This window comes from Hemibagrus wyckioides, linkage group LG11, assembly GCF_019097595.1.
Source record: "Hemibagrus wyckioides isolate EC202008001 linkage group LG11, SWU_Hwy_1.0, whole genome shotgun sequence".
Lineage (NCBI taxonomy): Eukaryota > Metazoa > Chordata > Actinopteri > Siluriformes > Bagridae > Hemibagrus > Hemibagrus wyckioides.
Window position 1 is genome coordinate 12588817 of NC_080720.1, and position 272395 is coordinate 12861211.

Here is a 272395-nt window from a genome sequence, read left to right on the forward strand (position 1 = left end):
GGGGTGGAGACAGGAACAGAGAAAAAACACACACAAGCACATGGTACTCATTGCCATGGGAACCGCAATGCGAAGGGGGAATCCATTTCATACATACACAAACACAGAAGTGCCTCTTTGCCGTGAGACTTATGGGAAACCTGCCTAAACCCCTGACATTTAACATTTGCCAAAAACGCCAGCTCCGGGACATCAAGTGGAAAGCCTTCAGACCAAGTAACACAAATACAAGTTGTTCAGCACTAGCTACAAACATAACCTTTGTTAGAGTTGTAACTTGGGTGCTATATACGTGCATGGGTATTTAAGTTCATGTTGTGGCATTTAGAAGCATGGTGTAGAATTTAGTACACCCAAACACACACACACGCACACACATACACACGCATACACATACACACAACAATCAATGGTCTCTCCACAGGTCTTAAACTGGAGAAATGCTAGCAACATCATTCCAGAAATGTGGACAGTACATCATTTCCACCACTTTAAATACAAAAACAGTGTATTTAATTCTACCAGTGAGATGACAGAGCAGCCAAATAGTGACACTGGTTTGTCGATATATAACTTTCTTTCCCAGTTGCTATGAGAACAAGGCAGAACTTGTCACAAAATCCCTGATTTACTACACTCTGTGTTTTTATCAAAATTCCTTCAGTATCAAATTTCTGCTTGCCCTGAGATGTGTGTTTATAATGGCTTTCCTTTTTCTGGGATGAATGGGTTTCTCTAAAAGGCCTCTATGAACATTTATAAGACTCATCTTTCTCGAAAAACACCCGAAATCTATTTGAAAGAATTCAGCAACTCATTTTAGCAACTTTTTACAGCTATTCTTCGAGTGGTTTGTATGTCAACGATTCACTGTTTTCCTCCGCAGAAATAAACGAGTGCTTGTCTCAGCCGTGTATGAATGGAGGCACGTGTCGAGACCGAGTGGCCTCCTTCCTGTGTGAGTGTGAGTCTGGATTTACTGGCCAACGCTGTCAGACAGGTGACTACAGCCTACTAATCCACCATCCATTCTTGATTTATTGGTAATTTGATGACTCTGTTAGAGATAGTAGATGACATCTGCCATGTGTTACAGTTTATTTATATAGCCGTAGTAGCAGACCCAAGTCCTGATCTGTGTCTAATACTGTTTTCAACACTCTATTGGTGCCTCTCATTATCACTGGTGTATTAGGAAGTGGATTTTTCAGCACAGCAAACTTAAGTCAAATCAGGTTACAAATGGATTGCTTGCTAACCGTCTAGAGACGTAGGTACCTACATGAAATTATTTTGTGTAAATTCAGCTGTGGTTAAAAAGAAATAACATCAGATCACATTGTGAAAATTTTAGTGTGAAAATTCTGCTCTCATGCTTTACATCAACTAGACCTCAAGGTTCTCAAGGTTTTTCAAGAGAATAGCTAACATCTGATAAAGAAATAGAAACGGCTTTTAAAGTGGAATTGTTATTTCCATTAAACAGGGGTTGATTTCTTAAAAAACAGAAAGCAAGAAATAGAAAATAGAAAACTCTTACTCTGGCTGCAACACATGAAAAAACACATGTAAATGTTAGCCAGCTAGCTAGTTACTGCATTAGCCTGGTATGACATAACATCGTTAAATTTTTACACAGTCCCCAATGAGTATAAGCTCAAATGTATATTATCCCTGGATATCTTTCCATCCTTAGCAACTGTTATCACAGCTGTTTGGTGTTTTTGTTTTCTCTCTCTCTCTTTCTCGATCTATCTCTATCTATCCAAGCACAATCAGCAGATGGTAATCAATAACAGACATCCTGAGCTATACATAATGACATTAATCCAAAAGGGATGGAACAAGGGGATAATAGTGTTACAAAGATATGTTGTACCTGGCAAGCCCTTGCATCCAACCTAACAACCAAGCCTGTGTGTAAAGCAAAATGGTGTGAACAAGTTGACAAGGGCATGTTAAAACAGTAATGGAACGAAGGCCTTGGAAGTCTGTGCAGTTGATTTACTGATGATTTATCTCATTTGTTTCTCTAATGTCTGACTCACTTCATCATCTAATCACCTAGCAGTAACAAGAGTTAGTTCTTGTGTGAAGAGGAAGCTATAGGTAGCAGTCCTGTGCATGGTATAAAATGTAGTTCATGCTTACTCAAGCTCTGTAAACAAGACTGTGAGATTTCAGCCCTAATCCATGAACATAATGTTAAAACCAGTTCATTCATCCATTTTCTTTACCCGCCTTATTCCTAATTAGGGTCACGGGGATCTGCTGGAGCCTATCCCAGCACACATTGGGCAAAAGGCAGGGGTACACCCTGGACAGGTCGCCAGTCCATCACAGGGCCACATATAGATAGGCAACCACACACACTCACTCCTACAGGCAATTTAGAATTACCAAGCAACCTAATGTACATGTTTTTGGACTGTGTGAGGAAACCGGAGTACCCAGAGTAAACCCACGCAGGCACGGGGAGAACATGAAAACTCTACCCACGATTTGAACCCAGGACCTTCTTGCTGTGAGGCAACAGTGCTAACCACTAAGCCAGCCTGCTGCCCACCAGTTCATTCAATTCCAATTCAATTCAATTCAAAATGGGCATTACAACAACGTAGCTTTCCATAAATTCTGGATATAAATTTGAAAATTATCCCCTATAAGCAAGTCAGAGGTGACAGAGACAAGGAAAGAATCACTGAGATGATATGAGAAAAGGGAACCTCATTTGGGTGATAATGTTCCTTCTATAATTGTGCAATATTTTGTCAAAAAGTGGAATAATATAACCAGGAAATTCCTTCTAGTTTTAACATGCAGGCTCTCATTAAAGTTATCAGTTATTCACTGATGGAGACTTGAGTGCAAAACTGATCTTAGCAATTGCAGTTCAAAGCTAAATCTCCATTTCAGAGTGGTACTGTACTATCCACAGCAATCTCATGGATCTCTAGGCTGTTGATATGTGGCCCTCCTCAGCAACAGTGAGTGGTTTCCAAGGATCAGGATGGATCAGGCAGGTCCAGAGAGCAGAAGGGGTCAGGATTACTGGTATCTCAGGAGTAGTATAGAAGTGAGAGAGAGAGAGAGAGAGTGAGAGAAAGTAATTCATTGTAGAGAGTGATTCCAAGACTGGTGCAATTTAGCCTTTGTAACTCTTAAAAAAATAATTCCTCAACATTTAATCTAAAAATATTTAGCAAAACACTACAGTTCACTAGGCGCCTTGAATAATATACATATATCACAATCAGTCTATGGCAGCTGATTACTAATTCCGACTTGTACATTTACAATATGCATGCAAATGAGGCTTTGACTAAATATATATGCACAAATTGACATATACTGTATATTAAAACAAAAAAAATAGACTTTTTGTTAGAATGAAAACATTTAGTTTTCTGTGAATGCACTCTAAAGAGAAAGATTTTTTGCTTCAGTCTTAAAAGAAAGAAATGTATTTATTGTTTTATCAAAAATGAAATTATTTTCAGCATATAATTGTACATAAATTCAACAATAATCAACATTTTAAAAATGGAAAATTATTCTGTAATCGCCTTCTCAACAGAGGTAAACAGGTCAAACTGAAAAAGCTGAGAATTTCTGGTAAAAATTAAATTATACTGAGATTTTATATTCTCAATATTATTATTATTATTATTATTATTATTATTATTATTATTATTATTATTATTATTGTTATTTCAAAATATAACATGTTTCTACCCAAGTAATTACGGTTTATAAGCATTATAAAGGATATTAAAATGTCTGTCAAAATGATGCATATAAATGAGGCATGATGAAACAAGCAAGACATGATGTGCCATGTGTTTCATCTTAATCATTCATGTCTTATCTCAGGGTATGCATTGCTCACGATGGCTGCATTTTGCTCTTAAAACGAAAACCAGGGATGAACGTAACAAGAATTAGCAAATACACAAAATGTGTATAACCAACATGTATGCTAATAAAAAGAAGACATTGGAACGATTTACATTAGCAACATCACTGGGGGAAAAAAAAGGGAAAAGAATGAGAGAACTGAATTTTTTCTTAACATGATCTTCAGGATGTTCAGGTGATGCACCTTCTTGAACATGTGATTTGTGGAACATTCTAGATATTGCATATGGGTCACGGTGTTCAGGTAGCTTAGTGGTTGACTGAATGCTGCAGGACACAGCTGAAATTTTTATGTTTTTGGGAACATATCATGGATGACTCATGGAAAAGGATGTTTTGAGCACAAGCTGTTAAATGGATTCACATAATGTGATTTTGGAAGTATTTTAATGCTTAAGGTGACGTTAACTGCTGTTTTCGAAACACTGTAAATTTCTTTTTAAGATTTTTATCTAAAACATACACATAAGTTGTTGTGATGCACAATGTATCTATGTCTAAAATGTCATTTACCTTTACTTTACATACCCAAATGCAAATGTAATGGCACCCCCATCATGAAATCATCAGATGACTGTGATTTGGCTGTTTAAATGAACATGTTTTTCTGATATGAGCTTACTAAAATTCCTGTGCTTTATCTGTAGAGCAGGATGGATGCGAATCCAATCCCTGTCAGAATGGAGGTGTGTGTCGAGGCTACAGGAGGAGGCATCTGTGTGTGTGTAAAGAGGGCTACATTGGGGATCGCTGCCAGACTTGTATGTTTGAACATCACTTTCAAGTACTATGGTCACACTGCTGAAGCGTTCTGGACATGCAAGGTGACTGAGCACTGTTAGACAAATCTCTTATCGCCCTCTAGTGGAAAACCCGTGTGTATTACAGCCGTGTGGGAACAGAGGACACTGTCGCAGTGATAGGAGAGGAAATTACAGCTGTGCCTGCAGGGTGGGACACACAGGCCGAGACTGTGAGAGAGGTACAGTGTGTGATTAAGCCATGCTCCTCTGGGCACGGGTCTGCTTAATTAAACACAGAATACGTTAAAGTTGGAGCTAATAATAACAGTGCAGATTATACTGGTTCAGTACTACAACCTTTAATCAGTAGTGTTTAGTCAGGCTTAATGTTTACCCAGCAAGCTGCACCTTATTTTGAATTTTGACCTGATCGAGTTAGATATGTGGTGAAATATGTTCACGTTAATATCTCACAAATCACTGCGAAATAGTGACAAGAATTGTAGCTTAGTGGTTAAGGTGCTGGACTGCTGATTGGAAGGTTGAATCCCAGGTCCACCAAGCTGCCACTGCTGGGCCCCTGAGCAAGGCCCTTAACCCTCACTTGCTCAGTTTTATAAAATGAGATAAATTCTGCCAAATGCCAGCAATGTAAATATACTAAATAATAAAATAGGTTAGTACTTTAGATAGATATACTTTATTGATCCCATGAGGGAAATTCTTGTGTTACAGCTGCTCAGGTATGAAGGATAAGCATGTGGAGATTTTCATTTCAAAGGATGATATTTTTACCCACTTGTATTTTTTTTTTTTATTAAAGTCTACATTTTATATTAATACATTTATATTAATAAATTAAGTTACAGTTGATTTAACAGTTTTGTCTACCATGTCTGTCAAATTCTGGACAACAGAATTACTGGATTGTCTTGTGAATGAAGAATCTTCAAATGCTAACTTCGAAATGGGAGAAAACAACACCTCAGAAAATACCTGTCCCAGTTCCCCATTTCAAACGAAAGCTTAAATGTTACCCAAAATGTTACTGTTTACCAATACTAGTAGGAATAAATGCAGTAGTGAGCAGAGGTTCTGATCAAACACTATTTTGAAGCCTTAATAATACAAAATAACACACATTATTCTCCATGTCCGCAGACCTTCTTCCTCCATCTGGCCTGCACGTGCTGAGGGTTGAAGAAAGCGAGGTGGAGCTACGATGGGATCAAGCTGACACCAGTCAGAACCTGATCAGCGGTTTTGCCATCACTTACGCTCCGATTGGACGCAGCCCACGAAAAACAGACTTCCTGGAGAGGCAGCATTCAACCTACATGCTACAGGGCCTGAGTCCAGGACAGCTTTACAACATTTCCACCTACTCGATCAAACGCAATTCCAACAGCAACGACATCAGCCAGCCTGCGATCGCCCTCATACGCACAAGTGAGAGCGCTTTCGTTCAGGGGCAGCAATCAAAATACTTTGAACCCTTTTAGCTTATTTATTCTTATTTTGAAGATTCTCCAAAAGGGGGAGCACTTAGTTTAGTATGTTTTGTATGCATCATTGTTGAAACTAGCCTAGAATCTTACCAGCAAGACCTGATCAATATTTGTATTTAAAAATGCAACATCTACATTTACCAGAAGACTAAAAAAAGAGTTGATTCCTGTTCTGTGTGTCCACGCGTAGTGTGGAATTTCTTTGTATGTGAAACTCCACAGTGGTGGTTAATGGCTCATAAGAAAGAGGACACTCAGAGCTTTAAGAATGTTTTTATAACTATTTCTCTTTTTATCCAGCCGACTCGATGTAGTATATTCATTGAGAAGTTACAAAAAACAATATGTCTTCAAAGAAAATGCTGACATCAAATGCATTTCTTAGTTGGTTTTTTTCTCAGATTTGGTAAAAACAGAGGTAAAATGCCTCAATCTTAAAGCCAACAGTGTCGTGACTAATTAGCTTAAGTGTTAACTTAAATGTTTAACTTATCACTCATAGGTCAAGTTCAGACTATGTCACAGCTTCCTGGTTGGTAGCTGTCCTGCAACAGTAAAGCCCTAGCTTGTGTGTGGAAATTGACCACATGTTGACCACAATTGTGAGGGAAAATAATGCCTAGGGCTATTAATTCTCATAATTCTCTAATAACTCATTTCTCACATAGAAACACACTACATTTATTCAAATTGTTTACTCTTAACCATAGAGTCCTTTTCACCGCTCTTGCATTGATATTCACTAATAATACCAAAACTAGCAATTGGCATGCTGAAAGTGTGGTATGCGGAAACTTCTGTGGATTTCCACTCCCAGCTTTCCAGTTATTTCGGTAGAACTATGAACACTACTTTTACATTGTCAGTGAGAATGGAACCTCTGTCATGTCTTGTGCTTCAGGGCCTCGGAAGGTGGATCAGCTGCAGGTGATGAACGTCTCCTCCTCCCAGGTGTGGCTGCAGTGGCTAATGCAGGCGGGCTGGCATGCCGCTGTCGACCTGGTGCGGGTATCTCTGGTGCCTTCGGATGGCAGTGGCACTCGCACTGCTGTCCTGAATGCCAGTGTTACAGAATACAGCTTCAGGTCAGCCATGAGATCAAAACGTTTGTCAGGTTCTGATGACTGATCAGAACTAGAATCTACTGCTTACAAATATTTATTCTAACCATTAGATGTCTCTCTTGAGGCCATGTTCATAGCATTTAAGCAGCTTTTTCATTTATATCCACACTACACTCTGAAAGAAGATTTGTCAAAAAAGTCTAATGTGTGTGTCACAGTTCTCTTCTTCCAGGTCAGCGGTACACTGTAGATGTTCTGACACAGAGTGGGCTTCGTCCGGAGGACCTGCCCTCCACTAGCCACTCTTCTGGACCCCTGCATTTCTGGACAAGTACGTTTACATCTGTTTTGTCTGCTGTACTTACAAAGAAAGCACAAAGTTCAAGTTCTAATTCCATTTTCTTCCTATCAGAACCTTTACCTCCCCAGAACCTTTCTCTATCCCATGTGAGCTCCAGCACTGCTCGAGTCACATGGGACCGGCATCCAAGGAGCATCTCTGATGGCTTTGTGGTGAACGTGACACGTGGCTTAACCACTCGGAGCCGCTTCCTGCCTGATGGAACCCTAAGCATGTACACCATACGAGAACTGAGCCCGGGGCAGCACTACCGGCTCGCTCTGACCGCTGTGCGCAACACAGGACCCGAGCAGATCCACAGTGAGGCCCAGCACTTAGCCTTCACCACACGTGAGTCACAAGGATCAGCTACTGTTGTACAATGTGATCAGAAATTGACCTTGACATACAAAACCAGTGTTGAACCATTAAGGCAATCAAATCCACATATATTTACTTGGATTGGATTCTTCCTAATATATAAATAGTCAGAAATGCTTTGGGCGAAATGAATAAAATGTAAGTGTACTCCTGTGCAGTACCTCTGGAGGAGCCGCAGGGGAAGCCTGAAAGAGCTCAGGGAGGTCGGGACGCCTCAAGCAGGCGCTCTCTTACTCGCACTAAACTACAACATCAAGCTTCTGATAAAGACAGGGAAAATTCAGAAGAACTGCCCAGGTAGGTATACAGTATGTGGCAAAGATAAAATCATTTTTAGATATTATTTTAGTGAATGACTTTTGAACTGGTGACTTACGAATGAAGCTTTTCTTTCTGGTGTCTCACAGATACACAGAGCTGATAGACGGCCGGGGGAGGATAACAGCCAAATTCACCAACTCACAGCGCAAAGTCATTCGCCATCGCACAAGTCAGTTATGATTTCTAAAAAGACCAGCTTTTGCTTTTCCATGATTTTGCTGCAGGATGTTGTTTGACTGTTAGTCTCTCAGGACTAAATGATGAGTCCTGACTTTCAATGATTCCTCACTTGTCTACATAGTCTTCTGATTAGATTGAACATAGTACCTGAATAGTATTTTCAAAGCCAGTCTTTCCAGAATCCACGATGAACGCATCTCCTGAAGATGGATTTGATTGTAATGATGAATAATACATGAACTTGAACTCATCTGTACTGTAATTTCCTACAGAACCTGAACCAATTAAATTAGAGAAAATGGAGGAAACAACTAACAAAATCAGCCTGGCTCTGGAGATCCCTGAAGAAGTGACAAAGAGGAAAAGTGGTAGGTGTGCCTTTTTAATGGCGCATAAGTATTATCTTACGAAACAGAAGCTCTCTTCAGATTCTGCTTTGGGTCTGTAAGTGATATTTTGACCCTCTAATTGCTGCCAGCTGAGGCAGAAACTCACAATGTGTCAAAGTAAAGCTGTATGGCACACGCCATTACAGTCATATAATAATAACAAGACAGTAAGTGTTTCTTTTATTCTTTAAGGCCTGTTATTTTATTCTATTTTATCAGTGTTTTGGGGTCTTTTTTTGGAAGGTGTTGGATTAAGAGACACTGAGGCAAGCAGACAGATACAGCAATGTACTGTGTGTTGTTAAATGTGTGTGTGTGTGTGTGTGTGTTGTAGAGTCTCAACATGACTGCAGGACTCAGCCGTGTCAGAACGGAGGGACTTGCATACAGAGTGGAGACACTTTCAGCTGTGAATGTGCTACAAGCTTTAAGGGCAGACAGTGCGAACTGTGTAAGTTCAACCAGCAGATTACACTTTATCACATCCTCTCATTCTCTGAGTCAAAAAACACTCAAACCACATTCCGATCCATGCCAGACAATTTCCAAGTGAGGGGTTGCTAGCTTACCTCTTACCACATTAGCGCACTTTGTTATCTAGTTTGGTTTGGATATTGCATTCCACATTCAAGTGTTTTGTTGCTTGATTAACATTTGTGTATGCCTCCCTCCCTCTCTCTCTCTCTCTCTCTCTCTCTCACACACACACACACACACACACACTTCTCCCTGTAGACTGCCAACGAGTAAAACATCCATGTACCCGCCTCTACTCTGAAACAAAGAGCGTACCTGTATGGGAGGATGGAGTCTGCCATTATCTGTAAGAGATTTTTTTTTTCTGTCTTGTGCAGCTTAGATTGTACATCTTGATAGAAAAAGGTTTGTTACACCAAAATGCAGTTGTATGTAGAAGTTTTGGGTAGATGCTTGCTTCATTTGCTGCATGTGTTACATGTGGACAGAACCCAAGGCCCAGAATATTTATGAACTCGAATCATTTTGAAAGAACATCTGAGAAAAAAATTCTGAAAGCAAGAATTCCTAAAGCATGACACAGGAGGCACAGTGGCACAGCAGGGCCTCACAGCCCCAGAGTCCTTGGTTTGATCTTTTTGGAGTTTCACATGTCCTCCCTGCGTCCACGGGATTTTACTCCTCCCACCACCCAAGAACGTGCTGGTAGATGAATTGGCTGAGCTAAAAATATGAGCTGCTAGATAAGTGTGCATGCATGGCATATTCCCACGTCACACCCAGTGTTCCCGGGAAAATTGTGTGTGTGTGTGTGTGGAACATATTCCCATCTCACACCCAGTGTTCCCAGAATCATTGCGCTAGTGTGTGTGTGTGTGTGCATGACATATTCTCATCTCACACCCACTGTTCTCAGAATCATTGCGCTAGTGTGTGTGTGTGTGTATGCATGTTCCCATCTCACACCCAGTGCTCTTGGGATAAATGTGTGTGTGTGTGTCTGTGTGCGTGGGTGTTTGTGTACATCACATATTCCCATCTCACACCCAGTGTTCCCGGGCAAATCGTAATAGTCTGTGTGTGTGTGTGTGTGTGCATGACATATTCCCAACTTACACCCAGTGTTCTCAGGATAATTGTGTGTGTTTGTGTGTGTGTGCATGCATGCTTGTGTAGTTGTGCCTGACATCTTCCCATCTCACACCCAGTGTTCCAGTGATATTTGTGTAGAGTTTGCAGGAATTAGTTAAGGTTTGTTTCAGCGACACTTAAATTTATGATAAAAATTTCGATGTTGCTTTTTTAAAGCCCCCCAGAAATATACATACCGTCCATGCGAAATGTTTGTATTATTAGCTGGAGTTACAAAAAAATCTTTTCAATATAAGAAATGAAACCTAACTGGGGTGCCCAGACTTTTGCATACAACTTTGTATCTACTCTGCTCTTTGTTCAAGTTTTCCTTTAATGCTATTTTCTCTATTTGGCTTTGCAGATATAAAAGAACATATAAAGTACAGCAAGACATTTGTTTTAGAGAGATCTGTGAACCTGTACTCAATAAGAAAAACCCCAGTAAGTATTCATCTGACAAGCTACAACATTTGGAGCTTATGTTACTGTCTTGTGTAATATTTTATGATTGAAATCTAGGCAAGCTTAAAATGACTGGGACTGGATAAAATATAAAGGGATATGCCAGATATTCATTCCTCTGGGCCAGCTTGTCAATGAGATGATTTATAATTCTGATGTCTAACCAGAATACCAATATTTGTTACATTTTATTAGCTACAGCCAAAACCAGCACACAATCAGGACTCGTTATTGAGCTGTTCAGGTTGCTTTTGATATCTCATTTTTCATGTTTCTTGTACCGGCTTGAATCTGCATGTTTTAGACAGAGCACAGACTTAATGTCTATTGCGCAGGATCCGAATTTGACTAGAAAGCTTCTTAGATCCTTGTTCCGTTTCATGCCAGAGACTCTGTAGGTCACTCTGGATAACGTCATCTGTTAAATGCTATACATGCAACTGTAAATGATTTGCAAGTGAGGCAGAATGGTGATACAAGGACAACCATTTCCACCAGTAAAAGAGAAGCAACCACAAAGGAGAGGGGAAAAAAAGAATGAGACTGTAGCCTGGGCCAAAAGTAACACAAATCTTAGAGCATGTGCTAATACCCAGGAGTGTTACACTCCTTTGTGTCATGATGTTGGAGGTATCACCAGACACTGTTCACTCACAACCTGCAGTGTAAGCTTTGATGATTGATTTCATGTCATGAGGACATTATATTATTCTGTAGGCTAGTAACATGGTCTGGAACATAATAAAAGTCTCTATACATGTATGGCATTTGGCAGACACCCTTATCCAGAATGACTTGCATTTATGTCATTTGTACAACTGAGTTGAGGGCCTTGCTCAGGGGCCCAGCAGTGGCAGTCCAGTGGTAACCCTGGGATTTGAACGTACAAACTTCTAATAAGAAGTCTAATGTCACTTCCCCAAAGAGTTTTAGAATAGTTTTGGTTCAATTAAAGAAAGAGAAATGGGACCAATTTTTTGAATTATCTGCAATGGTACCAGCTCACACAGAATTGTAAGAGTCAGGCCATAAAAAGTGCCTGGATGAAGAGTTGTCTTGCAGGTACAGTTTGACCATCCGGATGTTTTGCAAAATAATTCTGCAGGATCACGGCAATGTGTTTTATAAAGCTCGTCAGATATTTTTCAGACAGAGCTTTATAGTAAAATGAGTGTCGGGTGACCCTATAGAACACTTTCCTTAGTAGGATGAAATGCCAAATTAAGACATTAAGACCGAAATCCATGAGCTTCTTGAACACCTACGGGATTGGCTGCAGTGGGAATGTGTACAAAGAAAAAAAGAGAACCAACTGCAGATTCTTGGGGGATGCCAGTCGTTACATGATACAGCATGGATCTTTGTTTCACACTGCAGAATAGAGTATGGTCACATTGAGATGCAGGACTCAAATCACCTGAGTCTAGTTCCCATGATGGCAAGTTTGGAAAGAGATAAATCTGGCGCTTCACTATACCAGATGTTGCAAGATCCACCAGTGAATAAGCCGAGGACTTGACAGTCTGTCTACAACAGCCAACAAAGTGAACTGTACTGGGTTGTACTGGATTGGTTTAAGTATTGTAAATGGAACTGGAAGATGTAATGAGTTATGGCTTTTTAAGATACTAAAGCCTATGGGGAAATTCCCCATCAGAATTCCTGATAATGTCAGTGAGTGCACTGGCTATGAGGGGCAATGGATTGTCAGGTGGAGCTTGCAAATGTCCATTTCCTGAGAGTGGAAATTTAAGCATGTAGGTTGTTACTGGAAAGGTAGAGAAAACCGTCTGCCCATAGCCAATACATTTTCTTCAAAGAAGGTGCCATAGAGCACTTAGGAAATTTGAGTCTGACATCTGAGCACCTTTGTACCTCAATTAGCATTTATTCACTGGCTACAGTTCTGTTATTTTAATAGAGTCCCTCATTTCAAGTGCATTCATTCAGTGTAGACAACAGTACACAGGCTTTGTAAGTATATTCATTTCTCGCTTACATTGAATTTTAGACGTCTTTGTGGTTTCGTGTTTTGCTGTTGTCACCGCTGTTATTAAGCAGTCTAGGCTCTGGGCTTTGATCCAAATTAGATTCTAGTTTGTGGCTGTCTTCCATTACTGAGCAGTTGTTGAGGCAAAATATTCCGACTACCTTGAAACGCCTCTATTGCAAATTCCAGCTGGTGGCTCCTCAAATTTGTTATTTGTTGAGCATTTCTTTGAGTAAATTCTGTGTAAAGTGGCATCTCTTTCGTGACTGCAAGACTTGGTTAATTAAAGGCAAGGGAGTCTACCTGTCGGATAAGACTTGGTTGGCCAAAGACGAGAGTTTACTTGTGAAAGAAGAATCTCAAAGACAAGGGAGTCTATCTGCAGGAGGTTACTGGGAAAGAACGGCATGTCACTATGTTGGTTCGCCTGATATGTCTGACTTGCTTGAACTTTCCATATCTGTTAAACGTGTAAAGAATTTCCATCCTCACTTCTCCTCATTACATTGCTCCACATACAAATGTGACAACCAACAATTTATCAGCAGATCTTATACATCCAGGTCTGCAGCTGTGAAGCCCCAGATATCTCTGGTCGTGCCTGTCAGCTGTCCACAAATCTGACTTTATCACAGCCTATGCTGCTAATCTTTCCCTTCAGCTCTTGGCACTCACATGTGCTGCATCTCCACAACCTTTTCTTTCTCATATTCCCCTGGATCTTCTGAAATAGTATGATGACCATTTTGTTTACCACCTCCTCCTGGACATGACATCCTCCTTTTCTTTCTGAACTTCAGATCAATTTCATGCCGTTATTTTCTGTAATTTTCATTTCATTGTGGTATATCATCTGCCATGTCCTTCTGGCCACATCATTGATGAGCTTGATTCTCTTCTCTCCTCATTTTCATGGGATGGCACCCCTCTGGCTCTGCCTGAGACTTTTTATCTCCAAATCAGCATCACCATGTCCATAGATATCCACCATCTTTGATCCTTGGTCTGTAGTCAACACCAAGGCAGGCAACATCAAAAATAATCTCATTGGAACTCCTCTTCATGTATTGGACCATTTTTTTTTTGTTTCACTCTTTACTTCTTTCCTCTTAATACAGTCAGAAATAAAAACAATAAAATCCTGTCCACATTTTCATTTTCTTCTACTGGGCTCTCATCGCACCACCAATGTTTTCATTTTCAAATCTTCTGGCTGACACCACTACTAAGAGGAAATGGAGTAAATCTGACTTGTCACATAAGTATTGGGAGATACTTGCCTCCTTTTCCTCATCTGTTGCCACCACCAATACTACCTTCTGTCACTCTGAAGTTCACACATGTATTTCTGATTAACATAAAATTTTCTTTTTTACCTTCTTAAATACCTTCTTTTTTCCTTATACACTTTACTATACTGCTGTTGACTTTATGGAAAAGGTCACTCACATTCAGGCCTCCTTTATTCTTTAAGCCGTGGTAGAATTAACCCATATACAGTTTTGGTTCAAACTATCACACCTTCAAAGCTCCTCATAAAAGAACCACAAATCAACCGACAACCTACACACTTGCCCCAATACCATCCATACTTCTCCATACAATGTCTAACAACCACAGACCGTACATGACCACTGTGATCAATTTCTCTTAAGAGTGGTTCAGTTCCATTCACCTTCTAGTCTGCTTATGTCAAACATCTGCTTAGGAATCCCAGATTTGGCTCCACTAACGTTAACTACAGACCTGTTTCCTTCTATCCGTTCCGCTCCAAGAACCTGGATTTGATGTTCTCACACAGCTGTCTTCACATTTTCAACTAAATGACCTCCTGGAGGCCAGCCAGTCTGGTCACAAAGCCAATTTCCAGAAACAGCCCTCTTTGCAGTCACCAAGCCTTTACACAAAGCGACAAAGAACTCTTTGTCTTCTGTCCTCATCATCATCGACCTGTCTGCTGTCTTTGACACTGTGAATAATCAGATCATCATCATCTGTCCTACATCATCATACCTACAGAAGCAATGTTAGGTACCATTTCATCACCATGCAGCCTTATTACTAGAGTGCCTCAGGGTTCAGTACTAAACCATTTGGCTTCTCCTAACACTGCTCTGCTGATGACACAGTATGTTAGACTCTATTCCCTTCATCCATCTTTTAAGTCTCTCTGACGTTTTCAGAAAGCTTTTTCAACAATTCGTTCTGATTGATGTCTCAAATTCAGCCTTAACAGAAGTGACCTGATTTACCTACCAGTGAAGAACTCCGTTCTGTTGGACTGGTCAATCACCATCAACACAGGGCTACGAATATCTGTTCCCGCTTAACAAATGTCTCACATCTCTAATTAACAACTTTCTGCAGTCAGAGTAATAGCGGTAGAAGAATTTGCAAAATCACACACTATTATCTGACACAGAAACAATATTCCTGTTTCTATAGTACAAAATTTCTGATTTAAGTATTTTTAAAGAATTTGTCAGAGCTTGTAAAAATGTGAATGCCAATGAGATAGGACTGGTAAGAGTTAACTGAGGAATAAAAAGGATTTGTAATGAATTCATTAGTGTGAAAATCAATTAAATTAACTTAATTAATTAATTAATTAAAATTAATGAACTTTTTAATATGTAAGGATAACTTATTCAAAATTGTGATATGTACAGTATAAGATACTTATACTTTAGCCAACTGAAGGAAAATGTACTCTTGTAAGCAGCAATAATCATTTTTGTTTTTTATTCTTGCTTTCTTTTAGACCGCAGAACACAAAAACAGCAATAAAGGTGACTGGCCCTTTTCTTTTATTTCAGTTGTCATGTAGTTTATGTCATCTAGTGCTAATCTTAAACAGAAATTTGACTGCTGAATTATATACTTTATATTTAATATAATGTTTTCCTGTTTTTTTTTTTCCAGGAAGCTGTAGTAATTTGGTGAAGCACAGACCCCGCGTCATTATACAAAACATGACACCATGAACTGCTTAATCGGACAGTTTCGTTTTTTTTGACCTCTCTTTCTGTAGATGTCCTATACATCCTGGCAGTTACCCTGCATCAATAGCATACCTCAACTGGAATGGATTTGTAATGTTGACATTACGTGGCTGTGTAGTCCCTCAGGGAATTTTTCTTTAAACCCTGGCCCCATTGCATCTTCCTTCAGCGACGACATCTTATTCAGCCTTAGAACTGGTACTCTTCAAAATCTGTTTTTCCACACCCACACGACAAGAGCACAAACAATTAATGGAAGCATCTCACATGTCTCTTTTTGTATAAATCCAACTTCTCTGCTAGCTATCCTGTAAATAGTGTTTATAGGTGTGTTTTGTAGGTGAATATTTTAATAATAAAATGATTAAAAATTGCCTGCTGTCATTTTTTTTGTCTGGTGTCTCCTCAAAAGGAGGATTTTCAATTATGAAGAAAATTGGTGTTTGTAGAAAACAATAAAACGTCCACTTGCAATGTCATCAGACTTTATCTCGGAGATCAGCTTGGATTTGCCTGGAATGACAGCAGAACTAGAGAATAAAACGTGACAGTAAAGGCTTTGGAGCTGTGGAAATCTCTATGGTGCTGTTATATTAGCTCAAGGGTGCTGTATATTAGCTAACAATGCATTTAAATGATAAATTTAGCATTTAAGCTTGTAAAAGAATTCATGTCATTGCTTCATTTTACCACAAGATGGCACTGTTTTATATGCAATGGGCTGTGAAAGGTCTCATTCAGTTTCCTTTTCGCGCTTATAATGTCTCTGCGTATTACAATTCACACAGTTCTAATTTATTTATTTATTTTTTCCATTTCAGTTTCTGATATTTCTATTTCTATCAGTCGGCATTCAGGCTGATGAACATGAGAGAAGTTTACTTTTGGCACATTGTATGATATTATCACTAACTACATTCAAAAGTAGCAGGGATGAATAAACAGGGGACTAGCAAAATAACTACTAACACAGAGAAAATATGGCTTCTCCTATATCCCCATCAGACAGAAAAGACACACACCTCATTTACATTTGTTTGTCATTTTCAAAACTACAGTAAAAGATTGATAGATAGATAGATAGATAGATAGATAGATAGATAGATAGATAGATAGATAGATAGACAGAGAGACAGACAGACAGACAGACAGACAGACAGATAGATAGATAGATAGATAGATAGATAGATAGATAGATAGATAGATAGATAGATAGATAGATAGACAGACAGAGAGACAGACAGACAGACAGATAGATAGATAGATAGATAGATAGATAGATAGATAGATAGATAGATAGATAGATAGATAGATAGATAGATAGATAGATAGATAGATAGATAGATGTCATAGCTAAACAAACATTAGGATACATCTTAGTTTATTGTTGAAGTCAGTTGGGTCAGGGAATAATTTGCTTCATAATAACTTAATATTTAATAATATAATTTAATAATTTGCTTCTTAATAATTTAATAATTTACTTCTTCCTGCACACATTGTCAGTTCTCACCATTGCGCAATGATGAAATGAGATTTCACATTTCCCAGAGATGTTGTATGAGTATGTATGTATGTGAGTATGTACACTATATTGCCAAAAGTATTCGGTCACCCATCCAAATAATCAGAATCAGGTGTTCCAATCACTTCCATGGCCACAGGTGTATAAAATCAAGCACCTAGGCATGCAGACTGTTTTTACAAACATTTGTGAAAGAATGGGTCGCTCTCAGGAGCTCAGTGAATTCCAGCGTGGAACTGTGATAGGATGCCACCTGTGCAACAAATCCAGTCGTGAAATTTCCTTGCTCCTAAATATTCCACAGTCAACTGTCAGCTGTATTATAAGAACGTGGAAGTGTTTGGGAATGACAGCAACTCAGCCACGAAGTGGTAGGCCACGTAAACTGACGGAGCGGGGTCAGCGGATGCTGAGGCGCATAGTGCGAAGAGGTCGCCAACTTTCTGCAGAGTCAATCGCTACAGACCTCCAAACTTCATGTGGCCTTCAGTTTAGCTCAAGAACAGTGTGCAGAGAGCTTCATGGAATGGGTTTCCATGGCCGAGCATCCAAGCCATACATCACCAAGTGCAATGCAAAGCGTCGGATGCAGTGGTGTAAAGCACGTCGCCACTGGACTCTAGAGCAGTGGAGACGCGTTCTCTGGAGTGACAAATCGTGCTTCTCCATCTGGCAATCTGATGGACGAGTCTGGGTTTGGCGGTTGCCAGGAGAACGGTACTTGTCTGACTGCATTGTGCCAAGTGTAAAGTTTGGTGGAGGGGGGATTATGGTGTGGGGTTGTTTTTCAGGAGCTGGGCTTGGCCCCTTAGTTCCAGTGAAAGGAACTCTGAATGCTTCAGCATACCAAGACATTTTGGACAATTCCATGCTCCCAACTTTGTGGGAACAGTTTGGAGCTGGCCCCTTCCTCTTCCAACATGACTGTGCACCAGTGCACAAAGCAAGGTCCATAAAGACATGGATGACAGAGTCTGGTGTGGATGAACTTGACTGGCCTGCACAGAGTCCTGACCTCAACCCGATAGAACACCTTTGGGATGAATTAGAGCGGAGACTGAGAGCCAGGCCTTCTCGTCCAACATCAGTGTGTGACCTCACAAATGCACTTCTGGAAGAATGGTCAAAAATTCCCATAAACACACTCCTAAACCTTGTGGACAGCCTTCCCAGAAGAGTTGAAGCTGTTATAGCTGCAAAGGGCGGACTGACGTCATATTGAACCCTATGGATTAGGAATGGGAGATCACTTAAATTCATATGTGAGTCAAGGCAGGTGAGCGAATACTTTTGGCAATATAGTGTATGTATGTATAATAATATTAATAATAATGATGATGATGATGGTGATTAAAAGAAGAAGAAAAAAGGAGGGAGTAAAAGTAAAATATGTCTGATTGTGGTGCCCAAGGTTTCACATGCTTAATGAAATTGGACATCTCCACCCAACCCATGTGAATTTGATGATACTGTGTTTTTTGTAATGTCCTAAAGCAGCCATGCAATAGATATTTTTTTAGATTATCACACCTTTTAAATAATATTCTGTTTTTAACATTGTGAAGATCAAGACAATCTTCTTCTTCTTCTTTTAGGTATAAAAGTCAAAATATAAAAGTGTAAATCACTCAATGCAGGTCTGTCTTGCTTCAGTTTGGAGCTTCATCCAACAGCGGGACAGTTAGTGTTAGAACGGTCTGTGTGTGTGGCCATGATGTGCGGCAAGCCATGCGTGCGCGCACCCGGTATCCAGGCTTCTGCTATGCACGCGCGCGCTCCATTATCCGGGCCCCGCCCCCTTTCTCCCGTGAAAACTGAGATTATACTTGGGGGGGTGGTGGTGGTGTTGGTAGGACCATGAAAGGAAAGACCGGGACTAGACTTTAAGGGATATTTTCGCGTTCCAAAAGGATTGTTTTCTGTTTAAATGTAGTCTCGTATTTTGTGGAAAAGAAGCGAGAACACCGTAAAAAGCCGTCGTTCATCCGTCCAGATGTGAAAACCGACCGTGAGCACCGAGTGAGACTTGAACAAAGTTAGCTAGCTAGGTCGTGTTGTTAGCGTTACGCTTAGCTGGCCGAGGAACAACCGGAGAAAGGAGTCGAGACGGAGCGGGGGTTTTTGTTAGCGTCGTTATCAACACCTACTCTACCAATAATGTTGCCCTCGGGAGGTCACTCAAGTTTTGGATGAGGGTAGTGACCGAGGGTTTGCTTAAGCAGTTTGAGGGAAGAGTGAAGGTGCGATGCTGGGGCAGAAGGAGGCGGCACGGGGCTCCGGGGGTCGCCGGTCGGGGTTCGGCGCTCGGCCGCTTCCAGCCCTCAGGACAATCGGGGGCTGCGTGTTGCTCCTGCTGCTCCAGGCGGCCCAATGCCTCGCCAGACCCGGCGGAATAATCAGCACCAGCAATAATAACAATCACCCGAGTGTCAACGTTTACATGAGTGAAGACGAGGTGAAGAAACTTCTGGGTGAGTGTGTGTTCGGTTCCTCTCGGTCCATTTTGCCTCTGTGCTCATTAGCTGCTTTGGGTGAAGCAGACTGGACGTGGAAGCTGTTAGTTTTGCTGTTAGCTTGCAAACTAATTATAACACCTTAATAAGAATGAGTGTACACAAGTCAAGTTCATTAGTTTGGATGAACATTTTGTGTTTTCCAGATGTTTGTTATAAACTTGTGTTTCAGCTTGAATACATTGGACGTAGTAGTTAGCAACACAGCTATAAACGAGCGCTCTTGCGCATGCTCACGAACAGGCCGGATCCCAAACGGCTCCCGGTTGGACATGGAGTGCACTACTGTGGAAGCCTTTTTGTACTTTTCATAGTGCGGTTATGTAGGGAGATGGGAGGCATTTGGGATTTGGCCGCAGCTGCTTTGCTGTTCTCCAAAAACTTTTTAGCCAAAGTTGCGTGTCACCTTTTGAACACGGTTTGTGTTAGACTTGGTTTCAGGCATGGCGCTTTTGATTTTGTTGTGAAGTGTATCTTCTACTTCTAATAATAATAATAATGCTGTAGAAAAACACAAATCTACACTCAGTTCCAGTTGGATTCAGTACGCCTCAAGTTAAGAGCAGAAAAATAGCTCAGTTTCTGTTCTGATCCAGAGTCTGATTTAGACATAAAAATATTTGTTTACATCCAAGATTATAATGAAATGTTCTGGTTACAAAATCTGTACCCATGGCGGTGTTTGTAGTGCTCACTGAGGAAAGGAGGGAGCTGATGGTTTTTGTTTGTTTGGCAACCAGGAAATCAGGGCTGGTTGTAACTCGTGCTAGCACGTGCATAGTAATCATTCTTTTACTATTATGACCACACCATTCACTCTTGTGATAGCAAATGCACTATATTGCCAAAGGTTTTTTGAGACCTTCAGATCATTAAATTCAGGTGTTGGGCTTGACCCCTTAGTTCCAGTGAAAGGAACACTTAATGCTTCAGCATACCAAGACATTTTGGACAATTTCATGCCCCCAACTTTGTGGGAACAGTTTGGGGATGACCCCTTCCTGTTCCAACATGACTGTGCACCAGTACACCAAGCAAGGTCCATAAAGACATGGATGAGTGAGTTTGGTGTGGAGGAACTTCACAAGAGTCCTGATCTCAACCTGATAGAACACCTTTAGCGGAGACTTCGAACCAGGCCAAAACTGGGACGTCTGCCTTTACATGCACATGAATGTAATATGGAGTTGGCCAGCCCTTTGCAGGTATAACAGCGTCAGCTCTTCTGGGAAGGCTTTCCACAAGGTTAAGGAGTGTGTTTATCGGAATTTTTGACCATTCCACTAGAAGCACATTTGTGAGGTCAGACACTGATGTTGGACAAGAAGGTCTGGCTCACAGTCTCCACTTTAAATCATCCCAAAGGTGTTCTATCAGGTTGAGGTCACGACTCTGTGCAGGCCGGTCAAGTTCCTCCACATCTCTATGTCTTTATGGACCTTGCTTTGTTCACTGGTGAGCAGTCATGTTGGAACAGGAAGGGGTCATCCCCAAACTGTTCCCACAAAGTTGGGAGCATGAAATTGTCCAAAATGTCTTGGTATGCTGAAGCATTAAGAGTTCCTTTCACTGGAGCTAAGGGTCCAAAGCCAACACCTGAATTCAATCATTTGGAGGGGTGTCCCAAAACTTATGGCAATATAGTGTATGACTGACTTTATGGCTTTATGTATACAAAGAGCAAAAGTTCAGAATTACGGTGGATGCTCTGTAAATGATACAAGCAAAAGGAAATTTGATTTGTGTCATGGATGCTTAGGATGTTTCATGCTGCATGTTGTATATAGCATGCTTGTTCATGTTGCCCAGCCTCGCTTCTGACACTAATGGGAAGCATATGAAAAAAGGACAGGACCTACATTGTGCTGGCTTGAGAGAAATTATCCTGCGCTGTGTGACTCGGGTCATGCTCCACTCATGTGGTCGCTGTTTAGATTTGTTAGGACGTTTTGAAGAACGTAGTGAGCCTGTCTGACTTAGAAACCAAATCTCTTTTAATTCAATAGCTATGTCGTGGCTTTGTTAAAGACATACGGCTGACGTCGACTGCTAACTTTCGCAGGAAGTCCGACGTAGCTTTTTGTAGAAGTGTGAATTGTTTGATTGTTAATTGCTGGGTGTTGGTGCTTTTGTCTATGACCTATTATTACCATCACAAGTGTCACAGTAGACATGCAAATGCAAGGCTTGTGGTATTGCAGGAGCAGTGTCTTTCAGGGAAAAAGCGGAAATGGAGAGTACCTCACACTGGAGGAAATCTAGCCTGAAAATGTTTTCCTCTGATTAAAATCTAGGGTATGTCCCAAATATGAGAAGTTGTGTCTAGTGTTCTTACTGGTGTCTTGACTTCAAACATTTGTTTTGTCTTCATAATATTCCTCATACTGTATAGTCTGCATGCCTGAAGGCTTCACAAATGTCAAGTCAAGAAGCTTTTATTGTCATTTCAACCACACATAGCTGACGCAGTACACAGTGAAATGAAACGTTTCTCCAGGACCCTGGTGCTACATAAGATAACATAACGTATAGCTACAGAGCTAAGGACACAAAGTAAGACTCTGGGCAAGACTCTGAGTGTTGACTGAACAGCAAGTTGATTTTCAGAAAGACGTGATGTCGAATTAGCCATTGGTCTATTTTATGAACTGTTATTTCCATATAAACCTCATCACATTATGCAGTAACTTCAATATCAAGAAAAATATCACATTGTCATCCAAAATGTATTTGGTTATAAGTTTAAACTTCTTTCCCTTATTTGTTGGTTTATTTTTCACGTTTACGCACCCCCAATGCTATCTGACCCCTGGTTGTCTGTCATCGGTGAACACTTGCTTTGTCTCATCACCTAAAGAAAATGATGCAGCAGCGCTTTAGACCCTTTATCAGTCCTGCTTATTGGCCACCTCATCTGTATATTCTGCTCAAACAGATCAGCTTCCAAAGTTGTCATTTTCCTGCTTGTCACATTCGGTGCTATTAAGCTCGTCAGCTCGTAGATTGCAAGCCGGCTTTGCTGAGCTTTCCTGTAGCTTCATTGCGATAGTGAAGTTTGAGTCCAGTGTTTGCTGTCTCCACTACTTTTACACTGCTGTTGTCATTGTTTGAGAGAGTTGATTCCTCTCCCCCCGTAACAGTGATAACAATCTCCTGCTGTGACATGAGCAGTGCTAACATCTCCCAGAAATGATGGAAAAACCTGCACCAACCACTAGTTTTCACATCAGCCACACAGTACATCTCAGATAACGCAATATAAAGATGCTTAATGTGTTTCAAGCATAGATGTTCGTCTTCAATTATCCATCATTATTTATTGCCCAAGTGTTTAAGATTATCGTCTCATGTGTATCGTCTTCATATGTTGGTTTTGAGAAATACAACTGACAGCAAGTTTTCCTTTTCGTTGTATTTACAGCGATTCTCAGGCTGTGTGTATGTGTTTAGCGTTTCTGTCTCTCATCAGTGCTGATTGATGAAGACCACGGAGGGCTTTTAAACTCTTTGATACTTATAATGTGATTTTAAATATCAGCATCTAGCCTGTAGTTTTCTGTGAATCTGTGTCATGAGTTAGGATGCTGGGGGGGGGTGGGATCCGTTTTTCCAAGTGCACAAGTAAACTCTGTGTCTGTTTCCAGTCTTCCTTGTTTGTTCCTCTGTCGCCGGTTCAAGATTGCGTTCTTGTATATCCTGTTTGCATGTTAGTAGTGCCAGGTGAGTTTGTAGTCAGATCCTTTACTAGCTTTGGGCAAAACAAGTTGTATTTTCATGTTTTAGTTTGGGTTTGTGGGTTGATTGAGGATGGAAGATTTCAGGCATGTCAGCTGATCAAAATAAACAGTGATGAATATATTGTCTCTTATTATTTATGGTGGGTAATTCTGCAATTGATGAAACATTGTAATAATGAATAAATAATACCTTCACTTGGTTTGAGGCCAATAAACTACCCAAAGTTTTATTTATGGCAAATAAAGTACTTTTACTGGAATCACTGCTGAATTGCAATGAGCTTTCTATTAGTACTACATATACATACTGTATATAATTATTTGATATGTTGTGAGCCTAATAGTGCATAAAAAAATTCAGTCCCTCAGACTTTAATGCAGATCTTGCATTACCTGTTCATGTAAAGCTCTAACCAAATGTCAAAACTAAATCTGAAACAAATTATTAGTTTATATCCTTGTTGTTTGTGTAGTTATTAAAAAAAATCTGTTTAACATTACAGTACACCTATAAAAGTTTGGGTTAATATTATTTATGGAAGTACAAAAGTATAGGCCCATTTAATATTTAGTTTAATATTGTGTTGAGATTTATATGAAAATTTGACATTTGAAGGAAATGGAGTAGTTGGTTATTTGCAAGAAAGAGAGAAATAGCGACAATTATTTCTCTTGCAATTGTTAGCTAGTTTTGACAGATTTATTCAGTTAAATCTCTCATACAGTTGTGGGTGTTCTATCTTGGGTGTAACTTGCCTTTTCTTAGTTTCGTCTGTGTAGATGAATGGTACTGTTGCTGTCTGCAGTCTCTGTGTATTTGGGAAACACAAACAGGGACGCTATCATAGTGCACTGTGATTGGTCGGTCCGATAAAACATGAACAGGAAACTCGTGGTTTAATAAACCAGAGTCAATGAAAAGGACTGCCTGATCTGATTTACTGAAGAAGTTGGGACCATGTCTACCCAAAACATTACACTGGCTGTTTTTGCAGAATCTAACAGAAGATGATAGATGCTGTTTTGATGAGTTGTGATGGGGTTTCATGTGGATGCTTTATTTTTTTTTCCTCCAGTCTGGAATATATTTCTACATCATACCAAAAGATTCAGAGATCATTGGTATCCGTTTTGTCATTTTACTCCGAAGTGGACTAAGAGTGTTTGTTTGTTAGAGTCTCAGTATTGTCGAGAGCAGGAAAAAAAACTTTCAGCCAGGATCGCAGCGCTCTTATCTGTGAGACGCTGACAGGCTCAATAATAGCTTCTTACTGCCTGAGAGAATCAGGTGGCTATTGTGCAGGGCAGGAATCTCACTGCTACTGATGTGGTTTAAAGAGCCTGCAGGGTGACTATTGGGATCATATTCTGCCTGTTGGAAGTTTTACATTATAGTTACAGAGCTGTAGGGTTTCTGCTACAAGCGTGAGCTGTCTTATCTGACAGCTGATTATTGTTTGGACTGTTTACTTATCCCAGTTTGACGTTGACATGACTTCAGATGCTTAGATGCTGTGTGTTTGAGCACATATTGAATTTAGGGCTGCACATTTGCCAAAGCTATGTCAATAAGTGCTGCCAGACAACGTAAGCTGGAAAGTGAACCCGTCTCTCTGTTTCTCCCCACCCCCCAACCCCCCACTGCACATGACTCCCTGTTATTTCCTCTCTGTCCCTCTTCTGGGTCTGTAATTCCTTTCACAGATCTTAATCTTGAGGCAGTAATGTTTTTATTTTTGTTTGCTTTTGCAGGCCTCTACTGCAGAGCAAATAGTTTCATCAGTGTTCTCCCTTCTTAAAAACAGCAAGGTGGCTTCTGCAGCTCTGATGCATGTACATGGTACTTTACTGAGTTGTCTGGTAAACAGGGGATGACTGCCAGGTGATGAAATTTGGTATCCAATGCCTGTATTTTATTTTTTTGTTTATTTACATTTGCATAACATTGACTTCTCAAAACCACAGCATTCAACTTAGCCTGACATGCAGTAAACATGCGAATGGGATTTTCATTTTCATGGAGACTGCGCTGGTAGCGATGTATGGCATTTGTTGAAATTGGTTGCTAAAACCCGTTTCCCCCTTGAAACCGCTTTCCACAAATTGCTTATGCTAACAAATTCCTGCTGAATGGCATGCAGTGGTTTAATGTGTCGTAATGCTCATGGCGAATGTCAGAGTAAGTGTGAGCCTTACATTGGTTTTCCATTTGAGTTAGGAGTGATTATCTGGTCTTTTCTTAGTTTAGCTAAACATCTAACGGATGAGAGAGCTTATTCAGTGTGAAGGAGATGTACACTGTCAGCATATAGCAGACAGAATTTTCCACAGAGACTTACAGAAGAACTGGAGTCTCCAACAGACACATTCTGTGTGGTACTAATCATTCAGGGTCTAAGAATAGTATCAAGCTAAAACCATTTTGGAGAGGAGTTAGTACAGCAACAAAAGCAGTAAAAGTCAAGGGGGTTTTAATTAATGCTCATTCAAGTGTTAAGGGAAGAGGTGGGTTTTCGGTTTTTATTTGGAAACACCCAGTGTCTCCAGCCTGCTGTTTGGACAGTCAAAGAAAGTTCATTCCACCATCTGGATGCCAGGACAGAGGCAAGTCCCATACATGTCTTTATTTTGTCTTGTATCAGGCTGAGCCATGTAAGCTCTAAGTGTTTTCTGGCTTGTTTTGACGAGCTATGTGTTATGTGTTTGGCACAAAATGTTGTGCCAAGTAGTTTTTCCTATTCCAGCACACCTGATAAGCTTTTTTTTTTTTTATTAAGTAATGAGGTCAACAACATGTGCACAAGAATGTCAGATCCCTGCATTTATACTTTTAGCTAAACATCTAGCTTTGTTTGTTGCTGCATACTTTTTCCATGTATGGGTTTCATTGCTTCCTGCATGACATCATCATCTCTGTCTGAGATGAGATGAGATGGAGGGAGCATAGACCTAGCCTAGCCAACCCCTGTTCATTTACTCTCCTCTTCTGTCCAAAAACTCAACATGAATCAAGCCATGTAAGCTTCAGCTGGTTACAGCTGGTGCCTGGTCTACACTCTCATGTCTGTGTTATTCTGGGGGTTGGTAGGTTTGCTTGGCTGATGATGGCACGTGAACACTGTGGTCAGGGAAGATGCCCTCAGTGATTTACTACAGAGGACTGTCACTTTACTAAAAAGCCCTCAGCAGTCCCACATGCATGGCTTGCAGATGCACTGTTTGCCAATGAGTGGTTTGCTTGTATCTACAACATTCAAAAAGTCAGGGAGTACAGCAAATTGTTTTGAAAGGGAAACTGTAAATAAATTGATTTAAATGATAATGCAATGTGATTTGTTAAACATATAAAACGGTTACGTACTGAATCATCGCGATGACTGGCAGTGTGGTTGTATTTTATTGTATGCTATAAAAGAACATTTCTCCAGTTGGTCTGGACTTCAATACCTTCCTGCATCCAGATCCACCATGCTGCTGTTCCTGATCTATCCAGCATGTGTGTTTAATACATTGCCCTTCTGTAGGATCGTTCTGCATGCAGCTGAGCTTTAGATTGTTCTTCTGATCTTTTTTTTTGTGTGGATTCTTTTTATTGGCTGGTTCCTTTGGTTTGGGCAGGAACCTTTTGGCAATTTCCTGTGCCCCTTTTTGGAGCTGCCCCTCTCCCTATTTCCCTCTAAACCTCTGGGTATACTCACTGTGATGATTTGATTAAAGATATGTCATTGGTGCTAAGACAAATTTTCGGGTGGAAACTATCGCTTAAGCTTAGCAGTTTCTTCACAACATTATTACTTATAGGTGATATGAATGTTGGCTTGCAGCAGAGGGCAGTTCATTTAGTAATGTATTGGCATAACATATGTATCACACCTAATTAACATTGTCTATTGTTGTACAAACATCCTGCAGTTTAACGAACGTGGAAAATAGTTGTGGTCTGCAAAAACAAAAAATGATCTGCTCCCATAGTGGAATTTCTTGGGTCTTTCTAGGCAATGCACAATTCCAGTGATGTGTTTACTAGATATAATGCCTCTAAATTAATGAAGACCAGACTATCCATGGCATTAATTAGACACACAACAGAATGTCATCTTGCTCACATCATTGTAGTCACAGGGTTTATATAATAGTGTAATTGACTGTGTTTGTTGTTTGCTGTTCTCTGACAACAGTTTGTTTAGTGAAAGTGTGTTTTAATAAGAAATGGGGAAAGTATAGAGCTCATGTTTCACCTTTCCATTATAAACAACAATGCAGCTATTGCACTTAAATGTAGCTTCATGCCTAGGGCATGTTTAAAGCCCATTTTGGTTTTATGCATGATTACTGCTTGGTGCTCCACCAAAACTGGTGGAGTGAAAGGTTATTTTGAGGTGCTGCTCAAAGCAAGCCCTTCTATTATTTTTGACTTCACACACCCTACCTGGAGTCTGTTTCGTCTGGATTTTTAACATTTATTATGAGCCAGGGATGGACAAATCATAAGCTAAGCCATTAGTCAAGTAAAGTTTGCAGTTTCATAGTAATTTAATAATGTCTGGTGAACTAGTTAGCTCATTTAATGTGCTAATATAGACAAAGGGAAACAAAAAATATATGATCATTACACATTTTCTAGTGTAGCGCATCATATATTGGGCCCTTATCAAAATCTTAAAGTCGTCACCTAACATTTTGGTTCGGAGTTGCAGTGTTTTTTCCTCGTGGTATATTAGATATTTGAGTCTAGCTAGAGCATGTTTTTCTGTATGTGTTTGACTGTTACTTATAGCCATAGAGTTACATAACAGCTTCATGCTGCATGTTCCTGAAAATATAATGTTATCTCTGCATGCAAGTTAATCCACAGAGTAAAAATTGCTCTCTCTCTCTCTCCCTCTCCCTCTCCCTCTCTCTCTCTCTCTCTCTGACTGATGTGTGATGTGTGTAATGCAGTGAGATTCAGAGTAAGTAGCTTGTGCTGTAGTTAGTATAGGTAAAGTACTGGGGTGTTTCACAGCACCACAAAGCCCATCAAATATAAATACACCACAGTTTTTTCACTCCAAAAATTAAAGATTAAAAACAACCCAATTAATACCCCAACTTAAGGGTTAACGCAGCACCTTCACACCATTAGATTCTTCTCAGCTCACTGCATTGGGGATATTTCTCTACACAGCCTATTAGGTTAATAATCCCCTAACTGCTATTTACACTGTATATTATGTTTTAGTATACTAATATTATTATTAGTAGTAGTAGTAATAGTAGTAGTATAAAAGACATAGAAATTCCTTTTTAAATATCCAAGCTGTACTACAAACCGGACCGCTAACTTAAAGCCATCACATGACTTGAATATCTAAGCCAACATGTTTAATTGTTATTAATGGTTTGGTAAAAATAACAGTTCCCAGTGTTGGGGAATCAGCTTGTCCTGGGTGCCAGTGACTTGCCCACCCTGATTAGCAGACAGTATGGTTTATGGTTTATATTATGGCCCAGCAGTTTCAGTTCTGGAGGACCAGAGTCCTGGTGATATCTGCCCTAATTGAATGCTGAGGCTGAGGGTATGACTAAGTCAAGACCTGCCTTGTTTACCTACTGTTGACTTTTGGCAGAGATTCATAATGTAGTTTAGCCTAAAAGGCTTGTTAGCTTAATATTTACTTTCTGTTCTGTCCCAGTTGTTTTCACTGTAGTGGAATCTTTTTGGGTGTTGTCGAGGTAGGACGAAGTTCCAGCGACGTGTTTACTAGATGTAATGCTTCTAAATGAGTAAAGGCTGGACTCTGGAAAATGGATAGATGTCTCATTGAAACAACATGGCAGTCCAGACGGTCAACATGTGTCCACACTCACTCGTCCCTGCACCCTCTGCTCACTTTATGGGTTGACCTTGACCCTTGACCTCATCCTTTCATGTCTTTGCAAGTCACTCTCTTAAACTTCTTGTTAGATTTGACAGTCTGAGGGAATGGAGGTATGACTCCTCAAGTCCACTTCTTATCAGTAGGTGTCCTAGCACTGAAGGAAGGAGGTAAATTATGTGAATCTCTTTGTGAGGGGGGAAAAAAATGTCCTGACTCCTGAAGGAGGGAGGACAGAGATGAGAACCAGTCGCTGTCTGTGTGGATATATGGAGATTGTTAATGTAGCCTGGAATGTGTCATTTGAATGCTTGAAAGAGCCTTGTGTGCCTGTTTAAAACCATTTCATGAGTTTTTTGAGGGTCAGAGTATTTAGAGGGTTTTGTGTAGTCATAGGTTGTATTTATCTTTTGCAGGCAAGCGGGTATAACGCTATAGTCACACCAGACACATCACAGTAGTGTCGTACTATAACCGTCTTTAATTACCACATCACATGAGACAGTGTAGCAGTTAAACAGCCATTTTCTGGTCCATGAGTATATCTGCTGTACCTACAGTTTATGACACTAGAGGATACTCTGGTATATGCTGGTAGAACTGTTTCAGCCAGCGGATTTTCACCTCATGTTTCTCCTACAGTTGCTGCACATACAGCAGTGAGGTTGTGGCCTGGCTATTCTGACTGCTGTAAAGCTGCAAAATTATTTCACAAAAACTATATATTTGGCCAAATGTTTATACACACCTGTCCTATTTCAGATTCAGTCTATATTTTTGCTGTTATAATAACCTCCACTCTTCTGGGAGGGGTTTCCACTAGATTTTGGAGTGTGACCTTGTGGATTTATGATCATTCAGCCTCAGGAGCATTAGTGAGGTCAGGCACTGAGATTGAGTGAGGTGGCCATGGATGTAGTCTGTGTTCTAGTTCATCCCAGTGGTGTTCAGTCGGGTTGTGGTCAGGGCTTTGTGCAGACCACTAGAGTTCTTTCACATCAAGCTTGGCGAGCTATGTCTACATGGAGCTTGCTTTGTGCATGGGGGTATTGTCATGCTGGATTGATTCCAGTGGAGGGGAATCTTAATGCTGCAGCATACAGAGACATTCAGGTGTGTGTGTGATGTGTGCTGAGACTCCCATGATGGCTCTGTTGTCACTGTTTATCCTGTAAAAGAAAATGTGATGTAGACTTTTGAGCACATCACCCACTTCTTACAGCTTTCATCGCCATTACGCAGCCAACCAGAAACATTTTTTTGCGGTTTCTTGTGGTCCATCATTCTGTGTCTGATGTCAACATCAGGCATGCACATGCACTTATGAGTTGACTTTGAATTTTCTGTCATCTAGCAGTGAAATGAACCAGACCATTGTTCAGCATCTGGGAATGTAGTAGTTGGTTTACTGATCAAACATAGACTTTTGAATTGTCACACCCAATTACACGTTTTGGTGGTTTGCCCTCTCCGTCCACTTTTAGGGTCCCCCTGTAAAAAGAAACTGTTTGCATGATCGAGATGGCAGATGGAGGAATGACTCATCTGGTTATAATTAATAAAGTGAAGGCCAGGCTGGATTCATTACCATGCTGCCACAACTGAACCACAATAATCTGTATCCTTCATCCTCGAAACAGTGCTCTTTCCAAAGTGTGTGTCACTGAGCTTACAAGCCAAACGATCCCTGAGACACCTCTTCGGGAAATATACGGTCCGTAATGAGCCGAACACCAGAACAAATTCAAAGCCGTAGACCTGTGCCGTAATTTCAGAAGAAACATATCCGTTGCATTGACCTGTGAAGGATGGCTAATGTGTTGAATTTGAAAAGCATAGATTTGTATCTTTAAGAAAGTTTAAAAGAAAAAAAAGTTTCACCATGCAGCTGTATGTCTAAGTTGTTAAGGCGTCTGTCTCTGCCCTAAGATCCACAGGACTTAGATGTGGTTTCATGTCTTTGTGCTGAATTGCTGCACACACTCTCAGTACTCAGTTCTATAAAGCATTCTCAGGCCTCAGGTCATGTGGCTTCAGTAGAGATGGCTTTAAAAGCTTAAGCATAATACCTCCATCTTGGCAAAATCCATTACTTTGAAAAGAGATTATCTGAATATTGAAAGCCTAGGGGATAGGATTTTGTGTGTGTGTGTGTATATATATGTATGTGTGTGTGTGTGTGTTTGGTTTATTTATTACCTTTAAACATCTGTAAGTGAATGAAAAGTTGTTAGTGTAACTGAGGATTTTTTAATTGTACACTGCAGTTAAATGTTTGTTGCTTGATTTCAATATGTGTCATGTTATTGGCAATGACTGACGCTGCATTCAGGGTGCCAGGTGCCTTGAAAGTGGTAGTTAGCAATTCATGATAACGTCATTAACCACCTCTGTGGGGAGAGGAAAACATCTCCATAAAAGTCTGCTATTGGTACCATCGTACTGTAGAGAACTTCAAACACTACAATGAACAAGCTAGCCAGCAGACTACGGAGAGTAGTGTGTAAGCTAAACTCCCTAACATTTAGTGATTAATGCTAATGTTCATTATTACTAACTCAATACAGGATGGTCAGTGTTAGATTTATTGACTTCTAAAGCCAATAGTTTGATAAAGTCATTGAAATACACTATATTGCCAAAAGTATTCTCACCCATCCAAATAATCAGAATCAGGTGTTCCAATCACTTCCATGGCCACAGGTGTATAAAATCAAGCACCTAGGCATGCAGACTGTTTTTACAAACATTTGTGAAAGAATGGGTCGCTCTCAGGAGCTCAGTGAATTCCAGCGTGGAACTGTGATAGGATGCCACCTGTGCAACAAATCCAGTCGTGAAATTTCCTCGCTCCTAAATATTCCACAGTCAACTGTCAGCTGTATTATAAGAACGTGGAAGTGTTTGGGACCGACAGCAACTCAGCCACGAAGTGGTAGGCCACGTAAACTGACGGAGCGGGGTCAGCGGATGCTGAGGCGCATAGTGCGAAGAGGTCGCCAACTTTCTGCAGAGTCAATCGCTACAGACCTCCAAACTTCATGTGGCCTTCAGATTAGCTCAAGAACAGTGCGCAGAGAGCTTCATGGAATGGGTTTCCATGGCCGAGCAGCTGCATCCAAGCCATACATCACCAAGTGCAATGCAAAGTGTCGGATGCAGTGGTGTAAAGCACGCTGCCACTGGACTCTAGAGCAGTGGAGACGCGTTCTCTGGAGTGACGAATCGCGCTTCTCCATCTGGCAATCTGAAGGACGAGTCTGGGTTTGGCGGTTGCCAGGAGAACGGTACTTGTCTGACTGCATTGTGCCAAGTGTAAAGTTTGGTGGAGGGGGGATTATGGTGTGGGGTTGTTTTTCAGGAGCTGGGCTCGGCCCCTTAGTTCCAGTGAAAGGAACTCTGAATGCTTCAGCATACCAAGACATTTTGGACAATTCCATGCTCCCAACTTTGTGGGAACAGTTTGGAGCTGGCCCCTTCCTCTTCCAACATGACTGTGCACCAGTGCACAAAGCAAGGTCCATAAAGACATGGATGACAGAGTCTGGTGTGGATGAACTTGACTGGCCTGCACAGAGTCCTGACCTCAACCCGATAGAACACCTTCTGATGAATTAGGATGAATTAGAGCGGAGACTGAGAGCCAGGCCTTCTCGTCCAACATCAGTGTGTGACCTCACAAATGCACTTCTGGAAGAATGGTCAAAAATTCCCATGAACACACTCCTAAACCTTGTGGACAGCCTTCCCAGAAGAGTTGAAGCTGTTATAGCTGCAAAGGGTGGACCGATGTCATATTGAACCCTATGGATTAGGAATGGGATGTCACTTGAGTTCATATGCGAGTCAAGGCAGGTGAGCGAATACTTTTGGCAATATAGTGTATATGGGAACTTTTACACCTGTCGCTGTGAGCAGCCTTGTTTAATTGACTTCACTCTCTAAACAAACTTCTCTATTTGGGTTTTTTTTGTGACTTATCTGTTGTACGCTTGGAAATAATAGTTCACCTCAAACACAGCATAAGATACAGTCATGTTAATGACAGACTGCAGTCTTTCTTTAGTGGGAGGAAAATTAGGCAGAAAACTAGAGGATCATTATTAATAGCTTGTATACATGGTTAATATTAAAATAATATTTATACTTTTCACATTATGTGAAATGCATTCCCGTTTAATTATCCTGCAAATAAAAGTAACAGCAGCTTACCAAAATAGTCCAAAATATTATCAATCTTGTGGTCAGTGAAGGCTTCAAATATATAGACAAATCTAGCAGGTGGATCCACTAAATTTCTCAAGCACTGGCATATAAGGGGGAAAAAATGCAAGCTGTTTGATGCATCTTAAATGCACTTTATAGTGACTGAAATTTATTTTCACATTGAAGAAGTGGTGTATGGAAAACAAATGTGTATTGAAATACATTATGGCCCAGGAAGGTTTAATATCAAAGTTGTCATATCTAATTGAAATGTTTAGATGGGGAGGTATGGTAAATTTCATCTTTCATCGTGATGTGAAAGTATTGTTTTTGTTTTGCTGTGCGTCTAAACTGCAGAAATGTTGCCATTTAAAACCCACTGCATCGTAGCCTGTTCTTCTCTGTTGGCAGGTCTGTCTGAATCTGGTGAAAATCGAGTCTGTCTGTATGAGACATGCAGTGTCAAACTAGGGCTTAGCTTCTTGTGAACATCTGACACCAAGTGGAAACCTGTGCTGCACCTGTTTGACCCATATGCCACAAATCTGTAACACATCCACAGTTTTGTGTGCTGAATAGTGGGTGGTCACAGAAAAGCATCACAAGGCTTTTACCCCCCTTTTAATAAAACCAGCACCAGTCATCAGAAGGACATGAATATGCGAATGATTGTGCTTGGGACCATGGCAGATGTTTGGATTAGCTGGTGCCTCTCCATCGCGCATTACTCTTGGCACACAAGCTGTTGAGTAAAGTGATGAATTAGAGTGGCCCTGCTGGGGTTTTTTCTCTCTGCAGTCTCCAATGCATTTTAATGGCTTTTCCAAAACCATCTAAGAAAAACACCTCTAATGACTGCCAGAGATCAGAAAAACATATCCTCTTAAGCAATGTGGCTCGTGGTTCTATTTGTACCCTTATCACAGACTGTTATTGGTGTCTGTTTTTCAATGTGTGACCCTTCTTTCTTTATTAATGTAAATTGGGACAAAATCAGTGTTGTGTAACCTAGTGCAAAAACCCTGACGTGTAACTTGCCAAGGCCCTGATTTTCATGTATCTGTGGTCGAATTTAATTTTTTTTTTTTTTTACCCATACTAAAATGCCTGACCTGCCTTAGCTTGCTGTTGCATAATGGCTCCATCATAATGGTGGTTGTGTGTATAGGACCATTCACCCTGAGAGAGACGTGGAAAGTGGGACCCTACAGAGTTTTTCTGTTTCATTTTTTCGTCCTCTCGCTCAAAACACAATATCAAATATCGCACTCGTGATGGAAGATCTGATAACAGTCCCTTGGAATGTCACAGAGCCCATAATCACTGAACATCCCGGTATCAAGTGAAATCATTTTGCCATTAAACCTTACATAAAGCGGCCTCTTGAATAACATGCCGATGCTCCACGCTATTGACTGAGGCTTTTGCAGCAGCCGTATAGGCAGCTCAACTTGAACATGCGCCCAGAGCTAGAAAGAAAAGGAGGAGGGAAGCTTTCAAGGGGAGCAGACTGAAAGACGAGTAGGGAGTGTTGACAAAAGGAGGCAGTGAATAGGAGAGGAATGATTGTCAGTGCTATTCACATTTCTGTGCCTGTCCTTTTCAAAGTGCCACAGTGAACGCAGAAGGACTCCCCTGTCTTCCCTCCCTCTGGTATGTTTTGCATGCAGTACACAGCTCCAGCAGCCAAGAATGTGTTTTCAGCACCTGCTTTTTCTCCACACTTCCTTTTTTAGACTTTTTAGCACTTGTTGGAGGACTTTGTGGCGGTGTTTTAGAGAAGCAGAAGTGTGATTCTAAATCCACTATCCCTTTTGGCTAGAACTGAATTCAGCAAACATTTTTCCATCTTCTTCCACTTTACTCACTGTAGCATTCACTACCTCCAAGGCACTTTGTCTTTTCTTGTTTATAGTTTCTCTTAAAAAATATAGGAAATGGACTGTGTACAAATATAGCCTGTAGAGTACTTAAATTTGTTTACCTTCGTCATGTCGCCATCAATCCTTTAATAGAGCATTTAGTGTGAAAACACTAGGGTGTAGCTGTAAAGGCGAGAATGGCCCTGTTGTTAAATAAGCCTATATGCTACAAAAGCCCACTTTATTTCATCATCATCAGTTTCAGATGCTCGCTGGCCTTCGATGTTGGTGAAGAGCACAGAAGCATTAAATATGCTTGTATCTGCTAGCTTGTAGTAATCAGACTAAAATACTTAAAATAGAAATATCCCAAAAGGAATCTCCAACAAGTTTTTTCCCCTTTTTGCAGTCTTATTTAATTAGCTAGGAGAAAATGACTTCTGGGAAGTGGAAAATTACGGCATTGGGGTGGATCAGTAATCACTGGATAAATGTCTGCTACTGACTAGAAGGTTTCAATTTCAAATATTTGACCAATACATAATTGTTCAACTAAATATGTCTTATTTCATCTTAATAGTTGTTTTGCACAATTTGAAATACACTTCCTGATGTCAGGATAAGGTTATACTTGCTTTTAAAACTAAAGTACATGTAGACAGAAAGGCCTCCATTTGATGGCAGGTGTAATGTCTGTGATGGAGCTTTTTATTGTTAATTTCTCTTCTCCCTGGTACCACCATATTTATTCAATGGCCTAATAATAATAATTCTGCCATGTTCTCAAGACTCACATTATTATAGCTTATAGGATGTAAGTGGTCGTAAGGTATTCTTGTACTGGCAAGGTAAGTTTTGGCTCCGAACTGCCCGAAATTGTACAAAAATTGTAATCCTCCTTGTGTACCAAAGTACATGGGCAAAAAAAAGTTAGTTTTTGGAATATCTGCCACATAGTCACATGTGAACTATAACCCCTGCCTAACAGTTCTGGTGCCATTTTTCTCTAATATATTCTGGTTGGATGTTTTGCTCATAAAATACATTTACCAGAGTGAGGAACATGTAAGCCATAAGTGATCTTGAATCCCTGCTACACACTACAAAGCTCAGACCTCCTCAGAGAGGAGGAGGACTAAGTCTCTGCCTGTACCTTGCATTGTTTTTGTGCGGCCCAAGATAATCGAGATAGCTGTGACACCGTGGCAGTTTTTCCTGTCCCTTGGCTCTCCGCTGCCAGCCAGACCAGCATGCTGCTTTTCATGTCTTTCCTCTAATGGTGTGACATGGAAATGGTTGTCCCATCTGAAAGTAGTTTTCTGTCTGCTGCACTACTCGGGTCTAAGTTGGTCTGCCTGCTGGCTTCTTTGTTACTTTTAGCCCACACCTGTTTGGTATTACGCTGATTGCCTGCCCTCCTGACCATCTGTGCTGATAGGGCAACCCAAGCAGTGAGGATTTTCCACCAGCAGCTATTCCACCATTTTTCTATGCTAATGAGGCCTAAACGCTACAGCAAAACATGAATAGTCACTCCTTGCATTTTTTTTTTTTCTTCCTCCTCCAAAAACCAGATTAAACTTGACCTCTTTCCCTATACTGTGCTTTTTCAACCATGTGTGAACCCAGCCTTTCTTGGCTCTTGAGTTATGAACTGTTGAACAGCAAGAGCACAACTGATTACTTTAGAGTAGTACAGTCTCAGAGAAGCACATGATTGAGGAGGTATTCGTTCGTGAGGTATCTGTTGCAAGTAGAATAGAATTAAAATAACTTCTGTATCCTACTGCCTGTATTGATAAAGGTGACATTTCTTTAGTACAATTGTTATGCTGCAGTGATTCCCCAGCTATTTACGTTGTATGATCATGATTATCTTTCTGTTGACTAGGAAATGCTGATTAAAATGCATCTCCATCTGGTCTGGTTTCTCCTCAGTTTTTCTTTTCTTTTCTCAATTAAGTTTTCTAATGCTTTGATTCTAATCTATTCTTTGACTCCCTCCCAAATGGTAGGATTTCATATCCTCCTCCATTTAGATTCCCCTGAATCATACTACAGCAGTTCTCTATGCAGGGGACATGACTGCTCTGAAGCCCCTTGGGCTGTGTAATTGGTGCTGTTGTAAATGTTTTAGATTGCTACCCCTGCTGCCATTCCTAACACGTTCTTAAATTTATCAAATAAGCTGGCTAGCAAACACACTGTAAAACATGGCATTGCTGACCAGAACTAAAAACTAAACGAATGGCGTGTGTGTGTATATATATATATATATATATATATATATATATATATATATATATATATATATATATATATGTGTGTATGTATTTATTTGTGTGTATATAAGATATGTATACATACCCAAAAGTCTCCATACACACAACATAATCGCTTCCAAAATTATTGATACCAAGTTTATATTATATAGATTTTTCTGATAGCATTTAAGTATTCCTTTGGTAGAAGAAAACATTGGTGTACCAAATACAGCACTTATGATCATTTAAAGGAACACTTTTGAAGGACATGTTACATGCACAACACCAGATGTGTTGAAACAGTTCATCATGAGTATGACAGACTCCATGTGTGTTTATAAAGAACTGACAATCCTATAGAGGATGTTTTGTCAATAAAAGTACATTTCGCTAAAATTTTTTAATTTCTCCTATGTATGGAGATTTTTGGGATTTAACTATGGGTTTATTTTGTTTTTCTTCAGTAGGTACCATGAAAACTGTAGTATTGTATACTGGTCATCATACTGTGGATGTATGTCCAACCGTAAAACTGCTATTCTGTGAAAGAAGTGTGAATAGTCATTTTGGTGATGTGTATGAATGCAATATACTGCATTAGTTGGAGGTAACAGAGAGTCCACTCTAGTAAAGTAAGCCTGTTACTTCAGCTTATTTTTGTTGATGGATTTTTAGATGAATGGACGTCAGCACAATAAACCAAGGCCAAATACTAAAACACTGAGTTGGTTCTGAGTAGGTTTAGAGTGAAAGAGGGTTCATATTTGTGCAAAATAATCTGTTAGGCTAATGTGTGCAAAAATGTGTGTATTTGCGTGTATGCAGAAGCTCAGTCTCTATGTATTCATAATGAGGTTAATAATCAGTTGGTATTATTATGGTGTGCGGTTGTACATCTTGTTCCTTCTTTTTGTTTGCATGTTTTTTTGTTGAGGTTTTTTGATCCTCCTAAAGCAGCCATCGCCTGTATTAAACTTTTCAATGATTTTTTTTTGTGCCATTCTAATGCACACTCATGTTGAAGCTTGTTCAGCATATTTCATTCTTCCTTTAATTTCCATCCAGTGACCGGTCGTCTTTTTCCTAATGAAAACCAGATAGGTCGCGTGTTTGCCACGGCAAAGTATTTGGCCAGTCTGTAGGTACCTAAAACCACTCATTTCCTTTTCCCTGGAGTATCAGGCCTGCAAATCCTATATCCTACCACATCCTGTTAGCAATGCTCCTTGCAAGAGAAGAATATGATTAGAGAAGGGATAATGAATAAATCTCATCTTGCTCATGCATGCTCAAACACAAACATCCACATAATCCTTTTCTGAATCTGATAAGTATGTGCACTCGTCTCATCTTTGTCAGCGCTGCCTCTTCCTTCTGGGGTTGTTTTGAAGTGCTGATGGATAAAGTTGAAAGCGAAGCCCCCTCTCTAAACCCTTGCCTTCTCCCCAATCTTGCATGAGCGCCACCACTGCTTATGTGCTGCACACTCGGGCATGAAAGATAAGGTTTTTAGGACAGGAAGGCTTTTGTCTTACCTGAACATGCTCTCACAACTGGCCTTTAGGCTAGGTTCTGCTTTTTTTTTCTTTTTCTTTTCTGTTCTTTTACAAAGTCAGCAGCGTGATATTCAGTTTGCCTGAAGTATCACATGGGTCCTGTTCAGAATAAATGTATAAAAATAACTGGAGTTGTTTATCCTGATGCACTTATTTTTAAATGAGTAATAAAACTTTCTAGGTTTCTAGATATTAATGGAAATATCATTCATCTGAATGAACAATCATTGTTCTGTGAGAGATTCATATCATTATACATTTCACATCAGTAGAGTGCGTACCTTAAGTTCAGCTTGCTGGAATGTGATCAGTTTAGTGTTGATTAATGTCTTCAATCTTAAGAGAAAGCAAGTGCATGAAAGTGAGGTGTTACACCTGAAGTGATGAAAGAAACTGGTTTTGGAGATGATCCACAACATCAAGTTTAACCTAAAACATATAAAGTACGCCGAGCCATTCTTCAATAAAGTACTGCGATGTAAGAGGGAAAATACTTTAGGAAGTGGAGTCATAGGGAAATAATGCTTTGTTTTTTTACTTACTGATATAGTTACAGCATAATCCATTGGTGGCAGACATTTCAGATTCATTCCACTTATATAATTATACCGTCTATGGAATTTGGTGATTTCTGTCTACCATCGACTCACTGTGTTTGTGTCTTCACACATAATAGTTACGGATCTGTATCAGTTAATGTTAGCTTCCTACACACCAAGAAGCAGCCTGTGATTCCCCACTGAAAATGAGAAAAGGCGTACTTTGCTGTCCACGTTTCCAACATAAAAAGGGCAGTGTTTGTGTGTGTGTGTCCACTGTAATGCTTTTGCATTTAGTTATTGTTTCATTTGCATTTTATTGTCTTTTACTGTCTTAGTCACTAATTAGGATAGTGCTTTTTGTTTTGGTTAGCTTTGCTTACAGCTATGTCACCGTTCAGCTGTGTCTGCATTCTGTGTGCGTTTAGTGTTTGGAGACATGTGCTAACATGCACTCAGTCTCAGCATTACTGAGGTCAGTAGTGAGGTAATGCCATCAGCTCTCAGTGGACTCTCTGCATCTCTGGGGTCGTGCATTATTTTAACAGACTAAGGTTCTGTATGTAATAGGGGAATATCTATGCTTTTAATCCTCCAGTTGTCTGTATCTGTATTCAGATTTGAACTAAGTCATTGTGGTCTAAACTGGGGTTTTTATGAATTAAACATGAAACCTATCACCTTCCACTTGTGCATTATTTTGTATTTAGTTGGTTCTTTTACACACAGTCATGCACACTAAAGACTCTTGTTTTGTTTTGTCTGTGGCTTTCTAGTCCTGATGCACACCTTTTGGTCTCAACCAGATCTCCTTAGCAACTATTTTGCAAGCATCATCTATTCAGTCTGAATGTATTCAATGACATCCCCACTACAAAGACATTTTATTTGCATGTTTGTAATGATCGAGCCTAAATCTGTCTTTCTTTATTCCCGTCCTCCTACACTGTGGATTTTCTAAAGCTTCTCTGTCCCACCCAGCAAGACTCGCACCCACCAATCTGAAGATAAGATATAGTAGCAAGATACGCTGCTGGAGAACTTTAAAGCTTTTTTTTTTTCTCTCCCCAAAGCAAGATCAACCACAGGATTTTTAATCACTAGACTTGTTTTCTCCTTGGCCTGTTGGCTTTTTCAGAACAGTGGATGCAGCTCAAGCATGAAAGGGGTTTTGAAGCCATATAAAAAGACACGGCATCCCCCTCATGGTAGCGCTTAGTTAAGGACTGGTGTCAGAGCAAACGGAAACCACTAGTAAGCGCTTTTTTTTTTAAGCTTGTGTGGTTGACCACGGAGCCTTTCAAGGCAACTTGTTGTTACTCGTTTCAGAAAGCAAAGAGGAGAGATGAAATGCTTCCCACAAAATACAGTGGAGTGAAAAGACTGTAGCGGTTTTATCGTAAACTAGTAAACTGTTCTGGCCATCACTGTGTGTGCAAGGGAGGGTTTTTTCCCCCTTTTTGTTAGCGATGAGTTCATTCTGCTTCTTTTTCATTCCGTCACTTCTCTTCGGTTCCTCCCAGCTCCTTTTCATACTTTTTCTTGGATTGTCACCACTGCGTTAGAGCAATCCATAAAAGCAATGGGTCAAGCACCCTCGACACCAAGCATCCTCGACACCCACATTCACTTCATCCCCCCTGAGCTGGTGGTGGTTTGCTATTCCCATAAACCCTTATTTCAGCATGAAACTGAGTAGAACCTACAAAGCCGGCATTTAAGGTAAAGAAGAGAAATACTTAGAGGACAGAATACACCCTCCACTCACCCAGTCCTCTCCTTTTTCACTGATTCCTCTCACTTTCCCAGCAATCTGCATTTAAGTGCTACAGAACAAAAGTAAGAACAGAAAATACACAGACCCTGAGCAGGGCAATTACACCAAGTGAAAATCTGTGGGTGTGCCTGGCGTTCCTCACACTTCGAGTAAAAGATTTAACTTCAGAAATAACTTTGTTTTTTATTTCCATAGTGATGGGTCATCAGTGAAGCACACAGCTGCTATGTCCTGGCATGGTCAGCTGATTAGGTCCAGAGTTGTGAAATGTCCCTTCACAAGCGGTCAGCTTGGTGCTGTGGGTGTCCATCAATCCAGCAGGCTCTGGTTCTGGAATTATGGAAACAGCTTTTGTTGAAGAGCCCAAGGTTTAAAACTTGGCTCCCACTGAATGCCTCAAAGTCCAGAACATAGTAATCAAGTCACAGTGGAGGTTTTCTGAGCTCAAAGTGGAATGTTCTTTACTGGCCAAGTCATTCACCCACCCAGAGCTGCATTTCAGTCACTGAAACATCTGAATGAAGAAAGAGCATGGAAAAAAAAAAAAAAGCAGGAAATGAAAATGGCTACATTAGATGCCTGGCAGGGGAGATGGACAACTGATGGTGATTATGGGTCATGGTGTCTGCAATCAAGTAGTGAAGATAAATTACTCATTCCTTTTGATCCCTTGAAATGGTGGCTTTGTATAAAACAGGCGGTGATTGCTATATAGTTCACACAGTAAAATCCCAATAGATATTGTTCATTGTACATGCCACACCACAAGTAAATCCGCTGCGGGCTTCAGAAACCCGCAGAATTCTGGAAAACAGCCAAATCCGAGTTTTTCCTGTAAAGGATATATTTTGTTAGAAATCATAAATATATTTGAAGAAAATGGCATAGAAATGAATTTATTCAGGTTTCATTCTAACCATTCCTTAGCTATCTGCCTGCAAGGAGTCAGTTTACCAAGTACAGGGGTACAATGCAGTCAGTCTGCTCATAGATGTCCAAACAATTACTGGTTAAGTGTGCTTTTATTTTAATTTGATCAAATTATTTGACAGCTATGTGCTAATCACGAAGCTTGATCACTTCATATACTGGCAGTCAGAAGGTCTGAGATGTACCCATGCCTTCACCATAATCATCAAATTAGTGAAAAGCACTTACAAACGGTTTACAGATGACCACAAATAAAACCTATTAAAGTAATTTGGTCAACAGGACTGACTGAAGTAATGAATGATTATTTCTCCAGCAATGTCAAGCGAATAAATGTCAGTGAGGCTCATGTTTATATGCCACCAAGACTGATGTGTGTGACTCTGATAATCACTCTGATATCCTATGGTAAATGTGTAATTTTTTATTAAACATTTTTAGTAAGAATAGCTTTAAAATATAGAGATGATCTGAGATGATATAGAGCTGTCTTTCAGTGGAACTGGATTGAAATCTTGACAGGGTAAAAATTGGATTTTCTATCTGTTTAATATATTATAGATTTAAATGGGTTAAATAAACTTTACTGATGTACAGGCCAAACATATTTCCCATCAGGAAAACTTCAGTTTATAGTAAAAGAAAATGTGACTATATAAAGAGCTTTTCCAGGCTGCTACACAAATACTAAAACTGATTTGAAATCTTTGTGCTCTTTCTTGCTGTCCTGTGAGATTGGGAGTATGAACTGCAATCCCCATCCCCCTTGTTTAAAGAAAGTCCCTAACAGGCTGATAGACCGGCTCCACTCGACCCAGCCGTAGTCCCGTAGCCGAGATAGGATTGCCCCAGGGCACGGCTAGAGATTTCAGCCGTCACTCAACTTCACGTGTTCATGTGCCTCGGCTGTGTGGGAATCGGCCCCCAGCTTGAAACCCCAGCCACCTATCCATCAGCACCCGCTCTCTCCCTGCTAATGGGGATAAATGCACCCGTCTTTAGGGCACAGGTGTGCGGTACAGCCTGGGAGAGAGGCTTTTCAGGTTGGAGCGGCTCAAGGAATGCAGCTGTGACCAAGACCTTGTTTAGATTACTACGTCCTAAGGCTGAGTTATTAGAAAGTGGAGGCGAGCCTAAGGGAAGAGAGAGGCTGTTAAGGTTTGGTGATAGTGAAGGCTGAGGAACTCCAAACATAAACATCCTCAAGCTGGGATATCACAGTATGTAGCAGCAATAGCCAGCATAATGTATGAATTTCAACTGGCTTAAAGGATGGCACGGTACTCTCAGGCCTGAAATGCACAGAGGTTGGGAAAGTGGAAGTGTTCGTTATTTTGGCCGTTGCATGTTGGTCTTGGCTCAGTCGTAGATTTATGATACGTCCCCCCCCCCCCATTCAACCCCACATATTCAGGCTGTAAATTCTGCTTGCATCTTGTCACTTTTCTGACCTTCACAGTATGATTTAGTCAATTCACATGTTTTATTTGTCCTCCTTGATGCCTAGGGAGGACAGTGTGTTGGCGCATGGTGTCGTGCGTTGTCTTGGTTTGCTGCTTTGAGAAATGTTTTTGTGCTGCTGTGGTTTTCTCCTCCCAGAGACTTCCAAGCCCTGCAAAATCCATTAGTCTCTAAATGAGTGCATAGATTTTTTTTTTGTGGTGAAATACAGAATTCATGTGGACCCCAAATCGCAGATTGTATTTTGTATGGAGAAGAGGATGGAGTTCATGAAGATCCGATTTTTATTTTAGTTGTATGTGTATCAGTGATTAGTGATCTTTTGTCTGATTGCAGGTTTGGATGCTGAGCTGTACTATGTGAGGGACGATGTGGTGAATCATTATGCTCTCTCCTTTGTACTGCCAGTACCCAGTGAGACCAACAGCCTACACTTCACCTGGCACTCCAAGAGCAAGGTACAGCCTGTTCCCGAGAGTTTCAGCTCCCAGATATCTCCCGTAACTATTCTGCAGCTTTTAGAATAGATTTTAGTTAGTCTCTTTTAGGCATGAAAACCCTTACACATTTGTTGTCTCTTGCACGCAGGAATGTGTATATTTATCACACGTTACATTTATTTAAACCAGATAATGGCTAAATGTACAGTTTCACAAAGCTTCACTAATAGTTTGTGAAAACAAGACTGGAATTTATTTTGCCATGTCATATGGTAAGTATTCTCTCCTCTGACATAACTATTACAGTAGTAAAGGGTGGTGTTTAGGCTTGTTCCACCCACTGTGTGTGTGTGTGTGTGTGTGTGTGTGTGTGTGCATATTTAAAACCTCCATAAATGCTAAGTTTAAACCAGTATGAATGAAATGCAGTCATGTTAACCTAAAACCAAGACAAACATGCAGCACTATGCAGAGGACTAAGCTCATAGCCAAAAAAAAGGTGAGGTGAGGGGCGGTGGTGGCTTAAGGCTCTGGGTCATTGACCTGAAGATTGGGGGTTCAAGCTGTTGGGCCCTTGAGCAAGGCCCTTAAATCTCTGCTCCAGGGGCGCTGTATCATGGCTGACCCTGCGCTCTGACCCCAACCTCCAAGGATGGGATATGTGAAGAAAGAATTTCACTGTGCTGTAATGTATATGTGACAAAGGCTATTCTAAATATTACTTCAGAGATATGGAATTGGTGCAGGTATGAAAAGTTGCATAATCAGTTTTATTTAAATGTGTGCATTATGTCCTAAGCAATAATTTGCTAGACGGAATTATGCCATTTTCAACCTCAGGACATTTTCACCGATACAGTGGGGGAAAATTGCCACTCCCATTTGCATATTTTGTTGACAACAAGCTAGGCAGCTCACTTGGTCAAGTGATGTGTTCTTTCTCAGGCACTGTATAGTCAATGTTATAGATTGATCAATCAAATACATCTGTATGGTGATTAACCTGAAGCTCATATAGTATACACAGTATAACCAGTTTAAAGGTAAGAAGTTTGTTTCTGATGCTGTGTGATACCATGCTGATTTGGCGTGTGTTGTGGTGGCATGTCACCAGAGTCATGGCCCCCATTTACTCTATTGAGAAAGAACGGTTCAGAAACAGTACCGGCGCCATCTATAGCAAATAGTGTGAACATTTTCTTAAAAATTATTAAATACATCCTTTCTTTTCATTTTCTTTGCAATGTTGCTGTATACGGCGTTACTATTATTGCACATTCCAAATCTAACAAGTTGAAAAGTAATCTAGATTTTCTTAACAGTAGTGTTCAGCCCTATTAACATGAAAGTGTTAAGTTTCTGTCACATACTGAATTAGCCATGTGAACTGATCTTCACTATAACATACAGTGAACACTCACTTTCCTCAATGCTACAAGCCTCTATTCTTATCAGTGTTTGGATTGTAACACATGGCCTGCAGTTGGATCTGGTGTAGGTGCTTGACCATACACCACCAGAAAAAAAAATGTGCCAAGATGCTGTGAAATTCTGAAGGGACTCGTTGGTACACATGTACTGTAACTCAGCTGTAGGTTTGAAATGTGACGTACATCAGTGTAGACATAATGACTATTAGCCATGCGAATGTTACAGCTGGTTTTAAATCTACATTAAAAACACATTTATCATGGCCTGTTTATGGATACTGGGCCTTTGTGATCACTTTCATGGGTTTATTTCATTAATCATTGTGTGTTTTATTAACCGGATTAGTACGATTGGATTTTTATCATTTATTAGAAATATTAAGAATTTGGAAGATCTTAGTATGAAATGTAGCAGTGTAACACAATGTAACACTAGGGTGAGATTGAATGTAGATTTTATAATAATCAGTGAAATTGAAACAACACGACCTATCCAGTGCAATTCTATCTGTAGATCACACAATATCCAGGGAATAACAGTAGTTTCTAGCTGGCTGATGCAGGAGGGACACTGGGCATGTTACAGGTTAAATTAATCTGAACACAAGCAGTACAGTGCTAAAATCAGCTCATAGGACTGCTAATACTTGGGGATACTCCAGAGAACACTTAAGTCGCTAAGACTGAATTATGAATAGTGCTCAGTGTCTTCCACTGGCAATTAACTAATGTGCAATATTTAATGATGATGAGCTTTAGAAATGTATCATGGCAGTTGCAAGAGTATTGAAATGATGTTTGATTAATGAGACAACACCACTGGAGACTCAGCTTCTGCAGTCACGCAGAGAACTTGGATCCCTGTGCCACGTTTCATGTATAAAAAACAAGACTTCTATAAGCAGTTCGTATCAAATGATTGCTTCTGACGACATAATTCTACATGAATTTTATTTTCAGAATATTAACAGTGATTGGCTGATTAACTCCTTGCACAGTATATTACTATAATAAAATATTTTTTTGTTGATTTCATACCTCCCAGCAACGAATCGATAACTCTATTGTGAAATAGAAAACCTGTCATTGATCTGCATGTATAGGCTGCACTGACCGTTTGGAAACCACATCGGTCACTGCACATTTTCATTCATGAAACATCTCCTCACTCGTAGCAACACGGGAAACTCCGCCCCTCCTCTTAGCTTAGGAATTCTTTGATAAACGTTCCTTTCAGCACTTATGTGAAATGGTTTGGGAGTGTTTAGTGCCACAACCCTTACTGTAAAGATTGGGATCTTTGTGAATTTGACCCTGTGGTTGTTGGCTAGATCTTATTTTGTTTAAGATCGTGGTTTAAAAAAAAAAAGAAGGACTTTGTGGTTCTTGTTTCCTGGCTTTTTTCATCTCCCTACTGCCACCTGGTGATTATATGGAATCAAATGGACTTTAATGGCTATACTCCTAATGCTGGTGTGATAGTTTGACCTTATTGCTCTGTGCAGGTGGACTACAGGTTGGGTTTCCAGGTGGAGAACCCTGCAGCTATGGACCAGCCTCACAGCAACATTTCAGTCAGTGGGGAGGTCCCACTCACACGCTCTGGTACACACTGCTCTCTCAAAGTAGAGGGGTCCTCTCCCCATGACTCAAGTTACATGTTTTAATGTTGTCTAGTTTACTATGTCTATTATAGTGTTTATGAAATAAATCCCTAATGAGGTAGTCCATGGAATTTTATTTTTGTCAAGTGTTCTTGTGTCCCTTGATAACCGGTTCTTTAATTGTCTGATAAGTACAAAGGCGGTTTCTGTTCATGCACTAGATTTTTAGAGAACAGCCACCCATGTTCTTTTATTTCCTTTTTATTTTATTATCATTGGTGATTCGTCTGATGTTTGTGTTTGTTTCATAGTTTTCAGAGTAGACCTCTTTTGTTCTGGGAAAGTGGACGGTGAGGCCATTCTGACGATGCAGCTGAATCTGACGATCCATGCCAACAACTTCACAGTGCTCAACTTCAAGCGCAGGAAAATGTGCTACAGAAGTAAGACCTGTAACATATTACTGCTCGCATTTGTGTCCAAGTGTGTATTCTACACAAACGTGCACGTTTTTTTTTTTTTTTTTTTTTAAATCTCTTGTCTGAACCCATCCCTTTACCGCTCTCTGTAATATGAGCTGTAATAACAATAGAGAAGTTGATATTGGTTTCTCTCTACAAGGCTGAAACTGTCACAATGACAATAATGATAAACCTGCAGTCATATGCGTCCCTTGTGGAAGTACCATAATAAATCTCTTTGCTTTGAATCCGACAGAAAGAAGATTTTAAGACTTCTCTTGAATGCAAAATTTTAATTAAAATTAGTATCCACCATTTCAGTTTATTCTTTGGTTATTATTTGTGGTTTAGACAAGTACCTTATCACTGATTGTACATTTTTCTTTGGTCTTTTATTGCATTTCTTTTGATTATAGAGATTTAACCTATAAATAAATTTTGTTATATTTCACAAGGAATTGAACAGCCAGATGCTCCCAGAATCCTCCTTCCATTCTCCAACAAAACAGGACCAGACTGTAAGTATTTTTTTTTACTATTGTGCATAAATAGGGAAATGAATTCATTTCTGTAAGGTGATCCTGTATGGTTCCATTTGTAATTCCAGTATTAGTTGTAGATGCTTACTTTCGTTGGATTTCTCCGTCTTTAACCTGTGCGCTGTGTATTTCTCCTCAGTAGACAGCGCCCCTACAACATCCACCAGAGTGTTCTACATTAGCGTTGGAGTGTGTTGTGCTGTCATCTTCCTAGTTGCAATCATCCTTGCTGTGTTACACCTGCACAGCATGAAAAGAGTCGAGGTGGATGACAGGTGGGTCATTTCCCCGAGTGCTGGCATTTGTGCTGAATTTTACACATGGAGCAATGGGACAAAGAGGTAGTTTTGGCTTTAAACTGTTTTATTCCTTAACTGATGCACTACTTTGTTTTATATTCACATGCACGTGTTACCCTGAGATATATATATATATATATATATATATATATATATATATATATATATATATATATATATATATATATATAATGATAGAAATACTGCATCCTGGCGTCTTTGTAGTTTAGAGAAAACAAAATCTCTTCCAGGAGTCGGTTATGTCTTCTAATGAAATTTTCCTGCATGATGGACTTGTTTAAGTTTGTTTTGAAATTGGTATTATTATCTCATTTGCTAATTCAGGTCAAAGCAGAATTTTATCTGTAGTCAATACATAAACCTATGACATGATCCCGTTTCGTCCGTAGTGGCAACAGCTCAAGGCATGAGAATGTACGCAAGAGCACACAGCAGCTCTTTGATAGGTCTTATATTGAGTAAATGACATTAGTACATGATTGGGATCAGTGGGTTCCCGAGAAACGGTTTAATCTGTGCTGTCTGAGGATCTTTGTTTGGTCCTCAACGGCCTTTCTGTTGAATTAACCTCTGTAACTGAATGATAATTCTGTTAATTGTCATCATTATACAACACTTTAGTGTTACGAAGGTTTATAGGACTAGAAGGTGAAATGATGACATGAAATAAAAAAAACATGGTGGCAAGAGAGATGGAGAAAGTTCTATAGCTAGAAAAAGTTTTATCATCCACCTAAAGGTGCAGTTATTGCTGGCAATGACAAAATTGGCATGGAAAAGTTATCTGTAAAAATATCTGAAATTGAATTGAAGTCACTTTTGTATCTGATTATACTCGCATTTTTAGACATTTAGACAACCGTTCAGCAGTCCAATTTTTTTTCCCCCTCATTCTTACTTAGCAATGTCAGAGAATAAGGAAAAGAAGAGCTTGGGCAAAATACAGTGCGGTGTACAGTGTTGTGCTTATGTTACTGCTGTCTGATGCGTTGAGAACTGTAACAAAGTGCTTTGGGGCAGATAAAAGAAGTCTTGTTGGTAGAACTCTAGCTAGGCTCTTGGTCTGAAAATAGTTTAGATGACGACATGCGAAAAAGAAACGGTCATGTCTGACTGCCCCCTTTTTGGTTTCTCACTCGTTTTTTATAAGCTGCAAATTACCAGCGTTGTTGATGGTTTTGTTATTGCCTGTATTGGCTGTAGATTCAGGCAGTTAACCTCAAAACTAGATTAAAGCGAGATAAGTTCATTACTGTACAATGTTAGATGAGTACGCTGATATACTCTTGAGCATACAGTACCATTTTGTGAGTTTTCTCTATTTTCTTCTAGTGAGAGTGACAGCGGGAGCTCCCAGGGTCTTTCTCAACCCTCCACTCAGACCACACAGTATCTGAGAGCAGACACGCCAAACAACGCCACCTCCATCACCAGTAAGATCTATAGCAGCACACACACTCGCCATCCATGAACATTATCACCATTCTCCCACAGCCAAGCAAGCATTTTTCTCTAAATGTGTATGCATTCTTGCTCAATGAATCATACACACCCTTTACCCCCAAACATAGCTGATCAAAATAGCTTAAGAGTTTCTTTCGTGGAAACACTCAGTCTAATTTGTTAACATGTTTAACACGCGACCATGCAGCTGAACCCTATAATATTATGGCAGAACTGTACTAGAATGCTGGACGCAGGGTTGCCAAGTCCCAGCGAAAATTCTAGATGAAGTAATTCTGAAAAACACACAGACAACAAAACAGAAAATAGTTTGTGTGTGTGTGTGGGAAACAAGTTCACTGCAGTGCAAACACTTTTCTGATTGCAACATGCCTTTATCACCTGGTGCCAACATCCATAATCCGCTTGTCCTCCCCTCTCTCCTCTGCACTTCCCATTCTCTTTTGTGTGCTGTAGCCTATGCTGAAGATTTAAACCTGAACTTACTTTTAAAGACAAATTGGCTGCTGCAGACTAGTAAATAACTAGTAAACAATTGTAAATAAGAGCTATTACTTAACAATGTCATATAAAGCAAGTATATGAAGGAAACAAAAATAGGAGCAACTTTTAGTACACACTAACTTGCTTAACTTCATAGCATACAACCATGGAAACAAGTGCCTGAGTACATTTTGGGAAAATTGTTTAAATTAGATTTTTTTTGATGAACCATGCCGCTAAGCTGATTAAGTGAAGTGGTATGATCAGAGTTCCTCAGGCATTTTTGTGTCCACACATTCCTCCTCCTAATGAGGTGATTTGTAGCAAATGATCAAATGAGCTAAACAGGAATCAGAAGATCCCAGTAATAAACACATCTGGCAACCAGCCAGTGTCCTCGGGGTATAATATCAATAATATTCTCTGTGCTATGTGTGTGGCTAACAAGAACAAGGCAAGCGGTACTACGCATGAATCAGTCTACACCATGCCCCACTCATCACGACTGTTTTGGTTTTTATACTCAGATTCCACCGATGATTTCTGCAAAGCAAACCTATCTAGTGACCGAGGAAACACAGTGAATTTCACCACCACCCCTTTTCCCACAAATCTGACAAAACGACAGAAAGTGTTATTTTTGGTCTCTCTCGTGTTTTCTTAGTGGTTAGGCACCCACATTCCCTCAAATGGGCTTGATTGGGCTAAGATTAGACTTATTTTTCTAGGTGGCAAAGCTATGAAGTAACCGATACTAATGTTTTATATAAACTGTTCCAAGTATAGTAATGAAAAGACGCAAAAAAAAACCAGTCAAACAAGAAACCGCTAGTGGTGATCAATATTTTAATGCCTGAGTAAATACCAATGAGGAGGGACTGCAGTATTTGTTTTTCTTTTCCTAACCATAGCCTGCATTATTATCATGTTGTCGCCCCCTTGTGGCCATATATATGTTCACGTTCTCAGCTCTTTACTGTGTTGCATATGTCTGCCTTTCCTTTTTTTTTGTTTTTTCCCTCCACGCCACTGACGTTTGCTTTCACATGTTGTTAGCATAGACACCATTTACCCATCCTTTTCCCCATCTCTCTCTCTCTCTCTCTCTCTCTCTCTCTCTCTCCCCCTCCCTGTTCTCATGTCTTTCTCCCCAAAACCCTCTGTGTCTTCCTCCATCCCTTCATCAGACGTTCACGCTGGCTCTGCTCCCATGCTGCAGCTCTCAGGTGCCTCTTTTCCCCATCCTGGTGCTCCTTCCCATGAAAGCAAAAGTAAGTCCTGCTTTGCACTTATAAGACACGAGAGAGCCAGAATGATCACACGATGCTAATACACTCTCACCTGCCCTTGTAACCTGAGTACTACCATCACCGTCTCCACAGCTTAAAGTGAATGAAGCCTCATATAAACTCCTTTCTAACCACACCTAGCACTTGAGCTTTGATGAATGTGAGCCTGCAGCTAGGGCCCACATCACTGTTAAGTTTAAATAAGTGTTGTGTTGGCTTTTACTTGAATTGTTTCTTTAATCAGTGTCATTGTCTTAATCGTATATGATCAATTCTTATAAAATTGTTGTAATGGGGCTGTTTGATAATGGTGAGTGCACCATAGGGAGAAATATATAGATACGTACACATTTAAACTATATGAGTGGATTAAATGCACCATTGAAATCAAACCAACAGATAACTGTAGGTATCCAAACCAATATTCTGATCTTGCTGTAAATCAGGTTTGATCAAGGTAGTTAAAAATCACAATTAAATACTAATCATGCAGCTTGCAGTATAAATACACAATGATTTTATATCTGTTTGCATGCATGTGTGAATATCACCACTCCAGTGTCACCACATGGAGGCGCTCTCAAGCTTCAGATCTTAAAACATTTAAGAGTGCTAAGTGTGTGATATGCCATTATTCTTCTGTATTTAGTACTGCATTAGGATTATGCACACAGAGCGCTCTCTCTCTCTCTCTCTCTCTCTCTCTCTCTCTCTCTCTATACATACACACATAGTGGTGTGAAAGTGTTGGCCCCCTTCCTGATTTCTTATTTTTTTGCATGTTTGTCACACTTTAATGTTTCAGATCATGATAATTTATATATTAATCAAAGATAACACAAGTAAACACATCATGCAGTTTTTAAATGAAGGTTTTTATTATTAAGGGAAAACAAAATCCAAAACTACATGGCCCTGTGTGAAAGTGTTTGCCCCCTAAACCTAATAACTGGTTGGGCCACCCTTAGCAGCAACAACTGCAATGAGTCTGTTACAGTGCTGTGGAGGAATTTTGGCCCACTCATCTTTGCAGAATTGTTGTAATTCAGCCACATTGGAGGGTTTTCGAGCATGAACCGCCTTTTTAAGGTCATGCCACAGCATCTCAATCGGATTGAGGTCAGGACTTCAGGCCACTCCAGAGTCTTCATTTTGTTATTCTTCAGCCATTCAGAGGTGGACTTGCTGGTGTGTTTTGGATCATTGTCCTGTTGCAGAACCCAAGTTCGCTTCAGCTTGAAGTCACAAAGAGATGGCCGGACATTCTCCTTCAGGATTTTTTGGTAGACAGCAGAATTCATGGTTCCATTTATCACAGCAAGTCTTCCAGGTCCTGAAGCAGCAAAACAGCCCCAGACCATCACACTACCACCACCATATTTTACTGTTGGTATGATGTTCTTTTTCTGAAATGCGGTGTTACTTTTACGCCAGACGAAATGGGACACACCTTCCAAAAGAGTATTTTCCCAAAAGTCTTGGGGATCAAGATGTTTTCTGGCAAAACTGAGACGAGCCTTTATGTTCTTTTTGCTCAGCAGCGGTTTTCGTCTCGGAACTCTGTCATGCAAACCATTTTTGCCCAGTCTCTTTCTTATGGTGGAGTCATGAACACTCACCTTAACTGAGGCAAGTGAGGCCTGCAGTTCTTTGGATGTTGTTGTGGGGTCTTTTGTGACCTCTTGGATGAGTTGTCGCTGCGCTCTTGGGGTAATTTTGGTCGGCCGGCCACTCCTGGGAAGGTTGTCCACTGTTCCATGTTTTTGCCATTTGTAGATAATGACTCTCACTGTGGTTCGCTGCAGTCCCAAAGCTTTAGAAATGGCTTTATAACCTTTTCCAGACTGATAGATCTCAATTACTTTCTTTCTCATTTGTTTTTGAATTTCTTTGGATCGCTGCATGATGTCTCGCTTTTGAGGATCTTTTGGTCTACTTCACTTTGTCAGGCAGGTCCTATTTAAGTGAGTTCTTGATTGCGAATAGGTGAGGCAGTAATCAGGCCTGGGTGTGGCTAGAGAAATTGAACTCTGGTGTGATAAACCACAGTTAAGTTATGTTTTAACAGGGGGGTCAAACACTTTCACACCGGGCCATGTAGTCTTGGATTTTGTTTTCCCTTAATAATAAAAACCTTCATTTAAAAACTGCATGATGTGTTTACTTGTTATCTTTGACTAATATTTAAATTTTTGATTATCTGAAACATTAAAGTGTGACAAAAAAATAAGAAATCAGGAAGGGGGCCAACACTTTTTCACACCTGTGTGTGTGTGTGTGTGTGTATATGTATGTGTGTGTATATATATATATATATATATATATACACACACACACACTATATTGCCAAAAGTATTCTCTCACCCATCCAAATAATCAGAATCAGGTGTTCCAATCACTTCCATGGCCACAGGTGTATAAAATCAAGCACCTAGGCATGCAGACTGTTTTTACAAACATTTGTGAAAGAATGGGTCGCTCTCAGGAGCTCAGTGAATTCCAGCGTGGAACTGTGATAGGATGCCACCTGTGCAACAAATCCAGTCGTGAAATTTCCTCGCTCCTAAATATTCCACAGTCAACTGTCAGCTGTATTATAAGAACGTGGAAGTGTTTGGGAACGACAGCAACTCTGTAGGCAACTGGTAGGCCACGTAAACTGATGGAGCGGGGTCAGCGTATGCTGAGGCGCATAGTGAGAAGAGGTCGCCAACTTTCTGCAGAGTCAATCGTTACAGACCTCCAAACTTCATGTGGCCTTCAGATTAGCTCAAGAACAGTGCGCAGAGAGCTTCATGGAATGGGTTTCCATGGCCGAGCAGCTGCATCCAAGCCATACATCACCAAGTGCAATGCAAAGCGTCGGATGCAGTGGTGTAAAGCACGCTGCCACTGGACTCTAGAGCAGTGGAGACGCGTTCTCTGGAGTGACGAATCGCGCTTCTCCATCTGGCAATCTGATGGACGAGTCTGGGTTTGGCGGTTGCCAGGAGAACGGTACTTGTCTGACTGCATTGTGCCAAGTGTAAAGTTTGGTGGAGGGGGATTATGGTGTGGGGTTGTTTTTCAGGAGCTGGGTTTGGCCCCTTAGTTCCAGTGAAAGGAACTCTGAATGCTTCAGCATACCAAGACATTTTGGACAATTCCATGCTCCCAACTTTGTGGGAACAGTTTGGAGCTGGCCCCTTCCTCTTCCAACATGACTGTGCACCAGTGACCAAAGCAAGGTCCATAAAGACATGGATGACAGAGTCTGGTGTGGATGAACTTGACTGGCCTGCACAGAGTCCTGACCTCAACCCGATAGAACACCTTTGGGATGAATTAGAGCGGAGACTGAGAGCCAGGCCTTCTCGTCCAACATCAGTGTGTGACCTCACAAATGCGCTTCTGGAAGAATGGTCAAAAATTCCCATAAACACACTCCTAAACCTTAGCAGCCTTCCCAGAAGAGTTGAAGCTGTTATAGCTGCAAAGGGTGGACCGACGTCATATTGAACCCTATGGATTAGGAATGGGATGTCACTTAAGTTCATATGCGAGTCAAGGCAGGTGAGCGAATACTTTTGGCAATATAGTGTATATATACACACACACACACACACACACACACACACTGGTGTGAAAGTGTTGGCCCCCTTCCTGATTTCTTATTTTTTTGCATGTTTGTCACACTTTAATGTTTCAGATAATCAAACAAATTTAAATATTAGTCAAAGATAACAAGTAAACATTATATATATATATATATATATATATATATATATATATATATATATATATATATATATATATATATATATATATATATATAGTGTGTAGAAGGATCCTGCATTAAAACTGCCTTTTGAATGAATATGAATAATACATAAATAAAGCAACAGTCCAAAGCAGGGCACCATACACCCACACACACATTCATACCTGAGGGCATTTTTCTAACATCACTACCTATCAAATGCATTGTAAACAGTGAATATTCAGCTTCTAACTTCTAGGTGCTCTTAGAATGCTGACCATCCTGATCATTTTGGATCCATTTTGGAATAATTGGGTGACTTTTTGGTCAGACTAATCACGTACTGTGTGTGTCACAAGGTCATGCAAGTATAAATGTTAACAAACTATTGTTTATCAAAATTCAGCTACAACTACACAAAAGCAGGATGAAAAACACTTGCCCAGAAACACATTACACTAACTAGATGTGCTTTGTGTTGCGTGCATGTGACATTTAACATTAGTGCTTTGGGAAAGCTTTGTACAATGTGTGAACGTGCATAAACAAGGCATACAGTCAAACACAAAATGAAGTGAGAGATAAAATCAGTAATGGTTCAAAACATGTTATGCAACTATAATGAAGACTTGATTTTGGCAAAGACGTGCAAGTCATTAGTGCTATTTTATATTAAGGACTGCCTGTGTGTGTTTGTGTGTTAGCCTATCCATCGCTGCGGATAGAGAAGAATGACCTGAGAAGCGTGACCCTGCTCGAGGCCAAGGCAAAGGTTAAGGACATCGCCATCTCTAGAGAGAGAGTCACACTCCGAGACGTTTTGCACGAAGGTCTGTCTTAGCTTCTGCTGAATAATGTACACCCGCATTTCCATGCATGAACAGTTTCATTCTGAAAGGATTTTAGTCCTGTGTCAGTTTGATCCCCTTTGTTCTCAGAGAAGCCATTCCCAGATCAGAAGATAAGTCTTCGTTGTGTTTTTGTAAAAACATCTGGCACGTTCAGTCCTGACCAAATTTCATTGCATCATTCATATACGTCAATGGACTACTGAGCCAAGTTATATTTGAGCTTTAGGCAAGCCCTTTTCCTGATCTCTGTCTTGAGCTGCACATCAGGAGGAGCCCCTCTAGGCATAACACATAATCCCTTGATCAAAACCACTCTCATGTTTTGAGCTTGTACCCCTCTAGTTCAGTTCCAACATTCTCCAGCAATCAGATAGCATAAAACATTGTCCCAGCAATTAGTCTGTGACCATGTCTGTACAATGCAGACAGGGCCATGACCATGACATGAGAAAATAGCATGGATTTCTGGGAGATGAGGGAAGTAATAAATGCTTGACACTTCAAAGCAGCTCTGTTTTTATTTTTATAAGTGAAAAGTCTTTGACCTTTTTTGCCATAAATTTATATTTCTCTAATGTTTGTGAAGTCGAACATAAATTTATATGTCCTCCACTGCCTTTTTTTTTTTTTTTTAGTATAGTTGAATATTATAGTGACAACTTTAATGAATTGTTGCTGTTCTTCCTGCTTCTGTGTTAAGGAGTTATCTGCCCTTACGATTCACCTTCTAGCTGCATTGAACCTCATGCAGATACCTGCAGCTGTGCTGTCTTACTCTGTGGTCATTTGACTTCTCTATATGCCCACATTTAACATCCTGAATATATTATATTTAGTACTTCTGTCTAGTTACTTATTAAATATTAAATGAAAATTCCACTATAAGAAAGTTTAGCCTTTTATGTTTAGGCTAATACCACTTCATGTTTCTTTCTGTTGTCTCATAGTTTTTATTGCCACTCTTGCCTCTGGTTTGTTAGCAATCTAACCTGTAAATTCTTTTTTTTTCTTTTTTTTTTTAAAAGCTGCGTAAAACATTCACGTAAAGCTACGTTATGATGATGGAGACTTGTAACAGCACATCTCTCCCAGCCTCATTCAGTACGTCTGAACTCATTAGTTTTATGCAAGAGTGATTCATTAAACTCTGTTTGAAGATGCACGTCTAGTGTCTACTGTCTAGCCCTACAACAGCTAAGTGCTAAACAATTTACAACACATTACAACTCTCAAATGTTATCTTAGCTTGCAGCAGCTGAGGTTTGGAACAGCAGCAGGGAAACCACCAAAAAAAAAAATAAATAAAGGCAGAATGTTCCCACAGTGGTGTTAAATGAGTCTGCCAGCGGTGCTCTGCTTCACTCGGCGCACTAAGGTCAACTCTGAATGCCCATGTTTGGACCCGCTGTCATTTAGATTCTCTCCCTGTAGAAGAAAGATCGACCTTTAGAAAACCTGTATGTGTGTTTCTGCAGGGCAGTGAAGCATGGAGTGTGTGTGTGTGTGTGCGTGCGTGCTTGAGGTGGTGGTGGTGATGGTGATGGTGATGTTGTCTGTTTCACAGGCACTTGGCTCTGCTCATGCTTTGTTTAAATCTGATGTTTGCATTTCACAGGAACCTTTGGACGGATATTCCATGGTGTCTTGCTTGACGAAAAGGACCCAAGTAAAGAAAAACAAGTGTTTGTGAAAACAGTTAAAGGTAGTGCTACAATTTTACACTTCCATTCATCATTCTTGATTAAACCACAAATCGAAACCGAGTAGTCAAAGTGTGTATTATATTCTTCTAACAGCACGGCTCAGAAAGTAACATTAACAGGGCAGTGGTAGCTCAAATGGTTAAGGCTCTGGGTTGTTGATCAGAAGCACTGCCAAGCTGCTACTGTTGGGCTACTGCTACTGTTGGGCCCCTGAGCAAGGCCCTTAACCCTCTTTTCTCCAGGGGCACTGTTGCATGGCTGACCCTGCACTCTGACCCCAACCTCTAAATTTAGGTTATGAAATGAAAGAATTTCATTCTGCTGTAATGTATCTGTAACCAAAACAAAGTCTTCTATGAACAAGGTTAATATTAAAGTGAGCATGACTTTTATGGTGTGAATTTCCCTATGGGATGAATAAAGTATCTATCTATCTATCTATCTATCTATCTATCTATCTTCAAATTTTATTTTTACAAAAATAAAAAAATTTTACAATTTTTTTTACAAAATCATACACAGTGCATGTAGTGAATTGCTTATTACGACTGTCCTACATTTGAAGAAGAGTATAAAATAGTGTGTGGACAAGAAAAGTATAGGGATATAGGTAATAAAAATATAAATGGAAAAATATCTTAGTAGAAATTAAAGACATGATAAATTATGAAAAACACCAATAGTTACGTAAAGCCGATTGTGTATCGGATATACATGTACAAATATGTGTATATAGAAATATAAATGTATAAAAATGTGTACATAATATAGAGTATAAACATAATATAATACAATATATTATACACAATATATTATATATATATAATACTAATATAATATAATATAGTATAACAATATAATATCTATAACTATAACATGATAATATGATAATGTAGTGCAATATTTATAAAAAAAATATATATATAAATAAATAAATGCACACAAAGATGTACAGTGAGTGTGGTTATTGTGTGTGCAGAGTAGTGCAGGGTATACAAGTAGTGCAATTTGTGTGTGCAGAGGTAGAATGTAATGTTCATCTGTGGGGTAAGTCTAAAGTCCAGGTACTAGGTGTTCTGGTTGAGGGCCCGAATGGCCTGCGGGAAGAAGCTCCTCCTCATTTGCTCTGTGTTCGCCTTCAAGGAACAGAAACGTTTCCCTGACCGCAACAGAGAGAAGAGTCCATTGTTGGGATGGCTGAGGTTCTTCATTATCTTCCTGGCCTTGGTCCAGCACCGCTTGCTGTATATAGTGTCCAGGTCAGGAAGCTCGGTGCGGATGGTACGCTCGGCTGATTGCACCACCCCCTGGAGAGCTTGCCTGTCCTGTTTGGTGCTGTTTCCAAACCAGGCAGTGATACTTCCCGTCAGGATGCTCTCAATGGTGCAGGTGTAGAATGTCTTTAGCACCTTTGAGGGCAGTTTAAAGTCCTTTAGGCATGACAGGACCATGTCAGGTCCTGCGTGATGTAAACACCTAGGTACCAGAAACTGTCCACTCTCTCCACTGGGGACCCGTTGATGTCTGTCTGTCTGTCTGTCTGTCTATCTATCTATCTATCTATCTAGTAACAGCTTAAAACATTGTCCCAGCAATTAGTCTGTGACCATGTCTGCACTGCCATGGCTACAACATGACAAAATTCAATGGATTTCTGGGAGATTAAGAACGCTACGATAATGTTTTACTTCCTTTATCTCCCAGAATGCTATTGTGTTGTTTTAGTGTAGTGGCATGGTTTCACGTGCACTGCTCATGGTCACAAACAAATACATGGACGAATCTCTGGAATACTGTTGATGGGGAAGGTGTGAACTGTGCTGAGAAGAACTGAGTCTTGCTATACTATAAAAATACTACAACAGTACAGTAGATACAGGGTCCACTATACTGTTGTGCTCAGAAATAGTATATATATAAGCATTCCTTGATTATATTATGATTATATTTTTGAATGGGCATGTAACATGAACAAGGTTCATTCAGATGATGTTCTATGCAACCTAATATTAAATAGTTTTTTTTGTTTGTTTGTTTTTTTTTAACTCAGTAGAATCTGTAATATTTGCTGTGGTGAACTTCTCTTAAGGAGACTTTAATTTATCGATTATGGAAATAGACTCTAGAAACAACGACGTATTAGAAAAAGAGCATTAATCAAAACCTGTGATCTACGTTACAGTCGGAACTTTCAGCAAAGTTGCGGATATACAAAACGAATTGCTCAGAACCATTTCACTAAATCAAAATCAAGAATTCATTTATTTGATAATAATAAAAAAATAATCAAAAGCATCTTTTGTACAGTCTCTTAATCGGGCACACAGAGCTAGCGCGATGTTTATAAAGCGGCATATTGTTATAAATCACCCAAATCATGGTGATCAGCACATCCTTATAAATCACTGTTACCATGTGTTAAAGGTTAACTTTCTCTCCAAGTACTAGCTGGGAGGCTTTTATGAAACATCTCGCACTCTGAGCAAGGTCTGTTTTTTATGTGATTCTGGCAAGCTTCCTGCGATCTGTCTAAAGCAGTTCAACCAAATGAATTGCACGATAATTAGAAGATGAGCTAGATAAAAGATGACAAATGAAGTATGGTATGAAAAAATGTTGAGTGTCATTGATATTAACATGGCACTCCTGTTGCCCTCCTGCCCCTTGTTGCCCCGGACAGGGCTGGTGCCTGCTGCCAAACAATGCACCATGCCAGTCTGAGTATGCAGTAAACCCTTCAACTTCCCTCGGCCATACCCATGGGGCAGGCATTGTAGGTTACCTGAAAATGCAAAGCAGCCGCCAAAATCTGCACGTCGAGATAAAACCAGACCTCGCTGAACTTGACAAAGTGTTCTGGCCCCAGGCTCTGTCATACTCTAAAGAAGCTTAGAGGGCAATTACTGGGTAAAGCTTGGGAGTACATGTATTTCTGGAGTGCAAGAATTCATGCCACATATGCTCGTTTCCAAGCTATAGTAATGTTTTTCTGCACTTCCCTCTAAATCTCAACCAAAGCCCAGCTGAATTAATAGAGAATTAACTTGTCAAATTCCATCTGTCTTCTCACCTTGTAATTCTAGATAATGACTAACAGCTTATACAGTGTAATTCCCCTGTTGGTTCTTGCGTTTGTTTTTGCAGATCATGCCTCGGAGGTACAGGTGACTATGATGCTGACGGAGAGCTGTAAGCTGCGGGGTCTTCATCACAGGTGAGTCACTGCAGTTCATTTCTTGGATGTTCTTAACCACTCCATAGCTCTTCCTCGTCTGGCTGGTTTGTGCTGTTTTTATTTCCTGACCTGCTCATGTAATGAGTAAAGTTAGGAATTATTGGCACGCCATGTTTAAAAATGTATGAAAAATGTAGTTGCAGTTAACTTTTTATGTGATAGTTTATCAAAAAAAAAAAAAATTGTAATCAAAGATCAGTTATAAGTAGACCTTGAGAAATAGTTGACCAAAGTGTAATTCTATTTATATTCTGCTTCAGCTGTGTGTTAAGGAAGTCATGTAATCTTCCATTACTTCCTCCTTCACTGAAGCATTTATTGTGTATACCCTTCATGAAAATTACCTGAATTTTATTTAGAAAAAAAAAGAATACGTGAAACAACACACGTTCCTGCCGTTTCATTAAGTATTGCATCTTTTCAGTGGTTCTGGTCCTCTTATTATTTCCAAGTGAAGATGTGCTTTCAGTGTGAGTTTTCATAGCCTTCTTTTGCCCTTCTTTACCAAGGGTGCCAGTAATTCTGGACTACATCAGAAAAGCAGAACGTTTAAAATGTTTGCCATAGTAGTCATCCATGCTGCAAGCTTTGTTTTTACTGTTAATCTGTTTATAAGGCTGTAACCAGAGCTGAGTAATATTTGAGTATATAAGTAAGTTTATATTACATTACTGATAGAGATCAGAAATCATTTTTGTGTTTGTAAATGTTTTTTCCACAGCATAGTTTAGAATGATCCATTTCCTTCCACTTGCCGGAGCTTTCTGAAAGGTTCAACAATGAGCGTGCCATTCAAAGTAGGTGTAACAAGTAGAACATCCAGTCATTTATAGGAATCGGAACTGCACATTACCGACTTATCGGAAATACAGCGGCCAGGTCTCTCATGCTGAACTGAATCATGATTAGTAAATTCAGGACAAGTCTGGTCAGTCCTGCACACTAAAGATTAAGGAAGGGAGGGCAGGAAGGTGCCATGGCTGTCTACTGGAAATTAAGGGTATCCTCTTCATGCCCTGTAGGTCCTGTGAATTAAAAAAACAAGCGTAGAGTATGTTGGAAACACTTGTGTGGCTCTGCTGGTAATGGCAGAATATCGTGACAGCGGAGTAAGGACACTTCAACAACAGCAGTGACCTCTACATTTCCCTCGCAGAAAGATTTAGGATGTGGGTTTTTTTTCTCGCTCTCAAAATCTTTCTTCTCTTTTCCGTGTTATGAACAACTTCCAGTATTCCCTGATTCAGTATACGTTTCATAATAACTCAATGCATTGTAACAGTTTCAATTATTTATTTATTTATTTATTTAATTAAGTTGTTAAGAAAAGATTAATCGTTACTATATTTGTTTATTTTGTAATAAATGCTTCTGAATTTATTGCAGTTAATGATTTTCTTAGTTGTTGTGTTCGCGTGTTTGTGGTTATTTGCTCTGGAACATGGTCCACATCCTGTCTTGAGTATTGGGAAGATGGTGTTCAGGCCAGGCCCTGTCTGAGGTCATAGATCAGATCCTGCTAGGTACCGCCAGGTCTCTTTTTATATCACAACCAGAGAATACTACAGCATGGAGCCTTGCTTTGAACTCGCAGAGAGGCTTCCAAGAAGCATTTCCTTCCTTAAAAGTGTTCACAGCTAGCTACTCCTGCTGCCTTTGCTGTAGTTACACTCTACACATTTCTCTGTTTGCCCTTCCCCTTTCATTAACTTCCCACTTGTGACCTTTCACAGAATCATCAGTTTCATCATTAGTTTTTGTGTCAGGTTTGGAGTCAGAGTTGATAAGGTTTCATGAATAGTCATTTTGTATGGTGGGTTTAATACAATCAGCCAGTTGCTTTTGTGAAGTTCCTTTATGGTCTAGCTGTGTGTTCTCAAGAATTTTGCAGCCCATTGCCTCTGGGCACTCTAAATCATATTAAAACAATCAGAATTTCTCTACGCCGGGAAAGCTGACTGGAAATCTGCTACTGTTGTTTATGCATTCTATTACTTCTGTTGTCAATCCTAGCATGCTCATAACTTACCCAGTGTCTTAATTTACACTTACATACACAGTGTCAATCAAATGCACAGAAGAATGACATTGCTGACCAGAATTAAATATAACAACTAACCTGTCTAGTTCAAAGCACAAAATTTTTGTACAAAATTGAATTTTTCATTAGTGAAGTGGTCAATAAATACCATTAAAGCATGACGCTCCTTTCCTCCTTTCTTTTTCCTAGACCAGGTTATTTCATACAGTGTCAATGTATTTTTAACATGGCACAACATGTTTCTGCATCTGCCCTCTCAGGAACCTGCTGCCCATTAGTCACGTGTGCACAGAGGATGGAGAGAAGCCTATGGTCCTGCTACCCTACATGAATTGGGGCAATCTTAAGCTCTTCCTTCGCCAGTGCAAGCTCGCTGAGGCCAACAATCCTCAGGTGAGTCTGCAACCTCAATCCTCATCTTGAAATCTGTAATGGCATGAGGGCAAAACGTCTCACAAGATTCAAACAGAGAAGCACACATTTCTCTTAAAAAAAAAAAAAAAAAAGGTAGTGCTTTCAAAATGATAGACTGGATGAGGCTGATGTTAAGTTACTATTACTAAAGCTTTACACTGCTTTTGACCCTCCAGCGTAACACCTGAGAACTAGTCAATTTAATTGGATTCTTTGGAACAATGAACGTGTTGTGCTGAGGTCTGCTAGATCTGAGGTCTAAAGTAGCAGAGTGTGTGTGGTTTAAAGGAAGCGGTGCTTTACTGGAGTGGGGGAGAGCACAATGAGTGCTTTGTGCTGGTTAACCCCAGGTGGCTGTGATCCAGATGGCATCACACCTTCTTCAGGTACAGGACAAGATGCTGATGATTTGATCAGTGCACCCACTAATGGAATTTCTCAAACATATAAGCATTACTTCAAGCTAACAATTTTTTCCCAAAGCAAGACTGTGCTTGCTAGCAGTTTAAAAACTCAATCACCCCCCCCCCCAATCCCCCCCATCTGCTGAAGGAATTTGTCTAAGCAGGCTTAAAACATTAAAGTCCCTAAATATACAGGGTAGAATCTATGAAAAAACTATGCAAGTAGTTACACGTCACATCTCAAAAATTATTGATGACTCGGACATCCAAATCTGTTCCCTTCCCATCATGTGACCCATGACATTTAAACCTGTCACTGCTTTCATTTGTGTTCATGCCACATATCTGTGTGCATTTGTAAATGGGTGTGTGGATAGTTTCTCTGAACATGTGTCAGTATTGTTATGCAAGGTTGGTTAGTCTCTCTATAGATTCGTAAGCGTTGATGTAGCCTTGTGCAACTTTGTGTCAAACCAAACAGAACGGAGGAGAGGCAAACTTGAGTCTTGCATTGTTCAGACAAAAGATTCATCGCTGTAAAGTAATGGTGACTGATCATCATCTGCCGTATTATTGTGTGACCAACAGCATTGGCATTAGATGTTGATGGTGTTCTTATTGGATGTTTATCCTAGCAGATCAGTGAAGATCCAAAGCTAGTCCTCCAATCATTTGCCACCGTATACTTAATTTTTAAAAAGGTCGTCTTTATTTTTTCTTTGAAATGGTAAACAATTTCAATTCCAGGCTGGTAATCGCATGGTGATAGCAATATAGCTGGCATACAGTTTTTACATTATATTTAGTTCAAGCTACTCTTGGCATGGCGAGTTATTTTCTTTCACACAATCACTGTCCCAATGTGAGTTATTTCCTTGCACACATTGACCCTTCACCCCCAGTAACCACTGGAAGCTTATAGATATAAATAAATCTCTGTTGTTTCTCAGTGTTCTTTCTTCCTCTTTTTATCCTTTTCCTCTCACTCTCTCTGAACAGGCCATCTCCCAGCAGGACCTTGTTCATATGGCTATCCAAATCGCATGTGGTATGAGCTACCTGGCACGAAGAGAGGTCATTCACAAAGACCTGGCTGCCAGGAACTGTGTGTAAGTTAGTCATTTAAGATAGATCTCCCATGCGCGCGCGCACACACACAATTTTCTACATACTTATTTCTCACCTGACTTGTGTGGGCTGTCTTTAATAATTGTGTCCAGCTGCAAGACCAGAGGCTCAATTAGTAGTCTGGCACATGCGTTTTTGTTTGAACCCTCTCTGTACTGAAGATTTCAGCCAAGCACATGGACTTTAATGGCCAGTGGTGTAATTGCTTTCATATGCACACTGACTGCGTGGCTTTCTGTTGTGCTTCCCGCAGCATTGATGACAGCATGCAGGTGAAGATCACCGATAACGCGCTGGCTCGAGACCTCTTCCCCATGGACTACCACTGCCTGGGGGATAATGAGAATAGGCCCGTGCGCTGGATGGCCCTGGAAAGCCTGCTCAACAATGACTTCTCCAGTGCCAGTGATGTGGTGAGAATCTCAGTCTTTGAATTTAGCCTTTATCTGTGCACCATTTCATTTATCCCCTTTAATGTTTGCTAAACCTCACTCTGTATATATATTGTTCTTGACGCTACACTCAGGGTGGGAGGATCAAGTTCTAAAGTGTTTGTCTTATTGTTAAATGCTAGGTTTGGGGTGGCATCTATAATAAAATGTCTCTCTTGTGATAAAGCTCATATATCCTGAGAGCTCTGTTCTTTTCCTGCTTTTCACACATTATATGATCACATTATATCATGAATTTACTTACATTAACCTACAGTTATATATTGTGGCATGTGTCAGAATGACACGTATATCAGTTGTAACAGTCCTCTCTTGGTGCGTCTTTCGGTTTACTTTCTTTCTTTCTTTTTTTATTCAAATATTTATAACAACCTCTTTGTGCAAACCATAACAACTGAAATGGAAAAGCGTTCCAAAGCATCAAATAACCTGTTATTACTGCAGAGTTTCAGAAAGCTGCTGCAAGGTTTGATTGGTACAGATGAAAAACAAAAATGCTTCGGAAAGGCTTTCAGTGAATATTTAAGTTACATGCAATATAAATAACATTTGAATGTGAATAACTGTCCAGATTCACTGTAGTGGGGAGAAATCGGTTCATCTTGTTTAGATAGTTTGAGATTTACATGGCCAAACTGTTAACGTCATACTGACAGGTCTTCTACGCATTGTGAAGAAAACACCCATGTAATCAGCACACACAAGCTCATGGGCAGGTTGAGACGTGACCCATCTTTACTCCAGAGGCAGTGGGATATCGCATGAGATCTTTTTAGGTTGTGTTTATAGAGTCTCTAACTTTGTATATACATGTGTGCTCTGAAATTGTGCAGTAGCCCCTCTCACAGTAGCTACATCACAGCCCATGACGCATTCTTGTTCTGCTGCAAGAGAGGGGTGACAATAAAGTTAAGCGTACATCTTTGGGTGTGGAACCACAGTCTGTTCCTGTTCATCCCCTACTTAATTGCCATTCCAAAGGAAATGGGCTGTAGACAGCGAGTTAGAAGTTCTGTCTCTTTTACAAAGGATGCATACACAGCCAGCTTGCTGCCAGCTGACCTCTGCAGCCCAGGGGACCTGGAGAACAATAGAGGCTGGCGCTAAGCATCGGTCAGAAATGTTAAGAATGCTCATTAGTTTAAAGTAGAGCCTATGAGGAACATGTTATTCTTCAGGAATACAATAGTGATCAGTGATATCGGGCGAGGAAAGGAGGTTTAGTATGTTTCCATGTGTTAATTGACGGGATTTGAAATAAACGTTACCACCCACTTGGCTTCCGTCTTCATAAAGGTGCGCCAACAATCTAGTTGTAGTAGAGAATGTTTTCCCAGATCAGTAATTGGAGTTCTTTCTTTAGAAGCAAAGTGCGTCAGATTTGCATAAAGTGTTTCCCTTTGTCAAAAGTAGTTTTAAATACATCAATGATCATTTAAGTAGAACTGTCTTTCAGGTCTCAACTGCTTACCAGCAGAATAAAAATTACCCATGTGTCAGCAATAACATGTAAATGCCTGTTTTACTTTTCCTACACCACGTTTTATTACTGTAATGTGAAATATTTCTGAGTAAAAGGCATATTTGTTCAGGAATCATGCCAGACAGGATGGTGGTTTTATCCATTGGGATTTGATTGACTTGTCAAAACAAAACATATCTAGTCACACCTCCTGCATCCATCTTTCTGAAAAAGCGGGTACTAAACCGTACCATTCCTTGTTGTAGTTTGCGTAATCTTTGATCCAGGTGAAAGATGCCAAAAAAAAGTATGCATCTGATTGATTGAGTGTACCACCCCACTGACAAGGAATGGTATTCAGAGGAGGTCGAGGTTGTGACAGTCCAGCTATTGCTTGCTAGATTACATCACTGCAGTTGTTCAGTGAAATACACAAAGTCGGTTCTTTCTGTAAATAGCTCATGAATATCTTGACATTAACCTGGACATAAATTTAAGGATTGTTTGAGGATTTACACAGTTGGGGCAGTCTGGAAAACAAGGAGCTACAAGATCTTAGCACTAGCGTTGGACTAAACATACAATAGAAACAAAGCATTACTCACATAGAAACCTGTGTAGGGAAGCAATAATGTTTTTGAAATGAATAATGTTTTCAAAACTAGTGAAACGCACTTAATTCACTTTGTCAGCTAAGTAACAAGCCCGAACTGGCTTAAACTGTGTGTGTTGGAGGATGGGGGGAAATGCCAAACAATGCAGGGCAAGGGTACTCCAAACACACATAAAAATGCTTATACCATTTTTGACACACTGAAGTGGTTTAAGTGCTACTCTCTCAAAGATTAAGTCCTAGAGACCAAAATGTGCATGTGGGGTTCATTTAATCATCTGTATTTTGGGAAGGCTGCATTTGACAAGATCTTCTATCAGTTCTTGGTGCTGTAAGTAGTCTAAGCACTGGCTTGTGACATTTCTCGATTACTGAGTAACTTAAAAGTCAAAAGTTTAACCTGAACGTTTAAGTTGAACTCTAGTGATTTCAGACATTTGTCTTTTGTTATTTATTAAATTCTCTGGAATTCTCTTCATAAGAACTATTTCTCTGAATCCTATGTCAGTAATCTTGAACACAAGACAATTTTCTTATGCTAAGTAAATGTTATATTTGAGTAATAATATAATATATTCTATATCTATATGATTCTGTGTAGGAAAAAAAGGTCCACTCACACACTTCTTTAAAAAAAAAAAAAAAAAAAACCTTATCTTATTATGCACACAGCAGATATGTGTTGAGGTTAAGCAGCATTTTGGTTATAAACAGTTTAGCTGTAATATTTGTTAAAAAAAAGAAGTGGATTACTTCCTGGAGAAGGCTGAGGTGACTGTGACCCAAAAAAGTAGATGTTGGACAATGATTCAGGTTTTCTTGAAATGTTTCTCTACAATGCTTTGATTCTAAACTGCAGACTAGTTCTGATGGTGTACAGTGACCCAGAGCTGACTGCCCTTTGCTAGGGGGCCCATTTGTGTACATTGTGGAAATATTTTACAAACATGCCTTAAGATGGGCAATGACCTGCCAAGTATTACCTCTATGAGTATCATGATTGATACGGTCTGTCAGCTAGTTGTCATGGACTTTCACCTAATTATTTTTTTTTTTACATGTTTAAGGAAACCAGAACCATCAGCACTGTGGATGTTGTTGTGTCTGTATACACTGTCTGCCTGTTTATCAAACAGTATCTGATTTGAGAATTTCATTACATAGGTGAAGTGAAGGTTCATATTTTCACCTCTGTCTTGTGATCTCTCTATACCCAACTGGATTAATTACAGCTTTGATGTGTCCTGTCTTCACAGTGGGCTTTCGGGGTGACTCTGTGGGAATTGATGACACTGGGACAGACTCCTTATGTCGACATTGACCCATTTGAGATGGCCGCCTACTTGAAGGATGGCTACAGAATAGCACAGCCCATCAACTGCCCTGATGAGCTGTAAGTATAATTAAATCATTAATTAAAACTTCTTAATAAACACACACACATACTGCTGATAAAAATGAAGGAAACATAGATTTGTTATACTGTGATAAGTGAAATATCACAGTATAACACCAAGTCAAATAAACTACAGCAATATCTGTCAAGTTAGGACAGTTTTGCAGATGGCACTGGCCACTGCTCTCTTTTTAACCTTCCTGACTGATTTGTCTCTAGATTTATGTTATGTTGGAGTCTTTGTCACTACTTGTAGTATGAGGCAGTACCTGCAACGCAATCAAGTTGCAGAGGCGGCAAATAAAAGTGATTTGTATCAGGTTACTGGTGTGTGTTTTGATCAGACTGTCAGAAACTGATCCCATGAGGGTGGAATGAGGGCCCAACATCCTGTGCTCACAACCCAGCACCATTCAGCTCAATTGGCATAACCAGAATTGGGTTAGAATTAGGTCCACCAATTGGCACCCGGGTTCTCTTCACGGATGAGAGCAGGTTCACACTGAGCACAAGTCAAAAAGTCTGGAAATGCTATCGGGAAATGTTGTGCCTCCTTGCAGCATGATCAGTTTGATGGTGCGTCAGTCAGTCATGGTCTGGGGAGGAATATCTTTAGAGGGCCACACAGACCTTCATGTGCTAGCCAGAAGTACTCTTACTGATGATAGGTACCAGAATTAAATCCTCAGAGTCTTTGTGAGACATCATACTGATGTAGTGGACCCTGTGTGATTTTGAATCCAGTAATCAGTGGAGTTGATGATTTTAGTCTCCATTGACCATTGTCACACCATTTTTGTTTTCAACAAATTACACACTTGCAAGATACACCTACCATACCATTGCAATTTATAGCTGAACAATCACTGACTGCAGGCCATCACAACAGAATCAGATGGTGGATCTTTTCCTGCACAGCATTGCTCAGTTCTTTTTTTTTTTTTCTGCAGCAGTTATAGAAAGCTGTAATCTGTAGCCACCAGGCTAGATTGTGCACTGAACAAGGTTTAGACTGTTTTTGGGAAGTCTTTAAGGTATCCATGTAAGACCATCCACAGTGGCAGGAAGTGAGCCACAAGGATGAAAGTAGAGAATCAGAAGCAGCAGAAAGTGTGTACAATTTTAAAGTGCCATCATGTCTGCTGTACCTGATACCCTTATATCACCGTAAGACACATTTATACTATCATGTTTGCTGTGATGAGTGTGGACCACTGCCAAATTACATTGGGTCAATGTTTCCATTAATAGCTGGAACTGCAGTAAGTTACTGTGTACATATTAAGTGCACTAGTATGCTGGCTGTATCTGAGAAAGTGGCCAGAGTTTATATTATGCACTCTAATTTATGGCGTTTGACTTTTTGTTTGGGAATCAATGGCAGCTGTTAGTACAGGATAGTGTGAGCTCAAATCTTTATTACTGACCGGAAAGACAAAATGACTCGCATTACACAGGTTCCAATTACAAAGTTCCCTACAGAAATGTTTAGTTAAACCTGACTCATACTTTCAGCAGTTATCAATGCATGGCAGCCTCTTATCGGTATCCTGCAAGCTACCAAGAAACCAGAAATACTCTATTTGAGTTGCTGCTGGCCCTGTATCTGACCTAAGCATGGCAGGCTTTGTCTGAATGCAGCCTAGTGGAGAACAGGAAATGATCATTAGCTGTTGGAGGTTCAGCAGGTAGATTTAAGTAGAGTTCCTTTTCTCAGTCCACACATGTCTGAGAAGAATAAACAAAATGAAAAGGATTTTATACCATTTTTATTTACACAATATTTTTCTTCCCCCTGGCGATCTTAATGAGGAAAAATAGAGTTATAATCTGAGTGATGTCTGTCTGTGTCATTTCAGGTTTGCTGTAATGGCGTGTTGCTGGGCATTGGATCCAGAAGAGAGACCAAAGTTCCAGCAGCTTGTCCAGTGCCTCACAGAGTTCCATGCAGCTTTGGGGGCCTATGTTTAAACTCCAGCCTCAGGTTTTGTTCTGGGCCCCTGGTCACTGACCAGCACTATATCACAACAGGAAACACAGCACCTGATTAATTAAAACATGTCTCTCATGTCCGTGATTTTTTGGGGGAAAATGCAGTCACTGAGACTTTAAGACTTTTCTCTCTTCTGCTTTTTTGGAGAAGTCACTTTTTTTCCCTTCATGGAATAGTAAATCTCCGTGTGTTTTCACCGTCAAAGACCAATGCTTATGGCCTCACCACAGTGCACACTTTACTTAACAATGCTGACGTTAATGTGTTCACGGGAAGCTTTTGTTCATTTCAGCAGAGAAACATTTTCCAGTTTATTTCACAATGGATACAGTCTGATTTTTCAGACATTGCTTGGATTGTATGTTGTTTTTGAGTCTTCAGTGAGAGGAACAGTCTCCACTGTGTTGGATCTAAAACACTGCTCTGAAATGGAAAATGGTTTTCTTTGCAGTGTGTGTGTGCGCGCGGAACAGAATATGTGCAGAGATCGTGTTTTTCTATTCTGATGTTGGTACTTGTACATTTGCCAAAATATTTTTTTTTTCCATTTGTTCAGCTTAAATGAGCTTAAGTATAGTTCTGCCACTGGTTACTGGTCACCGCTTACTGCCTCAAGTATTTCATTTTCTTCAGGGCAGTGGATATACAGAACTGTACTAGTAGTTACATTAAACCAGGGTTCAACTGGCTTGTGGTACATATTTACAGCACCAAGACAGCTATTTCATCCAAAAGACTGATCTTGCAAGATTTTTTTAATTACAGTTGGTAAGCAAAATACATTAATAATTACAATAATAGTCAAATTTCTTACAGGGTTATTACTTATTCCTAAAGTTTTTAATGTTTGTTCTGTGTCAGAACAAAGTCCTCCTTTTCTATTTTTTTTTAAAGAATGCGTAAAGACACCAGTCACTGTGAATAATCAAAGTGTACGGCCTATGTTAAAAACGGTTTCTAGCCGTGTTTCTTTTTCCCTAGCATTTATAGACTCCTCTTGATGACAACTGCATGTTGATTTGAAAAGGTATTATGTAAACTGTTTCCTGAACTCATACCTAATAATTAAAAAAAGAACCCAAAATAAAATGGGTTCCCAATGTTGAATTGCTGTTTATTGCTTCCCCCCCCCCCTTTTATTGACCAGATGTTTTGCGAAACGTGACGCTTCGGGTGGAAATACTTCATCGGCTACTGTGTGAAGACTTTTTAAACATGATGGCAGCTGACCATGGAGATTCTAGGACACTGAATAGGTGCATCCTGTTTCTGCTAAATATAATGCATTACTAATCACTTGGCCAATTCCAATCTATAGTTTGAAGCATGGTAGTGGTAGCATCTTGCTGTGGAGCTGCTATTCAGTAGTAGGGACTGGGAGATTTCTCTGGATCATAAGGACAGATGAACAGATAAATCTTTTCTGTTGGGAAACCTTTAGACCTGACATTACTGTGAATGTTACTTAAACACTATTGCAGACTGATTACACCCCTAGCGGTGTTCCCTAATGCCAGTGGCACTGAATTTGTAGGCTCTGAAGAGTCTCCATTTATACTAACAAACTAGTAACAGTTTGTTTCCACCGTAAGATTAAACATGCTTTTGTGTTAATTTAGTATTATGATTGTGAATGCTTATTTCTTCTTGGAAGAAGAGAGCTGTCTGGACCATTTTCACAAGAAACGAGAAAAATAAAATGATGTTGAAGTTAGGTGGTAATTATGATTCGCTTTCTTATAGAGTTTCTAAACCATGGCCAAACTCTGGTGATCAATTTATTACGTTTGCTAAGGGCTTTTCAATAAGGTGCTTGGATTTTGATCATTTTTATCATGGAGTAGAAGATGCGTTTGTTTTTGTTTTTTTTGCTGTAATACTTTCAAATCTATGCTGCTCTGCCTATGATCATTCCAGTCTGATGCTATTTATTGTCAGATTTCCTCCATGTAACCCAGGAGTATTTCTATTGGCCATTTTTGTTCACACTGTAGGGGGTTGTTCACCGCACCATGGAAAAGATAATCAAATGTTTTATGCCTTTACTACTAGCTAATGCACCTCCGCCTTGTTCCTCATCCAAGATGCTGTTCTGCTGTCCAAGGTAGACCTCAGAGAAGTGTTTCTTACATTAGTACTCACATAGTACACATAAGAGTGCCAGAATTTTTAAGAACTTTAAGCGCCTTGCTAAAACTGGTGCCAAATGTGGGTTAGGGTGTGATATAAACTTGTTAGTGAGACCTATGATGAGGAACCCCAAGAAAATTTAGAATGGAGACTATTCATGATGCTTTTGTAGACACAAATCCCCCCAAAATTTACAGCCTTGTCTGTCAGCAAAATGAGGCTAGGTAACTACTCTGGAAATTGTTCTAGAAAGACTTCAGGATTTCAGCTTGATCCTGATCTCAGGTTAGTGTGTCTGTGATGTTTCAGATGGCTCTTCCTGTGTCTGTGGGTTTCCTCCAGGTTCCCCTCACTTCGCAAAAAACATGCCATTATATAAATCTACTACACTGAACACACAGACATCACATCCAGAGTTTATTCCATTTTTAAATGCCAGAACCACTTGACTAGGGGGAAGAAAAAAGCAGTTACTGAAGATGAATGAAATTTATCCAACATGTATTTATTTGTTTTTGTAGATTGATGATAGAAGCCTGCACACTTTCTGACTGCACTGATACAGCCACTGGATATGAAGGTTTGTTTGGCGCTCTGGTGCAGCGCCAGTGTCCTTTCTGTTCCTTCAGGAGCTATAATAAACAACTCCTGCGGAGATACATGAGGAAGGAAGACTGGTAATTGATTCAGGGCCTGTAATTTATCGCCTGTGTTACATTTCCTTGTTCCATATGTCGGTTGGATCAGAGGGGCATTGTTTTATATAACTACAATCAAATTTTATGGCAGTGGTTACCAGTGCTTTTGCTCGTAGAAAAATTTGCATTCTTGCAGTGTTTTTCTTCTGTTCTCAATCTACCACATCTGTTCCAGTAATCAGGACACTGCACCCAGCTAAGGCAAGGGTGTAAGATTTGATTAGGAACTAAACTCTGCTGAGATAAATGCTAAAGTTTGTTTTTACTCAAACAGGTCCAGTAATCATAATTCAATGACTTAACTGTAAGGGTACTTTCACAATTGATTTTGTTTTTCTCCTCAACTGCCTACACACTTTTTTACATGTAATTCAGCAGGAAGTGGCCACTTTTCAACAGCGCTTTTGTCAGAACTGCTTCTTTTTTCCCCCTCCACACTGTAGCACTTCCAAAATTGACGAAGGTTGGAGAACAAGCATGAACAACAGATGCGGTTCTTCAGGCATAAATATTTCATTGACAGTATTCCAACAGTAAACCAACCTTAATTTCAATTTTATTACTGATATATAGAGCCAGATTCAAATACTAGAATTCGATTCGTTGTGTTCTCACTTTAAACCAGTTTAAGTAGCACAGAATCTGTTCCTACAAGAACTTTTTAGCCGTTTAGACTTTTGTGTTAAGTGACGCTCGCTTTAATTAAATGTGACCGTATGTTTCCCATAATGCACTGTAAGCAAGCATTGGTTTTAGTGGAACTTTCAAGAGTGTGTGTTTATATAAAGCCACTCTCCTGCTTTTTGCTCATTAGCCTCGTAGATAACTATCAATGTTGTGACTTTTGTTTGTGATGCAACTGACAAACAAGTGGGGTTTTTTTTTTTCCCCCTTGAGCACATGGGTATTTCTTTTACTGATTTATATCTCGCTTATCTTCCTTATTTAGATACAGGAACTTAGTGTTTCCTTGAAGTATTTGTTGGTTGGTTTTCAACATCAGAGCACTGACGGTGTGGGGCCACAGGATTGCAACAGCACATACTAACTGAGAATCCGCAGTGTAAATATTTCAGCTGCTGATGTAAGCATGAGATTTGAAGTTAGTGTCCAAACTCTTATGCTCGGGTCCTTTTGCTTTGGTTTGATGCCTTTCGTGGCTCATGCTTCGGTCGTCTCGACACCGACCGTGTCATCTGATCTGATGTTTACTACACACATGCACATACTCAAGTATATAGAATTGTAGACCAATCACACTGTTATTCTTTTTCTATAAGCACCCATTGCATCAGATTTGCTTTGTTTTTATGGCACTAGAGCACTTATACTTGTTCTCGATGATGTAATGGAAAGTTATTTAAAACCTTAAAATCTGTTAAGAATCCCAGAATGAATTTAGCAACCAAATGCTTTATTTCTTCTTGTTGTTGTGAGGTCTCAACTAGTTCACCATCTTTTGATTAAGTGTATTTTGATTCTTTTTATCCTTTGAAGTGGCTTCTCAGGATCCCCAGGGAGTCATGAAGCATTTATTTATTTATTATTATTTATTTTATTTATTATTTTATTTAAAAGAGTGTTGGAAATCACAACCCATAATAATCAATGCTATTCCAAAGTATGATGAATCACATTTTCTTTTACATCATGAGGGCAGCAAGGGGTGTGTGTGTTGCATGCAAGGTGTGTGTATGATGCATTATGGGAAGAAGTGTGATGCCATATCCTGCCGCGAAACATATTTATGGATGACACATAGCACCTACTTAAACATTGCTGCAGTACACCTTTTCATGGCAACAGTATTCCGTAATGGCAATGGCCTCTTCCAGCAGGATAATGGTCCGTGCCACACTTTTCAGTAATGGTTTGAGGAACATTACAGAGTTCAAAGTGTTGGCTCTGCCTCCAATTTCCCCAGATCTCAATCCGATCAGATATCTGTGGGATGTGCTGGACAAACAAATCTGATCCATGGCGCTTCAACCTCACAAGGATCTGTTGCTAGTGTCTTGGTGCCAGATACCACAGCACACCAGAGCTGTTTAGGAAGATGTTTTTCAGGTTATGGCTGACGGGTGTACATAGTATATGAACAGAATGCATGCATAAAAAGGGTCTGTTGCATAAACACTGAGAACCTATGCTTTAATTGATATGGACTGTATTAGTTCGTAATATTCTTATTTTTTGCAAATTCAACAGAATTGTATCAGTAAAAGCTTAGTGTAGCTTCCAAGGAAGTAAAGCTCAGAAAGATACGTCTGCATAATGGACAAGCAAGTGGTTAGTGCTTGATGAAGGCTCATACTATTAATAACTCCTATCACAAAACTGGCAGCTTCATATCAGTCCGGTTAAACACAAAAGTACAAAGCAGGTGATCATTAAACTATATGTTCTCCTATGTAGAGTCTAGCAAACAGTTCACACAAAGCCTTCTGTTTGACTTGAAGGTGTGCATTTCCTTCACGCTCAGAACGTTGATCGATATCTGTACCAGTTCATGCTTGGTCTGTACTTCTGAGGCTCTGTAATCTTTATAGGATTTGGAACAAGACTTTATTTAAAAGCTGGACTTTATTTAGTTCTTTTTGAGTTCTTTTCTTTATAGAATTTTTCCCCTACGGGATCTGTGTTTAACTTTGGTTGATTCACACATGCTGCTCCTGCAAACAGTTTCTTGTTTGACTTGGGAGGCTTCCAGCAATGTTGATTCCAATTTTGTCTCAATGAATCTGGTGCTGCGTTGATCTATACTCTCTTTTTGTGGCGTCTTTTTTTTTTTTTTATCTGTGACCTTATGTGAAATGCATCAGGTTCCCAAGCTCTCGCATGCACAGAAGTGTGTTGAAATATTTATTACTATCATATTTAGTTCCATCATGTTTCAGAACAATGAAACAAATCCTTTTCTGTGATTCTCTGGCAAAGTTATTCTTTCAAAGATTTTCAGTCTCCACTAGGCTTGCCTAGCAAGACTGTGACTCAATTACATGCAAAATGCATGACTACTTAGTGTTCAGAGTGACTTTTACAGATAGAAAAGTGACCTACAGGTGAATCCAAAGCTGTTGCAATGATGCAAGGGCCTCAAGACTCGACATCGAGAGCAGGATCCCACAGAAAACAGCAGAAATTAGACCCAAATATGAAGCTCTTGATTAACTTGGTGAGCTGGTGTTATTGTGCAATAATATTTATAGCTATGCTTTGCAAATGCAAGCAATTATGTTAATTAGAAAATTCTGAGAAGTACAAATCAAAAATAACAACATTGACAGTGGGTGGAATTGCTCTGATTTGTCCTTTGGCAAATGGGAATGGGGGATTTCAAAAACTTTCCCATACAGAAATCAGCCACAAGGGTGGATTCGAGACGATGCTACACACAAAGCTTTCACAGAGAACTAGTAGTAGTATAGCACTTATTCAATACAAGTTAAATGTCATATACATAGATTTTTTTTTAGTACAGACTATACCTTCAGTTGAGGCCAATTTTGCTGTGAGGAGCGCTTGTGATCCTCTAAGGGAGAGGCCCAAATGTGGTCTTTTTACACTTCCGTATTCTTTTTAATATGCAAGGCCAGAACTTCAGTGATCTTGGTAGGAAAGTGAAGTTTTGGGTGAAAAGCAAGATGGTTTTCACTCAAAACTCTAGTGATTTCATGTTTTATAACTCAGTAATATAAATCTCACACATTAAAATTATTGAGCATCACATCATCATGTGACACACAAGCTTTTATAGTGACATTGTGTTCCTTTAATCGGTCTGTTACTGACGTTGACCTGAACTGTACTGGACTTGTGTAATTTTGCCTGATTTCTACGACATCTATAAACACACTTGTACCAAATACCAAAACTGGACAAGATGTACTCCAGTGTAGAAGAGGATGAAACAGCTGAGAAATAAATATTTCTAATGTTTTTAAGCGGATGAAGAAATTAACAATTTATACAGTACTGTGTATGAAATAAATCAGCTATATTTAGGGTAACACTGTGTACAGCAGAATTCCTACTTTGGAACACAACTGAGCTCTTGCAACATTCCGCATTCAGCCTTGATACACCAAGTCCTTCCTTTATTGGTGTGTAATAGCTTACTACATATTGAACCCAAACTAAAAGGTCTGTTGATTCTCCCGCGCATTGGCTCACAGCACTGGGTCGCTCCAATTTATTCCTGCCTTCAGGTTACTCTCTGTGTAAAACCAGAGTTTTGCATTTTTCTCTCCACATCTCTGAATGGGTTTCCTTTGAGTTCTCTGATTTCCTCCCACTCCCCAAAAAATGCCGGTAAGTGCCTACACTAAAATGTCCCTAGGTACTAATGAGTGTGTATGTATGTGTGGATTGATTGATGTATCGGTGTACCGCCCAGAGTTTCAGCCATGATAAAGCACTTTGTCGTGAATTAGCATAAATCAAATTACAACATGTTAGAAATTCCACCTCTTGTCACTGGGTATACACTACCAGTCAAAAGTTTGGACACATCTTCTAATCCCATGGTTTTTCCTGATGTTTATTTCTTTCTACATTGTAAAAACAATGCTGAAGGCGGCCAAAATTCACAATAATCTCGTTTGAACAGTTGATGTTGAGATATGTCTGCTACTGATGCTCTGTAAAGCCTTCATAACGGCTCTAATCTGAGGTGCTGTTAATTGGTGATTTCTGAGGCTGGTAACTCTAAATGAACTTCTCCTCTGCAGCAGAGGTAAATTTTGGTCTTGCTTTACTGGGATGGTCTTCATGTGAGCCAGTTTCATCATGGTGCTTGAAGGGTTTTGCAAATGCACTTGACAATACTGTTCTTGCAAGAACTATTCCAGAACACCTCACCTTCGTGTCTTAAAATAACAACTGACTGTTTTTTGTTGTCGTTACATATGGATTACTTAAGTCCATGTGTGTTATTTCATAGTATTGAAATCTCCAGTATTGTTCTAGAATGTAGAAAATAAATCCCTAAACAAAAAACATTGAATTAAAAGGTGTGTCCAAACTTTTGACTGGTAGTGTGTAAATGTCAATTCTTTAAAGATAACCATCACCAACATGTTAACTCTGATATTAGATCATGTTGGTTGTTGTAGACATTTTATTCATGGACTGAATCATTATTATTCATTGCAGTTGTTCGATGTTTAGTCAAATCAGATTTATTATTGAATTGTCACGAAGCAGCTTGACCGAAATATATAATTTTATTAAATTAATACATGTCTAATGAGGTGATGGTGGCAAGGAAAAACTCCCAAGATGACATGTAGAAACCTTGAGTTGAACCAGATTTTCATCCAGGTGACACTGGATAGTGTGATTATAAATAATTTCCCTTTTATATCTGTGTACTGTATGGCCAAAAAGTGCAGTTGTTCAACCAAGATGATCGGAATCATTAATAAATTCATTAACATGAAGTCTGATCAATGATGGAGACATGAGAGAAAAACTATGCGTAGTGATTACATCCCTAAGGCTATCCATTTATATCCATCAGACATTTTTTAATGGTTTCTATGTGGTTCCATCCACAGTAATCTCATTGATCTTCAGTGCTATCCTCAGCACTGAGTGGTTTTCAGGAGTAAACAATCCAAACATCAAGTATTCTGAATGTTAATAGCCTTAACAGTACTTAGTCATTTATTCTTTAGTTGATAGTTTGAATATGGTCAACTAATGCTTTACATACATGATTTTAGTTAAGGGAAACTTAAAGCAAGTTACTTCAATATATAGTAGTTATATATTCTAATGATTAACCCTCGTTACTAACAGGTAAATAAAATCAATAAAACACATAGCCATGCAATCTACATACACAAATATTTTCAGTAAAATGGGTCATATTGAAGAGCTCAGTGACTTAATTCATGGAACCTGCCCTAGGATGTCACAAGTGATTTCTGCCCTGCTCGATGTACTCTGGTCAAGCATTAGATGGAGTGGTAAAAAACATTCCACGTCATTGAACTTGGAACATTGGAAAGGTGTTCTCTGGAATAATGAATCATGCTTCATTATCTGGCAGTGTGAAGAACAAATCTGTGTTAGGTGGATGCCAAAAAAAAGGCTACTTCTCTGTCTGCATAGTATTACATGGAATTTTGGTGTTGAGGGATAATTTTTCAGGCCCCTGAGTGTTCTACTGTCCGGTAATGTTAATTCTACAGCATACAGACAATTATACTCTTCCAACATTGTGATCCTTTCTTCTTCCAGCATGACAATAGTGCATAAAGCAAGGTCTCTGAAGATGTGGTGTGTAAGAACTCCAGTGGACTTCATAAAGCCCTGACCTCAATCTCATTAAACATGTTTGGGGTGAAATGGAATGTTAATTGTGAGCTAGGCTTTGTCATTCATTCAGTGCCTGAACTCATTTGACTGCAAAAATCCCCACGGACATGATCCAACATTTTGTAGAAAGCTTTCTCAGAAGACTGGAAGCTGTTATAGCCAGAAAAGGGGAGTCAGGGGGCAACTCTATATTAATGCCCATAGCTTTGGAATTAAATGTCCACCATGGGTCATATACACCGATCAGGCATTATGAGCAGTGACAGGTGAAGTGAATAACACTGATGATCTCCTCATCATGGCACCCGTTAGTGGGTGGGATATATTAGGCAGCAAGTGAACATTTTGTCCTCAAAGTTGTTGTGTTAGAAGCAGGAGAAATGGACAAGCGTAAGGATTTGAGCGAGTCTGACAAGGGCCAGATTGTGATGGCTAGACGACTGGATGAGAGCATCTCCAAAACTGCAACACTTGTGGGGTGTTCCCGGTCTGCAGTGGTCAGTATCTATCAAAAGTGGTCCATGGAAGGATTAGAGGTGAAGACCAAGGCTCACTGATGCTGGTTCTGATAGAAAGGTGTCAGAACACAAAGTGCATGATGGCTCAAGGCTGTTTTGACAGCAAAAGGGGGGGACTAAGACAAGATCAGGCAGGTGGTCATAATGTTATGCCTGATCAGTGTACATGTGATGGTTACATGTCTACACATTTTTGCCCATGCAGTGTAAATATTTATCATTTAAGAATGAAGTTTGTACCGCACGTGGAACTCAAACACTGGTGGTGTTTATATTAGTTCTACTAACCTGAGCAATGGTCATGAGTGAGGAATGGAAATCACTGAACTGCACAATTTTTAAGAAGAGAGAACCAGCACGTCTAATCAAAGTGCCATGACGTCACAGCGCTCGTTAAGAAATGCAACGCAGTCCTTATCAGGCTCACCGGAACTAACTTTGCGCATGACGCAAAAATGTGGCTTATGTGCGGTACATAACGTGCAGAGGAGGCGACAATTTGCAGAAATGACAACACGGAAGCATCCGGCTCGTATGCCTTCACGCAGACTCAACCACTGGCTACGTCCCAAATCCCAGCGCACCCTTCCATATAGGGGCTTATGTCCTATCAGTCCTTTATATGTTTTCTGTGATGTATTAACATGCTGTATTTTTATTCAGCATGGGACGTATCCCGGGTCCTCTAAATGAGTGATGTATCATCATACATGTACATATATACAAGATATAGATTTGTTGCATGACAAACAGAAGTCTATACTGTCCCAGCACGGTGTAGCTCACTCTGGATGCACCCTTTTCCGATTTGGTGAATCAAACGAATCAAGACTCGTTTAAAGATGAGTCATAATGAATCACTCGCGCTGAACGCGGTGCTCGACAATAGTAGCGCGTGCGGCTGTGGGCAGAGTCCCGTGTTACATCACCGCATGCCATAAAACCCCACGGCGGAGTGCAGAACCCCGGACTCATACACACACACACACACACACACACTCACAGAGTGTAACTTAGTCAACTATACTTTACCTACTGGATCACAACAGGACCAAACATGGAGATATTCAGCAATGACATTAAGAAGCCCAAGTCTTCAATATTTTGTAACATCAAGGTAAATTATTATTGTTATTATTATTATTATTATTATTATTATTGTTATTATTATTTATTCTTGTTATTGTTCCATAGTAAGACCTGAATTATAAACAAATATTTTTTTTTTTATATTTTTTAGATCTATTTTTTTTACTAATTTATACTGCAATGGGTTCACAAGTGTATCTTGCATCAGTGACTATTAACCAACTTGAAATGTAGCCAAGGCTGGCTTTCTGGCACCAGCATGTCTAATGCATTAGCTCAGAGTCTCTGGGCTCCCAGTGTCCTGCACAAAGTCAGGTTTATGCTGCGATCACATCTACTCATTAAGAAACCCTGCATGACCTGGATCAGGTAGAAACCTGCCTGTTTTGGGACATTGTGTCCAAGACACTGGACCTGAGAACTGGTGCTGCTTTCATTTTTTCACTTTTCTATTGCACAGGCTCCTACTGAGCCTTGCACCGAAATGACATCATATTGAGCAGTGGCTATTTATCAAAAATGTTCTTATGGAAAAGACCTGGTTGTTTTTCTTTCAACACTTAATAAATTTTATTCCTAGGCTCTTTGTGTGACCTGGAATTTGTCATTACATAATCAGCTGTAAGCCTGTGTAGAATTGAAGATTTAATGATCTTCCTCAGATTTTACGAGAATAAATGGCAAAATATTCATTTACAGTTTCATGCTTTAAATGTTTTAATCAATGAATGCCATGTGTGAGTCCCAAACTAACTACAACAAATGTGAAACTTTTAGTCCTCCTGCATGCTTTCTCACATCTCTTCGAATTCATGTCTCTGACTGTACACTTGTGTGTTTAACTATGCTCATATTACTAAATAACACTGCTATATTATAAACCTTTACCAGACGCAGAAAATCAACAGTTTATCCATTTTTCATGAGGAAATTTATTTGGATTTCCTGCTTGCTTGTATGTCTTACTTGTTTGATCAATGCCATTAAACTTCAAATGCTAGACAACCTTTTTTTTTTTTCTGGCACTGACTGAGAGTTCACTGTAGTTCAGCTGACATTTAAAGTACACTTGCAAGCTTTTACTTTTACTTTGCTGCTCCCACTGTATCGTTATAAATAATACACACAATTACTCATTATTAATAGTGAATAGATCCTCTGATCACATTTATTGAACCTGTGTAAGTAGTGTACAAGCATCATTCGACAGATCCTGCTAATACACCAGGAGGAGAAAAAGTAATTTTCATTTTCAGCAGTGATGTGCCAAGTCAGTTTGACCTTGACCTGTGTTTTACACAATGTTCTGGCCTCAGTATTAGATCACAGCCTGGAAAACGTATTGCAGAGTCTCTCCTAAACTTAATAACTATGACAGAATACACTCTTAGGTCCAAATCTTCTCTTAGTCAGAGTGCTGTTTTGCTGAACTCAGGACTGTTTACATCTAAATCACTGCTGCCTGCAGGGGGTTACGCCTCATCCTCTGCGTCTTGGTACATTGTACATTACTTCCAGAATAGGTGTACACAGCACAATCTCCACTGTTGACTTAACATCTGTAGCACTTCTGTTTACATAACGTCCATCTTGAGATAAATGAATACAAAGAGCTAGTGGATAAATCCACTTTGTAAATTTTAATTCAACACTATGCTGTAGGGGTTATTTACAGGGCTGGACATTTTCCCATGGAGTTCGAATATATTTTGGAGTAACAGTGTGTATTGTCATGTGTGAATACGTTCAGTTAATGAAAGTCCGTAGTTATAGTATGTGTGTGAAAGAAAGGAAGCGTCACAGGAAAAAGAGTTGAAATCAGAGACAAAGAACACTGTGTTCAGTGATGAAGTAAAAAATAAAAAATCCCAGCTTTCTTTGCTAATGCATTTTTTTTTTTAAAGAATCGTGAAGTGATAAGGTTTCTGTGAAGAACCAGATATCTCTCCCATAACAAGATCGATGCAGATATAACATTTAACTAAGTTTGAAAGAAAAACAAAAAAAAAAAATACACAGTAGAGTCTTACAATTCCAGTCTCGATTGTTTTGAAATGTGTTGAAACCTGGTGGGATCCAGAGTTACTTCTCTCGTGTCTCCATACGAGAGGAGTAGTTGTTGTCAGCTTCACCGTCCTCCTTACTACATGCTCTATTGATCAGTGAGCTTGAAGAGGGACAACTGAATACTACTAATCTTGGCAGTGCAGAGGAAAGGAGCAGCTTGTGCATTTATTCACCTCAGTTAAAATAGAAATTTGTAAGATAATCTACATAAAACAAGTCCAGCCTAAATTTGCTAAATGAATAAATCCATCATGGTGAGTGAGCGAGGGTGAACGATACAGATAAGGAGTTTTGTCACGTTTTTTGTTGTTGGAACGTGTGGCAAAATTACAACCCCACATTGTTTCCATTTTCTTCAGTTTGACATTTGCAAAAGTACACAGGTGTAAACTAGTACAGGTGTAGGTGTGTCATGTATCTGGGTTACAGGTTAGCCCACGATGGCGTCAAAGTGAGGAACTGGTCTTTCCTCTTTGTGCAAGCCTGACCATTTATGTGTATGTTTAGCTGGTCACTGTAATTCCTGGAAGCTGTTTTTGCATTACACCACACTGTGATGAAATGCCAGTTGACTTGGTATTAATTTAAACAGCACATCATTCAGTGCCTGTAACTGATACGGCTGTAGGTCTTATCTTAATCTCGTCTGGGGAAGCAGAAAGTCTTTTTTCCTAATTGAGTCCTAAGAAAATGTTCTGCAGTCTAAGCTGGATTGAGCCTAAATCCTGGGCAAGGGAATGATTATTTCCAAGACATTGTGTTCCAAATAATGACCTGTGCAGTACATCTTTTGAGTTATTTGTTGTTCTAATTATGTCCAGCACACAGTACGCTCCTTTCTCAGCTTAGCATTTATTAGATAAGAGAAGCATTCAAGAATTTTGTAGCTAGCCCTTCCCTTGATTCTTCACTCACAGTGGGGCTCTGAATTCACCACAATGGAGATCAGGATGAGATGTGTTTGTAAGATGGGAATCTCTCCTCCCCTCACATCCAAAGTGCTCTCACAGTGAACGCACCCTCAGATGGAGCTACAACCTGAACAGAGAGGGCTATTTGAAATTTTAATTTAATCATAACTGCTATTACCAACACACGGTTCTTCTAGTCCAGCAAAATGCTCATGCTGATCTGACAGACCTGGAAAGAATGATCCATGTATTACTCTGTATAGTTTGAAGAATAACCAGAAATGAGGCAGAACAGAAATACAAAGACACTTTTTTCCAAAGAAAAAAAAAAAAAGCCCAGATTTAAGCTGTCATTCCATTTTATAGCTTCCTATACAACAGCGTACAGGCCTGCCAGGGCATAACTGCTTGAAAGGAGGATAACAGAAATATGTATCTGAAAACAATCTTTACGACAGTGTGTGGCTCTGGTTTTCCTCCAAGACTCTGCGAGTTATTTGCACAATCACTTCATTACAAAGGAAAGTAATATGTGCGGTCTGTGCTCACCCGAGGCGGCTGAAAGATTGTCGTTAATGACACAATGAGCGATAAGTACAGGTGTCATCGCCACACTGTCTTCCAGAAAGATAGAGAATGAGCCTGCCAGCTGAAGCTTGCAAGAGATCCCATTTCAGGTCTGGGAGCTAATTTAGAGCGTACACTAAAGTCAGGATGAACACTTACGGCTCAGGAGATAAACTATCTGTCTATAATTGTGGTGTCAATCTGAGAGCCTTCGGCTGTTTAAAAGATGAAAACGTTCGCTACAACTTTATTGCAATACTGCACTTGAAATGATCCAGACTTGCTCTGGCATAACCAGGCTAAATAAAGAACATTTTCCTGCTCTGTTTATAGAGTGAATTAAAAGGACCATCGGATCACACTGCTTGAAGTAAAGAGACGTAGAGTTGCTATTCAGAAAGCTAACAAAGGCTTAATCGGTTAAGGCTGGTTGAGCATGACAAGACTATTAAAGCAGATCCGAATATGAAAACACATTTGCTGCATAACACAGACAACATTTTTGCAACTAAAAGGGTGTAAAAGGTCTTATTGTGTGCACCAACAAACCATAAACCGAATAATGAGCACCTTCGAACTGTTCCAGGAGATGATGGGAGGCTTAGTGCCTGCCTGTAGCTGGCACCAAAACAAATGATTTGTGTTCTGTTTTGGGGAGTAAATCCAGTCCAAACCTGTGCTATGAGATTTCTTCTAGTTTCTGTGATTTTTATCTTCGAACCAGAAATGAGTAGGAGAAAATAAAGCATCTTCATGTATCTCCCTCTCTCTCTCTCTCTCTCTCTCGCTCTCTCTCTCTCTATCCTTCTTAGTGTTCTGGGAACGGGTTCAAATTGATGAGCTTTAATCTCTGCCATATCTTTGGCAAAGATTTGAATAAACGTCCTCAAAGTAAACATTGCCGCCTGCGCAGTTTAGCACTCCTGACTGCAAAGCACAGGTTTAACATCGTGCATTACTGTGGTTTGAACCCATACTGGCACATGCCTCTTATGTGCACGGATTTACCTTTCCACTCTGCCCCTTTAGGGAGTTCAGCTTTGCCTTATCACACACTCATACCTCAATAGCATGTTAGTGCAGATAGAAACTGAAGATTCTTCGAAAACATTTTTCACACTTAGAGCTGGTGGTGCCTTTGGGCTCGAATGAAGACAAAGCTGTTTATCTGGGTAATTTAAAACAGACAGTCTCCCGTTCCAACTTTCCATTTTAAATACACTCTGTTCAAACACAAAGTGACTACTTTGCACAAAGTATTGTGTTTGCCTCCGTTCGGGAGACGGAGTACTATTCTAGGAACATTTCTGTTGAACCTATCTGAGGGTTGAGATTATTTGTGCAAGACTTGTTTATCATCTTCATCTCTAAATACACTTGGGATTGGACTTTAGTCTGGCGAAGGGCAGCGTACACATTAGTGATGTAACTCGTAGTCACTCTGTTTCAAGTGCTTCGGATTTTCATATCTGTGTTAAAAACATAACAGTATTGTAATATGACTCCTATCTTTTCATATCTGTAACACATTATATATATATATTCAGGTTGAATCATTGTGTCTTTGGTTACATTCCTAAACATATTTGCTCCTATGGGTAATTTAGTGTCTCGATCTTATTCTTATTATTCTTATCTTATTCGATCTAATCTGTCTTGCTAATGTTCTACTACTGACCTTTCACCTGCATTATCTCTATTTATTTACACACTATGTTGTTCTTATTAGATACAGTGCAAACATTGAAGTGTGTGCTGTATCACATTTATTTTCTGCCCTCTCTTACTCTCTCCTAGTTCTTTGTGTTGTGCCATGGCCTGCTCCAGCTCACCCAGCTACTGCACTCAGCATACTTTAAGAGCACCATCACCACCATCGAGAGACGATTTGGTCTAGACAGTCTGTCTTCGGGAACCATCTCTTCCCTTCATGAGGTACGCAATATACAAACACCACAGAAGTGGTTTAATTTCAGTGTCAGGAAAGGAGACGTTTAAAGCTTGAGGTTCTTCTTTCCAGTCCTTGCTGATTTGGCAATGTTAGTATTTCCCCATATTGTTTTTTTTTATTTTTTAGTTTCACTTTTCCACGAACACACATGGTTTTATCATGACAGTCTTGATGATTTCCTTTCCAGCAGACACTGCACACATTATTACAGAACGTCTTACATCATCGTGACACTGCCATCTAGGTCACAACAGGAACTCCAGTAGATGTCATAAGCAGCGAATAGAGCGGCACGTACACATAGACTGGAAACTTTTTGTCCTTCAAATGGTAATCGTAAAATTTCCAACCGAACATAAAATGTAATGGTGCCATATTTCTCACCAGGAGCAAATTTCCTTCTGAAGGTTCATCCTGTTTGAAGTGATGTCTGTAATGAATAATTAATGTTAGTTCATGTTCATTTAAAATCCCAGTCAAGATGAGACATTACCCCAACCTTTTTTACTTACCATTTTTACCTGAATTTTTTTATGTGAGCACCATATAAACCTACTGTTTAGCAATTCAGCAGGAAAACAGTCATAAATAGATTTTCTTTTAATTAGACTTTAGCCTGTACTATATAAACAGAATAATGAGGTGTGTGTGTGTGTGTGTTCTCTGTGTAGGTGGGGAACATGGTCCTGATAGTGTTTGTCAGTTACCTTGGAAGTCGTGTTCATCGTCCTCGTCTTATTGGACTGGGGGGCCTCCTGATGTCCATTAGTGCCATGATACTGACATTACCTCACTTCCTGTCTCCACCATACACCTATGACTCTGTCCTGAAAGGTGAGCCTGAATCTCTGGCTATTGTGACATGGCTGTAAATGAAAGACAATTTTGGACCAAATACTGTTTAGGACTGCAGTCCAGATTCAGACCCAGCAAAGTATTTCAGTGGACAAAGCCAAATACTTGAACAAATCCTGTAGCAGAAACAGTAACTACATGGTCACAGTTTAGTGACTCCAGTTTTCTAAATTTAAACTGAATCACTTCCGTAGCAAATCACATGCAATTATGTCAATTATTTAGCTGAAGGAAGCTCATTAGACCAGACACTATCAACAGAGCTAGAGATAATAGCTCAGGAAATAATGTTAAAGATTACTGACCTAAATCAGACATCACAACTCTTCGCAGTTAGAAAAAACTTGTAACATGAAACACCAGTACAAAAAACAAAAACATAACCATGTCAAATTGAGATTTTAAGATTGTAAGATTTTAGATGACCACACTTGCTTTAAGACTCTTGAGAGTCATTTAAAGATAAAATTGCTCGGTTGTACACAACCGTTTTTTTTGCAATAAAAAATAACAAAAAAACAATAAATTTTTTTATGGAAAAAAACAATAACAGTTCTTTAGATGGTTAAAGGTTAAGATGGCTTATCAGGATATTTAAAACTAAAATGTTCTTTTGAAGAGTTTTACATGGAAACCTTAAGGCAGGGGTGTCCAATCTTATTCACGAAGGGCCGGTATCGGTGCATGTTTTCATTCCAGTCAGGCAGGAGCCACGCCTGATTCCACCTGTTTAATCAGTTGACCTTGGCTTTCAAAATACTCTGAGGTGTGGCTTCTGCATGGTTGAAATGAAAACCTGCACCCACACCGGCCCTTTCTGGATAAGATCGGACACCCGTGCCTTAAGTGTTGATAAACTAAAGAGCCCTCTCACCTACTCTCACGTAGCCACACTTAAGCATTTGGAATTTGGGATAAAAGTGTTTCAAATGCATCCAACCATATTGATTTATAACAGCAATTTCATTTTTTGGGTGAAAGTGGGCCAAGGTTCATCTCTGATTCATATCATGCCTGTGATAGGCAAAGATTTTGAGCTCATTGCTGTGATATGTGCCAGAACAAAGTGGCTAGACTGACTCAGAACTATTTAATATTGCTTTATGCTCTATGAGAGAAAACAAAACACACCTTCAGGGCCATGAACTAATGAAAATAACAACATCCACTAGAATCAAAAAGCAGATTAGAAAACATAGCGGGGGTCTAAAATAACATCCACCATTGAGAAGATATTGTAAACAGGACAAGGTCTTAAGATCTCTCCTGTACCTTTAGCAACAGGAAGTAGCTTTAGAGCCTCTGCACCCTGGTGAGCTGCATCTTCTCTTCACCTCACGTGTGTATGCAGTACAAAAGAAAAAAGACAGATTTGAAAGAAGAAATCTGAGAATTAGAACAAGAGTAACGTACAAAAAAAAAAAAGTAGAAGAAAAGTTAATATAAAAGAACCTGGGTAAAGTCGAGGAGTTCTGAAAATAAGAAAGGTGGGCAGAATTAGAGAGGAGGTCATAGACTGTCAATGAAAAAGGTGTGTGAAGTGTATTTAGAATGTGGCGAGGGCTGTGTCCCAACAGGCATTAGCTGCAAGACATTAATCTCAATGCAGAAGAACAAAATACAAAATAGGGAAGATTAGAGCGCCCTGGAATTATGGCTAACACATTTTTTCCTCCCTTTTTATCACATTCCTGTGATATCTGTTCATTATATTAACTTGGTACTACCAGTGAGAAAATGTTAGTCATAGGTTAGAAGAAAACACCAAAGAACTTTTGAACCCTCGATTTCAGCATACATTTTAGTGTAGGTATGCAACCATGTTATAGTAGTCAAAATGTCATATCAACAGCGAGCAGCGAGCGTGGGACGTTCAATAAGGACCGGACCTTTCCATTTTGAGTTAATGTCCAGTTTCTAGATTTGTGGTTGTGTTTTTGGTTTGTGGGTGTTTAATGAGTTTCTCACTTTGGTAGAACTTTACTCATGGTCACATGTGGGGTTTTTTTGTCCCACAGACAGCAGGCAGGACATGTGCTCTGTCCATGCCCCTCATGTCAATGGATCCTCCGCTGAGGCATGTGGTCAGCAGGACACCCGCAAGCTTGTGGATAATACAAAGCTGTGGGTACTCATGGGTACGGCCCAAATGTTGTTTGGAATCGGCTCGGTCCCAATTCAACCCTTTGGGATCTCATATGTGGATGATTTCGCTGGGCCAGGCAACTCCCCTCTCTACATTGGTAACTACTTTTGCTGTTCTGTTCTGCAATATTGTCTTTGCATACTATATACCAGCTTACATTAAATCTGTATTTCTTTTCTCCAGCCATACTCTTTGCCGTGTCTGTGTTCGGGCCTGCCTTTGGCTATCTCCTAGGATCTGTGGTACTGAGAATCTATGTGGATGTAGACAGAGTTAATGGAGGTAAGGTTTCTTTTTCAGCAGCGTATCGCTAGTTTTTGGTTTCAGCCATGAACCCATTTTCATTTTGCATCCCTCATGATTAAAGTTCCTGATGAAATGCTTGATGATTGCCTCATGAACTGAATGATGTTAGCACAGGGAAGACAAAGATGTACAGACTACGGGATTGCATCCTCTAGGGTCTGCTAAATTAAATGCTCCTTCCATCTTTAAGAACTGACAGGCTTATACAGCCCCTGTCCTGATTTCAGCTCTGCTGCTCTATCACCGAGGAGATAGATGCCAGATATCTCATTATATAGACAGGATGTTTTTGTCCATCTATTCTTTAGTGATATTTCTGCTGAATCCCAGGCATGATGGTGGTATGCTCAGATCTTATAAATGGCTGGTATTTCTAGGGAGAAAATGGCAAAGCAATTAGATTATTGAATAATAATTGTTATTAAAAGTGCTCTCATTGGTCAATATAATTGAAAATAAAAGAGAAAAGAGGGAAAAAAGAGAACTTGGTAATGAACATTTTTGTGGAATATTTCAAATATTTCACAGGGTTGAAAGTTTTCTTGTAGCAGGGTTCAGTGAATATGAAGTAAAATGCATGTTTTACATAACCTACAGGCAACAATGAAAAGAATGCTTCAACTTCAAGCAAAAGATGGTAAAAGGATTTACATGAATGTAATGAATGTTAGATGTACATTCAAATGAATGCAAAAATAAAATTTATTAATAAGAATTAATAAGAATATATATATACATATATATATACATATATATATATATATATATATAGGCATTAGCTGCAAGACATTAATCTCAATGCAGAAGAACAAAATACAAAATAGGGAATATATTTTATTTTTATTTATTTTTTATTTTTTTTATGTTTTTCAAAAAATAGTTGTTTTATTTCCTTCAAACACACACACACATTGTGCCTCTTTCTGCCTTTAATGTCATAGAACAATCAACAAAACCCAAGTGGAACACAAATGGAAACATTTTTAGGGGGAAAAAAAAACATATAATTACCTAGTGTGCACATCCTTTTGTAATGGAGCATGTGCTCAGAAATGACTAATCACATTCATACTCATGAAAAGTAATTGTTATACACCTGTTATCAATGAAGTGATTCTGATTAACCCCAAATAAAGATCAGCTGGTTCTGTAAGAATGTCTTCATTACTACTTGGTTTCATCTGACTGCTGGTATCAATCAGGAGAGGAGTATAAAAGAATTTCCAAAACATTAGATGCATCATGGAACAACATGAAGGCCATCATCAAGTGGACAACATTAGGCCACCACAGTGACATTACCAAAAACAGGGCATCCTTCCAAAACATTATATGGAATACATTATGGCCTTCCCACACATATGTAGGTCTTTCTCACTATTGCTACAAAACTGGGAGCACACATTTGAGCAGGATGTCTTTGTATGCTGTAGCATTAAAATTCCCTTCACTGGATCTAAAGGGCCCTAACCTGTTCCAACATGACAATGCCCTTGTGCACAAAGCAAGGTCAAGGATACATAGTTTGCTAAAGTTGATGTGGAAGAACTTGAGTGTCCTGCACTGAACACAACCCCAATGAACTGGAACCTTTTTAACTGGAATGTCAAATGAGCACCAGGCCTTCTCCAGGCCTTCTCCATCCAATGACAGTGCCTGACCTCACTAATGATCTAATGGCTGAAAGCACAAACTCTCTATGCCAAGCTCCAAAAGCTAATGGAAAGCCTTCCTAGAATGGTGGAGGTTATTGTTACAGCAAAACCGGACTAAAAGCACAAACATTTGGCCATATCTGGCAAGTACTGGGACAACTATCTCTTATATTATTCACACATCTAAGCTATGGGGCAGGGTGGCTAGACGGAAGCACGGAAGCCCACCCAAATCACACCATTTGGCAAAATGCGTTATTGGAGAATGTTTCGGACATAACACCAGATCCACACTGAAGTATGAAGGTTGCATGCTGTAGAGCTGCTTCTCTTCATCTGGGGCTCTAGTAAGCTAAAGGGAATTGTGAATAGGCCCCAAAGATGATATTCACCTTCCAGCATGATAACAACCCAAAACACGAATCCAAGTAAGAGAATAGGAATATCTTCAGAAGATGCTCAACGTTTTGGGATTCCCCAGTCAAAGCCCAGATCTAAACCTGTGGAACGGCTTGAAGAAGTCTGTGCACAGGAAATCCCCTTGCAATTTCATAGATCTGGCAATTTTTCAAAGAAGAGTGGAATAAAACTGCCAACTCAAGATTTGCTGCAAAGGAAGATCCTTATCCCAAAAGACTGAGAGCTCTATTCTAAACAGAAGGTGCTGTAACCGAGTATTAGTTGAGGGGAGTGCACACTTGTGAGACTACTTTGCTGTAAACTTGTTACTTTTTCTTGTTCTATTTGTTTTTCATTTAATTTTTTTTTTTATATATAACAAAGGTGTGTAAACCTTTTATATCCATAGGTTGTGAGGTGAAGGGCATTTTACCTGTTTAAAATGTCATTTATCTTTAAAATATATCTAAATATTTGAATACATAGTTGCTGAGCATTTCTGAAAATCTTATTATGCCTGAGCTAAAAATGCCTGTGGGAACTTAATGAAGACAACCTGGAGGAAGTTTCTTTCACAAATGATACACTACCAAAAAAAAAAAAAGAAAAAGAAATCTAGGACTTACTTGACAGAAAAACCTTGAAGCCCTCCTTTAACCCCTACTCATGCTTTCTTTTATTTGTAGCAGCGGCTCAGGAGTTGACTCCTATCGACCCTCGCTGGGTTGGAGCATGGTGGATGGGTTTGCTGGTCTCAGCTGGGGGGATGTTCCTCACCTCCATCCCCTACTTTTTCTTCCCCAGGGCCATGCATGTGGATAATGTAAGTCGTACTATTACCAATATTACCAATAAAATGCTTCTATACATGCAGCTTTTGGTCTGTTTTAGTCTTGCTATTAAAATTTCCTGAAATATGGCTGCTGCAGGAATAGTATGAAGCTGCTCCAGTAGTAACATTACTTCTGAAATATTGATACACTGAGCATATTGTCTCCTAAAACCTATGGCCTGAGTAGAAGTGTTGAACCTTGTCTTGAGATTATTGTTATCATCACACATTTTCTCCAGAATGTTGTTCTTCCTGTTAAAAAATTCTACATGTCACAAATATGCCTAAAGCTTTATAGGAATTCTGAGTCTATGAGTGCATTTGCAAAAACAACAACAACAACAAAAAACAAGCTGGTTTTATTTCACCACCGTGTTATTTTGCAGAGCATTGCAAATGAGAGGGGCATTTTGAAAGATACCCACAAGAGTTCTGACATCTCCATGCTGGATTTCCTCAAAAGTAAGTACACTGCTCCTGATCACGACCGGTTCTGTTAGTGGAACAGTGTCATGCTTAGACACTTTTGTAAATAAACCTGACGAGGGTTTCCACCACACGTCCACAGTGACATGACTCAGGCTACCAGGTTGTCAGCAGTCATATGCTGATTGCTTACTCAGGTAGATTGCACAGTGTGCTGTCTGCCAGGCTTTTTATTGACTCATACTTGCTTTGGGTTCTGCTGAAACAGGATCTGACTACATCTTAGGGGTTTAGTAGCTCTGACAGAATGACTTATTGTAGACATGCACATGTGTTTTTTGCTCAGTGTTCCCACGCCTGTTTGTGCGGTTGTTGCTCAGTCCACTCTTCTTGCTGCTGGTTTTGACCCAGTGCTGCTTCTCCTCGGTGATGGCCGGACTTGCCACCTTCCTCAACAAGTTTCTGGAGTGGCAGTACAGCACCTCAGCAGCCTACAGCAGTCTTCTCATAGGTGTGTTATAGCATCATGGAGAGAAATGCTACATATAATCGCACAGAAATCAAAAGCTCTAAAGCCAAAGTTTTCCCCATGATGACTGAAAACGTGTGTGTTGCTTGTCCAGGTGCCGTGAATCTGCCCTCAGCAGCCATCGGGATGCTTTTGGGGGGTGTAATTATGAAACGCTGGGGCCTGTCACTTCGAGCCATTCCACGTTTCTCTATGGTATTGCTTACCCTCTCCACAGTGCTGTGTGTTCCTCTGTTCTTCATGGGCTGCTCCACTCAAACAGTCTCTGGAGTTTACCCACAGAATGGATCCAGTGGGTGAGTTAAACACAGCAAGCTTATAAATACATGAATCTACACAGCATCCATTGCTTACCTGTCATGATCTGTTTACTATTTAGCAAATGAAGCTCCCAATGACACAGGCCATTACTTTAGATTTTATAGCAAGAAGGTTGTAAAATATATCTTAAACTTAAACTACCTTGCAGTTATCAGCAATATAAACAGCATGGGATGGGATTGTAAATACAAGATAAATGGGTAGAGACCCCAAAGCACCTTTTTGTTTCAGATTTTCTAACAGCAGTCATTTTAATACAGTATTACTTTCAGGCAGTGGTGTATCGTAACAGACATCAGTCCTGATAAATGCTATAAATATAAATGAAGCCATTGAGCCAAGATCGGCTAATATCAGCCATTCCATTGGGTCAGTGCTGGATGCCATTGGGTTGTTATCAAAAGCGCTTTTGGGCCAATATTAGGACAGCATTGATAGGGTGGTTATGGAAGGTTTTTGCCATTATTATGTATATATGTATATACTATATGTTAGTGTAGTAGTTGGCATTAGTAAAGTTGGAGACATTATTAGTGTCCTTAGTTAGTGGATTAACCCAGATGGCATAGTGGTGGGTGAATGATCCTCGGTTAAATCATGTGCTTGATCTGTATGGAGTTTAGCATTTTCTCCCCAAATGAGTCTGAAGAGACTCAGTACAAGCTTTTGTACCCAAATTCATTTTGTGTGAACATAAATAAGCGCATACTACAATACTACTTTCTTGTGAAATGACCCAGTTTTTTGTGAAACCATTCATTATTATGCAGCACATCTCTGACTGTATCCAGCAGTAAATACATTTTGTGTGATGCATGTTAGTGTGGAGGATGATGCTCAAGGAATTGAAATCACACAGAGCTAAGCCCTCACCTCTGGCATAAAAAGTCAAAACCAAACATATTACACAGACAATGGGGGGGACATTTCCATCTATTGTAGTGTTTCCGTGTTTTATTTGGATTCTCAGTGACTAAAATTCTCAATCATTTACAGGAGAACTCTTTCACATGAATGATTTCCTAATTTTTTTTTATAACCAGTGCTTAGATAAGATATTCAGCCAGGCTTGTGCTAATGTTCTAAACAGCTGTCCCTGGTTGTACAGCTGTACAGCTGGTTGTGTTCCACTCGCTAGTTTTGACCAGCAGTACTTGAACTCTTTAGAAGTGAGTTACCATATGATGCCATGGACTAATTTACATATTTATTAAATCATCATTAGCATCTGAATGCCAAAATGGTTTTTTTTTACATTTGCATTTATGATGTTTTTGCAGATCTCTTTTCTGTGACTTTCAGACATGATTTTGAAGTCTCTATCAATAAATATATTGATACCGGTTCACTAGGTCATGGACTAAGAAGTCCACCAAGAAGTCCATGGTCAGTCTACATCTCTGTTGGGAGTTAACACTGCAAGAAGAGCACACAGCCCATAGTTTAAATATTTTTTACAAAATGGCACAATAGCTGGGAGTTGGGAAATGGATTACAGACTGAATATCTGGATTTTATGAACTGTAAATACAGTTAAGAAGATAGTCTAAAGCAAATAATACTAAATTCCTGGTTGGGTCAGACAGCAGTGCTCAAGAATTGGCCATTGGGAACAATAGTGATTAGTTGTTAAGAATGTTAACAACTGGGTTAATGATGATCGCTAATTGATCAAAAACATCAGTGATCAGTGATTGGTCGCTGGGAATAATGGTGATCAGTGATTGGTTAGTTTGTGCAACAGTGATGAGTGGCTGGTCATTTGGGACAACATGATCAGGGATTTATTGTTGGGAACAATGGTGACCAGTGATTGGTCCATGATAATTCAGGCTTGTGCAAGCACAATTCAGTCAGGCTTCATACACTGGTGGTCAGTCACTCAACTAGAATAACCAGCAGCTGTGATGTAGCTCACATCTGTATGAAAAATTGCTAGATTTGTCACTTAGGTATGCCGTTAAAGGAGTATAATAAGTCATCAAATCCAGCAGCAATGTCACTAACACTGGAACTCAGTCAAGTCAAGGATGTAAAGTCTTTCAAGTATAAAACCTTGCCTGTGCTCTTATAAGGTTCAGTTACTCAGCACAGTGTGTGTCCTGTCCTACTGTGACTTTTCTGTTTCTGCTGTCAGCTTCTAAAGTAAGGTAATATGCTCGATAGAAAGCTTGTAACTGTAGATAAATCAGCCTAGCCTCACTCTGTGGCTGTTGTTGGTAGAAAAAAAACACAGCTGTGAGGAGTATAGCAGTGTCCTTCATGTTTTGAGTATGTGGTCCTGAGAGGATGCAGAATATTATATGCTTCTCATTCTGTAGCTCCCTCATTTGTGGTGCCAAATGTGAAAATGTGGAAAACATACAGGGATTTAACTTCACCAATAGCACCATGAATTCAAATACCAGCAACTTCAATAGTACTTGATGGGCAGTTTTTTCCACTGGAACAAAAACTCACTAAGATATTGATTTGTTTAAAGGCCTGACCTTCATTTTTTTTGTTTATCCATATTAATGCTACAAAATCTGCTTCATAATCATTGTGTTTAAGACCAGCCATGTGTTTTTCTGCTAATGTCCTACAGGTTTTTATCCTGCAATTCCAACTGCACATGTCCAAAGAGTGGTTTCAACCCAGTATGTGGGGACAACAACATTGAATACCTTTCACCGTGCCATGCAGGCTGCACCAGCTTTACAAAAGACCCAAAAAACACATATCGGATTAAGGTGAGAAGCCTTGATGCTAACGTCCTGATGCTAAAAGTCCTAATAATGAGCTCTTGGTTTAGTTTGTAGCTCCCATGCTTTATTAGCACATAGTTGAGTACATTATATGGCCAACAGTATGTAGACACCTGAACATTACCTCAGTATGTGGTTCTTCTCCCAAGTTTGAAATCACATTATTCTATAGAATGTATTTGTGTGCTGTAGCATTACAATTTCCCTTTACATGGACAAAGAAGCCCAAAAATGCTTTATATGAAAACACTGTGTACCAAGGATGGAGTGGAAGAAGTAGCCGACACAGAGCCCTGACCTCAACCCCACTGAAAACCACTGGGAAGAACAGCCTAGGTTTTCTCACACTACATCAATGCCTGACCTCACTAATGCTCTTGTTGCTAAATAGGCAAATAAATGACTGCAGCCATTCTCCAAACGCTAGTAGAAAGCCTTTGCATGAGAGTGGAGAATGTTTCACAAGCAAAAAGAGAACTTTTACATGGGATCTTCAGCAAGCACATAAGGGTGTGATGGTTAGGTGTCCACATCATTTTGGCCATATAGTGTGTGTATGTAAATATAAAACACTTCTGAAAGTGTGAATGCAAGCCTTCATTTTCTATTTGAGCTCATGTCTTGCCTCAGTGGAGCTTCTGGGTCTGTAAAAATAAAGAAATGTTGCAGTAATATCAAGTTCTTATGTAAGGGCAAGTATGTATATAGTGCATGGGGGGAAAAAATGACATAATAGATCTTAATGAGAACTGGCTTAAAGGTTTCCATGTAAAATAAGGTTTTCATTAGGGATTTACTATCACCACCAGGGCCAAATAGGGCCTTCTTTCATAGATGATTATCATCAGAACACAATTATATAAGCCTCCATGAGCCATTAGGAAGACCACATTCCACTAATCAATCATCACAGACCACCAGAAACAAATGAAAACCCATTAGGAAAACACATTCCATTAATTTAATACATTTTAATCTACAAATGTCAATATAAATTTGGGAAATGGTGACTTTAAATGTAGTAAGCACATACTAAAGGCTCATCTATTTATCTACACAGTCCTTCAATAACTGCAGCTGTGTGACGGTGGGCACTGGCATAGGTGGTGCACGCCCTGGTCCCTGTGCCAACAGCTGCCCTCACCTCCTCCTGCCTGTTATCTTCCTCATCTCTATAGCAGCCCTTATCGCCAGCCTGACACACAACCCAATCTACATGATGGTTCTCAGGTACACACACACACAAACACACACACACACACACACACACACACAAACAGAAGTACTGCAATATATTTTAGTAAGCATGTGCACTTATTCCACGGCACTTTGGCACGGATTCATTGAAAAACAACATGTAATACCTTTATTCATTCATGGTTAGAGTTTAATGCTGTGGAACATCTGCAAAACAAGTGAATTCCTGTTATCTATTATCATAACTATAAACTGTTGTTCCATTACAACTCTCTTTTTTTCTTTCTCTTGAATTTAATAAGACAAAAATGCAGAAAAATTGCAAGTCACGTGGCAGACTCATGTCCAAAAATGCTAAATAAAACATCTCTTGACCAAATACTTACAGGTCTCATATGGACATGTCTCTGTGTATGTTGCTATAGAAACAATAACGTCTAAGGGCATATTATTCATAATCCCTATAGAAGTCTATTGTCAGAACTATTGTCAGAGCTGCAGTTGCAGAATATTAATCAACACCACCTCCTGATCAATCAGAATCAAACCTTCAGCAGCTCTGTGGTATAAATATATTTAGCTTAAAAAAAACCCAGATTTTAGATTTCATAAATGATGCAAAGATGCTCGAAAACCTAGTTAAAGTTTGACGTCTGTATTTCATTCAATGCAGAACAGTGCCGCAGGAGGAGAAATCTTTTGCCATAGGAGTTCAGTTCCTACTCATGAGAGTTCTTGGTAAGTAGAAATCTCACTCAGCACTAGTTAAGCATATGTTTTGTCTTTCTGTAGACATGCAGCAGGTTTCAGATGTCTCATAGATGGGATGTCTCATACTGCAGTGATATTAGATATGTCATATGTCTGGGATGAATAGGGACGATTAGCTGCATTCAGTCGATTTAGATGGATGAAAAATCTGCAATATTTTTAAGGCCAGTCCAAAACCAAGGGCATGGGTTAAGTTTACACACACACAGAGAGAGAAATTGCTTACATTGCTCACTGGTTAGTATAGAGTGGAAAAATGGGTAAAATACACCAACCATATATGCAGTTTATAGTAAGTATTATAGCACCCCCTAGTGGCTAATTAATAACCCTGTCGTTTCAGAGCATAAACATGCACGTGTTTAGATACGTGTATTCCCACTGTTAATTCAGCATCTACAGTGTTTCTATTAGTTCAGTGGAACATAAAGTGAGCCTACAAGAGACTTGCATGTTGTTTTTTTTTTTAATAAATGTAATAAGCTTGCATCCATTTCACTGCAGAGCAACATTCATGTGATATTCCTGACTGGATTCATTCACAATCTTATGACCCTGTGATCTTTATATTTCTGAAACAGTTAACGTTATATAATTCTCTGGATGAGTCCTAAATCCATAAAGTCTGGGGTTATTTACTTTCTGCCTTAATTATTATTTGTTAAGAAGTTTAAATGATTCAGTGTCTGCAAATAATAGCGAAGATGTATAATTACAGTGAGGAATAAGGAAGTCTAGACTCAGTGATGACTTTCCCTGCTCACACAACACATACAGCATGTTAGCTCATTAACAAACCCTCGTCTGGGTAAATTAGATAAGACTGAAATCCCATGGTGCAGTCTCGATGATCTACAGTTGAGGTCATAAATTTACACTCCCTCGCCCTTCTGAATCTGCAACTTGTTAATAATTTAGTTTGTTGTTTATTTAGTTCTGCCCTGAATAAGCTATTTTACATAAAATATATTTACAGGACAAAAGAACTGAATTTATACAAATGAACCAGTTCAAAAGTTTACCACTGTACTGAAAGCCAATAGTGAATGTGTTTGATATATAACGTACAATAAAATAACAGTGCAATACAAGTAAGACTTGGTCCAGATACGTTGTTCCACTGCGTGTAATTACTTTATGGCTTACATTATTCTTCCTGATAGGGAAATTTATCATCATATTTAAGGGTAATCTGACACCACTGTAGATGCATACGGTACAAAACAAAAGCAAAGCGAGTTAGAAACTTTATTAGAGAGCAGTGGGTTCATAAACAGCCTACAGCCATAGATCTCATCACTTTCATATAAGAAGTCTTACCTCAGTGCATTAGTTTCACCCCTGATCTCCTACTAAGAGGACTGATGCTCTGATTTGCAGGATTTAAAGGTTTATATGGTAAAAAATGGGCATTAAGGTCTACCTGGCACACACTCAGGCATTAAAAGATTCAGCTAAATCTGCTGTATTTACTTCATTTAAAAACTGCATGTCAGAGTTCTGCTCAAGCACGGAATGAAAGTAATTGCTTTTCTGTGTGTATCTGCAGTGTGGCTGCCAGCCCCTGCCCTTTTTGGGATGACCATCGACACCACCTGCATTTGGTGGAAAAGCGTCTGTGGGAAAAAGCTCGGCTGTGGTTACTATGACAACAACCTCTTTAGAAACAGGTATGGGAATGTTTTGACTTGACCTAAATGCATATGAGGGTCTGTTTTTGCTGGAAATCATAAAGTAATGGATATTGCACATGCAGATGTGCAAAGTTAAGCGGTGAAGGAATTATCTTTACCGATTTGTCTGTGTTGGCAATGAACATGAGATGACAGTGAATAATGATGATGTTTGTGATATTCAAAATGATGATGATGATAGAAATGCCTGTGGGTTGCAGGTATCTTGGTTTGCAGGTGTTCTTTAAAATTATGGGCATCGCCATGCTGGCTCTGATAGGCTGGAAGGTTGGAAGAACCCAAGAGTACAGTCTGGAGAAAAGGCCAGGGGGACCGATGTGATGCTCCAGTCCCTTCTGTAGGAGATGCACATCTTTAAGAGTCCTTTCAGCAAACCAGACCATTGACACCTTTTATGACATGTCCTCTTCATGATGGTCCTGCTGAAAGAGGGACTCTGTACTACATGGATGGATGGATGGATGGATGCTATGTTCCACTTTGCACTGACTTGCAAGAATATCCTACAGATCCTACCTTTACAAACCGGGAGACTTCATGCCAGTGTTCCATCTTTTTATTTTATGAACTGTTAGTTAAAGGTCTATAATGTTCACATGTTATAATACTAAATCTAATAGACTTTCAGACAACTAAAGTATATGCTGCTGGTTGAAATGTCCTGGTTATCCACTCAAGAATAAGAAGAATCCTGTACCTCTGTTCAGTGTCTATTAAATGTACTGAATGTATTGTGGTGGGCTCATGATTAAGAGGTTTCACCCTCCCTGTGGTGGATATGTGAAGAATAACTGATGTATGTAACAATGTCTTAGAAATGACACATTTTTACACGTTTATAGTTTTTTCTTGTGTGTGTGTGTGTCCATGATAGTGTTCCAGTATTTAAGAGACCTATAATTGGTCATGCAATTAAAGCATTTTAAAGCTTAAAATGTTAGTGTTAATGATGTGGAAATGGGTGCCTTAAATATTTGTACTGTATATATGTATTTTTGTACAACTTAGGATTGTTATATTCTATAATCTTAATTTTTTTTCACAAATAATAAAATATTGCAGTCACAAGTTGTGTCTGTTTTGATTGCGGAGGGTAAAATGCAGATGCACCATATTCTGAATATCGTAGCAACACTATACATAACTATATAGCTATATATAACTTTTACTGGGATCAGTTCTGGATCACGGCTCAACCCGGGCCAGGATAAAATCGGCTACTGAAGGTTAATGAATAAATACATAAAGCGTAAATAAAATAAAATAAAATATAAGATAAATTATATTATAATTGTTTTACATATATATTTATTTTGGAAAATAAAATATATTACTATTATTTAAATTTGTGCATACATGCTCAAATATTATATACTTAGCAATGTAGCATTTTTATGAAAATTTATTATTTTAAAAATGAATGTATATATTTATTTAAATGCAACATAATTATTTACGAATAAGACAGAGTAGAAAAACAACAGGGATGACATCAGTACAATACAAATTAAAATAGAACTTTTTTTTCCTTTTATTTAACAGTCTGTGTGCGATGTTTAACAGAATTACTCGACTACTTTTTGAATGAAAGCTCAAATATAATTTATTTATAATACTACAAGGATTTTGTCATTTCTAATCTAAATTATTATTATTAATAATAATAAAAATAAAGAAACCTACTGGCGTTCCAGCATGACGTTATGCGTAGATAGAGGGCGGGGCCTGTTGCGGACTGCGCATGCGCAGCGGCTCTGACTGTGTCAGGCAGTCCGGTGCAGCATCGCAGGAGCACCGTTATTCCAGGCAGCGCTCTGAGTGCAGGAGGCTGAATCGGTGGAAACTCTCTCTCTCTCTCTATCTCGCGCACACACACAATAACAACAACAACAACAAAACAACAACATCTAAAAACATGTCTGTGGCCAACGACTTCGGGAACCCTTTAAGGAAATTCAAGCTCGTGTTTCTTGGAGAGCAAAGCGGTGAGTGTCAATGTGGAATAAGTTGTGCATGTGATGCTTGTGTATATTACAGACTGCACCTATACAACTTCCTATACAAGTTTCTCTTTGTTACACTTGATGTGAAGCCTTGATTTTTTTGGAAACAAATGTGTTGTGAAGTTATGTCATGTTGTTCAGTGATATATGTATCTGATTGGCTGTTTGGGTGCTGCGGTAAATAACATACAGATGATAAATAAAAAAAACAACAACAATTGAGTATAAATGCTATGAAAATCTGTTTATATGTCTGACATTCCTCAGATGCCTTCTGTATTATAGCTGATGCACTTGGTATAGGATGGATGTGTAAGTAAATATATAAATAATAGGGATACTGAGACACACCCAAAGTGTTGGTGGCTGAACTGAACTTGTGTAGCTGTATCCTCCTGTAGGATGGTTTCTGCTGACATCTATAGCCATGTCTCGAATACTGGTGATGGGGATGACCATGTCACCGTGTCAAATTGGCCATTTGCATCTAAAAAGGTTCTTATGGATGACCGGCAGAACTTGGAGATGTGGTGTCTAGACAAATAAGCATTCATCAGAACAGAGCAGTATATTGGCTGTATATTGAATGAATCAGCTATACAGAGCCGTGGCTTGCTCCTATTCAGATGAATGGACTGAAGATCGGTTGTACGCCTCACCAGAGATTGAGATTTGCATGCAATGGAATAATGTTGCCATGGATCCGCTCTGGGGAATGTCATCTCGCCTCCGTTTGGTCTTCACTGTCTTGAGGAACAATGAGCAGTAAAGCTAAAGCTCTCATCAGCATTAGACGTGGCCTCTCCTGCATGTCACTAGGATTTGTACAGCCAAGGAGGATGTGTGCGTACCAATAAATCATTTTGTGCTCTAAGCCCTCTGCCACTTTGGCGCATCTTAAAAAAAAGTCTCCTGATGATGGATTCTTTGCTTTTCCTCTGGTCAGTAGTGCTTAGTGCAGGCACTGGTTGCTGAAGAGGGAATTAACATGGCTTGTGAAGGAATCTTCTGTCACTGTGACATAAAATTGTGGGTCGTATTAGGGTACGACATTGGTTTTTTTACATGGTTTATGTCTCTGGATTGACTTGGGGATAATATAAAGCCAAAAGGAAGTGCATTGCACTGCATGCTTTAATCAGATCATACCTTCCAGTGACATGATGGGAATTATTGTAATAATAAAATTTCAGAATGTGGATTACATTTTATCTGAGAGAAAAAAAAAATCTGGTTAAAATCATCTGGAAGACCGCAACATATACTTTACATATAGAAAACAAATCTTATTTTGGTGCCCAGTCACTGCAAAGCATTCAGATTGCTAATATAATGTCAATAATATCATGCCTGAATAAACTAAACTAAATTGACAGGAAGGTAAATACTAGACCAACCTCAATTATGAAATTATGACTATTAATCATCATACACGTAATTATGGCTAATGTTAACATGTAACTGTCTTTTCTGTTGACTTCGTGCTGATTAAGTGAAACAAAATGCTTAAACAAATTACTGGATGATAAATTATTGGCACTCATTGGAAAAAAATGGGTAAAAAGCTTATGGTAAAATATCTTCATGGTTAACAAACTTAATCCCACAATGAAAAATATAAGGCAATTTGATTCACCCTTTAATTACATTTATTTGAATAAAATAGAATATAAATACATCATCACAATTAGTGGCACCCTGCATTTACTCCATAACATGACATAAAATGTACTGAGTCTCCTCCTGTAATGCTTGATGAGATTGGAGAATACAAGTGAGCACTTCTCTATTCAGTCTCCAAATCCTCTTCAGCTCACTTCACTGGATTTCAAAGGAGTTTTATTCAGCAGACTGGCATAGTCATGTCAAAAGGTTGAGTCTGTGGTCATCGAACCATTTTTATGAGGATTTGGATGTAGGATTTGGAGCAAAGTCTATCTGGAAGATCAAATTATGAACCAGATATAGCCTCTTGCAGAGGCAGCCAGAAATCTCCCAGTACTTCATGGAATCCATGATGGTCCTAACAAGGGATCCTAACAAGGTCTGCAGGTCTTTGGATGTAACACAAACAAACCCACAACATTAACAGTGGGGAGTGGCTCCTATCTATATCTATATCTTTAAAGCTTGTTTTTATGCCAAGCCCAGCTTTACAATTGCCGAAAAGCTCTGTTTTGTTACATGAAAGGAATTGCTCCCCTTTGGCACACCTTCCAAATAGTTGGCATGCAGGAGGCATCTAATTGTGGATTTAGATAGTGGGTGACCCAAAATGCTGCCATCTTCTGCAAATCTCCAGCAGTGATCCTTGGAGAAATTCTTACCTCTTTAACCATCTTCCTTACAGTGTGTGGATGCACTTTTAGGTTCATTAAAGCTTCAGATGTCTTCTTAATTATTGCCATAACAGTGGATATGGACATGTCCTGATTTCTAAGCCATCATTTTTCTCCAGGTCGATGTATGGCAGAGGCGATTCAGTCTCTTTGTTACAGTACCTCAGTGGTCATGATTCATGACTTGTGAATGACGATAGAAGAGTTCCATGGAGGAAATGTGAGGATAATTTAACTAGAGACACACTTTAGATACATTTTGCTCCAGAATGTTTTTAGCAGTGCCAGAAATTGTGGTCTGTTAATTGAAAAAAAATCTTAGAAAAGTTTACTTCAGTTAAAGGTTTCCTTTCCTTTTAAAAAGCGAACAAACCATAAAGATATCTTCTTTAATCTTCAAAATCTTTCCTGAGGGTGCTAATCCTGCTGGAGCTGACTATATGTAGTACAACAAAAGCTATGATGTATTATCCTGTATATGCGCTCATATCGGTTTAACAGTTGTGACTGATTTGCATTAAATGTTGTTTTATACATGAAGGAACAGTTACAGGGCATTAATATGAAGAATCTCTTTGAGAGTCAACTGACTGATTATATTTGTGTGGAAATGTGACTGAAACCTAATGATTATTTGCAATACTTCAGTCCCGATGACTGTAGTAGGTGAAGAATAGCCTACTGTTCGTTTCCTGTTGTGTTGCTGCTTTAAAGTTATACCACGACAACATGTCACATGGAAGACCTATGAACTAAAGTGTTTTCAGTTCCATGAAGGACAGCCTTTTGGTCCGTTGTGTTACCTGGAACGAATTTCTGCCATTAGACTTGATGCTTAGTCAATATCCTCTGCAACAGCTCTCTTTGTTATGGCTGGTGAGGCAGTAATGCCGCACGATTTTGTTCTCACAGTTTGAGACATTGTATTGATTTTAGTTGCAAGCCTGTGTTTTGCGTCTGTCCACAATCGTGCTGAAAGTGCACCTTCGAAAGACGGTAAGGAAATCCTTTGTGAAATGTACTTTCATGGATAATGGGAAGTAAGTGAGGGCATGTTAGACCCTGCTGTAGCAGATTAAACAGGCTTTGTTGCTTTGTGTTCTTAGTAAAGATTATCCTATGGTTGAATCATTATTTTCTGCTATTATTTGCAGGCACACTTTGTTATTCTGTTATTGTTATTTATTTCATAATGCGTCCTTTAAGCATTTGCTGATTTGTGCAGAATAATGTTTGTCTTGGCATATTCCCCGTATCACGCAGCTCATCCTGACTCTTTGTACCTGTCGGCAAATTTGAGCACTATTGCATATTTTCTGTCTTAAACAATTAATATACCTTTCCACACGTTGCTAATTTCTAGCAATTAGTAGCAGTGATACTTTGAAATGTAAACAAGCCCTGCAGCATTTTCTGTTAGACCAGTCCCAAGGGATAAGCAAGGCACAAGAAGAGAAAGGAAAAAATATAGGATAGTATGACTGGAGAGGGAGACAGATAAGGGGATTGAGGATGAGAAAGAAGAGAGGAAAGTGACCGGAGGGAATCCATTGGGCGGAGAGGAAAGAGTCTCCCGGTAAACATGGCGAGAGATTAGACGACTCTTCAGAAGGAGCTGCCCGAGCAGCTCAACCCACCCTATTTGTAATTCTGAAAACGGGATGCTGCTCTGAATTCAGCATTTCAACAGAGGGCTCGATGAGACGGAGGCAGTCTCCTGGTCGTCGGTTAGGCTGGGTGAGATAACGTTACTTATCATGCTCTGGCACACTGGACTGCCTCAGGGACGTTCGCCTTCCTCCTTCTGTGTTTAGATGATGCTGGGCAGACAAGCCAGAGAAAACTTTGATTGGCTCCCCCCACATCGGTGGCATTGCTGGTGGCCAGACAGCCGTGAATCCCACCTGGTCATTTATACTCACTGTTGATAGTGGTGATGCATGAAACACACAGCAAGCACAATGACATGTTCTAGTCTACAGAGCTCTGACATGTCATGACCGGTTGGTAATATCTCTTCTGCCCCATAACTCAACCTCATTTCTCAGAAGATTCCTTCACAGTGCAATATCAGTCACATGACTCGTCACATTGTTCCAGTATCCTGGACTTCTGATCACAACCATCTGGTCCTAATCAGTACCGTCAATGTAAATGGCTCAGACTTCTTGCCCCTAACATCTAGACTGTTATATGTGTACACACATTCCCGGTGTTGACCATGTCTGTTTTGTTTGATTGCCTGGCACTTTGACACTGATTTTGGTTCATTTTCCTTTTGGATTTGTCTGCTTCTGCACCCGAGCCCTGTCTGTGCATGATGGGTAAATATTAGACGACTGCTTATGTGAAATTTTTCTGTCTGTTTGTGTGTTCGAGAATCTCAGTGGAAGATTTCTTCCTCGCAGCAGGACTATCCAAACGATTGTCAGCTGCAATCTGGCAACCCCTTTAGCTTTAGCCTGTCAGAGAGCAAGCTTCATTAATGAGACACAGTTCATTTGAAACTTGAAAATGACACGTCTTGTAAGAGCTGGAATCAAGAAAGATGTCCCGGAATGAGGAGGATGGAGAGAATGAGGACAGGAGCTTCGGAAAATTCAATGAGAAACATGATGAATGACTTGTCAAGGACTTTGTCCTCTATTTCTCTGGCTGTTATCCACATTGGAATAGCTTCTGTAGTTAAATCCTTGGAATTCCAAGCCAAAGTCAGTTAGGGATTTATTTTTTGCTCAGAAGTCTGAGTTGCTCATTGACAAAGCGATCTCTTGCCAACTTCCTGACTCACTGTAATGAACAAGGCTATTGTGAAAATGGTTCACACCAATTACTTACTCCACCTCGACACCCAGTCAGCAGAAGGCCCTGCTCTGTAGTCCAGTCAATCTTAGGTCATTCAGATCGTTTCAGTAAAATGATAATGTTATAATTCACCAGATTAGTTTTGCAGTGACAGAGGTTTTGCGAATGCTAGTGGCAATATGTGTTGTACTGATTCACTGGGTTGCTCACATAGGCTCTGATCAGGAGGCAAATCTGTTAATCAACACGTCTCCAGGCAACAGACTTCTGCAAATCAAACGGCAAATGAAAGCTGGAATGTTCTGTACACTTGGCGCATGTGACTCCACCATCCTGCCTATTGATTTGCTCTGATGTTTACTCAGGATCTTAATGATAATGGCTGGGATAAACGCTTTGCTCATTTTTAATGCCATCACTGTTTGATTTGTGAAGAGCTCTCAGACAGTGGAGAGATGAAACAGTGCCCATTTGCCTGAACCTTTTGGTGGGAATTATTGTTTGCATTACTGAACGATCTGAGCAACTCCTTTGGTGATTTTGTTTTTATTTTGGCAAAAATGAATAAAGCAGGATTCAGCAGGCTAATTGAACTTTTATAGATCCCGATTAAGTTAATAATACAATGATGTTGTTAATCATGTGTGTCGAATAGGTCCAGGCCTGGTCTCAAGTGTTACATTTAACTGACTTATTTCTATATTTCATTTAACTTATTTATTTCTCTTTCATCTCAGATGGATTAAAAAACATGACTTTGATCAGATTTTAACTTCACTCCTATTTTCTTTCCCGAACTGTTGTTGTTCGTGTGATTGAATCGAGGGCGCAGGTTTCATTCACAATTAAAGACGAGGGCCGTGAAATGAGGTGTAAACTGTCCTCCATCCCATTTATTCTTTCTGTATAATAACCACAAAAATCTGATAACAGAAAGCCAAACTGTGCCACCTTTCATAAACTGAGAGAAAATTGATAATGGGACTCGATCTAGACACAATTACATAAAGTTCCCTTTATGTATTGGCCATTTTTAATTGTCATGCAGATCATTTTGTCTGTTAAATTACCCCACACCCAAAAAATAGCTTGGGTAGAGTAAGGCAATTTTATAGGTTTATTCACAGGGGGAAGGGTTCATAAATATAAAATACGATATATATAGCAAATAATTCGAACCGAACCAAATACAGTAAATCTGTACAATCTGAAATGTTGTGAGCTGTGTCTTTTTTGTTTCAAAGCTTGTTTCAGTAATTCCAGACATGGCTACGGACAGTAGTGTACAAGATGAGCTTTTCTGTAATGCTGATACATCTGACCCAGCTGATTAGCTAATTATCAAGCTCTTCAGGAGGTGGGTCAAGTGTGCTAGGAGCAGGGAATTCATCACACTGGGCACAGCAGTGGCTCTCTAGGACTGGAACTGAGAACCTTTGCTGTAACACGTTAACTCTTTCCTCCCCAGAGCCTTGTTTTCTGCACACTTGCAAATCTCTTTTTAATTATACATCACTCTTACTTGATTGGTCAGGCTTGCGAGTCTGGTTTTGCCCCTGCAGGAGCCTACATTCATATACTTGTGTGTGTGTGTGTGTGTGCACCTATGAAATGCACAGTCTGTTGCTTCACAGCTTGCTTTTCTCTTTAGTGCTCAGTGGTTCCCTCTTGCATTTTAATGAGATTCACATGGTAGGTTTTCTTTGTCTTCTCACTCCCTCTTCACTATTTATTTCAAGCAAATGGCCCCTAAAGTGAGTTGCAAAAAAATTTTTCAGACCCTTTAACCTTTATTTTTTATTGTGAAATGTGAAATCTATTCTGTTATAACGGACGATTATATTCTTAATTCTGTATTTTGTGCACATCTAAAGACTCTGCATCATCTCCTTTATGTGCCGTATGTAATCCTGCAGAGAGAGGCACTAGAAGACGTTGGTGCACTCGGGTCAATGCGTCTGGGCGGGGCACGGCCGCTCGTTTCACATTAAACAACACTATTATTAATGAATGTATTTATTATAGTTAGAAGCTCGTTTGCACATTGGCATTCCAGTATTGCAAAAGCCAGTGTTGCTGTAATAGTTGAAACTATATTGTGCAGCACTAATGCTGTAAAGCACTGGAAAACAAAATGTTGTCATCCTGTTATCTTTAATGTTAGAGCGTTTTCTTGTTGAAATATGCCTCGGAGCTAGTCACTATGGTTACAGGTGATATTCAAGGCCATCACAAGACGAGGATTGCTGCTGGCCTTGTCCCAAAACACAATAAGCCCTGCAGTTCTGCTATAAGTTCAGAAGGAAGGTGGAATGACAAGGCTTTCTAGAGTAAAGTTACATGAAAAAGACTGCAGATTGTATTTCCCAGTTGAATTTGTTTTACCCTCATGTTCTGTTCATTCACCGAACAACATTATGTCCCATTGGCTCACGTCTTTGCTCTAAAATTTATAGAAACGGGTATAACATTTATTTTAAAATCTCCAACATATCATGTTTCTTAATAGCAGGTGTACGAAGACATGCTTTTTGGCGAGATTTTGGCGAGAACCCGACATCACAACCAGGATAGAAATATCTGACAGCTTTAACCTTTTCAGGAAATTTGGCTGGACATTTGGCAGGCTGGTTTGTAACGAAAGCTTAAAAGTTTTTTTGAACTTAAACTAAAAGAGTCAAAATATTTACTTTTCTTGTTTTGCATTAATTAGCTCACAGTACTCACAAGGATATATATGTGTGTGTGTGTGTGTGTGTGTGGCACATAAATTTTTAGCCTTGTGTTCCACTCCTGTCATCCAAGAAAGGAATCTGAGGCAGTCATGGACTCAGACTCACCCAAACTGTACAGTTGAAGATATCAAATATCAGATATAAAATATCATCTGGTCTTTTTTTCCAAACTTCAGCTGTCCAGTTTGGGTTTGAGTCTGTGCCCACGATAGCCTTAGATTCCTGTTCTTGGCTGACAGGAGTGGAATCTGATATGGTCTTCAGCTGTTGTAGCACACACATGTCAAAATCTAATGTTTTGTGCATGCTGAGATGCTTTTTCTCTCACTGTGGTTGTAAAGAGTGATAATTCGAGTTACTATCGACTTCTTGTCCGCTCAGATCAATCTGGTCATTCTCCTCTGATCTCTCTTAACAACAAGGTGTTTCATCCTGCAGACCCTCTGCTCACAGGATTTCTAGAGACTGTTGTTGTTGTGTGTGCAATTCCCAGGTGATCAGCAGTTTCGGAAATATGAAAAAAAACCAACAACCAATCGGATAACAACCATGCCATGATCAAAGTCACAGAGATCACCCTTTTTTTTACATTTTGATATTTTATGTGGAAAAATAACTGAAGCCTCTGAACTGGATCGACATGATTTAATGCATTGTGCTGATGATCAGATGAAAGGTGTTTCTAATAAAGTGGACAATGAGTATATATTTATATTCAATTACAACTGATTAAAAGTAATTTACCCGAGTGAAATGTCACACTGGTTTGTACAATTCCATGTTGAAACAGCAGTAATAATGTCAAACCCATCACACAGTGAAAAATGTCACCAGCAGACTTTACGGAAATGTAAACTCTCAATTTATATATTACATTTCATTATTTTTAACCTTTGCAAGAATTTATTTGACGTCGTATATATCTCCTCTGAATAAACATGCCAGCCAAAGTAATGTATATTTGATCGAGGATTGATGTATTTCCATAATCGCTACAGCCAGCTTCATTTATAGGACATGCTTGATAAATTACGTCACCTTCTGGGAATGCAGCAGGGCTCGCCTGTACTCCGTGTGGGCTGTTTCTCTGCACAGGATTGGTTCATTGTGGGTGAGAAAGTCTCAGTTCTCCAGAAGCCATTATCGAAGCTGTCTTGATATAAGTCCTCACAGGCAGGCAACCCTTGAATCTGTTTATGAGCACCAGTCAGAATCTATAAAATAAAGGATTGTGAGGTTTCCCTTGATATTTCTTTTCTTTGAATTTATTGATAATGTTTTCCCCTTATTTCTTGCTTGCAGCTGAACCAAACCTGGCACGCATTCACAGTGCAAATAGCAGAAATGATCTGGGAGGTATTTGGATGATAACTGGCTCTTTGCATGGTACAGGAAGAGTGTATATTCTACAGTAACGTAGTAATGCTTTGACCTTTGCTAGATGCCTGCTGACGGAGCCTGCTGTAGAGCAGAGCGTATTGATTCAGAGGTCGAGGTCAGCAGCGCCATAACCAAACCAGAGTACTCTGAGAAGGCCAGAGCCGTAAATCGCAAAGTAAACGCAATAGTGACAGGAGCGATGGAGTCATTTGTCCTAGATTTCCCATAATGCTTTGCTCAGGATAACCACTTATTGAGTAATTGAGATAGACATAGATTTTTATAGCTCTATGCTGTACAATATATTATTAGAAACTGGTAAATCTGTAATATGTCATGGTGAATGATTGGGCTCCAGTAACAAAATTAATATTTTATTAATTTAATGTTTAATTATTGATATTTAGATGATCGGCCTGCTCCCAGACCACAGTAAATATAAATGATTTAAAATTTTTATTTTAATTAACAAACTGCTTATTTCTGTGATGTCAGTATTATAGAGGTTAATATTATGATTAGAATTAGCAGTACATCCTGAACAGACAGAATCATGATTTTATGATGTTTTAACATGTATTTTGTCAGATTATATGTTGCAGAATCTTGTAAGAATAGGCCTATGATAAAGGAAAACATAATACAATGCAGGGTTTGTACAGGAACCGAAACAATGAAGATAATAGAAACCTCAGTATAATAGTAGCACTGTTACACATTGTCTTGAGAAACAGGTTTAAAGGTAGGGGAGTTTTGGATTTGTTCTTCTACTTTTAAAGCTATTTGGGGAAGATGTAGCTCAGTGGTTAAGTTGTTGGTCTAATGATCAGAAGGTTGTGAACTTAAAACACAGGTCCACCAAGCTGCTGCTGCTGCCCTTGAGCAAGGGCCCTAACCCTTACTGTTATTAAAAAAAAAAGAAGAGACAAATGTAAGACTCTTTGTCAAGGGCATCTGCCAAATGCCAAATATTTTTTCTGTGTGGAATTCGTGGTAGCTTTATAACTCACTGTATGAGGGGCAAGGCATGTAGGCTGGTAGCGTATTAATTAATCTGCATCATTTTTTTGCCACCCTACTACCAGTTTTCAGATGATCTTCATAGCAGCACCCACACTCCATGAATCACCATGAAATTGGTGATCATGTCACATCATGTGTTCTCAGATCACTAATCTAAACACATGACCAAAGAATATTTGTCTTTGAGATCCTGAAAAATCCTACAGTGTAAATGCAGCTGAATGCAAAGGGATGTGGTTTATCACTCTGGAGCTGCCTTTTCTTCTACGTTCTTTGTGCCCTTTTGACCCCAGAACACCTTAAACATTTTCTCTGGGACTCTGTTTGGTTTTAATAAGCCTAGCTGTTGGCAATTACAATATTGATTATATGGCTGAACTTAATGAAACCTCACCAGTAAAACTGAGGGATGATTAGAATATGTGTGGGTTGTAATTTCCTTATGGTGGTTCACTGTTTGCTGGAAGCACATGAGCACTCTGTGGAGGTGAGGCTTACACTATTCTGCTAATCAGAGATATCTATTTGTACTGCCAGTTTAATAGGGTTTAACGCATCCATATAGCAGATTTTGCTTTTGCTTTAGATCCTTGGTGTAAATCAGTGTAATTATCTAAACTTATTATGCAGCTACATTTCGGCATGTTTTGCTTAATATCCGTTCCTGAGTTTTTATTATGGGTTGCAAAGACTTTTCAACTAATAAAGTCACTCTTTATGTGGGGTTCGGAAAATGGAAATAACGTAGGCAGATGGTAAAAAATGCTGGATAAATTCACTTTAAAAAATATTATCAGACGAGATAAAGTCAATCCTACAGTAAGGTGCGCAACGCTACACTGGGAAAAGCGTACATTTTCTGTTGCTTTATTGGACTGATAACACTTTGATACAGCATGCTGCATGTAGTGCACAGGTCTCTGTGAGGATCGTTTTTTTTTTTTTTAATCCCGTTCCTGTTCTCCTTTAAAGCTAAACAAGATTTACATCTTTAAATCTATGCACCGTGACTTCCATTGTGAATGCCATTGTATCCAAGCTCTGTGTGAGCTGTAGCTCTCACATCACTATCCAATCCTACTCAGCTAGTTCACAATCAGATTAGCGCTGCGTATCAGCTCAAAGCGGCGACCCAGGCTGGTTTTCAGGCTCTTCTGTGGCTGGAGTTGAACGTGGTGAGAAACCATGGTGCATCCTGTATCTGTCCTTAAGTTAAGAATAAGGATCTTTGTCTCCGTTCAGCATGCTCTCATCCACACAAATGTTTTCAAGGACTTGATGTAGGTAAATTGGTACAGAGATATACTATTGTGCACTGAGTTGTTTTCTTTCATTGTTAACAGTGTAGTGTAAAAAGCCTTGAAGATGGGAGTTTAACCTGGAGCCTGTGGGTTACTGTGTAGTAAGTGTTGTTCTTTGCTACACAAATAAAATAGCCATGACCTGGACCAGTTTTCAGTTACTGGTTGACTAGTAAAATATTTGTAGTCATAAAGCCTCTAGATTCCACTTCTGAGTTCGAACCAGAGCGTCCAGGATCAATGCTACGAGCATACTAAACACTATCACTGCCCCCACGACACACTATCGCAGGCTGAAATGGCCAAATAAATCCTCGCTGAAATGCAAAGTGCTTATGCTTATCTCGTCTCTGCCCTGGTGCCGGTGTGGTGCAGAGCAGTTCTGCTGGCCCTCAGCCATGATGGAGAAGGACATGAAGCAGGTCTCCAGCTTTCTCCCTGCAATAATTCATGAACCTGCTGAACCAAATTAAGGCGAGGGCTGGGATATGACAGGCTTAGCGATGAGTTGGCAGTGAAGAGGACCACAGGGGCAGGCGCAGGATTTAGTCGTGCCAGTGGATTTGTGATCTCATGGCCAGTCATTTATTACTTTTAAAAACCTATTTTCTTTCAGTTTGTATATGAGAGCAGGTTCGATTTTTTATTTATTCTTATTTTCTTTTTTTATGAGGAGTCCTTTCTTATTTCGGAAGATTTTGTTTCCCGTGCAGAAATGGGATTTCAGAGTCTGGGCCAAGCTTCTGCTGAGGAAACAGAGCTGTCCCATCTGCTGCAGCATTAAACAAGCCCCAATCCAACATGACTGTAGTAGACATGCCTATGGTCTATGGGTGTGTAACAAAGGAAAAAAGTCATTTTTCCCCCTTCATGTTAGGAGCCAAAGCTGCAGAATGGCCGATGCAGAATTTCCGATGCATCTAAAGATACCACTGGATGCTTACATCTCATTGTCCGTCTCTCTCAGCAGTGGCCCGCCCTCTCAGATGGATTGTGGGGCGTAGCTCCCTTTCAGCTTTGATCTAATATCGATTGACTCGGCTGCACGGTAATAGGCGGTAATTGATCATGAGCTATAAAACTCAGCCATGTCTTTGTGTCTTCCGCTCTGTTTAAGATAAGCATTCTTTCTAGAACCTTCTGCATTGCTTTGCATCTCAAAGACAGAGTTCTCTTATAATTTAAGAGGCTCATAGTAGGGCCTTCATTAAAATATTTACTGAGTGACTGTGAAGTATGCCGGAATATTTTCGGCGTATTCCCATAAATCTCTCTCCGCATTAGACGGTTGCAGAGATATGAGATACGAGAGGAAGCAAACAGATTTATTGAGCAATGAAAGCTGGATAGCATATGCCTGGATGCACTTAATAATTACAACTGGGTAATTGACAGCATATATTAATATGATTTGCCTTCCTCCCAAAGGTGTGTGTGTGTGCATGTGTGTAAGAGTGTGTGTTTTCCCCTCTGATCTGGTGGGTTGCCCTTGATTTTTGGAGTGAGCAATCTTCCCGCTGTTGAATAGCAAGCAGTGCAGTACATATGCTACACGCTTCAGTGAGTCTTGATCCCAGCCTCCAGTGGGATTCCAGCCTCTACCTCCATTATCATACCTGAAAAAAACTGACACGGAAAAGAAACATCGTGGACGTTCAGAGCCAAAGATGTGTCAAAATGTGTGTTTTGAACCTCAGCCTTTCTAACGTTTAGATGTATGAATTCTCCATTCAGATCCAAATCAAAAAAAGGTCTTTGTAGTGGAACAGGTCAATGTATCTGAGATTCCTTACACGTCTGTGAACCCTCCAGTATACTGTACGTTCTCTTGGTCCAGCTGCTCTGGTCGTGGTGGAATTGGAGCGGTTACAGGTAATGCTGGGTACGAGACAGGAATACACCCTGTCATTAGAATACACAAGTCTATCTCAAGTCTCCACGCACACACATTCACACACTCATTGACACATAGAGAACCTGGAAAACCCAGAGAACCCAGAGGAAAGCCACGATGCCATAGGAGAATATGTGAAACTGTGCAGAAAGTAAACCAACTTCAGGATACCTGCTGGTGCTTAAGGACATAGTATGATTTTTTGTGATCTGTAAACATAAAAAAATTGCTGTAATATTTTAGGGGCCTCCTATGCCACAAGTTTCCAAAATCTGAAGGTGGAATGGTGCTCTAAATGGTTCAAGTGATATTTTAGTTAGACAGATTACAGTGCGTCACAGTGTCATTTGAAGCAAGACGCTGTATGAGATGTTCTTCCATTAATTGTTGCTCCAGCGCTACCAGTACAGAAGCAAACATTTAACCAAAACCTGTAAATAATATGGCTGGGCAATATGGATAAAATTTTCTATCCTGATATGCATCTTTTCATCCATATCACAATATAATACAATTTCTCTAAAATTGATAATGCATGCATACATGACTGGTCCTTGACATTCCTTTCAAAAACCATGCACAAAAAAAGTCCAAAAGCTTAACCGATGCCTGTTCTATGGTGGAATGTAGCAGGGAGTTTTGCCCTGCATCTCCATGGTTGTTTTTTTTATTGTTACAGCACACTTCATTTACATCCTAGATTCGACCAGAGGTACACAAATCAGCTGCCGAAAAAGTATTTATGTAGACGATATCGGAAAACATCTCTCAATAGACATCTGTTTATCATCTTATGATATGTATCACCATGTGGCATAGCCCTACTTCATTCACACTTACAATGACTTTATTGCTGCAGATCTTAAGTTGCTGTATTTTAAAGTCATCAGTAGGTGTTCTTAATACTGGTTGCTACAGTAATAAGGTTTCTCAGTGGGTGGCACAAGTAGCATTCCACTTCACAAAAAAATCTGTTTTCTTGGCAATAAAATGAAATATTCTGGAGGGATTTTTGCATAGTTTGTGTAGAAATTTCATCTGTGTATATATTCATCATATCATACAAAATGAAGGAGAAGCACTGTGTGCTCCAGTCAAGTGTCGCTGGACACGCCTACATCTAGTTGGCAATGGTTACTGTCTCTCATGTAGGTGGAGGTCGCCAGTTTTCTGAAAATGAGCAGTCTCTGGTCACTTTGTCGCTGTGAGTCTCTGTATGTGTGAACGTAACATTAGAATCATGGATCCTGCTTCACTGCCACTTTGGCTTCATTTTTTTTAACATAAAATGCTTATTAGCTTTCTGAATGCATCCATGTTTCCATTGTGACGGGAATCTGAAGTACTCTTTTTTTCTAGAAGAGTGGTCCTCCATTTAGCTATAATTTGATTAATTATATTTTATTTGGCTCCCAGGAATTCATTAATGGGCAGTGCACCAAAACATATTGTATCTTCTCTCTATCAGGTTTTGCCTAAGTGAATGCAGTAGACTGTGAATAGTCTAGTTTCGGCTTTGCAGTCCAAACTTTTTTATTATTATAACAAATGATCGTGACTGGTCCAGCTGAGCCCCATGCTGTGCTGCTATGCTAACTGTGTGATGCTGACTGCTCCAGCGACTTCTGCAGTGTGTGAGTATTTGAGTGTGAGTCTTTCTCAGCCCACCCCTCTGAGATGAGCCCCTCGGTCAGTGAGCCAGTGTTGATCACATCCTTCATCCAGCTCTCACACAGCACTGAGCAGCCTAATGAACTAACACCGGGCCTCGACCTCATGACCCTGCACACCGCACAACCGCAGTCCTCCTTTCAGCTGTGGGTCCTACTGAGAATGCCTTTCAGTTAAGAGATGATCTATAAGCCAATTTTTTTTGTGCTTCTGTCTGCGGTGAAAGACCTATTTAGAGAGAGCACCATTTCCACAAGACTGTTTCTCTGCTGCTTTGTACAGTTTATACTCCCAGGTGTAGTACAAGCAGGTCTGACCTCCAGGCTCAGAACACACCAGCCAGATGGTCAATTTAGGGAAACAAACTTATTTCCATTTCATCACCTCATTTAGTGTGTGTACACACTCTGCTTTTCTCTTGGGAAAGACAGGAGAAGGGAGGGAGAAACACACTCTCACTCGAATGATGAGCTGGTGGGACATGCTCGATGCTTAATTAACACACTCCTGGTCCAACCGGAGATGCTAACAGTGAGAGGGAAGTGGAGTTAAAATGACTGGAAAGACAAGAAATATTTATCGTTTCTTCCTGTCAAGTGAGACACTGAATATTAATGCAGCCCTTCAGAACGTCTAGCTGTCTTCAGCTCTAAGCAACTCTCTCGTTTAGTGCGTGACAGCATTCAGACTTAACATCAGACAGAGTATTTCACTGCCACTAAATCTCTGCCCAGGACCACTATATGCTCCTTTATTCATCCACAGGATTTGTGGAGAAACAGAAATTCAAATTTTAAAAGGAATTGAAAACCCTTGCCAAGGCAATATCCTCACCAGGCATAAGAGATAAAGGACTAGCCATGCACTGACATGTGTTTTCATCAGCTCCTGTTTTTAATCTAGCCGATATGGCAAAATGTAAAAATATGAAAGCACCAGTATTTTATGTTACCTGCGATAAAACTAAATGCAACATGTTACAGGAATGGATATTGTATGGCAGTAGTTTATATTAAAGCAGTGTTTTCAACAGACCTGGAGCTCATGAGGTGGTTGGATGAAACAGGGTGGGGTTATACACTGTCTCCTGAAACAGATAATACAAAGGCTCCAGATCCATTTTTATCTCATACAAATAGAAATAAATGAGTGAATATGTTATTTGAGATTGACTAGTAGCTTTATTATTTCTCCATTAAGTGTTTAAAGGCAAGATGCCTGTGTGATGTGACAGGATTACATTAACACTTTGTTATCACTGTTTTTACTAGGTCCGGGAAATGTGGAATATATAGTGATCATTTCTGTCACAGTATATTTTCTGTGATCACATGGCTTTTATTATATCTGCTTTCTAAAAAATAAAAAAATAAAAAAATAATAAATAAAAAAAAACACAGGCTGGGAGTATCTGATGTAAAAATGTTGTAACTGATCTTTAAATAAAATGTAATTAAAAAAAGAAAATTAAAATGATTTTTAAAAATAAAAAATTAAGAAATAATATTAAAAACCAATATATGATTAATAATATAAACAATATAAAGAAATATGAGAATATAATTATTAAAATGTTCAAAATTAAATATAAAAAATAGAATGGTTTTTAAATAATAAAGGTTATTAATAATAATAATAATAATAAAAATGATAATAATAATAATAATAATAATATTCTACACTATTGGGAAATATATTAATCAAATGGAGCTTGTTGGAGAAATTAAGAAGACAACACAATATGTGAAATATTCTTGCCCCGGCCATCTCGGACAGCGATTTGTCCATCTTTCACCCTACCATGACCTGGAAGAGGAACAGTGGGAAAAAATCTCAAAAAAAACTCAATAGATTGTCGACAGCATTTAGAGCTGATGAAGGCAGTTTTGTAGGATTATAAAGTTTTATCAGTTTGTAGCTGCCAGAATTGTGCAAAAGTATTAGTATTATCAATATAAAGTATTATAAAAGTGTTTTAGTAACATTTTATTATAGATCTTTCATTTTATGGCTTCTACAATATTAATAGAAACACATTTTATATTTCCAAGCATTTTCCAACAGAAAAAGAAAATAATTGAATGAATTTAGTTACAGAAAAATGGTTTTATGTCAGTAAAGAACACAATATATTACAGTACAGACCATGTGCCAGTGCCAGGCAAAGTTTCTGGAAGAACAAATGGCAGATTCTCTAAGACACTCAATAAAACTTACCAGCTAATTTTCTTGTAAAACTGCATAAATGTTTTATTTTTTATTTTTAGCATGTTATAGTATTTTTATGGAGAAATGTTTAATTGAAGACTATTTGCTTTACAGCATTTTTTTTTTTTAGATGCACCTTTTTACAAAGAACTGTAATAGTTTTTCTCTAAATAGACCCAGTTAGTCTTTAATATGTTACGTTTCTGCAAATTGAAGAAGAAAATCCTTATTTATGAGACTGATTTTAAAAGGTGTGATGTCTCCAGGCATTTGATTGGCAGTGTATGTTAACAAGCATGACTGAGATCAGACAGGTTGCAATTTCGTGACATGGAGTCTGTTCAATATTTGTTTTATTTCTCGAAAATAGATTTCTGACAGGATGAAGAATGGCTGTGTTCAGCATTTGCAGTCATATGTGAGATGCCTGGGGAAAGAAGCACAAGGACGATTTTTCTTTTTGACTACTCTAAAGACCACCACAGTTCTCTTAGTAATGATGCTGAATGCGGTGTTTTTATTTCACTTTTTTCCCCCTCTAGTCAGTCCCTGTTGCTGCTTCTCTCTTAATCTCTCTTAATGCAGCTTCCTCCTTAATTTCTCTCCAGGCTGCAAGCAGACAACTCAAATGAAAAGCAAATTCACCTACAATTGTGATGATATCACATTTTAGCCTCATTACATCCAAGTGAAGGTTCCCTGTGTGTCTGTTACATTGTGCTGAATACACACTTGTCATTAGGCTCATATAAATGACTCCAGCTGTGGCTTGCTTGCCTGCTACCTGCTGATATTGATGGGCCACTGACCCCAATTACAGCAGAACAATTATAATAAGAAATCGATATTTGGTAACTCTGTCACGCATGGCTCTATCTCAACACATGAGGCTAGCACTGAAATTCACACCCAATTACAATCCATCCATTCAACCATTTTCTCAGCTGTTTATCCTGCGCAGAGTCGTGTGGAGCCTGGAGCCTATCCCAGGGGACATGGGTATAAGGCGGGGGACACACAGGATGGGGTGCCAACTCATCGCACAATTACACACCCACTACGGACAATTTAATGATGCCAATCAGCGTGTCTTTGGACTGGGGGGATAAAACTGGTGGAAACCCCTGAAGCATGGGGAGAACATGCAAACTGTGCACCCAGGCCATGCAAGGAATCAAGCCCTCAACCCTCAGAGGCGTGAGGAAGCATGTTAACCATTAATACACTGTGTCCATCCCGTCCCCCATTTACTATTCACCATCAAATTCAAGTAGACGTTTATTTACAGTGGCATGTGCAGAATATTTGAGATACTATTAATTAGTTGTGTGATTTATTTTTAACCAAAACAATTCATTTGACCTCCTTACATTCTGCCCCAAATGTCTGAGCTGACTCAGATCATTACATTTGACCCATAGCTGTCTTTCCCTCATGTCCTCCAGCCCCACAACGTGGTTTATTGCGAGAGCAGTTGGGCTGCAGACGGGGACCAGTTCGACACAGATGGGGCCGATGATCCAGGGGGTGAAGACACAGACAGCCACGTGAGGAGATGATTTCTGAGGCCTTGGCTGTAGGCTAAAATCTGACAGAAGGAGCTTAGCTGTAATGCTTCACTTCATAAACTGGTTAAAGACATGATAGATTTATATACCACATAAATGTGTGATGTTTGTGATATTTCACACATTTGTAAGCAACAGGAAATGCGTTTGTGGGTCTACTCTTACACTGAATATTCTGAAGAGGCGTCGGCCAAATGTTGTCAAATGCAGTCATGTAACATTGTCCCAAACCAAATACTACTGTACTAAATAGTAGGGCTTATGAATGAATATGAGAGATAGATTGATTATGAAGGATGGGTCTGTTTCCTCTTAAAGTTTCTTCTTCCTATCATCTGTAAGACTTCTTCCTTGCTGCTTTCATCATTAGTGATCTAAATCTAAATCCATATTTGTAAAGCTGCTCAGTAGCATTGTCTATTGTAAAAAGTGCTATATAAATCAAATTGAACCAAAGTGATGATATAGTTAAAAATCTGAAATCTGTTTTTGTTCAAACAGATGAAAAAAAAAGTCTTTGCATCTTGTAGCATTTACTGAATGTGACTGAATGAATACGGTAAAAGCATCATGCAGCACTGCATGAGTAACCCACCATGTCCAGTATGCTCATGTAAATAAATATTGCCTTTCCTTTATTGTTGTTGCTGTCATGAAAGTAAAAAATGACCTTCTGTCCAGTCCCAGTGGATCAGTGATGGGAAGTAGACTGATCCCGATGCTTATTTAACATCACAGAAAAACTCAAGTAAGACATGAGTATTGAAGGGTTCATCTACAGACAGAGGGGAGACTAAATCCCATAACACATAGCTGGCCTTCACTGAGTATGACAGGAGATGTACGCTTCAGAGACATCACAGGGGTTGGTGAGTCTCTACAGAACTCTCTGGAAACCTTCCTGTATAATTAACACCCCAGAATATGTCCTGTAATTTGACTCATGTCAAGACCATGACAGGCCCTTGTGTTGCCATCAGTCTGAAAACAGTGAATAAAGGCACAGCAGTCTGAGTCCATACGATGAAACAATGGGTAAAAAAAAGGAAGTGGAAGGAGTCAGGTTGTCATTGCTCTTGAGATGCCTCATGCCCTTGGAGTGTGTCTGTAATGCACGCAACTGTGCATGTCGACAGATGCGTGTATTGCATTTTTGGCCACGGTCCATTTGGGGACCATTTGCTCATGTTAATAATGTGTCAGGCAGGGTTGTGAATTCCACTGGTATTTTAAAATGGCAGACAGATCGATAATTATGCCTGGCGGTCACACTGTGCTCAGTCCCCTCAGGTGTGCCTTAGCCGTTTTCCTTTTCCCTTCCGTGTTCACTGAGCTGGAGACAGCAAACATTCGAGCAACTCTGTGTAATGAGGCATAGAGAGATAGACAAACTGTTTCTTCTAACTGCTCATTTACATTGTTTGAGATTCATTGAAAATCTCATGATCTTGCTTGGTCTGATCTATCGATTGATTCCTAATGGATTTGATTTCACTGTCTTCATGACTATGTTGTCTCTACAGGCACTGGTTTAAGCCTGTTTGCTCTCCTAATGCAGACACATTTAACTTATACTCCCACACAGTGTTAGACATTCTGATGCATGTAAAGAGGCGCGATAGGCCCGCTTTTCCCCTGAGAGCCGTGCTTTACTGTGGCTCCTGAGCTCTTTTAGGTCGCTGGCAGTCTCAGCAGGAACACTCATCTGATCTTATTGGACACACTCAGAGGGAGAGGTTTTCTTCATTCCCAAAGTGCTGTCAGACGCCAGACATGTACGACGGGAATCTAATTTAAACATTGAAACCTGGTGCCAGGTTTTTGATGGCTGGAAAAAAAAGACACATAAAGACTTCCAAATCTACGAGTTATATATTTGAAATTTGTAGTTACTCCTTTAGAAGGAGAGAGAGAGAGAGTGAGAGAGAGTAAGCGAAAAGCTTCATTAGGCTTCACAAGAAGAGATGATGGCTCTACTGAGGGCTGTTTCTACAGAGCGAATAAAAATTGGGGGTGGGTGTGTGTGTGTGTGGGTGTGTGTGCTTGTGTGGGTGTCTTGGTAGGTGTGTGTGTGTCTGGGTAGGTGGGTGGTTCTGTGGGGGTGGGTTGGTTTTAATTAATTACTTGGGGCCAGAATTTTGCATCAGTGGAGGCATTTAGCTATGACACACACACACACTCAGGCCACATTTTCTGAAACCTTACTAATTAAACCCCAGTTCTTAAGTCTCCTGACTGTTTATGGCAAACTTTGTTATATTCATTCATTCATTCATTCATTCATTCATTCATTCATTCATTCATTCAGTAACAGCTTCATTCTATCAGAGTCCTTGCAGATCTGGAGTCTATCCCAGGAATACTGGGTGTAAGGTGGGAACAAGTGTATCAAAGCTGTTGTGTCCAATCACCTCTTATTGAATTGTTCAGAAAGTATGAAAGCAAAGCATGAGTGGACGTTTTACAAAGGATGCGCTGCTTCCTTACCCTTTAAACTCCCAGCAAATGATTGAGATTTTCATTTCAAAACATATTAAACAGAAACTACCATTAAACATTTATTTGCTATGTTGAAATTAACTGCAGGTATATAGTTACAAGTAGGCATGCATGTATATTGATACTGGTATTGGGTATCAGGCATATCATGGAGCTCATTTTCTTGTACTGGCATTTGTAAAAGATGTATCCGATACCAGGCGATACTGTGTGACGTAGGGCTGGCGTCAAACACAATAATAAACAGACGATCTGAAATGACAGCGATCTGTTTCACAGTTAAGAATCAAAGCAAAGCAGAATGAACTACAGTACAAATAACATGACCAAACATCCTAAACATAAAACCCAGTATTACAAAGACAATGCAATGTGAGTGAAAATAACAGTTCTTACCCAGTATGATGTTCTTGATGATCATTGTTCATTGACTATGAGGGTCTAAACGCAGTTTTTTTCATTTGTTTGGTTTTTAAACTGGTGTTAAATGTTCTTGCAGGAACTCATTTAAACATATTTTAACACCCCTGTAACCCCGTGAGGCTCCTGTAGCAAAGGGAGGAATGAGTTTACGTGGCTGGAATACAAAGCGGTCGTAAGCTGCTCTCTTTAAGTTTTTTTTAAAAACAGAACAAGTGACGATTACACACATTGAGCTGTACAGGATTATGACACATTGAGCTAAAATAAAGGTCTCTCAGAGACAGTGCGATGCTGAACACCTGGGCTCTTCATTCTCAATGTGTGGTTAGCAGGAAGCAGGTTAATGCAGACCCACTGCATACCTCCTGAGTTAATTAAGCATGCACTTCCTCCTCGGAAAACACATTACACACCGAATCCACTCTGGAGCCGTGCAATACAATTTCCTTCCTCTAAATTTCCTCATGCACAATTCTGCTGTCTTTGTGACTCTCTGTGTTGAATATTCAATTTTTGTTTTTTTTCTCCCAAGTGTAATAAGCTTGTTGGCTTGTGCTGTTTTTTTTTTAATTGCTCTCAGTAATTTTTTTAAACTCTGTATTCCTATAAATAATGCAAAAATTAAGGTTCTCTTCAGATTTTATATCATGAATTCAGTTTGAAGGAAAATCATTATTGATAATAATAACATTAAGAATATGTTGTAATTTGTATTGAGAGGGATGTTAAGGATGAGAGGGATGGTGTACAGTTCTTAGTATTTGGTGTCATTATAGTTGTTATAGCCCTGTTTTTCTGTGCTACATGTCTAGATTTGTCCTGAAATTCGTAGAGAAATATAAAACAGTGCTGATATCACACATATTATACCTCCGGTCCCTCCCTGAATCTTTGATGCTGTGTCTTTCCTCCCTGTGTCACCAGGTTTGCGTGGGAGCCTGGGCCAAGATGCCTGCCCTACCCTAGTTTATTTTTATCCCTTTCTTTGTGAGTGGGAAGCAGTGCCAGGGAGTGGCCGAGGCTTGTGATTGGTTTGTTGTCTCAGGGTTTTACTTGATGACGAAGCCCACAGGGATGAGCCGGTGCCACTCTGTTCCACTGGGAGAGGTGTTGATTTTGCTGTGGTAAAACAAGTGGACAAAAACATGCTATAACAAAAAAAGTGGCCCTTTTTATGCTTGTAGTCATGTAAACAAATGAAGGAAGTATAATTATAACTGTTATTATAACATGGTTTCAGATAAGCTGTCCTGTAAACGAAACTGAAAGTGTATTGCTGCTCTGTTCTCAGCAATCTCAGTGCACCTCGTCCTGCACGTTCGCGCCGAGGCTGTACATCAGCGTTAGCTCACTAAAAGGTTCCGTTCTCTTAAATCACCAGTCGTGGGGGGATGAGCTCAGGATCTGATGAGGAAATGCATCTGTCTGAGTAGAGAGAGACAGCCGTGAGATGTACAGCAGACAGCAGGGCCTCTCACAGCTTTATCAATCAATATGCTTGACACTGTGAATTCACGTGGTTAAGTAAAGGAAGCTGTTTGGGGATATGTCTATTTTAACACCCGTGTGCTAAAATATATTTATCCACTGATTGTCAGGTGATTCCTCATGCCTTGATTTTGGAGGTTCTAGTAGAAACTGACTAATAATGTTGGAAACTGTGTGGAAGTAATTTGGCTTACTGTTAAAAGAGACTTTTAAGATATAGTTGGTGTATGTTTTTAGTACAGAGGTCTGTGAAATATGTAGTTTGGGCTACCTGGCTCACACAAATTTTCTTCCCCATTTGATCTTGGAAAATCCCACCTACCCTTAGCACATGACAGTTATGAACCGGGGATGATGAGGCAATCATGCGTCTACAGAGACTCCCAAAGCCAACCCTTTCAACCATAACTGCTGCACATGTTGAATCAAAGAGCAGTGTAACACACTTGGATGAAAGTGCTATCTGTCGTCTTCCACATTCATGAGCTCACAGCTGCTCATGACTGACTAATGTCACTCTGATTGACAGGAGGGTGAGTACTGCCATACCAACCACCCTGATAACACAGAAATATTTGCTGTCTTGACTCACGGCTAGAGGCACGGTGGCTTAATGCTTAGATGTTTGCCTCACACCTCTGGGGTTGGGGGTTTGATTCCTGCCAATGCTCTGTATCTATGAAGTATGTATGTTCTTCATTTGATTCAGGGGTTTCCTCCAGGTTCTCCAGTTTCCTCTCCTGGTCCTGAAGACGTGTCGTAGGCTGACTGGCACCTCTAAATTATGTGATTGTTCCATGTGATGGGTCTGCACCCTGTCCAAGGTGCAAGATTCCCTTGATATAGGCTCTAGGTTCCTTGCAACCCTATGTAGGATAAGTGGTGCAGAAATTGGATCGATGAAGGGATGGATAGACTCTCAGCCAAGGATGATTGTGGTGTCGTCCTGATGCTAGGGCAAATGTTTTTCTGTTCCTCTCCATGTAAATATTTGGAGGTAATGTGCTGGTTAAAGAAGATAAAGAAGAGAGCTTGTTTTTTGTTGTTGTTGCTGTAGTTGTCTTTTGGGGCGGTCTGTTATACTGTATAATAGTATACTGGGGAGTATGGAAATCCTTAGAAAATCCTTAGAGTTTTTTTAATAATGCTTGTTGGTGGAGTAAAAGCTACAATGAGACAGTGAGTATCTTTTGTTAGTAAGCTGCATATTGCTTAGACAATTCAAAAAGAGAGTTATTTCCAGATAAGTCAATAAACAATGCTCTGCACGGTGAAAACGTCTCTCCTGAATTTACTCAGTGTGTGAATCATTCTCCATAATCCTTTTACTGGCTCATGAATAGTTACAAACATGTGGTTTATAGCCCAGTGGCTTTATTTATACACTTTCTCTTTCTACTTGTGTGCCTCTATGTCCTGCAAGACACATTTTATTCAAAGTAAACAATATGTGGGTTGCTAATATTCAAGTCATCTAGGCTGAGAAGAACCAAGCCTAGACAGTAGAAAAGAAAACAGCATAAACAAGTGACCTTTTCCTTGTTATTCAACAAACAGACTTTAATTAGAGCGAGTCAGTCAGTGCTGTAAACTGGTATTTGAATATCATTAGCTCCAGACTACCTTCCACCTCAAAATCATAACATTTTTTTTTTTTTTTTTTTCAGCGCACACTGACATGTTCTAAGTGTCTGTAGCTTCATGTAAGGCAGACACGTACACACTGTTTTCTGCATCTGGGTTCAGTCTAGACTGTCTGAGCTTGTGTCTTGGAGCTCGGCAGGTTAACATGCTCGCGGGTGGCTTTTCAGGGGCAGCAGATGTTCCCGTTTCAGCAGCCGTAATTGGCCCTCATGACGATTAGGCTCCCTCTGTAGTCCCTTTGAAAAGCCTGATAGGGGATGGGCATAATTAAAGGAGAGGCCTATTAATTGGTGGACTGCCAGACTTAGCCCATCGTCCCTGTTTATTAAGCTGTCTATGATTTTTCTGCATAATTGATTGTTTGCCAGTGGCCTCCCATGGGCCAAGTGATTCATGCACAGACCATAAGCTTTTTTGTTTTTAGGTAATACTCGGCAGTTCATTTTTCAAATGATTTTCTTTGTGTATTCTTGAGATCTGTACTTGACACGGTCTTGCCGGACAGATTGGACAATTACAGTTGATAAGATTTGTTGTTGTTTTTTTCCCCTGTAGTTACATTCTAAATATTCCAGTGATACAAAATACCAAAAATGAGTAGGTCCCTATAGACTATGCATCAAAGCAATTAGTTCATGCTACTTTGTTGCTTTAACAAATTACCAGTTGTTGTTTTCTTTTTTTTTGGCCTTTATGCCCAAGTGTTGCAGCAGGGGATTAAATCACACTGCAAATGCCAACAAATCACAGAAAATAACATGCCAACTCACTGTGGCAATGCCCAGCTCTATATAAAGCAGCGCTACGGGAGATTTATTTCCATATGCAAATGATATGACTATGTAATGGATATTGGGATGCATAATAACGCTGAGATTCAATCTGATATCATTTTAATGGCCTAACGCTATCAATTATTGTATAATGAAACATACTGTTTGTGTATTTAACAAAAGTCATTGTCACAAAGCAGCTTTGCAGGATTCTGGATGTAGACTCAGATCCCTAACAAGCAAGCCAGCGGTGACAGTCGTGAGGAAAAACTCCTTGAGATGACATGAGAAAGAATCATTGAAAGGAACCAGACTTGAAAGGGAACACATCCTCTTCTGCCTGTCACCAGATAGTGGGATTTTAGAGATGATAAGACGCAATGTTGCGATGTTACTGTACACTAATAATTCCTAGCTGTCATTGATTTAGTTCCTGCGCAGAGTGGTAATGTTTTTCTGTTACATACTGTGTACTTTGACAGGAAGAGGACATTTCTTGTTATTATATTTTGCTCTGAAAACCTCATTGTGTATAAAAGTTTGTGCTGTCAAGGGTCGGAAATTAACGGGGGGCTTGGGGCAAAACGCCACTGAAGATGACCAAAATGGCCCAGATATTTAAAATGTAAGTGTTTCTAATTCCTGTTTTTATTATGAGCATATGGTATACTATATGTACTAAATATAAAGACCAACATAATGTAATTCACATTATTTCTAACACAAGCATAACATTATGAGCAGTGACAGGTGAAGTGAATAACACTGATGATCTCCTCATCATGGCACCTGTTAGTGGGTGGGATATATTAGGCAGCAAGTGAACATTTTGTCCTCAAAGTTGATGTGTTAGAAGCAGGAAAAATGGGCGAGCGTAAGGATTTGAGCGAGTTTGACAAGGGCCAAATTGTGATGGCTAGACGACTGGATCAGAGCATCTCCAACATTGCATCTCTTGTGGGGTGTTCCCGGTCTGCAGTGGTCAGTATCTATCAAAAGTGGTTCAAGGAAGGAACAGTGGTGAACCGGTGACAGGGTCATGGACAGCCAAGGCTCACTGATGCACGTGGGGAGAGAAGGTTGGCCTGTGTGATCCGATCCAACAGACGAGCTACTGTTGCTCAAATTGCTGAAGAAATTAATGCTGGTTCTGATAGAAAGGTGTCAGAATACACAGTGTATCGCAGTTTGTTGTGTATAGGGATGCAAAGCTGCAGACCAGTCAGGGTACCCATGCTGACCCCTGTGCACCACCAAAATAGATCCCATAGTTAATTCCTGTTTTTCAGTATGCGCATCTGGTATACTGTATGTACTAAATATAAAGACCAACGTAATATAATTCATGTTTTTTTTTTCCCTCTCTGTATCCGTCTGTGTGCTTTGACACACATGTTGACATGAGTGTTGCTAATGCCCAGCAAATATGGAAAGGTTATCATTTAATGACCATGAAACATATTCTTAGTAATGAAGTTTCTTTAACCAATAATTTTGGAAAATTTGAATACAAATAAAATCCAAAGATTCATATCGTTCGAAATAAATGTCCATAAAATAAAACTCCAGACAGCAATAAAAAGTTCATTTCTGTCCCTGAAAAATACTGTGTGGAAGTTTGTATACACAGAAATGCTGACAGCCAGTCAGATTGTAGCCTTCAAGAACCTGAAGCTTGTGACCAGAAAAATTCACAAAAACTGGCATTGGGTCATAGTTACATCATCTGAGACTAGACTGGAACGATGTGACATGAACACAAATACATATACACCTGTTCTATTCAGTGGTTCTCATATTAGACTGACACAGCATGGTACACGAGTGTTCTTAGAGATAATTAGAGATACCAAAGTTTGTTGTCTTTATGACGTAGCTTAATGTAAAGCTGTGATGCTTACCACAAAAACAACAGCAGCCAAAAGTACCAGGACTCTGAATTAGTCTTGTAACTGGATAAAAATTCACTATTCAGAATGAACAAGTAATATATTCTAAGCTGTTACAGATACGAATAGAAGCAGCACTGCAGTAGCTGAGCCCAAACACTGTCTAATTAAGCTCCAAAATAAAACCATAAAACCATATTGCTGCCATATGTCTATACAAACTGGCCCAAAATTCACAAAGAAATTAGAAAAAAATAAATAAATAAATTATATACAGCCTTTGCTCCATAAAGCCTATGCAGAACATACAACTGTGCCTAGGCCAGCATATCTCTGCAGGGCTCTCCAAAAATATTTTAATAATTAATAAATTCTTAACATGATTGTTTATTGTCATCGTTATTAAATTGAAATCTACCAGAAAATAATATGTTCATTAAAGTGAAATGTGAATAAAGGACACCATTTTGACTAGCAGCAGCACTGGGTCTCACTTCATCACGGTTAAAGGTTTCAGTGAAATATTCAGAGGCAACAAAACCAAAAACCAAATTAAATCTAATGAAATATTATTCAACAATAGTTTATTGATTTGAGAAAGACATTGTATTAAAGGTTAGCTTACTCAGTCAAAAATTGAGGTTGAGGACCTGTACAACTTTATAAGAACTTCATGAGTTTCATGTTGTTATATATATACACTACCGCCTCAAAAGTTTGGGATCACTTGCATATTTTAGCTTGATTTCAGCTATGGAGGAAGACGCCATCGGCCAATCCATCTTGTGGGAGATGCTCCAGGAAGCATGGGATGAAATCTCATCAGATTATCTTGAATGCCCAGGCTGTAATTGGTGCAAAAGGTGTTTTTTTTTGAAGAAGAAAACATTCATCCTTTCCATCAAAATCATTATTTCTAACTCTGACATGTCCGCATGTCCTGTTCTTTTGCTATATTTTCTATTCAGACTAATTTCGTGTGTGTTTCCTTGGAAAACAATAGAGTGATCCCAAAATTTTGAGCAGTAGTATATATATATATGAGTAGTGTAGTATATATATATTCAGTATATAATGAATGATGGTTCAGTGGCAATTGCCATGACCAGTTTTGTACTCAAGTCTTAATCAGTGGTCAGCTGATAACATCAACAAAATAGACTTTGTGTTGATACTAGAATGGATTTCCTGGTTAGCCAACTGCACTTTTTTTAACCACACAGTTACAGAATGGAAATTATTTATATTCACACTCTCCGCTGTCACCTAGTCAAGGATGGTTTCCCTTTTGAGACTGGTTCCTCTCAAGGTTTCTTCCTCATGTCATCTCATGGAGTTCTTCCTTACCACCATCACCTTTTTTTTTTATACATTTTTAATTTAAACCCTGAATTTACATATTTGTGTAAGGCTGCTTTGCGACAATGTCCATTCTTAAAAGTGCTATACATAAAAATTCATAAAATTCAATTAAATATATAGTGAAGCTGACTCCCAAACTCAAAATCATAACAATTTTCCAAACTACGGCTTTAAAAACAATGCAGCTTGTGGAGGCTGAGCTCCTCAAAACCATTGTTTGTGTCCAGTGGCTAAGAGAGCTCAGTGCCCATCTCCACCTTAATTAGAGGTTAATGGTGATCGATAAGTGCCAGACTCTGAAAAAAAAGTAGATATTGATTTACCCAAATGTCAAGATGAAACAGCCTTTCTTGCTTTTGCTGCTTAGTGGAAGAATTAGCAAGGGAGGAAATGGAGAATAGTTTTTTACAGAAATCACTGTAATCAAAAGGACATCAAATATTCGCGCTGTTACATAGACATACAGTATATTACATGTTAGAGCCTAATGCTAATCATAGCTTTTTTAAAACCCGAGCAAACCAAATGGCATTTTTCATGTCTATAATTCAGACATTTTTAGTCCTTCTTTTGTTTCAGTCCTCTGTTTCCCTATAGGGCCTTATGTATGTACATCAGGAATGAAGATTAATGCGACTGCAAAATGCACTCACAATGCATCTGAAATTAAGTTTTGTCTTCATGCAAAGTGTGCCTGGATCCACCTCCTTAACACTCTGTGTGAAGCACAAATCACAATTTAAATGCCAATGTTGTGGAAAGGGCCAATCATAGAGCCATTAGATGTATTATTTATCTTAATTAATGATGCTTTTATTAAATAATGAACCAGTAAACAGAGTGGGAGGCACTCTGAATGATGCTACTTCTTTTTTAATGATACATTTTGTGTATATGTGAAATTGAATTTTATTCCAGTAGTTCCTGCATATAGCATTTGGAAATTTGGCAAAAATGTCATAAAAAAATGGAATGGAATATGTAGCTGCACTTCCCAACCTTTTCTCCAACCTCTTTTTGTGCTGACTTGCCACTTTTTGCCAGATCCTCCATCAAATGCAAATGTACTCTGGAAGGGAGAGAGAGTCACCGAGTTCATGGTGCTTAAACTGTGTGTTTAGACTCATGCATCAGCTTAATGCATACATATTTTCCCACAATGCACCTTAATTATGCATGGAAAGAGTGAAAATGCATTGTTCATCAAGCCATCAGTTGTTTATTTTATTTATTTATTTTTTATTACATTTATTTTTGTATTGCACATTCTGTACTGTGACTACATTGCAGATCATGCTACTTCATTTAAGGTGACATAGTACTCAACACATACTTCTTATTTCTATTCATCCTTTTTATTCTAGTTCTTGAATATAGCATATATATTTGCACAGTCTTGGAGGAGTAGGCCGGGGATTCATTTCAAGTTGTATGCTGTTTATAATTGTGTATGTGACATAAAGTAGACATTGTAGACACTGGATAGTGTGATTATAAATCATTACTACATCTACAGCCGTATACTATGTTTCTGCCTAACTATGATCTGGTTTATTGTGTTATCAGGGGTGTCCAATCTAATCCACACAGGCTTGGTGTTGGTGTAGGTTTTCATTCCACCTGTTTAATCAGTTGATCTTGGGTTTTGGAAGACTCAGGTGAGGCTTCTGCTTGATTGGAATGAAAACCTGCACCCACACCAGGCCTTTCCAGATAAAATTGGACAGCATTAGTTTACACTATCATTTGGGTCTCTGGTTAGAATCCTTTGGTTAGTTTTTTTGCCTGAGCTCACATTTGGCCCAGAAACTTCGCAACAGCCAGCTGTCCAGTTATTTATGATGCCTAAATAAATGCGTTCCTATTTATTTTGTCACCAGAGGATGAACAATGGAATTTTCTCCTGTTTTCCTGTGATGTCACACACGACAGCAGTGGTTAATGGCTCATATAATAGTAGACACTCAGGATGTATTTTGTAGTTTAAATTATTTCTTTTTTATCTAGCCTACTAGGTTTACATATCATTTTTTCTCGTCAAAGCTTTATGCAGTGTTTTTATATGAGACGTAATACTCTACACACAGAAACACAACAGTGTCCTGACTAATCTAATAACAGACTTAACTTAATTGTTCACATTGAAAATGTCAGTCAATTTCGGAAGGGAGCGGCAGGGCACTGCTATGGTTAAAATGGCTCTACATCCTACATGGTTCATGAGTACGGTCATGCAAAGCCTTTTTGTCAAAGAAGACTGCATGCACTTTAACCTCAAATATTATTTCATTTCTGATCCATTATGCAGCATTACAGAGATATAACACACTCCCCAGCGTATTAAGGGATGTATGAGCATTACATACATTTTGGATAATATCCCTGAGCCGATCAGAGTTTGTAACACAGATATGAGAATAATCCAGTTTTCCCAGACACTCATTATAAGAACAAAATTACCAGAGAGGAGAAAAAAACTTTAATCACGTTTAATGGCGATTCTCATTTCTTTTCACTGAGACCAGCTGTTAAACTTAATAGGGATCACGCACACTGAAAGTTTGATTAATTGAAATCAGGATGCATTAAAATTCAATTATTTTCTCAATATTTTCACTGACAGGGTGTTAAAATTGTGCAGAATATTTTGTAAGGATTTTCAAGGCTTTCTTTGGCTGAAACAGATAGGCCCTTCATTTTTATGGCATTTTTATGTATCGAAAGATATTCATCCTAAAATGCTGCTATGTGAAATAAACATGTAAACTTTGTCATGCTCCCTTCTTACAAATCTGAGGCTAAGAGAGTTTCAAAAAACAGAACAATGTCATTTAAGCATGCTGTTTTTCTAATATGCTCGAATACTAACATACTAGCTCATGAAAAACAGCAGTGATTACGTTCAGCTTTAAATCTTCAACATATGGTATAAAGGAGCAGGGAGGGGATTGTTGATAAGTTACAGTGCTGACTGAGATACAGTACATTTGCACTAATGCCACAGACACTTTCATGCCTGTGTGCCAACATTACCCTTTTGTGTTACTAAAACTAGACAAAGCACAAAGCACTAATCCAGCTATTTGAAACCCTGGCCCATGGCACACTTTGAAACTGCATATTTGTAAATGGTGATTTGTTAATGCTTAATGATCAGTATCAGCGGTTACCACTCACAGGTTCATTTCAGCTCCATTTTGTAACATTGTTCTGTCCTGCACTGTGTATATCACCAGGAGATTTGCTTGTGAGTTTGGTCTCATGTGACATGTGGCACACTTTCTGAATACAGACCTTCAGAAATCTCATTCCCATGCTGTGTCTGCTGGTGTCACCATGAGCTCTATTAAAACGGTGTGGTTTTTATGGCACTCGAGACAATGACACAATTTTCCACCTGGGGTGGGTGTTAATTCATGTCACTGGTGAGCTCTTTTAATGTAACGTCTGTTAGTTTAGAGTCTGCTTTATGGTCCCGACCCTTGCACAGGTGTTTGCTAAGGCAGTAAAAGGAAGCTATCTATCTCCGGGCTCAGAAACATTGATTTTCAACGGCCTTCACTCTCTCAGGGAAATAGCTTTCTCCTATCTGGGTCACACTTCTAGATACTATCACACTTTCCGTTCCATTTTTCTAGGGTAACAAATGACATAGCTGGTCATTCAGCCAGCCTCTAATTGGATTCAGGGCTCTCCGAGCTCCACCCCAGACATACTGTACAAATGGGACCTGCACTGCATGGATGGGTTCGTGTGTGCAATACGGTGTGGTCCTATGTGAGACCACCAATTCAAACTGCCTCAGTAGCAATACAGAACCAAGCCCGGAGCCATTGACTCTAAAAAGAGTAAACCTAACTGCAGGAAAGTAGGCTATAGCTATTAAACATCCAGAGAAGTCAGCAGATAATCATACACATGACAGCAAATCAGGATCCCTTGTTGACTCGGTTTAATTCCTGGCGCCTGTCCGCTGCTTCTTAACTTCATCAACCAAAGTGAAATGCGCCTTTGGAGATCTGAGTGAATGATGCTAGAGAACAAAAAAGAAAGAAAGAGCTTTTTATTGCCGGGGTTATACTTGCTTTTAACTGGGAGTACACTATTCTAATACGATATGGTTACCACACATCTTCCTGTGTATCCCCAAGTGCTGTAAGTGAATACGAATGCATTATTCGGCTTTAACAGATAAGGCATCCTAAATGAATATGAATACAGATATGGAAAAATAGGAACTGCTCGTAACAGCTCCTGAGGAATGTTGTAAATTTAGGCAAAATTCTCACCTAAAATCATCCAGTAAAGACTATGTCCTCTTCTAGTTTACATCCGAATGCAAAACAGGTATAAATATTTGGACCAGTAAAGAGATACGAATGATGGCATTGTGTTATGGTGTCATTACCACACCTATCTTGCATTCATACATATCCCGCATCCTGTAACACCAGTGAAATGATGGGGACACTATGTAAAGCACCAATGGTCATCGATTTCTTTTATTACTTGGATGAGAGAAATGTCATCTGTCATTGTAACACTGGTTTAATATAACATGATTGATATGCACTATATAGCTAATAATATAATAATATAGCTAGACACCTGACCATCACACTCATATGTGCTTGTTGAACATTCTATTCCAGATTTAGTTCCTTTTTGCTGTAATAACAACCTCCATTCTTTGTGAATGCTTTCCAGTAGATTTTAGAGAGTGTCTGTGGGGATTTGTGTTCATTCAGCTGCAAGAGCATTACTGATGCAGGGTGAAAAAGCCTGAGGCGCAGTCAGTATTCAATTCATCCCAAAGGTCTTCACTGGGGTTCAAGTCAGAGCTCTGTGCAGGCCACTTGAAGTTCTTCCACATCAACCTTGGCACAACATGTCTTCATAGACCTTAGGAATGGGCATTGTCATGCTGGAACATCTTTAGACCCCTTAGTTCTAATGAAGGGAAATTGTAATGCTACAGCATACATTGTAGACAACTGTGTGCTTTCCACTTTGTGGCAACAGTTTGGCTAAGACTCACATATGGGTGTGATGTTCAGGTCTTTGGTCCTGTTATGTACCATCTATGATCTGGTGAGTCATGGAGATTATCATATTATAACATTATCATAGCCTCCGCAAATCCCGCCATTTCACTTTTTATCTAGTTGTGTGAAATCAGAGGAAGCGGTTAAAGGTTATTTGGTGCTGGCTAATGGGCAGAGCTTTTACACAGGTAAGTATATGAACAAAGGTGGTTACATAGATGCTACATACATAATCACTTATCAATAGTAGCACCTGCATATATGTCTACTATATATCTGGCTGTATGTTACTACATTTTAATGTATGTTGTATACGCTCGTATCCACTTTCTGAGGTGGTTTAGCATCACCATTATATCCTATCATTATGCTAGGACAAATAATTCAGGTTCTAAAAAAATATCAAGCCAAACCTTGTTTAAAGGGGGTATGGTGGCTTGATTGTCAGCATGCTTGCCTTAAACCTCAAGGGTTGTGGGTTTGATTCCCCACTCCATATACACTATATTGCCAAAAGTATTCGCTCACCTGCCTTGACTCGCATATGAACTTAAGTGACATCCCATTCCTAATCCATAGGGTTCAATATGACGTCGGTCCACCCTTTGCAGCTATAACAGCTTCAACTCTTCTGGGAAGGCTGTCCACAAGGTTTAGGAGTGTGTTTATGGGAATTTTTGACCATTCTTCCAGAAGCGCATTTGTGAGGTCACACACTGATGTTGGACGAGAAGGCCTGGCTCTCAGTCTCCGCTCTAATTCATCCCAAAGGTGTTCTATCGGGTTGAGGTCAGGACTCTGTGCAGGCCAGTCAAGTTCATCCACACCAGACTCTGTCATCCATGTCTTTATGGACCTTGCTTTGTGCACTGGTGCACAGTCATGTTGGAAGAGGAAGGGGCCAGCTCCAAACTGTTCCCACAAAGTTGGGAGCATGGAATTGTCCAAAATGTCTTGGTATGCTGAAGCACTCAGAGTTCCTTTCACTGGAAGGGGCCAAGCCCAGCTCCTGAAAAACAACCCCACACCATAATCCCCCCTCCACCAAACTTTACACTTGGCACAATGCAGTCAGACAAGTACCGTTCTCCTGGCAACCGCCAAACCCAGACTCGTCCATCAGATTGCCAGATGGAGAAGTGCGATTCGTCCCTCCAGAGAACGCGTCTCCACTGCTCTAGAGTCCAGTGGCGGCGTGCTTTACACCACTGCATCCGACGCTTTGCATTGCACTTGGTGATGTATGGCTTGGATGCAGCTGCTCGGCCATGGAAACCCATTCCATGAAGCTCTCTGCGCACTGTTCTTGAGCTAATCTGAAGGCCACATGAAGTTTGGAGGTCTGTAGCGATTGACTCTGCAGAAAGTTGGCGACCTCTTCGCACTATGCGCCTCAGCATCCGCTGACCCCGCTCCGTCAGTTTACGTGGCCTACCACTTCGTGGCTGAGTTGCTGTCGTTCCCAAACACTTCCACATTCTTATAATACAGCTGACAGTTGACTGTGGAATATTTAGGAGCGAGGAAATTTCACGACTGGATTTGTTGCACAGGTGGCATCCTATCACAGTTCCACGCTGGAATTCACTGAGCTCCTGAGAGCGACCCATTCTTTCACAAATGTTTGTAAAAACAGTCTGCATGCCTAGGTGCTTGATTTTATACACCTGTGGCCATGGAAGTGATTGGAACACCTGATTCTGATTATTTGGATGGGTGAGCGAATACTTTTGGCAGTATAGTGTATGTGTGGAGTTTGCATGTTCTTATCATGTCAGGTTCTCTGGCTTCCTCTACCAGTCCAAAGACATGCATTATAGGGTGACCTCTAAAATTGTCTGTATTGTGTGTGTGTGTGTGTGTGTGTGATTGTGCCCTGTGATACACTGGCATCCTGCCCAGTGTGTACCCTGCCTTGTCCCCTGGGTCTCCTGGGATAGGCTCCAAGTTCCCCACAACCCAGTAGAATAAGTAGTGTAGAAAATGATGGATGGATGTATCCTTGTTTGAAATGATCTAATAAAGTTAGAAAATCTGTTTTTTTATTATTATTTTACCTGTACATGATGGTTAACAAACTCCACAGGCTAGTATGACTACACACTTTAAAGGAAAGATAGTTCCAGTGCAACCACACTCAATTCCTTGCTACTCTCTCATCCCATCTGCTGTAAGAGCCTGTGGTGTCCTGTGTGATGCACACTTCTGAGTTCTATAGGGCATGTAAAACACACAACTGAAATGCATAAACAGCTCAGGGGTGGGGAATTAGGCAAGTCTGTGCAGAGCTAGGCAGTACTTCCTACCACCAGCTGCCACTTTAAGATTGAACCCTTCCTGGTGCTCAGTGAAGATTGACAGTGGTGTAAGATGAAGAGGTAGAGGTGCTTCATCGCTTCCAAACTGACCCTTCTCTCCAACGAGCCGCTCCCTCTGCCTTGATGGCTTTAACTGCTGACTGAAGAAGCTCTTGGAATAATGGTCCTCTAATTGTTCTCCAAGCCTTTTTTCATTCTTTTCGTTCCTGTGTAAACGGGTTTTACAGTTCAGAGTACAACGTGAGCTGAGCTCTGCAGAAAAAGAAAACAGCAACAGCACAGAGAGATGAGGAAAAGGTAACCGTCTCCATGGATACATCTGAGAGTTCCCCTGTGTTCGGCGTTGCTCATACAGTTTTCTGTGCCTTCGTTCTGAATGTCTCTAATTTCTTTACTGGAATCAAGTGTAGTTGCAGATTGACAAATGCAAACATGTTTAAGCTCAGTGAGAGACTCAGTGTGACCCTCTGTTTTCAAACGTGCACAGATATCGATAAATAAGACCACGTACATTAGCATAATCTTCAATTACACCGCTAAATGAGATCCCAACAGATACAGGAACAAAAAGAGGGCCCAAATGAAGATAATTAGTCAGACTGATAAGTGCTCTTTGGATAATCTCTTTTAATTAACAGTGCTGTGGGTTCATTTTTGAGGTGATACACACAGCTGACAGACATCCATGTTACAAGCCGTCTGCTCACACATTGGACTGAGAAAAAAACGCAATTAAACCGGACATAATCTGTAGATATTAAAGTGTTTCAAAGCTTCGGTAAGAGCTACAATATACAGTTTGACCAGAAAGTTAATTAACTACAGTAGCAGGTGTCAATATTGCGTCATGCTCCCATGATGATGGCCAAAAGTTTGTGGACATGTGATATGATATCACACCCATATGCACAGCTTCCTCAAACTGTTGTCACAAAGGTGGAAGCATGTAATTGTATAGAACGACTTTGTATGCTTTAACATTTCAGTTTCCCTTCACTGGAAACTAAAAGACCTAGTGCAGACCGTTCCTAGCATGATAATGCCCCAGTGCACAAATCAAGGTCTGTAAAGACATGGTTTGCCAGGGTTTATGTGGAAGAACCTGAGTGGCCTGCACACTCAAGTGGACTGAACACCTTCGGGATGAACTAGAATTTAAAAGAAATGCTTGTGAAAGTCAACAAAATGCTTTGTTGTTTCTCCGAGTCAAGTAAAGTCAAGTCAAGAAGCTTTTATTGTCATTTCAACCATATATAGCTGATCCAGTACATAGTGACACTATGTCCTCTAGGACAGTGGCAGTAGAAGATGGCACTTTTATCCACTATATTAACTGTCTACTAAATTTGATATCTTGGACACATCATCTGCTTGTTCTGGAGGTCTGGGCTACTGTTTCATTCACTCCACATTTATGATTAGTCTTCTTATAAAGTTCAAATTCTTATTTATTTATTGATTGTTACAGAAATGATTGTGCCATAATGGCAAAGATAGAAAAGCAGGCACGAGTGAGATAAAGGAGTATAATTCTGCTAATGGTAATAATTCTGATAATTCTGGTTTTTGTCCCTCTTTTCACTCAGCTGCTATTTTCATGGCCATCAGCTACAGTGCTGATACAGGTGGAGTAGCACAGCAAGCTGTATGGTTATTTTTGAGCCAAATTGCTTTTGTGTTTCTGTTTACCACAACCCCTTTCATATTGCAGCCTCAAGGCCAAAACATTATTTTTCTGTCCTATTTCTTCCTTCCAATTTTGTAAATGTACACCATTAATGTCACCACAGAACAGAGAACAAAATGGCTACTACTCCCTATGACTAAATATAGCTGACCGGAATGTTTTGTCTGTAATTAAACAAAGAACTATAAGAACCACAGAAACTGAGATGCATATTTGTCCACTAAATCAAACCAGTTTGGAATAATCATGCTTTTTATTGGTTAATGTCCATGCAAGAGAACCACTGGTTTGTAATTTTTACATGAATTATAAATTCGAATGTACGTTCAAACATTATTAGTATCTCTGGAAAAAATAAAACTAGTATGTTTTACAGTTGAAGGCTGGTGAGGATATTAGATGGGAAGGGTAAAATCAAATGACTGTCAGTAAACGATTAGGGCTGAACAGTGCATTGCATCAGCATTACGTCTCATTTTGTAAATTCTATTCGTCAGTCTGCTTCTTTTCCTTTAAATTGTTTAAAAATACTCTCACTGAGCAAATTCTCTTTCAGAAAGAATCGTTTCCTAAATCACAGATGCAGTGAATCTTTAAGGTATGTGTAGTAGTTCATTTTTGACACAAAAATGAGCTCGCTTAGAGAGTGTTGTTTGATCCAGAAGGAGTGTCTCAGGAGAGACTCTCACAAGCTGCTTTTCTGTCTTGGTGGAGCTCTAACAAACGACACATTTGAGCTCCTCTCCACTTCACTGCATCGCAGTCAGTGAGAAAGCTTGAGCATGAACTCTGTTACCTTGCAGATGGAGGAAGAATCAATGGACATGCTGGCACCTGCAGAGGATTCTGATACCCCTTGTGGTCAGAGATGGAATTGCATGTGTATGTTTTGCGGGCTTCACTGATGAATCTTGAAGCTAATTGCACGAGCTTACATAATTGTACACTTTTGCTTCAAGCTGGTCTTAGATGGACAGCATGGTAGTCATAGTGAAGTAAAATGATATTTAAGTAATAACTTAATGTTATCCCTTCTGGCCATAACACAAAGGAATATAATGGTGTCTGGATCATATTTCATAGCATTTATTACTCCAACTCCTACTGCGTGGTATGTGTGTGTATTTTCCAAGAATTACTTAAGTCCTCCCCATCTCGTCATCTCGTAGATTTTTATTATCCATTATCAAGCACTGTTCTGCTAATGGCTAAGCTTGGAGGAAGGCTAGAACATGTTCTTCAAACACACAATCTATCAGAGGAAATGTTACCCACTGAATTGGGCCATCCCTCTCCTGTCTAGCATGGGTGATTAACTGAAAAAATGTCATGTGCCCTCCTACCTCACTAAATGACACGGTATTAAATATTTAACAGGACTAAAATTAGGCGCCTGCTGCTCTACCATCCATCAGTAGCGCGGTATGAGCTCTTTGTGCATCCAGACTACGTGAAGACGGTCCATAGAGAGAAGGCTAGGGCGGCGACATGGTCGGGACTTTTCATTGTTATGGAGCATGATTGTCCCACCTGCCTCAGAAGGATTTTAGTATAAATTGAGTTTTATTACACAGCAACACTCAACTATCTTGCTTTCAATTTTTTGCCTGTTTATACTTCTCATGAACAAGTGAGCGAGGTTGAAAAATCAGACATGGCTAAATGCTCAGAGAGTTGCTCATATTTAATGTAAGCGATCTTTAAGGATTCTCCCACTGCTTCCTCTGCTCTTCCTCTCAGCATCCTCTGCATGACTGCTCTTCTGGTAAGCCATTATCTCCCCACTGTGAGCACCACACCCTGAGAAAACACACACACACACACACTCCACACAAGATCAATAGTCATGCTCTGTTTGAAAGAGCAGCATGGCACAACAAAAATCATACTTCTGTGTTTACTCAAAAGCTTTAGATGAACCCCGGCTTCAATCATGTGTGCTATGAAACAGAGACAGATCTGTGTGTCTTAGGACAAATTAGCATTTAAATGACTTGTGACCTGCAGCTGCGTGGCATCGCTAACACACTGTGAAGTCCTTTTAGTGCAGAGAAATGCAGTTCGTGCCCTGTAGTTCTTCTGATGCACTGAACAAACTACCTGTGTGTGTGTGTGTGTGTTTAGGTCTGTTTTTACCATTTGCTGACGATAGTCGGTTCTGTATCAAGGAATTAAGGGTTGGGAAATATAACAGTATGATATCCATGTCATGATCCAGAAATAAAATCTTGCTGTTACTGTATTTATATTTCTCCCTTAAATTCATATTTTGAGCTAAATATATGCATAAATATACATATTTCAAATATTTATATGAATTGCCCACATTTATGCTGCACCCTGCCACAGGAGGCAGAGTTTTTTTTACCCTCTCTGGGCTACATGATTTCTTTTCTAACTGGATATCTTGCCTTGCTTTGCTCTTGATTTGAATGAATGTTCATTTGAATAATGTGAATGGGAAGTTTAAGCACCCGCAGAGCACATATCGGAATACAAATAACGTTCCCTGCTTGTTTAATGACATATTGTTTGGACTAAGTGTCTGACTCTGAATGCGGTTCACAAGGCGTAAGGCCAATAGTTAATATGCTGCTAATTTCACATTGCACTCCAGCTTTTCATGCCTCAGCCATTAGGTGCTGGAAGGATTATGTTTTCTGTTCATCCATCCGTCGGTCTGTGAAGCCCTCTGAAATTTGTGATATCTTACGATGGAGTGGTTTGTAGGATGCAAACGAGTGGCTGATCTAAACAGGGTCAAGGTTAGAGCAAGGTCAAAGATTTCTTCAGTGGTTTGAATTCTGTTTAGTATTTCAGGTGTACAAATTAGCAATAAGAAGGACAGCTTTTATTTGTTTTATTTTTATTATTTTCTCTCTTCAGATCATTTGTTTTCTAATACATCTGAAGTGAGAGTTCTCATTTCCATTAAAAAGTAAATGCTCAGTCCAACTTTTTTAAAAAGATTATGCTCATTATTATTGTGGGTTTTATTTCTATATGTATCTAAATATATAAATATGTCATAGCTGGAGGTTTAACAGTGAGACAGCTTGGTTATCTTTTAATGTGAGTATAACAGAATTGAAATTTTGAATCACTATTTACTTCTGTGTTTTACAGTGTAACAGGCTATATGCTGATTAAATCTTTTCTTCCCTTAGTGTTAATCCTTTCTGATTGTTATTTCTGCCTCAGTTTGTGCCAAAACAATGATGTTGCACCGGTCATCATTATAATTACTGCACGCTCTTTGGCATCATCGTCAGTCCTCTGGTCAGCCTTGCAATCATTAATTAGGTCCCTTGGCAGTCGTGTGATGCATGACACTCTGTTCTGCGCTGCCATCGAATCAATTCAGCCCGAGTGCTCAGCCGTCCCAAAATGCCTCAGTGTGCCTGCCTGTTTCTGAATGCCTGCCATTTTAACGCTTCTCCCCTCTTTGTTCTCTTGCAGTTGGAAAGACGTCTCTGATCACACGGTTCATGTATGACAGCTTCGACAACACATATCAGGTAGGAAGCTTTATTCTGCCGTCATCCTGTCAGCCGCTTCGGTTCATCTTCCTTCATTACTAACCCATAGTGCAGAGTCAAAGGACTGTCACACTCTAAATATTCAACACAGAAGTCACTCATGTAGGAGGAGTGCTGAAGTGACAACCGATTACAGAGCCAGGGAACAGTCTGCAGCCATCTTCTGCCTTCACAAAGTTTAGACATTCTGAATGAGTCTGTTTAGAAGGACGATTCATTCTTTTGTACTTTATTTACTTGTTATTTGGGTTGTATAAACTGTATAAAAATTACAATATGATTATCATAAGGGAGACAATATTCCAATATAATATAGACGATATTATACAATATCACAACATAATATAGATGATTGTCTCTATAGTATTAAAGAAGTATTAAACGACTGTGTTGCTGAAAGCAGGAATTGGAATTTAAATATACTTTTGCACTTAATGTTTAATTTTCACTCATTTACAGCCTTTTCACTGAGTTATAAATATATTAAAATGTGTTTGAAAAGTGTTTGTCCTTTTGATGGTAGGATGTCTTTAAACATTCCGTTATAATACCATGGACATTAATAAGGAGTTGGTCCCCTCTGCTTTAACAGCCTACAGTTTTCTGGGAAGGCCTTCCAGAGAAATTTTACCATTCATCCACAAGAACATTAGTGAGATGTTGTCAGGTGAGGAGGCCTGGGGTTCAGCCGGTGTTGAGCTCTGGGCTCTGTGCAGGCCACTCAAGTTCTTCTACAAGTTCTTCTATTGCAGCCTTGACAAAACCCATCCTCATGGACCTCATTTTGTGCAAAGGGGTGTTACCATGCATAAATAAATAATTTCCCTTCTATAACTGTATACTATTATATCAAACGGTGTGAAGTGTCTTAAAATGAGCATGAGTATGAGCATGACATCTGATCTTACACACACATATATAATTACCTGACCGACTAAATATGCAGCCAATAAATATGCATGTGACATGCAGAGCTTTCAGCACTAGTAGTTATTGTTTTTTTAGCGTAGGGTAGAAGGAAAAAAAATCCCAGGTTGTTTGAAATCTCTTGAGGTAACTGAGGTTCATATTTTCAAATTAAACCTGCAAGGCACCTTTACAGGGAAGAGGATGGAGCTTTGATATCTTATCTGAGATACATGTAGATATGTGTGTGTGTGTGTGTGTGAGGATGGAGAGTAAAAAAAGATTTAAGCGTGCCAGTTCAAAGAGACTTCTCAGAATCCTGTATAGCTTTACGGCATTCAGAAGCTCATTCTCCTGACTATACCCCTCTCTTTCTACTGCTTCTTCATCCTCACTGTCTATCTATCATCTTCTTATTCTTGTACTATTTTGCATTTTCCCCATTTCTCCATCTATTTATTTCCTTCTATTCTGAATTTTCCATAGGCTTTCCATACCAGAATAATACAAGAATAGGAGTTTCGGGAAAATGCTAATATCAAGCTATATCAAAGGCAATATTCTGCACAAATTAATAACCGTGTGTTGTGTATGCTGCACGAAATTAAAAGCTTAATCTCATCAACCCACACTTGTGCTGTCAATCCTTACTATTACATCCCATTACACACTCTTTCCCCTCTCTGCAAGTTGCTTGCTTGCCCCCCTGCAGCTGAGGATGGGGCTGTGTCATGACCTAAGCGGCTCTTTTCAGACACACACTGCAGTAATAAAGCGTCATGCCGTAATAAGATTACACGAGCGCTTTGTGAGCTGTTCACTGTTGTAGCGCTTGCTGTCTGAGGGATGAAGGGACATGCTCTTACACAGTCTGCTTGCTCAGTTCAATACACAGCACAGTGTTTATCCTGCAGGGATACATGCCTGTTAAAGGTATCTTGCCTTTAATAGCCGTTATTAAAACAGTTTACTCATATAGAGTAAAATCAACTGTGCTGCTATATGAACTGGTGTGTCTGTGTATCCGTTATAGGTTAAAACTGTACTGCGGAAATCTTGTCATCAGGCTACTGCTCACAATGCACCACTCGATCTCTTGTGGTGAAAATGGCATCACAGAAAAGTTCACACAGCCCAGTCTAAAGATTAATGGCACAGTGCTGCTGCTCACCTCTGTTTTAAAATGCTGTTTAAATTGGATTTGGATTTTAATATGTTTTAAAAGCGTTTTTATGTGGATAATCTAAATCCAGATTTTATCTGGATAATAAAGATGCATGAAAGCACCTAAGTGTAAAGAGGAGCTGTACTAGAGCTGAGTAGTTTGAAGGCTAAAACACACTTCTTTCTAAACATTAATCCTTCTATTCATACAGCCGCTACACAGGGCAATGTAACACACCCAGCAGGAGGGCAACACCATCTACCCTCTTCTGCATACATGAGACACCCATGATTGACTGGTGTCACTCTGATTGAAGGGATGAAGTGATGCTATCCCACCCATGGCCAATTTTGCAGTCTTGGATTGCACTCCCAACCATGGAAAGCTGTGTCAAAGTCAGGAACCATCATCAGTATTCAAACTCCAGGTGATGGTGCAAATGTTTATCAGTTGCACCACTCAAGAGCCATAGCAAGTATTTTTTTTATTTTTATTTTTTAAATCATCCCACATTTACTCCCATAGGAATTCAGAACAAAACACAAATAAATGAATTTAATCACACTAAAGCACCCAGTATGCTGTCTTGTTAGCGAATCTGGCTTTTTATTTGTCTTGCAACCTTCACATCTGATCGCCCACTCCTGCCTGCATGAGAGTAAAAACCACCTCCTCTCTACACATTTTTAATTTGGTCCTGTGGGATCCCAGTCCATGTGCACACCTCTCCTCCAGATACATGCAGCATAAACTGGCCAGGTGTTACATCTGTTAAAATGAAAAAGTTTCTGTGACATCATCTCTCTGTGAATAAGAAGAGTTTAGTGAATCGAGGACTACATTTGGTTAAAACTGGTATGGAAACATACTCCACTAATGCTACAGTTCACTTTCCTGAAAGGTAGGGTCAGTGATTCAGGAGACATAGCAATTTTAATAGTAAGTTCTCCTCACATTCTTAGATCTTCTCTGTAAACAGGAAGATCTAGGCATTGCAGACAAAAAGATTTCCTCAATCATATTGCCTACTATTTTGTAAGGTTTCTCTTTATGCACTGGAATTTATTTACATTTACATTTCTGCCACCCGTGACCCTAATTAGGAATAAGCGGGTATAGACAATGAATGAATGAATGACATTTCTGCCATTTGGTAGATGCCCTTATCCATTATCCATACATTAACACGGGTTCAATAGGTCACAGACGTAGGATACCATCAGCCTAAAAACTGTGTTGGGAGGAACTTTCAGCAAGAGGTAGCTCTTTATCCGTCGTTTGAGAACGGCTAGTGTCTCAGCTTTCCTACCATCTAGGGGAAAGTTCATTCCAGATAAATATATACCTACCTTGTACCCTGAGAGAGGGTGGGACCATAGGGGTCATAGTCTTGGAGGTATGGCTGAGGAGGGAGCGCTAAACAGATGTTTCATTGAATTTTGAATCCCAAAACATCTTCAAAGAAAGTGACTATACCTTTTAATATAATCTCAGGTAATAACATAAATATTGACCTTAAGATGCCTTAGTGCAAGGCTGTCTGTCAGTATCATTCTGATTTGTGATATGAGACTGTAACTGCATTTGCATTTGAGAGATTTGTGAGCTAGGAATGGTGATTTCGAGCAAATTATAATTTAATGAGCCTCACTGTGTTAAATGTGGGATTCTGATAAGAAGGGAAAAAAATAAATATATGAGCTGTTTAATTGTGTCTGGTTTGAGAGAGAGAGAGAGTGTGTGTGTGTGTGTGTGTATGTGTGTGTGTGTGTGTGTGTGTCTGTGTGTGTGTGTTTAACAGGGTCTTTCTGAGGCCGGGAGTTATGATGCGGGTGTGTTCCCTGCTGCTCGGCTTGGTGAGGCGTAACACTCTGGTATCTCTTAGCGAGCCCTTCTCTGTCTACTCAGCCTCCAGAGACCGGTGGCTGTTAATTAGCGAGCAGTGAACAGGGGTGGCTGTATTAAACAGGCGCTGCGTTTTCTTTCACACGACTGTCATTCTGAAAATACATGCATTGACACAGGCTTTATTGCTTTACCTCTCAGTGGGCTAAGGGACTATGGAGTCTTTTTCACATTGTCCCTCTGCTCCAGATGCCTGTTCCAGACTAATGTAGAAACAATAGACGATAGAATGTAGAGTGAAATAAGAAGCAAAGACAAAGAGGGGAATAAGTGAGGAGCTGAGATGAGGGAAGAAGGAGAGGTGGCCAGGGAAAATAGTAGTTATGAAAAGAGAAATATAGAGGTGTTTAAAGACAAGAAGACTTCCAAATGCTCCAAAATCGACAGCATGCATCTGATGTAGTCAGACTGCCTGCAGGATGCTGAGGTAAAGAGGCACAAAGAGCTGACTGCGGATGAAGTAATCAGATGAGGTGCTGTTGATCCGATCTTATATCCCTCCTAGCTCCACATTCATTCACTCGGCAGGCACTTTTATCCAAAGTAAATTACAATTGAAGCAGAACCCATTCCAAGCATATATATGAGCAATTGAGGGTTAAAGGTCTTGCTCAGAGGTCTAACAGTGTCTCCCTGACAGTCCTCGGATTTGGACTTGCAACTTTAGCAATGAACCTTTAACTGTTAATGCCAGAGATGCTTAACACATAAATACACATGGAAGCTATATAAGCTTTCACATACTCCTCTGTGTACCTTTCTCACATCTGGTGAATTAAAGCTCTGTCCACTGGGGGGCGAGCAAGGTCGAACCGAGTATAACCCCTGACCTAAAAGTCTAGTATAATAGTATAGAAAATAATCATCAATCCTTATCATATAACCATTTTCACCTGGAAAAATTAAGAACTGGGTGAGACAACAGACAAATGCATAGATTGGAAGGCAACAAGATGCATGACAAGAGTTTGCAAACCCAGATAGAGACTTTAAAGCGGTGTCCAGTCTTATCTGCAAAGGGCTGGTGTAAGCCAGGATCAGGTGATTACAGGTGGAATCAGCTATGGCTCCTGCTTAACTAGACACCCCTTTAAACACTTTAAACAAATGACGGAAAGCAACATACAGGTGAACGCTATAAGTGAACAAACCAAAAGTGGAGAACAAAAACCGGGTGTCTGAAATGTTCGGCCGTATTCAGAGACCAGAATGCATTTCCAAATTGTTTATGATAGTAAAGTGCCTTTATCTGGTCAATTTCTGAAGCATCCTTTACCCCTCACTGTCCTGTATATTCCAGAATCCTATACATCCCAGATTACGTGTAAAAATGGTGGAGTATACACAATTATCATGATTAAAATGGACTTAAGGTTATCAGTATTATACTGGCTGTATTAGTAGTTTAAAGTATCAATTATACCTGTGCAATATGTTTTCTCTAGTTTAATAAGACTAACTGAACATTTACTGTACGAAACCTTTTAAGTAGTCACATGTAACCCAGACTGAAAGTACTACAGATGTCATGATGCTGAGTGACAGAGTCATTTATTCATTTGTTCATTTTCATTCATATCTAGGGGCGATTTAGAGTAGCCAGTTTAACTACCAACATGTACTGACATTTTGTTAGTGGGAAATGTAATATATTCTTTAAAACAGCTGGCAGATCTATTCGCTATATCCATGAGCTAGTCAATAGGAGCTGAACTATCCCAAGGCTTACCTGCTGGAATGCACAAAAGCATGTGTGAAATGTGAGTAAAATGCCAGCTCTTTGAATTCATCGATCAAAACCTTGCACTACCACCTACAGAACATACTGTACATGCCTGAAATTGGGTGTTTGTTCTTAGGCGTGATGTCATCCTTCTTTATTAGCACTGTATTGAGCTACTTCTTTCTAATCAATAGGGCTTAATTAAATGCTTTTTTTCCTGTTACACGGCTATTTGTCTTCAGACATCCATGCTGCTCTATGCCACAAAACACAATCTGCCCCAGCTAATAGTGACGTACGGCTATGGATCTACAGGAACTTTCTGAATTAATAATACTGATATCAGAGCTACAAGCATATAAAAAGCAGTGTTTCTGTTCTTTAAAACTGGTTTCAGTGTGATATAGCAGCATATGAAGCACTTCGCAAAAGCTGAACTGCACAGATAAACAGATAATATGTTAAGATGATTGGTTTGGGGGGTGAAGCTTAGTTCTTTTCATGTGCTTAATTGGAGCTTCATGTGCTTAATTTTCATGGAGCTTAGTTGTGTGGCTGTGAAAAAGTGCACCTTATGCTCATGAGAGACTCAAAGGTATCCTTTGTATTTCGAAAGGTCAAGCTATAATCTAAGCGATCCCTATAATTATATGAAATAAATTAAATAACTATTAATAGTAGTATGATAATTATTTGTGTCTCTGCCATCTATAGATAGATAGATAGATAGATAGATAGATAGATAGATAGATAGATAGATAGATAGATAGATAGATAGATAGATAGATAGATAGATAGATAGATAGATAGATAGATAGATAGAGAGACAATTCCAGCAATAACTAAAAAAAATGTCTTATTCATATTGCCAGATTCTCCTCAGCAGGGACACAGCTAAGAATTCTGGGTCCTCAGAAACGATGTATCTTTGGGCCTCAAACCACATTTAAACTCATGTTCTGTATACTGTATGTTATATATATATATATTTCTGAATATATTGCCATATATTCTGAAATAGCTGCTGTCAGCTCTGTGAATTGTCACCACTGTTCATTCCACTAGCAACAGCTCTGGACCTCAGTAATATATATATATATATATATATATATATATATATATATATATATATATATATATATATATATATATATATATATATATATATATATAAATAACAAAACAAAACTTTTGGTGAAAATCTATACTTAATTTTATTCCATATGTTCCTGAATGCAAACATCTAATAGCAAAAAAAAATCAGCAAAAAAGTCTTCTTCCAAAATGTCAGTCCATGTGATGTGACATCCGTAGCTCTTGTATATATCTTTACACCATATTCTCAATTCTGATTGGCCAGAAGGTTTTTAATTAGATTAACAAGATTAATTTTAAATAAACAGCCACCGACAGTAAAGATTTATATTAGTACTAGTACTATTAGTGCTACTACTAGTACGATATAAAGCTTTCTTATTTCTATCTAAATTTCTACTTTAATTTCCAAAATGTCTAAAATTTGTTAAATGTTTTCATTTAACATTTAGCGAGGAGTCTTCAGTGTAAGTTAGGGGTAAAGCAGTTCCCTAATATATATCTTTTTTTTTTCTAAGATGGAAAATATAGGACAGAATGCTTTGTGCTTTCATGTAAGGCATATTACACTCAAGAGAGAGGCTGATGAGGGTTACAGCTATTATAATGTAAGTGATAACAGGAACTAACCTGGAGAGATTCAACAACACTAAATGTAAATACAAACTGAAAAGAACCTGATCTGTCATTCTTTAATACATTAAATTGTTAATGTTAACAACTATTTGGTGTAGCATAAGAGGAATAAGACACTTCCGAATGTGCTGTTATTAGAAAGACTGTAATTAAACGCAGGTTGATGTTGTTGCCAACTCGGTGTGGATTATTTTCCAATAACAGCATGACACATTGTTTTGTAAAACAGTGTTCTACTTTTTATAAATGTTTGTCTTTGTTTATCTGAAAGATCACATGACCAGTTATACAGCATGATAAGGATATGATGATATGATGATAAGCTTGCGTAAGCAAAGAGACATTGTGTTATTAGATGTAATTAGATGCAATTAGATGTCCAGTGTACTATATATACATCGCATGAAATGCTGCGGCAGGTAGACTGCCCTAAATGAATTTTTTGCTGTGTCAGGAACTCATTTTCTTTCCTGCTCCATTAGGAGCTCTTTCCTCGTTTCCTGTCCTGTGATGCTCGGGAGGTGGAAGGAGGAAGCAGCACTGTATGGGACTTAGACCAAGCATCTGGGCTAGTTAATTATTTAAATGAGTATGAATTATTTGTTCTGGATACATTCATGTGAGCGCCTCTCTTGCGGTGCTGAATTCTATATTTAGAGCTTTAGAGGTAGCACAAGTTCTTCCTCTCTCTGTCAGTTTATATTTTATTTACTGTTTGTTGTTCAGTACATTTGAAGTCGATGTCTAAAGAACTTAACACAAAGGAGAAGTGGCGTTATGATATTAGTGAGAGTAGAGATTTTTCATAATGTCTGACAGAATACTCACATAACAGAATACTGAAGAATAAATAAAAAGAGCCTAGAAGCATACTTAAATAAGTAAATATTATATGCATGCTAATGTTACGTTCACCATACAAGGGCTCACAGCAACAAATCAACTGGGGACATTTATTTACAATGATGGCGACTTTCAGAGACGTTAGCAACAGCGACCGTTGGTGACTAACAAATTTAAGTTTAACTTTATGCAGATGTGGTGTAGTGACGACCAATGGGAGTGAAGACAGTAAGGTGCATCCGTGGCAAAGAGCACACACTGCTTCTCCTTCATCTCATGTTATGATACATATAGACAGATGGATTTTATACACAAACACCAAATCTCCCTCCAGAATGTTTCATTTTAGCAGCAAGAAAACTGATTTGTTGTGAAGTGAAATACTAGTTGTGCCGCCCACTGGTACACATTATTACTATGGCAACTAGTAGTAGGAACAACTGGTTCAGTGACTGGTGACTTGTGAACGTTGCATAAGACAAAAAAACACATAATGTTTGCTTTGCAGGATGGCATGTTATATCTACATCCATGATGTGAGCTAGGGCTGAGCGATATGATGACATAAATATCATGATACATTCTGTCACAATACACATTAGGTATGTTAGGTATTGTGTTTACTTTTTATTTATAATGTATTTTTTTACATTATAGAAATATATATATATATATATATATATATATATATATATATATATATATTACATTAAAATTCCATTTTCTATGTTTGAAATATGGTAGAATTATATTCAGGTATTGTGATTGAGAAGGTTTTTGTATCCAGCACACACCCTTAGTGGAATACCAGGACTGAGAGTTGTTTAGAGTCACCAAATCCCATGGCTTGTGATTAAGTCACATATTCATTAAAATATTTCAAATATACATAAATATATATATATATATATATATATATATATATATATATATATATATATATATATATATATATATGGCTCTGGAAAAAAATAAGAGACCACTGCCCCCAATCTCCAGATTGGAACCCTATTGAAAACCTCTGGAATGTCATCAAGAGGAAGATGGATGGTCACAAACCATCAAGCAAAGCTGAACTGTTGCAAAAAGAGTGGTATAATGTTCCTCAACAGCAATGTGAAAAACTGGTGGAGAGCATGGAGCCAATGGATTTCTTAATGTTATTTAGCCAAAGCATTAACACAATTTACAAATTATTTGCATTTTGTTTTATTTGAGTTATTAAAGCTCTGCAAATACTGCATGATCTTGGGTTATTTTGATGTGTGGTCATTTCCTTTAAATATACACTCTAAATAACAATAGTTTTATTTTGAATTTAGGAGAAATATTGTCAGCAGTTCACAAAAAATGAAACAAAACTGTTCATCTCACCAATACATGCACCTGTAAGAAAAATGTAGTATGTTAAATAGATGCAATACACACACACACACACACAGATAGAGCAATGGCAGCTGTTGGCCATTCAGTGCTGCAGTTTAGCCTCATCTTGTCCTGTTTATCAGTTCTTTTGTGTTGCATCAGGCCCAACACACCAACAGACAGAAGAGGACAAGCTCCTGGCTTATCTGCTGTCAGGGATTACATTGATGATCGGCTCTCTTGCATCGATCTGTCCCAACATACGTACCTGAGGCACACCAGTCCGTCAGCAGCAGGCCTTATCCATACCTCATTTTTGCACTAAGCTGCTTAAAATCCTAGTAGAGATGCAGTGCAGTGTAGTGTAGTGTAGTGTAAAGTGAAAACACTCTACACTGTATACTATCTGTGCTTATGCTTCTTTAGTGCTTGCAGCTGTTCAGCCTCTAACACCATGGTTAATACACTGTACAAAATGTATCTAAGAGAGTTTGGCTTAACTGGGAGTAACTTTTTGCAACAATATTGCAAGGATTGTGTCAGCATATGGTGTATTATAGGCACCCACACAGCGATTTATACTTTTACAGATGTAAAGCTAATGAGAACAGTTACCAACATTGCTAACAAGAAAATTCTAAAAGCCAGACTTGTTTTCATAGACTCGTAGACTAATTGATCACATGACAACTGGTAAGAAATACCAAGGAAGTATCAGGTGTTACTGATATACTGTTTATTTATTTATTTGTTTGTTTGTTTGTTTGTTTATTTATTTATATTATAATTATTAATATTTTTTAACATCTACCAACCAAAGGCTCCCTGGTGGTCGAACAGCAGGATCCCACACTCTCACTCTTACTGTTTGTGGCCTAGGTTTGATTCCCAGGCAGGAAACCAACCCAGCACCTGAGGGGTTAACTTTTGGTCGAAAGCCTGGATAAAATGAGAGGGTTGCATCACGAAGGGTATCTGGCATCAAACCTGTTCCAAAATCAAATATGCGAATTGGATGATCCACTGAACAGGGAGCAGCCAAAAGACAACAACCATTTACCAACCAAAGAGACCACATCTCAACCCAATTGTTTCTTTTGCCCCACATCTTTACCCCTGTAGTCATTTGCCTATTATATTCATTTGCTTTCTGTGAGTGTGACAGTTTCCTGGACTGGATCAGGAATGAAGAGACAAGAGGCAGGCTTGGGACAAATATTTTCACTTTTGTTACTTTCCTTTGCTTTTCGGGGCATTTAACATGCACATACACACACACACACACACAAACTAATACACTGATATGGAAATGTTGGACATTGCCAGTGAAAGCTGTGATTACCTGATTAAAGACAGACAATCAGGAAATGTTCTGATCCATCTGTTAGGTGCTCAGCATCACAATCATACATTATACTCATAAACATATCTGAGGTGGATGCAAGTTAAAATAAAATCATTCTCAGACCCTTACAGACGTGGAAGAATGCTTTGTGCAATCATTACAAAGCAGTCATGGGGATTTATTAAATGTGTATACAGGTCAAAACATCGTCCAAACTGATAAAGTAAAATGACACAAGGCTGTTTGGAGATAATAAAACAGATATACCTCACATTACCATGACAGATAAGAGGTTATGGCTGATTCCTACAGACCGTAATAACATAATCAACAACTCCCTATTGTGTGTCATCCAAAGAAAAACTCATCTCAACATCTAGCTTTGTAATTTCTGCACAATCCAAACCATCATGAGTGATATGATCAGTCTTGTTTACAAGTGTCTGTTTTTTTTTTATTGTATCCTTCTAGGCGACGATTGGAATCGACTTCCTGTCAAAAACCATGTATCTGGAGGACAGAACGGTAAGACTCCAGTTTCTATTAGTGATTTATAGCACAGCGCTGTTGAATGCTTGACTCTGATTGGTCAGAAGCTCTCGATTAATTTTCTTTATCAGCAGTTCAGGCCGTAGCACCAGCTGCGAGAAAAGTCACAGCTTGATATCAATGCAGTTATTTTTTCTATAGCAACAACAAACACGGGGATTTGCATAGTCAAACGCTCCAAATAAAGGAAAATGAAATGTGTGTAATTGTGGTGAAGTTTTTTGGAAGCAAGGGAAGGAAAAAAGTAAGGCTGGTAAGGGAACGACTGTTTATAGCTGCTATAAAGTAAGTGATAACTTTTTTTTTATGGATGTTCCGCAACATTTAATATAGCTATAAATGGATAAAATGTGTGGGTAACCCTAACCCTTGGTTATTGGAAAAGTTATTGATTATTTTGCTATAACAGCACACCCTGTCATGTTTCCTTTCTTATTAATGATCAGTTCATCTGAAATTGAAATTGAAATGAAACAAATCGATTTTAGGCTTTGAAATCATTGTTGATGAGAAATGTTAGGACTGCCTAATGATGACGCTTATAATACCAGTTATTTAAAAAAAAATAATAATAATAATTTAAAAAAATAAAGGTCTTTTTATCCTTGAAATAGTTCCCCATCGGGACAGGAATCCTGGGATTTCTTCTTTCACATTTCTCATTACTCATGCTTTATCTGGGGTTAACAATTAATCCTGGGTATATATAATCTGACCTTTCACACTGTATATATCTAAATCCTGGGTTAAAGGGATAAAAACAGTCCGCAAACGGTTGAAATAACAGCTTGTCTCATGCTTTAGGATCAAAAATGTCACCATGTAAATTTTTTTCTTCACTTCAGTTGACACATTTTTTGTTAGCATTTAATTTTTTCCCCTGAACAATACAACTAATGTTCACACAACATGCTAGGTTTCCCTGACTGTACAAAGCACATGATATGATCCGGGAATTGTTCGGTTTCGCATTGGCTATCTGTTGTTAAGCATTAACATTTCAACACAGCAACATTTAACACTATAGTTTTCTCACCACAGTGTGGGGCTAACACCGCAAAAGCCCTGCTAACCAGAGCAGTATTTCATAACCCTGGGTAAAAATCTGTGCTAACCCTTCTGATAAGTATGATACAAATGTAAAACATTCTTCTGTCCTGGGTTAAAAGTGGGGTTTAGAACGATGATAACCCAGGGTTGAGCGCAGTGTGAAAAAGATTGCATTCAAACCTGTGGAAGAGGTCAGCATTTCTGCTTGTAGTACTGTCACAATCCTTCCATCTTGCGTTGTTTGACCTAACAAAAAAACAGATAACAGCATAAACCTTTATGCCTTAAAATCCGGACCTGGAACTGAAATTTACATACTGTTCTGAGTGTGTGTTTGGAGTTGGGTCATCTCAGACTGTTTGTCCTCCCTTGCAGGTGCGGTTGCAGTTGTGGGACACAGCAGGACAAGAGCGCTTCAGGAGCCTCATTCCCAGCTACATACGAGATTCCACTGTGGCTGTGGTGGTTTACGATATCACAAGTGAGCGTTTTGTGTTATGTACACTACATATATTCACACAATATATGGTTTCTGTATGAAACATAGAGGCAAGAAAAAAACACTAAATTAAAGACTCCATTCAAATGAATAGTAATCATACGAGTAATGCAATATTCAAAAGACTCACTAAAATCTTACCAATAGAAAGTTCAAGATTCAAGAAGCTTTATTGTCATTTCAACCACATATAGCTGACGCAGTACATAGTGAAATGAAACAACGTTTCTCCAGGACCTGGTGCTACATAAACATACAACATAAAGTTTAAACACAAAAAAACAACACAGAGCTATGACAGAAGTTTGTCCAAGCCACATAAAGTGCAAAGTAATTTCAGTATTGCTCTAAAGATTATCAAGCAACAAATACTGCTCAGGAATCACTGCTATTAGGACATGCTCCAGACTATTAGTATTTATAACGTATGTAACTGATCTTAGCTTGTGAGAGCCTAAAAAAGCATAGGAAGTGTTTGAATGTGTCAGCACACTGATCAGCACAAAAAAAGGGTGTTTAATCACTTTCTAATGAACATCACCATTATTTATTATTAGTAGCATGCTAATTTTGACATTTTGTTGACACATTTTGGTACAAAAGACAAAAGTTCCATTTGTGACCATTTTCAGGCAAACGTTTTCTCCCAATAGAGAAGAAAAGCTAAATAAATCTGAGCTAAATAAGATAATACCGGCCTACGCTGATGATTCAAATCTACCACTGTTAGATGTTAACTATAGACTTATCTAATGTTAGCTAAGCCGAGCATACTGTCGAAGATTCATAGATTTGTTTTCATAGTAATGAACTGAAAACATTCTGCATTCTGGACTGATTCATCTCTTGTTTGATTGAAAAGAAAAAGACAGCTCTTTTGGTGTTTTTGAAGTGATAATGCATAGTAGAGTTCCTACACAAAAACGCGTAATATAAACAGAGAAGACTTCGGTGAAATATAACGTAGAGACAATTAAATTATGTGACTCAAGCGTGTGGTTCAGTTCAGTTCAAGGTTTTTTGTATAGAACAATGTCACAAAGCAGCCTTACTGAAATCCAGATTTAAATCTAAAATTTGTAGAAATTTTGAACTTTACTGGTCTATGAATAACTCAAACAGTTTCAGTGTTTCCTTCTAGAACATCATTACACCGATTTCCATGTTAAACTTCACCTAATTGTCGACTTTCATCTCCGGAGAGCCACCGTTTCATTTTATCGTTTCCCGTAAAAAGATGAAAGGTTTATTGACTTTAAATCCCACAACACAGTGCATGCACAGAAGAACATGGGGGACGTGATATAGCCACCCTGGGGAGATGAATAGCAATCTGTGATTTTATAAGCGACACACTCTGAGACACACAGTCAGTTCGACCTTGACGCAGCAGCAAGGCCGTTACTGTCATTCTGAGACGAGATCCAGACTTTTATCTTAGAGCCACAAGCTAATCAAATCTTCCCGTAGCGGCCTTACTTATTGCACTGAAGATGATTTTGAAACGTCTTTCCATGTCATTTTGGACAGGACCTGATATGTTTAAAGTGTGTTAGTATTCGAGAGAAATGATACTTCTATCAGTTTTGTGTAGCCTGCTGTGTGTACTGTGTGTAAAATACCGATGCGTCATTTGCAAAGACTCAACTCTTTCAGATGAACGTCGGGAGCAGAATCAGGAGCTCTTCTACTCTAATTCTTCAGTATTTTGTAATTATAATTCTCTAATGCTGTTAATGTCATTAGAGCCGAAGTGCAGCTGAAGTGCATTAGGTGAATCTTATTAGCATCTGAATAGTTTGGCACAGAATAACTATGTAGAGCCTTTGTGTGTGTATGTGAGGCAGCGTGAAGGTCTGACTGCACTGCTGCTTGTTATATAAATGTATATAGTGTATTGGGAAGGAGAAAAGTGATCAGGATGATATTTAATTGACATTAAAGCACTGGTGAGGCAGCATAATAAATAATAATACATGACCAAGTACTTTGAGAAAGCAGATTTGTTTTATATGCAATGCACAGTTTAGTGTTAATTTGGTAATGAAAAGGTAGAGGAATATTTTACTGAACAATTTATGCACTAGTCTAGGCAATACAAAACAAAACTTTGGGCAGTTTTGTAAACAGAAATGAAAAAGAAAGCTACAGAGAATTGTTTACATTTATGTAATTTGGCAGACGCCCTACAATAGACTTAAATTTATCTTTTTTTTTGTAGACAACTGAGTAGTTGAGGGTTAAGGGCCTTACTCAGGGGCCCAGTAATGGTGTGTTGGTGGAGTTGGGTTTTAAACTCACAACCTTTTGGTCAGTAGTTTAACATCTTATTGCTGACTTATGCAGTAAGCTGTAGGATGCTAGTAACCATATAGCTATAGATGAACTTATGGTTCCAGTAAAATTGTCTAATGGGTGTGTCCCATCTCTCTCTCTCTCTCTCTCTCTCTCTCTCTCTCTCTGTCTCCCTTTAGATGTGAATTCATTCCAGCAAACCTCCAAATGGATTGATGATGTCAGAACAGAGCGAGGAAGTGATGTCATCATCATGCTTGTGGGCAATAAAACAGACCTGGCTGATAAGAGGTTAGTTCTACTACACACAATTCTGTAAGGTTCTGTTCAATGAAGGATCCTGAGACACTCCTACTCAGGAAATAGATTAAGAGTGCACTTGGTTGCAACATCCCTGCTGTGTGGTTTCTTTAGCTTTACAAATACCAAGCATGCTTTCTTAAATATATTTGCATATCACATATACAGTTGCAAAAAGTTGTTGGTAAGTTGGAGATATCAATGAATCAGATGATTTAGAGCTTCAGAATTCCGGCCCATCCTGATTGGCTTGAAGGAGGGTGTTCAATTTCCCTTTATCACAATAATTCCATAGCCAATCATCCGATCCATCTATCCATCCATCCATTCATCCATCCATCCATCCATCCATCCATTTTCTGTACCACTTATCCTACACAGAGTTATGGGAGCCCAGAGACTATCCCAGGATTTGGGGCACAAATCAGGGGACACCCTGAATGTATGTATGCATGTAATCTATTGCAGTGCCTCAGAAAGAGCCTGTTAAACACACTTCATCCGAAATTAAATACAATTATATAACACTACATACATTTTTAAAAAGCAAGAAAAGTCATTAAAACCAAGAGGAAAAGAGAATTATTTATTTAACAAATAAGTAGGATTGCATTGTAAAGTATAATGACTGCCTGTGAGTTTTAGAATGACCGCTAAGTACGTGATAATCTTAAAACTTGATTTGGAGAAGCATAGTATGCTTGGAATTCTGGGAGGTATAACGGAGATAAGCCAGTAAGAGCTCTGAAAACCAGTAAAAGGATTCTGAAATCAATTATAAATGAAACAGGCAGCCGGTAAAGTTAAAGTAGGTGTAGTACTCTCCCTACAGCTGGTGTGTGCAAGTGCTGTGTGCAGCATTTTGAGCATCTGCTGCCTGTCTCTCATATGTTACTTACTCCACTATGCAAAACATATAACTAGAAGGAGAAATATGATCTTGTTCTAACTGACAACTTTTCAGAAGGGTTTGAAATCTAGCTTCAGCTCCAGTGGAAAACAGGGGAACAAAGAGAAAAAGCCCTGTGAAGAGAGCTAAGAAAGATTCGTCCCAGGAGAGATAGCTAGATGACTAATCAACTGTCCTCACATTTCTGTTATAAAGCATCTGCACCCTGTGCTTAAGCATACTCACTCCCATGCTGAGCGCTCCCACTGCCTAATGAGCAGTGGTCCTGCATTCATTACCATCATCCACAACATGAGGAAAGATCAGGGGCAAATGAGCCTGACATGTTTCTACTCACATATGCCTTAGAAATTTACAGTAACAATCATGAGGTCTTTATTGTTGAGGTCAATAAGTGTTTATTAATAAGGAAAAACCATCAGCCATTTGGCTTAAAGTCAGTAAAAATCAGTATGTTGCAAATCATTTTTATGTGTATTTTTTGTTGTCCTTAAAGAATACTAATCACACACATAACAATCGTGCTACAGCTGTCATTGTTTTCTGGTGAACATGTTTTCTGCCATAGAAGAGTCTTCAAAAAAGAGAACTGTGTGCTTTTCCATGGGGAAAATGCGATTGCGGTGATTTTTGGCCGGGGCGTGGTCATTGGGGCTAGATGAGACGGACTGCTTTCAGAAACCGCTCATCTCCTGGGCTTTTCATGTGTGTACATACAAGCTACATTGAATTGTGTGAATAACTAAAACAATCCAGTGAGTGGCAGTTCTGCAGGTGGAAACACTTTGTCATTGAGAGCAATCAGAGGAGAATGGCCAGAATGCTTGGAGCTTATAGGAAGGCTACAGTAACACATATAGCCACCACTGTACAATCATGTTAATCAGAAAACGGGACAAAAAGCAGAAGCCCAAAGTATAGGTCATTAAACATGAGAATTTATAAGCTGTAAATAGTGACATACTAATCAAAGGGATATTGATACTGAGTTGTACTGTATATGTTTTATTTAAAATAAAAATGTGTGCATTACCAAGAGTATTATTCAGTCTCTGATCCCCCACCCCTAATCTTTTTTAACCAGGGATTGTAGCCTGATCATCCGTGATCTGCGTGTATCATCCCAAAAGGTCTTGGTTGATTTAAAACTGCAGACTCTATAGATTAAAGGATTGACCAGGCTTGACTTTAGTCTTTGAGCTATGGGGTCATCTCAGAAGGTGCAGTGTATTTGTACAGAATGGTGTGATGAGTGCACAACTGACTGTAAGCATGATTTCAGGTCACTGTATCTGATACTAGATCTCAAACATATTTGGGGAGATTCCCTCATGATTCCCTCATTTGTCAATCAAGCAACACTTGCTTGAGACACCCCGTCATTTGGAAGTATACTGTTTAATACTTTTGCGGAGGAGCTGTTGGCGTTGAAAACAAACTGGTTGCTGATGGTCTTGAATCAACAGGTGGTGTTAAAGCCTTTGGTCACTGCCATCAAAACGAGTTAGAACCATGTGGGTGGGTAAGGGGTAAAGTGGGTGGGGTCAGTATGGAAAAAAGAAATGGCTAAATTGATGTCACTAGAATAAGAAATACACAGTAATTTTGTTGGGAACAAACAGGGCATCACAGGATATATATCTATATATATATATATATATATCTATATATATATATATATATATATATATATATACATATACATCTATACAAAAAATATACATATGTGTGTACATATATGTATACATATATATGATCAGCCATAACATTATGACCACCTGCCTAATATTGTGTTGGTCCCCCGTTTGCTGCCAAAAAAAAAAAAAGCCCTGACCTGTCGAGGCATGGACTCCACTAGATCCCTGAAGGTGTGCTGTGGTATCTGGCACCAAGATGTTAGCAGCAGATCCTTTAAGTCCTGTAAGTTTCGAGGTGGGGCCTCCATGGATCAGACTTGTTTGTTCAGCATCATACTGTTTCCATGAAAGGGTGTACATGGTCTGCAACAATGCTTCGGTAGGTGGTACATGTCAAAGTAACATCCACATGGATGGCAGGACCCAAGGTTTCCCAGCAGAACACTGCCCAAAGCATGACACTGCCTCTGCCTTCTTCCCATAGTGCATCCTTGTGCCATGTGTTTCCCAGGTAAGCGATGCACACACAGCCGGCCATCCATGTGATTTAAAAGAACACTTTTGATAGATACTGACCAGGAACACCAGTTTTGCAATTTCCAAATTAACTAACTGACTAGCTAACACTATGTTAGCAGCCAAGATTTAGCAGCAGATTTCTGGGTAACCAAAATATTGGACTGGGTCAGCACAGGGAAATTTCTACTAGTCTGATGGCTAGCTAATGGCTAATAGCTAATTGTATTATTTATCCACCCTTCCTTGATATGCATCAGTAAACTCCTGTATCGTGTTACATAAAGGCTTGGCTCATGAACCAGTGGAAATTGAAAGGCTGGTATTTAAAACGGTTAGTTAGTTACCAGCACCATGCACTCTAAAAGGGTTTTCCTGAAGCTGTTTCTGTCATGTGAACTTAGGGGAGCGGAGACATTATATAAACTGTTCTTGTCGTGTAATTTTTTAAACTGTTTATGTGTTGTTTTGGAGCTACTGTAGGGCCTTAGATGTTGTTCTGTGGGTCTGGAGGCACATGTTTATTTCCAGTACACAGTAGTAGATGGATTGATTTGACCTGAAGTACCTGAGCTCAGGACAAGCTGACATAAATGAATAAGCATGACGTCAAGGCAGTTTATCCGCCTTCAGCGCTTAACCTTAGCCAAACTGAGTGTGGTCATTTTGTAATGAATCACTGCTGGAGAACTGCAGACTCTTCTGCAGTGTTAGTGAGCACGAATGCAGCCTTGTGTCCGTTTCCAAGACAACTGTGATGGAATGTGACAGGTGTAGGTGGCTGCTGTGGAGTAATTGGATGATAATGAACCTGGTTAGCACAATGCTAACATAGCAGAGCACCGCCGGTTGCTGAAGAGAGCCGGCCGTCTCTTATCATTTGCCTGAGCATTAATATTTCTTATATGTGTGTGTGTGTGGATTTGTAAATATGCAGATTGATGTACATGGATATGAGGCATGAACGTGTTTCTGGAATGACTTTTATCACTGTAACATTGAGTAAACATATCAGTGTGCCAATTTTTTATCCTCACACTTCTGACAGGTGCTTGCTTGCTCTCTGCTGGTTTGCCGAAAGCAATCACCGTCACCCCAATACCTTCCCATGCCTAGATGGATTAATTGTTTTGCACCCTGAAATACTCAGCTAGCTGTACTCTGCTAACAGCATGGTGGTCTAAGAAACCCAGATTCATAGTTTAAAGAATCAAATTAAATTCCAGTACATTGAGAATTGGTTATAGCAGTTGGGTGTATGGGTTTCCATCATTTGTCTCACACGGTATAAGTTATGTTTTTGTGGAGAAAATTTATTCTCTCTGAAAAACAGATGGTACCAGTCTGTTCCAGACTCGCAGCGAGATATCAGCCGAGATTACCTCCTATTAAAGGCCTCCAGCCAATATGAGAGAGAGAGAGAGAGAGAGAGAGAGAGAGAGAGAGAGAGAGAGAGAAAGAGAGAGAAGAAAGACACACAACAGTAACTTAACACCAACCCGTCACTCTGAATGGAATACATTTTTTCATTGCAATTTTTCTATATACACATTGCTCAATTATAACATAGCATATTGTTGTTCATTGATGCTTTTAAAGTCTGAATAACAGCCAGAAATACAAGGTCAGGAAAGGAAATGTGAACTCGGTCACCCTGTGGGCCGGAGTGGCTCATGCGGCATGTCTGAGCTGCACTTTGAGCCGATGCGCTATAAAATATTGATGAACGCTACGTGGCATGTGGACGCTTTCCTTCTTCAAGCACACAGGAGGTTCAAGCGGACATTTTGTCTCATCAGCAGTCATTTTCACTCGTTCTCTACATAATGCTTGCAGACATGTTCTTTATTTTATCGTCGGCTGGAATTATATGTCGATAAAAGACATCCTGAGATTTCAACAAATCTTTGGAGACTGTAAGCACTGTAGACTCATGGCCATGTTTCCCTTTCTTTCTTTTTTTTTTAAACCATGCATATAAGTTTGAATTGACATGATGCAGAAGGAAATTAGCATTTATCACACACGCAGCTGTACACAGTGGGAATAAATAAATCAGTCGTTCTAAATTGCTATGCTTGTGCAGGCTCTTGCATAAAGAAACTCCACCAAAATTTGCATATATGGTAAACACAAGCAAAAAAAAGAATCTTCTGTAATTTCCCAAGTTTGGCTTGGGACAACTCAGTGAATTCTTTATTTGTGCTTTTCTACTTTTTTAAGCGACTTTGTGATGCTCACCTGTCTTTCTCGCAGCGTCCCACTTTATCCTTTCTCGCTGCAACACAAACACACGTTAGCGTAATTCAGTGAGCAATGAAATCGATTGATGAGGCTCTCATCACTGTCAGCAGAAAGTTTGCAGTGCTTCTGAAAAACACTTTCCTGGCGAAGATGAGTGCTAAATCTTTAAACAAGACAACATCCTAAATGATTTTGTAGGATTTTGCTTTAAATGTCTCCTATGTGAAGATACTAAGTAGGATGGGTCTCCTTATGATCAATTTGCCTGCAGTTACACTTCTCTACCACTAGGGGTTTGTGAATACTTATGGTCAGGAGTGTGCCTAAGTAAACACAGATCTTTGCACACAGGAAAATCTTAATCATTATATGCATATAAATGTGCATAGTCACATTTGATAAATGATCAACATATAGCAAGTTTCGCTTGCTATGTAGAGGCACCTCCCTTTGAACCTTTCTACATTTTGCCATGTTACTTTCTAGAACTGATGGAACCTCTGAGTCATGTTCTCCTGCCTTTTTAGCTGCACCATATTCTTGTCATGTTTTGATAAAAGAATTGATGATGCACAGCAAGATGTTAAAATTTTTGAATCATACCAAACCACAATTTTCCAGAGTTGTGTCCTGGATTTGCATACACGCGAAATAACGTGAAATTTTGTGACGTCTGTCTGCACCTCAACTAAATTAGGCTAGGGTTTCATAGTAACGGAGTAAATACGTTCAGTTACTATTGTATTTTTAATTTGCAAAAAATTTTTGCTATTTTTGTATGTGTGTGTGTGTGTGGATTCATGGCATATAATCCCAAGATAATTCCACTGCAATGTGTGGAAAAGCTCAAGGGGGGTGGATACTTATGCAATGCACTGCAATAAAGGATGACATCTCTTTGATAAAATGGCTTCATCCTTGCATTTGCATTCTGTCTAGTGCTTCACGTCCTTAGGGTGTGTGTGGGGTTGTGGAGAGGTGGGGGGGGAGGTGTCATGGGTTAGTGAACAAGAGACAAACAGTTCATATCAGTGCTGAGTGTGAGAGACTTATTAGAGCTGGCAACAGGAGAGTACGGGAGCTATGTGGGCTGACTTTTACACTGAAGCTAAACCTCATCATATCTCATGTCAGGTAGGAACTGGCTGAATGTGTGTTTATGCCAGTGTGATGGACAACTTGTTCCTGGCTCTGATCTGACAGACAGATATCAGGTTGTAAATGTTAATGGTGCACACAGATAGATAGTTCGGCGCTATTCTACAGTCGCTTCATTTTGGTTTCTGTATGGCAGCAAGGGTTTATTACTTATCCTATCTCAGGGAGAATTTTTGCTGCTGCTATCAGTTCTGGTTTGCTCAGTAGTAGCACAGTGATAAATACTATACTGTGATACTGTGATTACTTGGGTCACGAACCATTGTGAGATATCACCTGAAAAATGTTTTAATATCAATTACAAACTGATTAGAAGCAGCTCATTTGACGTTAAAATTTTGAACAGAACCATTACAATTGTGATTATGTATTATATTTTAGTTTTATGTAATTTATTGTTTAGACATAGTGTTTTCGCATTACTATATTTCTGGCAGTTGTTTAGCAAGGTGACATATACTTACATAAACATGTACTATAGAAACGTCTTCAAGTATCATAATATGATATTTTTCTTATATCACCCACTGCTACCCATTAGACACGTGGTCCCAGATTCATGTAGCAGTGCTGAACTCATAGCTGTATTGTAAGGCCAGGTTTGCCGTATAGCCTCACCCTCACCCTCGTGGATCTAGCGCAAAACAAAAGACTCAGCATCCTTTTCCCGATTTCTCACAAGACAGAGATGTTCTCTGAGCTCAGATCTGAGATATGTGTAGTTGCTATATTTAGCGTGCTGCAGCTCCATGCAGTGTGTGCTTGCTTTGGGGAGGAAGTGGAGCTGACTGAACTCAGGTACGTGTTTCTCTGTGTGGACGAGAACAAAGGAAATTGCTGGTTACGTCATGTCTGTCCTCTCAGGGCTTCAGAGCTCACTTGTCTCTTTTCTCTTTTGATTTCTCTCTCCATCTTTCTTAACCCCTGTCTGTCAGTCTCTCTAGTCTTCCTCCTGTCGCTGTTTTTTCTTCCCTTATCTCCATTCTTTTTTTCTGTCCAAATGCTCTCTGCTCTCATGGACCTGGCTTGATGTGCGAGAGTGTCTCAGAAATGTGGATTAATTAACGAGATAGCCTTTTGTGCAGATTTAGCATGGGTTAATTAACATCAGTCAACTGTGCGTGTGGTTAGAGACAGTGATTGATAAGGCCATTTCTGAGTCTGTGTTATTCGGCCATATTTTACCAGAGCTCATATGGATTTAATAGGCAATAATCTAAGCACTGATCCGATAATGAATGTCAGTGTGAGAGTCTGAACTGCTTGATTCTTTGACATTGCCCCTCCACTGACATACCTAGTAAAGTGTCCACTATGTTCCCAAAGCCACAAATTCTCATTAGTGTCTGCAGACCTGTTTTTTTTTCTTTTTTTTCTTCGAGATCACATCTGGCCCCACGAGATTAGATGTTAACACTGCTCATGCCTTGAACATAACTTATTAGAAAGTACTCCACCATTTTGCCTCTAATGTTTCCTGTAACTTGGCAACAGGAGCTTGCAGAGATTCGGCTTGGTTACTAAAAGGATGTTATTGAATCTGTATCATGTATCTAGTGATATTCTGAAATCTGATATTGTAATTGTATTGCAAATAGAAAAAAGAATTGGTGCATTCCTAAATCCTTCCATTGCATTTATTACTTCATGGTATTATGACGCTGGCTAGCTGTGGGAGTCGATTGCTGTTCTGATTGCCTTTAATTTGTATGGCTGGGATTTAGTATATCCTCTTTACTCTTTTCATTTGCTTGTATTCAGTGGTGAATTTCCACTCTAGGGTTAAGGTCACCGGGCGGGGTCAGTGTTTGCTCCTTTCTTACAACTTAATTTGAATAAAATTGCATGAAATGAAACGATTTGCTGATCAGTTAAATGTGTCCACAGATTAGACTGGCTTTTTACATTACACTGGGCACTATGTACTGTCAGCTATTTTAGGCTAAACCCACACAAGCCAAAGCACCTAAATAAGCTTTCCTCTCCACAGGCAGATCACGATCGAGGAGGGCGAGCAGCGGGCGAAGGAGCTCAGCGTGATGTTTATCGAGACCAGTGCTAAGACAGGATACAACGTCAAGCAGGTGAGCTTTTTCCGTAATGCCCACATTCAGCCAGCAGAAGGACAAGAGCAGTGTGCGTATGTGTGTGGGTGTGGGAACAGTCTGCGTTTCTCCGGGTTTGTCGTCTGAGGTGTAGTCGAAGCAGTGAGTCAGGATGACTAAGCGCAGAGGTGGAAGAGACGCAGAACTGACGCCAACTCTGATTTGTTTTTTTCTTCTTTCTCTCTCACTGCCCCGTCCCCGCTGTCTCTCATCTTCTCTCGTCCCCACTGACGCGCGCGTGTGTGTGTGTGTGTGTGCGTGGTGTTTGGCTCCCTCTGTACTGAGTGGGCTGAGAAGCGAGTGTAAGCCACAGTTTTATGTGCATCACAGGCTGCATCAACATGAGACACTTATTCTCAGTACGCTGATACAGTCGACTCAGCCGTCTATGGCTACATTCTATAGAGTCTTGCATTTGCATGCATTAAACATCTGGAATCATTTCCTTGTGTGTTTAAGCAATTATTCTGACTCATGATTTTTTTAAGTTTTTGAAGTAATTAAGTTGTGTCATTAGTCAATATTAATTAGTCAGTCGACACTAGATTAATGTTAGTGTTGAGCTCATACAAAGGAAAAGGCTGAGATGAAAAAAAAAAATGAATATATTGTGCTTAACAGCCAAGACATGTTTAAGGGCTAAGGTTTATTTCTTTAGTTTTGTACCAGAGATACAAGGCTAGTTGTTAACCAGTAATGGAAGGATTATGTGCAGAGGCCTGGGAAAACCTATAGGTGTCACTGTGACTGAATACTGGTGCAAACAAGCAAATATTTTTAGAGACTTTTTTCATTCTTTTCCATCTCCTTTAAACGAATCTTGGAGGAAAACAATGTAGAAAAATATAGATGTAGTTTTTATTCTCTTTCTAACCTTGCCTAGGCTTTGTTCCTGCAGAGGTCCTGTTGAATTAACATAAATAATATATATATATATATATATATATATATATATATATATATATATATATATATATATATATATATAATAAGTAATATGATAATATAATTAAGGGATAGCATCTCATACAGTTTACATCCATTACAATGTAGCCCTTGTCAAAGTTGCACAGATCCTTAGCTTTCACATTTTCCAGCTTCCAACATTTTAAATGACTGTGAGATAGCGGGCGAGTGGGTTGGTGGATGGATGGATGGATGGATGGATGGGCGGGCGGGTGGATTTTTTGATGGATGGATGGATGGATGGATACATAGATAGACAGATGGATTGATGGTGGATTAGTGGATGGATGGATGGATGGATGGATGGATGGGTAGATAGATAGATGGATGGATGAATACATAGATGGACGGACGGACGGACAGACAGACAGACAGACAGACAGACAGATAGATAGATAGATAGATAGATAGATAGATAGATAGATAGATAGATAGATAGATAGACAGACAGATAGATAGATAGATAGATAGATAGATAGATAGATAGATAGATAGATAGATAGATAGATAGATAGATAGATAGATAGAATGCTCAAACACTTAATTATCACAACCCCAAGTCAGTTAAACTTCAGGGGTAAGTTTACCTCTCCATTTAACTCAGCTTATTCAGTTAGGAAGCATAAGTGATTCACCTGCTTTGGTGCAAATGAAAGTGACAGCAGGTGCGCTGGAGAGACAACAACAAGAAAACCTCCCATAGAGAGTTGCTCTCTCCTTATTTCAATTTTTTTATTTGATTTTTTTGTGTGATTTTGAATCCAGCCCTCAGTGGGTTGATAATTTTGATTTTCCATTGACCATTTGTTCTGAACGAATTACACAGTGTGTATAAATAAAGGTTTTTAAAACTTTTCAACTTCCAATGTGTAATTTAATACACACACACACACTGTAGACACTTTAGAGATGCCAATCAGATGCTAATCAGGTAGGAAAATGAAAAATAAGATTTTACGTCTCACTGCAACACAGTGTCTACACAAAAAACCTTACAATTCTATACGGCAAAAAGTGCATCATACTGTTCTGCTTGAATAGAATTGAATTGCCAATCATTTTTCAATTACCTCTGCACAGTAATCCGTTTATCTGCTTTTGCTGGTGTTAAGAATAAGCAAGATAAATAAGCAAATTTATCTATTGATGGCAATTTTGTCATACTTATGAAACCCAGGCTGCAGGGCTCACAACCTGAAACCTCTGTATTTATTTTATAACAGTCAGCCAGAAACAAAGACAAACTGTGCATTGATGGATTGGTTAGTGTGTACGACAATACTCGCATACATAAGGCTTATAGTGCCTTTGTTAATTCACTGATTGGCTCAATCTGTAATGAGAGATATCAGAGCGACTGGTGTCAGGAATTTGTGCGGCTGCACCATCACCCTGCACCATCTCTATAAAAAAAAACAGTTAAAGCAACAATAAAGTGCTAATGAGCTGAAAGAATGAGAGCTGTGTATCTGTGTTTAATCGGAGCAACAGATGCTTCATTCATTAATGTGGAGTTACTGCTCTGACTCGTCTCATCTATTATGCCGATGTGTACGGTATGTCATGTCTTTGCCATGCATCTATGACCATTACATACCGTTACATAGGGATCAATATTACAAGGCATACATGTGTGTGTGTGTGTGTGTGCATCACAAGTGTACGATGTCTGTTTTAAAGATATGAATAAAATCTTAAGAAGTATTTTACCTACACAGAGAACATAACTATGAGAGTATGAGACATACAATATCTGCCTCTTCAATTTCTCTACACAAAATTAGGAAGAATTTCTGAGTCTATATTGGGGCAAATAATATTTCACTAACAAGGAAATGTTTCTACATTATAACATGAATAAATTGCAAACAGATATATACGTATATATATATATATATATATATATATATATATATATATATATATATATATATATATATATATATATATATATATATATATATATATATATATATACGTGTATATATATATATATATATATATATATATATATATATATATATATATATATATATATATATATATATAGAAAGGCAACAATAAATCTAATAGGTTTCTGCAGATTTCTGTCAATTAGGTACAAATGAGGTACACATATTTATTGTTTAATGAAAGCAGTGTGTGTGGGTGTGTGTGTGTGTGTGTGTGTTACGAGAGAGAGAGAGAGAGAGAGAGAGAGAGAGAGAGAGTTTTCTAATTGGATTGGCTCATGTTCTCTTACCTTGTTCCAGCCACATTTGAAAGTGCTTTATGGTTCTCTTTGGTTTTTTCCACTTCAAAAGCAATTGCCTGGAGGAAACTAACCAAACATTACCTTTTCTATGCCTTGTGCTGCCTAATGGTCCACTGTCTTCCCGGTCAGTATGATGTGATGGATGGCAGAGAATGTGTGTGCATACACTAAGTGCTGTGTTACACAGGCCTGGGTGTAAGAGAGATTGATTATTCCGTGTCTATACAGTGTCCCCGGATTCAGCAGAGTGTCTGTTAATCTAAATATGTACGTATTAGAGGGATTTCTACCCCACAGGCTCTTACCTCATCATTCATTATCATTTAAACTAGCCAGTAAAGGAGTAATTCAGAATAAATCAATGTAGGTAAGTTATAGCACTGCTCCAGACATCGTGTCTTGTCGCCTTTTCTTCTCGTCTTTCTCCTCTCCAGGTCTCCACGAGCTATACATTCTCAAAAAAGCCCTTAAAAGTGCTTTTCGATGTCTGCTTCTCTTTTGACCCATGGACGCTTGAAAATGTTTTCTAACTGAACCAGATACAGTCTGTGCAAATGGTCTGCATGGGGAATTTGTTTCTATTTATAACTTTGTGAAAGCACACCTGCATGCTGTCCTCGAAGGAAAACAAGGCTCCCTTCAGTGCTGCGTATTACATTTAAATGCAATTTAGATCCAAATTTGTTTGTGTAATGATTGTTTGTACAAGGACCTCAACAGAGATCATTAATTACTGTGAGAACAATGAGCGATGTAGTAAGTCAGCATTAAAAAAAAAAGAGAAGCTAAATAAAAAGAAGAAATGTACTTGCACTGGGTTAAGGGAGGGTGTGGCATGTTTTTAACACATAGGGATTAATGAAATGTCTCTGATGTTGCTTATTTGCTAAGTGTGTGTGTGTGAGTGTGTGTGTGTGCGTGTGCGTGTGTGTGTGTGTGTGTGTGTGTGTGTGTGTGTGTGTGTGAGAGATAGGGGGGGATAGATGACTGTAGACCAACCAAGGATGAAAGCACAACGTAGGCCTTTAATAACATGATGTGTGTCTGTTTCTCTCTTTTTCTTCTGTCTGTTTCTCAGCTGTTCCGACGTGTGGCTGCTGCCCTTCCTGGGATGGAGAGCATGCAGGAGACAAGCAAAGAGGGCAGTATCCTTTGAAACAGCACTCTGTGTTCTCTGGCACACATCACAAAACACTTTAGAAATAGTTTTCAACCCAAAGATAATCCTAAATTGCTCAGGAAAGGCTGAAGTTTGTCAGACAGATCATTCCCAGATCTCAGTGTGCCAAAACATCTTCAGGATTTTGATGTCATGCTTCTAAAGAAACACAAGAAGTACGGAACACTTTGTTCTTTCACATGTGTTTGTTTGACTGTGCACTCAGACTCTTTAGGGTCTTTTTGTGCCATGGCTTGGTAAACCATCACTGAAGAGCTATAACGCCATCTGAGGCTGATTTCATCCTTCAAGAAATACATTTCTTAGAATCCAACACAAACAATAGCTCAGATTTTTGGTCAGTACGTTGAAGTAACCACTTCTACACATTAAGAAGTTATCAGTAAGTTAAATATCTTCAGAGAAAGTCTGCAAAATAATAACTCAAAAAGGTATACGTGTGAAATTAATCAAACAAAACATGGATGTTGCAAACTAGGAAGATTTTTAATTCCATACTTCCATTTTGACCCTATATGACTGATAATGTTCAATACAAATGTAAAAAAACTTACCTTTGAACTACAGGGACTGCACATGCAAAGCCAGGTTTCAGTTATTCTGGTGCTCTAAATATATTTCTTTTTATTGACTTTTTCTTTTCAGCTTGGCTTGTAATCTAATATACGCTATAACATAGTTTCAACGATTTTTGTTACATTTTAATCGCGTCTTGTATAAATGCAGATCATTTCTGTCTGATTGATTGTGATAGAGTTGCACAACAGGTCAATATGCATTTTATTCTTTTCTTGCTTCTGTAGAAGTCAGAGCAAACATATACGAGGAAACAAGGAAGTGCAGTTAAAGAAATGAAAGGAACTCTGTGTATTTATTGTTTTTAAGTCAGTATTTTATTTTAGGTATGTTACTAGGTAGAGATAGAAAATCTATTAGGGTTCCTGAGAAAACATCACGCACTTCGTTGCTACATTAAGGAACTCTGTGAACGTTTGCCATTCCTAATAATTATAAGCACACTCCCTTTCTCAGTATAGTTTATTACTTAGTATATTAGTATATTACTGCCAGTAATTGCACAGCTTGCACTTTAATCATATTAATCTCCATCTGAAAACTTAAAAAAGTCACCCTGCCAAGGTGGACTAAAGAGTAATGAATAAAATGTCTGTGCCACTGCAGTGAGAGAAATGGCATGTTGGTGAGGAAAGGAGGTAACCTATAGGATCTGTTGGCTGGCATTTGTGTGGCCCTTTCACACGCTGGAGAAAAGAAGTGCTGACTTTCAGACAGGTTTAAATAGTGAAAGGTCACAACGTGATGCCTAGAGTGCCTTTGACATATCTAGAGACAGAAATGCTGATAAGAAGCTGGAAGAGAGTACTCAGGAAAAATTCCTTTGCATTACAGTGAATTGTTGACTGAAGTGAAGTGAAGGGACAAAGTGATAATAATCTGTCTGCAACCTGTACACAAGAAACACTCTTTGAAAGATTGCTCTGAGGAAAAACTTTAATTATATATAGCAATCTACCAGGGTGTTGTTTTTTTTTTTTTTATCTGAGACAAAGATTAGGATGCTTAGAACCCTTAACAATGCATTTTTTGAATGGCTGAACTTTTATAGAGCGTGGCATTCACACTGAACTGTTCAGTTTGTGTATCACAGCTGTATCTGAATATCAAATATGATTCTCCTTGACATTCAGGCTTGTTTAAGTTACTAGGTTTTTTGTTGTTGTGTTTGGTGGAGGAATTTGTCTCTTGTCTTAATCTATATTTGTATATTTTAATGTTAATAAACTACACATACTCATGGATATATACTATATGCCTAAAGGAATACCTAACCATTATATCTATATGTGCACATCCCATAAACTGTTGAACTTTGCTGTTATAACAGCCTCCGTTCTTCTGGGAAGACTTTCCACTAGATTTTGAAGCGTGCCTGTGGGGATTTGGGTTTATTCAAGTATTAGTGAGGTCAGGACTCGGGCCACTCAAGGTCTTTCACATTAACCTTAGCAATAACCATGTCTTTGTCTGTGGAGCTTGCTTTGTATGCAGGGGCATTGCCATGCTGGAATATGTTTAGGGGTCTTAGAAGATCATTTTTTGTTCTAGTTCCAGTGAAGGGAAATCTTATAGTCATAGGATGCAAAGACATTCTAGACACCTGTGCTCTTCCAACTTTGTGGCCACAGTTTAGGGAAGACCCACATATGGATGTGATGGTCAGAGCATTTGGGAGTGATAGCTGATGGACAGCTGTTGACTACAGATTAGAAGGTTATGTGTTCAAATCCCAACACACCCCTGGGATCTTTAAACAAGGCATTAACCCTTAACATTCAATTTGGATAAGGGTGTCTACCAAATGCTATAAAAGATGTCACATACTGGTTGGTTTTTAGGAACACTCTTACCAAGATCTTTTGGTATTGAGAAAGTCATACATTTGCTCTAGACAGGCAACACACATCAAACCATAGCAATGCATTAAAAACCAGTTTTGTGTTTTCTGTTTAAAAGGATCGTCAGCCTGTGTCACACCAGTCAGTACTCATCTCCACCCAAAAACAAACCTACAACAGGTGACAACACATGTTAAGGTCAAAATGTCTATGTGAACACAAGCTAAGAAAGATTAAAATAATGAATAATGAAAGGCTGTATATGGTTTAGATTATATGTTTCGACATGAGTTGAAGTGGGCCAGAATGCTAAAGCTCTCTGAAGTTTGGTTAAGATTAAGAAAAGCTGCCCGGTTACAGAAGCTAATACAGTTTGTGCATGCAGTTTGTGTTATCAGAATGCGATAACACCTTGCTGATGAGAGCATTTTTTAGAGTAGACTGTTTTTATTGTGGAACGTGACTGTTTACATGAATACTCTTTCCTGCAAACATGCACACAGGTTTTGTATTGACTCCAGTCTGCTGCTGATTTCCTGTCCTGTCCTGATAGTGTCTCGTAATTTCCTCTTTCCCTGGGAGGATGATGAACTGAGGCAGATGATAAAGACTGACGAGAGAAAGCTGTCTATCACAGAGGTTTAAAAAAAATTGCACCGTAGATAAAACTTTATAAAGTGTTTTGTCAAGGTAGAGTAAAGTTTCTTATTGATGAAACAGGGATATAATGTCTGATTGTATTGCCGAGAAACTGTTAAAGATTAGCAGGGGAAGTGGAGATTATTTTCCTGAAGTCAGTGTGCTGTGTGCTTTAAAGGCATCGAGTTCAAGGGTGTTCTCCACACTCCAGGTTATTAGTGGGCTCAATTGTTGGTGGTACTTTGACTAGGTGTCATTAGCAATCAGAGCACTGACAGTCACTGAACTTAATCAGCTTGACAGGTGAGTCTGTAAACTCACTTTTGTCTGGGATTGTGAGAGCCTGTGGGTGTGAGTTTTATTGATTAGGTTTGAAGGTTAGACGGCTCAGGCTGGTGACGTATGTGTGTGTGTGGGGGGTGGGGTTCAAATGTTGATTTGTCGGAGATGTGTGTGAGTCGGTGTGTGATGGTCTTTTTTATAGACAAAATGTTTCCATGATGATAGGAAAAGACAGGACACCGTGAGAATATTTGGCTGGTCCTTTTTGTTTTCCAAAAGAAAATGTTTATTTGAGAAGTTGATCGAGCTAATAGGTTTCCTTTTAGTTACTGAGGTTACAACTCATGTTAGGTGCATCATTTATCTACAGTGATACAGTGTGTGTGTGTGTGTGTGTGTGTGTGTGTATGACAGCCTGTCAGGGTGATGTAGAGTCCTTCCTGATGGCTCACCCAACCCTGTCTTTCTATGTAGACTTAATGGCACTGAGGCCTCCTGCTGTTATTGCACTCTACTGAGTATCGATCCAGAGGAAAAAAAGAGGGAGAGAGACTAAGAGTGGGAGAAAGAGATAGAGAGAGAGAGGAGAGAGAGAGAGAGAGCGAGAGAGAGATGCAAGATTATTCTTCCACATGCTCTTGTCCCAGAAAGCATAGACAGCTCCTGCTATTCCTTGGCTTCAATATGAATATTAAATGTCTGCTTTTCTCATTTACATTTGAGTTAAACCATGCACTCTGACAGCAGCATTCGCTCTCTCTCTCTCTCTCTCTCTCTCTCTCACACACACACACACACACACACACACACAAACACACACACGCACACACACACACACACACACACACACACACCAAGATGACAAATTAAAACACAATTTATGTGTGAAACACAACTGGCACAGTTAAAGGATTAGTTTTATGAATCTCTGCTGAGTGCATATTGATCATATTACTAATCAGTTTCATCACACTCCATAACACTGGCCTGACTCAGCTTCTTCAGTGGTACATTGATAAGAAACATTGCAAATGACAAGATAGTTTCTGTTCTAGCTAAAGCATAGTAGGCTGTACATATTTCAACAATCTTTTCAGTCAACTATATGAATATTTAGAAATGTCTGTATTTTAATATTGGGTGAGATAGCTCTAATACCAAATATGTCTTGGAACATTAATAGCATTTATTCTATAGCTAAAATACAGCAAATCTCTCTTTGTGACAGACACGTGACACTTTAATGTTATTTATTCTATAGCTAAAGTAAAGCAAGCCCCGTCTTATCTATCTCTGTGACAGACATATGACACAGTAATGATGTCTGAGTGATTGGATATAATCGGATACCGGTCGATGACTTACTCATATTTGACAGAAGACAGATGGTGATGTCACTCATTTTAAAGAAAAAAAAAAGCAATAGAAAAAATGTGCCATTTTATACAGGGTGTGAAATTGTCTAATACTCTCAAAAATAATAATTATATTTTACATTTTGCTTTTCCTACAAATAAGAAAAGTGACAGCAGGAATTGTCAGGCTGTGTAATTGATGCCAGGGGGGATGAGGAATTAGATGAGTTAAGTGAAATTACCAGTTAAGACTTAAGACAAATCCATCACACTCTTCAAACAGCACTGCGCTAGATTAACGATATACAAGTCCACATGGCATGGTCGGGGATTTGAATTCACTTCCACAACAGATTGTGGTGCGTTTGCAAATACAGCACCTTCTTGAGAGCAAGAGAGAGTACTGCAGCCTGCACATTGTCATTCTGCCTCCAGGGGTCAATAATGATCTATATTTTATGGCCTGTTTGCCTGACATTGTTCCTTAATGCAGGGTGTCAGGCTGCAGGCCTGGAGGGCCACAGTTCTGCACGCCTCATTTAACACACCTGATTTAACTTCATCAGCTAATTATCCAGCTGAATTCAGTGTACTATAGAAAGAGGAAAAAAACACTCATTCCAGCCCTCTAGGACCTGACATTTCTGCTTTACCGGATCAGTAGACTAGAAATGAAAGTATTTTGTATTTCCTTTAAGGAAATTCTGCATCTGATCAATTTTCATTTATCTGTGAAATGCATTCAGGATAAATTTCATTACATCAGGATTTTTCTAAGCTGAACAATTTAAATGAATGAAGAGACCCAGAGGAGTGAATAGTAAAATACTGTAGCTGGTATATGAGCAATAATGATGCGCAACGAAGCTGCTTCTTTTTCCTTAATGACCTTCCTCAGTGATCGACATCAAGCTGGACAAACCGCAAGAGCCGACCACCACCGAAGGGGGATGCTCCTGTTAATAGCCCCCAGCTGATCGAGCCACTTCATTTACACCACATGCTTGTTGTGTTGCTTTCTGTTGATTAAGTTCCAGTTGAGTTTTTCGAGTCTTTCGAGATTGGATATTTGGCATTCATGTTAGACCACAAGGTCACTGGTTGAAAACAGTGTTGAGTCAATTTTCACTTGTGAAATAGTATACTTTATTAACAAAATTGCCAAAATGTCTTAAAAATTTGAAAGGGACAGAAAAAAAAAACAACAACAAAAAGTCCAATCATGGATTATTTTTTTGCGTTTGCTTTTTATTTTTGTACACTCAAAGAAAATCTCTTTAAAAAAAAAAACAAAGAAAGAAAGAAAGACAGGATTAAAATTGCTTCTTAAATGAGGAAGATGCATCAGACAGCCAGTAGAGTTTGAAGGGAACCTGAACAATAATTACCAGATGAAAATACGAAGCAAGTGTGCATGCAAGACCTTTTGTTTGTTTTTTTCCCGCTGATTTCGATTTTTATAATTCCACTCAATTCTGTCAGCTGGCATATGTGTACACGAGTTTGAATATGTCCATGTAAACGCTTACTCACACACGTGACTTTATGCACTGTATCAAAACTTCACACTGTTTTAAGGTTTGTGAGTGTTTTAATGTACTTCAGAGAGAGCCAGTATAGAAGACTGAGGCTCATCAATGTAGACATCAACGTAGACACTTTGAATCCCATCCTGGAGAAATGTCCTGCTTTATTTTCCATTACCGCACAGGCTTCTCTTCACAAGCGTCTCTCATGCTTCTCGTATTTGAGTCACTTGAAATGAGAAGATGATTTATAGAAGACACATTAGATGTAGGATTTCTCTCCAGTTTGTAATATGGACTGAAGAGCTGAAAAGAGCTGAAGAGCTCACAAAACTCTGATCACTTTGACATTCCTATTTAAGAACGACAAAACAACAACAACAACAACAACAGGACCATGTAAGCTTTTTCATATTGATATGGTATAGTCATGCTTCATTGTAAATAACGCTTTAAGACTGATAGAATATGTAGTATTCCTCCGAACACAACCTTAGATGACTACTGAGAATTAGAGTTATGCCGAGATCTACTGTAGGTGCTTTATAAATTTGCAGCGCTCTGAGACATTGAGGTCCGCCACTGCGTCTTGAGGTCAGACACAGCGTGGTAGTGGACACTGCTTTTATTTCGATTCCTAATGCACTTTTGAAAGAAAGATGTAAATGTTTCAAGGTCGATGTAGAGAATATCTCGCCAGTCTCTATTAGACAAATAACTCATCTTTAGTGTTGCTATACTATCTATTTACAATTAGGGAAAAAAATCACTCACTTTCTTTTTACTGAAAATACTCGTGTAACTGGAGAGTTCTGGGGAACTCTTAAAAGCAGATCAGATAAGTTGCTCAACTGTAAATTACAGATTCGAGATTTGAGAATGGCATTCCAAATAACACAATCGAGAGTTTCCAATGAAATCTAAAGAGGGTTCTGTTCTTATCTATAACTGCAGCATCAAAATCATATCCAAGTCCCGTTCCTTCTAGTCGAGATCTGTGCATTCTGACTGGGTTATCTGTGCGCTATATCACTGTATGCTTTGACTCACCTGCCTGACTGTCTTGTAGGATCTCCTGCTACACGGAAGAAGCAAAACAAGCATTAGTTGTGCGTTGATTCATTACTGACACACAAATATCAGTTTTGCCCTCTGTGTTATTTCCCTGATGCCTTCACCGATTGTTTTGAAAGGCATGGACGCTGACAGCCCAGCGGTACGCGTACGCTAGAGAGTGAAACTGAGGGTATTTATTGGTTGATTATTTAACCGTTTACTTTGGCACCTTGTGGCATTTGTTTACATTTTGTTTACTCCCTGTGTCACCCTTTCACCTCATTTATTCTTTCATCATTGTGTAGATAGAGTCGATTATATCATTAGGCATGAACAGGATGTATATATAGTCTAGCCCTTATAAGGTGTGTACCAAAACAACAGTGAATCTGTGATTTGTTCATTCTTCTGTTGGCACAGTAATACACACCATTCTTGGCCAAAAAAAAGAGAAAGAAAAAACAAACAAACATCTGTGTGTATGTTGGGTCCTGCTTCGGAGCGTGAGGCTATTCCTAGTGTAAATGTTTCAATTTAAGTCTGATTGATTCAGAGCTCACTCTCCATTCACACTGTACAGAGATCTAGCATGTCTGTCTGAACCAATAAAAATCAATAAAAAAAAAAGTCTTATTACCTACCTGCCTTCTGTTGCTTTTGATTTGGTTAATTGTCTGATAATTCTGTGATGTTAAGATTACTAAATGATTAATAAACTGCTAATAATCAAAACGGTCAAAGTGGATTGTTAACTTTCTCCTTTCTTTGTAGATTTAATTGATATTTCTCATATATGGGGGCTTACAACTGCCTCACACCTCAACTGCCAAACACCAGTTTTCTTGTTCTCCCCATGCTTTGGGAGTTTCCTCCTGGTTCTCTGGTTTCCTCCCCCAGTCCAACGACGTGTTGTGGGCTCGTCTGAAGTATATGTGTACAAATGTGTGTGTGTGTGTGTGTATGTGTGTGATTGTGCACTTCAGTGTAATGGCACCCTATGCAGGGTATGTCCCGCCTGGTGACCCGAGTCCTCTGGAATAGACTGGATGTGGATGGACAGAAAATGTATTAATCCAAATTTAATGAATTATTGAAAATTAATACAGTTTCATCCCTGATCCAGTAGTATGTCAATGACATCTATAACATTCATTTATTTTTGTAAAATAGGTCAGATTAAATTTTACCTTAGTCCCAACAGTTAATTGGAAACCTGGTTTCAGGAAGTCGGCATTTATGAACATAATCTTGAATTCAATAAATCGTCACTGTAAGTTAAAACAAATATTTAAACATTGATACATATTAGCTTATGTTGTTGCTTTGTTAACATTAGTCGGGTTTTATTAATGCTAAGCGAAACTTCAGGTAGGTCAAGTAGTTATTCTGAAGAAGCAGATAAAGATTTTTAATGAGCCTCGTAATCATGTCATAGCATGTTTCTTTCGTTCAACAACAACTCTGAGTCATTTAAGCTTCACAGGTTCGACAAGGTTCTAACTGAAACTATGACATTACTTTGTTTTTCCCTGATGCTTCCTGATTTTCCCACACAACCATCCAAAAGTTAATTGTCAGCTATTTTTACAGTTTAGTTGCAATTCTTTTTATTGCTATGATTGTGAACTATCATAATGCACCTTCTTACAGAATGGCTTCCGAAGTATCATAAATGTCATTCCTTCGTCTGTGGTGTTCGGGTCTAACTGCCCTGTTTTATATTTTTGCTAACGTTTTTGCATTAGTTGTAAATCATTCTTGTAAATCATCTACATTTGCAGGTGCATTTTTGAGAGCTGTGTTTTATTGCCAGTGCTTGCTACAATCATTTGATTCTCATGTTTATAAGGGTTTCACTGAAACGTTGTAAAGGTTTATAAGGGTTTAACTAAATCATTATTGCATTTCTTTTTTTTTCTAGATTTGTGCCTCCAAGATCTTTATTTTCGTATATATTGTGACACAACCTGTTTTTTAGCAAAACAATGTCATCTAGTAATTGCAAACATTAATCACAAATTTTATCTATATTGTTTGGGATTGAGATAAAGATATTTTGTGTAAATTCTTTATTTTATTTTATTTTATTTTATTTTATTTTATTTTGTGCTTTTAAAACCCCAATAATGTCCTGGGTAACTTTATTCCAAACACTACCAAAGGGGTTAAACTTGACCTGACCCACTACACCAAGCTAAAAAAGCAACTTCAAAAGCAAGAGTTAAAGATTTTGTTTACATATCTGATGCCTTTCACTTGAACTTCTTGAGAAGCAAGCTGAGGTTACTAATACTAATACAAATAAGGCTGCAGTAAAGGACCACTGAACATTAGGTTCGATTTGGATAGAGACTGCTGTTGCTCACCCCAACCATTTTCACGGTAGCTAAAATGTCCTTACCAACAATTGGGCTCTTACTGGAGTGTGAAACAGACCCTTAAAACAGACCAAGTGTTTTGCCTCAGACCTTTGACATGTGCTTTAAACGGAAGCAGTTAGCTAGATGACAGCTAAAATCTTAAATTAGAAATAGGTACGTGTTAGTAGCTACCTTTACTTGGAAACTATGTGCAAGGATCTAGAATGCATTGACTTGAAAAGCGTGGCTTAAATGAACAAATTACCAAAAAATTAAACGTTTGTTGAAAAGAAAAATGATAGGGCATGTATGTTTCTCCAGAGTGAGTTTCTTTTATATTTACATAGCCTTTAAATGACGGACAGTTTCTTTTCCGTGTTGGTGTTTAATTTTCAAAATTATCTGTATTGACTTAGGATAAACTTTTCATGAGTTCCTGATAACTTCTGAAAAACCCACACGCATAGTCTGACCCCAACCCTCACCTTATGCTTAACATCATGTGTTCTTTCTCAGAAACTGTGAATTATGTGGAATTGGCAATTATTGTATCCTGTTGGACTTGCCCTAAGTGTTTTTCTCAAGTATGATTTTTAAAACTATTTTAAACTTGCCATGAGTCTCTTACTGCTTACCTGCTTATATGGTTCGGCTAAATGTCATTACATGGTGTTTTATACCCCAGTATAAAGCTGTTTGATGCAGCAGATGTCAAGATTAATTTTATATAATGAAATGGTTTATTTATAAAAGCATAGCAAGGAATGGAGTATGTGTATATTATTAGAGTGTGCATTTGGTAAAAATTGGAAGTGTTATTGTCATTCACAAAAACATGCATTTTGAATTCTGTTGAAATACTAATTCAGTTGAGGATTATACAGTGAGTAATGTGCATACAGCATGCATGTGCATCATAGTGATCTTATTTCCCATTCAGTGCTAGTTAGTTTCAGATATTTTGTGTGTGTCTGTGTGTGTGTGTGTGGGTGTGGGTGGGGGTGTGTGTGTTTTAAAATATGTTTGGCCTGGAAATTTTATGCTGAAACCTGGCAACCCTGGATAAAGCTGTTACCTTAAATGCAGTGAAGCAATCTAAATATGAAACTAATAAAACAAGCTGCTAGACAATATACAGTATGTGTTTGAGTCTCGACTGGTTATTACAGGATTACTCTAAAAATTCACTTTGATTGTTGTTCCTCACTTTTGTTGGAGGTGATTTTGTTATTAATATCCTGCCTCATCTAAATCTGCGGTCACAAGCTGTTCAACAACATACACTTCATATTAAAAGTAGAATGAACTTCCTGGTTACTTTTTATGTAGCACACCGTTATAGAAAGGAAATGATTTTATAGTTAGATGAGGATGGGGTCTCTTTTGAATCTGGTTTGTTGTCGTCTCAGGGAGTTTTTCCTTGCCACTGTCCTCATAAGGAAATCCTTATCCTTGCCACTTGCTCATTAGAGATAAATTGATAAATTTAAAATTTACATCCTAATTTGATATGTTTCAGTAAAGCTGCTTTGTGACGATTTAATTGAGAATATATTTGTTACGTATGTGGTACAAAGTTGGAGTATATGTTTTGCAGGTAAAAAAAAACAGAAATAGGCAAAGTATTGATATAGTACTTTAATCATATCAATTATCCAGATTCTTTAATGCTAAACATGCTTATTTTTAAGAGCTAGAAACTCTAGAACATTGACCACAATTCCTGGATCACAAGGCCCATTTGTAGTTCATATTTTTACCTTGTTTTAATGACTTATTTTTTATTTTGGTGTCTAGTAAACTGGCATTAATCCTAAAATATAGATTTGTTTTATATACACTGGCCTCCATATCTGTCAGAGATGAAGTGCAACCAAGTGTGAATAAACTCTTTTTTAAATGATAGACAGCATATGCTGATTTTTGCCATGATTAATGCCAGGCTGGTGAATACGAAAGCAGACTCTATCTGATAAGAGGCCTGTGACATTTGCTTTGTGTGATTCTGTTGAGACCGAGTGTCATGCCAAAAGAGAGCAGAGAGGCATAAATTAAATCTTAACTGCAAGTTAAGTGCCAGTGGATCTGGAGCTCAGTGGGTTTGGCTGAACAACTTTCCCTTTCACTGGCATTAACACAACATCTCTGGAGGGCTGGTTTGGCCCAAGAAAGCCTCACAGATGGCATAAACACTTCATCATTAATTTAAGCTAACCAAACAGACAGCAGTAGGGGAAATACAAAGTATTCAATCCCTAAAAACATGACTGAACCAGCTCCAGAAAGCCACGGGAAGCGCAAAGAAAAACAATGACATGCCCACTGAAAAGAATATTTAATTGAAAATAAGTTATAAATGAGATAAAAAACAACAACAATAATAAGTTAAATGGTTTGTGTGGAGTTGGGGTGCAGTTTGAGTCAGGAAGGGGGTCTAACTAAGGAGGCCATCTGTTCCACCTCATTGCAATCTGGGACCCTCTCTCTTTTCCTACTTTGCCCCATTGTCTATGTTGGAACAGCTGAAACAGATCCCGTCGCAGCAGCTGTAGAGGATTATGGATGAAACGGATAATGAGAAGATCCCCACAGATAGACCGGTCAAACCATTCATGCGGAAATCGCAGTTCAGTCAAGAGAGCTCCTGATCGTTTAGTAATCCAGGACACTACTGACTACGCCTGTGGAACGTAGTCTTCAATGACAATGGCAAAAGAAGAGTGCAGCATCATCTGGCATAACCTAGTTCAGGCCATTTCTTCTCCTGACAGCCTTCGCCACAATTTCCCTCGCCTGTGAAGTAAGAAAGAGCATTAGCATTTCGTCAATACAGCAGCAGATGTTTGAAGCGAATTAAATTTCCCGTTGATGGATCATGAGTTAAGGGGTTAAAATAACTCTTGCATGATTTGCCTGGTGTGGTTTTGTCAGTTGACACTTTGTTTACACAGCTTATTCGCACATCTGCTTATTTCTCCTTTTGAACCTGAGCACTGCTCAAAACCACACTGTCATTACATTAAAGAAAATTCACAAGTTTGTGATCTATAGTCTAGTGCAGAATAAGGTGGAGAACTTGACATTGCAGATTCTGAGCACCTGACTTTGCACAGTAGTATTAATATAATCTCCTAATGCTTTGCTCGGGCAAGGAGGAATGCGAGTGTGAGTCATTTATTATGCCAATAGATGTTTTGTTCACATCACTGTGGTAAACAGGTATAGGACTGCATTGCTGAAATTTCCAGTGGTTAAATGAATATTGATCACTATTGTTGCAATGTTACAAAATATCAGCTGAAGCAATCTGAGAGAAGGTGTGGAGCTAAGTGCAGCATTAAGAGAATGACTTACACGTTACATCCAGGGACTATCCTTTCCTGCGACTGCCTGGGGACAATCATTTTCCTCAGGAACCCTGGGAGTCGTAGTCTGAGTCTGTCATGCTGGGGCATTAAACTAAACCTGCTGAAAGATGAACAATATTAATTAATATGTAATATGTTGTTTCCTTTTCTCCCTTGAGTGCCCTGGTACTTCAGTACCCACTATGCATTACTGAAATACATCATGGAACCATTCGGAATCCCCACCATGATTAACTAGTCCAGCTGGCATATGGTCTTAAAACCTTTAAATGCATCGCCAAGAGGTATTCAAGCTAGGAAATTGTGCCCTAGAGACATGTATCACTGTATATCTATTTTGTCCCAGATGCCTCTTTATCTGACTGCTTGACTATAGTCTATAGATGCTTACCAATGAAGTTGCACTGGAAATGCTGCAACAGCGCTCTTTCTCTTCTCTTCCTTGCATACTTTGTCCAAATCCTCCTCCCTTACTTCCAGCTCTTGTGCCTCTGGTATACGGTCCCACAGGCGGCTGTTGACCCACAGGGCCTCCTCCAGAGTGAGACCACGGCGCACGCAGGACACTTGGCGACACAGCGGGCATCTGATGCTCAGCATGCCACTCCGCTCTGTGGCCATTGTCTCCAGGCAAGGGCCACAAAATGTGTGGTTGCAGAAGAGCATTCTGGGAACGTGCTTGCTACGGGAGTAGCGCTCATAGCAAACACCACACTCATGATCTTCACTCAGCACCATGGTACAGGGTACAGTGTGTGAGGAATGTAGATGAATGGGTTTTTTAGATCCTTCAAGGATGTCACCAGCCCAACTGGATGAGGGTCACGTTGGAATATGTTCCACAATAGAGAATGTTTCCGGTTATATAGGCGCAACTCGGTGATTAATTAGATCATCCCTGTTAAAGAACAAACAAAACATAGCTGTTATTATTTGGGTTCAGTGGCAGCGTTTTCCTAAAGACAGAGTCCGTGAGTTGCATGATCACCTTATACAAACATTTAAAAAAAAAATTACATCTACACAATATCCACTTTTGCTAAACCTGAGCATAGACCATAAAGCATAATGTTTTTGGGCTCGGTCGATTATATTTGGGATGAATGAATTTTCTATACTGCTCACACACTCTTTCACTTCTAATTCAACATGCTGCAGTATAAATCCAAATCAACACAAATATCAAAATTATCCCACCGGATTATGATACCCAAGGAAAAGTGTATATTATACTTAAAACTCTCTGCATAATACACAGCATCTCTAAATCTCTAATTATAACACTCTCTAATTACATGTGAGTTTTACTGTGGATATAAATATTATTTATGATATGTTATTACAGATTACAGTCATACCTTGTGTCTTATATTGAGTTTGGCTAACAATTTGCTCTGTATTAAATGTCACTAAAATCATAATTAAAATTCAGGAGCAGATGGCAAGGCTGTCGTCTGTCCTGCAGCCAGTCCTACAGAGTGTTTACCATCACAATACTTTGTTCTACCCGGGAGCTGTTGGCCACCTGTTAGTCCAGAATTATTCATTTGATTTTGACCTCGAGAGGGAAACCTTTGACCTAATGTGGCCCTTCAGGCAGAAAATATCAGTGTGCAGATTTGTTAAAGTTAAAACAGTCAGGCTACATGTTCTCTACTGCAGAAAAACAACAGTGTCGAACAATATAATTAGGCTTGTAGTAATGATACGTTTAGACAGGTTCATTAGATCATCTTATTAGTTGTAAATCTTTTTCGTACATTAATTAGAACATGTAGATTTTTAGAAAAAACTAATGATCTCTTTGGATAGTTAAGAGCTCTCTGATTCCTAAAGGAAAAACTTTTTCCACGTAGCAACTTTTAGGCTTTCAAAAGATGGATAGAACAAAAAAACTTTCTACTTTGTTAGGATTCTAGTTTGCTTTCTTGAAGCTTTCGTTTTTTTTGAAGTGTGTAACAACATCCATCTAGCTTTCTAGTTCAAGGATGCTTCATCTCACCTGCCATCTAAAGCCTAAACTCAACCACAGACAGAAAGGTATTATTAAAGTTAAAAAAGGATAAAAGGAAACTGAGGATAACGCATTACTTACAGCAGAAAGAGCACTGCTATACCAGCTGTCTGTCAGGTGCTTGTTCTCTCTCCCTTCCAGCCGGTTGCTCAATCGAGTGAGTATCAGTGTTTGTGTGTGTGTGTGAGAGGAAGAACCAGTTCTGCTGTCTGTGCAACAGCCTACTGTGTTTTTAAAGGCTGCATGGACTGGTAGGAGTGGTGGGGGATCTCCTGCATTACATACAGAGTGGCACAGCGGAGCAGGAGATGACCTTGTGACAGCCTGGTTCAGATGAAAAGTAGAAGGGGAGGTCTCTTTCCCAGTAACCGGCGGCTGTCTTTGTTCACACAGGAGCAGGTGGAGAGTGTGTTGGGGGAGCGTGTGCATGTTTGGAATTGGGGGTTGGGATGGCACTGACTGAGACACTGATAAAATGATATCATGTGATGTTGTTACAGACTTTTAGAGGAATGTTGTCGGCTGTCTTTATAGTTACAAGAGTGGATGGAACTTTCATTGTCTGGTGTAGTGGTTTCTTTCGTCCTTGGCACAGACACAATATACCATCAGTCAAAATATCACAACATATAAATGTTATGTAGCAAGAGGACTCCTTTAACTGTGAAATAGACCCTCTCAATTTTTTTAATAAACATAATCCAACAGTATGTATGTATATCTTTTTTTTTTTATTTTTTTATTGAAGCCATAAAGTAATTTATTCCTGAACTTCCACTGGAAGAAGACACTGGTCCAAGATGATATTATTTATAAGCCTACATGGAAAAACAAATGAAGTATTTGGTTGGTCAGAGAATATATATTGTATATATTAATATATTTTATGCAATTCATACATTGATATATTTTATGTATGAATTACAGTTAAGATTTTACTCAACACACTATTTAGTAATAATTTAGTAATTGATTCTATTACATATAGTAAACTTAATTTAAACAAGTTTCTAACTGAGTAAATGAAATACGAAGGGTGGATGTGATTCACGTACTGTCATCATCTCCAATTACGTTATGAAATCTGGTTAGGATGTTGGCACTGACGGGAACTATACAGAAAGTAGCAGCATACCAGGGTGCTGAGTTTGACGCTGAGTTTTATTTTTTATTTTTTTATTCTATTTTATCCACGGCTTTGAAAGTAAATGAACAAATCATATTGTATTCCTGAAAATAAACTGTGTTAATGTAACTCAGTTCAATCACATGGAACCAATGAGTTAGTGAGTAAATAAATAAAAATGAAACATTTGAAGTGAGTAAATGAAATAGATCTTTTCCCCACAGTGTACTTGTTGTTAAGATTCAGATTAATCCCAGTGAATTGAATTCACTAGAAAAACTGTATAGCTCTGATAAGGGTAAGTTTAAATAAAGAATAAAATCAAATAATGAGAGTTAATATATTGCAATAGTTTGGAGATAAGCGGTTCAGACAAATCACTTCAGTGATACTGCTGCATTTCTACAAAAATAATGCTGTAATATTCGTCTATAATGTGTACAAGTCACCCGACTCGCAGTCGGCATTTCATACATATTCTATGCTGTATGACAATAAAGTTAATCTGAGTTGTTACTACTAAAAGTCTTGATTGCAATAAAATAAGATAAATTAAGGACAACAGAATAAGAAAGTAGACTAGCAATTATTTACAACCAATCCACTGTAGTTGTAAACTACACTGAAGCGATTTTTTTTTCCCCAGAATTGAACCTTACTTGGACTTTTATCACAAGCCAATACTGAATTACTGATAACGAAGTTCTATGTAAGAATAAAACACGTCAGGGGTTGCTGTTATAGAAACATCATAAATTAAGTTGACTTTTTACCAATGATTAATTTATTAGTTGATTATTTACCAGTGTTTTAATCATCTTATACCAGGGCAATTTGCCAAATTTTAATCATTCAGTGTAATCCATTATTGTTTATGTGTAATGATGTTAAATGTCCATGTGACATGTTTATTCTTCATCCATTCATCCATTCATGAAATGCCAGTCCATCACAGGATTCCTTGCAAACACACACGTAAACACTTACCCACTCATTTACAACCTGGGGCTATTTAGTGTAGTCAGTCTGCCTACCTGCATTTTTTTAGACTGCGGGAAAAACACAAGAACCAGGAGGAAACAATGCAAACATGTTGAGAACTGTGCGGCAAGTGACACTACCCACTTTGCCATGGTGCCACCCACAAAGTTACTAAGACAAAAAAAAATTATGTCAGGGAAAAATGTATGTTGTGATGTTATTAAGAATCCACAAAGATCTCTGTCATGACACGTTCATGTATTGGAACATCTTTAGCTCTTACTCGAACAAAGCACTGACACTGGAGACTCCTTCCAAAAATGCTACATTAACATTGGATGGGATTTTGATAAGGAATCTTATTTGAACCCTGGGGGGTCCGTATGATTAATGACACAAAGCACAAAGTTAAGGACCTAGCTAAGGACTAGGACTAGTTGCTAACATATCATAATGGCAAGATTCTCATAGGAGATATGGAAGTGCTTTAATCATCTGTGACATATATATATATATATATGATTCCTAATTAGTGGTTTCGGAATCCTGGTCTTTTCCGATTCAAAAGTCAAATTAATCAGACATACCCTTTTCTTGAATGTATTATTTTAAATGAAGGTTTAAAGAAATGATGAAATATAAGGAAGTAACGCATTTTTAACTGGAAGTATAGTGTGTCATACTTACACATAATGCCTTGCATGTTTCTTGGTTGTTCTGTCTTTGTTAGGTGTTGTTCACATGTAGGAATGAAGATTCCCAACATAATTGGTCCAGGAAATATTTAGTCACTAAACGTGATCTCAAATATTACTCATACTACTGCATGCTGCTTTAATACTACATAATGCTACAGCATATTAGCAGAGATGATTTATACAGGTTTCAAATCATTTCTCAAACTAGCTGTGGACAATATACAGATGATGTATGTGCCATTTTTACTGTAGTTTTATTTATTTGTAAAACAAAATTCCTATACTTTTGGATGTGTGTTTGTTTTTTTTTCTCTGAAGCACAACTTTTTTTTAAAATGTGTGAATACAGGTGTACTATGTTCCATTCCCAAAGCCCCTTCCATCAAAAGGCATGATCGAAGGGAGAAAATCCATGCCAGTGGACAGGTTACAGTGAACCTGAAAGTGTCCCAAACTACATTTGACAATTTCTTCATTTCGACATTATATAGCATGCACTTTGCAGTTTCGAAAAGCATTCTTTTCCTCTGTGAGTGGAATTTTATAAAGTAACCTCAATTACAAAGAAATGAGCCAGCAGTGTGGCTTATACTGCCCTCTGATGTCTAATTTCGGATAAGCTAACAAACAATTCTGTTTCACAAGTTTCACAAATTTAATCAAATGAAGCAAATAAATGTTAAGGATGGCTAAGTGTAAGCAAAGTGGTAATGAAGCTGTGAGGATTCTTATAAAAATATACACTACATGCTTGTTAATAGGTTACTTTGTAGATGGGTTTTCAGTGAAGGCCATACAGAAGTATCTCCTGGCACATTTAAAACCACAGATAAAGAACACATAAATCGCCTGTGGTGTTTTAAGACCAAAAAAACAACTTGAGTGGGAAAGAAAACATTGGGCTCGTCCGGGATTTGAACCCGGGACCTCTCGCACCCAAAGCGAGAATCATACCCCTAGACCAACGAGCCGCTGTGAAAGGTAGCCTATAAGTGATCGATTATATAATTAATCGGTCATATATTGTCTGTTGTATATAAACGCGAATAAAAAATATTTTCCATGAAACATCGTTTTCATACAAGACATTCATTCAGTTCATAAATTCTGAACATTTCTCATTTCTATTCCAAGCTTCTCTTCTTAAGAATAAATGTTTACATCTGATAAAAAATAATGAGTTCATAGGACATTTTTTTTTTTATTTCCAAAATGATGGCACGAAACGGTCCGTTCAGCGACCCTGTGGTGAAAGCTGCTCCTGAGTGCCCACTGTTCGCCTTGGAGCTTGTGCAGTTCCACCTCAGGACGACAGAGGGCGATAACATAATTTCTCCAATTTCAAATATAATATATTGTTATAGTGGGTATTTGTTATAATAACTAAAACAAGGCCGTGGTGGTGTAAAACAACTTGAGCTATAATTCAATAAGTGTGAGTGAATTGTAAAGGAGTAACAGTTCTCTAAGGAATGTGCTTTCAGTCTAGGGATGAGGTGGCTAATTGGGGTCACAGGACTTCATTAAAGGGTGGCAGCTGTCACCCAGAGCCACCTTACTGATGTGTTAATAGAGATAAACAGGCAAACTGGGGTAAAAATAATGACCTTACATTTATGGTGTCTGGCAGGTGCCCTTATCCAAAGGTGACTTACAATGAATACATGGATACTGGTTCACTAGGTCATGGACTTAGGTTGTCTGTTGTCCACCTACTGCGTTGGGTACAGAAAAACATGCAGCTAATAAACAAGTCCAAACAAGTCATTCCTATAGACCTCCAGAAGTTATAGATATACAGTGTGCAATTTACAACCTGTCTTTGTGTTACTGTCTCTATTGCTGCTGGATATTTGGAACTTCCTTCAGGATCAATAAAGTATCTATCTATCTATCTATCTATCTATCTATCTATCTATCTATCTATCTGTCTGTCTGTCTGTCTGTCTGTCTGTCTGTCTGTCTATCTATCTATCTATCTATCTATCTATCTATCTATCTATCTATCTATCTAATTTGAAGGCCATTGATATTAAATCCTGGCCCTCAAACAGGTATTTGCCATCATGTTGCACCTCATGTAGGGCTATAGAAGGAAGAGTAAGAAATATTACTCATTTTACAAATATTACAATGGCCTGGATTTTAGGACGGTATTTGTTTTTATTTGCATAAATTTGTGAATGCACACCCAGTTTTGCACTGCAGATTTGACTCGGGAATAAATCCAGTAGAATACTAATACAATAAGCAAATAATGTAGCATTAATAGAAACAATAAAAAAAGGAAAAGTTTCGGTATTTCATCCTTGCATATGGACCAAAGGTTTGATAGAATTTTGACATGTTAAAAAAAAAAAAAACATATATTAGCTTAGGATGCACGGACCATTATACTATCTAAGCACATACACAGTCTCTGTATAAAATCCACACGAAATCACCATCGCCATATAATACTCTGACTACAGTCTTTTTTTTACACGCAATGTTTCAGCGAATGGCTCCAAAATAAGTGGGCTCGTCCGGGATTTGAACCCGGGACCTCTCGCACCCGAAGCGAGAATCATACCCCTAGACCAACGAGCCGCGTGTGTAATCTGCCGATTTCAGTCTATGTAACCCTACTAACCTCGTGTCCACGACGTACCGTGAGCTGTTCAGTGTAAATGCATGTAAATTCTGTGTAAATTAGGCGATTCGCTGCCTGTGTGTTGGGTTAAACAAACTCATGAGACGTTTTTGTTAAGATAACCTGACGCTGGTTGCTTCAAAATCTCCCACCCCGATTTATCTCAAGCGGCTTTCACCACTCATGACAGCTGTTTTTGGCGGCTAAGCTAAGCTAACTAGTTAGCTAACTGAAAATAGAATAAAGTCTACCCACAATGCTTTGCGCCTAACCGTACTCTACAGCTGCTGAAAAGCTCGAGCGGTCCCTGTGCTTAAACAAAGCTTAAAGCTGACTTTATAAAGATGATTATAAATGTAAGTCGTTGTATTTTATTGCATTACTGTTGTTATAACTCATCCAACATTAAATGCTCGACTTCCTAAGACGTTATTAAGTCACGCAAAGTAGTTTGCTAAGGAGCTTGCTAAACTTATCTAGCTAACGTTAGTTAATCAGAGCTTTTATAGGTATACAGCTGGCATCACGCCTCCTGTGTGAAACAGTGTTCAGTTTATATAATTCAACCATTTGGTATATGTTCATATTCTGCCAGTGTTCTTGTTAACCTCGTCTGAGTAAACTTTCTTTTGGTTTTCGTCTGCACCTGTGAATGTATTGACACTGCAGAGCTCTTCTTCCTGAGGAACCAGCGAGGTGATGATCATCATGGTTTCAGATGAATAACTCAGAGTTACCCTGATCTTGTTCTCATGAGGATGTCCTTAGAAAGTCTCTAACAACCAAATGGATGCATTTTTGGGAACTCTTCGGGATCATGATGTCAGGTATCTGACAGATAACGTAAACCAAGCTGTTTTGCGATTTGCCCTCGTACTCATGTGATCTTATGTCATCTTCAGCTCTGTCCTGACATCGTGTGAGCCTGAACTCCAGGAGCTCATGAGGCAGATTGACATCATGGTTAATCACAAGCGCAGTGAGTGGGAGGCAGAGGTACGAGCCTTGGAGCTGCAGCTGCGTAATGGTCAGGAAGAGCTCCAGACGGCCAAGGGCCTGCTGGACAAGAGGAACTTGGAGGTGCTCAATAAGTTACAAAACTCAACAATGAATTGCTTACTAATAAGCAGATATAAGACGAATAAACACTATATATAAGTTTCGGGACACCCCTCAAAATCATTGAATTCAGGGGTTGGGCTTGCCTCCTTAATTCCGGTGAAAGGAACTCTTAATGCTTCAGCATACCAAGACATTTTAGACAGTTTCATGCTCCCAACTTTGTGGGAACAGTTTGGGGATGACCCCTTCCTGTTATAACATGACTGCACACCAGTGCACAAAGCAAGATCCATACATGGATGAGCGAATTTGGTGTGGAGGAACTTCACAGAGTCCTGACCTCAACCTGATAGAACACCTTTGGGATGAATTAGAGTGGAGACTGCAAGCCATGATTTGGAGGGGTGTCCCAAAACTTTTGACAATATAAGTGTATGTCTTTTCGTAACATACTGATTTAAGGAAAAATCCACCCTGATTTATAGACTTGCAGCTCTATATTTATTATTTAAAATTCTGAGATGCTTTTTTTTTTTTTTAACTTCTGTTGTTGAAGTATTGGTCTGCTTTAACTTTATTCCCAAAATGCCATTTGACTGCCTGATGATGGTGGTGCTGGTGGGATTTACCCTCGCTTTATCTCTGTCCATTTCAGCTTTCTCACCTCCTCATATAAGATGACAAGATAGAACATTATTAATCTTGAAGGAAATTCTTTTGCCAAAGACAGTTTAAGATCCAAAACTTTAAATTTCATGCTAATACCACCATAAGCATTGTCTCATAGATGAGACGAGCATCTGCATGATCTGCTGTGTCATTTAGCTACACAATTGCAAAATGTATACCAATTATTTCAATATAAAAATATTTGATGTGTTTTTGCGTGGAGGTTTTCCTTGATTATATGATTATATACATGACTTGTTTGGAGAGTGAATAGTGACTGATTTGAGAATTGAGCTGCTTCTTTATTGCCTATAGAGACAGTAAAACATTTTTTACCCAGGTTTGCATTGTTGCACCAAATAACCACTATAGAAATTTCCCATCCATTTGAAGGTGTTTGTTGGATTTGGCATTTTCTATAATCCTGATCCTTGGTTTGTTAGACTGTGTCCTAGTCTGACACTCTGCCTTTACCCCGGCAGATGCTCAGGGTGAAAGAGGCTGTTGTATCGTTGCTGCAGCTCCAAGACTCTGGCTTCCAGCAGTTATGTCTGGTAGTGGAGAAGGGTTTTATGCAGGTGAATCTGCACGGCACGTGGCTGCCGGACGGGAAAGCTCTTACCTGCATGGCCAGCAGGGTTTATTTCCTAATGCCTCTCACTGTGTCTGTGCTCATGATAACAGTGTGATGGGAACATCTTCATGGCTCAGAATATACACCTGCCTTAGTTCAAGCATCAGTAATACCACTAATCTGAAAAATAACCCCAAGAGAGGTTGTGTGTCATCAGCATTGATATCTGTTAGTATTTATTGTTGTCTTATTATTTAAATTAGTTTTTGGGGTCATTGTTATTTCCATTTAGGAATGACTAAATCAGTAGTATAGTGGAGTACTAGGATGAGTAATATACACATGCATGAAATAATGCTGGATTCAGTCATTAGCAAAGGAGTTTATTTTAAGATTAACAGCATTGTGTGTATATGTGGAATTAATCCCTCAGGGAATAAAACTACCATATTTCAAAAGGGTATGCTGAAGCTAACACACTTGTTTCATAAGGTAATACTTTCTGTAAAGATCTGTAACCATATCTTATTCCTATGCTTTACGATTCCTTACAACCACCCTTCAGGTCCAAGTGCTTGGCAAGCAACTGGATGAGATGCAGGCTGGGAAACAGGAACTGGTCACAAAGTATGAAGGGCAGCTGCAGCATGTGAAAGAGGAGGTAAGCAAATTAAGTGAATGCAGTTGAAATGAAGAGTGTGTTATAGTTTAAACAGTATATTAGAGCTCTTTGTCTTTATATACATAATTGTTGATTGTCTTTCACATCACCAGTCTCCCTGTTTAACACTTGGTTACACTTCTTCTAGTTGTCCAAGTTGAAGCGCAGCTATGAGAAACTTCAGCGCAAGCAACTGAAGGAGGCACGAGAAGGAGCTCGAAGCCGAGAGGAAGACAAGAGTGAAGTTCTGCACCTGAACAGAAAACTGGAGGTAGTTAGGAGATGCAATCAGCATTGCTCAGTCTTTGCAGTAACTATGAGGTTTTCATTCATCATGTTGGACTGGAATATACACACGTTCCAAAAGTTCTCTTTCGGTATGTTATTTGTTAACTTCTTAGTGATCTAAGATTGATGTAAACTATAAACACTGTTTATTTTTTAACATTACATTATTATTATTTTTTTTAGCTCAGAACCCTATACATATTTCAGATTAGACCATGAGAGACTCTTCTATTTTAAAATGCTTGATAATCAGTAAGCAATGAAATTTTATTAAAATTTCTTAAAAATCCTCAGCAAAGCCATTGCTGTGACAGTTCTCATACTTGACCAAGCTGCTTACTGTATTTAATTCCCCTAAAAAGAGGAGTTAAAATAAAATCTTTAAAATAATAACCATGTTTTATGACGTACTGGGTGACCTTGTATAGTATGCTCACTGTCCTCTTCCAGATCGGTTTCATATCGTGTGTGTGGTTTTGCAGGAGTTCCGTCAGCGCTCACTGGAGTGGGAGCAGCAGCGGTTGCTGTATCAGAGGCAGGTCACTTCATTAGAGGCCCAGAGGAAGACCCTCGCAGAGCAGTTCACTCAAATACAGGTGATGTTATAAATGGACGAAGCACACACCCAGTGTTTTTATTTCCAATTTAAGCTATATTATTTCTGTTTTCAGAACCCCAAATTCTTGAGTCAGGCAGTCAGATTTTAATGACCTTACATGTGTTCAGATATTCAGAGACATGGAGCAATTAATGATCATCTAAGTTGTCAGCAAGAATGATATAGCGACTGAATCATTTGTCCATCCTCTATTCAGACTCAGAGTCAGGGTGCGACACGACTGCAGGAGCAGGGGGAAATGCAGCGGTTGCGGGCACAGCTGCAGCGGGCACAAGACTCCTTACATGCACAAGAGCTGGAGCTAGAGAGATTACGGCTGCTGCAGCACGAACTAGGAGACTCTCGAAGAGAACAGCAGGTCAGCTGCAGTGCTGCAGCTCATGCTTCATGCCAGGTAGAGCCAGACAGGGTCAAAGAATATGCAAACGATGCACCAATATTGGTATCCTTTGATAATGGCACCTGGGTACACCAATAGACATCACTTTATATCAATGTTCATATTAATTACCAGTGTCTATAGTAGATAAAACTTTGTACGCCACCACTATGGAGTGGGCATATATTAGGCCATTTGGTATTAGTGAAGATTAGGGGGATAGTCGCAATAAACTACAGTTTCACTTTAATGGTGGTAGAAACCGTGGTATTGGTGCAGCTTGTGCTAATATACAGTAATTAGTGATGGCTGCTAGAGCAGCGGTGGTATGTTAGGAGAGTTAGTATGATAGAATGCGCTGTGCTTGCTTGCTAGCTTGCTTCAGCAATACATTGCATGAGCAGTTTGAGAATGATGAGTGTTTTGTATGGTTTCTCTCTGATTAGGTACTGAGTGAGGAACGGGAGGAGTTGAGAGCTACACTGGATGCTCAGGATCAATTTGTCAGGAGCTCAGAGCTGCAGCAACAGCAGCTGCACAATGAGGTGGCTCACCTCAACCAGGCGCTGCAGGCCAAGGAACATGTCATCAGGTACACAGAATGCTGCTGGAATTTTTTCTTTTTTATTCTTAGTTATAGATATGCCATCAGCCAAATATTTTAACATTTGAATTAATAATTAATAATACCCAGGATCTCTTCTCTACATTTGCCTTTAAGCTTACTGAGAAATAACAAAGTGATAGCCAATAGATGAATTATTTTTTTCCTTTTTTTTGTCCTACAGATCTCTGGAAGAGTGTCTGACCTCTCGTTCTCCAGGTCTGGCGTCTATCAGACAGGAACTGGAGGAAGTCATCACAAGGCTTCACTGTTCTCAAACCTGTGAAGCACACCTGAAAACTGAGGTCACCCGACTCAGAGAAAAGCAAGTAGTTTGTTTGTTTTTTTCTAATTAGTAGGAATCTTTGTGTATGTTGTGTGAGTTGAGAGGTGGCTACGTTTGTGCTTTTTGACAGGCTTGAAAGTGTTCGGAGACAGAAAGCAGAAGCAAGTAAAAGAGAGCAGGAATGGAGAAAGCTGGAAGAGGAGCATGCTCACTCTGTGACTGAGATCAAACGGGTGAATAAAGAAGAGTTTGACACTGGATATTTCACATTAGTGTTAATGTTTTGTTGTTGTGCCATCATGGGTATGATATAGATTCTTTTTTTTTTGTCTTCATGTATGTGTAGCTACGTGAGGAGCTCCAGCAGGCTGAGCAGACTCGCTGTGCTGAGGTAGAGGCAATGAGGAAAGAGGTGTCGCAGCTCACGAGTGAACTGCACCAGCATGACATAACCATTGCTACGCTTACAGGATCCACCTCCAGCGTAGAGCGCCAGTTGCGGGCTGAGGTGGAACGGGGAGAACGGCGAGCAGCAGAACTAAAGGTACAGTCCTTTAAGCAAAAGGGCTCTTGTTAAAGTCATCCAAAATGTGTTGAGGACACAACTGAGACACATTCAGTGCTTATTGCAGATGACACAAGTACAGCTGGAAACCCTAAAGCTGGAGAATCAGCACCTGAATGACCTGCTGGAGAGGGTTGAGTCACGGTCCCCAAAGGTGCATATACTACCTTTGAAAAAATATCTTGGCCCTTCTTATTTGTAACATTTGTAAAGGTTTGTTCATCCTCCCCACTCTCTCTCTATTCAGAGGACAGATGGGAAGCTGGTGAGTTTGAGGGACAGCTATGTGTGCTCACTGAACAGTCTGGAGCAAGAGAATCAGCAGCTTAGGCAGGATCTGGCAGAGGTTCGTGCCCGTATGGAGACCAGCAACCAGACCTGGCAGGACAAGTACGAGAGAGCACTGCTGCAGAACCACAGCAGGAATTCACACACTCATGACAGGTACTCAAAACAAATAAATGTGCACATTTATTAATAGAACAAAGTGTTGCTAAACAGTGACTGTTTTTTGTTGTTATTATTATTATTATTATTATTATTATTATTAATTCTTTCAAAATTATTATTATTTGTATATCTGTAACATTGATTAGTCCAGAAAAAGCCATATTAGAGGCAGGTCTAAGATTCATTATGTTTCTTGTAGTTCCGATAACAACCAGAAGAGGGCAGAACCACAGTCCTTATATTCAAATCTGCCCACTCAGCCGAGCTCACCTGTTCTGGTTATTTCCAGACTTATGAGACCAGATAAGTTTATATACTCCAATTGGGGAAGATCCATAAACTAAAATAAGATATCAAAAACAAGTTCACTGTTTGAAATCACTCTTAAAGTCAGAACGTTGTGTATAATTTGTGGTCTCTGGAAGCATGTTTGGGGGATTCTGTATAATAAATATGATTTTTTTTATAGAATAAGGAGCTTTCACAATGACTTATGTTTAGATTATGCACAATAAGTATGCTTTGTATTATCATTTTTTAAATCTAGTTGTCTGTAATAATATTTGATGCCCTTCTGCTTTTGGTATTAAAAGAAACGTAGACACATGTGTTTAACGTTAGACAGGCCCCAAGTCTGTTTGTATCAGTGGAGTTTTACCAGCTACAAATAACTATAATTCTCTACACAGAAAGCTTGCTGACTTCTTACATGTGAAATAAACATCTCCTTACAGAAAGTTCAGTGGTGAAGATTAAAAAAAAAAAAAATAAAGTAAATGAATTACATTTATTTGTCATGTCAGTATTTTTCAGGGCCCTCTGCTGTCTGTCAGGCAAATTGCAAGTATATTGAAAACAGTGGCCCACTTTCCTCCCAAACAATCCTGCTTCCTCCTTTAAATGGTTATAGAAATGCAACACAGCCATAAATATGAGACCAAAATACAATACTAACATTACTTCTACTGCAGACAATCATGTTGTGCTTATTGCAGTTTATAATACAACCAGTTACCACCACACAACCTGACACCTTGTTCCAGTTCTTTTGTTTCGAGGGTTTTAGTGTTGTGGGTTCTGTATTACAGGTGTGAGGAGGAGATGAAGGCCATGAAGAGTCGTTTGCAGGAGAGCTCCTCGCACTATGAGCTTCAGATCCAGACACTTCTCAAGCAACTGGAGGACCTGTCATCTTCCTCCTCCCCCCACCGACCCGATGGCCAATCACAGGAGAGCAGACCTGCCATCTCACCAACACCCTCAGCTTCCTCTTCCATATCCTCTTCTTCCTCAGCCAGTAAAACACAGAAGATAGTGGCTCTGCTGAGCGCTGCAGCTGAAGAGGAGAGAGCTCAGGGCTCGGACTCTGCTGGAGACCCACTGCCTTTGGTAAATGCTTACACATAAACTGATGCACTTATGAGTGTGAGTAAGGTAGATTTAGTAAGCATCTCTCTCTCTCTCTCTCTCTCTCACTCTCACTCTGGTGTGCAGGAGCATTGTGCAGGCTCTCCAGCAGGCTCTGTGACTGCTCGTTTTGTGGAAGAAGAGAGACAGCGTTCTCAGGAGTTGCTGCAGCAACTGGACCACCACATCCATAGCATGAGGCAGGAGAATGCCAAGACTGTCCGCAAATACCTGGCCAAAGACAGCAGCCCCAGCAACCAACACTGATCACCCCCCTCACACACACACAAACACACACACACACAAAGGGCCTTTTAAGATTTAGCTAAGGGATTTGTATTTAATGTCATGAAGATGAAAATTATTGTCAGTAAATGTGATTAATGCCAAACAAAAAAAAAAGGAGGAAAAACAGCCAAATCGATTGGGACTGTTTTTTGACTGCTGGATGTTCGGTAACCTGTGCAGTCACACACATACACACACACCACTGAAGCTTACAATACCTCTGAAACTATTGCACTAGTAATTGACCTGGACGTGGACCTCCATTATGGCCTTTAACCTCTGACCACAGATTTACCAGGTTTTGTTTCCTGACCGTAGTCCTCTTATTATGTAGCACTTTAGAATGATGTTTTTCTGTGCCTTTCCCCTCTTTGCTCACTTTTGATCTTTTTCTCTTTCTCTCTTTGTTTAATACATTATATATTTATGTGTTTGATTGACAAATTGATAAATATTTTTTTTTTATTTGTGATGTAGTGAAGAGCGACAGAATTAAATGAGCTTGTTTTGACAGTGTGTTTATAGGAGTGGATATGTTTATGTGGATGATTCATCCTCTATGTCACTGTGGTGCTTTTGGGAGAAATGCGGTGTACACATGAACTATTACATGTGGTCTCAAGGGCCACATCTTTGGGCAGTGCGGTAAAGCAGAGATGTCCAGCTGATGTCAAATACACTCTCACACTCGCACATGCTGCTGTTTCAGTCATTCTGAGTAACACAGGGTCTCAAAGAGCAAAACCAATAACTAAACGTTGTTCAGTGTGCAAAATGTGGATTAATAGTGGTCCAGCATCAGTGGAAAAAAATTTTCAATGGCTAAATAAAAGCTTTTATTTATAGAGCATGCTCAAAATGTTCTCTTTGATTTGAGTAGAGTAGAATGATCTGGATTTGTCTTTCCTTGCTGAACATACAGCGTTGTCTGTAAAAACCTAAAAGTGTACATTAATCCTGTGATGCTGGTGTTATGGGACACCCTGTAGATATACCAGATATACACCATCAAAGGTTAGCTAAAAGGGAAAAAAACAGCTGTAGCTGTATGACAAAAGGCAGGACAAAACACTTTCCCTGATGAGATGGCAAGGTATTAAAAAAAAATGTTTAAAGTTGTGCTGGTGGCCAAAACACCTAGCAAAAATACAAAGTGCAATCCATTTCTTTCCAAATCTGAAGCTGTTTTTGGAAACGCTAGATATTCTGTTGTCCAAGTAAGATACTAGAGTTTTAAATCAGTTATTTGTAGACGTTACTTTTGTTAGTGATACAATGCATGATTTTGAAATGACCTTTTCAAGACCTTTAACAGAACAGGAATGCTTTTGGGAAATCCCTCAAGAGATGTATCATAGTTGGAGTGGACATTAAACAGTGCACTCATAATATCTACAATCGAACATATAATTGCTCCACTTATGTTGTAAACATCAGTTTTCTGTAATACCTACTGTTGCTGAAAACAGGCATGTACTGTTGTAAAGCTGAAACAAGTCCTCTGGGAAAGTAAGCTTTGACACATTTATGCATTACACATCCACAGTGCACGTCACAGACCTCCACCTCTGTTTTATGTCCTTTCTGACTCTCCACAGTTCTGCCAAACTATGTAATCTTAGTCATTTAACCAAGCTTCATTCTAAGAATGCACCCGCCATGCCAGAGCTGTCTTGTTGCCCTAAACAATACCATACATCATAAGACCAGTTAGGGTATGTTAATGGCATCCATGTGGGATTTTGCACTTGTATTGTGGCCAGCAAGCCCATTACTGATGTGATGCACAGGGTAAAGAGTCATATTTATTGAAGCAGTGAGGCACGACGGGCATTTTTAAGAGAAACTCTCCTTTAGCCATAATGAGGTGCAAGTGAAGGGGGGTAAAATGATCCCAGATCTGTTTTGTGGTGGAATGTGTGGGTTTTCCCCCCTTTTTGTTTCTTCAGTCTTCATTTCCTAAGATTACCAAGTGCTGGAAGTATGTTTGGCTAGGCTTTAGTCCAGCACTTTTCCGAATGGTATTTGGTAACCCAGGCTACCACAGCCGCGAGGCCCAACAAACAATGTTGAGGAATTTGGCAGCATAGCCGTTGACTCTGTCTCTCGAAGAAAGTGAAACGTTTTTGATTTGCAGCATTATTTTAAAGACCTAATGACTTGTGCGGATATTTAAGTGACATCGGAATGAAGAGCTGATTGAGAATGGGTCCTATCAGGATTAATCTTTAGTGCCATGGAGTGTTCTGCTGCTTTATTTTAAGGAATGTTTGGGAAATTGTTTGTAATAAATACCATCTGTTTTTACTATTCAGACAAATTTATTATGACAAATTTTCTAGGCCTGCTTTCCAGACACACATTCTGGTCAGTATTATGTGACCTGTTCTTATGGATTGTGAAGTTTTAAATGGTTTACCTTAAACAGGCCATACATGAAAAATTTATAGACTTTACCTTTGCTTTCTTTACTGTTCCCCCAATAGAGGGAGCCAGAATGATGACCATAACTTCTCAACTACAGCAGTTGGTGCAGTTACTTGCAGTTACCTGAAATGACTAGTTGCTAACACTCTCTCCGAGGAATGCAATGTATTTAAATAGGTAGGTAGGTAAATAGGTAATGTGTAGATCAAACACTTTGGCTGATGAACACTATATTTATGTTGTGCAGTTTATAGTGATTAAAGATTAGCATGAACCTACAGACAGCTGTGTTTCGTGTAAGCTGGAAGGTACTGTACAGTACACAAAGCAACCCTCCGATCATCAACAAATGGACTCTGGTCCACATGCAGACCCAGCAAAGCATTTCAGCAGACTAAAGTATTTAAAGTACTTTTTAAAATGCTGTATCAAGGCCAATCAGCATTTAATAAAACGGCCTATACATGGTTTTTCTTAGACAAGAGCCTTCGTGGCTATTGTAGCAGATGTTATGGTTTATCCAACTGCATAAATCTTATTTAAATTATTTACCTGAAAGCAGTTCATCGGACCAAAATCTGACTAAAAAAGCCAAACCAAAAGACTGCTGCTAAACTAAATTTTTCTGCCTGTATAATGACAATAAGAAAGTCTTATCTTTTGTTTCAAAACACAGTGAATAAGGAAGTACGTGTTTGTTTTTATCATGTTCAGAAGCTAGGCAAAAGTGTTAAAGATCAAGTTCCCCATATGAAAACATATGGACTTATCTTATTTATAGCCATAAACCAATCATTAACACTACACTGTTATCACTTTTCCATCATGGTAGTCACTTATCCAGACCTTTGTAAGCAAGGAATACTACCAGGACCGGTAGTTAAATTCAGATCTGTCAGTAGCTAAATGAGAATTGTGACAGGTAGCGATGTATTTACAACAGATGTGCTTCACACTCATCAGTGCTGATGTGTCACATGTGTGCTTTGTTGGGTTTGACCTTCATTCTTTTTATTAAGCATGTGTGGGGTGTTGTCAGAGCACAGCTGGATGCAGAATATCCACATCTGTCTTATCAGCCGCACAGACACGGACGTGTTTGAGTGTGCATTGTGCAGCGCGTTGTTGCAAGCCTGTTGTTTTCAGTTCCTGGTGTCAACTCCCTTCCTTGCAATGCCTAAACACTGATTCTGCCAAATAACAACAATCCTCTTTAATCTGTGCATGTGCAGTCACACGTGCAATCGCACATACACACACTTGCCACACTTGCCTGTGCTTACCAAGCATTCAAAACAAGTTCAGATGATGATTACCACATTCCAAAATACACAATCACAAATCCGATGTGATTTGATTGTGTGGAAATGTTTGTACAGGGCATATTTTGTCAAACTGTGGAACGAAGAAGTTTTCAAGAAGCAATAAAAGCTGCATACCAACATACAATACTGCCTTGTGAAGCAGGTTGTACTGTGCAAAACACTGCGTACTTGACTAATCACCCAAGCGCAGTTAATTATTGAGGATAACGGCTGCATGAAATATTACTGCTATGAGAATAATGTGTAGCACTGGGCTTTCTGTCTCGTCACATGTCCTGCAGAAGGAGGCAGGCATTTCGAGTATTTGCTAACGTCCTGATCATCCAAATCAAACAGACCTGTGTTTATACAAATATTTGAGAAAGCCATGACAAAGTCTTGCAAAGAGCTGTTCCCTCCCAAAATGCATAAACACAAGGGAAAAGCACTGATGATATGGTGACCTGGCTGAGCAATAGAAAGTCCAAGAGTTTCGTAAAATGTATGGCCATGGGAAGGGAAGGGAATTCTGATGCTCAGTGGGACGTTTGAGGACTCCAGCCAAAGCAAACAGGGTCATATCTTAAACCAGATGCCTGCCGCATCTTTGCTCGTTGTGGCGTGCCGAGTTGTTTTTCTCCACGGGTTTTCCTCATTCCATAAATTCACAGCTTGTTAAGCTGCTTAAATCAAGTCTGTTTCTTGATAGTATAATGAGCAGTATAGATTTTGGAAATTAACGTCTTGTTGCAAATGTTTCACAATTTTAGCCACAATGTCTTCTCTCTAAGCTCTTGAGCTACACTATTTTATCGAGGGCGAATTACCTTTGAAAACCCTGAATGGAGAAGGAAGTGTTTCCACAAAACATGCTCGGCATTTCTTTATCTCAATTCACTGATTACTCAAGTCTGACAGAGTAATCATGTTCATATGGAGTTACACACCAGGGCCAATGTTTCTGTGAGTGAATGGTGCCTGGGGATATCACCACCATGTGGTACATCAATCTTCTCAAAAAGTATTGGCACAAGTAGTGCATTTCTTACTTCCAAACACATTGCGAAATTATTGGGACCCCCACAGTTAATATTTGGCAAAGCCTCCCTTGTAGTGACCAACAGCAGTGAGTCTCTTCTTGTAAAATCTGAAAGGACTGGATAACGTTTTCATTGGAATCTTGGACCGTCCTTCCATACAAAACATTTCACGCTAGTTTATACTGTGTATGTATCAGTAAAGTGTATTGAGATATCATTAGTTTTGTGCATGCAGACACTCACTGATTCAGACCACTGGTTTTAATTAAAATCCACAGACTCAAATGTTTATTCCAAAGAGGTCTCCTAGACCTCCTAGAGGTCATTTTATAGGGAAAAAATATATGTAGCTCCTGGAAGAAACAACCTTTTTTTTTTTATTTCTGGTCTTATTCAGTATTTCATGATCCCATTTATCTACATTTGAAGTCTTGGACCAAAGCATCAATAATCTACCACTGTATTGTACAAAAGATATCAGATCCTGATTAGTTTTTTCACCAGACATGCCAATGGTTTGGTCATGGTTGATCATGGCCAAAAACCTTTGATTTTGATCTCAGATTCCATTTGTAGTATCAATGTTTGATGAAATTCAGGCATCTGTTTTGGTATGTTCTCTTTTTACATAGAAACCAGTTTCCCAGTTACTTCTTCACTCCAATATTAGTATTAATGGAGCATTGGAGATTGATATTTATGGATTAAAGACAAAAATATGGTTGTTTATGTCACAGTGCCCTCTCTCTCTCTCTCTCTCTCTCTCTCTCTCTCTCTATCTATCTACTACTTACACACAGTATATATACTCTCACTGAACACTATACTAATACTGTCTAGGGCCTCATTTGCACTCAAAAGATCCCTGTTTCTCTGTTTCATAGATTCCACAAGATGCCTTTCTGCTTACTGCAATTCCTCAATTGTACAGAGTGGTTATCCGAGTTACTGTAACCTTTCTGTCCGCTCGAACCAGTCTGCTTAGTATCCGTTGGCAGATTTCATCAACAAGGGGTTTCCATCCACTGAACTGCTGCTCACTTTATTGCACCATTCTGAGTAACCAACAGAAATTGCTGTGAGTGAAAATCTCAGGATTCCAGCTATTATCGAAATATTCAAATCAGCCCATCTGGTACAAAGAAAATCCACAGTCAAAATCACTATGATCACATCTTTTTTCCTATTCTGATGGTTGATGTGAACGTTAACTGAAGCTGCTGGCTCATATGCAAGATGTTATTCATGGCAGTGTAGCTACACAGTTGGTTGATTAGAGCATTGTATGAATGAGTGAGTGTACAGGTGTTCCTAATAAAGTGTTCAGTGTGTTTGTGTGTGTGTTTGTGTGTGTGGCTGTGGGTATGATTAGTGTATGTAGCACTCCAGTGCTTGTGTATGATTGATGTATTTCTTCTTCATTCAACTATTTTGTACAAGCTCCTAATCATCCAGCAGTTCTGCAGTTGTGTTGTCCCTTCACAGCTCCACGGTACCTGCTTTGATCATTTACTCTGTTTACTGTTTCCTCCCACTGTCCAAAAATATGCTGGCATGTGGGTTGACTGCTAAATTCCTAGGTGTAAAGCCGTGTGTAAAGGTACTCTGTGATCCCCAATTTATCCCCACCTCCACATCAAGTTGTTCCCAGGAATGGCTCCTAATACACTACAAGCCTGATCAGATAGCTAAATGAAACAGTCAAAGTTTAGCTGTACATAACACATAAAAAGATAAAGTGTCACATGGTGTCCTTCTGCAAAGATGTAGGAGAAAATAAAGGCTGTTTACCCATGCACTAGCTCCAAGGGTAAACAGACTTTAGTTTGCCCTAGATCTTTGTAGAAGGACACTGTGGTACTGTTTTTTTTTTTTTATCTTCGTGTGCTTTTACTGTCTTCATCCAGATTTAGTTAAGTATTAAACCAACAAATGATTGTTGTTTCTTTTGGGTTGCTTTGCACATTTTTCACACACCCACTCAGTGTCATTGATGTAGTGGAAGTGTTGGGGCATATTTTTGCTCTAGGATAACTGTCTGACATTCCTCAGAGAGATAAGAGCTAAAGCGATAGCTTTTTTCCCAGGATTGTCTGCCGCTGCACATCCGTTGCTCATGCCTTTCTCATTCATCTCCCAGCCTGGCATGGCCTTGCATCCCTGGCCCACTTTCCATTGTGTGTGTTTGCATGTTTGGGCTTTTATTGTTTATCCCTGATGAGTATGGTGTAGCGGGAATCTGGTCCACACGCCCTTGACAGGACGTTAACAAAGTTTCAGAGACAGAAGCGTGGGTGTCTTATCAGCATGATTCAAAGAGAGCATGTTTGTGTGCGAGAGATGCCAAAGATTCTCAGAACTTAAGATCTGGAAATGACCTCTTCCACCCTTTCACATACACACACACCCTCTCCAGTGCTGTGGTCATTCCTCTCTTGTCTAGTCCCATTTGACCCATTATGATTCCATTTTCTTATCTCTTAGTGCAGGGGGAGTCTGTTCAAGCATCAGTAAGCACCATTTGTAGTCGCCTCTTATCTGAGTCTTACACGTAACCTAGATAGAAGAGGTGTATTTGGTATGCGACTGACTAATGGTTTAATATCCACAGCAGTCCTCCTGCAAACACTTGGAGTGTTTCTTACGATAAAAAGTTAATGGGCCGAGTCGTGTTCTGTTGGTATCTAGATAGGAAACAGGCCTTCTTGAAAATCAGATAGGTAATTGATGCCAATCTGCAACATGCTGGAAGATAGCAGTAGTTACGGGACGAGGGCCATGGAATGGCATGTGTAGTGGTGGTGTGTATGAAGGAAAGAGAGAGAAATGAGGAGATTACTTTGGCGCCTGTTAGTAATATGAAAAAGATGGCACAGATGTGTATCTGGAAGCCTGGAGAAAAATTTCCAAAACTACCACACACGTGCTGTGGATTTTCTCAGTGCAGATTTGCATGGTGCCATCTAGTGCTGCTGTGGTGTTGCAGTTGTTTTTTTTTTTTTCAATCTAGGCATGAGCATGCACTCCCTCATGGTGATGAATACACATAAATTCATCTCCACACACACTGGATGAATACATTAATTTGATTCACAATAATTAGTAATTAAAATGCCTTCTGGCCATAGTAATTGAAGGTTATGTCTCTTTTTTTGGTACTGGACTTTAAATGTGTGAGATGTGTGTGAAAAAACACATTGTGTATACACAATGGTGAAGCATACTACACACTTCCCGGTTCTCTTTGCAAAAAATAATGTAAATACTTAAAAAATAAAAAATTGTTGCAAAAAATTGCTTTGCACCCCCAGGATTGTGGATTCTTACCTCCACCCTGTGTGTGTGGAGTTAGCATGTTCTCCCTGTGCTTTAGGGGTTTTCTTCGGGTACTCCAGTTTCCTCTCCCAGTCTAAAGCATGCATTTTAGTCTGACTGGCATCTTGAAATTGACTGTAGTGTGTGTGTGTGTGTGTGATGGGTTGGAACCCTGTCCAGGATGTCCCTCACCTTGTGCCCAGAGTCCCCTGGGATAGGCTCCAGGTTCCCTGTGACCCTGTGTAGGATAAGCAGTACAGAACCCGCAAAGTTGTGACTTGGTAGTTTAATAATCTCTTATGGTTTAAGTCTTATTTAAACCACCCATCAATAACAGGCCCATTTATGATGTTTGATTAAACACTACTAATAAAATATCTTTAATTAGTAGTGTTTGTGTCGAAACTAAGGACAATTTGAGTTCAATTTCTGTTTCCTTTGTGTTTTCATGAAATATCCTAGAGTTGTTCTTTATACCTAAGTGTCAATACGGAAAAGCCGTCATGCTCTGTTCCCCAAAGTATTTTTCTCCCCTCAGGTCACCTTTAGAAATATCCTGTGGCATTCGGATTCAAGTGCAAACCCTTAGTAACGCTTGGCAGCAGCCTCTGTTATGTAAAAGTGTATTGTGTGTCTCTCCCTTTGACCACTAATTAAGGCGACCATTTGGAAACTGGCCTTAATTACACTGGAATGCCTAGTGAACTCTCGCATGCTAAACTTGCTAGCATGCTGCCGCTCTGTCCTTGTGTTATATCTCCAGCTCACTAAACCTTAGGCAACATGTTTAGCACAAATGTCCATGGTCTTTGTCGTAGTATTCTTACTGTGAGGTTAATCAGTGAAAAACTTGCATTCTAAAAATCATGTGGATGAGTGTGTGTGTGGGGGGTTTAAAGTGATTGGAGTTAATGTGTGCAGAGGAATGTTGCCCCTTTGGATTGCATTGTTTTGAGTAAAGACTAAAGGAACAGTTAAACATGTGAATGTGCTCATTTGCTAATCAATGCCAGCTGTTCAGGTCCGAGCTACAGGCAGCTATTCACATTCGAGCCACCTGATGACTGCTGTCTTTAGCTTTTCTACCCATAACACTACCAGTAAATTCCTCAACGCAGCTCACCGTGTCCTTGTTCTACTTTGTGCACATCTGTCAGGAATAAATTGCAGAATTTAACATCCAGAAATCACTGAGTGTTTGAGACGCAGGGACGTGTCTTTTTGGAAGGGAAAGAGGAAATAGTCATCATTCCTAAATCCTTGCGCCACAGATTCCTTTTTAATGGTGAACAGCTTTGCGCCATAGCAGTTCCTTGGATGTGTTATATATGTAGCAGGCTTTCACATACCGTATATAAAAAAATATTGTACATGCAAGTTATAGTAAATCAGATTTGGTTGCCGCATCGTTATGCAACAGTTTAATGCCGCGTGACCTCTGCCTTATCTTAATCAGGAAATACCTGGTGTACATTCCTCTTTCAAGTGTTGGTGATCCTGTGTCACATACTTGTTTACCCTCCGGAATAACTGTGGAAAGGAAGTTTGATTGTGTATTGGAATGTGAAAAGCACTATAAGAGGGTGTGCCAGGCCAGCAAGGATAAAATAAATGAGCAATGTACACACAGTGTACATGTCTAACATTTCAGCACATTCAGTGAAGCCTGTGATGGTGATGGCCATTGCCTGTTTACATTTGTTTTTGCTTGGATTGATGCAAATGCTAATAATATTGTGCTTTCTAGATGCTTTCAGAAAGAACTATGCAGACTCACGGTCATGGGTGGGGAGCTTGTGCTTGTTTAAGGCACTTTCATGCTTTTAGGCTATGTGCCTTTAAGCCTTATGTCTGTGTTTCTTTCTTGAAACTGTCACATCTTTTACTTCATTTGACTTTAGCCCTCAGTTTACATTCCTCTCAAGCAGTGTATTAAAGAAAAAAGCATACCAGTGATTCTCTTGGTGTTTTACGCTCACGTCTACTCAGGCCTAATAGCATTGTAAAGCCTTCATTATGCCTATCATAAAGTGGTGTTTGGTAGAGAAGATGAGAGAGCAGAGTCTAGTCACCTGCAGGGGAAACTCCAATGAGGAGCTCTACCGTAAATCAGCATGGCTTCTCTGATCACTCACAGACTGGCCATCATGTGCACTCGATCACTTTCCCGAGCATGTTTGCTGAGTAAATAAACGAAAGATTATTGTTTCCATGCTTTAAAATGATTACATAGAAAAGACTGGGTCATAGCCAGCTTAATTTCAAATCTGTAATCTGGATGTTACTGTAATGTCATTGTATTCTGCAAACAAAATAATTGATTCAAGAATGCAGGAATGACTCATACTATAACAAACTACTAAACCTAGTACTAAACCATCTACCATTATGGACAGCGTGTAGAGAGACAAGAAGAGATGTGTAGCCTCTAGGTTGCTATTTGGTGTTGTCTTATGAGGAATGCTCTCTCTGATGAGTCTCTGAAAAGTCAAAGAGTGTCATATTTCAAGATGAGCACCAATTTCTAGAAGAGAAAATGCATAGCTTTATGTGAAAGCGGTTTGATTGACATCCAAATGCTGCACCCACTGCCAGCTTAGCTGTATATAAATCCAAGTGACGTAAATCGCATGGCTCAAGAATGTACTTAACATTCTCACGTGACATATGTTTTCATACCTGAACGAATACTTTAATAGTGCAATGAAAATGAAAAAGAGAAATAGTTAAAGGTGCTGACACTTACAGCCTACATTCTTTCCACCACATCTGTGGTACATGGATGATTATAACCATAAAACTCTCTTGTAATGAAAGTCAATAAGCATTTGTTGCATTCTGTAAATAAACATTTGAAATATGTGCTTATAGGGTGTAACAGAATACCATTGTCTGTATCAGTACCTGTTAATGCTCCAAATATTCATATATGTATGTGTATCTGTATTCAGATAGATATACTGTAAAAAAAAAAACAAAAAAAAAAACCCAGAGCTAGAAATGCCAGAACTGTCAGCATTCTCTCTGCCAACAAATGACCTTAGACTGATTTTTTTTTTAACTGGCTTTCTGTGTTCATGGAAATGTAACAAAAAAATTTTTCACTGGCAATGTTACAGATAGCATTGATTGAGCTCAGGATGAATGGAAAATTCTGGAGAAAATGACATCTGGATAGAAAAGGACACATATACAGTCTTGTCCCATCCATCTGTGAGCAGGAAATCATGGCACATTGCTTCTGAGAGTCTGTAGGGTGAGCCAGAGGAATGTGAGGAATGCAGATCCCCAGCAGGATAGCATACAATAGTAGTGAAAATGCTAATGTGTGCTCACATAAAGCCTGCAAACTCCTACTGAGTTAATGGTCAATAGGACAGCTGTTAACTTTGATCTTTATATTGTTCACACAGATGGATGGTGGACATATTTATACGTACGCACACTTTTCCGCATCGTTCTAAAAGTTACATAATCATGCACACAGTGTGCTCAAGGAAGGCTGTAAATCCATAGTTACAGCCAAGCATGATGTGTTTCTTGTTTGGTATTGTTGGATGGAAAACGGGAGAAGCAGAGGTGTGTTTTTAACAGACTTGGGCCCTTTCCCACGGCCTTCTTTGTACTGATATGTCCTCTTTCTTGTTCTCTGTGTGATGGACAGATGGCAGAGGTACTGAGAGCAGGTCTTATCTGCCGCCTGCTGATGCACTGCCTGAGAAAGTTCCAGGCCTGTACATGACATCAGCCGCTCCATCGGCCGCCTGACGAGGGCTATCAGTGGGTCAGAGTCACTTCTCCTTCCTCCTTCCTCTCTTACTCCCACAATACCAATGCCCCCTCTCTTTCTCTCTCTTTCTCTCACTCACACACACACACACACACACCACAGAGCACAAAAGAAAATGTCACAGCTCAACAGTCGAACATGTAGAACTTTCTTGACCTCTTACCTCAGATTGTGTGTATGTGTGTGCACGTGTGTGTTTGTATGTTTTCTCATTCCTGTCACAGACCCCCTCGTTTCTCCCCTCTTTCACCTCTCTGGCTCTGGTGATTTTGGACTAATGAAGGGTCAGCAGGAGCATTCCCATGGACAACCATACGATGTTTGCTCAGTTGGCTTCCAGTGTTTTCTCAGGCCGAGCTCTGTACTTGCGAGGGTCACACATGCTTCACGAGGAGGAAACAGCTCGATACAGAGAGTCTGATAAATGCTGGGACTTTAAAAGCACCACCTTTCTCCAACTTTCTCCAGCATTTATTCTCTTTTTGTTTTAAACACTGCCATACTTTCTGTAAAGCAAACTTTCATTATTTTTATGTTTTCATATTCTTCCATTCTAAACCAGCCAAGCCTCATACAGTAGTCATTGTATGTTCCTCCATGTACTTTCACAATGAAAGTATCATATGTCAGAGATTCCTAACTTGTTAGCAATCATGGCTACAACATGACCAATCCAAAGTGCTGTAAACTTGCTAATGTTTTATGAAGCCATTATCTTATTGGTTGTGCTTGAGGAAGGAATGTTCAGCAAGGATCTGGATCAAGTGCGCATTGAAAAAAGGATCAAGAAGAAGACTTGATAAGAATAAAGTATTTAAGGCATTAAGTGCCCACATATCATATTGGTTAACCATAACTGGTTTGATGTTTGTCTTATTGAAAATAAGGTAGCAATATGCCTATATATTATATACCATTCTGTTGTACTGCATAATAACAGAGAAAGAGAAAGATGTGCATGTGTACCGCAATGGTCCAAAATACAGTTCAAACAATTTTTTTAGATTATGTTTTTATTTGTTGGTTTGTCCATCATCTATCCATTCATTAATTCGTTCATCTATCTATAATTCCCTGGTTTGAAAAGCCTTGTTTGTTTTTGACCCATTTACAAATTCATATATTTGTACAGAAGGACGCCCAATTATTTAAAAGTGTGTGTCTATTTGTACAAATTGTGGCTTTAAATAAGTTTCCATAAGTTCAGCCATATAGTAAAATATAAAATGATTGTGAATAGTTAAACTCCTTTCGGTGTATATTATATATACAAGACTAATCTTTCTCTAATCTTTCTAATGTACAGAAATGTTTACACACGTAGCTATATCAAACATGTATTAAGAAAGGCACATTTAAGTCAGGCTTATGTTTGCTCAGCTTATTTGCCAGAAAGAGTCATATTAGCTCTGACCTTGAGACCTGGTTATTGGCTTTAAACGTGTGCTTGCGTGAGTGTCCATGCGGCTCTGAACAGGAATGTCGGTCATGTAAAGCCTCCTGCCAAATGTAGCACACGGTGGAAGGCCCTGGAATGGAGACCAGTGCGGAACGGTAAACATGCTGTCCCTGTGTCTCCGGTTCCAGTCTCCTTCACTTCCCCCTTTTAGACTCCGTGCTGCATCACTGGAATGCTGAGAAATAAGCAGACATAATTAGCATACAGGCCGAATAGTTTGAGAAGCAAGCTCCCCTCGTCCCCTGCCCAAGGATTGTTCTCGGAAGTTGATAAATTTGGCTGCTGTTACTGTGTCTTAGCATCTTTGAGAATCCTAGTCCTCAGTAGAGTCTAGCTCTGTTCTAATCGTAAATGCATTTCACTAAAACATTTCACTACATGTCGTACTGTGTATGATTGTGTATGTGACAAATAAAATTTGAATCTGAAGTGTGCTCAGAAATAATTCACACGATGAGTAATTTATATACCACATACTGAATACAGCAGTGAAATAACCATATGCTGACGTTAACATGACAGTGGAACGCCCAAAATCTGCATGTGCTGTTTACACACGTTAACGGTACATCTTCATGCCACAAAGTCTTATCTGTGAAATCACAAAAACACACAGCGGAGACATATGAGACTGGTTTCTGCTCGTCCTTTGCTCAACAAAGTGAGAGAAGTATGTGGAAATTCAGGTTTAATGTTGAGAAAACTTATCCTCAAAGAGGGAAGTTTCATATAGGTGTCATGCTGACAAGAACACAGATAAAAGCGTTTTGATATGTTATGAGAGAAATGATGGTTTAGTTCATTACTTTCTACATTATGACTGTACTCAACTTTGTACCACTAAAGTTGTCATGCTCGATTTTGTAATCTCCATACACTGTTTGCAAAATCCCCTTGCACCTCTTACAGATTTAAGTAAATAGTGGAATTTGTGTTTTTCCACAGTGATTTTCATGCCTCAACACAGATGCATTCTCATCTGCTTCTTTTCTTTTCTTTTCTCCCTCCTAAATCATGCAATTTGTGGTACTATTTTTATAAAGTACATTTGCAAAACACTAAAACATTTGTTGTAGTCTACAAGTTCTGTTTTCTACTAAGGCTGAGGCTAATGTAACTAACAAGACATGGTATACTATTTATATGAGTAAAACTATTTATAAAAATAAAAAATAAATCTAGAAATCACACTAGAACTATAGCATTGTGTGAAACCAAATATTCACCTTTGAATATTACACCACACATCATCCCAAGAGTTGTATAGGTTGATAGCAAACTAATTCAAATAGAACGCATAGATTTATGTTTCTAATGTGAGGTGGAACATGTGATATATATTTCTCTGTGTGTAAACTGTTGCTAGACAACTGAGAAATGTGGATTCCAAGCGTGATCAAAACTCATGATTCAGCTAGTTAGCATGTAGATACACTGTCCCTATTCTTTATTTACACCGTGTAAAAGCAGATATACAGTGAAAACCAAACAGGACTCTTAGGATTACTAATGTTTTCCTCAGAAGTGTTGAGAAATTACTAAGGAAAGCCAGATTACATCTGTATTTACACTTAGCATTGACTGCTAACCAAACTACTGGCTGCACCATATTGAGAAGCATCAATGTTGTGTCACATGAGCAGAAAACCGAGGAAGAAACACATTCTGGCTACAAACTGGCAGTTATTACATTGTACTTTGTTATTACTGTGACCCGATTGTGTCGACAGTTTAGTAGGTCATCTAGTATCAGAAACCACATAAACAAATCTATTTGAGGTCAGTTTAGACATTTGTATAATGCCAAACCAGCTTCCTTTAGTTTGTTAGCAATGTCAGTTTTAGTGCCAGTGTTGTGGAAGCTACTTTGCAACAGTAACTTTTCAAACTACAAGCTCATTTTACCTTAGTAGCTTATGAGTATGTACTTTTTTGTTAGGCTAATTAACCTTACTAAGCAAACTACTCTTACTACTCTAACATTATAATTAACATTTTTAATTGAATTTTACAATGTACATGCTTTGGTGTGCTATAACAAAGAGATTTTGACTTTTTTAATAGTAATAAACCACTGTTAGTGTGAAACAGTTAATACCTGTAAAACAACAATCATTGGAGAGAAAAAAACAGAAGTTTTATAAAGAGCTCAGTCCACTGCGCTTGGTTTCCTTTGTTTCTGGAAATATCTAGCATGCTTTAACATGCTAAACAGCTATGGTTATTGCTGCAATAAGACTGATAATGCTTGGGTTTTTACATGTTGCTTGTTTTTTCGGCCTCTGGCTAGCTTCTAGTTGAAACAGTTTTATTGATACTGTTCAACATAACTGATCACACTTTTGATCACTGTGTTAACCTAGTCTAAAAAAAAAACACCTTTAAATCGGTTCTTATCGATTTAGATGCCAACAGTATTTTCTTTTTCATTTCCTGTTTGAATAGTTGTCAAACAAATATGTATCTGGTGTCGTGTGATGGATGTTTGATAGTCTTGCTTTTACAAACCTGTAGCTAAAGCACAATCCTGTTATGCTTCAAGTACTGAACTTGGTTCCAGCTAGACATAATAGGTTTCACATTGCAATTATTCAAGCTGGTTGTGTAAATTGGGAAAAAGTGTACATTTTTCTTGCTAGTAATTTTGATAATAGTTTATTTAGTACCACACTATCAGAACTGTAGTCATGTTAGTAGCATCCTTTGTCACTTGTAGCTAGCTACTGCCCAAAATTTGCATAATGGTAATACTGTGCAGATTTTATATTCAGACTGTTTTGAGTCCAATTAAGTTAAAGCAAGAAGGTTTATAGAATTCTAGTACTGTTGGGATTTTCTTCAGACATGTCACCTTCTTTACTATGCCAGCTGAATACAACCATAAATGTATGTTTTACTCTAAACACATCAACTGGAGGTACCATTATTTTCAGCTAGTGGACCATCCTACTAGGTGACATAAATCTGCGATCCTGGCTGAATACATGACCTTCTCATACAGTTTCAAATGCTTTTCAGGGCTTTATGAACAGTTCATAACCCTTTGATTATTCATGTACACTTTATCGACAGTCTGAGGACAATGCTGTTTCGTTTGACTGAGTGTTTGTAATTCTGAAAATACACTACAGATGATTAAAATTAAAACATCAGGCTGCAGTTCTCAGGAAAGTTCATTTCTTTGAGTCTTGCTGCATATTTTGCAGATAGAGCATGCCATACCAGATAAAACTAGGCACCAAAAAAGAAGACAGCAGTAGTGTGAACAGACGTGTTGTTTGCTATTTATAGCCGGACAACTTTTTCCTAATAAGCTATGTGTGATAATAAATCCCATGGTCTTTGTCAGATTAAAAAACATCTGAAATCCTTATTTGTAGAATTTTAGAATCTTTTTTGGTCAACTGATGTTACACTATTCATAACACAGTAGTAGACACTCAATTTCAGCAGCATATCTTCTCTCGTTTCCGCTGTGTTTGCCTGTCTTGGTCTAATTTTTAGAAGTTTCCTTTAGCTTAACTTACATTTTGAAAGATAATGTGACTAAGATTCAAAGAATCAAAGGTGAATCCATTTAAAGAAATATCTGCTTTAATGTACAACATAAAGAACTGTCAGTTTTCTGACAAATAATAAAAACCCATTTTGTTGATTTGTGTAAATAGAGAAATGTTCATCATTATGGCATTCAGAAGGAAGGATTTATAGACACTAAAATACTTCCAATATGCAGAAGTGGATCTTTAAATGTCACTAGCTATACTTCTCTCTTTCTGTCTAAAATGTCTCTGTCTGGTTCCCTGTCGCTCCTTTTTTTGCCTGGGGGTTGGGAAGGGTTTCATGGGTGAGAATTTTTTGGTCTCAGGTAACTTCAGTAAGAAAGAAAGTCTGCTTGAGTCATTGACACCAAGGCTGGTGAGACACTTGGTGTCAAAACCATTGTACTGTCTTTCCCTGAGATTCCTTTGTGCTAACTCGGCCTGCGGCTCTGCAGCCCCATTTCCTCCTGCCCACTGAAATGCTAATTGTCCTAATGTTAAAAGGTGAGTTGACTTTTGATGAGAAACAGAACACCACTGGAGTAATTATAGGAAATAAAGGTGAGTTTCATGGGGTCTGGATGACTAGGAAGAGGCTGGTCATGTTATTCTCTCTTTACACGGCAGCCTAGACTGTATGATAAATACTTTTTACAGCCCACAGTTGAATTTCAGACACAATAAAGCCTGCAAAAGAACTAAAATTCTTCCAGTGAAATTCCACGCGATGTTTGTGAGATAGTTATGCAAGTTATTTCACGGGGCGTTATTCATTAATGAACTTTTGTTACTTACAAAAGCCTTTTTACACCCATACACTCGTCTACTTACTCTGTTTGTCCTTGGGTGCATATTTGTCTCACATGCTGTATGTGGCTCACTTTCACGACCACAAGAATTGAAGTGTGCGTGTGTGCCTTGTATTGAATGTGTCCATGTATAGTCGGAAGTGCTCACTCCAGACAGGGAGCTAGAAAACGACAGGAATTGCGCTCTGAAATCTCAGGAACTGTCCGTAATTTTTGTCCGCATTCCTTTGCAGTTGAGTGAGCCTCCTGACCCGAGTGCCTCCTATCAGGAAGTGGGGAACAATGGGAGCAGAGTGGCAGAAACACGTAGGCAGACAGACGGCTTGAGGTGGAGGGGGCTGTAGAGTCAGAGTTATTATTCCTCCCCCATCCACATCCAGCAGTGAAGGCTGGACCACTCACAATGCACAACAATAGCTAGATGCTAAGTTTACCTTCAGGATCCAACGTTTATATACCATGGATATTAAACAGAAATTGCACTAGGGTTATTTGGGCAGAAAGAATATTCATAGCTGTTATCACAAGGTCAAATAACAATAATGTTTATACAATGACCACATGGTTTGTCATGGGTGAGTCCTCGATTAGTACAAACTCTTAAAACCTAAAGTTACTTTTTTAACAATGACTCTAAGAAAGTTTTCAATAAGATTTCAATCAACAAGCTTGTGTTATATATATATATATATATATATATATATATATATATATATATATATATATATATATGTCATTTTGAAAAATAACTTCATTTTTATTTTCTGAGGATCTTCAGGAGATTTGGATGTTGCAATGTCCTGTTGAATGTATGACTTCCAAATATTTAACCTGGGTCAATGTGCACAAAAATATCCATTTTTTCAGAGCTTATAATAGATGACTCATGAAAAAGGATATTGCAAGCATATGATACATGGATTCACATAATAATGAAAAATGAATAAGGTTTTTGAAGTGTTTTAATGTTTATATTTTGAGGAAAGTGTAGTTGCAGTAGGCTAAGATGGGCACAAATGTTTTAGACAGGTTCAAGTTGAAACCTGAATATTGTAAAGGACACTTTACTTTCCACTGTTTGGAATTTATACATAGTTGTAAAGTATTTAATAATGTAATCATACTTATTCTGACTGATTGTGTAGTAACTGCAGTTGATAACATTGACGTCATTTTTTAACTAAAAGTAAGTGAATTTTGTGTGTCATTTGTCTGTGTGTAAAACATTTTCGTGTATTTATTTTCTTTTTGTTGATAGACCCAATTTGCTGATCAGTGAGATGTGTTTAGTTGTAAATCAGTAAAAACATCAAAACCTTTTACAGCATGAACACCAAGGGTGTCCAGTGCAAATAGAAAATCCCAGAAATCGAAAAATGAGTAGTGCAGTTAAAAGTGCTTGCTCAGGCTGGAATATGACAGAAATAACACTTTGAAATACCAGAAATAAAAATTGTGATTGTTCATCCACATGTATATAATATAATATAATATAATATAATATAATATAATATATTATAATATAATATATTATAATATAATATAATATAATATAATATAATATAATATAATATAATATAATATAATATAATATAATATAATATAATATAATAATGTGGTATGTAAATACCAAAATAGCTGAACAATATTGTTAAATAAAAGAGCAGTGAAAGCTGTACACTACAGCTGTGCCATATCGAAATCAACTAAAACAGCTGCTCGCCTTTACACATCACTGAACCACTGATCATATCAAATTTAGTATGAATAAAGCACATTCCAGACTTGACTATATATTTCAGAAGTGTCAGTTTACTAATGATCCAAAAAAACTCAGATTTAGATCAGCTAATAAGTAAATGCCCCTTGTATGATGCATATGCTGTATATGCCAGGTGCTGTAAGCATTCTGCACAATACAAAGAGATTACATTCAGCAGCTGGGTGCTGTGACACACTGCCCATCCCCACCACCCCACCACCTGGCCTGTGTGTGTGTGTGTGTGTGTGTACCGTCACTAGGCTACAAGCTTAAAAGCATCCATCTCATTTCAGCCGTTGATGAGTTGCCTGAGGCTCTCTGGACCGTATGGCCTTGGGAGACAACTTTATCTGCCCTGGAAGTGATCGCTTAGCAGACCATCTGCTCTTAGATGGATCTGCAGAGAGACGAAAGCTGATCCCTTCTATTATCGATCTTCTGTTGAAGACAAAGCTAGGCGTAATAACTCAAAAGGCAGGTTTACAGTCACTTCCACTCATGATATATGATCAAGTTACTACCAGACAAGACCAGAATGTGCTTTTGGTGACAGAACATGTATTTTTCTGTCTTTGTTTTTCCCTCCTTATCCTTTTTCTTCCTTCTCTCTCTCTCTCTCTCTCTCTCTCTCTCTCTCTCTCTCTAAGAGTTTCTTTAATTCCAAAGTTCTTCATAAATTTGATTCTTCTGAGTTTCTGAATTTCTTTCTGGATTTTTCCCCAGTTTTTCAAAATGCAAATCTAGTTTCCAGTCTTTGTTGTTACCCCATCCAAATCTCATGACAAAAAAGTTCTTCAGATGTTTACTGCATAACTAGGGGTCCCTAACCTCCACTCCATGTGGAACTCTTTCTAATAGAGGAACAGTGTTGTAGGGTTCTACATACAACCTTTAAGGTTTATCCCTAGAAGGAAAGCTAAAGAACAATGAATTTCACATGTGAATAATCTCATGGTTTGTAAACACAAATTATTTTTCATTTATTTTGACATAAATTACATTTTTCTATGGCATGTGGTTTTATTGCCAAATTATTTCTCACCTCACATGATTAAATTTTTTTTTAAATGTTCGCTATTCACATGGTTTCATATTCAGGTGGGATTTCACATGTTTCTTGTATATTATTTACATGATGTCACGTGTTTACTTGAGTTCACATGTTTCAGGGCATAGCATGTTGAAATTCACTTTCACATGCATTCACAGTTGAAACAGTGCAGGGGTTTCATACTCAACACCATCACAGTGTAGATAACACATCATGAGTGTAACACAAGCATAACTCCAGTTCCTACATAATATCAGGTGTGACACAACACACACACACACACACACCACTGTGTGACCTACAAAGAAGAGTAGGCACACCATTAGGATGAATGAGAGTGAAATGATCACATATTTAGATTGTTTAGATTTCGTTATATACTTATAGCATAGGATATTTATATGAACCATAGATAGCATAGCAGTAGACATTCAGAAAAATTTCTCTGGTTTATTTTTCATTAAAGTTTTTCCAGTAAACTTATGTGTACACTTTCCGTGTTAGCCTCTAAAGATGTTAGACATAGATAGAAGCTTTTTGAAATTATAAGTAAATCAATATTTCCACATGGACTGAGCACAGTACATTTACATCATTTAATATAATATTAAAAATAGGCTGCTAGATATTACACATTTTACCAAAGTTTACATAGTACAGTAATTAAGTTGAGGCTGGTTGTACTGTGAGACAGCGCAGAGAGTCTGCACAGCACGTCAGACCATGCTGTTCTCCCACCTGCTTCTGCTCTAATAGGCGTGAGGAATGTGGAGTGAAAGTGAGAGAATACCTCTCATTGATAAAGCTACTTAGAGAAGGACAGGTGCTGCGGCCACGGCTTTGTCCGGGCCTGGCTGGGGGATGAGGTCTGTTGGTAAACACGGTAAAGGATTCACGTTTAAATCAGCAATAAGGCAGCCAGGAAATGAGAATCGATTCGATATACATTTGTATATCGAATCGATTATAGACTATGAAATTTTCAGTTTATCCATTTTTTTTTTCATATTTTCTTCAAATTTAGCATAAGCTGAATTTGTCAATAGTTTAGCAACTGAATAATATGTATATGTGTAGGTTTTTTCCCCCCTGTATAAGTACATTTTAGAGAAATCAATGTTGTATGCTCTTTTCACACACACCATATGGTGCTGGAGGATGGACAGGTGCGGCTCCTGTTAAGGCTGCGAGCTCGACTTCCTCTTGCTTTGTTTACACAAAAACAGCAGCACCCACCAATCCCACATCCAAAGCCACTCACCAATCATCTGCACAAAAATTCGCCCATGTCTTTGAAAAGACATTGAAAGAGCTTATAAGGAATTGTTATACACAAATGTCATGAATATACAAATAAAGTATTATATATATATTTTTTTTTCTTAAATGGAACACATCTGTGACTGTAAACATTTATATTGTGTTAATGTTGGTAGACTCTTATACTGATCAGTTAAGATATGAATCTCATGCTTTTAGAGTCAAAAATTGACCCTGTGTGTACTAAACACTGCCTGATGACGGGTTAGCTTTGTCCTCAAACATCATAATAATAATAATAAAAAAAAATGGAATCTTGTCCCAACTTTAAAAGCTTGTGTTTATAATACAAACAAGAGATCTCAGAGTACTGGAATACTTTTATGCGACACTGATATCATGGAATGTCCTATCTGCAGTTAACGTAAGGGCAAGTTCCTACATGACTCATTTTTCAATACTCAGCATCCGTGCTGTTCCGTTGTTGTACCAATAACACAAAGGTGAAAACAGAAGTAAAACAGTAAAGAAAGAAAACGCAATCTGTCAGCACAACCCACTATGTACAACACTGCATCCACACTGCATTACAGGTTGTACTTAATATAGACGTACAGTTTCTCTTGCTTGTAAAGGTGTTTAATGAAAAGTGTAATTAGATGCCAATTCGGACTTGCCTGTGCTTTTTTTTTTTAGTAAATGTCAGGGAGTATGCTCTACTAATCAGAGCTGCTGTCTTCAGTCCCAAACACACACTGCTCCTTTGTTCTTTGTGTGGATTCTGAAGCGCAGGCCAAAGCTTCCTTTGTACTCTTTTTACGATGCAGGAGAAAGTTGTAACCTGCCTTTGAAGGCTGCTGTCAGAGGGACATTTGGGTCCGGTTAAGATCTGAAAGAGCAGACGTCATATGTGTGTCACAGAGTGCAGGAAATGAACTTTATTTTTAGGAGAGCTGATACTGGTATTTATGTTTCAGATCCAGATCAGCACCCACATTTCAGTGATGTATGAAAAGCAGCTCAGTTACAAGCTGATTTACTAGTTACAGAAACTGCACATGATTCAATTCTTTTTGCCATGACTTTTACCCCAAAATCCCTTTCATCTTTGCCATGGCAAATTAGTGCAATTACTAAACAATACGCAGGCAGCAATGCATAAACATATACAAACCCACATGTACAGTACATGTCACAACAAGTGCTATGGTGCAACAGGACTAGTGTAACAGAACATTTTTGGTTAACAATTTCTAGGAAACAGAGAATACATTTGTTTTTTATATAGGGCAAAGACATTTGGAATGGAGATAAAAAAAAAAGATGGATATATGAGAGTTTAGTATTTCAGCTTTTATTTCCTGGTATTTATAAATATCAAGAAATAAAGAGATATTTATATTTATTATATCAAATCGCCCCATTTTAAGCAAGAAATGAACCAGCAGTCTTAAATAAACAAATTAAACATTCATAACACTTACAATCTGGTTGCATATCCTTTGCTTGCAATAACTTTCAAGCCTGTGACTCATTGACGTCACCAAACTGTTGGTTTCTTACAGGTTGTTATTGCAGCCTCTTTCAGTTTTTGTTAGTTTCAGGGGGTTTCCCTCAGTCTCCTCTTCAAGAGGTGAAAGCATGTTCAACTGGGTTAAGGTGTGGCGATTGACCTGGCGAGTCTAAATCCTTCCATTTTTCCATCCATCCGCCCTTAAGCAAGGCCCCTAACCCTTAATTGTTCAATTGTATAAAATGTAAATCACTCTGGATAAGGACGTCGACCAAATGCCATAAATTAAAATGGTTCCAGAAGCAGCCATGCAAGCCCAAGCCATGCCTCTACCTCCATCAGACAAGCTTGTACATTATGGATCATGCTACTTTCTTTCTTTGGTCTTTCTGTCGCTTTGCTAGACGTTCATGTTGGTTCCAGAACATTTGTGGCTCATTTCTTTGTGAATTCCAATCTGACCTGATCCTTACTGCAGATGAGTGCTTTGAATCTTGTGGTATCGCCTCTATATTTCTGCACTTAAATTCTTCTATGCCTTTACCCATGCCCTGTAGAGATTGTTGATGATGTCACTGACTGTTTTTTCTGGGATTTTCTTCACAGTTCTCACAATATTTTTGTCATCAGCTGTTGTTTTCCTTGGCTGACCTGTTCTTGTCAATTGAATAGCACAAAAAATTTAATGGGCTTTGCCATTCCGTTCCAACAGTTTCAGAGGGAACTGTTATAATAATTAGAATATATTTTTTTATTAAAGTAAAAATGCTTAGTAGTGGCAGATTGTTGTGGTAAAAATAGGAATAAAACATGCTGAAAAGAATCAGCTTTATCATGGAAGAGTAACTCACGTCACATTTAATCACATCACACCACCATCTAGTTGATTATTTTCTTGTAACAGCTTGTTCTCTCAAGTTTTATTATTTATATATAAACAATGAAAATGATGGGAAAAAAATAAAACACCTAGCTTATCATAAAGGGTTGTTCAGTGTGACAATGTTGTGTAAATACATCTAGTATATAGATATAAAATTTTCTCATGCTAGTTGTAGTGGATTATGTCATTTGTGAACTATTCTTACTATTTACATGGATGGAAATTAGCATGAAAATAAGTGAAAAAATCAATATGAGAATACAGGCTCTGTATTACATCCACTGCTTGCTTATAAAGCAGTGCTACCTGTACAAAATGTTAACATACAGACCTGTGATATACATAAAACTGACATATGTTGAGCACTATATGGAAAACTTGAGTGACAGCTGAGAAAACCGTCACGATTACCCAGACAGAGACGAGGACAATGCATGGCAGTGATGAGGATGGTCACAGACAATTTCAATTTTCTACGAGGGACTCAAGGACGCATGCAGCTGTCGTGTTTGTGTGGGGGTGGGGGGCTCCTTGAGCCATTAGAGGACCACGGTGGCCCTCTGGCAATGATGAATTTGGTTAGGCAAATGAGAGGTCAATGGGCTAGGGGAAATAATGGTTGATAAGGATCTTCTCTCCTCTAGCAGCTGCACTTTGACCCCTGATAAGTTATGACCTCTAGGCTCAGTGGCTCGGTGCAGAGCTCTTTTCTGATAAGCACTAACGAACGGTTGTGACATTGAGGGGAAATATGCAAATCCAAACCGTGGCAGTTTTAGAAGTTTGAATAAGCTTGAAGAGTTTTTGCATATTAATGAATGTCTCAGAAGCAGAAAGGTTCCTTAGGCTATTGAGGCTCGGTTAAGTGGAAGAGTGTTGTTTGATTCAGTGTTCAATTGTTGAGTTAACAAATAAAGTCAATACAAATCTAAAAAGCATTATGTGTCATTAATGGAAATGATGGGCATTGGCTGCACTGTGAGTTGCTTGAGCAGCTTTCAATGGATGATCTGTTTGTCGTGAGTGCTCTGGTAAGGAATTCATGCTGTAGGCAGGTGCACTGCGAGTCTATTCAACGGCACACGCTCGTGTAAATACAGTTTAAGACCAGTTGTTTAACACACTCCTCGCACTATTCTGGTGTTTGCTGTTTGTCTGTTACAGCCCTAGCAAACAGTAAGAGCTCTGTGTTCATTCAATAAAGTCAACAACGCCCTAATTTTGCCATTCATCAGACTCTTGAAAACATTTACTTACTCAAAACATGTTTACTATTGTATTTAACTGATAAACTCTTAAACTTTTATTTATTTGTTATTTATAACCATCCTACTTACCATAATTACTGTGTTAATATGTGCACATTAATAATAATAATAATAATTAAAATATTATAATAAGAATAATAATACTTGTTTAATTTAGTTTAATTTATTTATTATATGAAATACTTCAACTACATGCCATAGAAATTGGGTACTTTTTTTATACAAAATTTTTTTACTACTTTATGTTGTTTTATTTACTGCTCACTTGTCACAGGAATGTGTTTATTGTTTGAACATGACCATAAAAGCCAGACTTGATTACAGTATTGTGTTATATAACTTTAAAAGGTGCTTATCTACATATTTAATGGCTTACACTTAGTTATCCAACTGCTGCACTGTGACAAAAGGAAAGTATGTGCACAGAAATCAGAGGGAGATTTGCTCTGGCTCAGATGTCTTGTATAACAAATAGATTATTCATTTTAAAAAATATTACTATTATGATGGTTATGAAATACATGAACAAATTATTTTAACATCAGTATAATCAACATTTTTTTTTCATTCTGTTTAGAATTAATGAATGAATATGACTTCTTTTCAAATGTAGCTCAATCAAATGTATGTTTTAATGACTTTAAAACATAATTTTAAACATAATAATGCACATGAATTATTTTTTATGCATATGATCTCCATTATGTATCATTTAAAGCATGGAAAAAGGAGTAAATTCTGCTGTTATGCAATCTCTATCCCTTATGGATATGGATACACAAACACAAGCATGCACGCACACACACACACACACACAAACACACACACACACTGCTGCTATTGTGTGGTGTACATGTGGCAGCTCAGGCGTTCAAGCGTGCAGAAGTGTTGTTTGTAGAGAAAAGCCTAATTAAGTAGAAAATGTGAGCACCCCTCCTCACCCCGCTTCTCCTGGCCATAATAGCCGACACACCGACCCCCTTTGCTCATGCTAATGTGTGGAATGCAGCCATTTCCTCCCTGTGGAGGAAGACAAAGAGAGTCAAGGTCGAGGCAGTCGGGTCCATCTTTCTCTCACCTCTGACCTATCTTTGCCGGACAAATGATGTCTTGCATGTCACTGTTCATATTAGTAGTAATTCCTTAGAATAATACAATTATATGAATATAGCAAGTTTCAAAAGGCAAGGTGAGGGCCTCATCATCATTACCTGCCAACTGCTCACGTACTAAAGAAATGGATTGTATATGCAGTAATGATTATAATTGCTAGATAGATTAGTAAAACTATGCGGACTGGATCATTTCACAGGCTTGTGCAGTGATTCACATTTTACTGATGGTTAATCATTAACATGTGGACAAGTGTAATTCAAAAGACTGTAAAATTGAACGGTATGTGCCTGTCTCTGAGCACACACTTTAATGTGTTTACTTTTGTAAGATAAATGAACTGAATACATTTGACGTGTAATAGCTTACCACTAAATTCCCCCTTCACATATAATTGGTTTTTGCTTTAGTTTTACACTGGAGCTTCAAGGTTAACCTAGCCAACAGGCTACAACATTACAAAACACCTAATAAACAGACAACGGTAATTCACATAGCAAAAAACAGTCAGAATCCCACTTTTTCAGGACAAATTTATATTTCACCTAGCAAAAATATCAGGAAGGAGCCATGGCACAAAGTTTCCAGAAGGACTTTGACATGTGTTCATGTACTTCCAATGTGATATGTATAACTATAACTATTTGGGTTCAATAAAGTATCTATCTATCTATCTATCTATCTATCTATCTATCTATCTATCTATCTATCTATCTATTTTAATGAAATCTGCTTTTTAAAATAAAATAAAAAAAATCTATGTATATTGAAGCGAGAACTTTGACACACAATGCTAACCTAGTAGCTATAACCTCCCCCTACTTGTTAGAAACATTAGCCTTTTAGCTGCAGCACTAAACTAAAGAGGCATACAGACAAAATAGTAACTACTATTTGAGCTTCCTACAATAATGACTAAACTGTCCAGAGATATGTTATTCCACCCTTCATAGATCAGTTTGAAAATGGCTTCTTTTGAGTTTTGGCTAACATTCAACAACCTATAAATACCACAACTGTGTTCCTATAAACACCACAATTGTGTTTACAGGATTAGATCTTATTATTATATTGTAAGCATTTATTATATACCACTGTACTATGTAAAACACAGATATATATAAATTCTAAACTTTATTTTAGCTAATTTTTTAACCTGCTACACAAATTGTTCACTTTTTTCCAGTCAGGTATTTGTGTTTGATCGGGGTTATAGTCCAGCTTTGCATGCTGACTGGAAACATATCCCTTGACCAGTGTGTACCTACCCATTCAGGAAACTAACTACACACAAGAACAAGTGAGAACTTTCTACATAGCTGTTGTGCACAAACCATGTGCTTTCATTCAGTGTTGAACCTGCTCATGCCGTGTGTTTGTTGGTACAGTTTGCTGTCCCTCAGGCATGTTCTATGTGACTGCGAGACTGAGATCAGCCTCAAAGTCATAACTAAGCTCATTCGATAACATTTGGTTCTATGAGAAAGAGAGCACATAAATGATGTTGAATGGAGGTGGTGAATGTTTTTCAATGTTGCATATATGTAAATGATGGAGCAGTGGGTACATGTGTGTGTAAATCGTATCAGGATGTAATGGGGGGTTGGACTGCTCAGGAGCAGATGGCAGACCACTCGCTGTAATGTCTGCCTTGGGGATAACAATACGTCTCTCTGAAAGCTTATTAAGGGGGTGGGCTATTTCACTCTATGGACAGCTGGCAGGCAGCATGCCTCAAACACACACACTACACATACATGTGCACACACACACACACAGACACACACACTCCCCTCTGACTGTCTACACAGACACACACTCAGCAATCAACTGGCATGGGCCGATTAAAATATTCACCTGGAAACAAAAGAGCTTAAAATCAGTTCATTATCTGTTTTGTCATTTATTGAACAGGACACCACAGAAGTCATTCAAAATCTAATATTTTTAGTTCTGGAATATGGTTGAGAACCCATTATCTTTCAGTAACAATAGAAGAGTGGAAAGAAACCTTGATTGAATATAACCTCGAGAAAAAAGATGATTCCTTTAAAATCTGTTTTTTTAAGCGCTAACTAGCATTCATTCTTTATATATATATATATATATATATATATATATATATATATATATATATATATATATAAAACCTCTTTGCTAACAGCCTGGCAAAACAGGAAAGGAAAAGTTAGTTGACTGTGTGTAAAAGAACTGTGACACTTTAGGTATTTTGTATAAGACGTAATGGTTATTATAGTACATGACGCTGCAACAGAACATGAAGACACCAGATCTTTCACAGCAGATGATCACTTTATCTCTATTGTGTCTTATACATAAAATCATAGCACAGTTATTATACATACTGTGTATACAGTCGATAAGCTTTTCTTTTCTGCTTATTCTGCTATTAAGTTTAAATTAATCAATAAACGACTTGTGTTTTGCAGCAATTCAGCAATGCTTCATTTCGAGCATTTTATTATTATTATTATGATCATTATTAATATTATTATTATTATTGTTACAGCCTTTCCAGGGAAAGTAGTAAGTGCGGTGTGGTACTGGGCCCCTTTGTGCGCGCGCTCCGCCCCTCCCCCCTCCTCTTCGCGCTCCCGCGGCCGCGTGTTGCACCGGTGGGGGCGCGCGCAGCTCCGCATTCCAAACATTCCAGACGCGGCGAACAATCGCGCCTCGCGCTTTATTAGTGGCGCAGCTCGCCGTGCCTCACTCTATCGGAGGAGCTCAACGGGGAAACACCAATGGAAATATATACTCTTCGTTTACTCTTCGTTTAGGATTATATTCTTCAGCAGTTATTAACGCCGTCCTCACCTCTGTATAATCCGTGATGAGACTGTGATTTCGGTGAGTTTTCTTTTTATTTATTTATTTATTTATTTTAAATGGAACGAGTCGCTCAAACTCCAGCAGCTTTTCATTTTTGTGTTGCTTCACAAAAGCCAAAGCGTGCGATCTTAACGATGAACTTTATAGTTCCGGTTACAGATGTTTTGTTTTGTTTTTAGATTAAACTAATAGCAGAGGCTGTAGTGCAACATCTGGATCAACGTCTTGTTAATTGTTTGATTACTGTTTATGAACCTTGCTGAATAAAAATGAAAGAATTTTTCAGTGGTTTATAATGGAATTTCCTCCCTGGTGTTCATTGATGGCACTTTAATAGTAGTCCTAGGTATTTTCCTAAATGTTTGTAGTGTGCTCCGAGAATAGAAATTTAAGTCTTAAAACATGAGTCAAGTGCCGACTTTGTGTACTCTGGATTCTGGACAGAATCTGGATTATAGTTATAATTCGCTTTTATTACAATTATTATTTCTGTATAAATCAACTATGTATGTTTTCTCTAATTAGTGCCTTTTTTTTACATTAATCCGTGAGGTATAGTAGAAGGTGAGGCAATGGAAAAGAATTCGCAAACGTTTGCAGCAGGAAACAACTGACGCAATGACTGAAATGTTACTCACTCTCCACTAATGTCCTGAGCTCCAATAGTATGCTGGATATTTTTAAACTGATTTTTTTGCACAATAGGTCCGTGATATATAAAATGCATTTGTTTTGGATATTTTCAGACTGTCCACAATGCAAATTATTTTATTTATTGTGCAGTACTAACTAGATGTTTTTCCTATGCTGTTCCAGATTGACCAGGAAAAATAGGGATATTGTGCAACAAATTGACTGAGATGAGAACTGCAGAGGAGTCGTCAGGCACGGTGCTGCACCGGCTCATCCAGGAGCAGTTGCGTTACGGAAACCCTACAGACACCCGCGCTCTTCTGGCCATCCAGCAGCAGGCTCTTCGTGGAGGTAGCAGCAGTAGTGGTGGCGGCGCTGGGAGCCCACGCTCATCTCTGGAGAGCCTCACACAGGAGGAGTCGCACTTCCTTCAGACGTCCATGCGTCAGGAGCCACAAGGACAAGAGCACCAGAGTGACTACCAGCACTCCGAGAGCTCTGCGTGCCATCTCTATCAGCTCCACACAGAGGAGCTGCCCACCTACGAGGAGGCCAAGGCTCACTCACAGTACTTGGCTGCCCAGAGGGTCCAGGTTGGCCTTCAGCAGACTGGTCCAGAGATGCTCAGCCCAGATTCAGGACTTGAACAGGACCAGAACATGTGGGATATGAAACGGGAGCATGCTCGTTCACTGAGCGAGCGCCTCATGCAGCTGTCTTTGGAGAGGAATGGGGCTCACGACCAGGTGTCTATGAGCTCGTCACACAGCTACCCCCAGCTGTCCAGCAGTGCTGCTGCTGGTATGCATGATGGGCCTGATCACCGCGGGCCACCCCCAGAGTACCCATTTATGGTCAAAGCCCCTGGATATATGCTGAGCCATTCTCAGGAGAATGGACTCTATTACAGGGAACCTCCTGCCTTCCATTCTCAGCATCACAGGTAAATAAGCTAGCATTCACCCACCCTACAGTACAACACATTCCACATTGTATTCATCAACAATTAATCAAATCTGCCTGTAAATGTTTTTTATTAGGTACGTCCAGGCCCAAACACAGGTGGCTCGACAAAATGTCCTGCCTACAGTGACCCCTGCTGGCCAGGAGGTCATAGTTGGAGGCTATAGTATCTCTGCTCCCAATCCTCAAATGGAGCAGCTGATTAAAGAAAATGAAAGGTTGAAGAGGGAAGTGGAGAGTTACAGTGAGAAAGCGGCAAGACTGCAAAAGGTAATTACTTGGTAATTGCTAAATGTCCTAAACTGGCAGCTTTAAATATACCTTTTCCCCTAAAACATTTTCCTTTCTTCTTTATACTAGTCTTTTTCCTATTTTTATGCATGTGTGTACAGCCACTTTGAGTGTTGGGAAATTGCCATATAAAAGGAACTTGATATAGATGAAAGAATTCAGTGTCTTAATGGCAGCCAGCGTTCTACATTCCATGTGTCCAGTACAGAAGAGACATTTAATTTAGTTTAAAACACCTTAATTCTCAGTAACAGGGTGATGTATTTTAGAATATTGTTCAGTGTCCAAAGACATAATGAATTTACTCATGACTGAAATTCCTTGCATTATCCTGTAATACGATAATGCCAGTACCGAATGTGGAAATGCCATGGTAAGCCAAGGGAGAAAAAAAGTAATTTACCTTGGCTACCGGTTTGCTGTTGTCCAAAAACGTGGGTTGCCTATAATCATACAGATTCTCCAGAGCAGACCTTGCTCCTCTGGATCAATAGGCCATAAATTGAACGAAAAGGAGGGGCTTTGCTGAGCTCTTTTGAGGTTTCTTTTGTCTGCCGGTTGGAGCAGATGTCTGAGCTCATCCCTGTGTCTCTGTGAGTGCAGAGGGGATTCTGGGCAGCATGCAGCTGACCAGTTGAACCTCACAGCTGTGGATTCCCAGACTGAATGGCCTCTTTCACTTTCATCCCCAAAGCATGACCCTGCATGCAAGCCTCTGTCTTTTTTTTTTTTTTTGCTGTGTTTGTAAAGCAGGCAAAGCAAAGCAGCATTGCTGTTCTGTACATGTGATTGATCTCTCTGGGACATGTAGTAAGTGTACAATGAAAGGCATGTCTTTAATGTATCCTGTTCCTTTGTTCCTTTGACTTGCCATGTCATGCAGAAGAGATGAGTGTGCAAACACCTGGGACGCATAAGTGCTTTTTTCTGGAATGTTGATTCAATTCCCAGTCCTCAAAGAGCCTGAGAATGATTCACTTGTAGGAAAACACAATGAGCATCGGAGCTGAGCACTTACTTTCCTGTCTCTCATTCTCAGATCTCAGCTCAATTACCTTTAGGTGTAACACATAAAGAGTTTCATTTAATCTTATTCAGGTGGCCACTGAGGAATTCCTGTGATCAAATGTAAAAAGAAAATATTTGACTTGAGGCTTCTCTCCCCCCCCCCCCTCCTCCCAGCTGGAGCAGGAGATTCAGAGGATATCCGAAGCATATGAGACACTTATGAGGGGATCAGCAAAGAGAGAGACCCTTGAGAAAACCATGAGGAACAAGCTTGAATGTGAAATCAAGAGACTTCATGACTTCAACAGGGACCTTAGGGGTAAGTTCTGTTTGGAAGATGTTTCTCATACATCATATAATCCTGTTCTGGGTTACAACATATTGTTTTACATTGCGCCATTGGCTACACGCTTTGGTTTCTGCCAAATATGAATTTACATTACATCTGTGTCTTATTTTAGACCGCCTGGAAACAGCTAATAAACAGAGAGCAGCCATGGAAGATCAAGACCATAGCCAGCATGCCATTGCCAAACTGGCTGAACAAAGTACGTAAAAAATTCAGTTCAGATGATTGTTCTTTTAATTTGTTGTTCAACCCGGGGTTGCTGTAGTAGTTTTTGTCATTACTGGTACATACCTTAACATTCTTCCAGCAACACTCCTCTACATGTTTATGATAGCTGTAATTCCTGAGAAAGCTTTTGTTTTGACAAATCACATTCCAAGATTACGCGCCCATTAGCATTGCAAAGGCCAGGTCTCCTGTGACAAATTATAGTGGCACGTTGAGTTGTGGCTCGTTTGTGGTAGCTGAGGCCCAGCAAAAGGGAGAACATGCTCTCATCCAACTAAGGGAGCTGCTCTCAGAACTTGAGAGCCAGCCATTATTAACAGCGTCAGTAAATGTGGCCTGGATTCCAGAAATATTTTCAGGTATTTTGGGCTATTCCATGCTCCTGGAATGCCTCCCACCCCCTCTGCACTGTGGAAGAGGCCCAGATCACCCTTCTGTAGAAGCCTAAGATACCTAGTCCAGATTTAAGCAATACCTGGCCTGCTCTCTTTCCTTGTTTGGGCATAGTGGTGTTAAAGAATGCAGAAACAGGCATGAAGTAAACAGGTATTGTGCAATGCTGAGTGAGGTATTCAGTTGCTGATGGCACTGGCATCTCTGAAGGGGTTCTGGTATGTTCTGGTATGTCGCTCACCCCCGCTGCTCGGGCCAAGCTGTTTGATTTGACCCTTTGTGAATTACAGCCCTTTCGCAAGAATGTTAATTTGGACCTTGAGCTGGAAAGTAATCTGCTCAAAGTGATCCTTAGTTTGTTATATAATGGAAATGCTTTCCCTCAAGTACTAAGTTGTTTGTCTAAAAGGCACCATGGCTACTTGTATAAATATTAATGTGTAAGTGTTGACATTTTTCAACATGGCAGATTCTGATATCTACTTTCAGAATCTACTATTAGTTCAAGAGAGGAGGTGATTCAGCGTCTCATATCTTGAAGCTACACATACGATAACACTCCTTTGACCTTGAGGAGCTTTTTCTTGTACTTGTTTACCACATGACCAAAGGCATTCCAGAGTCTCACTGGATATAAAGACGTGCCTGTGTGAGTAAGTGGATAAGAGGAAGTCTACATTCCATTCCTGTCCAGCATTTCGGGTCGTATAATCAGGGCTTGAGTACTGGGGAGAGCTGAATAACTAATGCTCTCTTTTGTTTTTTTCTTAATACCAGCCCCAAAAAACAAGCCATTGGAGGTGAAATTGTGTTCTCTCAATGCTAAGAGATGTTAAGTGCTAATTGGGTTGACTAAATTGTAGTTTAGTTGGTAGTCTGGGAATTTTGCCGGATCTCTGGAATGCTGGGTCAGAGGACAGTCCAGACAGACATGTGTAAATCAAGCAGTCGTCTTTTGTTCCAGGCTCCTGTGGGAAGATTGTCTCATAAGGATCCGTTAGAATGAAGCTGAGGCCTGTGGAATGCTGCAGGCACACCCTAGAACTTAAGTGTTACTATTCATTTTGTGGCCCTCTTAACAACTATGCTCAGTGTCTCTGCCACTGTGACGCAGTTCATTTCAAGTTGAGAACAAGAGGACACATGCCAAAAATGCTTCTGTAGTACATCTCAAGTAGTATTGTAAAAAAAACAAAAAACAAAACAGTTTTCATATTCTGTCTCTTTCTCGATGTATGTTTAGGTGAAGAGCATCAGCGAGAACGGGAGCAGCTTGAGCGTGAGTTACAGTGTCTAAGAGCTTCTGGAGAGGAGTGGTGTCGGCGTCGCGAGGTGCTAGAACAGGCTTTGGTGTCTGCTCAGACCCGGAACAGACAGCTGGAGGAAGAGCTGCGTAAAAAGAGGGCATATGTAGAGAAGGTGGAGAGACTGCAAAGTGCTTTGGCCCAGCTTCAGGCCGCATGTGAGAAAAGGGAGGCTCTGGAGATGAAGCTTCGTACCCGTTTGGAGCAGGAGCTGAAGAGCCTCAGAGCACAGCAGGTAAATCCTCACTCATCTTTTGGAATTAACGATCTGGCTTTTTATTTATTTAATTATTTTTAACTAACCATTTGTCTTTTTCATTTTCAGTGGCACTCTCAAGGCCAGCAGGCAATCAGCACTTCTACATCCAGTGTGAATGTCACCTCTTTGCAGCAGCGGCTAAGGGAGAGAGAGGAGCGCATCCTGGCTTTGGAAGCCGACATCACACGCTGGGAACAGAAGTATCTGGAGGAGAGCACGATGCGTCAGTTTGCCATGGATGCTGCAGCCACTGCTGCTGCCCAGAGGTGAGTGACAGTAAAAGAGTGCCTTCACAGGGAACTATCTTGATTTCCTGAGCATGACTGTAAAATATATTTTGCTCCTTTGTTGCAGGGATACAACCATCATTAACCATTCTCCCCGACATTCACCCAATAATAGCTTCAATGGAGTCTTGCCATCATCTGACCACAGACATCAGGAGATGGAGAACAGGTACTTTTTTATTAATTCACAGTTAAATGATAAACATTGTTATGCTACCAGACATAGTTTTGTTTATGACCATGACTTCAATCCATTGTGTTGTTTTGACCAGAATCCGAGCCCTGTATGCCAAGCTTCTGGAGAAGGATGCCATGATTAAAGTCCTGCAGGAGCGCTCACGGCGGGAGCAGGCTCGCCCTGAACTCGCAGGCCTTCGCCCAGCCCGATCCGTCCCCTCCATCAACACTGTCGCCACCACAACTACTGCACGGCCCAAAGGTGAGAGGGTCGGGGGTTAGCAGGCCAGGCTTAGAAATGCCTAAGCAATACCATGTGTACATTTATCCTGACAACTGGTTGTTTCTTCAATAGACAGCTATGTAAAGTTGCCCTGGAAAGAATGTGCTTTTCCAAAATAATGTTGCAGAGGCTGCCGTTGATGCACCTCAAATAGGCCTGGTCTTGTGAATCGGAATGTGTTTTCAACTCCCCATTCTGGAATAGACTAGCCAGAATAGATGGGGATGTCTACAGGGGAGCAGATGTGTTTAAGGGAAGGGTGGAGGAACACTTGTGTGTAGGAGCCAGCAATTAAACTGCTTCCTTTTTCTGTTTGCGTTGACAGGGAAGAGCCTCTCAGATGACCAGACGGCAGCCGTGACGAAGCCATCTGCAGCTCATTCGCTTGCTAAGGCCCAGAGCAGAGACTGTAGCACCCAGTGCGATGAGCAGGCAGAGTCTGCCATTTCAACAAATGCCCCCAAACACACACCTGCACCCAGCTCTGGTGTGTACCTGACAATGTTCTACTACTTGAAATACATTCAGAACATTATTTTAATGAACAAACATGACTAATTTTGGTTATTCGGTTAGTAGCTCCTTCTGCCTACAAAGACAACACGTTTTCCCTTTTAAACACAGCAGTTGAAAAGTAACCTCTAGAGCTCTGTACAGAGGGTTGGTTAAAGTGAACTCTCTCTAGCCTTTTGAGAAATATGTATGTCAACTGATGTACAGTTTTGTCCTGTGTATCTTTGCAGATGCTACTACAGAAAAGCCTCAGACCCAGACTTCTGTCAGTGCTACCAAGAATGCCGAGAGTGAAGTGGTGGAGATCCTCATCTAAAAACCTTGGAAAGAAACTCAAACTCAACCCAGTCTGATTCTGTCTCATTTACACATTCAGCTCGACGGCAATTGAATCTGTGAAAAATGTATAAGAATTGCCAAGCAAAATCTTCTCATCTTTAATGGTGCTCGAGAAGCCGGCCTGCTTTGTGATGGACTAAATGAGCTAAAGAGAGAGAGGAACCCCAGATTTCTGCCCAGCACAGAGAGGAGAGCTGAGCTCCCTTTTCCTAAAATAAAAGAGACAGTGCTGGGAAATCTCCCCTGGCTCACCTCCGAATCCGAGGTACTTGTACAGGACTCTGCAGAACTCCAAGAGGCTGCTGTGAAATGGCATAAGAACATATAAAACAGTATATCTGTGAGCTTTTTTTGCCATGCATTTTTATTTATGATAACTGCTGCTGAACTGTGTGTGAGGTTTTTTTTTATAGAGTGTTGTATGTGAGTAGGAACAACTGTAGTAAGACCATTTTTTTTGAATGTCTGTTATTGACACCCAACTGTCCAGTTTTCCTTGAAGCATTATCCAAGGGACATCTTAGTATAGCTTTCTGTGTAAGACTATATTCTGCATTCCTGGATAAAACACACAGTCACTTTGGTCACTCTGACCATTAAATGTCCCAAAAAAAGAACGATAAGATTTGCGGGAAGCCAAGTATAGTGTAAACCGGCAGGCCTAGGGTTACACCATTTACCAGAATAGTTTGGTAAATACCGATTGACTGAACTCTGACACTCCCTTTGACTAAATTAACATTACAGTTGGTGTTCTTATTATAATTGGCTGCCAGTGGGCTTCTCTCACACTGTTTTAAGCAGAGGAATGAGAAGCCTCCTTTTGTGGACTTAGGCTGCTGGGCACGTACTTGTCTCTTTTAGTGACACTTAAGAGATGTCACTCGTCTGAGGCGCAGAGGGGAAGCTGATGTTTTAAATGCCAGATTATCATTTTGGGCCTCTTACAGCATCTACTCAGCATGCCCCTGTCCTGACAACCTGACAATTTGGAGCTACAGTCTCACATGCCGGAATGTTCCTGCTTGGTGAAAAGGCTCTCTGCTGCCTGACCTCTAGCCTGTGTGAAATGAGTGGCATTCACGCTATTATTCTCTTTCTGGGTCTATTTATTTTTTCAGCGCTATGGTAGCTGGTTCTACCACGAACACTTAAATCATAATAGGGTTACATGCATCAACATCTTCATATTTGACCATGTTTTATCATATTGGTTGTTATAGTACTAATAATAACAAACCATACCTTTTATATATGGAATGCAGCTAAAATGGTAGTTGATATGGTATTATTATAAAATTGTTACTGTCTAACTTGCATTTCTATGGTCAAAGCGGCTGCGTGTGTGAGCGTGTGATGCGACTTTTCTAGTAAGACTAGTAAGCCTGTGTGGGATTTGATGGTAATTTAAGGATAGACACATATTTGTCCATTGTGGAAAGCCATTCTCACTCTAGACTGGAAATGTGGGTAAATCAGTATTGTGCCATGTCCTTTACTGTCACTGAATGCTACTTTTCTCCCTTACCCTGCCTCCAACACAAATTAGTTGCTGGCCAATGATTTGTAGTGGGAGGCATAATGTTTTACTCTCTACTTGGACTGTTTACAGAAAGGGCTGTTTGGAAAAGAAAAGATGTTAATATATTTTGTATGTTATTATGCCTTTATAGTATCTAGTGACATGAACATAATGCCAAAGATTTGCATTACAAATAAGTTATATAATAAGAATATTAGAACTAGTAAGGTCAAGTGTAAACACCTTGCTCAAACTGGTTGACCCATACTTAGATGTTGCTGTGAACTTCTGGAATGGGATTTTTGTATGCCATTAACATTTCATTAATTGAATAAAACTTTAATATATATTTTCAAAAACCTTGTGTTGCCTGGCTCTCTCTCTCTCTCTCTCTCTCTCTCTCTCTCTCTCACACACACACACTTGCTTGGAATGTACTCAGGGGAAGAAGGAGGATTGTTGTGCTCTGACCCACTGACTTTTTTTTTTTTTTTTTTTACCAGTGCAAGTCTGTACAAACTTCTCTAATCTGAGTCCCTCCATAGGCATGAATGGTATCTTTCACGGAACGCAAGAAAGCAGGCTCGCCATGGGAAAAAAATTCTGCCACTTGCTTGAGTGCTAGTGGGTAAACCTGCATTGCGAATATGTCCATCACTTCAGGTTTGCATTAATGCCTCTGTAGACACCATGCTTTAGCAAGAATGCTCATACAAAGGGGCTCTCATCTGACATTTTTGAAAAGTTTGCATGAAAGATAAAAACGGCTTGACTTTCTGGGGAAGATTTTCACAAATCAATCTCTGAACCGTTCAGCTTCTTGAATCTAAAACAGATTAGAATTTGCATCAAGTATAAAATGTGTTAACAGTACTTTAGAGTTATTATATTGTTTATATATCAGTATACACAAATTTTATTTCAAGCCATTAGCATAATATGAACATAAATGCTTATATATATATATATCCAAATCACTGCTCAAATTACAGTCTCTTTCCAATGTCATAATTTGTTCTTCACACATGTGGCAGTGTCTCCATTAGCAAGCCAAATTAACAAACGACAGCAGTCAACTTCTATACCCCCCATTCCCATCCCTATGTGATTAATAGCAACTGATAAGGCAGGTGAAACATAAAGAATCAACATTCACTGAAATAACTATTTTATTTTATTTTGAATACAAATATACAGCCAGGTTTGTGAATTTAATTTAAATATGCAGACACTTTAAATCTGAGGAGCCAACAAGAAAACCTGGCAGCTATGCTATCCATCATGCTTGATATTGTTGAATTTTTATTTCTTCACCTATTAAACTGTACTATCCATGTCCCCATGTGAAGCTAGCTTAGCAGCCAACCACAGGAATAAAAAATACAGCACCAACCAACAATTAGCACCAGAATTGCTAAGCACAACATAAATATTTCAAAATAAACATATTTCACATGTTTCAGGGTGGAGTTTCTCTGTAACTGGTCCAGTACAGCACAACCCAGCTTGTACTGGAAAAGCATTACTCACACTCTGGGTGTAGTAGTGGTAAAAACAAAGCATTTTGTACTTTACGCAATGACAAGCTAGCACAATGAGAAATGACTGGTCAAAGAGTGACAGATGAACATCTGGGATTTAATCTTATCTTGATACAGCAAAATGTTCCACTGCGACAGGGGGGAAACTGAGGTTAGTAACCAGGTGTTAAGGTTTATTTTATTATATTTTAGTGCTTGTAACTGTTCCCTCAGGCAGCACTGTGCGAGCACTACTTCATGTGTTGTTTTTTTTTTTTTTTATGATGGTTGAAACCACTCCAGTGATTAATGATGACAATCCGTCTAGAATGGTTTCACCTTTCCTCCTTTTTTGGCTTCTTTCTGTAGTGTTAATCTCTCAAGAACTCTTCACTCTAGGCACTCGGCACATTTTTGACATAGTCACCTCAAGAATTCAGACGGTTGATTCACAAGGCAGGAGATGAGCTTTGTTTATGTGTGTGTGAGTGTGTGTGTGTGTGTGTGTGTGTGATTTTGAGATGTGTAAAGAGCACACAGCTGTACATGTTTGAAGCCTTATGTGTGTGATGAGTAAAATGTTCATCTGTGATTTATTATGAAGAGATTATTACTGAATGTCTTGATTTTCACATGAAATCCTGAGTGTGCTTTTCTGATGATAAATGGAATTGTGCATTCCTTAAATGTTTTGCAGGATTCTTGGATGGTGGGTATATTTGTGGCATAAGCGTGTGACTTTACCCAGCTCAGGAAGGGACGACTGAAGCAAAGCCACTTGAGGAATGTCTCACTCTGTCCTCACTGAGCAGAACAAGGTGGTCTCGGCATGCTTCAAGGTCACTTCCTCACTTTGACTATTTTCAGTACTCATTTGAATCTATCCTGATTCTTTTTGCATTCTGGGTGGGGTTGTTAAGAAGATGTTCACCAACGTGATGCAAATATTGTCTGATCCTTTTACGCGTGAAACCTATTTTTTGGCCAATTTTAAAAAAGAAAAAAAAAAAAAAGGTTTCCGGTAGTTTTCCAGAGAAAAGCAAATCACAAAGGCAGTTCTATATTCATCAAAAACAAATTGTCTTCCATCACATGGAAAAAGCTCAATGTGCTTTTGTTTAAAAGAATGATAAGTTGCTTGTTAAGAATGATAAGTGCTTCAGACAGAATCTGGTGATAAAATATCGTCACTTTCCATATTCAAGTAGAAAAAACAATATTAATGAATTTTATTACATTGGTTCACTACATTAGCATCAATAATCCAAAACACATTGAAACAAGCAGAGCCTTAGCTTGAGATGTTGACCTTTACACATACATTTTGTTCAAGATTTCTACCAGAAATATTTGGCAAAATGGCTTAGTAAAGTCCCGTGTTGTGCTTTGATTGCCATGGAGATTCCAAAACTTCCTGCTTGGTCTGTGCATGGAATGCATCTGCCCCCTCCTCCTCTTCCTGCTCCTGCTGAAAAATTCCCCTTCCTCTGTCATTTGGCCTCAACCTATTGTCTGTATCTCTGTCTATCTATTTGTCAGACACACATTAAATCTTATTGCATGCAACGTCTTTACTACACAATTTTACTACACAAACAAATGCTGCATAGACAACCAAACTGCCAAAAACCCTTTCTGCATTTTCTTCGCTTGTTCTTGGAAAATCTGAAAATCCTAGTGCGTCACGTAACCCTTGAAATACATTTGCTCCCAAACTACACATCCCAGTGGTATGGCGTGGCATCTCTGAGTTAAACTGTTCCACCCCATAGAGAGATTCTTTACAACAAAAAGGAGAAAGGAATTGGCAATGTCAGTGTTCTCGCATTTTAGCAGTGTGTAGCTTAGCCAATTCAGATCATGAGTCACGCTGCCATGTACTGGTGAAGCAATGCGATGCAGAACCGCAAAACCAGGTGTACAATTACAGTGGTTTATATACGCAACCTTCCACCAATATTTCCATGGGAAACTCCCTCATATTAGCATTATCAACAGTTTTATTTTTAGGCCAAAGCTGTGAATCTTCTGCCAGTTAGTAAACCATGTAAAAACTAATACCTAATGTAAATCCCTCTTATTTACTATTATTATGTATACCTACTATACAAGTACACTGTGTAAGTGATTAATTGACTGCAGCAAGCTGGGATATGAGGACACCAGACCAATCACCCATCACCCTTGTTGAACATCCCATTCCAGATTTAGTCCCCCTTTGGTGTTATAATAACTTCCATTCTTCTGGGAAGGCTTTCCGCTAGTTTTTGGAGTATGGTCACTGGGATTTTGTGTTCACATTCAATCACTAGAGCATCAGTGATGCCAGGCACTGTTGTCCATCTGTGTTCCAGTTCATCCCAAATGTGTTCAAAGGGATTGAGGTCAGGATTTTGTGCAGGCAACTCGCGCTCTTCCATACCAAGCTTAGCTAACCATTTGTGTACAGGTGTCTTGTCATGCTGGAGACTTGAGCCTTTAAGCTCCAGTGAAGGAAAACTTAATGCTGTAGCATATAAAAAACATTCTAGACAATTCTGCACTTCCAATCTTGTGGTAACGGTTTGGGGAAGAGCCATGGTATGGCCTTTGGCCATGTTTTATAGATAAAAACAAACTGATATGTGCAGAGTGTAAATGTAGACAAAGAATACATGTAAACAATCTGAGGTACACAGATAATGTGTATAAAGAAATGTTGAGGGGCACAATGGCTTAGTGATTAGGACACCAGTGGGTGGTGTGCACCACCTGACCCAGTGTAGGATAGATGGATGTATTATGTATAATATGTATAATAGGGATACATGGACATAATAGTAGTCTATACAGTGATTAGGGGGCTGTACATTGACACATCATGTAGTGTTGGTGCATGATTCATGTTGACTGACTGAGATTGGTCAGGAAGCTCACAGCCTAAATAAATTACTGATAGTTTAGAAGGCTTATATGTATAATGCAGCCATTCCCATATCACAAAGCCAATAACAACATATTATATAGCCTAAATTCCTATATCAGATAACCAATTCCAAGCCATATTTCTTTTTGAGACGTATTCATTCACACCTTCTATTTTATGAGCACGTATAATAAGCTGGTAAGGAATTTGGCTCCACACAGGAATGTTCCCTATGTCTCTTTCACAAGAGCTCTATTAGATCCACAGACTGACAGGTGAGCAAAGGCACGCTGCCACATATTTAGGGTTTGTGGTCACACTTTTTGCGTTTGGTAGCTGGGTAGGGCTGAGGGACAGAAGAGACAGCTTTCATATAACATCAGTGCTGTAGCTTTAAGGGATACATGCAGACCTCTTACGGACAAAAGGTCCATGTGTGGGACAGAGGCATGAATGGTATGTGCACGTGAATTTTACTTGCGGCGTGAAGAACCTCAGCAGACACTGATGGATATTTATGTGTCTTCCAGCAATGCACACCTTCAACTTCCTTAACCCCTTGAAGAATCTGAAATATTTTACAGGATAAAGCACAAAAGGCCATAAAGGTTATATTTCCATCATAGTTTTAGTTATATGGAATGTTTTTCCCCTGTTGAAGAGTGCATCTTTTTCAGCTGTTGTATTTTCTCATTAATACTTGAAACCATAGTTTAAATTCCAGGGAGAGAGCACCTAGTCTCAGAGAGAATTCTCCTGGGTATCTTCAAAATCAGTTCATCACATGAAAATGTTCATCCCCTGCGAATAGGTTTCCTTCCAGTAACTTCCATGACTTTTTCATAGGTTAAAACATTTAATTACTTTGTTTTTAGGAAGATAAGCTTTTAATAAGTATACTCTGTACATCATAAATGTCTGCAACTTTATGAAAATCTATGTAGAGTGTTCAAGCAAAAAAATCATGTTTTGTCTAATTGTCTAACCAAGTAGAGAAAGACTATAACACTGTAATGTTAGCAGGTGTAGCATGGTTGGCATGATGGCAAAGGTATCATTGCCATGCCACAGCTCCAGGGTCCCTTGTTAATGTTCATGTGGAGTTTAACCATGTTCTCCATTGGTTTGAATGGGTTTTTCCCAGATTTTCCGGTTTCCTCTAACTTTCCAAAAACACACAGGTAGGCAAGTTTCCCACAGGTGTGAATGTGTGTGTGAACATGAAACCAGCATTACTGGGACATACTCCAGATCCACCATGACCCTAAATGTTTACTGAAGAGGAACGAATGAATATTTACCATGTGTTATATTTAGTGAATTGTGATAATTGTGTTATTTGAACACTGAAATGCTGATTCAAAAGCTCAAAACATGCACACACATTCTAGCTCAGCTTTGCCGGCTGCAAATGATTTTGGCTGAAACATGCTAAAATGATTATTTTTTTCCACCTTTTTCCCTAGCAATAACTAAACAGAAACAGAAAAACAGTAAAAGACAGAAAGGAAAAAACCTTGTCATTTAAACCATGCTAAAACTTGGTGGGAAACATGAATATCCTCTTGCCCTGGGATAGCAGGCTGTAAACTTAGAAGCACAGACAAGGCAGTTCATCCTCCTCCTCTTTCCAATTATTCTTTGTTTCTACCTTGGAGCACCTGCATGTTGATGTCTTGCTTTTATCATTTACTTCAACAGGACAGTATCAGATCTTTAATCATTAGTGACACTGGTTTCTGGTTTGATGTTTTTCCCAGCGGAGCTGCCAGGAATTCCAACACGCAGCATAGCATTGCGCAAAAACACTTAATGTTCAGCAACGCTCAGCAACACTCTCAAGCCTGGAAAGTAATTCATTCATAGATAAATTGCTGTCTGTGCATGTAGGGCAAAGGAGCATTCCTTTAGGAAATTCTGGCATTCATCAAATTTGTCTTATTTCTCTGTCTTTTTTCTACAGTCATAAAGGTGAAAGATGTCATTTTTCAGAGTAAACAGTAAGAGAGATATCATGCTGGTGTAGAAGAAGGATTAAAAACATTGTTTTTTTTTTCAGTTCAGATAAGTTATTTATTGGCTTAATAACACTAGAATTTTAGGAAAATCTGAGGTTGTCCATACTAAATTATATCTATCCTTTTTATCAGAACCGATCAAATTGTTAATGGTTTTATGGACAAATGATCATAAATTTTGGTATGACTCCTCAAACCTTGCTTGTTCTTTTTATAGTAAAGGACTCTTCATTGTCCTTTTGCGAGTCTTATCTGTCCTTTCCGATTCAAATTATAAGGTAATGCTTTCACATGTAAATAAACAATTTCAATTAGGCATCAGAAAGCACACTGAATTATCTCTGTCTCTGATTTGGACTTGAAAGAAACCAAACAAAAGAAGTTAACACATAGCACATAAATGTAATAAGGTGCTTAGGGTAAGGGCTCTTTGACTGATTCATAGCTTCAGGACATACATCATGCAGAAGCACTTTTCTCAGGGGTTTCGGTGGTGGTGGGGGGATGGATATCTTCGAGGGGGTTTACGAATACCATACACGTCCCTATAAATAACACACTGGTCCCCTGGAAAAATAGCTACAACTTCTAGGATCACACATCTCCCTGGGGTTGCCAACTTGCTCTAATATCCAGATGATGTAATGGCAACCTGATGCTAAAGCTATGACATTGCTGTCAGGCCTTCAGGTCCAAAATGGTCTGTCATGCACCTGACATCATGGTCCTTTCCAATCCCTTGGGCTTTCGTGCATATGCTGACTTTATCATGTCTTTCAGCTGCATACAGAGAAAGGTATCTGTTTTTCACCTGCAGCGGGAGCATAAAAAGTTTGACATGATGTGAGATGACTTAGAGTTTTGCCATTCCTGGTATTGAGTTGATGAAACACAAGCTGTTACAGACATGAGGAGTGCTGAAAATAACAGCTTTCCTAGACGTTATCCATTATGCATTATCTGCTGATTTATATATGTAGTGTCCACTCATCTGATAACAGCATCAGAACAGTCCAAATCTTAACTGAACCCAAATCTTCAGTTTCCTTTTTCTGTTATCCAAAGTCTGAATTTAGTCCTACTGAGGAAACTTATCATATTGTTATCATATTCTACCCAGTATGATTACAGGTGATTCAGACACACATTATTCTTCTATTGATTTATTTGCATGCATTTTACTATTCAGTGTGTAAAAACTGGATTCTGTATATCATGCTGTGTTATGCCTTGTAACAACTAAAGATTCACTTTGTCACCATTGTATTTTATAAGACTGAATTGTCAAGACATTGTAAGACAAACTACTTATTTCTATCTCCATTTTTTTTATCTTATCATATCAGCAATTATAATACTAGGTCTACTGTTGTATACCATTAAAGGCCTTTTGCAGACTGTAAATGGTAAAATGTCGCAGTTTTACACAATTCTTGACATGAAGAGAAATGTGTTATGGATATTGCTGATATGGCCACTATGTTTTTTCTCTTTTGCTATTTCATCTGTGTTGATTTGTGTATTGTACCTGCTTTAATGTGTGAAATTGTACTTATATGTGAAACTGTTTGTGCTGACACATTAACCAGGACTCTCTGAAAGAAGATATCTTGTATCTCAATGGGAATTACCTGGCTAAATAAAAGATTATGAAGGTTCTAAGGTACAAGATATAGAATGAAAAATGCTACTGACTTTGAGGGGAAATATAGAGGAATGCCTTGTGTAAATATTAGTGGAGGCCTCTGGAATGTGAGCTGGACTGGAGTGAGACAGGAAACCCTGAACCATTTGCTCTCCTGATCCCAGTTTCCATGGACGGTCACTCTATGAGATATTTTGGGAAAGGGTTTCTTGCCATGGGACCTGTGAAACTTCTGCTTAATATACAGTAACATCAGTCTCAAATCACTGAAACTGTTTTGCTAATTCTGTTTATTATAGCAGTTACATAGACATACTAGTCATTATTATAACTTTATGTGCACTACTGCTTACTGATGTGATACACACTTCTACAGCTATGGCTCCTCTTGCTTTACAGACCTGCCTGATTCACCCTAAACTTCTATTTGGAGCTTTCAGCTTTTGTGATGGACTTCCTGCTGTTATCTGAGGTTCCACATGGATACCCTAAAGATTGTACTTCCCCAAAACAGTTAATTGCCCTTCTGCAGTGGATGATCACAGCTGGATACTTTAGACATGAACATAGGAAGTGCTGCTATAACCATAAAGACTGTCCTTTGCTCATCCCAGGATACTTTTAGAACTAGTAATGACTTATAATCCCATTGAAGATGAAAAGGGTTTCTTATTCATGTCAGCCTTTTTACATAAATAAAATAGAATTAAATTAAAAGTAACTATTGATCAGAAGAAATGAAATAAAATTCCTATTCATAGTCAAAACAGACATCTCTCATGTCCTAATTTCAAAAATGTAAAATGAGATGAGAAACCTGGAGAACAATGCAGAGACAAATGTTGCCTATGGCTGTTCAGTTCCACAGGAACTACCCAGGCTTTGTGCCTGTTACAATGTGCTGTGGAATGCGGAAGTGTGTTACGCCAATCCAAAAAACGGGAAACAATGTCACATGAGATGAAAAGAGGAAGAACACACTCCCTCTTGAATCAACAGATTAGAAACAGTGAAGTCTAAATCTTCATCTTCATCTTGGTTAAATGTAGCAGTTTGAACAGAACATTGCTCAAGAGACTTGTGCTGCATAAGTAACATTTATATAGTTTACATACAAACTTTTATTTTAAGAATTTTGTACACAGCAGGAAATTGTACCTTAGAAAGCAAAGATAACTTGCGTAAAGACATGTTTAACAAGAAATATTTCTTTATATTGTTTCTAAATGTATTTGAGAATAATACACAAGATATAATATACACTGACCAGGCATAACATTATGACCACCTGCCTAATATTGTGTTGCTCATGCACTGTGTATTCTGAGAGCTTTCTATCAGAACCAGCATTAACTTCTTCAGCAATTTCAGCAACAGTAGCTTGTCTGTTGGATCGGATCACACAGGCCAACCTTTGCTCCCCACGTGCATGAATGAGCCTTGGCCACCCATGACCCTGTCACCGGTTCACCACCGTTCCTTCCTTGGTCCACTTTTGATAGATCTGACCACTGCAGACCGGGAACACCCCACAAGAGCTGCAGTTTTGGAGATGATCTGATCCAGTCATCTAACCATCACAATTTAGCCCTTGTCAAACTCGCTCAAATCCTTACACTTGCCCATTTTTCCTGTTTCTAACACATCAACTTTGAGGAAAATGTTCACTTGCTGCCTAATATATCCCACCCACTAACAGGTGCCATGATGAGGAGATAATCAGTGTTATTCACTTCACCTCTCACTGCTCATAATGTTATGTCTGATCGGTGTATAAAACATATAAAAGATATATAAGATATAAGAATTTTTTTTTTTTATATCTCAAAAGATATATAATAAGAAAAATTAGTAAAAATGTTTAGAAATCAGTCTTAATTGTCTTATAGTTGTTATAATCTCATAACTAGAAATAGATTTTTCATTTATTCAATATATCTTCAGTTGTTCTTACTTATATTTTTTATAATGGTTTGCTATGTTGCTTTTCTGAAATATAGATAATGGAAAAAAAACATTTAGTATTTATAAAAATGTACACATTTTCAGTATGCTGGTTTGTGGTAGGGATTGATGTAGGCCCAACAGATGGAGTGGAACTGTGTATGACTTGCCATATTGTACTTGTCTATAAACAGATGCCATGAGTCATACTACCCACTCATAAGCTTGGAAGGTAATCATAAAAGCAGCACAACTGGTGTTTACACATTTAACTAAAACTGAGAATTATGAAGAGATCATTTTAGCATAAATATTTAAATGAACACATGTATGTTTAATGCATTGCAGCATAGATTGGCACGCTTGGTGTTGGGGATTTGCTTCTCACCTCTGGCATATGTGTGTGTAGAACTTGCATGTTCTCCATATGCTCTGTGTTCTCGGGTTTCCTCCCCATCCCAAAGACATGCACTACATGTCATGTCTAAATGATCTGTAGTGTGTGACTGTGCCCTGTGATTGGTTGGCGTCCTGTCCAGGGTGTCCTCTGCCTTGCTCCCAGAATCCCCTGGGGTAGTCTCCAGACTCCCTGTGACCCTGTGTAGGATAAACTGTACAGAAAATGGATGGATGGGTTATTTTACTGACCTTTAATCTTACTCTGCCATCTAGTGATAGAAGTTAGGAAACGCTTCTTAACCCTTTCCGATCCCTTTGAATGTCTGCAAAACAAGTTAGCCCTGTTATCATTCATCATCTAAAAGCTATAAAGAGTATCTACTCACTGATCTCGTGTTCTCGCTCTCTCTCTCTCTCTTGATGTTAATAAGACATAAATAATGCTGCTGATCATGTTACTGAGATCCTGAAGACTTTCCCATAGTAGAAGGCTAACAGTTACAAAGCCTTAACACTGGAGACTCTTTCAATAAATAAGCATATTCTTGAAGAATGTTTAATAATGGCAAACTGTAAGTAATGCACGCCTTGTTAAATAACGTTTTAAAATCACGGGTATTATTAGGCTACCGCCTTGTGCCTGCTAGAAATTATTAAAGTAAACTTCGGTTTTTTTAATGACCGCCAGCACAATTGGCAGAGCTCTTATTCTAGAAAATAAGCAGCACCTTGCCACCAATCAGATTCAAGAATTCAACAGCTCCGCGGTACAACACAGTGAATCTCAAATATGATTGGTCACAAGATGTTGACAATTCATCTGTTGTTGTTGTTCTTGGGGTTTTTTTTGTCTGCTTTTGTGAAACACTCTGTGGTCAAGCCAAAACAGAACCTTTATTATGAGCACAATGAGCATGATCAAATCATGAGAACGACGACGTATTATTAAAATAATACATAATACTTAACACCTAGGTGGATTTCGTTTTTAGTAGTTTTTTTATTGTGATTATTTTCTGAGACTATAGAGACTAAATATAAATATATTATACCTAAAACTGAGGAATAATAATAAGTGAGAGGTTGTTTGGGCGAAACTAGACTTTTATTGTAGAAAACCTTGGGTTCGCGCATCCATTTTCTCTCATGTTCATTGCTGCTACTTTCACCCCGTAGCTATGGAGCAGGACTAAATGACGGACACACGGTAGCGTTCTGAAATATTACTATATGTTCTTCTGTTCCTTGTGATCTTTTGTAGGAAATTACGCAACTGTGTTGCATGATCTAAAAACGATGTCCGATATAAAATGTATCACTATTAAACTCATCTAACTGGCTAATAGCGATTAACGGGCAGCTAATTGTTAGTTAGCTAACAAGCTAATAAGTTAGCTAGTCGACGTTAGATTACAGAGCTGTTTATATATTAGTCGTGTTTGCATCATATTTACAATAAAGGCCCGATCTATCCTGCTAGTTAGTTATATATCTCTTACCATTTATGGTAACGCTATCTAGGTTAGCCTACCAGCTCAGCATTCAGCTCGGTCTGTTATCAGATTCTGACTTGTTAGCCTCGCTAGACCCTCTATCCTAGCTCTATAGCTCATGTATTTATTTTTGTTGTTTATTTTTTTAGACATGTGAATTAAGCCGATCTTTTATTCGCTGCTGAAAATCCAAAACGCCTTGAAGTAGACCGGAGGCTAGCTCAGTGTTAGTGAGCTGAATCAGCTCGTGAGCTGATCATCTGTCTATATATTCTGTTTTTATTGCAGCTGAATTTTTCTTTTTCAAGAACCTGCTATAATGTGAAGCACTGATGAGCTGTGCCTTTGTGTTACTACTGTTGCATTAAACATTTAGCCATTGGTTAGTTTGTATTTTTTGTTAGTTTCGCTACTATAAGCTAACTAGCTAGAAGGAAAGTGGGGTGCAGTTCAGTGTTATGGATCTGTGTTGTTTACTCGTGCATGTGTTTACAGATCGGTCCACATGCATCGATTTAGATGGCAGACTGCAAACTTGGGCTTCGTTTTTATGCATTAAAGCTTTAGACGTGTCTTTAATGGCATTTTTTTTTTACCTTCAACATGTTTGATGATTACGAGTCAGAGCGGAGTTGGTATTTTTTAGTTTGCTGTATGGTTTGGTCGATCGGGCTTTGTTGTCGGTTATGTTTTCCTCTTTGTTTAATTTATGTGAGTTTGGACAGATAGAGAACACATCACACTCGGTTGTAGACCAAAACAAACTGGTGGTCTCGGTTCGGTTCAGATCAAACTGTAGCGCGATTCAGTTGCATCGACTCTGAATCGATTCATCTGCCTGGAGGAACCGGCTGTATATCAAGTCAAGTCAAGAAGCTTTATTGTCATTTTAATCACATATAGCTGACGCAGTACACAGTGAAATGAGACAAAAATTTCTCCAGGACCCTGGTGCTACATAAGACAACATAACAACATATATAAACAGCTATAATACAATATAGCTACAGAACAAATACAACACCACAGAGCTAAGGACAGAAAGTAATTTGTTCTAGCTTTTCAACGTGTAACAAGTGCAACGTGTGCAAACAGTGCAAGACAAGACAGTGCAGAAACAGAAAATACAAAAAAAAAACAACAGAAGAAAGTACAGGACAAAGCACCGAAAAACATGTGCAGCAAAATAGAATGTATATTTTAGCTTGTATGGTGTTTTTCTTTTGGTAAATACGATTCAGTTGCATAAAAAAGCGACTCGACTCTGAATCGATTCATCTGCCTGGAGGAACCGGCTGTACATTTTAGCTTGTAAGGTTTTTTTTTTGGTAAATATGAGTTGGAAAGAAGTCGAAAACTGGGCCAAAAGAACGGAAGGTCTGTAGAAATTATGTATGTTTTGAAATTTTACAAATTGACTCCAAATAAAGGAGTATCTAACATGCTCAAAAAGGTCGCCGGATGACGTCACATGCTAATTGGCTTATTGATAAGATTCATCACGATCATTGACATACCAAATTACAAATAAGGGTAAATAAAAAATAGATTTATAATCTAATAAAATAGAATAGAGATGTATCAGAATAGAAAACAATATAAATCTCTTATTACTCTTCACACTGCACCTTGCTCTCTCCGATCCACTTAGCACTGTTCGACTGGTCCCACCATCTCTCAGGGTGAGAGCTAGGTATACATCTAGACTCTTCTCTGTTCTGGCACCGAGGTGGTGGAATGAACTTCCCCTAGATCTCCGTACAGCCGAGTCAGTGACTGTCTTCAGACGATGGATGAAGACCTACCTCATCCTGAAGCACTTAAATTAGCTCTCATTTTCCCGTCTTTGTTGTATGTGTGGTTGTATGTTGTATGTACATTTAAAAAACAAACAAACAAAAAAAATCTTAGGCTGATGGTATCCTAAGACTGTGACCTGTTGAACTAGTATTAATGTATTCATTAATAGAGACTTTAAAGCACTTTCGTACATCGCTCTGGATAAGAGCATCTGCAAAATGCCAGAAATGTAAATATAATTTATATAAAATTATACTATAGTTTCTATCAATAATGCAGTGAGTAACAAGTCGTGAAAGGTGAGCAATCATGAAGTAAACAGTTACTTGCTTTTGTTTACTTAGTAAATATCACTCAAAAGAAAGTGTTTAAACAAAGAATGAAGAGGTGTGTCATTGGGAACAGTGATACTCAGTCACAAGACACACTGATGATGTATCTGCATTGGAGAACTGTTTTGCGTTCGAAACATTCATTTGTATTTAAAATGTCACTAGTTGTGTTACTAGGCTCTTTTTTAAAAGTTAAAAACGCATCAAATGTAAGTGGCAAGTTCTCTAAGTTGGGAGCACTGAATGGATTAACAGTTGTGAGAGCATCCTCAGTGGGACACAAGTGGTTGAGCTTAAAGTACTCCTCTAATTAGATCTTCTCTGCTTGTAGGTTGTTGAGGTAAAATGAGTTCTCAGCAGTTTCCCCGGGCACCCTTGCCTCCTTCAGGAGTGGGACAAGGCCCAGCACCTGCTGGCAACAGCACCCTCATTCCAGGAGGCCAACCAGGTAGATGCTCATCTGCAGTCCATTGCAGAAATAGTTTTAAATGTTTTGATTTCCTGCAGCTGAATGGTTTAGTACATGTAATTTACACAATAAGCATGCTATCCTGCACATTAACCCCCATGCTGTGTCTGCCTTCCTGTATAGTTGTGTGGGTTTCTTACCATTATTCTGTTGAAAAAATAAAAACATTTCCTGAACATGTTAATTGGTGTGGGATTAATACTTGCTTGTGGTATTATCTAGGACAATATCATGTCATACTGCAATGTCTTTTTTTTTTTTTTTTCTTCAAAATTAAATATTGCTTTTCTAACTAATGAATTAAAGTGATACTGCATGTATGTAGCAGTGCCCAATTAATCATTTTCTGTGGCTAAATACTAAAGCTCAAATGATGCCATATGCATTCTTTATTTAGCTGTATATAGTTGGAATAACAAATCTGCGTTGTTTTCTTCCTGTAGGCGGAGAAGAAGGCACCAGAGAAGCAGACCACCCTCAGGACCCTCTGCCTAGTGGCAGATTGGCTGGAGCGGCTTTGCAGTTCCGTGATGATAAGCAGGAGACGGTGGTGGTTAGGCCCTATCCTCAAGTGCAGACTTTGAGCCAGACTCCAGCTTTGGCACAGCACATGTCTATCCAGCCAAACTCCACAGTCACAGTAGCTGCACCACCAGCTCACCTGGCCCCAGGCCAGCAGCCTGCCTTCACTGATGGAACAATCAAGGTACCAGTAGCTCTTATTAAATAATAAGTTCTTTGGTATGTTAGGTTCTTTAACCAGTACCTAAATGGAGAAAACACAATGTGGTCATAAGGATGTACTGAATAAATCATCATAAATAAATAAGTATGTCTATTATTTAGGCATTTTTATGAATTGTAAATCAAGCTGATTCTTCCTGTAGGCTGGCCTAAAGTCTGCTATGCCCAGTCGACTAATTGCACCGGCTCCAGCTGCTAGTCAAGGGCATCTTCCCAGCCAAGCAAAGGTGCCTGGTCATATTACTGTTACCCTGGAAAGCAGTATGGCTCCAGCCTCCATCCCTGTAGCAACCATCAGCGGTCAGCAGGTAGGCCCAAAACACTGGTATTTGTCCGGCTCAGGAAAATTTCTATTTACTCACAGTGTTTAAAGTGGAAATGATTGAGAATGTTTCTGTTTTCCTTTCTTGCAGGGACAGAGTAATGTGCACCACCTGATGCCAACCAACCTGCAGATCATTAGAAGCAGCACACCTGCACTGCAGATCAGCTCGCCTACCGCTCCCCCTCACACATTCACCTCCCACCTGCCCAGAGGTCAGTTCAAATATAGTTACATCACAAAATGTACTATGTGCTTCAGTGTACATATGTACAAAACATGATAAATGGGGGAAATCAGATTTTGACAGTTATTTGATCAAGACAATTGCATGGACTTGTAAATACTTGATGTTAGTATTTAGACTAAATGTCTAAATAGTCACTCAGTGATTCTATTCCTTTTATTTGCACTGTTACCAGTAATAAAGCTATTAGTGTCCTGTAGTGAGGTAAGCTGTATTAATTGTGATTATTTTGTAAGTAAAACTACTTAAGTAAACTTTATGTGCAGATAAGCTGATTAAATCCTACATCTTATTGCCTTAATGAACACAACCTCAATTTTTATTACCAGAACATTACTAACTGTGGGTTAGTTGCAACTGAAGATTTAAGTCAGCTTTTCAGTAACTTGGGAGGATGTTTCATGAAGCTGAATAAGCAAAAATTTTGCTAGGTGTTGTAGTGCAAGTGTGATCGTGTTGCAACTGTAAATTTGGATTTTCAGGTGCAGCTGCTGCAGCTGTGATGTCTAGCACTAAAGGCCCTGCTGTACTGAGATCTGCATGTGGAGCAAACCCAGCAGGGGGTCAACCTGCAGCCGTACAGCACATCATCCATCAGTCCATTCCGGTACACTTCCTGTTCCAATATCCTGTTCAGAGCTGTGTCAGCACACTCACATTTCGCTGTTAAATATTAGTCCACTTTTATTCCATCCAGTTATTAAAGCAATCGATTTTCTACTATCTGCATAATCATCGTCATTGAGCAGATCATCCACAACTGTTTGTGTTGGTTTAATTTTATTTGGCTGACCAAACGACTAATCTAACTAATGCATTATTGGATTGCTTGTTGTAATGTAATATAAGCATTGTAATTTTACAACTACAAAATTTTACAGTCTCGACCTGCAGCCACCACGTCCACCGCTGTGCTACCGACCATGGTTGCCCCCATTTCAACCGCCAGAACCCAGTCTCCTGTTATCAGCCCTCCAGTTACACACACTGCAGAAGTAGTGCATGGGTTAGTTACTATCTAAACTTATCCTGCTTTTCAAAACTGCATGCATTAGGTAATTTATTTGCCATAACATTGTAGTGAAATACTGTTGCTTTTTCAGGCGTGCAGGGCTTACAATCCACCCAGTTCCTCCTCCTGCCACTATCAGTATCCAGAGGCCTCCAACACCAAGAGATCGCATCACACTGCCTTCCCATCCAGCCATGGGAGCACAAAAAGCCCAGCCTACACACACAATGACCCAGGTAATGCTCCTTCTTACAACAGATTAGTCAACATGATCACAACAAGCCATTTTTGTTGAAATCTAAATATATAGTGTAAGATTGATGATTGATTGACAAATGATTGATTTTTGTTTATAGAAGTCTATTTTCAGTCCTGTGACTCCTGTTGCTGCAGCGACTGTTGCCCCCATCTTAGCTACTAATACTGTGCCATCAACTACCACAACAGGTACAGAGTTTACATTTTTTAGGCCATTTACACACAAAGATTCACTTATTACCATATGTGTGTGAGAAAGTCATTCTGAATCCATCCTTTGTTCCAAAGGTTCTGCACTTCATACCCAGATGAGCAGCAGTACAATAGTCACTATGACGATGACGTCCCACTCTTCACATGCGACAGCTGTAACCAGCTCTACAATTCCTGTCGGTAAGCACCAAGCACTTATCAGTTTATCAGCTCCTTTACTCTTTATTGCTTATTGGAAGATTCTGCTAGCTGAAGGTTCTTTGTTTGGTTTTTATATGTTACATCATGGTCCTGCTTGGGCTTTTCTTCTAACAAGTTTCTGGCCTGTCTTTTGGTTCAGCTAAAGTCGTTCCTCAACCCATTGCCCACACTTCCCCTCGGATCCAACCTGAATATTCCGGGGAAAGAACAAACCTGATCCCCATCTCTGGCCACCGCTCGTCCCCAAACCCTGTCACTATGGAGGCCCGCAGTGACAACAGGTGACACCTGATCTTTAACATTATATAAACTTTAAAAGTTCAAGTATTTGAAAAATCTATCACAACCTGTTTTCTACACATACACATGCTGATCTCTTTCTCTGTTTGCATATAGACCCACAGTGCCTGTCCAGTTCCAGTACTTTTTACCCACGAACCCATCATACGCCTATCCACTCACTCATGCCTATACACCGATCACTAGCTCTGTTTCCAATATCCGACCCTATCCAGGTAAACACGATAACTCGCAGAACATTGTTTGCAAGATAAGACTATATGTAAGCCTCTTGCTGTCCCAGGTGGAAATAGTTCATAGAGTAGCCATAGTCGCTTTGATTTAATATAATTGTATTTATACATGCTACATGTTACTTTTACATGCTGTAGTTTTTAGCTTTATGAATTGGAATTTATGCTGTTCCCAAGATTTTTACCCAGAACACTTCATTACACATATTTGGATTGATCGATCGTATCTCTTTTGTCCAGTCACAGCACAGGCTCCAAGCTCTGCAATTCCTGCTCAAGCTGGTGTGGGCGTGGCCACCACAGTACATTTAAACCCCATGCAGCTAATGGCTGTGGATCGCATCGGCCTACAGTCAGCTCAAATCAGTACTCAAAATATCCAGCCAGCTTCCATGACTCCCCAGGGCATTCAACCTGCACCAATCGGAGTACAAGGCCTGCATGCCACTGCACCAATCAGTACACAGGGAATTCAGCAGGCACCAGTTGCCACACAACAGCCACAGGCAGAGTCAAAACCATCAGGTAATAAATAAATAAACAAACAAACATTTTTGTTTGTGGTTCAGGTTTTTGTCTGTTTAAATGACTTGCTGTTTGGTTTGTTCAGCAGGTGTAGTTCTGGCTGAGAGTACTGCGTTTGTAACAAACCCAATTGGCAGTACATTCAGTGCTACACAGCCTGTCACCACCGTAGTTCAGACACACCCCCAGGGGACAAGCACAGGTGCACCCACACTAGTCTCTTCACCCAGACCCAGCATCCTCCGCAAGAAACCTGTGAATGAGGGGTAAGTGGGCTGTGATCAAATCAATAGGAACTCTTGAGCATAAGTGTTATCTTTGTTATTAATTTTTACTCCACTGAGCTGTTTTAACATTGGTCTTATGGGCACATAGTATGCTTTAAGTAGTGCAGTGTTTACAGGTTTCTGCAACTTCCTCCCGTTTTGTAAACTTGGTGTAGATAGTGTGAGCTTTTCTCCACACAAATCACATGGTAAGCCTGATGCATTCCAAATTTCCCACATGAACAGTGTCTATTAAGTCTGAGCAGTCTAGCAAGTAAAAGCAAACCTTCAAAGCAGTGCTTCTGCTTAAGTATCAGAGCAGCCTGGGAGACTTGGATAGAGAAATGTCAATTAAAAATGTTCATTAGAATGTTAGGCCACCCCCCTGACAGTTCTCTTATTGGTGTTAATTGTGGCTTTATATGATTTTTGAGAAAAGATGTTTTCCCTAGATGTTGGGCATCGTACAAAAATTGATAAGATTTTCTATCGTCTTTCCTGTTTCCTGTGTAAATACATTCCCTTGAAACTGCACAAATGCTGTTTTCTGTTTTGGTGATGGTGTATTTCATTCTGTTCTCCTGTGGTGTGGGACACGATAAAGCACTAACAGAGAGATATGCAGCAGGGTGTATCCCATAGAGACAACTTATGGTATCAGTGAACCAAAGTTCCACCAGTAACCATAAAGTTTTGGGATGTATTTCTGGGTTCGAGTGTCAGTCTGGTCTTTTTGGGGTGTATTTCCAGGGCTGTGCGTAAAACTTTGATCCCAGCGCAGCCGAGCGAGCCTAATTCTGCAAGAGCGGATAGTGGCGTGCGACTTGCTGGATCCTCACGACCAGCGGGGTAAGCCCAGGCTGACCCTCCTTCATTTAGAGTAATACGATAGGACACCGGATTAATTTTTATTCCCAAAAGTTACTGTCTTCTTGTTTGTGTGTGATGCTCTTAAAGCGCTTGCTTGTCCTTATAGTTGACATTTAATATAGTTCTTTTCTATATGTCGTTAGAGTGAAGCCCAAGCCTGACATTCATGTCGCCATGGCGCCTCCAGTGATGGCCACTGTGGAGGCTCTGCCCACTCATGGTGGTGAACAGCCCCTCTCAGCACCAGCTCCGCACCTATCACAGGCTATTCCTGCTCTTCTTGCCCCACCCATTCCCCCACCTCCTTCTCAGCCTGCAGCAGTTCTGTCTGCCCTCCCTGCAGCCATGGCCGTAACGCCTCCTGTTCCTGCCTCTATGGCCAATGCCGTCTCCTCTCCCACTCAGCCAGCAGCCAGTAGCACAGCAGCGCTTAGCTCCGCCCTCCCGGAGATCAAAGTAAAGCAGGAGGCGGAGTCTATGGACACCTCACAGCCAGGTCAATAAATTTACCTTTCTGTCTATCTCGAATAGTATTTAAATATGCTTCACATTCCTGTTTTATTGTTATAAGTGCAATAAAGTCACACCAGTAAAGTCCTGTTCATGTGTTACTGTCCACAGTATTAGAGAATAAAAATCTAGTTTTAAATATTCCTCCCGTTTTAACCAGTTTGGGTTATTTTGTTTATAGGTTCAGTGTATGAATTAATGTTACTGAAAGGTTATAATTGTTATTATAGCTCACTGGAAACTGAATCAAAAACATTATTTAAAAAGAAAGTAATAAGAGTATGTATATGATCAATATGCTAATTGTGTTCCAGCTCTTTCCATCCCCTCATCGACGGCCCCAGCCTCCATCTTCTCCTCTCAGGCCTCAGGCCTCACAGTGCCCCCTCAGCCTGGAGATCTTCTACCTGGTGCCTCGCCACGAAAGAAACCACGCAAACAACAGCACGTTATTTCCAACGAAGAGGGAGAGATGATGGAGACCAACAGCACAGACGAAGAGAGGGCCACCAGCAGAACTCCGGGCAGCAAAGCAGAGAGACCAGAGTCACCTCCCAGGGAATATGTGGGTGAGTAGCTTCCCCTTGGAGCAAAGGCCATGAAGTTCTCCTAATTTTTTATTTTATTTTTTTTACAGTGATGAATTTTCTAGAGCATGATGTAGTCTGTTTAAGAGCAAAACCTCAACCATTCTTGTAGACAACTAATTCAGTTAGTTGTGTTATTTCTTTGCTCTGTTGCACTTAACATGTATAATATCACTCTTCCTGTATCATATAAAGAACTATAATATAAGAGATTTTCTGAGCTTTTGTTAATGTGTCCTCCAGATGAAGAGGGTGTACGGTACGTGCCTGTGCGTCCCAGACCCCCAATTACGCTACTGCGTCATTACAGAAACCCCTGGAAAGCTGCATACCATCATTTCCAGAGATACAGTGACATCCGTGTTAAAGGTTAGTGGCAATGTTGTTGCATGCATATTACTTACTTTTGCCATCAATTGTCAATCATGAAAGCATGCTAAAGCATGTGAATTAAATGGTAAGATTTTATCTGACCATTGAGCAATGTTAAAATACAATGATGTCTACAGCTTTGAAATCATCACTGTGGAATACCTGCAGTTTGTTTTATGAGTTTAGATCCAATAGTAAACTATAATTTCACTAATTAAAAAAACCCATGTATTGAAACTGGCACTAATTGGCACACTAGCAACAGGCATTTCTTACCTGTCTCTTTATTACTTAATGCCTTCTTTAAAGCTTTGTTGCATAAAACTGTGCATACTGAGCCCCCCCAGTTTGACACCATTTTTGTGGCATCAGTAGCGTTAAACTTTCAACATTCATGAATCATGAGTTATCCTGCATTGTGATGGGATTTTTCACCCTTGTGTCAAAGTCTAGTAGTACAGTGTGAGCAGTAGTCAGATGACAAGACTGTGCTCGTTGTACAGTATGAGACCAAATCAGACACTAGTGGGTCAAAGAATGTGTTGTGTGCATGCGTGCATGCACAAGAAAGCCTTTTAGAAGCATTTAATAGAAATATTTTTATTTTTTTCATAAAGTAGAGATGAAAAGCTCCGTTTGCTATAATTCATCTCCAGTGCTCTTTAACAGATTTTCCCATTCTGCTACACAAATAACTTTTTTGTAGCTCTTTAACAATGATAGTCACAAAGCAGCTTTTACAGAACATAAAGAAGTGTCTAATACTAGTGATCATGTGAAACGTAGCAGCAACGCTAACCGACTCTTCCATGCCACGTGCCTCATCAGCGTGACTGACGGCTACAGTGCGCCGTGCACACACTCGCCTGTCTGTTACACTGTATTGTGCTTTTTGTTCCATTGAGGATTTGGAAATCACGTTCTTGTCACAAAGTGTTACTTGTCCTTTTAAAGGCCAGATGAAAACGTCAGCATATTACATGTTTACAAAACTGGGAATTCACACAGATTCGCATTATCTATCTCTAGTCACTTTTATTCTCAGGTGTATCATTTTTAAGTGTCTGCAAACCCATTTACTAATAAGTTCATCTTTTTCAAAAGTAGCTTCATATATTTTATATGCTTCATATTTTATTTTGGGTTTCGTATTATTTGTTTCTTGTTACCTTTTGCAGAGGAGAAAAAGAATTCTCTCCAAGACGTAGCCAATCAGAGAGGCGTTGCATGCCGAGCCCAGGGCTGGAAGGTACACTTGTGTGCTGCACAGCTTAAGCAGCTGGTGAGTCACCTTAATTAATAGTTTCAGCCCACAATTAATAGTTTCAGACATCTTTAGGCATGCATTAGCTAAACTGGATCTCTGCGGAAAGATAGCCTAGGCAAAAGGAAAAAAGTCCATGTAATTCAATTCAATTTTATTTGTATAGCAATAGCCATTGTCTCAAAGCAGCTTTACAAAACATAATGAGCAAGCCTGAGCAACTGTGGCAAGGAAAAACTCCCTTAGATGGTAAGAGGAAGAAACCTTGAGAGGAACCAGACTCAGAAGAGTGATTTTACTGAAACATGTTTTTGGTTTCTTAATTTAAGTTATAGTATTTTTTAGGCAGATGAAACAAATTTCAGTCAAAATCCACAATTCAGCAGTACACTACTGTACAATAGAGAAACTCAGTATAACCTTCAGGAGTAGGCTTAGTGTAAATGTGTAAAAGAAAAAGCTTTAGATAATCCCAGCTTACAGGCAGAATGACAAATGCATCACAGCATAATTACCACAGAACACTTAACCGAACTAAATGCACAGTACAGCAGGAGCAGTGTAACACTCAAGGAGACAACAGAGGTATAATAAATTAAAGTGAACAAGTATTTTGAATTGTTTTAAGAAACAATATAATGATTGTGAACGTACGTACCCCCTGGAAATATAGTGCTGATCAATAAAAGTACAGAGAAATGTTACCAGGTTGTCTTAGCATTTCCATTGTATAGGTTAGGTTGATATTTATTTGTCCTTGTGTTTCTATAGACAAGCCTAGAACATGACGTGTACAGCCGCCTCATTACGCTGCAGGAAGGACTCATCCCAAAGAAGAGAGCAGGAGCTGATGATGACCTGCACCCTATCAACGAGCTCATTCAGGTCAGTAGAAGAAATGAAAACATCATTAAACAACTATCCAATGTTTCATTAATAGTCTGGATATAGTTCTACATCAGCCTACAGGAAGTGTGTCACATGAAGTATATAGTGTTGGATCGAACCCAAACGGACCCAAAGTTAACACAAAAGCTAAATGGAGCCATTTAAGAATTGATTTTAATCTCACTCTCTGGTTTCACTCAGAAGAGTATTGGGTTCGTTATGTGTCTGGTTCTGTTTAAGGTTCACTCCAATCCCACTTATTTTGTGTGCATAGTATTCATGGCACTTTATTTTTAATGACCACACTTGCTGAAACTACTCTGTGCACTCTAATCCTCTTCCACACCATCTCTATTAAAGATACTATTTCAATGACATAGTTTCTCTTGGCTCTTGAACAGCAGCTTCATATGTGGTAGTGTAGACACTCGTCATTTTCTCATTGTCAGTAACTGTCATGCAAAAGTCTGGCTCAGTTTGCATTCACTGGTTGATACACAGGTGTTCATGATATATGATTTATATTTGTGCGTCTGTGTCTCTCTAGGGTAACATGCAGCGCTGTAAGCTCGTGATGGATCAGGTGACTGAGGCAAGAGACACCATGATGAAAGTTCTGGACCATAAAGACAGAGTCCTCAAGTTACTCAACAAAAACGGCACAGTCAAGAAGAGCTCCAAGTTAAAGCGCAAAGAGCGGACCTAGACAAAATGGGAGCAGATTTTCTCCATCATCTCTCTGTCTTTTTTATCTCTGTTTATGCACCTGTAAGGTCAAATGAAAATATTTCGGTTCAGTGTTTGGACCATGTCATGGTTTTTCAGGTTGCTGTGCACAATCACACATATGATCTAAATATATGTCACACCATCTACATTAGTCTGAGCAGAGAAAGCCTTCTGTATCCCTAGACCCTCTGTCTGTCCCAACCACTTAAACTCCACAGGAACTGCTGCTTATTGAGGACTTGTGTCTCCTTAGGTCAGGATTCAACAGCCTGGTTACCCCAACTAACATTTTATGTTTCATTTTCCCCGCAAGGAAATTCTGAGTTTAGTGTTTTAAAATGAACATTAAGTTGCCTTATGTTTTCTTTTTTTTTGTCATAGAGTTGTTGTAGTATTGGTCATAGAGAGCTTTAGAAACTCGCACATGCTTGATGGGAGATTTTCTCCGTCACGTCATAAAGTGAAAATCATGACTCCTAGACTACGTACCTCTTCATTTTAATCTTTAAGCCGACTGAAGGAAAGTGTGTACAGGTGTAAAACTTGGTATGCAGCACACACAGACACACTAGAGCACAGTGTGTATACAGTCCAAGTTTCAGTGCCTTCTATCATGAGTGTAGCTGTGGATTTTGTCTTGTGTTTGCATTCAACACACTCAAGGAAGCATTTTCAGATCAGTTCTAAAAAAAATTTAATAAAAAACACCCCAAATTTCATACTGGGTAGTATATTTCTGCCTCGCTCTCCCCCATTGGTTAGCATTTATATTTTGTTTGTCATCGAGTAAGTGGATGCGCTGAAGAGGTGCTGAAGACCAGTTGAGGACGGCACATAGAGGTCGAGTACGTACTTGAAAGAAACCGTATAATTGTGTATTAAGAATGTGTGGATCATTTTACATTTTCATCTTCAGAAAAAGATAGTTGTATAAAAGCGTTTGACTTGCTGTTTACTGTAAGTCTGTTTTTGTGTTTGATGAGATTGTTTTTGTGCCCTGTTAATGTGGCTCTTCTTTTACAGATATAAAGTACATGTTGTGGTTACTTAGTTTAAGGAATAATTTTGACTCTTTTGTACATTTTGTTTTTCTCTTTTGTTATCTGTATACTATGTGCTATTGCAGTAAAAGAAACTGTATGTACAATGCTAGCCGTGTAACGCATTTAATTTTTGATAACCTAACCATATTGCTAACGTTTCCAGAATGCCTGCTTACAGGAAGCCCTGCCTATGTTTTACATTGTCATCATACAAAAGCTAAAGAAAACAGCAAATCTTGAGTGCTTCTGTTCTCTTAATCTGTAGGGGTTATAAAAATACTGCAGGTCATCAGGTTTACTCTACTCTGATTTTGGCCTTAGAACTATATGACTCTGCTACAGAGCTGCAGCATAGCCAGGAGGAGATACGAACATGTCAGTTCAACAGCCTTACGTTATAGGTATTAGGGAGCATCGAGCAAGCTTAATTTGCCAAGGATGTTCCATTATATGACCAAAAGCCTGTGGGACCCTGAATATCCCACTGTTGACACCAAGTTGGAAGAACACAAATATCTAGAATATCCTTCTTTCAATGGAAATAAGGGACACAAATCTGTTCCAGTTCCCTGTGCAAAAATTAAGCTCTTTAAAGACATGGTTTGCCAAAGTTGTCTTAAAAAGTACTTCTGTGTCCTGCACAGAGCGCTTACGTCACCCCCACTGAACACTTTAGAGATGAACTGGAACATTGACTGCACTCCAGACTTCAGCACCTGGCATCAGTGCCTGATCTCACTGATCTTGTGGCTGAATGAGCTAGCCTCTCACATCCGCATTCCAAAATATAGTAGAAAGCCTCCCCACTTGAGTGGAGGGTATTATAAACAGCAAAAGGGGAGATTAAATCTAGAATGGGATGTGCAAAACATGTCACAATCTTTTTGACCATATAGTACAGTATGTGCTCTTAGCCATATGACTGCAGTATAAAATAAGTGTTTTTCAACTGTTAATTATGTCATAATAATATACATAATATGTTTTTCAACTGTTAATTATGTCATGTTATGTATAAATTACTATACTCAATTACTATCAAGCAAACCTCAAGAAACAAAGTAAATTAACTAATCACTAGGTCTTTCTCTGCCTTTAGAGGCATGACCATTTTCCAGACCCAGAGAGAAATTAAGGTTAATTTGTGCATACATTCCATTATAAACATAAAATTCTGTTGTATTCACTCACACTGTTCCTACAGTTTGCTTTCTGAGATGACCAAAACTATTAACAGAATTTTAATGTGTTGGGTTTTTATAGATGTTTTGTCTTTGGCACAGATGGAAGAAAACCAGACATTGCAATCCGATACAAATTGAAATGAGTTTAATCCAATCTAAGCAGCTAAAGTTTAAGGTTTAGGTCACAAAATTAAGAAACAGGACAGCTTTCTGAAGCATGTAGATGCTTCATCCATTAATAGCGTAGACGATGTGATTCAGCTGGGTGAACTCAATGAGGCTGGTCTCCTCAGGAACCTTCTGATTCGCCACTAGGAGGATCATCTGTGAAAATTAAAAATTAAAAATTACATATACTGTACATGTTTTCCTCTGAAGATAAAGAAAAATAATGTACAGGCTTTAGTAAGAGCTCAGTGAATTTTTGTAACAACATATCTGTCTGTGGCCAGATGTCTCATTTGCTATTTCATTATTGTCATAATGTCATTATGTCATCATTTTATTAGAAAGTGTCACTGTCAACATAACTTAGAGGAAATGAGTTGAATTTATACAGACTTATTCAGAATTCACCAGGAATGTCCAGGAAAGTAGCCCTTTAGAATTTGAGTTCTGTAAACTCACTTTGTCAGAAATATGGTAGATGTTTTCCCCTTTGTGTTATAATATGAGGTGGTGATGATCGGCCATGATGTAAAAGCTAAAATCTATAGCTGTGTTATATTATGAGCACTAGTATGCTTGAAGGCATACTAAAAATGATATGGAGCAAGTACTGTATTACACACATAAGATAGATAGTCAGCTGCATTTTTTTAGAATACTATAATGACCTGCTGGGTTAAAGGTGTCAAAAAGAAAAAGACTTACTAAGCTGTGCTTTTGTTTAATTTGTACATTAATTGGACAATTTGTGTTTACAATATCAACTTTGGGGAAAAACAAAGTAAAACAAAATCTCCTTTGTTCAGGTTCATTACACACACAACTGTAACTTTAGGGGTGTTTTTACCTGACATGACTGTCACTGATTAACTGCATAAATCCACAGTCTGAGCTAGATAGAAATCAGCACTAGCTTTGCTTTTTTATGTCTGTTGTTGTGTCTGCTTTTATAATATCTGCCTCACAACATTAAAATGTTTTGTTAACAGCAAATAACCTGATGTGGATGCTAAAAATATATCATCTCAATTTGATGTCTGTTTATCTTTGTATTACAGGCTGGCTTATCACTGCGAGCCCATTTATACCAGCTGCACCTGTGTATGAGTGACTACATGACTGTTAGTTCATCACACCCTGGCTTCACTTTCTCTTTTACACAGGGTCCATTTCGGTGGCATTGAACCCATACCAGCTGTTGCTCATCTACAGTCTAGAGCAGGTGCAGATGTACACTAACCAGCATCTGGGTGAACTGCCCCCTCATGTGTTCACCATTGCAGACAGCTGGTTTTTTATCATGCGTTGCAGTCGCTGCATCAGTTCAGTCCAACACACTTGTATTTCAGTGCTTATTCTGAGTTCCTCAGAAAGGTCAGAGGAATTGCTAGGGTGTCTCTGTTTGAGTTTCTGCTTATCTAGTAGATAACAAGGTGTGTTATCTTAATGGTAAATAACCACTTAACAAAAAACAAAGAAAAGATGAATAAATTAAACAAGCAGAAGCCACACCTGAGTCAAGTGAATGCCAAGATCAACTAATTAAACATGTGGCTCCTGCTTGATTGGAATGAAAACCTGCACCCTTTACTACCCCTGAGAGTTGTTTTGACTTGTTCAGTTGTGCAAATAAACTGAGTAACCCGAGCATATAGTATGTTCAAAACAGCCTTGTATCTTGTATTTATGTTCTATTCTCAGTATGTGTTCTGTGTATTTGTGTATGTCAGTGGGGAGTCTGGTGCAGGGAAGACAGAGAGCACCAAACTGATGCTGCAGTTCCTAGAAGCAGTAAATGGAGGGCAATCGTGGATCAAGCAACAGATCCTTGAAGCCAATCCCATCCTGGAAGGTAGCTCAGTCAAACCTTTACACTGGATTTAGTTTAAAAAAGGGAGAAATTATATTATGCATTGTTTAGTGCTTTTTAAAGATGTAGTGTAAATTCTGGATCAAAAATAATCATTTCTATTTAACCTTTCACAATGATAAGTCGCTTTAGAGAGTACATCAGTACTTTCAGTAAGGGTTTCAGTAATGCTGTAGAGTAGAATTACCTGACCATGGTATGGTGATCATGCATCTGTTTTTTATATCTGCAAAGATCATGGTTTGAATAATGGCTTACTGAGTCATTGTGGTTCTAAATCAGGGCAAGTGCACTGTGAGGGGCAGGATGATATGCCCACTTCTGTTCAGCCATGAACATCTTAACATTCACAGAGAACGATTCCTGGGAAATTCACAAGCTGCTTGTTGTCATCCTCCACCTAGGCAACATGGATTTTGAAGGTGAGGAGGCTTTTAGTGGTTAAATTAAAAGGGTAAGGGTAAGGGTTAAGGGTAAAATTTCACAAGATTCATACAGCTTTTCTGTTTTCATTTCTTTTTAAACCACCATTTCTCATAATCTGGAAGTATGTAATATTATCACCTCTACCAATTTTAATGTAGCTGTTCAGTTGTTGGAAGTCATTATTAAAAGACATTTATTAACAGCATACATTATAGTAAAAAGGCTCTTTGTTACAAAATACCTAACTTAATTCATGTGTTTCTAAGCAGGTGGACGTAAAGACTCTAGATGTAGGATTCATAGTGCAAAGAAATTTCTTCATCCAAACGCTCTAATAGGATTATCATGATACTATGTTGGAGCTGAAATGGGACATGGTCTTGAACGAAAAATGTTTCTCATCCAGAACATCCTGTGAGGATACAAGCACAGTAAGGCCACACACAAGACCAAAAATATAACCACATTTAAATTGTCCTAGGGCAGCACAGTGGCTTAGTGGTTACCTCACAGGAAGAAAGTCCTGGGTTCGAATCCCTGGTTCGAACAGGCAGGGGCCTTTCTGTGTGGAGTTTGCATGATTGCGTGGGTTTACGCCTCCCACAGTCCAAAAACATGTAGGTTGATTGGTAATTCTAAATTGCCCATAGGTGTGAGTGTGTGTGGTTGTTTGTCTATATGTGGTCTGGTGACTTGTCCAAGGTGTACCCCTGCCATTCGCCCAATGTGTGCTGGGATAGGCTCCAGCAGATCCGTGTGAATTAGGAATAAAGCAGGTATAGATGATGGGTGGATGAATTGTCCGATACTCGTTACACTAATTTTACAGACTATAGGAAACAGTTTCTTTAACAAAACTCTGCTGCTGTGGTTGTGCAAATATATTGGCATAGACACAAAGACAGAAAACTGTGGTGAGTTAACAGTTGCATAATAAACTGGACCAGAATAGAACAAAAATCAGAACAAGACCAATCTTGACCAACCCCCAGTCTGGTGGAAGTGGAAAAATCAAGCCAATCTGAACATATCAGATATTTGTAAGTTATAAAAGCATATAAAGTATACATGGAGCATATAAAGTATAAAGCAGCATATAAAGTATACATGGTAAAGGGAAGTACAGAGTAATACCCCATTACCAGACTCTTTATTATTTTGCTTGTGTATATTTGCCGGGAGGATACATCCCAAAAAGGAGAGCACGAGATGATGATGACATGTACTGCATCAATGAACTCACCCAGGTCAGCATAAGAGGTGAAACATCACTAAACTACTATATGTCTTTTCATTCACTATCTGGAATTTGTTCTGTATCTTTTTTCATTACTAGATTCTTGAAGCTAGCACAAACAGAGGAGCAGTTTGAGAAATGTTTGGCATAAAAGGTACCTTGAAAGCAGATGTATGACCTGTGTTTAAAATGGTGAAATGACACTGTACTAGGGCTAAAACCTTGCTCTTTTGGTAGAAAGGACAGCCTTCATCTCTCACTGTTGATCAAAGTAACTCAAAACAGGCATCTGTTAGAACATGTCAGAATAAAGTAAAGATTAGTATCTTTATGTGTGTCAAAGGAGGCATTTTACTCTTCATCTTCTCTGGGTCACGCCACAGCGGAGACTTTTTGTGTTTACTTGTAGAAGACAGGTATTCATTATGTCTCTCAGTGTGTCTGTGTGTTGTCCCCAGGGTAACATGCAGCACTGTCAGCAAGTGGTGGATCAAGTGACTGATGCAACAGACTCCATGATGAAAGCAATGGATGACACCACGATGGAACATACAGTGTCCTGATGTTATTCAAAAAGAATAGCACAGTCAAGAGGAGCTCTAAGCTGAAGCAAAAAGAAAAAAGGCGAGACAGGAATGGTCTTTCTGTTCTACCTCTCCCTTTTTTTTCTCTCTTTTTATGCACCTGTCAGATTAAAGAGTAATATTTTTTATCAGTGTTTGGGCTAGGTCATGTAATCTAAATAGTCGTATCCCTATAAAGCCTCACTAGCCTCTCAATAATTGACAGAATTATTATTATTATTTTTAATCAAAGTGTTTACTGGGCCATTATACAAACAAAAAATGCTAACCATTTACATATATGATTTTTTTTGTACCATATTTGAACTGAACTGAAACTAATGACTCCAAGAATGGTAGATTACATATCTCTTTATTTTTCTCTAATAAACTGACTGAAGAAATGTGTGTACAGCTGTAAAGCACACACAGACACACAATTTTTACATTGCATTGATCGCTCTCAACATAGCATGTCAGATGTTTGAAAAATTTCCAACTACCCAAATTTTATTCCACATTCTGTTTATCATTGAGAAGGTGGATGTGCTATAGAGATCTGAAGTGCTGTAGAGCAGGTGAGGATGGCACATAAAGGGCGAGTATTGTTTTAAAATTTCAACCAAAAGATAAACATATGTATCTGCTGTGTAATATAAGACTGTTTTTGTGTTTCCTGCCTTTTTAATAGGTCTCTTCCTTTTAAAGTGGCTCTAAAGTAAAAGTTGTGGTTATTACTTAGTTTAAAGAAGAACTGTAATGCTTTTGTGCATTTTGTTTTTCTCTTCTGTTACCTGTATTTTATGTGCTATTGCAGTAAAAGAAATTGTTCAGTTTTGTAAAAGAAGCCTACAGTTCAGGCTGTGCAGTATTTAAAATTGTTTGATAACCTTGTTTTCCAGGATGCCTACCTCAAACAAGGCATTATTTCCATGAAATATTGGCCAAGTACCATGCAAGTGCAGATATTTATTGATAAACTGTCCCAACAAACAACAAAGTAATGAACAATCAAAAAGCTAAATTTAAAGACAAGAGGCAGAACATACAGGCCATGCCCAGGACTGCCTATCTATCTATCTATCTATCTATCTATCTATCTATCTATCTATCTATCTATCTATCTATCTATCTATCTATCTATCTATCTATCTGTCTGTCTGTCTGTCTGTCTGTCTGTCTCTCTGTCTGTCTATCTATCTATCTATCTATCTATCTATCTATCTATCTATCTATCTATCTATCTATCTATCTATCTATCTATCTATCGGATCCCCAGGACCACCAAGCTGTCACTGTGGGACCCTGAGCAAGACCCTTAACCCTCAACTACTCAGTTATATAAATTAGATAAAAGTAAGGGGGCATCTGCCAGATGACATTATTGTATCTATCTCTATATGTTTATTTATTTTTCTTTGTAAATCATTTTACTTAAAAAAAACTGTAGATACCCTTGATCCTAGCCTTACACTGATACAGACTCAGCTGTGGAGATGCAAAGTGGCCAGGAGGAGGAGGTACAGGTACACTGCATGAACAGCTTTTTATAAAAGCCTTTCATTCTAGGCAGTAAGGAGCCTAGCTTAATGAGATGATAAATGAGATGACGTTTTGAGATGTTAA

General features: G+C 39.1%; 8 protein-coding genes, 1 long non-coding RNA gene and 2 other non-coding genes across 19 annotated transcripts in view; 7 read left to right on the plus strand and 4 right to left on the minus strand.

Moving 5' to 3' along the window:
- sned1 (sushi, nidogen and EGF-like domains 1) overlaps positions 1-16282 on the plus strand; it is a 43143-nt gene extending 26861 nt beyond the window's left edge. For both annotated transcript variants that reach the window (XM_058403369.1, XM_058403370.1), the window contains 15 exons: positions 887-1000; positions 4566-4679; positions 4784-4900; positions 5823-6110; positions 7071-7254; positions 7452-7564; positions 7646-7924; positions 8113-8251; positions 8362-8444; positions 8728-8823; positions 9179-9295; positions 9580-9667; positions 10817-10896; positions 15669-15696; positions 15830-16282. In XM_058403369.1, coding sequence (XP_058259352.1) covers positions 887-1000; positions 4566-4679; positions 4784-4900; positions 5823-6110; positions 7071-7254; positions 7452-7564; positions 7646-7924; positions 8113-8251; positions 8362-8444; positions 8728-8823; positions 9179-9295; positions 9580-9667; positions 10817-10896; positions 15669-15694 — 1838 coding nt within the window. In that variant the 3' untranslated portion in view covers positions 15695-15696; positions 15830-16282. The remainder of the gene's footprint in view (positions 1-886; positions 1001-4565; positions 4680-4783; positions 4901-5822; positions 6111-7070; positions 7255-7451; positions 7565-7645; positions 7925-8112; positions 8252-8361; positions 8445-8727; positions 8824-9178; positions 9296-9579; positions 9668-10816; positions 10897-15668; positions 15697-15829) is intronic.
- Positions 16283-19228: 2946 nt separating this feature from the next.
- On the plus strand, positions 19229-72700 carry ryk (receptor like tyrosine kinase). 3 transcript variants are annotated; one of them, XM_058403387.1, is made up of 16 exons: positions 19229-19905; positions 44474-44595; positions 47513-47612; positions 47923-48054; positions 48528-48590; positions 48751-48886; positions 50264-50364; positions 52066-52149; positions 56611-56736; positions 58373-58459; positions 61605-61674; positions 63997-64129; positions 65554-65663; positions 65936-66095; positions 69466-69602; positions 71465-72700. In XM_058403387.1, the coding sequence occupies exons 1-16, from the start codon at positions 19680-19682 to the stop codon at positions 71574-71576; spliced, it is 1899 nt and encodes a 632-aa protein (XP_058259370.1). In that variant the 5' UTR covers positions 19229-19679; the 3' UTR covers positions 71577-72700. The 3 variants fall into 3 exon arrangements, with proteins under 3 accessions (XP_058259370.1, XP_058259371.1, XP_058259372.1); XM_058403388.1 differs by having other exon boundaries at positions 48754-48886; XM_058403389.1 differs by lacking the exon at positions 52066-52149.
- A 9492-nt stretch (positions 72701-82192) lies between these two features.
- slco2a1 (solute carrier organic anion transporter family, member 2A1) lies at positions 82193-102799 on the plus strand. Its single transcript, XM_058402957.1, has 14 exons — positions 82193-82385; positions 87700-87837; positions 88525-88687; positions 90727-90951; positions 91038-91136; positions 93901-94037; positions 94433-94508; positions 94819-94983; positions 95096-95297; positions 97910-98054; positions 99130-99299; positions 99940-100004; positions 101587-101707; positions 101932-102799. Exons 1-14 carry the CDS (start codon positions 82326-82328, stop codon positions 102050-102052), a joined length of 1887 nt encoding a protein of 628 aa, XP_058258940.1. The 5' UTR covers positions 82193-82325; the 3' UTR covers positions 102053-102799.
- Positions 102800-103491: 692 nt separating this feature from the next.
- On the plus strand, positions 103492-179884 carry rab6ba (RAB6B, member RAS oncogene family a). Its single transcript, XM_058404002.1, has 8 exons — positions 103492-103716; positions 145246-145304; positions 156780-156833; positions 158283-158388; positions 160881-160992; positions 169457-169550; positions 173870-173936; positions 179563-179884. The coding sequence occupies exons 1-8, from the start codon at positions 103647-103649 to the stop codon at positions 179625-179627; spliced, it is 627 nt and encodes a 208-aa protein (XP_058259985.1). The 5' UTR covers positions 103492-103646; the 3' UTR covers positions 179628-179884.
- Positions 179885-185229: 5345 nt separating this feature from the next.
- im:7152348 (uncharacterized protein LOC559250 homolog) lies at positions 185230-189316 on the minus strand. The gene is made up of 4 exons (XM_058402212.1): positions 189070-189316; positions 187366-187872; positions 186961-187074; positions 185230-186399 (listed from the first exon to the last, which is right to left on the minus strand). Exons 2-4 carry the CDS (start codon positions 187710-187712, stop codon positions 186354-186356), a joined length of 507 nt encoding a protein of 168 aa, XP_058258195.1. The 5' UTR covers positions 187713-187872; positions 189070-189316; the 3' UTR covers positions 185230-186353.
- Positions 189317-192692: 3376 nt separating this feature from the next.
- trnap-ugg (transfer RNA proline (anticodon UGG)) lies at positions 192693-192764 on the minus strand. Its single transcript has one exon. It is a non-coding gene; the product is annotated as a tRNA-Pro (tRNA).
- Positions 192765-194310: 1546 nt separating this feature from the next.
- trnap-cgg (transfer RNA proline (anticodon CGG)) lies at positions 194311-194382 on the minus strand. The gene has a single exon. It is a non-coding gene; the product is annotated as a tRNA-Pro (tRNA).
- Positions 194383-194629: 247 nt separating this feature from the next.
- Positions 194630-202795, plus strand: cep63 (centrosomal protein 63). Of its 3 annotated transcripts, none has more exons than XM_058401871.1 (15): positions 194630-194781; positions 195095-195252; positions 195328-195505; positions 197296-197391; positions 197540-197662; positions 198162-198275; positions 198495-198692; positions 199124-199269; positions 199466-199606; positions 199698-199800; positions 199914-200111; positions 200200-200286; positions 200380-200576; positions 201671-201971; positions 202077-202795. In XM_058401871.1, the coding sequence occupies exons 2-15, from the start codon at positions 195212-195214 to the stop codon at positions 202254-202256; spliced, it is 2103 nt and encodes a 700-aa protein (XP_058257854.1). In that variant the 5' UTR covers positions 194630-194781; positions 195095-195211; the 3' UTR covers positions 202257-202795. The 3 variants fall into 3 exon arrangements, with proteins under 3 accessions (XP_058257854.1, XP_058257855.1, XP_058257856.1); XM_058401872.1 differs by having other exon boundaries at positions 198495-198656; XM_058401873.1 differs by lacking the exon at positions 198495-198692.
- Positions 202796-231505: 28710 nt separating this feature from the next.
- On the plus strand, positions 231506-240299 carry amotl2a (angiomotin like 2a). Its single transcript, XM_058403148.1, has 11 exons — positions 231506-231681; positions 232480-233239; positions 233337-233529; positions 234733-234877; positions 235020-235106; positions 236772-237067; positions 237158-237357; positions 237446-237547; positions 237651-237817; positions 238164-238325; positions 238582-240299. The coding sequence occupies exons 2-11, from the start codon at positions 232524-232526 to the stop codon at positions 238665-238667; spliced, it is 2154 nt and encodes a 717-aa protein (XP_058259131.1). The 5' UTR covers positions 231506-231681; positions 232480-232523; the 3' UTR covers positions 238668-240299.
- Positions 240300-247334: 7035 nt separating this feature from the next.
- On the minus strand, positions 247335-251328 carry LOC131361207 (uncharacterized). Its single transcript, XR_009205976.1, has 3 exons — positions 251030-251328; positions 250633-250855; positions 247335-247466 (listed from the first exon to the last, which is right to left on the minus strand). It is a non-coding gene; the product is annotated as an uncharacterized LOC131361207 (long non-coding RNA).
- A 370-nt stretch (positions 251329-251698) lies between these two features.
- Positions 251699-265430, plus strand: sap130a (Sin3A-associated protein a). 4 transcript variants are annotated; one of them, XM_058403564.1, is made up of 21 exons: positions 251699-251850; positions 254600-254716; positions 255181-255443; positions 255625-255789; positions 255895-256018; positions 256533-256657; positions 256932-257056; positions 257154-257298; positions 257419-257509; positions 257609-257713; positions 257874-258015; positions 258131-258249; positions 258508-258792; positions 258878-259058; positions 259809-259907; positions 260072-260424; positions 260753-261007; positions 261269-261394; positions 262576-262679; positions 263433-263546; positions 264097-265430. In XM_058403564.1, the coding sequence occupies exons 2-21, from the start codon at positions 254614-254616 to the stop codon at positions 264253-264255; spliced, it is 3183 nt and encodes a 1060-aa protein (XP_058259547.1). In that variant the 5' UTR covers positions 251699-251850; positions 254600-254613; the 3' UTR covers positions 264256-265430. The 4 variants fall into 4 exon arrangements, with proteins under 4 accessions (XP_058259547.1, XP_058259548.1, XP_058259550.1 ...); XM_058403565.1 differs by having other exon boundaries at positions 258881-259058; XM_058403567.1 differs by lacking the exon at positions 259809-259907 and having other exon boundaries at positions 258881-259058.
- The last annotated feature ends 6965 nt before the right edge of the window (positions 265431-272395 follow it).

Bases quoted from the DNA above. Each gene is read 5' to 3' on its own strand.
- rab6ba (XM_058404002.1), top strand. From the start codon at position 103,647: ATGTCTGTGGCCAACGACTTCGGGAACCCTTTAAGGAAATTCAAGCTC. The intron at 158,389-160,880 runs GTGAGCGTTTTG...GTCTCCCTTTAG, and splicing joins GGTGGTTTACGATATCACAA to ATGTGAATTCATTCCAGCAA. The intron at 173,937-179,562 runs GTATCCTTTGAA...GACCTTCCTCAG, and splicing joins GGAGACAAGCAAAGAGGGCA to TGATCGACATCAAGCTGGAC.
- amotl2a (XM_058403148.1), top strand. From the start codon at position 232,524: ATGAGAACTGCAGAGGAGTCGTCAGGCACGGTGCTGCACCGGCTCATC. The intron at 233,240-233,336 runs GTAAATAAGCTA...GTTTTTTATTAG, and splicing joins TTCCATTCTCAGCATCACAG to GTACGTCCAGGCCCAAACAC. The intron at 235,107-236,771 runs GTACGTAAAAAA...ATGTATGTTTAG, and splicing joins TGCCAAACTGGCTGAACAAA to GTGAAGAGCATCAGCGAGAA.
- cep63 (XM_058401871.1), top strand. From the start codon at position 195,212: ATGGATGCATTTTTGGGAACTCTTCGGGATCATGATGTCAG. The intron at 195,506-197,295 runs GTGCTCAATAAG...ACCACCCTTCAG, and splicing joins TGGACAAGAGGAACTTGGAG to GTCCAAGTGCTTGGCAAGCA. The intron at 199,607-199,697 runs GCAAGTAGTTTG...GCTTTTTGACAG, and splicing joins GTCACCCGACTCAGAGAAAA to GCTTGAAAGTGTTCGGAGAC.
- slco2a1 (XM_058402957.1), top strand. From the start codon at position 82,326: ATGGAGATATTCAGCAATGACATTAAGAAGCCCAAGTCTTCAATATTT. The intron at 94,509-94,818 runs GTAAGTACACTG...TTTTTTGCTCAG, and splicing joins CATGCTGGATTTCCTCAAAA to TGTTCCCACGCCTGTTTGTG. The intron at 100,005-101,586 runs GTAAGTAGAAAT...GTGTATCTGCAG, and splicing joins CCTACTCATGAGAGTTCTTG to TGTGGCTGCCAGCCCCTGCC.
- sap130a (XM_058403564.1), top strand. From the start codon at position 254,614: ATGAGTTCTCAGCAGTTTCCCCGGGCACCCTTGCCTCCTTCAGGAGTG. The intron at 254,717-255,180 runs GTAGATGCTCAT...TTCTTCCTGTAG, and splicing joins CATTCCAGGAGGCCAACCAG to GCGGAGAAGAAGGCACCAGA. The intron at 258,250-258,507 runs GTAAACACGATA...TCTTTTGTCCAG, and splicing joins CAATATCCGACCCTATCCAG to TCACAGCACAGGCTCCAAGC.
- im:7152348 (XM_058402212.1), bottom strand. From the start codon at position 187,712: ATGGTGCTGAGTGAAGATCATGAGTGTGGTGTTTGCTATGAGCGCTAC. The intron at 187,075-187,365 runs GTAAGCATCTAT...TTCATCTTTCAG, and splicing joins TTTCCAGTGCAACTTCATTG to CAGGTTTAGTTTAATGCCCC. The intron at 186,400-186,960 runs GTAAGTCATTCT...CTTACTTCACAG, and splicing joins ATAGTCCCTGGATGTAACGT to GCGAGGGAAATTGTGGCGAA.
- ryk (XM_058403387.1), top strand. From the start codon at position 19,680: ATGCTGGGGCAGAAGGAGGCGGCACGGGGCTCCGGGGGTCGCCGGTCG. The intron at 65,664-65,935 runs GTAAGTTAGTCA...TGCTTCCCGCAG, and splicing joins CTGGCTGCCAGGAACTGTGT to CATTGATGACAGCATGCAGG. The intron at 66,096-69,465 runs GTGAGAATCTCA...CTGTCTTCACAG, and splicing joins TCTCCAGTGCCAGTGATGTG to TGGGCTTTCGGGGTGACTCT.